This window comes from Schistosoma haematobium, chromosome 3 (genome assembly GCF_000699445.3).
Source record: "Schistosoma haematobium chromosome 3, whole genome shotgun sequence".
Taxonomy (NCBI): domain Eukaryota; kingdom Metazoa; phylum Platyhelminthes; class Trematoda; order Strigeidida; family Schistosomatidae; genus Schistosoma; species Schistosoma haematobium.
The window spans coordinates 30,429,548-30,700,705 of record NC_067198.1 but is presented as its reverse complement, the minus strand read 5'-3'; the positions used below and the strand labels follow the sequence as shown (position 1 = coordinate 30,700,705).

The following is a 271,158-nucleotide window of genomic DNA, read 5'->3' as shown; positions in this document are numbered from 1 at the left end:
AGAAGCCGTAGATAGGCAGGCAATGAAAGTGTCCTATAGAAAAAGAAAACAAACTTTGATAAACTGCCTACAAAGACTACGAAAAACTAATGAACTTGACTGGATTTAAGTGTTCTCATCAGTAGTCAGGGATTGTGTACATAATGAATAACATTTACCATATGAAAGCCAAGAATAATGCTTGACCGTATAGACTTCGGTATGTGGAGAGAAGGGTTTAAACATTATTACAAGCGCCTGAAGCTAATCTAAACAACTTTCCTGAAAAATTGATAATGCTTTTCATTTAAGTAGAGAGAGTCAGTTGGTTGGTATTACGTTTACCTTGGGGTGTTCCGAATAACGTAGACGTCAAGAACTTACAAATTTATGAAGTGCATGCCACCCGACAAAATAAAAGAGAGCTGTAGCTCATAAAGGCGACAATGGTTGTATTTCTTGTATCATTCTATTTAGATAAACTGTTCAGCTCTAGGCTTGAAGAATTGATTGGCTGACGAGACGTTTGCGATCTAAGAAAACAGTAAATTCTTCATCTGCTATATGTATATATATATATATATATATATATATATATATATATATATATATATATAGTGGACGACCACTAAATTAAGATACTAACTTATCACCCACATACATATGAGGACTAGGACCGGAGTTTAGGGAACTATAGAAACTCAAAACCATACTTAACTGAGATATGGAATAAACATTCAATTCCGCTAGCCAAGTGATGTTTCAGTTCGTCCAGATACATTTAATGGACCAAAATGACACTATGGGTCCAATGTCTTGTAGAACTGGTTCTTGTAGACCCGTACATGAAAAGAGTACTATATCCAAAAACATAACCACCAAAATCAAAACACTACCAAGAAATGCAACATGAATACAGTTTTGAAAAGAAGCATACACCGGTTATTGCTGGTGAACACAACAATCATTGCTGATCACGAGCAGGTCCAGAAAGCTAATTTAAACTTAAGCTCGATATCTAGTAAGTGTCAAGAAACTAATTTTTCAACATTAAATATTACCATCGAAATCAACGACACTGACCGTTGATTAATGGAAGGATACATGAAAAGTAATAGAACTTAGTTATATGTATTATACAGTCTTTGATGACAACGCAAAATTGTAGTGAGAGCTATTTTAAGCATGAAACTAACAAGTCACCGAAAAATGCCGCAACTCACCAAACCAAGAATCACCAAGAAACAAGCAATTAAAGCGCTTGCAAATAATGGTCCAATAGTGGAGGTCTGAAAACGGTATATAAATTCAGTAATCATATCATCAGAAATCAATACGACGAAATCTTTTATAAATTAACAATAATGACGAATAATCTGTTTTTAAAACCCCCCAAATGCCCTGGTATGGCCGAGAGCGGGGTGGATTCGCCCTCCCTCTGGAAATACTCTCACACGGCCACGCGTATACAGCCTCTGCCCGGCGCTTCAACCGGATTCCAAGTCAATGGTGCACATGGACTCCAGTATCCTGCGGGAACAAATGGTGTATGAACCAATCGTTGGTCACCGGCTACCATGGGACTGCATCTCCTCACGATGCTCCACTGCCTTGTGGGTTAGACCATTAGGTCAAAGGCTCGGGGTGTGGCCCCTAAGAAAACCACCTGCTTCGGTTTGGGCACCCGGGCAGTATCACAGCCCACACACAATTAATGAACTGAACTGTCTATGATCATGGAAACTAATTCTCTTGCTTCGACGAACAATCAAATGATTCAAATATTATTATTGCTATTATTATTATTATTATTATTATTATTATTATTATTATTTACTACATCATTATTCACCCTCTTTTATTCCTACTCTATCTATACTTATTTTTTCGACTTATACAGCAGCTTGTCTATGGTGGAAATTTGACTCTATCTAAACGTTCTCGAGTCACTGTCCGGTTGAAAATTGTATGTCACCACCGAATACGAGGACTGAAGCAGTTTTTCTGAAACCACGTGCACCATTCAAACTGGCTGCCTTCAACGTTCGCACATTTATGCAGGTCGGACAACAGATAGAGCTGGCTATGTCTTTGGAAAGTCTTACTATCGACGTCTGTTGTCTATCCGAGACCCGTATTCATGACTCTGGCGAAGTACTACAAATTCGATCTCCATCTGTCGCTTCAAAAGCTTGTTTTACGTGCGCTTAATCGGGGACCCTGTGGTATCTTCGTCTGGTCTTGCTGGCGTTGGTGTCGCACTAAGCGCTAGAGCTGAGGCAGCACTAATCGATTGGATCCCCATTAATAGTCGGTTATGTGCTGTTAGATTAAAGAGTTCCATCAAAGTGAGGAGAAATCGGCGTGAGAAACGATGTATTTTCGTCATCTCCGCCTATGCTCCGACAGATTGCAGCCCGGATGCAATCAAGGATGAGTTTTACCACCAATTATCTGTTCTTCTCCAGAAAGTGCGTTCGATAGATATTGTAGTACTAGCCGGAGACTTGAATGCTCAGGTCGGGCGTCTAGGCACAGAAGAGAGTCGTTTACGTGGCCCATGGGGACTTGTTGGTCTCAGGACAGATAACGGGGACGGGGACCGTCTACTGCAACTGCACAGACCACAACCTGTTTCTGGCTAGCACTAACTTTCGGCACAGTCATCGCCGATGTGCCACCTGGCGTCCTCCCTCTGCATTTCAAGCCTGGACTCAGATTGATCACATCGCAATCAGCTACCGCTGGCGTGGTTGTGTACGAGACTGCCGCTCCTTTTGGAGTACCTATCTGGACTGTGACCACGCCTTGGTCTGCGTAAATCTGACCTTACTTTTCAGTGGCCAACGAAGTGACCGCCACCAACGAATTGATGTTAGCAAGTTGGTAGCAACTTCTGTTGCAAGTAAGTATCCAACCGAGCTAGCTTCTAGGCTAGCTACCATTCCACCGAAAAGTATAGATGAGCATTGGTTTCAATTGCATGACGCCATGAAAATGGCGGGTACAGTCAATTGTGGGTTTGCGAAACGTCCCGCTTATAAGCACTGGGTTTCTTCAGGCTCCTTACAACTCATTGAAGCCCGTCGGTCTACTCCGAGTAACCGTGAGTTTGACCACAAACGAAGGTTGTTACGTAGCGAAATTGGGCAAAGCTTGCGTACGGACCGAGAAGCCTGGTGGTCGGAGCGTGCTAATAAGCTGGAAGCAGCAGCTGCATCTGGTAATTACCGGAAGCTCTTCCAACTAATCCGAACCACTGGCAGCAAGAAGTCTGGTGTGAGCGAAACAATCTGTGAGGATGACGGGATGCCAATCACTAACATCCATCGACGTCTTGGACGATGGGCAGAATTTTTTGAAGGACAGTTCAACTGGCCTGCTGCTCCGGGAGCATCGATCAGATTGTACTGCCCCCATGGCAGGTGACGACTTATCCACCAAATGAAGCGGAAGTCCGCAAGGAACTCCAACTCTTGAAGCGCTACAAATCACCTGGCCCAGATGACTTACCTCCGGCTCTTTTTAAAGATGGTGGTGACATTCTGACTAAGGAACTGACGACGTTGTTTACAAAGGTGTGGGAGCTAGAGAGTGTATCAACGTCATGGAATGAGTCGATAGTTGTCCCTATCTTTAAAAAGGGTTCACGTCGTTCCTGTAACAACTATCGGGGGATAAGTCTACTTCCGATTGCGTCCAAGCTATTGGCTTCCGTCATACTTCGTAGGTTGTTCAAAACCCGAGAAAGATTGACTCTCGAGGAGCAGGCTGGGTTTCGTTCTGGTCGAGGATGTATTGATCATATCCTCACCCTCCGCCAAATGTTAGAACACCGCCATACTTATCAAAGGCCAACAATCGTAGTGTTTCTTGACATCAGGGCTGCCTTCGATTCGTTGGATAGGACTGTTCTCTGGGATTGTCTATTGAAGAAGGGTGTGCCTGAGAAGTTTATTAACATCCTAAAAGCCCTATATACAAACACCTCAGGCAGAGTGAGGGGATACAACCACCTTTCTCCATTGTTCCATTCGAACAGTGGGGTTAGGCGGGGTTGCCCAATCTCACCATTCCCCTTCAACTTTGCCATCGACGACATCCTAGAAACAGCTCTGATGGATGTAAGTAATGGTGGTGTGGATCTGTTGCCTGGAGAAAGACTTCTCGACCTTGAGTATGCGGATGATATTGTCTTACTGTGCGATAATGCCCAAGACATGCAATTCGCGCTTAATCAGTTGGCAATCAGTGTCCGTAGGTACGGTATTTGCTTTGCACCTTCAAAGTGCAAAGTATTTCTACAAGACTGGTAGGATTCTAACCCTGTACTCACCCTGGATGGTGAGCAGATAGAAGTAGTCGAGAAGTTCGTGTATCTGGGTAGCTGCATAAGTGCTGGTGGTGGCGTGAGTGGTGCATCTATATTTGGTGCCCTCTTGTACCAATATTTATGTGTTCAAATAAATAAATAAATATGTTGTTGGGGACATCATCATCATATGGAGGATTTACATACATTCCCTGTCCACAACAAAAACACATCATATTCGTCTTCTCTTATATATTTATGTAATACCTAAAATGTCTGATTTACAATTGGTTGATCAATGAATGTCATGTATGTCTAGTCCTTTTTAGTGCTGATTGAATCATACAGTGTGGTCACTAGTCTAAGTGGCTCGACATTGCGCGCAGCATATTGGGAAGTAAGGTGGTGATTGGGAGTAGTCGACAGGAAACCATATATCTAGGTTTCATACCATTTGGCACCTCAGCATAATGTAAACAATATCAAGTCACTTCGACAAGTGATCACACTGCAACTGGATCGACAGAGTTCAGTTAATACTAAGGACTTTGCGATTGGTTACTACTCAGTGATCAATCAGTTGTAAATACATCTGAGTCCTACAGATCAGTTGCGCCCCGGATAGCTTAGTGATAACACCAACTGTAAAGCTGGGTGACACGGAATCAAGTCTGCCAGGGAGCATCTGTTCCAAAAAGATTACACCTTGTTGGTAAGTGTCAAATAGCACGAAACAGGTTTTGGGTTTCCTGTCGACTACCTCCAGTCACCCCTTACAGTTCAAATTATATACGTCAGTGGTAAGGTTATTCACCGTAGTTTCTTCTGGATTATTATGCACCTACTCGTTACATGGGCTCTTATTCACCTTCATGTGAATTGACATTGGAGTTAATAGGTATTTGTAAATTTGTCACAATCCCGTCAATCAATTGTTTTTGGTTACCACATCCATTCTTGTTGTTTCTGAGTTCAAAAATATTAGATATACAATTTAGATTTTAATAACGGTAACCTCCCTTTTTCGAATTTACCTGTACATAATTTTTTTCTATATTTTGTCATACATAAAATGATGTACAACTCTCATTTAACTTTTATCCCAGAAGTGTACTAGGTGTCGTGTTGACAGCGACTGTCGTTTCGTGGTGCACAATTGCTTCCAGTAAATTGTTTGTTCGTAGTTTGGATATGCAACACCAACGCATTCTTGTGGCGTATCCATGCGCCTTAGTGTATTGTGTATTTGCACTCCTAGTTGTGTTTTGATTCGCTTTCTGTTATTTAAATTATTGGATACATAGCTGTCAGATTTACTGATGGATAAACTTATGATGACCTGTAATATTTATCATGCGAAAAAGATACATTTTTTTCTATTAAAACATTCATTAAAAATGGAATTATGTTTGTTTATGAAACACTGTTAGAAATATACTGGGTTTCACTTGGAATTATGTGCCAGTATTAATAAACTGATATTGTTTTTATTTCAGGTTGGAGAAATTTAGAATGATATGCTCTTTACCGCAGTCACCAGAAAAAGTAATCGCTCTTAATCGACTTGAAATGACAGAGAGTGGGAGAGCTTATTTTCTTTCCCGAAATATTCGCACACGACTGTGAATTTATAGCTTCTCTTTAGGATGCCCTACTCCCCATGCTAACGTAGCAGGTGCATTTTCGCAATAGTCTTATATTATGCGGATTATTGTAACTATTCTCGATGTACAGTCAAGTGTTATCATTACTGTCTATCGATTTGATATAATCTTTTACTCAATAAATATAAGCTCCACATGGATGACAGTTCAGCTTACATTTCTAAAAGCCTGCTTGAATAGCAACTTTTGATTTCGATCATAAGGTTTTATACTTGGCGCAACTATCCTATGCCAAATAATTAGTTGGTATTTTTAAAAACTTTATCTAACACCGGGACTTGTTGGAGACTGAAAACCACCTGACAGTTGATTTCTAAACCCTGAGCTGCCCACCAATGCACACCCTTAAGCCTATTCATGATAGAGCGCAGAATCTTGGTGACCACGAAATACCACGCCACCTTCAATTTGGTGTTATAGTATGAATTACATGAAGGTTAATACTCATCCATGCACAGCATTTCCCAAAACAATGCACGTGTACAACTGGGAATTCAACTTCCTGCGCTGAACTTGATGATAACGATTATAAAGCAGAGCATCGCGGATAACCTAGTGTGTGGCGTAAATAACAAGAGGTACTGAAGAAACGAGGGTGACTGGTGATAGGCGAGAGGGAGACCGTATGGTCGAAATTATTTTGAAAAGTGACCCATTCTGTGTAAATCACGGAAACACCTGAAATAAAACAAAGCAGTGATGAGTGACTACAATGTCCAAGGAAAATTAGCGATCGTTTCGTTGTAGAGCTATAGTACGATGCACAGAAGATAAAATAAAATGTATTCATGGAAGAAAATATCCACTTATTTCTCCCACATAGAAGACGTGGGAATACTGTTTGCCCAGAGAAAATACATCACTACATGCTAGTTCGGTTTATGTAAAGCTTTGCTCTTGCACCTTACCAAAAGCACATTATTTACCTTACAACGGCATTTGCTCCTGGTCGTTACACTACCCAACTAATCTTAATACTTAGTTTGACAGCGTCATTCGTAGCTGTAGTTCAAGTGCGCGACAAAACTAAGCCGTTCTCACGATAAGTCTTTATTGTATTTAATATCCCAAAAACCAATACGGTGTTAAATTACTCTTTTAATAGGTATACGTAATTTTAGTTGTGTAGTGGATGCTACTCTCAAGGATGTTTGCGAATAAGGTGTATCGGAACGTAGCGTCGAATTCACAACCGTCAGGCAGTGAAGAGTTTCGGTGCATCGAAAGTATGACGTTTTGAAGGTTAGTCGAGAGGACAGTTCAGATTGCAGAACACACTGGAAGGTGCAAATGGACGATTGAATGCTATCTATACACACCATGTAATTGCTTCGTAACTTTCGCAATAAATATACATTTCTCCTGTTTATTGTCCTGTTCTATAGTTGATCCATAAGATGGTACTAACTCTATTAGGTTAAGCTATTGATTAATAACATTGAAGTAACCACTTTAGGTAACAAAATTTCAACAATTGACGATAAATGAATGTTTATTGTAAATCAACATATTTGGTATTGATGAAATAACAGTTCATGGTGGTGGTTTTGTAGGTGACTAATAAAAAAGGTGCACGGGAGAAAAGATGTACCTCAAGATGAGAATATATTGCTGGTTGTTTTAATGAGATTAGAAATGTTACATAGGTTTCATGATTCGTCCCAAAGGGAAATGAGTTTTTAAAAAAGTGTTTTTCAAGCAAAAATAACAAAAGAACATTGAGCTATCTAATATAAATAAGTATATACAAAGCTTATAAAACAAATAAGATAAAACGGACAAATATATATGGAATGCAACTCAAACCTGAGGATTATAAAAGTGGAATTCTGAGAATATATTATATGAATAAACAAAGCATTAAATAGACCGGATAGTTGTGAATACTTGACAAGTTGGCATTAAACGAAAAGCTTTTGATTATATTAATGCTTCGAAATAAAAGCGTGAAACGAGGTGGTTTACAAATGCAATTTCTCAATTAATAATTGTTACTCAGAATAGTTGGTTGATGTGAGTAAGTAGAGTGTCTTATGGGTCTATGAGAGTAAAATTGCTGAGACATCTGTGTCTCATTGAAGATGTTAGGACTAGAAATGAGACCTATGCCTGTTGGTGTGGAATTCATGAAAGGCGATATAGTATTCAAATTATCGTGAGGGAAGTGTAAAGTATTTGCTTTGATACACGAACCAGCAGACTGCACAGACAGAGGTTGTTGTAGCAAAGGTTGGAGAGAATATTCTTCTAAGCAAGTGGGATCTGTTTGAGGTGACGAGTTGACTAATTTTCGATAACGATCAATTTCATAGAAATACTGCAGTCTCACAGAAGCCGTAGATAGGCAGGCAATGAAAGTGTCCTATAGAAAAAGAAAACAAACTTTGATAAACTGCCTACAAAGACTACGAAAAACTAATGAACTTGACTGGATTTAAGTGTTCTCATCAGTAGTCAGGGATTGTGTACATAATGAATAACATTTACCATATGAAAGCCAAGAATAATGCTTGACCGTATAGACTTCGGTATGTGGAGAGAAGGGTTTAAACATTATTACAAGCGCCTGAAGCTAATCTAAACAACTTTCCTGAAAAATTGATAATGCTTTTCATTTAAGTAGAGAGAGTCAGTTGGTTGGTATTACGTTTACCTTGGGGTGTTCCGAATAACGTAGACGTCAAGAACTTACAAATTTATGAAGTGCATGCCACCCGACAAAATAAAAGAGGGCTGTAGCTCATAAAGGCGACAATGGTTGTATTTCTTGTATCATTCTATTTAGATAAACTGTTCAGCTCTAGGCTTGAAGAATTGATTGGCTGACGAGACGTTTGCGATCTAAGAAAACAGTAAATTCTTCATCTGCTATATATATATATATATATATATATATAGTGGACGACCACTAAATTAAGATACTAACTTATCACCCACATACATATGAGGACTAGGACCGGAGTTTAGGGAACTATAGAAACTCAAAACCATACTTAACTGAGATATGGAATAAACATTCAATTCCGCTAGCCAAGTGATGTTTCAGTTCGTCCAGATACATTTAATGGACCAAAATGACACTATGGGTCCAATGTCTTGTAGAACTGGTTCTTGTAGACCCGTACATGAAAAGAGTACTATATCCAAAAACATAACCACCAAAATCAAAACACTACCAAGAAATGCAACATGAATACAGTTTTGAAAAGAAGCATATACCGGTTATTGCTGGTGAACACAACAATCATTGCTGATCACGAGCAGGTCCAGAAAGCTAATTTAAACTTAAGCTCGATATCTAGTAAGTGTCAAGAAACTAATTTTTCAACATTAAATATTACCATCGAAATCAACGACACTGACCGTTGATTAATGGAAGGATACATGAAAAGTAATAGAACTTAGTTATATGTATTATACAGTCTTTGATGACAACGCAAAATTGTAGTGAGAGCTATTTTAAGCATGAAACTAACAAGTCACCGAAAAATGCCGCAACTCACCAAACCAAGAATCACCAAGAAACAAGCAATTAAAGCGCTTGCAAATAATGGTCCAATAGTGGAGGTCTGAAAACGGTATATAAATTCAGTAATCATATCATCAGAAATCAATACGACGAAATCTTTTATAAATTAACAATAATGACGAATAATCTGTTTTTAAAACCCCCCAAATGCCCTGGTATGGCCGAGAGCGGGGTGGATTCGCCCTCCCTCTGGAAATACTCTCACACGGCCACGCGTATACAGCCTCTGCCCGGCGCTTCAACCGGATTCCAAGTCAATGGTGCACATGGACTCCAGTATCCTGCGGGAACAAATGGTGTATGAACCAATCGTTGGTCACCGGCTACCATGGGACTGCATCTCCTCACGATGCTCCACTGCCTTGTGGGTTAGACCATTAGGTCAAAGGCTCGGGGTGTGGCCCCTAAGAAAACCACCTGCTTCGGTTTGGGCACCCGGGCAGTATCACAGCCCACACACAATTAATGAACTGAACTGTCTATGATCATGGAAACTAATTCTCTTGCTTCGACGAACAATCAAATGATTCAAATATTATTATTGCTATTGCTATTATTATTATTATTATTATTATTATTATTATTATTATTATTATTATTATTATTATTATTAGTATTATTTACTACATCATTATTCACCCTCTTTTATTCCTACTCTATCTATACTTATTTTTTTCGACTTATACAGCAGCTTGTCTATGGTGGAAATTTGACTCTATCTAAACGTTCTCGAGTCACTGTCCGGTTGAAAATTGTATGTCACCACCGAATACGAGGACTGAAGCAGTTTTTCTGAAACCACGTGCACCATTCAAACTGGCTGCCTTCAACGTTCGCACATTTATGCAGGTCGGACAACAGATAGAGCTGGCTATGTCTTTGGAAAGTCTTACTATCGACGTTTGTTGTCTATCCGAGACCCGTATTCATGACTCTGGCGAAGTACTACAAATTCGATCTCCATCTGTCGCTTCAAAAGCTTGTTTTACGTGCGCTTAATCGGGGACCCTGTGGTATCTTCGTCTGGTCTTGCTGGCGTTGGTGTCGCACTAAGCGCTAGAGCTGAGGCAGCACTAATCGATTGGATCCCCATTAATAGTCGGTTATGTGCTGTTAGATTAAAGAGTTCCATCAAAGTGAGGAGAAATCGGCGTGAGAAACGATGTATTTTCGTCATCTCCGCCTATGCTCCGACAGATTGCAGCCCGGATGCAATCAAGGATGAGTTTTACCACCAATTATCTGTTCTTCTCCAGAAAGTGCGTTCGATAGATATTGTAGTACTAGCCGGAGACTTGAATGCTCAGGTCGGGCGTCTAGGCACAGAAGAGAGTCGTTTACGTGGCCCATGGGGACTTGTTGGTCTCAGGACAGATAACGGGGACGGGGACCGTCTACTGCAACTGCACAGACCACAACCTGTTTCTGGCTAGCACTAACTTTCGGCACAGTCATCGCCGATGTGCCACCTGGCGTCCTCCCTCTGCATTTCAAGCCTGGACTCAGATTGATCACATCGCAATCAGCTACCGCTGGCGTGGTTGTGTACGAGACTGCCGCTCCTTTTGGAGTACCTATCTGGACTGTGACCACGCCTTGGTCTGCGTAAATCTGACCTTACTTTTCAGTGGCCAACGAAGTGACCGCCACCAACGAATTGATGTTAGCAAGTTGGTAGCAACTTCTGTTGCAAGTAAGTATCCAACCGAGCTAGCTTCTAGGCTAGCTACCATTCCACCGAAAAGTATAGATGAGCATTGGTTTCAATTGCATGACGCCATGAAAATGGCGGGTACAGTCAATTGTGGGTTTGCGAAACGTCCCGCTTATAAGCACTGGGTTTCTTCAGGCTCCTTACAACTCATTGAAGCCCGTCGGTCTACTCCGAGTAACCGTGAGTTTGACCACAAACGAAGGTTGTTACGTAGCGAAATTGGGCAAAGCTTGCGTACGGACCGAGAAGCCTGGTGGTCGGAGCGTGCTAATAAGCTGGAAGCAGCAGCTGCATCTGGTAATTACCGGAAGCTCTTCCAACTAATCCGAACCACTGGCAGCAAGAAGTCTGGTGTGAGCGAAACAATCTGTGAGGATGACGGGATGCCAATCACTAACATCCATCGACGTCTTGGACGATGGGCAGAATTTTTTTGAAGGACAGTTCAACTGGCCTGCTGCTCCGGGAGCATCGGTCAGATTGTACTGCCCCCCATGGCAGGTGACGACTTATCCACCAAATGAAGCGGAAGTCCGCAAGGAACTCCAACTCTTGAAGCGCTACAAATCACCTGGCCCAGATGACTTACCTCCGGCTCTTTTTAAAGATGGTGGTGACATTCTGACTAAGGAACTGACGACGTTGTTTACAAAGGTGTGGGAGCTAGAGAGTGTATCAACGTCATGGAATGAGTCGATAATTGTCCCTATCTTTAAAAAGGGTTCACGTCGTTCCTGTAACAACTATCGGGGGATAAGTCTACTTCCGATTGCGTCCAAGCTATTGGCTTCCGTCATACTTCGTAGGTTGTTCAAAACCCGAGAAAGATTGACTCTCGAGGAGCAGGCTGGGTTTCGTTCTGGTCGAGGATGTATTGATCATATCCTCACCCTCCGCCAAATGTTAGAACACCGCCATACTTATCAAAGGCCAACAATCGTAGTGTTTCTTGACATCAGGGCTGCCTTCGATTCGTTGGATAGGACTGTTCTCTGGGATTGTCTATTGAAGAAGGGTGTGCCTGAGAAGTTTATTAACATCCTAAAAGCCCTATATACAAACACCTCAGGCAGAGTGAGGGGATACAACCACCTTTCTCCATTGTTCCATTCGAACAGTGGGGTTAGGCGGGGTTGCCCAATCTCACCATTCCCCTTCAACTTTGCCATCGACGACATCCTAGAAACAGCTCTGATGGATGTAAGTAATGGTGGTGTGGATCTGTTGCCTGGAGAAAGACTTCTCGACCTTGAGTATGCGGATGATATTGTCTTACTGTGCGATAATGCCCAAGACATGCAATTCGCGCTTAATCAGTTGGCAATCAGTGTCCGTAGGTACGGTATTTGCTTTGCACCTTCAAAGTGCAAAGTATTTCTACAAGACTGGTAGGATTCTAACCCTGTACTCACCCTGGATGGTGAGCAGATAGAAGTAGTCGAGAAGTTCGTGTATCTGGGTAGCTGCATAAGTGCTGGTGGTGGCGTGAGTGATGAGATCAATGCACGTATAGTGAAAGCCAGAGCGGCTTATACCAATCTGGGCCATCTTTGGCGCCTTCGTGATGTTAGTCTGGCTGTAAAAGGTCGGATCTACAACGCGTCAGTGAGAGCAGTTTTGCTCTATGCTTGTGAAACCTGGCCTCTCCGAGTTGAGGATGTTAGATGACTCTCTGTGTTTGATCATCATTGTCTCCGAAAAATTGCTGACATCCAGTGGCAACACCATGTCAGTAATGCAGAGGTTCGGCATCGTGTATTCGGGCGCAGAGACGATAATCCAATCGGTGTCACCATCTTGAAACACCGACTTCGGTGGCTTGGACATGTTCTACGAATGTCGTCCCAGAGAATTCCACGTCGTGCATTATTTGCCGACTCTGGGACTGGTTGGAAAAAGCGGAGAGGTGATCAGTGTATGACATGGTGTCGTGGTATGAAAGAAAGCTGCAAAAGACTGGCTTGTGTTGGTCCTTCACGACTCCCTGGCTGGGGTCCGACAGATGGTGCGACACAGTGGCTAGAGACGTTATCAGATATGGCTCAGAATAGAAGCCAGTGGCGATCCTGCAGTAACCTTCTTTTACTTTCTTCATAAAAAGTGGTTGTTTCTTCCTTAACTGAAAGATTTCTTCTGATTGTACCTTTCCGTTCCCCCATTATGACTATGATTATTACTACACTCCCTTACACCAATCTCTTCATTATTGTTTATTATTAGTATTATCATTTTTTTATGTTCCTCACTTTTTTTTCTTCTTAAATTCTCATTTTTTTGTGTGGCGCATCTATATTTGGTGCCCTCTTGTACCAATATATATGTGTTCAAATAAATAAATAAATAAATAAAATACTTATCAAAATAAGCAAACTTTATGTCAGATTTAGACACTGCCATAAATATTTGATTGTCTCACAAAGGCAGTTCAGCAGACGATAGTAATTTACCCAGATTTACAGAATATAAGTGACATCTCCATGATCCAACGATGTAACAGTTACAGAACTCGACTGCTAATTTGCTAACCAAAGATTATTACTAGGTCTTGCATGAAATATGCTGAAAATATGCCCTTATACCTGTCTAATAAGTTACTTTATTACAACTTAAAAGATTTCATGAAATTTCTGCAACAGACAAACGATAAAAGTAATATGTGAAGATAATTGTTTACAATTAAAATGATTTACCTGTTGACATAAATGTGTAAATGCGCTGGGCGAATTTACGTATTCACTCCATAGACTAGTATCTAGTGGTCTACGATAAAGGCCTAAAACAAATTAATATCATTTGAAAGATTTCATTAGATTTTTTAAAAATGACATTCAGTCCAAGTATATTTAGAACTGAGAAATCGTAAAACTGACCACAGCTTAGTTGCACAAAAAACATTATGAAATGGAGCCGATGGCCACGTGAGACATTTATGGTTGAATGCTAATGAAGCACTCGATAAAAAGCGAAAAAATTAGTCGTAAACAGATCAAGATACAATGTCGGTTCATAAGGTCACAAATTGTCAGTCATGTAGAGAGAGGTAGGCTTAGTGAGATACTGGAATATTTTATGATATTTAAATCCAGTCACTACTGTACATCTATTCACTATTTATTTTTAGAACCTTATTACTTCACGTCTACTTTTTCTGTGAGCGCGTATTTCTTTACCATTTCACTGAATCTACTTTCTCTTTTTCGAAGTAATTCAGTAAACCTTGTTGTAAAATATCCTTACTGTTTTTTTTCTCAAACGTGTATCTGAAGTTGAATCATAATCTTAAACTCAAAGTTATTTTATAAATTTCATCAGCATTAGCATGGTATTTCTTAGAGTTTTACTAAATTCTACACTAGTTAACATAGGACGCAGAATTAATGATTATAAATATGAGACGTATAAACCAACCACAATAGACTTACACGTTGAAAGAACGACTTTTCTTCTTCTTCTTCTAAAACCCTAGGCTTGACTTTAATATTGTTTAACCATCTATTATACTGCATGCAGTGATTCTAAGAAATTCAACGGTGAATAATTGCAGCTAGCTGCTATCTACCGTTATCAGAGACTCACTTATGTCGTAACATAGACAAATAGTTTCGCTTATAAGTATTTCGAATGACGTGATTTAAAAAAATCTTGAATATACCTTGTGTATTAGTGTAGTGATGCCGTTGGACATTATTCCGTGTAGTTTGCCGTAGTCTATCATAAAAATGAAGAAATCAGTGCACTGAACATATTTCGGGAAATCAATAAGGAATCATCATTTTATATTCACTGAATAGTGCTTTACGTGGGATTTCTAAGTAGAACATTATTACTGATCGAGCTATTACAATTTCGCAAACACGAATCCAGATAATTTGAAATGATGAAAGGAATCTTGATCAATCGAAGATCTAAGATGATATGGAGTCACCGACTGACAATCGCACGCGAAACCAAATGCACTGACTTCTCAAATTAAGACAGTTCTCGAATAAGTGGTAATCGAGAACACGGAATGACTGGCTACACAATTCTACTGAATGTTTTGATGAAATAAAATACTCTTCTATATAAAAGGGTGAGCAACAAAATGAATATGATTAAGAATCAAATATACCTTGATCTGTTTGCATCCGATCAATATCTAATAAATTCAAGACTAGAAAAATGTGTTCCTCCTGTTTCTCTTAATCATAAATATCCAAAGTTTGGAACCTTTAATAAGTTGCATGAAGTTCTCTCTTTTGTGGTTTACATATGAGCATAAACTTAACTTTATTAGGCATTGTATTACATATAAAACTCGTTATCGTGCTAAATTAACGCAACAAATAGAAACGTACCATAATGTGTGAGATTAAATGTATACGTGAAATCTCTTTCATCTTTATTCGTACTAATACTACGCCAATAATCTGTTTCTTCTCTACATACAATATGTACCATTACCCAAAGAAAGACCGGTATAGACAAAGTGACAAAAATAAGAAGCCAAATGAATGTAACCAAGTAGGCCAACCCCAACAACTGTAAATATACGTTATATCGAAAAGAAAGCATTGTATTAGACATAAATGATATTATTAGAATAGTACTTATGATATTACAAAAATTTAAAACTTAGGTTGTTATTTATATTACATAATCGGCCTTCTTTACACGGAATGAGTCTCGGAAGCGTAGTCTTCGATTCCAATACATATGATTGAAAAGAATTCAAAACAGTGGTAGAATCTTACCTACTCATACTTGACACTAGTTATGACTGGAGTTTTAAGATTATTATTTGGTGAATAATTTGTAAACATAGCAGAAACTTAAAGGAGTCAATTGCATCGAAACGCACTAATAACAACATCACGAAATACGATGCTGAATAACACCAACTTAGTACGGTTTTCGAGATTCCAGTTGATTACTGGTGTGTCTATAAATACTAAATCGACGTTTACAACCATAAAATGGGAAGCTACGGGCGTTAGAAAGTTTCCAATATACATAGACAGAGGGTTTTACTCGATTAGGATTTCATCTAGTTTCTTCCAAAAACTTTGCCGAATGTCAAAAGATAAGTATGTGAAAATAGGATATAGCTGCGTTTTTTCAAAAAAGCTTGCCAAGCCCAAATAAAAAGTCCTGAAATGAAAATAACGAAGGCCGGATTACTCAGAAATAGAAAAATATTACGAAAGGACAGAAAATTATAACAGTCTAGGCATTAGTAAAGTTGCTTGTTGACCAAGGTTTAAATAAATAGACACTTGCGAAATTGATCAAAACCATTGAACATGCGAAAAACACGGGAAAGAAACATACAATAAAAGTGAAGTAAACGGAGCACACAAACATTATAACTTACAAATCGTGAAGAACGACGACCGCATAAAATGCCATGTTTGTTGGGATAGAATTTTGAGCGTGTGTCACCCGTTGTGACTGCTCCTACGATAACATTTATGATGCCAAAGATCATGGTTAAAACACACACAATTATTCCCAATGTTTGAAACATTTTCGGTCTGATTAGAAAATATGATAAACTTCTATAAACCAAATGACTCGGAATTTTAGGAAAACATTGTTAAATGAATAAGTTTTGTTAGTTTATATATATATATATATATATATATATATATATATATATATATATATATATATATAAATTCCCACCCAAATATCCAAACAGTCAGTCAGTCAGCTACAACATAGGACCAGGCACATATATGCATCGGTCCAAGTTGCCATACCGCATTAACACCGGATTCATAGAAGTAGTAACTCAATGGTCGTAATATACAAAAGAAAGATTGCATATTAGGACATAGTACAGGAAGAAAGATATGAAGCGAATTTAAGAGAAGACAAAGAGTGTATACACCTACGCTATTGTGGTCGATTCTGAGTCATGTCACCAAAAGTCTCCAACCATTGGTTACGATAGTCACGCGGACCCCAACTAAGTAATCTGCATCTACCAACATGGCTCAGATCAGAAGTTAGTGACTTCAAGAACTGATGCCATGTTTTGGTTTGGTCGCCCCCAACTTTCCGCTAACCATCCCCAACACCGGTTAGCATTGCGTGTCGTGGTCATAGGTGTCCAGGCATACGCAACACGTGGCCCAACCATCTCAGTCGATGAAGATTCACAACCTCATCAACTGATTTACCATCATTCCCTAATACACTGCGTTTAACCTCACTATTACTTACCCTTCCACGACACTACTGAGTGGGTTGTGTTTACACTAGGGTGTACATATACGTATTGCTTTGAAGTCATCAAACTTTATAAAATTTTACTTCCAATAAAATAGTTACCAAACATTGCTAATGAAATATTATACATTTGATAAAGTATATTAAATGAACCCCGAGTTGTCAGTTTAAACACTTCCGATTCCCGTAATGTAAAAGTTATGCTATGAACTGAAGATTTGAGCTTTAGAACGATTTTACACACAGGTGTTTGAATGGTGGCAAAGCTACATCAGTATATGTATGACGATCCAAAAACATAAAAGCATGTTGTTTGTAATGAGACTAATAAATATAAGTGGTCACTCATTTCAACGCAACGCAGAACTTGGCACATCTATCTCGGTCTCAGTTATCATAACCTATTAGGATAGGGAAACTGTCTGGGCAAATTTCAGAGTAGCAAAAATAGTAACAGTATTAGCGAAAGTAGAAAACACTAAACATTGAAGATACGGTTCGAGGAATATAATTTAATGAGATGAAAATATATTCAAAGCTGGAATCTAGGGGGAAATGGGTTTATTCTGTAGGAAACTAACAAAATCATCGTGATATATGGATTTTATCGGATGATTACCAATAGGGCTAAGCTAGGTGTTTATCTTGAACATTTACAGGTAGAAAACCGGTAACATCGACGGAAATGAACACACCCTATCACATAAATCATTTTCCACGGTTTACGGGACTTCATCAGGAAACAAGACTTTGGAACGGGAGACAATACACATACGAAGAATTTGTGAATTAAGACAAGGGAATAATCAGAGTTTCATTTGTTTGGGATTTATCAACAAATAGTTATTAGCAACGAAACAGATTTTGCAACTCGTATGATACAACAGCCATTGTATAGCCAGAAAATATCACACATACTATGCAACAGTAATGATAATAGTCTAATTTGCCAAAGGAATTTTGACAAAAATCTCGTTAAGGCTAATAAGAACCTAAATAACGACTGTTACTATTTTAATAACAAATGAGACTAGGACCTGTTCAGTTTAAATATCTTACTCGTCGACTGGGTAAAACCTGTTTTCGAAAAAGTCGTCTATACGTTTCAGAGCTTCGAAGTTCGTCCCACACATGATCCCCGAACCACACACGACCAAAATGAATCCAATTAGAGAAACAAACGGTACACGTTCTAGACAACCATCTGAAATGAAATCCGAAAATTGTGAGGAATTTCTTACCCATTGTCTGACAACATACACAAGACTGGAATCTCCTACTTCTCGTCCCAACAACAAACGTCCTTGATCGGAACACACCGCCAGCACTTAATATTCCAACGAAGAACTAGCTATCACTAAATTAAATCTGTGAACTAACATCTCGATGTAAAAAAGCGATCTTTTTTAAATTAAATAAAACCTTGAAAAGTTAGACTTTCCTTGCTCATGGTTTATTTGTCACTTACTCAAAAGTGAGTTGTTGAGAATGGAATATCAAATGGTTCAAATGGTTGTGGACGGAATAGAAGAAGCTTTCGCTTAACAGGCTACCGTGTCTAGTAGCAGGGGATCACCAAATCCTCCAGACAGGGACCTAGGTATGTTAACAATAAAAGACGAAAAGAAATTGGTAAATCATAGTGTGTATGTACTCTAATGGGTAAAGGTTAAGTGAATGGGGGCGCTCTTCGTAAGGTTTAAATTTGAGTCCTCGAACAAATTTCGTGGCTCGCCGTTGGATGCGCTCCAAAGTGTCCTTATCCTTTTGGAGTGAGGAGGGAAATACTATGTTTCCGTACTCTAAATGGGGACGGATAAAACTATTGAAGACTATATGGAAAGTTCTTCCGTCAAACTGGCCAAAAATGCACTTCGATGTTGCCACTGCAAGGTTTGCTCGAAAGGCATTTTTGTCAGAGTTAGCATAAGACTTTAAATCGTAGGGCACCAGGATTCCTAAATCTTTTTCGACTTGGGATACTATTAGAGAGGAGTTTCCTAAGTTATAACTGTAGTCTGCGACATGACGCAGATGGAAGATAATTTCGTTTACTGGGCTTTTTTGCTGAGCAGAGATGGATGGTTTTGTGTCCTTATAGATATATTGATGAACATATTAATTAGAGATGAGCAACCTTAAGGCCTCAGCTCCTATTTTAGCCCGTCAGCTTATCAGTTGGCAAATATAAATATTTGACTTCTGTTCTATGAATTAGGCCATGAATTTCAGAGTTCTGGCACTCTATTTGATGTCAGTTGGAAATAAAAACTCTGATTTTGGCTACAGGCGGTTATTATGAATTTGATCTAGGAACAGCTTCTGTTGTAGGGCCAGTGAAATGTCACTGAGCCCTAGCAAATCATCCGGCGGTTGAGTCACGAAATGTCCAACAGATCATCGATCCCTGCCAAGGTCAAGGACAACCAACGCGCATTACTTAATCGTACGCCATGGGACAGTGGTCTTACTTTCGCTTGTATCTACTTTAACTAATATATTTCTGTAATAACGTCCTCTGTGTTGTACAGTCTTCGAAGCATTTATGGTACCTTGATACGTCAATGGGGTAGTCCACGTAAAGTGCTGACCACGAGGTTTGACTTCAATGTTAGCTGGTTCGTCACACCATCCCCGTCTATCTCGAGTAGGCCTCCGGTCAATTGACATGGATCATCAACGTTGGTGATCTACAATGTCATTATTTACATTTTCAGAATTTTCTTTATTTTTTACAGTCACTGCTACTGAGAATAAACTGTTGTCTAAGTTTGATATCTGGTATTTTGGCACACGCCGCATGATACACTGATCAATGTTCTAAAATTGGACAAATGCCTATACTGCGAATTGATACCATTCATGTACCTACCACGTTAACAGACTGCTAGCACCACTATGACATAGGGCCCTTTGAAATGTCACTGATTGTTAATGATTTGCAGCACACAAGGTCTGGCTGGCTGTAAAGCAAATCAGAAACTTTGAGACTTGGCTCGCTAGCTCATTTTGTTTCCCTTATTTTCACCTAAATAACCGAAGCATTCCATATTTATAGTTATTATTATAATTGTTATCATGATTGGTCTGCTGACGCATGGGATGCTCTTTTCTGCATTTCTTCTTCCAACTCTCTTTTTTCCTTCTCGTCAGATTTTATTCTAAGGCATAGTGTCCCGTATTGCACTTAGATGAACCAAATTTTCAGGTGAATTTTATCTTCACCATGTACATATGAACCGTACAAATTGATACTTTGCAATTCGAAGGTGCGAAGCAAATACCGTACCTACGGACACTGATTGCCAACTGATTAAGCGCGAATTGCATGTCTTGGGCATTATCGCACAGTAAGACAATATCATCCGCATACTCAAGGTCGAGAAGTCTTTCTCCAGGCAACAGATCCACACCACCATTACTTACATCCATCAGAGCTGTTTCTAGGATGTCGTCGATGGCAAAGTTGAAGGGGAATGGTGAGATTGGGCAACCCCGCCTAACCCCACTGTTCGAATGGAACAATGGAGAAAGGTGGTTGTTTGCCCTCACTCTACCCAATTACCATGATACGGCCGAGAGTGGGGTGAACCCGCCGTCCCTCTCGAAATGCTCTCACACGGTCGTGCGTATACAGCCTCTGCCAAGGAAGTCCTACTCACTGCCTTCTCGTGGCATTACTGTTGTTTGCGAAAACGAGAGGATGAAAAGCGAATGTCCGGCGCTTCAACCGGATCCCGAACCAATGGTGCGCATGGGCTCCAATATCTTGCGGGAACAAATGGTGTATGAACCAATCGTCTGTCACCGGCTACCATGAGACTGCATCTCCTCATGATGTTCCACTGCCTTGTGGGTCAGACTTTCAGGTCGAAGGCTTGGGGTTGGGCCCCCTAAGAAAACCACCTGCTTCGGTTCGGGAACCCGGGCAGTATCACGGCCCTCACACAAATAAAATGAAAACGACGATATTTACTGAAAATTCTATTCACGCTTCGATTAACAGTCAAACAATTCACATTATTATTATTATTTACTACATCATTATTCACCCTCTTTTATTCCCACTCTATCTATACTTATTTTTTTCGACTTATACAGCAGCTTGTCTATGGTGGAAATTTGACTCTATCTAAACGTTCTCGAGTCACTGTCCGGTTGAAAATTGTATGTCACCACCGAATACGAGGACTGAAGCAGTTTTTCTGAAACCACGTGCACCATTCAAACTGGCTGCCTTCAACGTTCGCACATTTATGCAGGTCGGACAACAGATAGAGCTGGCTATGTCTTTGGAAAGTCTTACTATCGACGTTTGTTGTCTATCCGAGACCCGTATTCATGACTCTGGCGAAGTACTACAAATTCGATCTCCATCTGTCGCTTCAAAAAGCTTGTTTTACGTGCGCTTATCCGGGGACCCTGTGGCATCTTCGTCTGGTCTTGCTGGCGTTGGTGTCGCACTAAGCGCTAGAGCTGAGGCAGCACTAATCGATTGGATCCCCATTAATAGTCGGTTATGTGCTGTTAGATTAAAGAGTTCCATCAAAGTGAGGAGAAATCGGCGTGAGAAACGATGTATTTTCGTCATCTCCGCCTATGCTCCGACAGATTGCAGCCCGGATGCAATCAAGGATGAGTTTTACCACCAATTATCTGTTCTTCTCCAGAAAGTGCGTTCGATAGATATTGTAGTACTAGCCGGAGACTTGAATGCTCAGGTCGGGCGTCTAGGCACAGAAGAGAGTCGTTTACGTGGCCCATGGGGACTTGTTAGTCTCAGGACAGATAACGGGGACGGGGACCGTCTACTGCAACTGCACAGACCACAACCTGTTTCTGGCTAGCACTAACTTTCGGCACAGTCATCGCCGATGTGCCACCTGGCGTCCTCCCTCTGCATTTCAAGCCTGGACTCAGATTGATCACATCGCAATCAGCTACCGCTGGCGTGGTTGTGTACGAGACTGCCGCTCCTTTTGGAGTACCTATCTGGACTGTGACCACGCCTTGGTCTGCGTAAATCTGACCTTACTTTTCAGTGGCCAACGAAGTGACCGCCACCAACGAATTGATGTTAGCAAGTTGGTAGCAACTTCTGTTGCAAGTAAGTATCCAACCGAGCTAGCTTCTAGGCTAGCTACCATTCCACCGAAAAGTATAGATGAGCATTGGTTTCAATTGCATGACGCCATGAAAATGGTGACTTTGTGACTAATGAACTGAAGGCGTTGTTTACAACGGTCTGAGAGCAAGAGAGTGTTTGATCATCGATCTCTCCGAAGGATTGCTGACATCCAGTGGCAACACCATGTCAGTAATGCAGAGGTTCGGCATCGTGTATTCGGGCGCAGAGACGATAATCCAATCGGTGTCACCATCTTGAAACACCGACTTCGGTGGCTTGGACATGTTCTACGAATGTCGTCCCAGAGAATTCCACGTCGTGCATTATTTGCCGACTCTGGGACTGGTTGGAAAAAGCGGAGAGGTGATCAGTGTATGACATGGTGTCGTGGTATGAAAGAAAGCTGCAAAAGACTGGCTTGTGTTGGTCCTTCACGACTCCCTGGCTGGGGTCCGACAGATGGTGCGACACAGTGGCTAGAGACGTTATCAGATATGGCTCAGAATAGAAGCCAGTGGCGATCCTGCAGTAACCTTCTTTTACTTTCTTCATAAAAAGTGGTTGTTTCTTCCTTAACTGAAAGATTTCTTCTGATTGTACCTTTCCGTTCCCCCATTATGACTATGATTATTACTACACTCCCTTACACCAATCTCTTCATTATTGTTTATTATTAGTATTATCATTTTTTTATGTTCCTCACTTTTTTTTCTTCTTAAATTCTCATTTTTTTGTGTGGCGCATCTATATTTGGTGCCCTCTTGTACCAATATATATGTGTTCAAATAAATAAATAAATAAATAAAATACTTATCAAAATAAGCAAACTTTATGTCAGATTTAGACACTGCCATAAATATTTGATTGTCTCACAAAGGCAGTTCAGCAGACGATAGTAATTTACCCAGATTTACAGAATATAAGTGACATCTCCATGATCCAACGATGTAACAGTTACAGAACTCGACTGCTAATTTGCTAACCAAAGATTATTACTAGATCTTGCATGAAATATGCTGAAAATTGTGGAAAACCTTTCATCATTTGAACGCATTCCACGAAGTTTCATGTCACAACTCATTGATTCCTATTACTGTATTCTCTAATCTGAGGGATCTAACCATATTTCACTCTAGCAACATCAGCTAGTATGGGTTTTATTTATTAATATTTCATACCTATGTCTGCTCCACTACAAAATGTTAAGCATTGTCTAGGTTATATGTACAAGTGCCTTGTTGCTCCTTTGTTTATCTTTTGTTCAACATCACGACCTCAGTGCACAGCTATGGAGCTTACAAAACCTGGAACAAATTTAACACACACGCTTTCCAAGATCACAGCTCATGCCGAGTGCCCATTGAAGGCACATTGTAACAACCACAAACTTTTTCAACAGTTGCATTGCATAAATACTCAGCACAACCAGAATTCTAACACTATCATGCCGAGTTTGAATTTGGTGTTCAACGTGGACGTGATGTCATTTTGGGAAATATTTTTGAAAGGCTGTACTCAGTGTAATACTAAAACACAAAACTAGTAATTAACGCTCTAAGACATCTACATCAATGTACTGTCTTTTATTTCTGTTTATTTCAATTATTTGACATTCCTGATTGGTAAGCATTTCATATGCAAACCAATGTTGTAAATTATAGATAATGTCTGTAGGAATGACGTGTATCTGGCCTGGCAGAAATATGCTTTGATATTATTATATTACATTATGTGTCACATAGTAAAGTTTCTTACCTGTTACCATCTGTTTAACACGTAATTTCAGGGTTGTCCAAGATAACTCATGTTGATGGTCAATGACTTCTTTTCGAAGTTGGGTCAGTTTAGAAAAGTCGATTGCGTGGAAATTATTTAAGAATGGCATACGAGACGAGGCGTCTTCAACTACATTATTTGCCCCAGATATGTGTTGCACATCTGAATTAAACAGGGAAATGTCATCCAGCTGTTGTGACTAATGAGGGAAGCACTTGCCTTGAGACCAGATTAAAGAAAGGATGAGAGGTTTGTGGTCGGCAGTGTGAATGCTCTGCCTTCCACAGAGTGTTGGAATCGCCGCAGAACATAACACAAAGCTATGTGTTTCCTGCCGAAGTTGCCACACCTCAATTCAGTATCTTCCAGCTGTCTCGGGAAGAATATCAAAGGTTGTCATGTGTTGTTAACCGATTGTTGTGAGACTCCTCCGATCACCAAGCCAGATGCATCTGCTGCGATACCAGTAAGTGCTTTGGCATCCTGATGTGTGAGCATTGTTGCTTTTGTGATAAGTTCCATAATTGTGGAGAATGGCTTTTTTGCGATGTACAAATTGATAGGTTTCGCGTTCCCACGAATTTAGTCTTTTAACGGTCTCATGAGATAAGCGTAATTAGTGTGAACCATCTATCATCAGGTCGTCAAAATTATGTACTATGTTCGCAATTAAATTCACTCATGGAACCATATATCCAAGTTCTATCAGTCAGCAGAAACTTTAGGGACTTCTTACTGAATTTTGTGTACAAGGTACTGTTTTAACTGGGTCGTTTTGAAATATATATAATGTTTTGAATTATTTGAATTATAGCACGAACAAAGTCCCAGAAATAACGCAATTGAATTAAGAAGTGAGACACAAGCACAAACGAATGTGTTGTATTTGGAATTCGAAATCAAGCATTCAACAAGTACAAAGGTATCATTAGTCCATTCAAACACCACATCCGCCACAGCTTAAATGGGAGTAAAAGTGTTTGTAATCGGTTTTACGTCTTCTTCTCAAATTCATCCTGAGTCTGTCCGACATTGTATTGGATAGAAACTTTGTAGTATCTAGAATGTGCTCATTAGTATTGGAATTAACAAGCGAAATCGGAACAGACTCACCTGGAATTGTATACAATCAGCATGTCGGTTTTGTACTGAAATCATTAATATCTAGAATTTGGACACTATCCTCCCCCACGAAATAACGTTGAATCTTTATATCCCCAAATTATGAATAATGTGGCTTCGTTTAAAACATATTTCTCACATTGATTGGAGTATACATTGGAAGTGAATTTGTGATAAGGATTATCAGCAATTGGTGTGAAATAATCTGAACTGTAATCAGAATGGAGCTCATTTAATACTCGTGCTTCGCATTGAACAAGCTTCCCACAAAAAACAAATGAATTATGGGGACAAAAAATATTTGGTATGACATCAAGACTTGCCTCTTTGTGGTGTTTGAATGAACTAATGATACCTTGGTACTTGTTGAATGTTTGATTTCGAATTCTAAATACAGTACATTCGTTGTGCCTGTGTCTTCTTAATTCAATTGCGTTAATCCTGGAATTCCTAGTTCATACGATAATTCGAATATTATATTGGCGTCGCGATGGAGCCTGCAATGGAAAAGTTAGATATTCATTCAACTCCTGAAGCTTTTGAGGATTACTTGCAAAGCTTAAGCCGCATTTTCGCCTAAATATCCGCTGAATTGCCGCATTTTCGCCTAAATATTCGCCGAATTGCCGCATTTTCGCCTAAATATTCGCCGAATTGTCGCATTTTCGCCTAAATATCCCCCAAATCGTCGCATTTTCGCCTAAATATCCGCCGAATTGCCTACTTATGCGCTTAATTGTCTACTTTTCGCCTAAATACACACATTACCTCCTATTGTCTATCCATCGACAGAACCTTAAAGGTCTCCTATGTCCGCCTTTATTTGCAACAACATACCGAAGTATATCTGCAATGCAGTGGAAAAGCAGTAAATATTTTAAAAAATTTATTTAAAAAGAAAAGCGTATTATTGTACAACAGTAAAGCACAAGCTTAAGCATCGATTGTTATGCATATCCAATGCAATTGCTAATTCATTGTTATTTGTAATTATCTGAAAAACAAGGAACAGGTTATATTTTATTCATAAGGAATGTGCATTTAATCAAAAGTTCACTGAAACTCAGACACACATTCTCAACACTTCAACAGTTTCCCATGTAAGTAAAAGAGTAAGCTGTTTGAAAGAATAATGTTTATTGAAATCGAGGTAGAACAACAAAAAAATTGCACGGACTATTCAGAATTGAGGTAGTCCTCCTGTGAATTCTGAAATAAAAAAACGAACAAAAAAAGTCACAACCATATCTCAATGACATGCTTTTGCACAGCTGAATACTTGAAGCTGAACTTACGGTTATGTTCGTTAGTATTGTTGACTGTAACTATAGAGCCGTAGGGAAGTTATCACTTTAAATTAGTACATACCGGATTTTCTTTTCTTCTAAAGTCAGAAGGAGTACTTGCCACACAACGAGATATTAAATTATTTATGTCCCGAATCGCACATGAGTTAAAGTTCCGCAGTCTTCGGTGTGCTAAATCTATCCATAAATTAGCTAGTTTTTTGGTAACACCAAGGTACACCATGTGCATAGGATCTAGAGGAAAAGTTACAATCATATTAATAGAAAGCGTTTCCATTATAGAATGTCCTTGATGGTGAGTTGGCTGAGTCTGACGACGGAAGGTGTCGTCTGTTCTTACAGTATATACCCCATTTGGAAAAGTCATCTTACCCTCCAGTCGTCTCCCAGGAACAGTACACCTATCGCAACCTGCCTTACCGTTATGATTCACCGTGTACCTAACAGAAGAACGAGCAGGTGCGTCACATATAACAGCCGCCAACCTAATAGCTATACATTTATTAAACTTCACACTAAAAAGACCCACGTCAGTCATTTCTTTTATTTCAGAAATTGTGTCCGCAGAAAATTCGTTGAATTCTGCCGGCTTACTATTCCCTCCGTAGATCCCTATCATGAACACGTCACTAAGCCGAGGGGCAATGATCCGTCCAAGTATAGGCCATAACTGTTGATTGGAGCTTCTAGACATAGAAAGTCCATCTATATTGACATATAAGTTTAAAGAGTCAAAATCAATAGTACACAACCAAAGCTCAACGTATCTTAGCAGATTGGTTTTCAATCCTAGATGGTAGTAAACCCCACTGCCGATGAACTTGGGTTGAACACTTGGACATGTCTTCAAAACGCCTCTGATGCTTTTCGGTATGTCCGGGATAAGAAATCTTAGACCATACAGAACCCGATCAGCATCTTTTATGCTCAGAGATGTATTTGACATTAGATACATCATAAAGTCGTTCATCTGTTCTTTGCGATTCACGAACTTTGTAGAGCACAAGTTCACTTCACTACATCCTATAAGATATATATTCACGTACGAATTTAATGTTCATACCACTATTAACTGAAAGCCTTTGATTGATGTTGCTAGTGGACGGTGTACTAATCGAAGTACTTTCATTACAACTGACTTCTCTCTTTACTTCTATCAATTAAGTAAACAACATTGTTAAACTCAGTTACCTTTTACGGTGCTTTCATTAGCAAACTCACTGACCGAAGGAAAGTGATATTTTTTCATTGAAGCAGCTCTCATTTTATTCCACCTCCGATTATAAGTGGTTCTGTGACAACCAAGGGAACGTGACAAGTTCACAGTTGCCCTACGTCTACGAACATTCTCACTGATATCAGAAAAAGTCATATTATTGGCCTAAGAAGGTAATCAGTCACAATGAACCTAAAGTCCTGAGAGCACGTCACTCACCTGCATCACGTAAGTTTTTTGTGATGGCTCCAAAGCATGTCGGAACACTTTAACTAAACAACAAACGAAGTCACTCTATATGCGTATCAACCGAAAGCCTGGTTCCGTATTTTGTACATTGTTTTTATGAAAATACTTTTGTTTTTTTAATTTGCGGTGAATAAATTTGTCGAAGTTTATGAAAACTTCAGTTCCAGATGCGGTTCATTTAAACACTGTACGTTACGTAGAACTGTCGACAAATTTTCCCCAAATACACGACGTAAGGGGGAAAAAGCGACATTTCCCCTAAATAACCGACGTAAAGGCGAAAAAGCGACATTTCCCCTTTATTTCCCCTTTCGTCCGCTTTATTTCCCCTTTTTTCCCCTTTATTTCCCCTTTTTGTGTTGCTTGGGTTTGCAAGTAATCCTAGGTTTGAAATCTGGAGCATGACCAAGAAAGATGTTAAAGGTGATAAAATTGTGGCACATTTTCTGACATTCATTGGGAGAGAAGCGTACAGCTTATTAAAAACTTTGGCATATCCAGAAAAACCTATCTCACTCCCTTATGCAACTCTTAAAGAGCTATTATTAAGTCATGTCAAATGCACCAGTTTTGAATGCCGTGAAAGGGCGAAGTTTCATAAGATAGTTCGTCAAAATGACCAAAAGGCTCGGGAATTCATCCTTGAATTACAGAAACAAGCTGCCAAGTGTAATTTCGGTGATCAACTTCATGTGCAACTGAGAGATCGATTAATTGCAGGAATTAACATACCGAGTTTGGAAAGAGAGCTGTTAAGAATGCCAAACTTTTCCTTTCAAGATGCTAGAACTGCATGTATTAACTACGAAGCAGTGAATGAACTTGATATCCAGTCGATGAAGATTTCTAATACTTTAAAGTATTCGGCGGATATTTAGGCGAAAATGCGACAATTCGGCGGATATTTAGGCGATAAGTCAGTAATTTGTCGACAAAAAGGCGAAAAAGGGGAAAATCCGCATTATTTCCCCCGGACAGGCGAAAAAGGCGACATTCTGATGCGTTTTCCCCTTTATTTCCCCTTTCGCTACGAAGCAGTGAATGAACTTGATATCCAGTCGATGAAGATTTCTGTTACTTTGCTTAGTCGTCGTGATGAACTACAATCTCAGGGTCAATCAAACTTGCGTTCATTTAACAGTGATTCCTATTCTCGTGTAAATATGAAAGGTGTTCCAACGAGGAATTACAAAGCAAATCACAAAGGTGAGATGAAGTTTGGTAAATGTTTATCATGTGGAAAGTTTCATGCTCGCAATTCATGTGTATTTCGTAATGCTAAATGTTTTAAATGTGGTAAGGTAGGACACATTCAGTCAGTATGCAAAGCTACTGTCCATTTTGCTTCGAGCTGTACTAAATCTTGTAATTTAAATTTTAATAATTCGGATGTTTCTAGTGATCATTTGTCTTTGTCCATTATTTCGAAAGGTAATGCTCATATTCAGAAGCGACTATATACATCGCTTGGTTCATTTCATGACTTTATTCTGGACACAAGCAGTATAGAGTCCATTATTTCATTCAAGAACTTGAAATTTTTAGATCCTAACGTTGTTGTACGACCCACTGAAGTATCAATACTGGGGATTACTGGACACAGACTGCCCATACGAGAATGTTGTGAATTGCTAATCAGAGATGATAATTCTTCATACATATCTTGTGAATTTTTAGTTAGCGAAACAGGACTGTCAATATTGGGTTTAAAGAATTTGAAAAGGCTTAAGGTGAAGTTGTCCTTCTTAGTTTCTAAAGAAAATTCTGATACTTTACTTAAAGATTTGATAGCTATGTGTGCTAAGTGCAGTGGAGGTATGAAAATTAAGCCTATAAAACTTCAAGTACAGGGTGATCCCGTCTTTTATAAAAGACGAATAATTCCTTATGGTCTTCGAGAAGCAGTACATAAGACATTAAACGATTTGTGTGTGAAGGGCATAATTGAACCAATTCAGTCTTCAGCATGGGGTACTCCTATCGTTACGCCACTGAAGTCGGACGGCAAGACCCCTAGAATTTGTGACTATAGATTAACTCTGAACTCCCGTTTATTGAAGCAAACGTGCACGACGGTAGAAGCTGAAGATATTCTAAATCGACTTCATGGTTCTAAAGTGTTCTCGAAAGTTGACCTAAAAGATGCTTATTTTCAAATTCCTTTAGATGAATCTTCATCTATTTTGACGACAATTAACGCTACTTTTGGTCTGTTCAAATACAATTTCCTTCCATTCGGTCTAAGTTGTTCTCCATATTTCAGGAAGTTATGAATAAAGTAGTTAGTGATCTTCAAGGTGTTGAAATTTATCAAGATGATCTCATTGTTCATGGTTCTGATAAGGTAGTTCATGACCAGAGACTTATTGCTTTGTTGCGTCGTTTAATTGAGAAGAATATTACAGTGAATCCAAATAAGTGTTCATTTTGTGTATCTAGTTTTGAATGCCTTGGATACCTAGTTGATGGTAATGGTTTTAGACCAGATATGAAACGACTAGCTCCACTGACTAATGCACCGTCTCCGAAAAATCTTACAGAATTACGTTCACTAGTGGGTGCTCTTCAATACTATTCCCGTTTTATTCCTAATTTTTCTTGTCGTGCGAATTGTTTATTTAATATTTTAACATCCAATTCATTCAAATGGAGTGAGGAACAAGAGTCATGCTTACGAAGTTTACTAAAGTTTCTTCAAAGAGATGCTGTTCTTAGAACGTACTCCCCTAATGCATATTCTGTGCTTATCACTGATGCATCACCTGTGGGAATTGGTGCAGTTTTGGAACAGGAAGGTAGACCAGTTATTTGTGTTTCACGCAGACTTACTGTTACTGAACAAGGATATTCAGAGACTCAGCGGGAAGCATTAGCTGTGTTTTGGGCTGTTAAAAGACTTCACAAATATTTATTCGGAAAGAAATTCACTATTGTTACTGATCATGAAGCTTTAAAGTTTATTTATCATCCCGAAAAATCCTTAGCACGTTCCTCAGCAGCTATGGTTCAGCGATGGAGTATTGCTTTGAGTGCATATGACTATACGGTTCAGCACAGAAGTGCCAAGCAGATTCAACATGTTGATTACATTTCTCGACAGTCATTACAAGATAAACCTAATAATACTTCGGATTGTTTGTTAGTGCAACCTTTACCAGTGAGACGTTCAGATCTCATTAGAGAAACGCGTAGATATTTTGGATGTATACTCAGTGCTATAAGGAAAGGTTGGAATGCTAATTTGAAACGTAGATTTCCTATCTATTTTTCAAAGCGGGTTGAGCTATCTACTACTCCTGACGGTATTCTGTGTTTAAATGATCGTGTTGTCATTCCTCCTTCATTGCGTAAATCTGTTCTTGAAGATCTTCATAGTGGTCATTTAGGTGTTGAGAAAATGAAGTCCTTGGCAAGACTCACATGCTGGTGGCCAGAGATAAATGCAGATATATGTCGTACGGCAAACAATTGTGAGAAATGTCATCAGTTGAAAAATCATCCTTCGAAGTGGGTGCCATGGCCAGTATCGTCTGAGACCTGGCAGAGGATTCATGCTGACTATTGTGGACCGTTTCTTGGTAAATACTACGCACTAGTAGTCATTGATTCTTTTTCAAAGTGGCCTGAAGTTTTTTTTACAACTTCAAATTCTGATTTCACAATACAAGCATTAAGAAAGGTGTTTAGTCGAGAAGGGGTTCCCATGGTGTTGGTGACTGATAATGGCTCAGATGCTGCAGATGCAGTCACTACCTGGTTGAACGGTATAGGGTGCAAACATCTATTTACTGCTCCCAGACATCCGTGTTCTAATGGTCAGGCAGAGAATTTTGTTAGGACATTAAAGACTGCTATTGATTCTATAGCCCCCTCAACATTTAATGAGCTGGAGAGGGGAGTAGATACCTTTCTATTGCAATATAGAAATGCCAGACATTCGGTGACGAAGGAGACTCCAACGAAGCTACTGAAAAGAAGAATTCTTCGGTCAAGTATGAGATATTTGGAGTCTGCAGAAGTTACATACTGTCGAGGAAATGATCTTCGACCATCAACGGGTATTGTTCTGAAGAATGTCGGAAAATCGATGGTGCGAATTCTAGACATCGATGACTTAGGTACACACAGTCGACATGTAGATCAAATACAATTTCAGGAACCAGGTGAGTCAGTTCCAATTTCGATTGTTAATTCTAATGCTAATGAGCATATTCTAGATAATATAGAATCCTTATCCAATACAATGTCAGACAGACTCAGGATGAATTTGAGAAGAAGACGAACGATTGATTACAAACACCTAGACTCCAATTTAAGCTGTGGCGGATGTGGTGTTTGAATGAACTAATGATACCTTGGTACTTGTTGAATGTTTGATTTCGAATTCTAAATACAGTAAATTCGTTGTGCCTGTGTCTTCTTAATTCAATTGCGTTAATCCTGGAATTCCTAGTTCATACGATAATTCGAATATTATACTCTTCTGGAATAGTTTCCTCGAATTCATTAAGAATGTCATTGCTGATTAAAGGATCATTAGAAAAATCAGCATCTATCAAAAATACATCAGGTTTTCGATCATAATTATGTCCACTCAACATATTTTTTCTTCAGATTTGTAAGAAATTTCACCAGAAATATATGAATCATTAGGAAAAGCCATATTTGGTACAATAACTAGAAATCTGATAGATCGATTAGTTAGAAACTGTTGTTTCGCAAGAATTCTGAATTTCATTTAACTCTGAACTACTTTGTGACTCTACATTGTCTATTGCAATCGTTGATAAAGATAAATCATCATTATAAATACTCGACTCAGTAGAATCAGAATTACAAGTCTTAATATTAGTTGCAATAAGATGAACATTAGCATTACAGACTGACTGAATATGCCCAATATCACCACATTTAAAGCACTTAGAATTACGAAATTTACAAGAATTAAAAGAGTGGAACTTGCCATAGGACAAACACTGACCAAACTTGTGCCCATCTACGTGAAATGCATTGCAACTCCTCAATGAATTGTCTGCATAATCTTGAGTATGAACTGGGTTGGAATGACGTAATGTAGTAGAATTCTTTATATCCTCATGAATCATTTTACGAAATCTTCCTCCTTTACGACATTCGAGATTTGTATACTGAACATAGTCTAGCAGCAGTTCCTTGAGAGCTGTATAAGGAAGCGTAATGGGCTTTTCCGGCATAGCCAGAGTTCTTAATAAGCTGTATGCTTCTTTTCCAATGAATGTGAGGAAGTGCGCCACAATATTACCATCCTCATCATCTTCCTTGGTCATAGCCCAGATTTCGAACCTTTCAAAGTAATCTTCAAAAGCTTCTGAAGTTGAATGAATATCTAACTTCTCCATTACAGGCTCCATCGCGACGCCAGTATAGTGTTTTGAGTTATTTGAATTATAGCACGAACTAAGAGTCCCAGAAATAACGCAATTGAATTAAGAAGTGAGACACAAGCACAAACGAATGTATTGTATTTGGAATTCGAAATCAAGCATTCAACAAGTACAAAGGTATCATTAGTCCATTCAAACACCACAATATACCATTAATGTTTGGCGATCATCCATTTCGGTATGTCATAAGATCGTAATATATGTCTTGATTCTCCAACTATATGTGATGCATAAAAGATCTTACTGATGTTGATCAGTACACACACTTAAGAAACTATCCTGCTTCACTCAAAGATAATATCTAATTTTGTGTCACGTTCGTTACCTATAAACTCGGTGGCCGAGGACAAATGAGTCGAGTAAGAATGGAATTCAGGTGTTCCTGAATACAAATTTAGTTTATTGACTTCATGTGATAGTTAAAAGATTTAAATTATTGTACGTACTAGGAATCATTAAAGCAACGCTATTTAGTCAGAAATTTCTATATGAGCACAAACGAACGTATTGTATTTAGAATTCTAACCACGCAGTACTCAAGTACAAAGAAATCATTAGTTCATACAATCACTACAGTTCACTAGGGTATACAGTAATAATAAACGAACAAAGTATAATACGATTGAGTGAACACAACTAGACTGGAATAATGGCGATATTGTAATAATACAACAGTAAGACCTTGTGATTGGATTGAATTTATATTGTAACTGTTAGATTTAATCACTTATCTTTGTGTTGTATTGAAACATACTCAGTAAAGTGTTAGACTGGTCTAATCCGCAATGTTATGAGAGCAATTCGAACTGTTCAGTGTCGCTTAGCCAGCATGTCTCAAGATTTATCTATTAATATAATGGTGGAATGTAACTAACGGATGAATGGATGGATAGACAGGCGACTAAGTAAAAATGTACTGAGAGGGTTTACGTATAAGTCATTGGAATTCACCAGGCAACTCAGCAAAGTTTGAACCAAACCATATATATTCTCATAAGCCTTCCTCTTAATCTTTTCAAATTTCCCATAATACTTCTGAATCGAATGCCTCTGAAGTGACATCTCATAATGATTTCAAGTCAAATACTTTCAAGAAAAAATACTCTCATAAGATTTGAAAGTCTCATGCATTTTGTCCTAATGTTATTTCGATACCGAAGTTCACTGTTTCCTCTAAAATACCAACCGTAACTCACGTAAATTGTCTTCGACAAATGCATCCAGCTGTATTCCAGAACAAAGTGGGTTGCCGTAAGTTCACTAAAGTATTTTTGCCATTAAAACAAAACTCAAAGCCCGTCTTCAGATAAAAACGACCAGTTTCTTATGGTGCTCTCTCGTTTGTCCGTCAAGAACTTGACAGACTGGAAACACTAAGTGTCAATCAGTCAGCAAATTATTCACCGTGAGCTACCGTCGTAGCAGTTGTACGGTATGCAAAAGGGTCTGTTGCGGGGCGTCGAGTCGCGGTTGACTATGATCACCACTACAAGAAGACTACGTGCCAGTTAACCGATAAGATCCATCGTAAGCCAAATATCAGAAGGCAGTTGATGGCTGTAGTCGAGATGTATTTGTTGGTGATCTCGTGGTATCGAAAGGATATCGAGATCGTGCTGGGTTACATGTGTGGTTACTGAGTGTAACCGAATTTGCGCAAGGTTACAATCAATGGAAGAATGTATGTTCTTAGTACAGTTAAACAAACATGTACAGTAAAATAATCACTGGTACGATTGGTTATAATAATAATTGTTTCCACTAAACCAATAGCGTTCTCTTGATAAAAGTAGGTCACTACAGGTCTGTCGATACATCTGGTTTAGGTGCAAAAATTCTTTTAGTTCATGTTCAGTGCTATAGTGAGATATCATTGGGAGCTTCATTTCAAAAGCTTTGGAAAAAGAATTTAGAATTGGCTACTACATAAGGGAGGATCAGACAAAACTGATTGCCATCAAAAAGAAAAAGTCTATTATTACACATAGGCTTTAAGACTGGATGAATTGTCTCATTATATCGTGATTGATTCATCATTTCGCAAGTGTAGAAATATCCATTTGAAAGAATAGTTAAAGCGACCAATTGTGTGCTTGAATCACCTTAGCATCAATTAGCAACAAATGCTCTGAATATTTTTTCTGATTTTATTACCCTGTAACCTGAATCTTGACACTAGAATTGTTTATCATTCTTCTAATTGGTTAATAAATGACTTTGTATTTTGCTTACATTATATAATCGCTCTCATATTTTTAATCATTCCTTCGTAACCATATGACACTTTGTTTAACCAAACTATAAACTTCATATGGACATCACTTGACGGACGTATGTGTTATCAGATTGTTCTACGTTATAGATCCTATACACCTTTAACAACACTTGGTGTATCTATAAAAATAATTTTCCAAATTCATAAACACAACTTGATGTGGCTTAATGTTGGTACTGATCTACTTAGTCAAGTTACGTATCATGATCAGTTTGTTTCCAAGACAACTCCGATCTCATCACCGTACTTATTCTTTTATCAGTCATTCATGAAATGTCATCACGTTAGACTGGGGGACTTGTGAAAACAGGTTTTGTGTTGACTGTAAACTATTGATGACTTTTGGAATAACGCTTTCCTGAATACAACAAATTTCTTCAGGGATCTGAGTTCTAGTAAAGCAATTCATCGTTAGCATCTTTTCAATTATGCGGTCGTTTGACTCCAATATCCCATACTTAAATCGTTTGAATGAACGTATGATTGAATTATTCTGTCGATATGTTTGTAAATAATGAAGATATGGAGAATGCCTGAATATATTTGAAAATATTTGAAGAAAACAAAATTAATATTTGAAGTTGTTATTTGTTTTATCTGTTGCCAAAGTCGTTGGAAAGTGTGCATAACTATCTACTCAACCTAGACTATTATATCCATATCGTAGGATATATGAATCTCAATGGATGACTGAGTGTACGGATATAGGAAGGATGAGAGATAAGAGATGAGTGTGGACATACGCTTACCGGGTCGTAGCAACTCGGCTAAGTGACAAATTTTCCCAATTTACTCAGTCTATAAACAAACGAAACTACGTAAACACTAGATCCATATTCGGGAAATTCTGAAGTATATTTGGGAATACTGGGATATTCCCATATTTCGACATCCGTCTAGTCGACATGCCAATTATTCCATCATATTTATCAGATAAGTAATCGAGATTAAATATACTCCTCACTTCAACAAACGCTTGATTCTGAATCTCCAACGAGTTTATCTATAACGGTATTTTATTTCGAAACATTCGCAATTCTTACTCGTATAGTGTCCATACTCCAAAATCCAGAGTACACACTGTCTAAATAATGGACATTATAAATGGAACCGTTTGGTCTGTAAGTGGATGATTTTGAGCTGTCGTAAAATGAAAACATCCAACAAAATATATCAAGAAACCAACACTTCCTTGAAGCTAACCATGTGTCAGTGGATCCTGTATCAAACAATACTCGTAGCTTTTAAGGTGGAGATCACACTGATACATTATCTTAATTTTGATACACATTAGAAGCTGTTCCCATCATACAATGATTCACAGAATTGAAATGTGTTTCCATAGTAATTCGAACCATTTTCTTGGTGATAGTGATGCACATTAAACAAGTATTGAATTACCACTATTAATCAGGTTTGTTTATAGTCAATCTTCTAGTTAATTTGATACATCTTTGTCAATAAAACATGATGAAAACTAAATAAAAATGACATAAACATCACTACGTTTCAGCATACTCAAACCGATTTCAATGATTCTATTCATAATTATCGGTTTCCTACCATATTTATATGGTGAGATTGTGAGAATTCCTCTCCACCCTTTGAAAAGATCTGATTCATTGGTGGGACTTGGTGCGACTTACTTTAAGCCTTCGACGAGAAAATGGAAGTATGAATGGAATAAGCAGAATACATCTACACCGGAACAATTGATTAATTATGAAAACGTAAGTGTATCAATCATGTTCATAGTATGAAATCCAACTTAATGTATATCTAATAAGCAACACGAAATATGAAGACTTTCATTCTTGTGTTTGAAATAAACTAAGTGGACTATTTTCCAAAAGTAACCACGATGACACAGCGACGTAGAAGTTGAAGTTATGGTGTTTAACTGTTGAAGTATGCCTGTGAAAATCGATACAACGGAATATTGCTCATTGATATAATTCTCAACAGGCAAAGTATCATAGATTCATTGAAAAATCCGGCAATTTAATCACCGATACAAATAACAAAATATCATGACCAGAAGTGCATATTATCTGAAAGTTATTTCAAATTAAAAGAATTTTTAAGGTATAGAAGAATAATTATTATTTGCATATCACACTGTCTAAATGTTGAATGCGAAATAATCTTTTAATTTAGCTTCAGTATTATGGTGAGATATCAGTTGGAACTCCACCTCAAAAGCTACGAGTATTGTTTGATACAGGATCCACTGACACATGGTTAGCTTCAAGGAAGTGTTGGTTTCTTGATATATTTTGTTGGATGTTTTCATTTTACGACAGCTCAAAATCATCCACTTACAGACCAAACGGTTCCATTTATAATGTCCATTATTTAGACAGTGTGTACTCTGGATTTTGGAGTATGGACACTATACGAGTAAGAATTGCGAATGTTTCGAAATAAAATACCGTTATAGATAAACTCGTTGGAGATTCAGAATCAAGCGTTTGTTGAAGTGAGGAGTATATTTAATCTCGATTACTTATCTGATAAATATGATGGAATAATTGGCATGTCGACTAGACGGATGTCGAAATATGGGAATATCCCAGTATTCCCAAATATACTTCAGAATTTTCCAAATATGGACCCAATATTTTCATTTTATTTAAGTCAGTGAGTTGTGCAATAAGTCGAGTTAGATTCGTATATATGAAATTCAGATTTTGTATAATTTAATCATTTGGTTTTGAATATCACTCAACTGAGAAAAGCTTAATTATAATCTTTTTCATTTGATATTTGGTTGACAACGGTTGATCTCAGTAACTGTATTTGCAACCAGTCAATATGTTTGAAATACAAGTAGTTCAAGGTTTTTAGGTAACCAAGTTGTTCTGAAGATATATTTCGTGAAAGTTATCTGAGATGATGGATGTTGTTTAGAAGCAATCAAATGAAAACATTGAGACATCACAGCCTTACTCTGTTCGAATTTTAATTACATCAGTTTTAATTGTTGTCATGAAAAAATACAAATTCGTCTTGTGTGTACTGCTAGTTATTTGATGGTGAAGTTTCAATTAATGTGCTTAACATGTTGACTGTAGGTTTATATTTCCACATTAGGTTACGATTTACCAAAAGAAGTGTGACTAATGTCAGTGATAACATCAAATTATAATGTCTCGGCTCACTTAACAATGATTGTAATGCAAAAGTGGATTGGTGTATTTAGATGAGCGATTGGTAAAATATACCTTCCCATGGACGATAAAAGTATTGTATTTGTCGACTGTACATTTAATTGTGACTAGAATTCTTTCATTTGATTTTTATCTCGTCAATATCTTTTCACATCATCATATTTTATGCATCCGTATGAGTACATTTTATGTTGTTAATCGTTTTGTTCCAGTTTTATTTGAAATTTATCTTTGAAAAAAATTATTCAGTCTTCATTGATCTTCTCATAAATAATGCACGAGTGCATCCGAAGTTTACAACACTAATTTCTTAGTTTTTATGAAAATGTACATTCTGTGAATTTTTTTTAAAGAAGCTATGTTGATCGAATCTGTGAATGTTAAACAAGGACATTTCATAAATACTATTCAATATTTTATGGATATTTTATGGTTTAATGAACTACTATTTTAGACATTCATTGTTTTAATTCAAAATGATCGGTAATAATGCTTGTCAGGTATCATGTTTGTGTATTCATCAACAAGTACTCCTATTTCTTTCTGTGTTTGTGTTTTACTTAGTGAATTTTGTTACCCTTTACATGGATAGTGTAAATCAACACAATAAAATGAGTATAATTTAAATGCCGAACAGTCATGAAACAGGGTGATTATACACTTTGACTTATTCACGTATCAGGTGATACCGTGACAACATTGTTGATTTCAGTTGGTGTGACGTTTTATAGTAATATATTTTTACAGTGGAAATAATATGAATGATAATAAAATGGATTTATTACTTCGTTGTAGGGAAAATGGGACTTCGTTCGGTGGTGAAATGGTACTTGGTGGTGTTAATCCTGAATATTTTGAGGGAGATTTGGAATATATGCCGACCGTAAACAACAATATATGGGCAGTTAGAATGTCAAGGTAGTGTTTGATCAAGTTCAATAAGATATGTACATCTCAATCGCTTTCGGAAAGTGCAAATTAACTTGTTGGAAAGTTTGTTTGGTGGAGTGAAGTTATATATTGTTTTATTTGTCTAAATGAGGTGAAGCCGGAAAATTGATATTATTTGAACTGTTTTACGTATTTGCATAACTGAAGAACATTCGATTTCGAAACCCTTGAGAGATTTTTTCTCGATGGACAATGTATATATGTATATTTGAATATTGATTTACGAGAAGTGTTTAAAGCAGAGCTAACCTCGTGACTAGGTCTCCATGGTCTAGTACTGTAAGATAAAATTCATGTTTCTTATTGACTACTCTCATGATGAACGTAGTGCGTGGTCTGAGTATTTGGGAGTTAATGTAAATCAACGGGCTTGTTCATCAACCTACTACAATAAATCAACATAATTTTTCTTGGTAATGTATGAAAGGAGAATAGATCACGTTCATCAAGCTTTATAAAACGAATGCCGCAAGATGTGACTTGACATCGAATTGACTAATTTTTCTGAAGTTACTATAGAGGATTTCTGTGGTGATCCATGTAGGAAGGTGAACTTCTGAAATCTAGAGAGACTTCCCTTCCTCACCAACTCGAACACACATCAGTCAAATACACTGAGCCAATCAAGTGATCACTTTCTATTCACCCATCATATATCCAACTGAGTTATTAGTCTGAACAGTGCTTCATATTACGGTTACCATTATACTTGTTGACAAGTTGCAATACCTATTTGCGACACAACTTCAGTTATTTGGCAAGCTCACAGGTAAACCTGTTTCAAACGATACTGTGTGAAGTGTTGTCAACTTCTTACTTGAAATGAAAGAACACGGTCACCTTAAAAGTGAAATGAATGTGCTCAATCTGTCAGTGAGTTCAAACTAGGACGATAATATTGCAGTTCATTACGCTAGCTACATGAAAGTATTATAATTGGAGATATAATTATTAAGTGAAGATGACTGTTGGATGAATGATACACTGAATGGTTTATAAATAAGTCTGTTCATGATCTAGTCTGGTGTTTCACAAGAGAATTTACAAAGCGGTTACATTTATTCAACTTTTCTACTATTTGTATTTTGCCCCTTTCATATTTCTTCTTATTTACAACTGTTATTTTGCAACTACATTAGGTAACGTTATTTGCTTCTGGAATGATTTGTGCTTGTTTGTCAACTCACCCTCGATGTAGTTCATGTATATCGCTAGAATATCACATTTGAAGTGTGATTTTGCTCAGAATTTCTAACAAGTTAACAAGTATTTATGATTTTTATGCAAAAAATTGCTAGGGTTGATTACGTTTTTAAACTGTCAATTCAGTTCTTCCTATATCCATTATTGTTCCTTAGTTATGTTATTGTGTAGTAGTAAGTAGTTCATGTTATCAACGGACATTTTTGAACGTGTTTTTCATAGAGTCGGTTTATTGGTTCGTGAGATATACCTAAATATTTACAGGTGCGCTAGGCATTTCATCCATTTTATTGCTGTAATTGTATTTCTCCACAATTCTCAAGTAATTTTATTTATTTCACGTGTAGCTCGATGTAATTTAATTTATTTGCAACAACTTCCAAATTTAGCGTTGACTAGCTCTCAGTTTATTTTTCGGTGAATGACGTTATTTGGGTTTGTCAAAGGTCATTGATTCTACCTAGTTGATCATTTATTATGCATATTGTTTCTTGTTTGGGCGTTCAGAGGACTCAACGTTGATTGTGGTATGAGCGGCTACTCATACCTTGAAGTCCTCACGATTTGACGTTTATAGTTACTACTGTTCATGTCGTCTTGCCATTATTAGTAACGTATTTAACAGATAAATGTCTTGTTTTTATTTTGGCATTTCACACGTGACTCACTTGTTTGGTGAGAAATCAACAGTTACACTGCCTTGAATGCGGATGTCATTAGGAATATCAACACCAACAAATAGACGCATTCGTTCAACGAACTGTATCAAGAATGAAATGTATGATCATTATAAGTCGCTAAACAAAGTTGATTTAAAAAGTGTTTCAATAACCTGACTCAGTGTTCGTTTTTCAAAATAAACTGCTTTTGTTTGTTTTTTTGGCTAGCTCTACATCTTGCTTTTTTAAAAATGTTTTGATGTACATTCAGCTTGATGATAAATGATATTGAGTTTTGTAATGGATGTACTGCTTCTATTGATACTGGGACATCAACGATTATTGGTGGAAGAGAGCAAGTGACAAGAATCAACACAATGCTTGGTATTTCCTATCAATTTGGTAGAAGAAATTTCCTTGACTGTAAACGAATCGACATGCTGCCTCCTGTCGAGTTTATCTTTCGTAAAAAGAAGTACATATTGGAACCACAAGATTATGTTATTAAGGTGAATGACTTCTTTAGATCAGTTTAGTTATATATTGTGTATTCAGTGTGTTCACTTTCGCAATTTTAAGTCAGTTCAACGGAAATAAAACTTGCAAAATACAGAGTAATATAATGACTTTAGTTAATCTTATTGTGTAATTCCAGTTATTTAGACGGTTCAACAGATGAATCAGAACTACAAAAATTCCCTTTAGAATGCACACATGTTGGAGGTTTCAACAATAATATCATTGTTAACAACGTGTATAATATCTTCTGTACTAACAAACAATTCTTGTACAATGTAAAATTTACTAGTCGAACCGCTTCTCCTAAATTCAAGCTGAATCCATCTGTATAGATTCAATTTTTCTGATAGCGAACGATCACCAGATATTTGAAATTTATTAACTGTTAAAGACAGTTAATTATCTGATTAAAATGAAGCTGGTAAAGTTAATTTTCAGTGTATAATGTATTAATAGAAGTTGTAATTGACAAGGCAGTAAGAGAGAGTTTACTACTTAATAACAGTTTCCTTTCTTTGCAATGGGAAATGCAAAACTGTTTACTAATCGAAATACTTTCCTAGGTTTATAATTGATCCTAGAAAATTTCACCAAAAGCGAAGTTTAAATTGATATTTAAATAACTCAATATGAACTATTGTTTTGGTAGAAAATATGAACTACACACTTTCACACTCACAGATAAATTATACCATTCTATAAATGTGAAAGCAAATAACAGAAGAGAATAATAAGCATCTAGTCTTTAATCCTTTTTAAAAATACTATTTTAACTGATAAGAACAAAACAATTTACTTCTGTATTGTTGTCTTCCTCATTTGATTACAGGAGGACTTTTGGTTTAAAACAGTGTGTTCGTCACCTTTTGACATTGATGATTCTTTACCACCGAATTTTTGGGTTCTCGGTGACGTTTTTATGAGAAGATTCTATACCGTATTTGATTTCGGTCAGAAACGTATTGGATTAACTTATGTTTTAAATAAGAAGAATGAAACAAGAATTTAATTAAACAGTAATATGTTGCTAAAATATAGAAATTACAATTGTGTGTACAACAGTGAATGAAATATAAATACAAAATTTATAGCAAATTTGAATCCGATAGATTATTAAGAGATTCCTCATACTGAGATTTTTTCGTAGTATGTCTTTTAATTCTGTTAATTATTTTGCATTTCGAATATGTGTTTTTATTAGTGTACTGTCAATGTGTTTTCTTGTTTATCACTTACGTATTGAACGTCTGCCTGAATTACATACGAGCATAAATAAAGATTTGTGCTCCGATTTGGCTCTTGTGCCAATCCCTGTTTCATTTGTATGTATATCCGCTTGCTCTGTTTACTAGCACCACTGAATTTTGTATTAGAATCCTTACGTAACGTGAATATTGTGTTTAATAAACAAGTGGTTACACTGTACACTGTATACGGACGAATTTCAACAAAGTTATGCCTTTCAAATGCATTATTACGGTGTATGGGAATGTACATATCGACAACGTAAGCGCGAAACCCACATTTGCATCCTACATACAAATAATGGCTGTTTTATTAATTGTAGTGCTTTTGAAAGCTATGGTACAGTGAAAGAGGTAGTTCTTTGAAAAACATCTATAATGCATTTCATTCTTACTTTCTAACAGGTGTGGTCCATTATCGTAATCCTCTTCTTTTCCTTCATACATTGCAGCAGAGGAATATTATACTTACGGGAAAGGAAATTGATAGGTTGGGATGGTATTAAATCTGCATTTTCACGTGAAAACTGACTGAATCGCCCAAATAACCATGAAAAACAAACAGCGTTACTGTACGATTAGACTCTAAAGATACGTTAACGAAGACAAACGAATTCATCTGATCAGTAGACTATGCAGCTTGAAGAAGTGAATCATGCTAAAGAACCCCTGAAGCGAGTTAAGGAAGATGTTTTGCACCTTAAAACTCAACCTACTAGTGTTATTTTCATGATCATTTTCACATTCGACTTCACAATTTTCTGTTTGTTCCCATATATCTAGATATTCTCTAGGATGAGAAGTAGAGCATTCATAAATCACTTGACACGTTTTTGTTTGCCGAGTAATATAGACGGTAACAATGATTCTTATAATACATTAGAAACAAAATGTCATACCTCATTATCTGAAGTGCGAACCTCTATTAATTGTCAAAATACTCAACTAGCATCATTACAAAATCGAAACCAAACTGAGTAAAATCTGTAAGTAATTAGAATTCTCGTTTAGGGTCATGGTATTTTATAGAACATTTGTTTTCACATGGTCATCTACAGTTTACTTCAAGGTTCTTGCTTTCAAATCAAATGACTAAATATTACAAAGGATTAATTAGCACATGCTAACACGCAAAATAAGTCTTTATACTCAACAAAACATCCGGCACCTTGCCCATGTAAGTTTCACTCAATCATGGTTGATATTTATAGTAAAGTGTATATTACCTCAAAGGAAAATTTACCATTATTATATAGTAATGTTAATTTAACATCAATACTTAAATCACCTACTAGTATTGCTGGCCATTCACCTTCAATGATCGGTTTAATTGAAGATGCCGGTGATAGTGGTCAATCTCAAATGGGTGGAATGCAGTTTGACTGATGTATTTTCAAACGATTGAATGCAAGCTAACCGAAAATGTAATGTTAGAGCTAGGAGGCATTTTTCAGCAAACTTATAAGAATTTTCTATTGAACAACTGTTATTTTCATGAAATGATTAGGTGCACAATGGAGATGATTACTCTGAAATTGAAGAAGTAAGTAAAACAAACCATTCACACAAGATAAACAAGAATCAGATTATCACAAATAAACAGCTTGATTTGCAATATAGTGATCAGGTTGCTTGAAGATGTTTATGTCAATAATAGCATGATGAAATAAAACTAGAGAAACACGAACACCATTATCTACCAGACTATAAATGGGAATTCAATGAGTCTACTCATAATTCTCACGTTTCGACCGCATTTACATAGTGAAATTGTGAAAGTCCCTCTCTACTGGATGTAAAGACGCGCTTCGCCATTTGTTGTTCACAAAAGTTATTTTATGTCTTCGACGAGAAATCGAGGGAATGTGTGGAAGCATAAAAAATATTACCATCGAAACAACTCGTTAATTTTAGAAATGTACGTGTTACAGTCAGATTGTTAGTCTCAAACTTTCTTTCCTTCAAGTAATGTGCGTTGATCTCATATTAAGTAGATGTCACTCGTTAATATGTGCATGAAATAGACTAAGTGGATGTTTCCCACAGATGTAACTATGACACAGTGATTGTGTAGTAGAAGGAGTGATGAATGAATTGATAATATCTGTTTAGAGATATGAGTAGGATAGAATATATTGTACTCGATTCCCACCAACTGAAATTCTGTCACATACTGGTGAAGTTTGTAGACATTAAAATCAGTTATGGAAATAAAAACATATTCCGATCAACTGGGATTCGTAAACGGAGAAATAACTTCATATCTAGCGTTAGATAACAAAACAAATCGATTGCTCTGACATTATGTCACACTATCTGATGTTCGTGCTTCAATTATCCTTATGTTAAGATTTAGTATTATGGTGAGATATCAGTGGGAACTCCACCTCAAAAGCTACGAGTATTGTTTGATACAGGATCCACTGACACATGGTTAGCTTCAAGGAAGTGTTGGTTTCTTGATATATTTTGTTGGATGTTTCCATTTTACGATAGCTCGAAATCGTTGACTTATGTAGCAGATGGTTGAAATTTTCATGTCAGTCATCTGGACAGTGATTTCAATGTATTATGCAGTGTAGACACCATAAATTTCTTCAGGGATCTGAGTTCTAGTAAAGCAATTCATCGTTAGCATCTTTTCAATTATGCGGTCGTTTGACTCCAATATCCCATACTTAAATCGTTTGAATGAACGTATGATTGAATTATTCTGTCGATATGTTTGTAAATAATGAAGATATGGAGAATGCCTGAATATATTTGAAAATATTTGAAGAAAACAAAATTAATATTTGAAGTTGTTATTTGTTTTATCTGTTGCCAAAGTCGTTGGAAAGTGTGCATAACTATCTACTCAACCTAGACTATTATATCCATATCGTAGGATATATGAAACTCAATGGATGACTGAGTGTACGGATATAAGGAGTATGAGAGACAAGGGAGGAGTGTGGTTCATGATCTGAATGAAGAACTTAATAATCTGCACAACTCCTATGCTAGTAATCAACATGTGCTGACTAGTGACTGGCTTCGTGAGGGAATTCTCGGAGTTCTAGTGAGAAGCCGTGACCATTGGAGCTAATCCATGTTGGGTAGGGACAGGTATCTACCTCAGTACAACGGGAGTTGGTCGCGCGATTTCGTGGATTGTTTGATGTTAGACACTATCACTATTGGATGCCGGCTCAGTGGTCCAGTTCGTTAAGCGTTCGAATCCCCTGAGAGGGATCGTGGACACGCACTCCTGAGGAGTCCCACAATGGGAGGAAACGGCAGTTCAGTGCTTCCAGGTTTCCAAAGGTGGTGGTCTAACATCAATCGGTGCATGATCTCAATCAGAACTTAATAATCTCCACAAACCCTATACTAATATTCCATCATATTTATCAGATAAGTAATCGAGATTAAATATACTCCTCACTTCAACAAACGCTTGATTCTGAATCTCCAACGAGTTTATCTATAACGGTATTTTATTTCGAAACATTCGCAATTCTTACTCGTATAGTGTCCATACTCCAAAATCCAGAGAACTCACCATCCAGATAACTGACATGAAAACTGGAACCATCTGCTACATAAGTCGACGATTTCGAGCTATCGTAAAATGAAAACATCCAACAAAATATATCAAGAAACCAACACTTCCTTGAAGCTAACCATGTGTCAGTGGATCCTGTATCAAACAATACTCGTAGCTTTTAAGGTGGAGATCACACTGATACATTATCTTAATTTTGATACACATTAGAAGCTGTTCCCATCATACAATGATTCACAGAATTGAAATGTGTTTCCATAGTAATTCGAACCATTTTCTTGGTGATAGTGATGCACATTAAACAAGTATTGAATTACCACTATTAATCAGGTTTGTTTATAGTCAATCTTCTAGTTAATTTGATACATCTTTGTCAATAAAACATGATGAAAACTAAATAAAAATGACATAAACATCACTACGTTTCAGCATACTCAAACCGATTTCAATGATTCTATTCATAATTATCGGTTTCCTACCATATTTATATGGTGAGATTGTGAGAATTCCTCTCCACCCTTTGAAAAGATCTGATTCATTGGTGGGACTTGGTGCGACTTACTTTAAGCCTTCGACGAGAAAATGGAAGTATGAATGGAATAAGCAGAATACATCTACACCGGAACAATTGATTAATTATGAAAACGTAAGTGTATCAATCATGTTCATAGTATGAAATCCAACTTAATGTATATCTAATAAGCAACACGAAATATGAAGACTTTCATTCTTGTGTTTGAAATAAACTAAGTGGACTATTTTCCAAAAGTAACCACGATGACACAGCGACGTAGAAGTTGAAGTTATGGTGTTTAACTGTTGAAGTATGCCTGTGAAAATCGATACAACGGAATATTGCTCATTGATATAATTCTCAACAGGCAAAGTATCATAGATTCATTGAAAAATCCGGCAATTTAATCACCGATACAAATAACAAAATATCATGACCAGAAGTGCATATTATCTGAAAGTTATTTCAAATTAAAAGAATTTTTAAGGTATAGAAGAATAATTATTATTTGCATATCACACTGTCTAAATGTTGAATGCGAAATAATCTTTTAATTTAGCTTCAGTATTATGGTGAGATATCAGTTGGAACTCCACCTCAAAAGCTACGAGTATTGTTTGATACAGGATCCACTGACACATGGTTAGCTTCAAGGAAGTGTTGGTTTCTTGATATATTTTGTTGGATGTTTTCGTTTTACGATAGCTCGAAATCGTCGACTTTTGTAGCAGATGGTTCCAATTTTAATGTCCAATATTTAGACAGTAATTACTCTGGATTTTGGAGTATGGACACTATACGAGTAAGAATTGCGAATGTTTCGAAATAAAATACCGTTATAGATAAACCCGTTGGAGATTCGGAATCAAGCGTTTGCTGAAATGAGGAGTATATTTAATCTCGATTACTTATCTGATAAATATGATGGAATAATTGGCATGTCGAATAGACGGATATCGGAATATGGAAACATTCCAATGTTCCCGAATATACTAGCTAATGGTGTGAATATGAACCCAATATTTTCATTTTATTTAAATCGGTGAGTTTATAATACAAATTGTGTGATATTTTTCTATACGTCTTTGTATGTGATTCATTTTCTTAGTCATTAAATCTGTTGTATACACTAGCCTATTTGATGTATATATGCTGTGAGATTATTATCTAAATCAACATTTAAGTATATATATCAGATTCTGGGATGTACTCGAAGTTAACTCTTGCACAACAGTTATTATTTTTAAGCTTATATATTTGAATTTCATGAGACGTGTATGTATGAATTGATAGCTCGATATTGTTGATCATCTCCATCTTATTTCTACAATTAGTGTACTTTTTAAAACGGATCTTATGAGAATTTTCTCTGGAGAGAGATATAACACCAACAAATTATTCATACATTGATCAGGTCTTAAGTAATTCATGGCAATGGCCGCTAGAATTTGAAATGAAACAAAAGTTTATTGTTTAGTAATTTATCATTATATACCTTAGACCTTAAATACATGTGAAATATTCTTTAAGTATCCGACGATTGTGTTAATGAATAAATGCTTCCTTTCAAAACAGTATTCAGAGAACCTAATATAAATTCACTTTATATGTTTACCTCATACGTATATGTATGTTCATAAACAGAATTAGAGAATTAAGAAAAGTAGTGACGTATTTATCGATCTTATATATCTCAAACGACTCAGATACCAAACAGCTCTTATTTTAGTACTGTTCAATTTTTCTGTTAGTTTTTCATAAATTGTCATTAGCTCAAAATGTAGATGTCCAAAACATAAAAGGCATGGTAAACACAAATAATATGTAACTGTTAAGTGATCCACTGAAATTCAGTTATAAAGAAGATCATCTTCTGAAACAGTAGAAAATTAGTTGAGTAGATAAAGTTAAAACGGTTAAGAATAACACTAGTTCTCGGAAACTTGTGAAATGTAAACCACACGAACATAACAGCTTTTCAGCAAGTTATATAATTGATTCGATTTATGCATAACTAGATTCCCAGTGTTTGATAATGAATCACAGTGAACTGCAGTTTTCAATATTCTATGTATTTCCTTTACTTCTGATTTTTTAATTTCAACCAATTATAGCAGGTTAAGCAATGAAAGTATGTCAAACATTTGTTTTGTAAAGAAACATTGTTTCATAAACCTAGAGATGCTTGTAATTGACCCAATGCACATCATTAATATTTACTTAAATCACTTAATCCGTTTTGATGGTATAACGAAAACACGAAGCTGATCTGAGAAAATGTAATGTATTTCCACAAAATCATTTCAGACTTAACAAGGCATTTTATTTGAAAATTGATAATGGTCAATTAAATGAAAGTTCAAATAAACTAAGTGATAATTGTAAATAAAAGAGAGCGAAAAGTAAGAGGCAACGAATAGGAAATCTAATAGTTGAATTCAAAAGTCGATTAGAGCTAGACAACCATGGAAAACCTGGAAGCACTTGAAATTCGTTTCGTCCTAGTACGACCCCGCTCGCGGGATTAGAAAGCAGGACCTATCGGTCTCACGCGCAAACATTTAACCTCTAGACCACTGAGTCGATTACTCCTGCCTTAGTGTATGTATTCATAAAAACGTGTAAATTGGTAAATCCAATGGGATCCGGCGTAATTTGTCATGCAATGTCTAGATCTATTTCAAATCATTTGCTTAGTCCGTTTAGTCAAAACCAGTTTAGCAGCATAAAATGTATTTTCAATAACTGCATTAAGTCTCTGTCTCCGGATAACACTGTTAGATTCTCCTCTAAAAGGAAAAAAGAGATATAAAAACACTTTCTTCGCAGCAAAATTAAAGGGAAGCTTTGTTGTTGAATGACTTTTGCATTTATTTATAAACTTGAGTGGATAATCGTTTGATATAAGTATATCTGTCTGCAATTTTGCATCTTCTGCAAACAAATCTGTAGTACAGATTCTTGATTTATATTAAGGAGGCACTTACCAAACCCCGCTTGTATTTAGAAGACCAGAAACTGTGGAGATTAAAATTTTGACCCGTTCGCGTTGGCTTTTTATAAAGCTACCGCTTTATGGTTCAATCCTCCCTTCGACTCAAGAGTATATCTAAAAGGAGCAATTAGTTATTACTTTCTTCCTCATAGATCATTACGATATTACTCTGTACGCCATTGAGTTTATCTTCATCACATATGAATAATACATCATTCATGTATCACCTATACGGAGTTATCTCTCTGATGATCTCACTTATGATATTTTCAACATATAACATAAATACATCAGCTAAGAGATGTCGCGACGGGCTACACATAACAACACCATCAACTTGTCGAAAATGTTCACCTTCAAACGTGGATTAAACTTTCGGAACAAATAAATAAACTAGTTGTTTCAATTGTTGATCGAATAGGAAAAAGGGGGAAATTACTCCATACATGGTCACAAAAGAAATAACATTCTTAGTTTGAGGTACATTCGTAAAAAGCGTGTTTATGTCAAAGGAATGCATAGTTTTTCTTTAATATTAATGCCATCGGAAAGATCAGTTAGTTCACGGATCGAGTTTAGCAATTTGATAACCATTTTGCCAGTATATTTGTAAGTGAACAACAAATGGTCAATATCGGTCGTAATGGATTATTAAGTTTATGAATTTTATGTAATCCATATAAATTCGGGAGTACAGAACAGGTAGGCTTCAGTAAACTGAATTCCACTTTGTTTATAACATTCAGTTTAAGAAGCTTCATTAGATTGTAATTTACTCTGGATGTCAATAATCTAACATTAATATTAGATGAAACATCCATCAGGAACTCATCAAGTATAGATAGCATTTTTACCCCACAGTCACATTTATTCCCAACAAACACGCCAAAACATTTGTCAGGTTCAAAGACCACATTATCTGATCTAGCACAAGTCAAAATATACCTTCGTCTGATTTGCGAACCATGGAATTGGTTGGGAACCATAAAGTTCAAAGGAACATAGATTTTCTATTTGAGTATTGATCGTAAAATTAGAAATTTTAACCTGAGCAAATGAGAAGTAAATTCTGGGAGATAGAGCTTTTTTCTCAAATAAAAGTGACATCAATACAGCTTTTAAAACGTTGTTTAGAAAATGTCAAGGACAAATTCTTAAGTTTATAGAAGCCATGACGATTCGTAAATTAAAAACTCCCTTATATGTGCAGAAACAATTTGTAGTAATCTTAAATTTGTCCTAGTAATCCTTAAATCATTTTATGGCCCATGATTATGTGACGATTTCCTATTCGTTCCATACTATGTTAATTTTCTCTCTCTTTTATTTACAATTATCACTTAGTTTATTTGAACTTTCATTTAATTGACCATTATCAATTTTCAAATAAAATGCCTCGACAAGTTTATATTTTTATCAATATTAGGTTGTGTAGATAGTAAAGATTTTGGTTGAGATCATGAATCGACTAATGTTAGACAATCTTTGAAAACCTGGAAGCACTGGACAGTCATTTCGTCCTAGTATGAGACTCCTCAGCAGTGCTCATCTACGACCCTGCTCGCCGGATTCGATCCCAGGGTCTTCTGTCTAGTGTGCGACCGCTTGCAACGATGCTGTTGTCTGACATCCATCATCCCATGAATAGCTGCGCCATCATTCATCCATTGTCTGAAATAGATACCTGTCTCTACCCGACGCGAATTGAAAGAAAGTTAAACATTAACGCCGTCCGATGCCGACTTAGTGGTCTAGAGGTGAGGCGTTCTTAAGCTAGACTGAAGCTATGCGTTCGAATCCCGTGAGTGGGATCGTGGATGCACACTGCTGAGGAGTCCAACAATTATTTATTTATTTGAACACATAAATATTGGTACAAGAGAGCGCCAATATATATGCGCCACACAAAACAATGAGAATTCGAAGAGAAATAGAAAAAAAAGCTGAGGAGCGCAAAAAAAGAGAACAGTAACGATGAGATTAGTGTAAGGTAGTGTGGTAGAAATGAGGGAACGGAAAGGCACAATCGGAAGAAATCTTTCAGGTAAGGGAGACACAACCACTTTTTATGAAGAAAGTAAAGGAAGGTTACAGCAGGATCGCCACTGGCTTCTATTCTGAGCCATATCTGATAACGTCTCTAGCCACTGTGTCGCACCATCTGTCGGACCCCAGCCAGGGAGTCGTGAAGAACCAACACAAGCCAGTCCTTTACAATTTTCTTTCATATCACGACACCATGTCATGCACTGACCACCTCTTCGCTTCTTCCAACCAGTTCCAGAGTCGGCAATTAATGCACGACGTGGAATTCTCTGGGACGACATTCGTAGAACATGTCCAAGCCACCGAAGTTGGTGTTTCAAGATGGTGACACCAATTGAACTATCATCTCTGTGCCCGAACACACGATGCAGTTGGATGATCTAGACTTCGCAGATGATCTGTAGAATGGAATTCAAATGACTTTTGCATTGAATGAGTGTAATGGCTCAACAAGTGTTTCACTATTTCGGGGATGGGAAATAAACAGTGATTGAAATAAATAAGTCACTTGGATTGCATTATATGTTTGAAATGTGAATCTCAGTTAGTGTGTTTGTAGCAACAGTGAGACGCATCTAAATTATAGTTTCCGGTCAGGTTGAAGTGAATGTCCAATGTTAGTTACTGTTCGAATGACGGTTTAAAATGTATTCGAGTAATGTTGAACAATACTTTTGTTATATCTCGACGATAATATTGAGTGGTAACTGTTCGAATCTATTTATGGGCCAATAATATACATATACTTTTATTGTATAATTGTTAAGTAGCTGAACTGTGCACATTCATTAACTTGTTTTATGTTCAGTCTATTAATTACAGTCTTACACATTCACAGCCACATTCGGATAGATCTTGTACAAATGTTATTTTCTGTTTTGTGGTGCGTTTGGTTTGCATATAAACCCAATGTGTTTGAAATACATAATTCATATCGCAGAGGCTGAGATTGGTGTTCTGGACTCAACAGGTAGGGCTAGGTAGGAAGAGGGACAGATAAGGAGTCTAGACTGCTTGTACGGGTTTACGTGTCATTGGTTCGGTTGATAAATCACTGTTCTCTAATTGGTGGTATCATTCCGTCATATGTTAATAGGATACAAGGCAACGAGTTATAACGACTTTCCAAATAAAATCACAATAGTTTATCCCATCCTGTTTATCACTTCTTCACGTTCAATATTTCACATACTTTTCTTCTTACAAATGTCACTGTAATCCGAGATAGGTAATTGTTGAATGAAATATTTCAGGAACAGATATTATGTTACATTCGTATATCTTTATCGGAAAATATTCGTAATGATGGGTAAAACAGTCTTTATAAATATTTGTAATAAAATGTTTTATATATACATTTAGTTTGCAAATAAATGGGATAAACTTTTGCAACATATGTTCTGCTGTTATTGATACTGGAACATCTTTAATTATTGGACCAAATGAACAAGTGGAAAGAATCAATTCTTTACTTCATGCTTTTGATAATTTTGGAAGAAACGTCATTGACTGTGGTCGAATTGATATGCTCCCTTCGATTGAGTTCATATTTCATAGGAAAAAGTACATTCTGAAGCCACAACACTATGTAGTCAAGGTACATACAAGCAATTCATTTTGTCTTAAACAATGCTATTCACTGTACCAGTTATGAGATAGACATGTTTGATACAGAATTGTTTGTTAAAATTATGAAGTTCCAGTCAGTTTGAAGTTGTAATAGGTAAGATTGTTTTCAAAAGGTACATCTCAATGAACAGGTCAGTTTAATTCATATGAAACATTTATATGAAATTACTGGTGTATTTCACAACCGAAATTATGCAATCTACACTAAACTGCAGAGTCAGCGATTGACATATTTATACCACAGTAAATTTCCACGTCCGTTTGTTATCTGGCTAACTTAGATGGACGGATAACACTATCATAATATTTCTTTTTTGGGACACATGTAGAGGTAATTTATTAAAAATACAGCTATATGGAAATTTAAGAAACTGTTAATACAAATTTTATAGTAGTTTAGTCACAAAGAACACAAGTGGGGATAATCGAATGTTTTAGAACATAAAATTACAGAACATGTTATCAAAATCTGAGAGTCATACAGTAAATACTTCATTTGCAAAATATCAGTCAATCGTCTCAGACTTTATTGTTCCTTCGTTTCCACACCGATCATTCTCTGTTCTCATTCTGCTTTCTCCAATCTTCTTAACACTCTGTTGCCAGGTATTTCACTTTTGATTGATGATACATACTACTTATATCTATCTACATCAGTAGCACACACCACAATAGTACTTAAACCATTAGTGGATTAAGCTCATCATCGTTTACTGTGAATAGAAAACTAAAACATAGAATTTTTGTACATTATATAAAATATTCGTATTAAGAAAATTTAGGAGTAAAGAATGAGCTAAATGGACCACATCATTTTTAATTTTTAGTAAGCTGAGAGTGAGGGAGATTTTGTTGCAAATAACTGTTTTAAATAAAGTATATATGATGAAAAACGATCCACTGTGTGCATTACCAACTTAATACAATCATTTGAAACATTAAAGTTTATTGAATACGAAGTTTAAACTGATGTCAACATAATCCATGTGAAGTAATGTGAAGAAAGGCGATCTCAGAGAAAACATGAATCATTAGTTTCTTATTGAGTGATGTATATTACAATTTGTAATGAACAAATAACCAGATAGAGGAAATGATTGCTAATCTTTGAATAATCTTTCAGACGGTCACTATTCAGACCAACAAGATGGAAACAATTTGCTTCCATACTAATGTATTTTTTGTTCAATTACAGGAGACCGATTTCTTTAAAACAATTTGTTTGTCACCTTTTCAATCTCATTTTTCGTTACCTCCTAACTATTGGGATCTTGGTGATGTTTTTATGGGAAAATTCTATACTGTATTCGATTTCGGTCAGAGAAGAATTGGACTGGCTGATGCTGTGGGAGCATAGAGATGAGCTCATTGACGAAAATAAATGGTTGTATGCAATAAAAAAGAAATAAATAAACAAATTGTTTGTGTCAATATACACGCATTGTGAAGTTGGTGTAAGAAGAAAAGGTGTATATCTATATATGTATATATGTTTAGTGTTAAATTTTTTCGTAAGACGCTACTTATGAATTGTCTTGATAGAACATTTTTGTTACAAGGATTATAATAATTTGAGGTAGCAATTGGGAACCATTAATTTTCGATAGGAGGATTGCGATATCCTACTGAAGTATAAATAGTGTATCGTGGGGCGGTATAATATCTGTAGTGTCGGTAATTATGCCAAGCCCATATACCTTATTCGAGCTTCCGGACATCCCATTTTATTCATTCTACTCGAGCCATACTTTGACCTTGTTATTTATTCGCTTATCAATCTAGACTGTTTTTATATGAGCGTATATGTGTGTGCCCTTCTTATTCCATTAATCACATGTCTGTAGCTTTATTTTGTCTGACTATAAATATTGAGTAACGCTTGACAAAGATGGAGTTGGCTTCCCAGCCATCTTCCCTGCGTGTCATTTTGCTCTGTTCTATTACATTCACTTTACATACAAAATATATGTATTCAAAATCCCATTCTCGTTATTTGACTTATCTAAATTCCGTTATTGACTAACGTGATTTAGGTCGACGATGATATACGAGAAAAGGCGATAACAAACATCCATACAATATAAATTGGAGTCAGATCAACGGGCCACTAAATATCTATAAGGAGAGAGGTTTAGTAAACATGTTGAGTAAAAATAATAACTAAGCACTGTATGTTCTTAAAATTTCATCGGTGGAACAAAATGGAGTTATAAGTTTGATTATTTTTAAAGGGAGGATCGAGCTACAGGTAATAATAAATCAGAAAATAGTGGTATCGATTTTACTTCATTCACAGATTAACAAATTATTCAGAAGTTCCGAAAACTTACAAGTAATTCATAAGAAGTAAGAGTAAGGATGAGACGGTTTTATTTTTGGTAAAGTTATGCATGATAAAATTAAGGAGATCTACTTACTTGATAGCACCAATGTATGCAAACGATGGTTTATTTAGTATTGTGAAGACGACAATAAGGTTTAGTTAGACTCTCCACTTTCATAAAGGGTTGGGTTCAAGTATACTGGATGTGAATTCGTAGTTTATGGTAGAACCATCCCTAGGTATGCGTAGTGTTAATCACAGCAGTATTTATTTCGATCTATGTTTATTATTAATGTTGACGCTATTCAGAATGAAAGTGCATCATTCTAGGCGTAGTCGGGTACATAATTCGTGGATTAAAAGGTGAATCATATTTATAGAAGTTACGTTGTATGAAATACAGAATTAATTTACAGTCAGAAGTCGGTGTTCAGACCTTTCCTGAAAAGAACAAACTGTAGAAATACTTGGGTCTTAAATTCACAACTGCATGAAACCTAGATAACGCCTCCCTATTTATTGTAAAGTCAAAATAAAGTGGATGATTAATAAGGCGAATCTATCCACATTTATAAGTGTCAAGATCAAAATCCCATTTTCAGAACTACAAGGGGACTGTTGAGTTCAATACTTATACAGTCTTGTATACGGTTGGACTCACAACAAGAAAATAAATACACTACATCAAGATTGGCCAAAATACAGAGAAGGTGTAAACATACAAGACTAATCACAAATCACACTCGTATGTATATTAGTTAGACATTTCACCTCTAACAGAAATAGGCTCATTAAATCCTGACTCAAATGTCAGTGTTAACTATCGCTTATAGAATCTGTTTGATGAATTCGTACTATTACAAATTCAAGAGTGAAGATAAACATACTTACCTACTTATTCACACCTGTGACCCCTCGTGAATCATAGGCAGCGAATCACAGTTCTTTAACCAACTCTTTATTCGGATCTACTGTTCACTTGTTTCCAAGTGTTAATTATTCTTTTGTTGTCTGCATCCAATTCTTTGTGCAATATGTTGTTTGGTTTGCCTCTTCTCCCTGAATCTTCAGGATTTGCAGTTCAGGTTTGCCTCATGATGTAGTTTTATGATTACTGAAATGTATATACAGTGTTTACACAAAACTATTAGACTTTTGGTTAGATAACGATTCAACGACTAAAGGAGATATGGATGCCAGCAACAATGGGACATATCACACTTAGACGCTCAGAATACAAATTATCAGGGTATATTTATAGGAATATTCGTCAATATTAGAGCGAATACTTTGACAGAAGTTGGGCGCCGGGTATATAGAAGACATCATTTGTATATCTTCTGATAGGACGGGACCTAAATGTATAAAAATCAAAGCACGCAAGCAAAGGTATAAAAATTTCGTAATACCTTACCTAGTAGATATACTGTGTGACAAACAGGCTGTTGGAGATGACCTAGTCGATAACCTGTATTCTTATACATGTCTCTAATTGAAAAGTTGTATAGATTCACGTAATTTTTCACCTTTTCCTTTTTTGTTTTGTAAAAGAAACTTGTGCTGTGAATTCTATATTGTACCGAAATAAAATATTGAATAAAGCCATTAACAATAATAAAATAATCTTAGCGATTGAAACTTAAATAATTCCAACGTTACGTCCAGTAAACTTGTCTGAACCTCTTCTGGGTAATAATCAAAATCAAAATTTTCAAAGAATATATAATGTTTAACAATCAAATCAAAACTTCATTGTGTTTATCCAATCATATTTAGATGTTGGTTTTAGTAAGTAGGATAACATGAGTCAGTTATACGCGGATTATGTGAAAAGTCCACAATCTGAAGATAACTGAATGAATTGTTTGTTTGTGTATGTTTAATTTTCAGGTTTTGGCACATAAAATAAAGATTGATAGCAGAAGCGCCGGGTTAATAAGAGCTAATAAGAGTTCTAGTGAGTAGTCGTGACCAGTAGAGCTAATCCAAGTCAGATTGAAACAGGTATCTACCTCAGTAGAATGGCAAATGTTGGCGCGATTTCGTAGATTGGTTGGAGTTAGACAATAACATCGTTGGATACCGGCTCAGTGGTTTGGAGGTTAAGCGTTCGTGAGCTAGACTGAAGGACCTGCGTTCGAGTCCCGCGGGTGGGATCGGGGATGCGCACTGCTGAGGGTACCCATACTAGGACAAAATGGCCATCCAGTGACTCCAGGTTTTTAATTGTGGTCTGATGTCAATCGATTCATGATCTCAATCAAAAACGAATAAGAACAGCCTGAATGGAAACGGTATTCAACTAGCTACCACATGGCAAATGTTCATTCACAAGTAATCGGACTCTTTCTCTATCCAACCTGTTTATTTCATATGCATCATTATTCTGACAGAAATCAATCTGGGTTATTTTAGCAATACAATTATGTATTTGATGGTTCGCACTTTACATGCACATTGACTACTCACAAAAATTTCAACCTCAACTTGCACTTTTTATAAAACAAATTAACACCGAATATTAACTATTAATAACTCAGTCTTACACATACATACACATATAATTCATTCAGTCATTTATTTTGATATTGTGAACTTTTCACATGATCCTCATATAGCTGACTCATGTTATTGTACTTACTAAAGTCAACATCTGAATACGATTGAATAGCACAGTATAGACTTGATTTGATTGTTAAACACTATACATTTCTTTAATGATTTTCACTTTGGTTATTACCCTGAAGAGGTTCAAACAAGATTGCTGGATGAAACTATGGAATTATTTTAAATTACAATCGCTGAGATTATTTCAAATACAATTTTCACATATAATATCAGTGTGTATGTTTGTGAAAAAGAAATAACGATTATGTTTGCGTTCAGGTTATCAGAAAAGGACAATGTTGGTGTAAATACTTGATGGTGAGTGTCAATGCAGTAATATGGTTTAATGACTAGTTATTCATTAAAACTGAAAAGGACAATCACATATAAATCTGAAGTTTATTCGACATTATGAGACCCAGGTTGATATTTTAGTCACGATTTTAGTTTGAAAGACAGAAGTATTTAAACGGTCTTCGTTCGTGTCTAGTTTAAATGCTGGATATGTTTAGGTGAATTCGTGACTTCCCGACATTTGGCTTAGTGCCTATTCTTTCGGCAAACGATTTCTAAAGTAAAGAAACACGTTTAATTCAACTAATGAAATGAATGTCACTCCACCTCACTACACATAAATTCATGGTTAATTGAAGACTTCATTTTCTAACGAATTTCTCAGTGAGATATTTTAAATCTCTTTTCTCACATGAAGTAAATGTTCATTCATTCACATTAACAAATTCGCAGCAGATTTTTCAATTGAAGGTGGTTATGAATAATAGATATTTTGCACCTGAACATCTTTTGTGTTTTATATATATATGGTTGTGGATGTATATGTCAATCAGCTTTGATTCAGTTGGCAATAACTACAAACATATTTGTAAGCATGTCATAAGTATGTTGTATGTTGTATAGTAAAACGACAAGTGTCGTAAAAGCACAAGTGAATAATAATATCCATATTTTGAGACGGGGATAAAACAACTAGGTGAAAACGAATTTTGTGTCTTAATTGTGACTCCACTTTGAAATAATTTCATCACTTTATGTAAATTGTTGCACTTCCTAATGACACATTAAAACATATGCTTCCATTCTTTTATAGAATGTGGAGTTGTTAGTGGAAGTGTAGAATGATAACTGAACTGCATGGAACACGTTGATTGATGGTTTAGATTACTGATGTAATATGTTTCTTTCGCAAACAAATTTTACAAATGCAAGATCACATACAAATAAAAACTTGTATGAACTACATGGTATTCATACAGAATTCATGCACATCATGCACAGCAACATGATAAAAAAATTAAAATAATAGCAATGGCGTGTATTTAACATTCAAAAGTTTGATTTAAACAAAGCATCTTACTGACTGTTTACAACTTGTAACATTTGGATTATCAGATCTACTGTAACAATGCAATTGGTATGCTGAAGATATAAAAAATCGAACTACAAACAGAATTTTCGCCATCAACTGAACTGATGTCGTTTCACATCTGAATATTAATAAACTTAATAATGCTTTAGGTACACTTTACCTAGTGGAAATGTCAGTCTTAATGATTTGCCTGAAATTCCATTCTTTGGTCAAGTTCATATAAGCATCACCTCAAACATTAGTAATCAAAATATCTTATTTGAATAAAAATCTGGTTATCAGCAAAGCTTTAATCATTTATTGAAAATATTAGAATAGTATAGAATAAAACAAAGTGACGAAGAATAAAAATAATCTTTATGAGTCTGAGTAGATAATGCACGAATATGTTCATGCATCTAGATATATTTTGATCCAACTGTTGTTGGATAGTGTACGTTGATTGTCTGTCATGTCATTATATTATTATTATTATTATTATTATTACTATATAAAACGTGACTTTAATTTTTTGAAAGACAATGTAAACATCAGTCAAAGAGCAACTTCAAATTATTTATCACCATCACGAAATTATACACCGAATTCAAACTAATATTGTAGTGAACAAGTGGGGATAATCGAATGTATTAGAACATAAAATTGCAGAACATGTAAGTAAGATCTGAGAACCATATAGTAAATACTTCATTTGCAAAATATCAGTCAATCGTTTCAGACTTTATTGTCCTTCGTTTCCACACCAATCATTCTCTGTCCTTGTTCCTTGTTAGATGTAACCCGTAAATTATCATGCCTAAGAGTTAATTTGAACTTATCATCATATATTTACTAATTAATTACAATCAACGTATAATAGTTGCCTAAAAAAGTTTTTTATTATTAACACAGACAAACATGTAACTAGAATAGTAAGCGTAGTTAAGTCGGCATTGAAAAATAGAAGTTTCTAATGAAAGTTGAAGAAAGTAATAAATACCGAATCGGTATCGGTATATGAAATACAATGAAAATGAAGTGCTTTTATCAATAAACCAGTGATTATTACTATTCGACAATATAAAAATTACATAAAATAGATATTGAGAGAATTAACTTAAGTGTCATTTATTTCAACGGCATTGAACTAAAAGGTATATTGAAAATTTTGTTAAAAGTAAATTAGAACTAAGTCAAAAATATAATTTTTATACTTAGTTGATAAAAATGTAACTATGTGGGCGGTTTCATAAGATTAGGGGTTAAGGTAATACTTTGTAGTGTATTAAAATTTAAATAACACTGGGATAAACCTGAGGGGGATGGTGGATGCGCACTGCTGAGGAGTCCCATATTAGGATGAAACTGCCGTCCACTGCTTCCAGGTTTTCCATTGTGGTCTAGTTTCAATTGACTCATGAATTCAACTATTAAATTACTATAATATCCACAAAACCCTTCTCTGATCATAAATGATTATTGAAAATATTCATCCAGTTGAAGTCAATGCATGAATAAAAATTAGCTTTATTCATGAGAAAAAGTAAGCAAGATTTTGGTATATCATAAATGTTTACTTCTTTCATATTTAAAGTATATTAGCAACAACTCTCCTTCAATCCATTTCGATTAAGGCTAATTTTGGTTAAGACCTTTTATTAACTTATTTAACAGACAATGTTATTAAAACAGTAACAATTCGCATATTTTTTCGTACTATTTATGATCACATGTGACAGCCTACGCACATATCTCTCAAACTTAAATGTTGATAGCTTAAATATTGCTCGATGATCCATTCTCTTCACCACGTATATATGTACTCGAATCTTATTTATTGCCTTTGCCTTACTGTGCTCTTATGAGATTTGACTACAAATTCGACCCTGTATTCTCTCGCACACACATCATTCTCTTCTCTGCTTCATATCCTCTCAATAGGTTTGTAGCTTTGTCATCCATACTATCCGTTAATAAACTGTAGTCGCCGCTTCATATCGACTTCTGATTTCAAATACCGTTGGGATTTATAATAATAACGGTTATCAAGGTGATCGATAAGCGAGGCTAAGCCATTACAATCTACGCAGGTTTATAATGAAATAGAGTGGATTCCATTAGAAGTGAAGTTTAAATAAATGTCTATAAAATTCATGTGGACTACTGTGTTAATTAACATAAAATGTTAGTAAACATGAAGCATATACTTTCACACCGACGATTAAGTTTCACCATTCAATAAACGTGGAAGCGAAGGAACGATGAATTTACTAACTATTTAATATTTCATTCTTTCAGGAGTTATAATTTCAACCAATGAGAACAAAACAACATAGTTTTTTATTTCTATTTTTCTTGTTCGATTACAGAATGTCAGGTGGTTCGAAACACTATGTACATCACCATTTGAATTCGATGATCATTATATCCTTGGTAATGTTCTTATGGAAAGATTCTATACTGTATTTGATTTCGGTCAGGAACGTATTGGATTGATTTATATTTTAAATCACAAGAATTAACTGGACAAATCTTAATTGCATATGCAATACATCGCGAATTTACGTTTTAGAAATCCTCATGCAATTGCTAACTCTGAACAAATGATATTTTGAAATTTTACATACGATATGTTGTATTAGCTATTTTCATTCAAACTATAAACGTGTTAAAAGCACGAATCAACTTGTTACATACTGCCTTAACTGTGTTTTGGTGTCTTACAAAAAAAAACTTATTATAGATAGAAATTCAAGACAAGAAGTTTCTTGTCTATAAAAATAGTCAACCTTATACTATGTATTTGAGTTTGTTACTAACATTTTCGGTAAAAGATTGGACTTAATAGTAATTATTTTGTTCGTTTGAATGATAAATTACAACTAATAGTTCCAACAACTAATGAACAGCACTTCTTGTCCAGCTAATCATATATAATAGAACATTGACTCTATAATCAGTTACTAACGTTGCTTCGGATTTCATTTGAGAGAAGAATAAGACGTTTGTTCTTATGTCAGAACTAAAAATAATAACAAATGAGTGTTCACAAGTTGTTCACAATCTACATATCCAAGCATTACTGGAGTTTGTTATGCATCGTTTTGTTACTTGTCCATAGCCATACCCAGAATAGAAAACACCTCGAAACTAGATTAACCCCTCCAGTAACGCCTACTTAATTAAATTTTGTTCGTTGAGATACTGTTATTACTCAGTAACCTAGGAAAAATAAGTTGTAGGATTTAATTTGTCCTACAGATATACTACTAGAACCGTAAACGCGATACTAACGAGCACAGAGTCTATGTGAAAGCTATAGTCAGAACAAGGACAACTTGGCTTTAAACTTTATCTGTTCCAACCAATATTACGTGTCTTATCGAAATGAGTAAAATTATGAGTCACATTAATATAATAGGATAATAATGTCTTTCAATTGGAAGGTCACATCAGACCAGATCAACGTGGTGGTCACTTAAAAACGATTTATTGGTTACTTATGGTCATAACTAACAGAAGTATAATAAAGAGCAGTAACCACCGCGTCTGAGGAAGTAGTGGATTCATTTGGTTGCTCTATTCACATCCACGTATGACTCTTGGGTAAGCTTCTGAACATTCATATCAGGAGCAGTGAAATTATTCAGCTACCTAAAGTAAAAGTCCTGTTTACCTCAACTAGATTTAGTAAAGTATACTACATCAATATTCTTCATGAGTAACACATATTTCCGAAACACACAACACTCAAGAAAATATAAAATATTTAGTACAGAAGAATTGAACAGAATTTGTTTGTTTGATGGTAATGCTTAGAATTCCATTTGAATTTCTTTTGACTGAACAGTCTAAAATTGGTATGTCATTGTTTTCATTTTGTATCAGGAATAGAATTTTTAAATGAACTTAGAAAGTATTTATCAGTTTTGAAATGTTTCTTATGAATATTTTTTCAATCATGACAAATTTATCATCTACAGACCTCAGCTAAATGTGTGGTTTAATTTTGCTGACAAAGATAAACACTTAGTATGTGACAAAAATAAGTTAGCGAAAATCCTGGATACAGGGGATCTCATGGTCAGTTCATTAACCAGTTTGTATTAAACCTCTTTGAGGGTAACAGCAAATGAATTTAGATATCGTGTAAAGGATTTCACGATTAAATTAATGTTCATAGGGCATTTTCTAGATTAAGTAATATCATTAATCAACTTATCACTAGTTAATTGTAGAGATTTGTATCAGAATACTAGTGTATAAACGTTTTGATGATTGATTACAAAATTTTTACTTAATATCACATAAATGTTTAGTGGTATCGTGTAAATTATATCGAATTGGCTTCAGTGTACTGCATAAATATTTAGATAAATCATCTACTCAGGTGTTTGTTGAGCTAACCATGGGCCTTAGTGAGAAATGAAATTTCTGAATTTTTAACAAATCATAGTAGCGTAAAGTAAACCATGAAAAGAAGTTAATGAATGTCTTTATCTCTTTTAAAAGTTCTCTTGTCCCTAGATTATCTTTATTCTCATTAATCTTTAGAGTTTTGTACCGATCGTCCCCAGAAATTCAGTGAGCACATACACAAGAGTGTTTTCATCATAATCCTAAATGGAGTGCATGGACTGTGATCTATGAATCTTCATCATTGCATGCATTTTATGCTGCATAGGAACTATTTTTAGAAGTTAAATACAGAAGAAAGTGATGATACTGTAACACAGGAATAAAATATAATTGGAAATGTAAGTAATACTTTTGCACACATTAAATAATGTTTAGGTTAACACAAATAAAGAATGGGAATCAACCTCACAGTTGATTGGATACGTCTTTTTCAACATGGAGTTACGAACAACATACTTAAATGAATCTATTGATTATTCTCTTTTCATTGCTATATTTACTTGGTGAAATTTTTGAAGTGCCTATCTACCCGGTAAAAAGACCTAGTTTATGACTTGGATTTCATACGAATTACTTTGTGACTTCATTGAGAAAATGGATGAATGGAGGTAGTAAGTGGAATGCATCTACATCAGCACAACTCATTAATCATTTATATGTACGTGCAGTAATAGTACTTATATATATATATATATATATATATATATATATATATATATATATATATATATATATATATATATATATATATAAATTGGACGTAGTGGAATGTTTGGTTTGTGTATTTAGGGTCTACCGTAGAATCGAGGAAGTACTGGTCCGTTGGATTTCATTCTCCATTGTTCTTGTTTTGTTATTTCTCCTGCTCTGACTAGCTTGTTTAACGTCTTTGAGATTTGGTTGTCTAATTTTTTGAAAATACAGAAAATTGTACTTAGATCCCAGTCCTGTACGAATAACGAAGAAATATTTTATGTATTAGAAATCAAATGAGTGCACAATCAAGTCATATTGCATTCTGAATTACATCATTAGAATAGTGATGAAAATTGCAATTCGTAAACATGTTCTGCCAATTCACTGACTTTAAACTTAATGATCTCATAAATTAACTTGATTTGAATCAAAATGGTCAGTGCTTCAAACAAATTCATTCATAATCAGTCAACATAAATTTACGCCACAGATTAGCAATGACGCATTTATGAGATATTTATAATATCGTCGTAATAAGATTAAAGCGTTGTTATGATGAATGGAAGAGGATATGTGCACAAAACACTATATAATTTGAATAGTTTTTCAAGAATTCTTATCGAGAAATCAAAACGAAATATTTATGTGACAAATGAAAACATAGTTAAATAACATCTCACGGAACCTCTAGAGTAGAAAATCGTTGATAGTATAACTTATAACGATGTGGAAGCAAAAAGTACTATCTGCCTATCACTTTCGATCTCCTGAATACACATAAACTAATAATTCCTCTATGGTTCATCATGACCACAAAGAATTTATCATACTATAAATTGGCTATATAGTTATCTAAATTATTGAAACCACTACACAAAGAGAAGACATGAATACCATCCTGGAAAATACAATATTTTTCCTTAAGAATAGGATAATTCAGGTATAACAAATGTGTTCATTGTATCATAATTTCATCATTCTTTACAAACATGTCTACAGAAAAAAAAATTAAAAAACAAAATAATACCTTAGGACCATTTTCAACTATAACACCACTCATCCTGAATTGTTTCTTTAATTTTAACACCAATCAACCTCTGACCTGTTCTTGCATATATATATATATATATATATATATATATATAAATATATAAAAGTACTATTACTGCACGTACATATAAATGATTAATGAGTTGTGCTGATGTAGATGCATTCCACTTACTACCTCCATTCATCCATTTTCTCAATGAAGTCACAAAGTAATTCGTATGAAATCCAAGTCATGAACTAGGTCTTTTTACCGGGTAGATAGGCACTTCAAAAATTTCACCAAGTAAATATAGCAATGAAAAGAGAATAATCAATAGATTCATTTAAGTATGTTGTTCGTAACTCCATGTTGAAAAAGACGTATCCAATCAACTGTGAGGTTGATTCCCATTCTTTATTTGTGTTAACCTAAACATTATTTAATGTGTGCAAAAAGTATTACTTACATTTCCAATTATATTTTATTCCTGTGTTACAGTATCATCACTTTCTTCTGTATTTAACTTCTAAAAATAGTTCCTATGCAGCATAAAATGCATGCAATGATGAAGATTCATAGATCACAGTCCATGCACTCCATTTAGGATTATGATGAAAACACTCTTGTGTATGTGCTCACTGAATTTCTGGGGACGATCGGTACAAAACTCTAAAGATTAATGAGAATAAAGATAATCTAGGGACAAGAGAACTTTTAAAAGAGATAAAGACATTCATTAACTTCTTTTCATGGTTTACTTTACGCTACTATGATTTGTTAAAAATTCAGAAATTTCATTTCTCACTAAGGCCCATGGTTAGCTCAACAAACACCTGAGTAGATGATTTATCTAAATATTTATGCAGTACACTGAAGCCAATTCGATATAATTTACACGATACCACTAAACATTTATGTGATATTAAGTAAAAATTTTGTAATCAATCATCAAAACGTTTATACACTAGTATTCTGATACAAATCTCTACAATTAACTAGTGATAAGTTGATTAATGATATTACTTAATCTAGAAAATGCCCTATGAACATTAATTTAATCGTGAAATCCTTTACACGATATCTAAATTCATTTGCTGTTACCCTCAAAGAGGTTTAATACAAACTGGTTAATGAACTGACCATGAGATCCCCTGTATCCAGGATTTTCGCTAACTTATTTTTGTCACATACTAAGTGTTTATCTTTGTCAGCAAAATTAAACCACACATTTAGCTGAGGTCTGTAGATGATAAATTTGTCATGATTGAAAAATATTCATAAGAAACATTTCAAAACTGATAAATACTTTCTAAGTTCATTTAAAAATTCTATTCCTGATACAAAATGAAAACAATGACATACCAATTTTAGACTGTTCAGTCAAAAGAAATTCAAATGGAATTCTAAGCATTACCATCAAACAAACAAATTCTGTTCAATTCTTCTGTACTAAATATTTTATATTTTCTTGAGTGTTGTGTGTTTCGGAAATATGTGTTACTCATGAAGAATATTGATGTAGTATACTTTACTAAATCTAGTTGAGGTAAACAGGACTTTTACTTTAGGTAGCTGAATAATTTCACTGCTCCTGATATGAATGTTCAGAAGCTTACCCAAGAGTCATACGTGGATGTGAATAGAGCAACCAAATGAATCCACTACTTCCTCAGACGCGGTGGTTACTGCTCTTTATTATACTTCTGTTAGTTATGACCATAAGTAACCAATAAATCGTTTTTAAGTGACCACCACGTTGATCTGGTCTGATGTGACCTTCCAATTGAAAGACATTATTATCCTATTATATTAATGTGACTCATAATTTTACTCATTTCGATAAGACACGTAATATTGGTTGGAACAGATAAAGTTTAAAGCCAAGTTGTCCTTGTTCTGACTATAGCTTTCACATAGACTCTGTGCTCGTTAGTATCGCGTTTACGGTTCTAGTAGTATATCTGTAGGACAAATTAAATCCTACAACTTATTTTTCCTAGGTTACTGAGTAATAACAGTATCTCAACGAACAAAATTTAATTAAGTAGGCGTTACTGGAGGGGTTAATCTAGTTTCGAGGTGTTTTCTATTCTGGGTATGGCTATGGACAAGTAACAAAACGATGCATAACAAACTCCAGTAATGCTTGGATATGTAGATTGTGAACAACTTGTGAACACTCATTTGTTATTATTTTTAGTTCTGACATAAGAACAAACGTCTTATTCTTCTCTCAAATGAAATCCGAAGCAACGTTAGTAACTGATTATAGAGTCAATGTTCTATTATATATGATTAGCTGGACAAGAAGTGCTGTTCATTAGTTGTTGGAACTATTAGTTGTAATTTATCATTCAAACGAACAAAATAATTACTATTAAGTCCAATCTTTTACCGAAAATGTTAGTAACAAACTCAAATACATAGTATAAGGTTGACTATTTTTATAGACAAGAAACTTCTTGTCTTGAATTTCTATCTATAATAAGTTTTTTTTTGTAAGACACCAAAACACAGTTAAGGCAGTATGTAACAAGTTGATTCGTGCTTTTAACACGTTTATAGTTTGAATGAAAATAGCTAATACAACATATCGTATGTAAAATTTCAAAATATCATTTGTTCAGAGTTAGCAATTGCATGAGGATTTCTAAAACGTAAATTCGCGATGTATTGCATATGCAATTAAGATTTGTCCAGTTAATTCTTGTGATTTAAAATATAAATCAATCCAATACGTTCCTGACCGAAATCAAATACAGTATAGAATCTTTCCATAAGAACATTACCAAGGATATAATGATCATCGAATTCAAATGGTGATGTACATAGTGTTTCGAACCACCTGACATTCTGTAATCGAACAAGAAAAATAGAAATAAAAAACTATGTTGTTTTGTTCTCATTGGTTGAAATTATAACTCCTGAAAGAATGAAATATTAAATAGTTAGTAAATTCATCGTTCCTTCGCTTCCACGTTTATTGAATGGTGAAACTTAATCGTCGGTGTGAAAGTATATGCTTCATGTTTACTAACATTTTATGTTAATTAACACAGTAGTCCACATGAATTTTATAGACATTTATTTAAACTTCACTTCTAATGGAATCCACTCTATTTCATTATAAACCTGCGTAGATTGTAATGGCTTAGCCTCGCTTATCGATCACCTTGATAACCGTTATTATTATAAATCCCAACGGTATTTGAAATCAGAAGTCGATATGAAGCGGCGACTACAGTTTATTAACGGATAGTATGGATGACAAAGCTACAAACCTATTGAGAGGATATGAAGCAGAGAAGAGAATGATGTGTGTGCGAGAGAATACAGGGTCGAATTTGTAGTCAAATCTCATAAGAGCACAGTAAGGCAAAGGCAATAAATAAGATTCGAGTACATATATACGTGGTGAAGAGAATGGATCATCGAGCAATATTTAAGCTATCAACATTTAAGTTTGAGAGATATGTGCGTAGGCTGTCACATGTGATCATAAATAGTACGAAAAAATATGCGAATTGTTACTGTTTTAATAACATTGTCTGTTAAATAAGTTAATAAAAGGTCTTAACCAAAATTAGCCTTAATCGAAATGGATTGAAGGAGAGTTGTTGCTAATATACTTTAAATATGAAAGAAGTAAACATTTATGATATACCAAAATCTTGCTTACTTTTTCTCATGAATAAAGCTAATTTTTATTCATGCATTGACTTCAACTGGATGAATATTTTCAATAATCATTTATGATCAGAGAAGGGTTTTGTGGATATTATAGTAATTTAATAGTTGAATTCATGAGTCAATTGAAACTAGACCACAATGGAAAACCTGGAAGCAGTGGACGGCAGTTTCATCCTAATATGGGACTCCTCAGCAGTGCGCATCCACCATCCCCCTCAGGTTTATCCCAGTGTTATTTAAATTTTAATACACTACAAAGTATTACCTTAACCCCTAATCTTATGAAACCGCCCACATAGTTACATTTTTATCAACTAAGTATAAAAATTATATTTTTGACTTAGTTCTAATTTACTTTTAACAAAATTTTCAATATACCTTTTAGTTCAATGCCGTTGAAATAAATGACACTTAAGTTAATTCTCTCAATATCTATTTTATGTAATTTTTATATTGTCGAATAGTAATAATCACTGGTTTATTGATAAAAGCACTTCATTTTCATTGTATTTCATATACCGATACCGATTCGGTATTTATTACTTTCTTCAACTTTCATTAGAAACTTCTATTTTTCAATGCCGACTTAACTACGCTTACTATTCTAGTTACATGTTTGTCTGTGTTAATAATAAAAAACTTTTTTAGGCAACTATTATACGTTGATTGTAATTAATTAGTAAATATATGATGATAAGTTCAAATTAACTCTTAGGCATGATAATTTACGGGTTACATCTAACAAGGAACAAGGACAGAGAATGATTGGTGTGGAAACGAAGGACAATAAAGTCTGAAACGATTGACTGATATTTTGCAAATGAAGTATTTACTATATGGTTCTCAGATCTTACTTACATGTTCTGCAATTTTATGTTCTAATACATTCGATTATCCCCACTTGTTCACTACAATATTAGTTTGAATTCGGTGTATAATTTCGTGATGGTGATAAATAATTTGAAGTTGCTCTTTGACTGATGTTTACATTGTCTTTCAAAAAATTAAAGTCACGTTTTATATAGTAATAATAATAATAATAATAATAATATAATGACATGACAGACAATCAACGTACACTATCCAACAACAGTTGGATCAAAATATATCTAGATGCATGAACATATTCGTGCATTATCTACTCAGACTCATAAAGATTATTTTTATTCTTCGTCACTTTGTTTTATTCTATACTATTCTAATATTTTCAATAAATGATTAAAGCTTTGCTGATAACCAGATTTTTATTCAAATAAGATATTTTGATTACTAATGTTTGAGGTGATGCTTATATGAACTTGACCAAAGAATGGAATTTCAGGCAAATCATTAAGACTGACATTTCCACTAGGTAAAGTGTACCTAAAGCATTATTAAGTTTATTAATATTCAGATGTGAAACGACATCAGTTCAGTTGATGGCGAAAATTCTGTTTGTAGTTCGATTTTTTATATCTTCAGCATACCAATTGCATTGTTACAGTAGATCTGATAATCCAAATGTTACAAGTTGTAAACAGTCAGTAAGATGCTTTGTTTAAATCAAACTTTTGAATGTTAAATACACGCCATTGCTATTATTTTAATTTTTTTATCATGTTGCTGTGCATGATGTGCATGAATTCTGTATGAATACCATGTAGTTCATACAAGTTTTTATTTGTATGTGATCTTGCATTTGTAAAATTTGTTTGCGAAAGAAACATATTACATCAGTAATCTAAACCATCAATCAACGTGTTCCATGCAGTTCAGTTATCATTCTACACTTCCACTAACAACTCCACATTCTATAAAAGAATGGAAGCATATGTTTTAATGTGTCATTAGGAAGTGCAACAATTTACATAAAGTGATGAAATTATTTCAAAGTGGAGTCACAATTAAGACACAAAATTCGTTTTCACCTAGTTGTTTTATCCCCGTCTCAAAATATGGATATTATTATTCACTTGTGCTTTTACGACACTTGTCGTTTTACTATACAACATACAACATACTTATGACATGCTTACAAATATGTTTGTAGTTATTGCCAACTGAATCAAAGCTGATTGACATATACATCCACAACCATATATATATAAAACACAAAAGATGTTCAGGTGCAAAATATCTATTATTCATAACCACCTTCAATTGAAAAATCTGCTGCGAATTTGTTAATGTGAATGAATGAACATTTACTTCATGTGAGAAAAGAGATTTAAAATATCTCACTGAGAAATTCGTTAGAAAATGAAGTCTTCAATTAACCATGAATTTATGTGTAGTGAGGTGGAGTGACATTCATTTCATTAGTTGAATTAAACGTGTTTCTTTACTTTAGAAATCGTTTGCCGAAAGAATAGGCACTAAGCCAAATGTCGGGAAGTCACGAATTCACCTAAACATATCCAGCATTTAAACTAGACACGAACGAAGACCGTTTAAATACTTCTGTCTTTCAAACTAAAATCGTGACTAAAATATCAACCTGGGTCTCATAATGTCGAATAAACTTCAGATTTATATGTGATTGTCCTTTTCAGTTTTAATGAATAACTAGTCATTAAACCATATTACTGCATTGACACTCACCATCAAGTATTTACACCAACATTGTCCTTTTCTGATAACCTGAACGCAAACATAATCGTTATTTCTTTTTCACAAACATACACACTGATATTATATGTGAAAATTGTATTTGAAATAATCTCAGCGATTGTAATTTAAAATAATTCCATAGTTTCATCCAGCAATCTTGTTTGAACCTCTTCAGGGTAATAACCAAAGTGAAAATCATTAAAGAAATGTATAGTGTTTAACAATCAAATCAAGTCTATACTGTGCTATTCAATCGTATTCAGATGTTGACTTTAGTAAGTACAATAACATGAGTCAGCTATATGAGGATCATGTGAAAAGTTCACAATATCAAAATAAATGACTGAATGAATTATATGTGTATGTATGTGTAAGACTGAGTTATTAATAGTTAATATTCGGTGTTAATTTGTTTTATAAAAAGTGCAAGTTGAGGTTGAAATTTTTGTGAGTAGTCAATGTGCATGTAAAGTGCGAACCATCAAATACATAATTGTATTGCTAAAATAACCCAGATTGATTTCTGTCAGAATAATGATGCATATGAAATAAACAGGTTGGATAGAGAAAGAGTCCGATTACTTGTGAATGAACATTTGCCATGTGGTAGCTAGTTGAATACCGTTTCCATTCAGGCTGTTCTTATTCGTTTTTGATTGAGATCATGAATCGATTGACATCAGACCACAATTAAAAACCTGGAGTCACTGGATGGCCATTTTGTCCTAGTATGGGTACCCTCAGCAGTGCGCATCCCCGATCCCACCCGCGGGACTCGAACGCAGGTCCTTCAGTCTAGCTCACGAACGCTTAACCTCCAAACCACTGAGCCGGTATCCAACGATGTTATTGTCTAACTCCAACCAATCTACGAAATCGCGCCAACATTTGCCATTCTACTGAGGTAGATACCTGTTTCAATCTGACTTGGATTAGCTCTACTGGTCACGACTACTCACTAGAACTCTTATTAGCTCTTATTAACCCGGCGCTTCCGCTATCAATCTTTATTTTATGTGCCAAAACCTGAAAATTAAACATACACAAACAAACAATTCATTCAGTTATCTTCAGATTGTGGACTTTTCACATAATCCGCGTATAACTGACTCATGTTATCCTACTTACTAAAACCAACATCTAAATATGATTGGATAAACACAATGAAGTTTTGATTTGATTGTTAAACATTATATATTCTTTGAAAATTTTGATTTTGATTATTACCCAGAAGAGGTTCAGACAAGTTTACTGGACGTAACGTTGGAATTATTTAAGTTTCAATCGCTAAGATTATTTTATTATTGTTAATGGCTTTATTCAATATTTTATTTCGGTACAATATAGAATTCACAGCACAAGTTTCTTTTACAAAACAAAAAAGGAAAAGGTGAAAAATTACGTGAATCTATACAACTTTTCAATTAGAGACATGTATAAGAATACAGGTTATCGACTAGGTCATCTCCAACAGCCTGTTTGTCACACAGTATATCTACTAGGTAAGGTATTACGAAATTTTTATACCTTTGCTTGCGTGCTTTGATTTTTATACATTTAGGTCCCGTCCTATCAGAAGATATACAAATGATGTCTTCTATATACCCGGCGCCCAACTTCTGTCAAAGTATTCGCTCTAATATTGACGAATATTCCTATAAATATACCCTGATAATTTGTATTCTGAGCGTCTAAGTGTGATATGTCCCATTGTTGCTGGCATCCATATCTCCTTTAGTCGTTGAATCGTTATCTAACCAAAAGTCTAATAGTTTTGTGTAAACACTGTATATACATTTCAGTAATCATAAAACTACATCATGAGGCAAACCTGAACTGCAAATCCTGAAGATTCAGGGAGAAGAGGCAAACCAAACAACATATTGCACAAAGAATTGGATGCAGACAACAAAAGAATAATTAACACTTGGAAACAAGTGAACAGTAGATCCGAATAAAGAGTTGGTTAAAGAACTGTGATTCGCTGCCTATGATTCACGAGGGGTCACAGGTGTGAATAAGTAGGTAAGTATGTTTATCTTCACTCTTGAATTTGTAATAGTACGAATTCATCAAACAGATTCTATAAGCGATAGTTAACACTGACATTTGAGTCAGGATTTAATGAGCCTATTTCTGTTAGAGGTGAAATGTCTAACTAATATACATACGAGTGTGATTTGTGATTAGTCTTGTATGTTTACACCTTCTCTGTATTTTGGCCAATCTTGATGTAGTGTATTTATTTTCTTGTTGTGAGTCCAACCGTATACAAGACTGTATAAGTATTGAACTCAACAGTCCCCTTGTAGTTCTGAAAATGGGATTTTGATCTTGACACTTATAAATGTGGATAGATTCGCCTTATTAATCATCCACTTTATTTTGACTTTACAATAAATAGGGAGGCGTTATCTAGGTTTCATGCAGTTGTGAATTTAAGACCCAAGTATTTCTACAGTTTGTTCTTTTCAGGAAAGGTCTGAACACCGACTTCTGACTGTAAATTAATTCTGTATTTCATACAACGTAACTTCTATAAATATGATTCACCTTTTAATCCACGAATTATGTACCCGACTACGCCTAGAATGATGCACTTTCATTCTGAATAGCGTCAACATTAATAATAAACATAGATCGAAATAAATACTGCTGTGATTAACACTACGCATACCTAGGGATGGTTCTACCATAAACTACGAATTCACATCCAGTATACTTGAACCCAACCCTTTATGAAAGTGGAGAGTCTAACTAAACCTTATTGTCGTCTTCACAATACTAAATAAACCATCGTTTGCATACATTGGTGCTATCAAGTAAGTAGATCTCCTTAATTTTATCATGCATAACTTTACCAAAAATAAAACCGTCTCATCCTTACTCTTACTTCTTATGAATTACTTGTAAGTTTTCGGAACTTCTGAATAATTTGTTAATCTGTGAATGAAGTAAAATCGATACCACTATTTTCTGATTTATTATTACCTGTAGCTCGATCCTCCCTTTAAAAATAATCAAACTTATAACTCCATTTTGTTCCACCGATGAAATTTTAAGAACATACAGTGCTTAGTTATTATTTTTACTCAACATGTTTACTAAACCTCTCTCCTTATAGATATTTAGTGGCCCGTTGATCTGACTCCAATTTATATTGTATGGATGTTTGTTATCGCCTTTTCTCGTATATCATCGTCGACCTAAATCACGTTAGTCAATAACGGAATTTAGATAAGTCAAATAACGAGAATGGGATTTTGAATACATATATTTTGTATGTAAAGTGAATGTAATAGAACAGAGCAAAATGACACGCAGGGAAGATGGCTGGGAAGCCAACTCCATCTTTGTCAAGCGTTACTCAATATTTATAGTCAGACAAAATAAAGCTACAGACATGTGATTAATGGAATAAGAAGGGCACACACATATACGCTCATATAAAAACAGTCTAGATTGATAAGCGAATAAATAACAAGGTCAAAGTATGGCTCGAGTAGAATGAATAAAATGGGATGTCCGGAAGCTCGAATAAGGTATATGGGCTTGGCATAATTACCGACACTACAGATATTATACCGCCCCACGATACACTATTTATACTTCAGTAGGATATCGCAATCCTCCTATCGAAAATTAATGGTTCCCAATTGCTACCTCAAATTATTATAATCCTTGTAACAAAAATGTTCTATCAAGACAATTCATAAGTAGCGTCTTACGAAAAATTTAACACTAAACATATATACATATATAGATATACACCTTTTCTTCTTACACCAACTTCACAATGCGTGTATATTGACACAAACAATTTGTTTATTTATTTCTTTTTTATTGCATACAACCATTTATTTTCGTCAATGAGCTCATCTCTATGCTCCCACAGCATCAGCCAGTCCAATTCTTCTCTGACCGAAATCGAATACAGTATAGAATTTTCCCATAAAAACATCACCAAGAACCCAATAGTTAGGAGGTAACGAAAAATGAGATTGAAAAGGTGACAAACAAATTGTTTTAAAGAAATCGGTCTCCTGTAATTGAACAAAAAATACATTAGTATGGAAGCAAATTGTTTCCATCTTGTTGGTCTGAATAGTGACCGTCTGAAAGATTATTCAAAGATTAGCAATCATTTCCTCTATCTGGTTATTTGTTCATTACAAATTGTAATATACATCACTCAATAAGAAACTAATGATTCATGTTTTCTCTGAGATCGCCTTTCTTCACATTACTTCACATGGATTATGTTGACATCAGTTTAAACTTCGTATTCAATAAACTTTAATGTTTCAAATGATTGTATTAAGTTGGTAATGCACACAGTGGATCGTTTTTCATCATATATACTTTATTTAAAACAGTTATTTGCAACAAAATCTCCCTCACTCTCAGCTTACTAAAAATTAAAAATGATGTGGTCCATTTAGCTCATTCTTTACTCCTAAATTTTCTTAATACGAATATTTTATATAATGTACAAAAATTCTATGTTTTAGTTTTCTATTCACAGTAAACGATGATGAGCTTAATCCACTAATGGTTTAAGTACTATTGTGGTGTGTGCTACTGATGTAGATAGATATAAGTAGTATGTATCATCAATCAAAAGTGAAATACCTGGCAACAGAGTGTTAAGAAGATTGGAGAAAGCAGAATGAGAACAGAGAATGATCGGTGTGGAAACGAAGGAACAATAAAGTCTGAGACGATTGACTGATATTTTGCAAATGAAGTATTTACTGTATGACTCTCAGATTTTGATAACATGTTCTGTAATTTTATGTTCTAAAACATTCGATTATCCCCACTTGTGTTCTTTGTGACTAAACTACTATAAAATTTGTATTAACAGTTTCTTAAATTTCCATATAGCTGTATTTTTAATAAATTACCTCTACATGTGTCCCAAAAAAGAAATATTATGATAGTGTTATCCGTCCATCTAAGTTAGCCAGATAACAAACGGACGTGGAAATTTACTGTGGTATAAATATGTCAATCGCTGACTCTGCAGTTTAGTGTAGATTGCATAATTTCGGTTGTGAAATACACCAGTAATTTCATATAAATGTTTCATATGAATTAAACTGACCTGTTCATTGAGATGTACCTTTTGAAAACAATCTTACCTATTACAACTTCAAACTGACTGGAACTTCATAATTTTAACAAACAATTCTGTATCAAACATGTCTATCTCATAACTGGTACAGTGAATAGCATTGTTTAAGACAAAATGAATTGCTTGTATGTACCTTGACTACATAGTGTTGTGGCTTCAGAATGTACTTTTTCCTATGAAATATGAACTCAATCGAAGGGAGCATATCAATTCGACCACAGTCAATGACGTTTCTTCCAAAATTATCAAAAGCATGAAGTAAAGAATTGATTCTTTCCACTTGTTCATTTGGTCCAATAATTAAAGATGTTCCAGTATCAATAACAGCAGAACATATGTTGCAAAAGTTTATCCCATTTATTTGCAAACTAAATGTATATATAAAACATTTTATTACAAATATTTATAAAGACTGTTTTACCCATCATTACGAATATTTTCCGATAAAGATATACGAATGTAACATAATATCTGTTCCTGAAATATTTCATTCAACAATTACCTATCTCGGATTACAGTGACATTTGTAAGAAGAAAAGTATGTGAAATATTGAACGTGAAGAAGTGATAAACAGGATGGGATAAACTATTGTGATTTTATTTGGAAAGTCGTTATAACTCGTTGCCTTGTATCCTATTAACATATGACGGAATGATACCACCAATTAGAGAACAGTGATTTATCAACCGAACCAATGACACGTAAACCCGTACAAGCAGTCTAGACTCCTTATCTGTCCCTCTTCCTACCTAGCCCTACCTGTTGAGTCCAGAACACCAATCTCAGCCTCTGCGATATGAATTATGTATTTCAAACACATTGGGTTTATATGCAAACCAAACGCACCACAAAACAGAAAATAACATTTGTACAAGATCTATCCGAATGTGGCTGTGAATGTGTAAGACTGTAATTAATAGACTGAACATAAAACAAGTTAATGAATGTGCACAGTTCAGCTACTTAACAATTATACAATAAAAGTATATGTATATTATTGGCCCATAAATAGATTCGAACAGTTACCACTCAATATTATCGTCGAGATATAACAAAAGTATTGTTCAACATTACTCGAATACATTTTAAACCGTCATTCGAACAGTAACTAACATTGGACATTCACTTCAACCTGACCGGAAACTATAATTTAGATGCGTCTCACTGTTGCTACAAACACACTAACTGAGATTCACATTTCAAACATATAATGCAATCCAAGTGACTTATTTATTTCAATCACTGTTTATTTCCCATCCCCGAAATAGTGAAACACTTGTTGAGCCATTACACTCATTCAATGCAAAAGTCATTTGAATTCCATTCTACATTCATCTATCTGTAACCGATACTTAATAATCATATTCAAATTACAGTACCTTCAGGATGATAGTGTTGTGAACAAGAATATTATGGTTACAGTTTGAACTTAATGGCAGTTTGAGCAAAACTGAATATTTTCACACATTACATTATTTGTTAATGTTATGAAAAGAGATTTTCTTCGTATGAATTCTAGTGAAATTAGTAACTGATCAACATTCTTAAGTATTTCAAAGTAGGAATGAGTGCTTCCGATAAACACTTAATTGGTATGATTGAAAAGACGTACGTTGATAAAAAGTAGTCCTCTTGAAAGTACTACCCCTTATGTCTGATGCACTTATTGGATACTTTTATAATCCCAATCTGACAAATTGGTTAGTGATAATCAAACTGGGATCAACTTAAACACTTCTGCTTGAGGTAGACCAAACAACACATTGCATACGAAATTGGATGCAGACATCTGAAGAACGAATGGCAAGTGGAAATAACTAAAAAGGACAGCTAAATAAAGAGTTGCTTGGAGAATTCTGATCGGCAGTCTATGACCCACGAAGGGTAACAGATGTAAGTAACTGAGTAAAGTGCCAATCTGTGTTCTCTCAATTCCCATTGATGTTAAAAAAATATCATGATCATCAAATTAAAATTACGTGAAAATCGACTACCTTAACATTTGAATCGTCCACATATAATTTTGAATAGTAGGTACATATTCAAAATCACCCTTGAAATATTTAGGATTTACACCACCAAGTACCATTTCACCACCGATTCCTTCACCGTTTTCCCTATCAACAAATAAGGAATCTGTGTCTAATTATTGATAGTTTTTCTAATGTAATACACTGAAAGACAAGGTTAATATAATAAACTCTAGTTAGTCGTTTGGACGCTATCTTACCTGATGTAAGAACCAATCACAGTATATGATCATGTCGTTGTGTAAATGTCTATGTGACAAATGATTTAGTAGTTCACCGTCTTTAATGCATATGCTTTATATAAAACAAAATCTACATCATTTGCGATATAAAATACATTTACACGATGACAAAATTGAGTTGACCTGAAAAAATGTGATGTATTTCCGCCAGTCTTCAAACAATCTGGTGAAATATAAACTTGTTTTTTTGATTGAGATCATAAATCAAATAATGTTAGACCATTATTGAAATCCTGGAAGCACTGGACAGTCATTTCGTTTTAGTGTTGGACTCCTCAGCAGTGTGCATCCATGATCCCACTCACGGGTTTCAAACGCATAGCTTCAGTTTAGCTTGCGAACGCCTTACCTCCAGTGCTTCCATGTTTTCAAAGGTTGTCTAACATTAGTCGATTCATGATCTCAACCAAAATCTTTACTATCTACACAACCTAATATTGATAAAAATATAAACTTGTCGAGGCATTTTATTTGAAAATTGATAATGGTCAATTAAATGAAAGTTCAAATAAACTAAGTGATAATTGTAAATAAAAGAGAGAGAAAATTAACATAGTATGGAACGAATAGGAAATCGTCACATAATCATGGGCCATAAAATGATTTAAGGATTACTAGGACAAATTTAAGATTACTACAAATTGTTTCTGCACATATAAGGGAGTTTTTAATTTACGAATCGTCATGGCTTCTATAAACTTAAGAATTTGTCCTTGACATTTTCTAAACAACGTTTTAAAAGCTGTATTGATGTCACTTTTATTTGAGAAAAAAGCTCTATCTCCCAGAATTTACTTCTCATTTGCTCAGGTTAAAATTTCTAATTTTACGATCAATACTCAAATAGAAAATCTATGTTCCTTTGAACTTTATGGTTCCCAACCAATTCCATGGTTCGCAAATCAGACGAAGGTATATTTTGACTTGTGCTAGATCAGATAATGTGGTCTTTGAACCTGACAAATGTTTTGGCGTGTTTGTTGGGAATAAATGTGACTGTGGGGTAAAAATGCTATCTATACTTGATGAGTTCCTGATGGATGTTTCATCTAATATTAATGTTAGATTATTGACATCCAGAGTAAATTACAATCTAATGAAGCTTCTTAAACTGAATGTTATAAACAAAGTGGAATTCAGTTTACTGAAGCCTACCTGTTCTGTACTCCCGAATTTATATGGATTACATAAAATTCATAAACTTAATAATCCATTACGACCGATATTGACCATTTGTTGTTCACTTACAAATATACTGGCAAAATGGTTATCAAATTGCTAAACTCGATCCGTGAACTAACTGATCTTTCCGATGGCATTAATATTAAAGAAAAACTATGCATTCCTTTGACATAAACACGCTTTTTACGAATGTACCTCAAACTAAGAATGTTATTTCTTTTGTGACCATGTATGGAGTAATTTCCCCCTTTTTCCTATTCGATCAACAATTGAAACAACTAGTTTATTTATTTGTTCCGAAAGTTTAATCCACGTTTGAAGGTGAACATTTTCGACAAGTTGATGGTGTTGTTATGTGTAGCCCGTCGCGACATCTCTTAGCTGATGTATTTATGTTATATGTTGAAAATATCATAAGTGAGATCATCAGAGAGATAACTCCGTATAGGTGATACATGAATGATGTATTATTCATATGTGATGAAGATAAACTCAATGGCGTACAGAGTAATATCGTAATGATCTATGAGGAAGAAAGTAATAACTAATTGCTCCTTTTAGATATACTCTTGAGTCGAAGGGAGGATTGAACCATAAAGCGGTAGCTTTATAAAAGCCAACGCGAACGGGTCAAAATTTTAATCTCCACAGTTTCTGGTCTTCTAAATACAAGCGGGGTTTGGTAAGTGCCTCCTTAATATAAATCAAGAATCTGTACTACAGATTTGTTTGCAGAAGATGCAAAATTGCAGACAGATATACTTATATCAAACGATTATCCACTCAAGTTTATAAATAAATGCAAAAGTCATTCAACAACAAAGCTTCCCTTTAATTTTGCTGCGAAGAAAGTGTTTTTATATCTCTTTTTTCCTTTTAGAGGAGAATCTAACAGTGTTATCCGGAGACAGAGACTTAATGCAGTTATTGAAAATACATTTTATGCTGCTAAACTGGTTTTGACTAAACGGACTAAGCAAATGATTTGAAATAGATCTAGACATTGCATGACAAATTACGCCGGATCCCATTGGATTTACCAATTTACACGTTTTTATGAATACATACACTAAGGCAGGAGTAATCGACTCAGTGGTCTAGAGGTTAAATGTTTGCGCGTGAGACCGATAGGTCCTGCTTTCTAATCCCGCGAGCGGGGTCGTACTAGGACGAAACGAATTTCAAGTGCTTCCAGGTTTTCCATGGTTGTCTAGCTCTAATCGACTTTTGAATTCAACTATTAGATTTCCTATTCGTTGCCTCTTACTTTTCGCTCTCTTTTATTTACAATTATCACTTAGTTTATTTGAACTTTCATTTAATTGACCATTATCAATTTTCAAATAAAATGCCTTGTTAAGTCTGAAATGATTTTGTGGAAATACATTACATTTTCTCAGATCAGCTTCGTGTTTTCGTTATACCATCAAAACGGATTAAGTGATTTAAGTAAATATTAATGATGTGCATTGGGTCAATTACAAGCATCTCTAGGTTTATGAAACAATGTTTCTTTACAAAACAAATGTTTGACATACTTTCATTGCTTAACCTGCTATAATTGGTTGAAATTAAAAAATCAGAAGTAAAGGAAATACATAGAATATTGAAAACTGCAGTTCACTGTGATTCATTATCAAACACTGGGAATCTAGTTATGCATAAATCGAATCAATTATATAACTTGCTGAAAAGCTGTTATGTTCGTGTGGTTTACATTTCACAAGTTTCCGAGAACTAGTGTTATTCTTAACCGTTTTAACTTTATCTACTCAACTAATTTTCTACTGTTTCAGAAGATGATCTTCTTTATAACTGAATTTCAGTGGATCACTTAACAGTTACATATTATTTGTGTTTACCATGCCTTTTATGTTTTGGACATCTACATTTTGAGCTAATGACAATTTATGAAAAACTAACAGAAAAATTGAACAGTACTAAAATAAGAGCTGTTTGGTATCTGAGTCGTTTGAGATATATAAGATCGATAAATACGTCACTACTTTTCTTAATTCTCTAATTCTGTTTATGAACATACATATACGTATGAGGTAAACATATAAAGTGAATTTATATTAGGTTCTCTGAATACTGTTTTGAAAGGAAGCATTTATTCATTAACACAATCGTCGGATACTTAAAGAATATTTCACATGTATTTAAGGTCTAAGGTATATAATGATAAATTACTAAACAATAAACTTTTGTTTCATTTCAAATTCTAGCGGCCATTGCCATGAATTACTTAAGACCTGATCAATGTATGAATAATTTGTTGGTGTTATATCTCTCTCCAGAGAAAATTCTCATAAGATCCGTTTTAAAAAGTACACTAATTGTAGAAATAAGATGGAGATGATCAACAATATCGAGCTATCAATTCATACATACACGTCTCATGAAATTCAAATATATAAGCTTAAAAATAATAACTGTTGTGCAAGAGTTAACTTCAGTACATCCCAGAATCTGATATATATACTTAAATGTTGATTTAGATAATAATCTCACAGCATATATACATCAAATAGGCTAGTGTATACAACAGATTTAATGACTAAGAAAATGAATCACATACAAAGACGTATAGAAAAATATCACACAATTTGTATTATAAACTCACCGATTTAAATAAAATGAAAATATTGGGTTCATATTCACACCATTAGCTAGTATATTCGGGAACATTGGAATGTTTCCATATTCCGATATCCGTCTATTCGACATGCCAATTATTCCATCATATTTATCAGATAAGTAATCGAGATTAAATATACTCCTCATTTCAGCAAACGCTTGATTCCGAATCTCCAACGGGTTTATCTATAACGGTATTTTATTTCGAAACATTCGCAATTCTTACTCGTATAGTGTCCAAACTCCAAAATCCAGAGTAATTACTGTCTAAATATTGGACATTAAAATTGGAACCATCTGCTACATAAGTCGACGATTTCGAGCTATCGTAAAACGAAAACATCCAACAAAATATATCAAGAAACCAACACTTCCTTGAAGCTAACCATGTGTCAGTGGATCCTGTATCAAACAATACTCGTAGCTTTTGAGGTGGAGTTCCAACTGATATCTCACCATAATACTGAAGCTAAATTAAAAGATTATTTCGCATTCAACATTTAGACAGTGTGATATGCAAATAATAATTATTCTTCTATACCTTAAAAATTCTTTTAATTTGAAATAACTTTCAGATAATATGCACTTCTGGTCATGATATTTTGTTATTTGTATCGGTGATTAAATTGCCGGATTTTTCAATGAATCTATGATACTTTGCCTGTTGAGAATTATATCAATGAGCAATATTCCGTTGTATCGATTTTCACAGGCATACTTCAACAGTTAAACACCATAACTTCAACTTCTACGTCGCTGTGTCATCGTGGTTACTTTTGGAAAATAGTCCACTTAGTTTATTTCAAACACAAGAATGAAAGTCTTCATATTTCGTGTTGCTTATTAGATATACATTAAGTTGGATTTCATACTATGAACATGATTGATACACTTACGTTTTCATAATTAATCAATTGTTCCGGTGTAGATGTATTCTGCTTATTCCATTCATACTTCCATTTTCTCGTCGAAGGCTTAAAGTAAGTCGCACCAAGTCCCACCAATGAATCAGATCTTTTCAAAGGGTGGAGAGGAATTCTCACAATCTCACCATATAAATATGGTAGGAAACCGATAATTATGAATAGAATCATTGAAATCGGTTTGAGTATGCTGAAACGTAGTGATGTTTATGTCATTTTTATTTAGTTTTCATCATGTTTTATTGACAAAGATGTATCAAATTAACTAGAAGATTGACTATAAACAAACCTGATTAATAGTGGTAATTCAATACTTGTTTAATGTGCATCACTATCACCAAGAAAGTGGTTCGAATTACTAAGGAAACACATTTCAATTCTGTGAATCATTGTATGATGGGAACAGCTTCTAATGTGTATCAAAATTAAGATAATGTATCAGTGTGATCTCCACCTTAAAAGCTACGAGTATTGTTTGATACAGGATCCACTGACACATGGTTAGCTTCAAGGAAGTGTTGGTTTCTTGATATATTTTGTTGGATGTTTTCGTTTTACGATAGCTCGAAATCGTCGACTTATGTAGCAGGTGGTTCCAATTTTAATGTCCAATATTTAGACAGTAATTACTCTGGATTTTGGAGTTTGGACACTATACGAGTAAGAATTGCGAATGTTTCGAAATAAAATACCGTTATAGATAAACTCGTTGGAGATTCAGAATCAAGCGTTTGTTGAAGTGAGGAGTATATTTAATCTCGATTACTTATCTGATAAATATGATGGAATAATTGGCATGTCGACTAGACGGATGTCGAAATATGGGAATATCCCAGTATTCCCAAATATACTTCAGAATTTCCCGAATATGGATCTAGTGTTTACGTAGTTTCGTTTGTTTATAGACTGAGTAAATTGGGAAAATTTGTCACTTAGCCGAGTTGCTACGACCCGGTAAGCGTATGTCCACACTCATCTCTTATCTCTCATCCTTCCTATATCCGTACACTCAGTCATCCATTGAGATTCATATATCCTACGATATGGATATAATAGTCTAGGTTGAGTAGATAGTTATGCACACTTTCCAACGACTTTGGCAACAGATAAAACAAATAACAACTTCAAATATTAATTTTGTTTTCTTCAAATATTTTCAAATATATTCAGGCATTCTCCATATCTTCATTATTTACAAACATATCGACAGAATAATTCAATCATACGTTCATCCAAACGATTTAAGTATGGCATATTGGAGTCAAACGACCGTGTAATAGAAAAGATGCTATCGATGAATTGCTTTACTAGAACTCAGATCCCTGAAGAAATTTATGGTGTCTACACTGCATAATACATTGAAATCACTGTCCAGATGACTGACATGAAAATTTCAACCATCTGCTACATAAGTCAACGATTTCGAGCTATCGTAAAATGGAAACATCCAACAAAATATATCAAGAAACCAACACTTCCTTGAAGCTAACCATGTGTCAGTGGATCCTGTATCAAACAATACTCGTAGCTTTTGAGGTGGAGTTCCCACTGATATCTCACCATAATACTAAATCTTAACATAAGGATAATTGAAGCACGAACATCAGATAGTGTGACATAATGTCAGAGCAATCGATTTGTTTTGTTATCTAACGCTAGATATGAAGTTATTTCTCCGTTTACGAATCCCAGTTGATCGGAATATGTTTTTATTTCCATAACTGATTTTAATGTCTACAAACTTCACCAGTATGTGACAGAATTTCAGTTGGTGGGAATCGAGTACAATATATTCTATCCTACTCATATCTCTAAACAGATATTATCAATTCATTCATCACTCCTTCTACTACACAATCACTGTGTCATAGTTACATCTGTGGGAAACATCCACTTAGTCTATTTCATGCACATATTAACGAGTGACATCTACTTAATATGAGATCAACGCACATTACTTGAAGGAAAGAAAGTTTGAGACTAACAATCTGACTGTAACACGTACATTTCTAAAATTAACGAGTTGTTTCGATGGTAATATTTTTATGCTTCCACACATTCCCTCGATTTCTCGTCGAAGACATAAAATAACTTTTGTGAACAACAAATGGCGAAGCGCGTCTTTACATCCAGTAGAGAGGGACTTTCACAATTTCACTATGTAAATGCGGTCGAAACGTGAGAATTATGAGTAGACTCATTGAATTCCCATTTATAGTCTGGTAGATAATGGTGTTCGTGTTTCTCTAGTTTTATTTCATCATGCTATTATTGACATAAACATCTTCAAGCAACCTGATCACTATATTGCAAATCAAGCTGTTTATTTGTGATAATCTGATTCTTGTTTATCTTGTGTGAATGGTTTGTTTTACTTACTTCTTCAATTTCAGAGTAATCATCTCCATTGTGCACCTAATCATTTCATGAAAATAACAGTTGTTCAATAGAAAATTCTTATAAGTTTGCTGAAAAATGCCTCCTAGCTCTAACATTACATTTTCGGTTAGCTTGCATTCAATCGTTTGAAAATACATCAGTCAAACTGCATTCCACCCATTTGAGATTGACCACTATCACCGGCATCTTCAATTAAACCGATCATTGAAGGTGAATGGCCAGCAATACTAGTAGGTGATTTAAGTATTGATGTTAAATTAACATTACTATATAATAATGGTAAATTTTCCTTTGAGGTAATATACACTTTACTATAAATATCAACCATGATTGAGTGAAACTTACATGGGCAAGGTGCCGGATGTTTTGTTGAGTATAAAGACTTATTTTGCGTGTTAGCATGTGCTAATTAATCCTTTGTAATATTTAGTCATTTGATTTGAAAGCAAGAACCTTGAAGTAAACTGTAGATGACCATGTGAAAACAAATGTTCTATAAAATACCATGACCCTAAACGAGAATTCTAATTACTTACAGATTTTACTCAGTTTGGTTTCGATTTTGTAATGATGCTAGTTGAGTATTTTGACAATTAATAGAGGTTCGCACTTCAGATAATGAGGTATGACATTTTGTTTCTAATGTATTATAAGAATCATTGTTACCGTCTATATTACTCGGCAAACAAAAACGTGTCAAGTGATTTATGAATGCTCTACTTCTCATCCTAGAGAATATCTAGATATATGGGAACAAACAGAAAATTGTGAAGTCGAATGTGAAAATGATCATGAAAATAACACTAGTAGGTTGAGTTTTAAGGTGCAAAACATCTTCCTTAACTCGCTTCAGGGGTTCTTTAGCATGATTCACTTCTTCAAGCTGCATAGTCTACTGATCAGATGAATTCGTTTGTCTTCGTTAACGTATCTTTAGAGTCTAATCGTACAGTAACGCTGTTTGTTTTTCATGGTTATTTGGGCGATTCAGTCAGTTTTCACGTGAAAATGCAGATTTAATACCATCCCAACCTATCAATTTCCTTTCCCGTAAGTATAATATTCCTCTGCTGCAATGTATGAAGGAAAAGAAGAGGATTACGATAATGGACCACACCTGTTAGAAAGTAAGAATGAAATGCATTATAGATGTTTTTCAAAGAACTACCTCTTTCACTGTACCATAGCTTTCAAAAGCACTACAATTAATAAAACAGCCATTATTTGTATGTAGGATGCAAATGTGGGTTTCGCGCTTACGTTGTCGATATGTACATTCCCATACACCGTAATAATGCATTTGAAAGGCATAACTTTGTTGAAATTCGTCCGTATACAGTGTACAGTGTAACCACTTGTTTATTAAACACAATATTCACGTTACGTAAGGATTCTAATACAAAATTCAGTGGTGCTAGTAAACAGAGCAAGCGGATATACATACAAATGAAACAGGGATTGGCACAAGAGCCAAATCGGAGCACAAATCTTTATTTATGCTCGTATGTAATTCAGGCAGACGTTCAATACGTAAGTGATAAACAAGAAAACACATTGACAGTACACTAATAAAAACACATATTCGAAATGCAAAATAATTAACAGAATTAAAAGACATACTACGAAAAATCTCAGTATGAGGAATCTCTTAATAATCTATCGGATTCAAATTTGCTATAAATTTTGTATTTATATTTCATTCACTGTTGTACACACAATTGTAATTTCTATATTTTAGCAACATATTACTGTTTAATTAAATTCTTGTTTCATTCTTCTTATTTAAAACATAAGTTAATCCAATACGTTTCTGACCGAAATCAAATACGGTATAGAATCTTCTCATAAAAACGTCACCGAGAACCCAAAAATTCGGTGGTAAAGAATCATCAATGTCAAAAGGTGACGAACACACTGTTTTAAACCAAAAGTCCTCCTGTAATCAAATGAGGAAGACAACAATACAGAAGTAAATTGTTTTGTTCTTATCAGTTAAAATAGTATTTTTAAAAAGGATTAAAGACTAGATGCTTATTATTCTCTTCTGTTATTTGCTTTCACATTTATAGAATGGTATAATTTATCTGTGAGTGTGAAAGTGTGTAGTTCATATTTTCTACCAAAACAATAGTTCATATTGAGTTATTTAAATATCAATTTAAACTTCGCTTTTGGTGAAATTTTCTAGGATCAATTATAAACCTAGGAAAGTATTTCGATTAGTAAACAGTTTTGCATTTCCCATTGCAAAGAAAGGAAACTGTTATTAAGTAGTAAACTCTCTCTTACTGCCTTGTCAATTACAACTTCTATTAATACATTATACACTGAAAATTAACTTTACCAGCTTCATTTTAATCAGATAATTAACTGTCTTTAACAGTTAATAAATTTCAAATATCTGGTGATCGTTCGCTATCAGAAAAATTGAATCTATACAGATGGATTCAGCTTGAATTTAGGAGAAGCGGTTCGACTAGTAAATTTTACATTGTACAAGAATTGTTTGTTAGTACAGAAAATATTATACACGTTGTTAACAATAAAAAGGCAGTAAACAAGATCTTATTAGGTGTTAGCACATTTAATATAAACCCCTATTTGCCAAGTAAATTATTAACTCCAGATAATAATTAGATATATTTTAGTTCTGTAGAACTCAACTCTAAAATTCCATTTGAACTGTTATCGTGATAAAAGGGAGAACACATGAAACGTGAAAATCGATTTTCATGTTTACTGGTTTATAAGACACCAGTAAATAAACAAATACCAGAATAAACTCGATGATTACTTAAACTAATCGTTTAAAGAACTATTAACCTAACTAACAAGATAGAAACAATTTACGTTCATATTATTTTGTTTCTTGTTCTATCTGTCTTCGATTTTGGTCAGCGACAAATTGGACTAGCTGATGCTGCTGGGGCATAATAACGGTTTCGTTGATGCAAACAAACAATTGTATATAACGAAATGTAGAAATCAAACATCTATATTAAGTAAATATAAAACACTAGAAATTTATAGTTCTCTGGACAATGTACAGTTTCTCACATATTCACATATGATATGTATCTGTTTAGTCAGATCCGTAATGTCTAATAACTTTTCACAAATCTATTATGAATATGAGGACTCTCTTAATAGAAATAAAAATGTAAGCTATTATACCCCTTTGAATTTCATGGTCTTCAGTTGTACTAATTAAAGTTTAGTACAACTATCATATGGAAACAAACAAACCACTCTGAACCACTGAGCCAGTTATTTGAGCTGATTTTAAGATCAATCTGCTAAACTGATTTCAGCCTTGTTAAAAACCAATAGGAATGTGCTCTTCTGTCTGTTAAGATTGTTTGTTTCGCTACACACCTATAAGTCAGTATGGTCATTTTATAAAATTATTAATATGAAGAAAGATAATTAGTAAACTAGCTTACGGTCAATTTAATCATTGAATCTAAACTTCCGGTATCAATTTCAGAAGTCATGTATCGATATTTTCAGTAAAATTGTTTTGAAAAGAAGTGACCAGCTCTTATTTTTGTGAGTTTATTTTGTAAGACATAGTTGACATGACATTTATGACTTCATGGAGGTTAACAAATATGGAAAATAACCATCTATGTTACTGCTCATCATTGAAGATTCATGAATACGTCACTCAAGAATTTGATACAACTTTCTGTGGCTTATGGTTACAGATATTTCATTACAAATAAGATAAAAATTCTTCCTTGCTTTCTTGTAAGAGTTCTAAAATATAGAATAATGATAAAATTACGGATAATCGGTTTTTACATCATTAACGAACTTCTGAGTGCTAAATATCACTAATTAAGCTAAATTCTAATTCCTAACCCTAATACTATTAAACGCTTGCTCATAACTATGATACTCGTAAACGTAATACTCCTTAACCCCGGTTTCTGACCCTAATAATACTAGCCATAAACACCCAATTGTAACGTATTGATCTCAACAGTTCATTTACCAAGAAAACCATCAACTTATCCTTTCGAAAGACGAAATATAAAAAAAAAATCATAAGTTTCAGATACAAGATATCCTCAACAGCATTTTAACATTGCATAATGGTTGGCTTGATTTTTATTGGTCGCCAAAGCCGACAGTATACTATAGTTTCACTGAATGAATTTTCAATTCCTGAATAATTTAACGAGCAACCTTTAAGTGAATATAGTTCATGAAATAGTGATATTTTAAGAAATTTGTTTTCAGTTAATTGATCCTAGAAGTTGTACGGTAGTAGACATTTACATTTTCTACTATAACAGTCAAATATATACTTCATATCAATAACAATAAAAACAATATATAATGTAGCAAATCTCTGTTATCACACAGCTACGCTATTTATTTCAACCTTTAAATAAATAACTATTCTAACCTCTCTATTTGTTCTATCACCTGTATGTTTGACTTTCCCAGTTGTATGTGTATATTCTAGTGTGTGAGTTTGTATACTTTCTTTATCTGTTTCATTCCTATAAAGACAGAGTCACGTATTATTCACTGAGTTGGCTATTTCTACCACTCCAGTTTGCTTGGATTTTTTCATGTTTTTTGATCTTTCGACCATATTATCCAATGTCTGGAATATATATTCCTCAAATACTTTTGTACTCAACTTCTCACATCTATATTGTTACTAACACAAGGCGTTGACAGAATATATACGAAGTAATTAAGGTATTTATTTTATCAATATCAATATCATTTGACCATATGGAGTCAAGCCGAGTGCCACCATAACAGTTTGGATTATTAAAGACTCTTTTCTCAATGGAAATTTTAAATATCTGTTCTCAGTCTAGGTAAATATGTCTATATATTTTTGATCGACTACGAGTATTGTCTTTATCTGTGTTTGTAGTAAGTCAGTCAGCATGCAGCGTAGAATCTGATACATATGTACATAGGTTCAAGTTACCTCATACCACATTAATAAAACAAGATAAAATCAATCGGGTAAGACCAAGATTAGTAGAAGTGTGGTGTATGCTACTTATGTCGTATGTAAGATCAATCAGAAGTTGGATGACTGGTAGTAGAAGGTTGAGAAGATCTAAATGATGAGAACAGAAGTGTAAACAGAGAGGAATTTTCATAACAACAGGGATGAAGGAACAATGAATTGTGTAAAAAAGATTTGACGGATGATGTGCAACTGAAGTATTTAATGTATGGTTTTCATTTTCTATGAAGGCGTTCTGTAATTGTTTATCAAAATAATAAATTGATCCTCCCCGAATGAGTGTTAGTTCACTACCGTATTATTTTTAAAGAAAAATATTAAGCATGAAAGGTATATTTCCAGAAAATATGGATTAGTCGTGTATAAAAACATTTATAAAGTAGTTTACATTAATATTCATCGAGATTAGAAAGAATAGTTTGACAGAAATTGGGCGCCGAGTGAAGAGAAGTCATAATATGTGGAAATTATATTTGAAATAATCTCAGCAATTGAAATTTAAATAATTCAAACGTCTCGTCTAGCTAACTTATCTGGACTTCTTCAGGGTAATAATCAAAATCAAAATCATTTGATGATTTTCACATATAATGATTTATAAAGTAGTTTAGAAACTTGAGATCTAAGTGAAGATTATAAATCAATAAACGTACAAACGATTTTAAAACAGATAACGAGTATAACCATTAGTTACTTTCATCATGGGGATCATCCACAACATCAATAAAATAACAACTAAATTTATATTACATTTTCCATTATTTTTTTAATATAAGTCTGATTTAAGTTTAAATGAAAAAGTAACGTATCCTAGTGAATGAATTATTTTGATGTTAAACAATGAGAAGTTATAACCATGAATGACCTTGATTTGTAGTATAATGTTTTATACATGAAAATCAAAACATTGACTGTCATTTTGAATGACCTAAGAAAGAACATATTTCCTGAACAGAATCTAGGTATCTTTGAAATTATATTTATTTACTTTTCTGTGAAATTATAGAGAAAACTTTTGCTTCCGTTTTGTCTATAGATTATATACAATTGACATGAATATTTTATTTTTTATCTTTCAAAATCTTCCTTCATTTAAGAATTATTATAATATTAATAATATATAATTTATTTATAAGAAGCTAAACACATAATAGAAACAGCAGGATATTTTGAGATAAAAAAAACTACTGATAAGATTCTGTTTGTTCTGCTCCCTCAGTGACTGAGATCTGTCACGAAACAAGATCGAACATTACAAGAAGTCATTATTAGTTCCTTGTTAGTAGATGAGACACAATCAACATGAAATATAGGAGCATGAAATTTTGACGACATTTAAGAATCGATCAATATTAAAGTAAATTACAATGTGAAATCGAGTTATTCCTCCGAATGTTCACCTAATTGCTAGAATGTGATGAAAACTAAAGATTGGAAAAAGAGAGACCGATAATAATTTAGTGATAACTTCACATAAAATCAGCAAGAGGAATATACTTTTATTTAATTTATTAACTGACACCAAAATATCAGGAGACAACTGAGTTTCACATTCAGCTAATATAGCTTAATAAATAAACTCCTAGACATCTTTAGTTGCAACCTATCTTATTTGAATCACAGGTAATGACTTTATAAAATAAGTTATATTTTCGAAAGCCTATAAATTCAAACAAACAGTAGATTAGGTTTTTCAATTCTAGTACTGTTGACTGTGACGTTTTTCGATAATCATACCAATGTTATGCTAAGTTTATTTTTTAATCAAGTTTCTTGGGTAGTAAAACTGAAACTTAATCAATTAGTTTAGAAATCAATCTAAATATATTTCTGAAAAACGAACCAAAATCTCAGAAGATTGAATTTGTCTCTTTTCTTACTGAATACCGACCATAAAAGAATTCGCTGAACTCCTTTACATTGGGGTATTATAAACGTTTAAATAAGTATGTTATCAACAAGGTTATATTCCAGCAGAATCGAACATAATTTGTTTCTCTATGCAATGCATATTTTGGGTGGTCTAAATAAAATATTGTACAGTGATTGGACATTTACATAATTCCCATTTTAGTAAGACCGTATACATACAACAAATTGGACCTTGAACAATTCACAGTATATAATGACACGGGTTTGATTAATTTTTACAGAATAATGGTTGTTTTCGCTTAAAAAATGTCTAAAATCTCTACTGAAAGAGTAATTAAGTTAAAATATAGCACAGAAGTGTATGGTATATCATTGGTCGATTATACTATATCCAAGCGATTCATTTACCTTAAAAAGTAGATTTTCTCTATAGATATTTTCACTGATAAAATTTATTGACTTTTACAAATGATTGATCACTTGGTGGTGAACAATGTCTGTATGTCAGGTCCTTCTTACTGCATATCGAATCCTACCGACTTATCTCTACATAGTGCACGCAGTGTCGAGTCACCTAGACTGATGTTCACATTGCAACTTGGTCGATGTGCACTAAGAATGAACAGACATACATGACATTGATCACCACCAAGTGTTAGCTCAGTGGTAAAGTCTCTGGGTGATAAGGGATCGAATCTGTCGGAGAGCATCAGTTCCTTCAAGACTACAGGTTCACCTTACTGACGAGATCCAAGTAGTAGCACAAAACCTAGGTCCAGGATTTCCTATTGACTACCTCTAGCCATCATTTTATCTCAATTTATTAACTGTTTTTATTAAATTATAATAGCATTTTGAGTTTTGCAATTATATAAGTCAATTGAAAACACTATGTTCTATTTAACTTTCGATGCAATAATATTATTAGAAAACATCACAATAAACTGAGAATAAAGAAAATAATCGAGGTTATTAAAAAAAAGAAAGGCGAGAATAGTCTGATTAGAACAATAGAACAATATGTTTGTCAATGTATAGCCGAAATAACAATTAATTTGTACAATATTGTGTTTTAAGAATAAGCTTAAATCAAAATGTATGAATAGAATGATAAATCTTAAGCAAACTAATCGTAAATAGTTTAATCTAATGCTTAAATATTCTCTCAAGTTTTATTACTAAAGATCAAATGTAAAACAGTGAAACAAAGCAAAACACTTTTATTTAGAAGAAACCAACATAGAATAATTTTACAAACAAATACACAATGTCGAACATCACTAACGTAATGCTACTCTCAATTTAATTGTTTTACAGCAAACAATAGCATATGTACTTTTAAATCTAAGGAAATAGAACTGTTTTTTTTTTCGATTGCCTTTTGAGTAAAACGTAACACATTCACCATTTAAAGCAATTAGGCCCCTTTGATAAATTTCGATAATGTAATACGAATACGAAGATTGATCTTAACTCGGCTTTTGTGGTGTTGTATAAAAGTGTAAAAGGGCGTATAATAAAGTTTATTGAAGCCTTAGCCATACAAAAATTCAAACCCTCTTTGTGTATTCAAAAACAGATTGTTCTCACCTTAAACCTACCCTGGTAATATTGGCTCATTATGCAGAGTGATTAGGTTTCAAATTGTGTTCACATTATTATTATTACTCTCACTAGTATCCTTGTCTCCTCTCACGCCATTTCCAGTATAGTTGACCTTTTATTTTTAGATCAGATTGTTCGAAATGTATAGCGCCAAAATATCACATAGTACTGATAATCTTCCTCATCTTACTACATCCACCATTATTTTGTTTGATAGTTTTTTGTGCAATGATTATTATGTTTTGTAAGCATATCCGATACTAGAAAAAAAAGATTGATTGTCACAATCGGAAATTCTCCACTACGTAATTTGTAGGAGTAAATAAATAAAAATATTCTGTTTTCATATATTTCACAGTCCTACTAAGGAAGATATATATGTAACTGAAAGCTGCAATCAGTTTTATTCCAGCTATGCCCATATTTAAACATAAAGATTTGAGTAAAGATAAAATAGAATATATCTTGTTCGCGGCTAGGAATCAAAAGAATGATAAGTTTTCACTGTATTGTAATATATATATTAGACTGATATTATCTTTGTAAAATTATATATTTTCTAGCATAAATCCAAAACTCACTTGGTGTTGTATGCATGGATCTTCCGATTTTTGTTTAAGATTGCAATTGATCAGTCTCTTATTGGCATATGTGCATCCTGTGAGGATTACCTCGATTTTGCCTAAAGTCACAAGCTTGATAAATGCAAAATATCTATAATTTCACTTATATGTTATAGCAAAGTATTTTAAATTATGTACGGATTTTCAAGAAAAAATGTGGTACAATTCACCGTAACGATTTTTCTAGTATTCTTTGAATTAATTTGATACTATCATTCTAATTCTATATGTTCTGGAGTAATAACTACATTATCATCCAATATTTCTGTTTTGTTCAGTAATATCTTAGTTGATGAAGATTTGTTCAATCTATTCCGCTTTATGTATGTACCTACATACATGTATATATATATATATATATATATATATATATATATATATATATATATATATGCATCATCATATATGTATATCTATGTAAATATGATCAAATGTTTTGTCTATAAATACCTCAAGTTTTTTTCATAGAGTTAATCGATTTTAATCAAGGGAATAGGGAAAATTAAAAAAAGAGCCCACACAAGTAAAAAAGTTTATTATTATTATTATATATTTATCAATTTAGGTGTTGTGGAGATTGTTAAGTTTTTGATTGAAATCATGAGTCAATTGAATCTAGACCACCATGGAAAACCTGGAAGCACTGGACGGCCGTTTCACCCTAGTATGGGACCCCTCAGTAGTGCGCACCCACGATCCCGCACCCCACGAGATTCGAACCCAGGACCTATCGGTCTAATATATTTCATTTTATATTTATTTGCAATGATTAATTGATCACATATAAGTAAATATAGAAAATATAATCCACATATATACATTGAAAATTACTTTATTTTTTCAATAATAAATTAACATTAATAGTCAGTCATGAATTCTCTGTATCCATTACTTTGGATGAAGTTTAAAAAATCTTTAAAAGTATGAAAGATCAACTATAACCATAATACTTAACATAACATTTAAGACTGAAATCCATCTTACAATTTATATGTATTTAAATTGTAGAGGAATAAATTATCATTTTCTATTAAATGGTTGACTAAAACAGTGATTTTTTACCAATGAGAAGTATAAATATTTTAAGTTAAGTATTATTTTTAAAAATTCACGATTGGAAGCGGTTATAAAGAAGTTAAGTTTACCATGGAAATTGTGTTCAAGGTAGGAATGCATCTGTCAATATCAATTCCAATTCTAAAATATTACTCTCTTCTTTTTCTTTACTCTCTTTTATCCAATAATTTACAATCTGAAATTTCTAAATAAATAAATATCTTATTATGTTTGTCAATAGTTGGTTATTGTAGAGTAGCGCCGTAATTTCAATGTAAGTATTTAGTCTCTTATGTCTCTAAAGTGATTTCTAATGATGATTAACAAACTCAAAGTTAGATATGCACCAGTCAATTTGTTGTCGAGTCTATCCAATTCTATTGGTTAAGGTGATTACATACAAAACACTCATATAATGTACTAACTTGCATCAATAGTAAGAATACTTCTAAAATCAGGTAATAACTTTAAAATTGAGAAGTAACATAATCCTATTGACCCATAAATTAACTGATTATATGTTTAACCTATGGTAGACAATTAGGATCTGTTAGTTGAGGCACTCCAAGCTGACATCTTAAGTAATATGGATCGTACTAAAGCATGTAGACAATCTCCTTATCAGTCACTGAAATCTAAACTTGAATAATGAAAAATTTGATTCCATAACTTCATTTCTTTCTACTGACGTTCAGGTTTTGAGTTTCCATCACCTCTGATATTAAGTCAAAGTGTATGATTTTCTACATAAAAATCGTCTTTCGCTTTTGTGATTTGAAACGTCACACCTCGACCAGATATATAATTGTACTGAGGCTTATTGTAATTGTGAATCACTTGAAGTTCATGGTAGAATCGTGTGTATTACTGATATTTATTTGTAATTAAAACTGACGATTTCTGATGAAATAATCAAATAACTGATTGTGTTGCAGTGTATGCTACTTAAATCTGTCACGTAAGTAGTATGTAACACTAATCAGAAGTGGGATGACTGGTAGTAGAAGGTTGAGAAAATCGAAATGATGAGTAAAGGAATTTAATAACAACAGGAATGAAGGAACGATGAAATTTGTGAGGGAAAAATGATGTGTGATGTGCAAATGAAGTATTTAATGTATAGTTTTTATATTCTATAAAAAATTATGTAATTTTGTACCTAACAATAAATTGTTTGTTCCATCTGAATTCTCATTCAATGCTGTACAACTCCATAAAATCACAATGAATAAAACTCTAATATGATGGAGAATTGTGTATTCGGAAAAATCAGACGTATGTGATATATCTCACCCATAATTTCGTTACATTGTTTCAAAATAATCCAAATTAGCTTCTACTTCGGGCAAAAAAACCAAAATCAGTCCTTTAAGTCATTTATTATATTTAAATAAGTGATGAAAAATAAACAGTTAAAACAACGGGAATTTACGAAATCTGAATTATCTAATAAACTGAATGATAGTTTGTAAAAGTTTTATTGTTTACTCCTCAACCACAAACATTTGGATGCTAAATACTCAAAAAAGCTCCCAACCTTATAGCATAAAACAACAAAGGATAACTGCAATTGGTTGTATTTATGACAGACAGGGAATTCCTTTTCACAAAGTTCGAATAATAATGGAGTACTTGAACATGAACATAATCATTGGTAGATTTCATAAGATTCTAATTTCTTGTGATCAAGAAGTACAATATATCAAGATAACTTACCTAATTCACTTTGGTTTTCACAATGAAGTGATTATTATTGTGATTAAATCATTAAGTTCTATTTCAAGATATCCATAGAAGTATTTGCTACGACAGAGCAAAGAATACTTTTTCTTCATCATTCTAAACTAATGTAGAAGAATAGTGATTGCAAATTACGTTACATATTGTCCTACCTATTTATATTTCATAATTATTTTTCTAAGGAAAATTTTTATATTTCTCGATTCTCGTAAATATGGCTATGAAATGAATATTATTCTCAGTAGCATAAATCAAATCAGATGACTTATTTTCTGATCATTTAATGTTAAACATCATAAAGCACAAGTGGTACTTAAGATGACTAAAAGCGATAAAATGCAAGTATTTAATAAACCTGAATCAGATAAATTAATTTCTTGGCATATAATTCATCACTTACAACTTTTCTACATTAATTAAAATCATCTTAAATAAATAATTAGACCTATTCATTAGAGAATAGAAAACTAAAATTAGAAAATAATTGTATAGTGTATTTATAAATAATCAAGATGGTTTGTGTTTGTTTGTTGCTTATATTCAAGACTATAATTAAGCTGTTTAATTAATGACTTGATGCTGGCTCTAGCTATAGGTTTATTAGATTTTAGAGTAGGGGGCAGTATTAGGTTTAGGAAGTGTGCTTATAAATTGTTGACTGGGTGAATATAGTTCTCAACGTTGGTGTGCACATTAGACTAGAATCCAGTATGTGTTGACACACATATGCCTTCTGAACATTATTGCTAGGCATTAATAAAAAATAATCATATCTTTATGATGTAAGTTTAAATCATCATTGGTTTTGGTGCATGCACAAAGAAAAATTATTATTGAATAAATTTATTATCGTATGCTGCACAAAATGCAAGTTAATGGTTTCTTAATATATATGTGCAAAGCATTTTGTTATACTCTACACACATGCTATGTGGACACGTTTATTTGATTACAAACACGGTAGTAAAGGAGATATCTTTTTAAATATTGGAGTAGTATACTGAAACGAAGATTTAAGAAATGGCATCAGTTAGAACTAGTTTGTAGATCAGTATTATATATATTCTTATTATATAGTTGATAGGTACCCATGTTTAAAAATGTCGTCTGTCATAAGATTCCGTTTAACCTATTAATTATCATTATACTACTGAATAGTTCATTTTTTATTGATAATCGACTTTTACAGCTCATCCTATTCAGACATTTTTGGCTCGACTCTGTATGATTGTCATTTTTAACTTTATGATGCCACACAGTTCATTGAGCTTGTATATAAAACAACCTATGTCACAACTTTAATAATAATAGAGTTGGCCACTGACATTGTAGACTCAAGACAGGGTTTAAAAAAGAGCTTGCGAAAAGTAGGTTAAGATAAGCTTGGATTGATTGGCTCAATGTCAGCGGTTCTGGTCAAGTGTATAATTGTTTAAGTTTCGGACACTAGACTATAAGAGAAATGGTAGACGTGGAACAGACAAATTAGAATTGGCATTCTGATTGGTGACTTTAGCGCATCAAGAAATAACACACTGATTGTAAATTAATGTATTATGATTATGAATCAGGTAAAAGTCATTTTTTGCCTAGGATCGTAATACCATATTTTTTAAAAACGATACGCTTAAAATAAAACCCAAAAACGTTTATAAACTTGTTGGTACATAGTACAAACTGTATACAAATTATTATTAATGAAAAACTATACATACATGGAAACATTGAAAAGCTTTACACTTGAACAATTTCTAAATGTTTATACATTTATTGTTTATTCTGAACTATATATATATATATATATATATATATATATATATATGCTATTTCCATTCAGTGTATGTAAACATCCTTATAAAAAATCACTATGTATAACATAGTTGTTATGAGGTAAGAAAAACATTAAGCTTAAAAACTAAATATTAATTTCATTGGCTGATAAATGGTAGATGGAATTTATTGTCGATTATGTTTTAAAAAACGTTTAATTATGTTTACTTTTGTGCTAAAAATATTTTTTAAATCAGTATGTGATTTTTGTTGGAAATAACAGTTTCTTCACAAATCAATTATCGATTTCATTGAGTACGTTTGAGTAACAACCAGCTTCCAGCTGAAGAGGAAATTAGGAAAAGATGATGAAAATGGATAGGACATACATTACGCAAATCATCAAACTGCATCACTCGTCAAGCCCTAACTTGGAATCCTGAAGGGAAGCGGAAAAGAGGAAGGCCAAAGAACACATTACGTCGAGAAATAGAAGCAGATATGAAAAAGATGAATAACAACTGGAAGGAACTGGAAAGGATTGCCCAGGACAGGGTTGGATGGAGAATGCTGGTGGTTGGCCTATGCTCCTTCACGAGGAGTAACAGGCGTAAGTAAGTAAATAAGTACGTTTGAGTAGTAAACCAACAGTCAGTCAAATCATCATAAATCAAGTGATCATTCGCACGTTCATATACAGTTACATTAAGGTAGAATATATATATTTGGAATGTTTAAAAAATAGATCCTTCCAGATTTATGTTAATTGCTAAATAAGTAAATAATCAAAAATAATTGATGATAATATGCAATTTTATGGAAATACAAATGTTCGACTGCTTTCAATTAGACCTAAATAACATTGATTTATTCACGTAATAATATCAAATAGAGATGCGAAATTCAACATTTGCGTAAATAAGAGAATAACATCATTTTACTCAAGAAAATACTTTGTGATGGTAACCAGTAACAAACAACAAGACAAAACTCTTCTTCAAATTGAAACCTCGTGAAACAAATAGTCAGATATTCGAAATGATGGAGAAGATTTGTATGTCAGGTGGATGATTTATATGGAGTTTTGTTCTCTGAGCTGGATGGCTTGGTCATGGAGCTTTCATTGTTCTTCTGAACAATATCATCAGTGCAAACCTCATGTAGGAGTGAAGTATCTCTGCATATGAATCATAGCTTGTTCTGCTGACCTCGATCTTGATTGGTAAGTGTTGACATTTAACCTGTCGTCACCTACCTCTTTATTTTGATAAAACGTATCATGACAATGAAGAACAATGAAAGCACCACAATCAAACTATCCAACTTAGAGTACAAAAACCCTTAAATAACTATGGGAAGATTCAAGTAAACAATAACAAGCGAACGTAGTTTTAATACTAAAAATTATTAAATGAATACTACGAAACATTTTAAGATAATAAAAAATGAGTATATTTCCAACTCTGCTTAATTAAACAGATGAAACAATCCAAATGAATGTAACATATGAAAATTGAATTTTGTCTGAAAATTTATTATTACTATTTATATTGGTAACGTGAACAGTACTACCAGACAATTCTAGATGATATTTGATTTTAAACATGAATGATAGAGGCGTAAGATAATTAACTGTGATCTCTTTTTTATTTATCCGCGAAAAGCTTTAATGAAATATAATTGCTAATATCTTTAGATTATTGTCCTGATTGAATATTAAAGAGTGAAACGATGGGCTTATGTTTTGCTGTACGATAAGACATTATAGTCCACAATGTTACAACTCTAAATGTCAGTCTACAAGTTATGATTTGATGCTATCAGCTAGAAGATAAACGGGTTAGAACACATCAGCTCAAAACACCCTAAACATTTTATGTTCTCGTTTATTTTTTATATCCTTATATAAATGGTCAATTAGAAGGCATTTATATAAAAATACAATCCTAGAGCACACTTTTATCTATCAAATCCTTGCCATTTTTATAACCCTCAAATCTTATATTCAAAATACCAGAATAGTACCAGTTTACAAGAGATGTCATGTAATATTTGAACTTCTGAACTTATTTCGGGGCTTCTAAAAACAAATTCGAATAAAAATTAATCTTGGCCCTCCGTCAAGTTCAAGGACAACCAACGCGCATCAGTTAATCGTATTCCATGGATTGGCCCATGCGCTGGTGGTCTCACTATCATCTCTGTACTCCTTCTTACTAATATATTTCCGTAATAACGTCGTTTGTATTATACGGTCTTTAAAGCAGCCACTGTATCTGAATACGTCGAAGGAGAAATCCACGTTAGGTGCTGACCACGAGATATGACTTCGAAGTTAGCTGACGGTCACAGCATTCCCATATAACTCACATAAACCCCCAATCATTCGACATAAATCACCTACGTTAGTGATCTACCTATCCGTAGGTAATCTCTATATATTTATATTGATAATGATGACTATAAACAAGATTTCCAGAATAATCGCATTACATGACTTATTCAGTAATAGTTTCGATAATTCACACCCATACAAATACTGCTTTTCAAATAGTATTAAACATAGCAATCTGACAATATGCTGATTGAAACAGGGCTGAAAATAATAACATATGTTCGTTCAGAACACTACTTCCGAGATGTTTTTAAACTGATGTGTTGGTAGTAATCAGGGTAAAACATGGCTTCTAAAGTTTTTACTGAATAACGGTATAGATATCCTAAATACATTATAATCTATATTTATGAAATTATACAACTCAACACATTTGTAATCAGCGTTAAAACAGAGGATTGATATCCTAAGCATTCCGCTATGTTTCGTTAATTTCTTCAGTAGAAAACGGAACAGTCAAAAGTTAAAAATGAAGTTTGCAGGTTACAGGTTATTTCAGACAGAAAACAAACTACTGTGTACTAATTTATTTAACTATGCGATTGTAATTAAATACCTTAGAAAGGATAACACATAAGACTCCTTTTGTCATAACTTGTCGTTTGAATGCTTGTTATCTTGGCTGTTTTAATGTTACTTTTCAAATCTGGTCGTCGCTGATTGTTATGTCGAAAACGCTTATCACTTATACTTGGAACGAGGGACCTCTGCAATTCTCACGACGCGAAAGTTAGAACACAAAGACTGGTATAAGTGATGATTTATTAAACCCAAAACACGACGACGACGTTGACAACTCTAGTAGAAAATACACTCATTTATATATTGATTGTACACCTATTTTGATTAATAATTAGGTTGGAATCATATATATGAAAAGTACTTAGAGTTATAACAAATCACATACTGAGCATAGTTCATGTCAATGGAATACAAGAATGTCGTATATCATAAAATAAAACAAATACTACATTGAGTAATCATTACATTGAGTCGAAACGGAAGTAATCTTGAACGAAGCTTATAATGAGTAGATCAATCGAAAATTGACTTTTCTTTCCATCATATCACCTTTCTTGAAAAAAGTCATTTGTAGTTTATGTAACCTACATTATATTCTAGAAATAAATAGATTTACTCTGGAAGTGATGTGACGTAAGTTTCAAAAAATCATTTTATCAATCTGACTTTTATTAAATTAAATCTATAATCGACTATACGTCAACTTTATAAATATTTGAGTAGAATAATAATTTGTTACTAATCCTATTTCTTCTCTCTGAATAATACGAAGAGAAAACTGTCTAATTGATAAAGTAGGGACTTATCGTTCCCTTAAAGTTGAATATTTTATTCATTATCTTCAACCTTTCAGTAAATGTTAACTAACTTTTCATAATTAACGAAAAGAATCAAGGGATATTGTCCTAGAGAAGTAGTCAACTTTGCAGTTAGAAAGTGTGGTAGACCGAATTCTAAAATTTGGTTTAATAAATTTTATTATAACAAATGTAATACAGTCTTTTTTTCTTGTTTTGTCCAACCAATTAATTCCCCGTTAATTTTGTCGGAGATATCCAAACTACTCTAGATTATATATTTATTCTCATATTCATACAGAAAAGTAAATATGAAAATACAATTCACCATTCTCCTGAATCTATGGTATTATTATTCGTTTATTCTTCTTTTAATCTTATTTTTGATATAAGAAACTGACGTTTAACAGAACTTCCAATTCAGTCATCCATTCATAATGTTGACACTTCTACCATAAATTGTTAACCTTAAATAAAACGTAATTTCTTCAAAATAAACTGTATTTTACCTGGATTATAGTTTTACTGTTTGAACTAGTGACTTGTAATATCAAATTCGTTTATTATCAATTTTGTCTACCGATAACTTGGTTATTAAATTGTTGAATAATGTAAAAATATCGATGACATCATGAGCCAATCTAATTTAAACAATTATTTAAAATCTAAAAGCAGTGAGTAGCTGTTTTTGTTTTAGCATGGAGTTCCTTATCGGTGTGCACAGACAAACCTATATGCAGGAGTCAAATCCAGGACAATTGATCTAGCGTGCGAACACCTAACTTCTGCACCATTGAGTCACTATCCAACGGTGTTAATGATTAACTTTAATCGACCTACGATACTATGCGACGTTTGTCATTACAGATTTGTAATGTAGCTATTTTGATTTGTAGTCTGTATTATCAGTTCATGAAATATTTGTTCAAGTATGTAGGTTCTTTGCAATTCGTTTTTGGTGAGAGTTGAATAATTATTAGTTAACAATTAAAGGACGTTTAATCAAACAATGGCAGTTCACTCAATAAATAGTTTTATCCATAGTATTTAAAGAGATTTATGCTTCTTTAAGGTGTTAAATTCAGTGTGGTCAACTTGGAAAACTTCTGAACAGATTCAGTAAGTTAACAAAGTTTTCATAGCTTAAACATCAAACATTTTAAATAACCTGAGTTAAAAATAATAATCTATTTGAAGTCAGTTAAAGTAGTATAAAGTGGTATAAACCACTTTATAATAAACAAAAGAATAAAATATGGTCTAATTGACGAATATTCTATCCTGCGAATGGTTGTGAGTATCGATGAAAATTCCAAAACTATGTCAAAACTAACATTTAGTAGATCGTGATGTTCTGTGATTTTCAATGTGATAACTGGCTGTATGTTAACAACTAATGGGAACCAAAAAGCACTAAATAGGTGTAACATTGTAGCATGAGACCTCTCAGCAACAGAAATATCGTGGATACATAATCCCAAAGAGTCCCAAGATGAGACCAAACAGCTATTCAGTACTTCCCGGTTCTTAATGGTTGTCTAGATGTTATAAGTACGTAGTGTAAAACGTGAAATACTTTTTTACAGCTTCGTAGGAAGTTTCAGTTGTTCTGACTGGAAACTCATTTTTTTCCGTGAAAGACTGAAAATGGAAAGTTGAAGATATATTTTGAATGAAATATCAAATGTTCACATAATAACAAACTACAAATTTTTCCAATGGAAAACATAATGAACATAGACTTATTTAAAAGTTTAGGCGTTCGTGAGCTAGACCGAAGGCTCTGGGTTCGAATCCCGCGGGCGGGATGGTGGATAAGCAATTCTGAAGAGTCCTAGAACAGAACGAAATGGCCATCCAGTGCTTCCAGGTTTTCAATGTTGGTCTAACATCAATCAGTTCATGATCTCAATCAAAATCTTAAACTGTTTGAAAGTTAAGCATTTGTCTTGTTTTTTTTAATAATTTTATAATAATATTTTCCTTATTTTTAAAATGTTTGTATACAAGTAACATTTTTAAACGTTTCCATTTAACAGTAATAGTTTTATCGTTTGTTAGTAATATTTTTCACATTTAAAATGTTTATCCCATTCATTTGATAAATACTATGCTGAAGAGATGTACATTTTAAAAGAATTAAAATGTAGAATTAATGGAACTGAATGGGTTGTTAATCAAAATTTTAATAAATATGGATTTCAGTACTATAAAATCCATAAAACGTTTACATTAACTCTAGGGAAAATTTCTATTCCTATTTACATAATATGTAAACTAATCAACTAATCATTACAGTATTTATGGAGTTATGTTAAATTTTCATAAAAAACAATTTCCTATGAGGTAAAATGGATACAAAGTTATACATCATGACTAGGATAATTTTCGACTTGTAAGAACACATAATGTAATATTGTGGAGTGTGCTACAGATGTTGACAGATCATAATCTCGTTGAAAATTCAAAATGGAAGTGGGATCTTACTGGACTGAAATATGCGATACATGTATACATGTACAGAGTAGAACGATACTACAACTTAACATATTGAGTAACAATAATCTCATACATTTATACATATGTAAAATTCAGTCAGTAAATCGTTTACTGTCTAGACTAGGGGAACGCATTTAGATAGTAGAGGGAGACTGTTTGGATTGTTATACATTAACACTGACTGAAATGAGTTTGGTGAATTAGATGTGATTCCTTCACCGTCACTGGTCTCGACTTCAAATTATGCATAAAACCAATTTAAAAGATCATAGCATCTAAGTCATCACCGCGTAATAACTGCGAATTAACTGAAGTTGAGAATGTGGTGGACCTGTGTTGTGTGCTACTGATGTCGACAGATATAAGTAGTATTCACCATCGATCGAGAGTGAAATACGTGGCAGCAGAAGGTTAAGAAGATCGAAGAAAATAAAACGAGAACACAGAATGATTGCTGTGGAAATGAAGGAATAGTGAAGTTTGAGACAATTGAGTGACATTTGTAATAGGGAAAGCCAAGTTTGAGACAACTGATTGACATTTTGCAAATTAAACATTTACTGTATGGTTTTCAGATATTACTAAGATGTTTTGTAATTTTGTGTTCTAATGCATTCACTTATGCCTATTTGTGTTCTCGTTCACCACGACATATGCTTACTCATGAAGCAAACACGACACATACTTGAGGGAAACTAAACCAATTTTAGTGTCTGAAAATAACTAGTGATTAAGTTCAGAAATGATTTGAAAATGTCGTAACGGTAATTCAAAGCATATAGGTTTAGTCAAATCAGTCATGAAACATTAACTCACCAGACGTGTTAGCCGACAACCACAATTTATTAATATTAGAATGAATTTATTCACAAAGCTTACCAGATTCCAATAAGTATTTCGAGCTCAATAAGAGAATCGTTTAACTGATGTCAGTTTGTGATTCAAGTTATCATTAAACGCTGTCGAATTCGTGATATTTCACAAACGAATTTTCAATAGACAACAAATCATTAGCATAACTGAAACTATAGTGAACGAGGACAGATACGGGGACAACCAAATGTATTTTAACATAACATTATAGAATAACTTGATAAAATCTGAGAACCATACAATAAATACTTTATTTTCAAATTATCCATCAATTGTTCCAGACTTTGCTGTTCTTTCGTTTCTATGCTAATCACTCTCTGTACTCGTTCTTTTCTATTTTCTCAACCTTCTGTCGCCATACATTCAACTCGCGATTAATCATACATACTACTTATATTTATCAGTAGCACACCACCAAACCATTGACAGAAACACTAGTGACTTTTCATTGAAATTAATTTATGTATATAAATGTACTTATGGTAGGAAAGGAAATATGCTAGCAAAATAACGGTCATCGAATCCATAATAGTTAGTTCCAACATAATGAATTATCAGATGCTATACATATAATATGAAATCACTTTGACTCCTTTTGTATCTACGTAGTCAAAGTTTATTTACAATGGAGTTTTTTGACAGATTCAAGGCCTAAATCTTTCAGTTTATTGAGTAGGTATTCTATTAGTATATTTCTATGCATTTATAATAATAAATTATTATTCATTCAGTTAGTAAATGAATAATCAAGAAGTTACTCGTTCATGATTAGGAAAACAAGGTGCAAATACATAAATCATTTTAATATCACTTAAACTGATGGAAACAAACCTGATATTGAATATCATTATGAAGAATTTATAGGTATAATTACGAAGATTTGACTTGATAATTTCGAATAAATTGAGCATTGGGTAGATTGTTATAAATAAATGACATATTTGTAATATCCCAATCTGTAAAAAATTAGCTTTTCTTACGTTTCGTACCTTGATGAAAGCTACTTCGTCAGAGAATAAATAATGAAGAAATGGCTTACACTAAGTCACGAAACTTCAGAAAATCTAATTTTTCTACTCATTGACATATTACAAATATTTTTATTTATTTATTATGAAGAATCAAAACAAAAAAAGGAAAAGCAAGATTATCCGATAACACACAGCATGCACCAATCCAATCAAAATTGACGGAGAACATTTGAAAGATGTAAAATCCTTTACATATTTGGGCAGTATCATTGATGAACGCGGTCGATCCGATGCAGACGTGAAGGCACGAATCGACAAAGTAAGAGCAGCATATTTACAACTGAAGAACATCTGGAACTCAAAACAACTGTCAACCAACACCAAGGTCAGGATTTTCAATACAAATGTCAAGACAGTTCTACTGTATGGGGCAGAAACCTGGAGAACTACGAAAGTCACCATCCAGAAGATACTTACTTACTTACTTACGCCTGTTACTCCTCATGGAGCATAGGCCGCAGACCAGCATTCTCCAACCCACTCTGTCCTGACCCTTCTTTTCTAGTTCCATCCAATTCTTGTTCGTTCTTCTCATATCTGTCTCCATTTCTCGACGTAATGTGTTCTTTGGTCTTCCTCTCCTTCTTTGGCCTTGAGGATTCCATGTGAGAGCTTGTCTTGTGACGCAGTTGAGTGCTTTCCTCAATGTGTGTCCCATTCACTTCCAGCGCTTCTTTCCAATTTCTTCCTCCGCTGAGATCTGGTTTGTTTTCTCCTACAGTAGGTTGCTGATGATAGTGTCTGTCCAATGGATCTGCGTAGACAACTGTTAACAAACACTTGTATTTTCTGGATAAAGAAATCAGCATGGCCATCAGACAGATCAAGAGTGGCAAAGTAGCAGGGCCAGACAACATTCCAGCAGAGACACTAAAAGCAGACGTAGCGGTAACTGCAAGGATACTCCACATTCTCTTCAATAAGATTTGGGATGAGGAACAAGTACCAACAGACTGTAAAGAAGGACTTCTGATCAAAATACCGAAGAAAGGCGATCTCAGCAACTGTGATTACTACAGGGGCATCACTCTTCTCTCAATACCCGGAGAAGTCTTCTACAGGGTATTGTTAAACAGGATGTATATATTGAGACCTACTGCTGCTGAGGCTGCTGCTACACTGGTCGTATTCTCCTGCATTTGTTGTTGGGTTTGGGATAGAAGGGCCAGATCATCTGCGAAGTCTAGATCGTCCAACTGCATCCTAGATGTCCACTGTATCCCATATTTCCCTTCAGATTTTGACGTCTTCATGATCCAGTCGATCACCAGGAGAAAGAGAAAGGGTGAGAGTAAGCAACCTTGCCTGACACCGATCTTTATTTCGAAAGACTTTGTCAACTGTCCTCCATGCACAATTTTGCAGTGTAATCCATCATATGAATTCTGTATGATAGTGACTATCTCCTGAGGCACGCCGTAGTGTCAAAGAAATTTCCATGGTGTTGTTCTGTACACGCTATCAAATGCTTCTTCGTTGTCAATGAAGTTGATGTAGAGTGATGAATTCCATTCAATTGATTGTTCCACAGTCATCCGTAGAGTTGCGATTTGGTCTGTACACGATCTATCCTTACGGAATCCTGCCTGTTGGCCACGAAGTTACGTCGAGAAATGGAGACAGATATGAGAAGAACGAACAAGAATTGGATGGAACTAGAAAAAAAGGGACAGGACAGAGTGGGTTGGAGAATGCTGGTCTGCGGCCTATGCTCCATGAGGAGTAACAGGCGTAAGTAAGTAAGTAAGTAATTATGAAGATTGTTTCTAGTTCGTTATTTAGATTTGGAATATTAATTACTATTCTGATAAATTTGATCTTGATAATATACATATTTACAATTTTATAAATTTCAAAAATTTTAGATCTGTATGATTGTTTATTAAATAAGTGAAAATTCATTATTCAAATATACATCAAGATTTTTATGTTTGTACATAATAAAAACTAAACTATACAATGAAAGAAAAACTTGCTTCTATTTCATCATCCATTCATATCCATATATATCCATATATACATAGAATGATACTACATTGGTTGTGTTAAAGTATATAATTCATTTTTTAAATGTATCCCTTCCATATAACCAATAGCATGTTTTAATGGATCAGGTAATTGAATTAATTTTTTATAAAATTCATTATTTATCATAAAATGATTATTATTATCATTATTAAATATATTTGAATTCATAATTAATTTATTAAAATATTTTATATCTATTTGATTTCTTATTTTATATCTACATTGTACAAATAAACTAAATGGTTGTTTATTAATAAGTTGTAAAAATTTATTATGATAATAATTAAAATATGATAAATAATATTGATTATTAATAATGTAATCTTTATCATTATATTGATTATTATGTTTATTATTAGTATGATAATCATTATATTGATTTATTAAATTATTATCGATTATATCATATAGATTTTCAGGTAATTTACATAATCCAGAATATATAAAATTAAAAAATAATACAATAAATGATTGTAATATAATTGGAAGATATTGTGTTGTATTTTGATTAGAAATATTCCATTTTACTAATTCATATATAAGTAGTGGATAAAGCTGATTTTTATATATTTGATTTGTATTATTATTATTATTATTAAGAATGATTGATTCTTTTATATTAAATATGAATAATTTGTTAGTATAAATAAGAAAAAATAATTTGGTAGGAATCATACCAGAATTTAATAATTGTCTTAATAGACCAGCATTATCAATAAATTGAGAATTATTTATAATATTTATTATTTGTAAACTATGATTTAATTGTATTGCAATTTGTTCAAATATATAAGATAAAGTATTTAATTGAATACCACCATTATAGGTATATTGATAAAAATGATTTATATTATGAATATTAGCTCCATGATCAAGAAGACATGAAAGTATTATGGAATAGATTCCATTTGTAGAAGAAGAAGAAGAAGATAGATGCGATGGAATATTTCTTAGAAAAAGATCAATAACTGATGGATATATTTCAATCATTATTGTTTCATGTTTATTCAACTCATAATTATTATTTGATAATTTAATCTTTTTTTGTATTGAATTAATATTTATATCAGTATTTAATAAACATAAAAATAAATCCCATTGATTATCATTCATTAATTGACCAAATAAATATTGTTTATGTATATTTGATATTTTATTATAATTTACTACATTTTTTAATGAATATTTAGAATCAATTGATTGTGAATCATTATTAAAAATCAGTATATTATTATTATTATTGACATTTATTGATTTTTCATTGATTTTTATATTTATACATGATTTTTTATGTTTGATATTGATTTTATTTTTCCATTGACGATATTTTATATGTTTTCGATGAATAATACGTCCTGATTTATATAATGAATCGATTGATTTTAAACTATTATCGTTAGATATATAATAAGAATTTGATTCAATTATATTCTCTTTTGAGTAAGTATTACATTGTTTATTATTATTATTATCGATTTTATTCAATTGAATAAGTATTGATTTATTGTTTATTTCTTTATCCAATGAATAATTGGATTTTTGTATTATTAATTTATGATAACATTGTAATGTATTAAATGTTTTTTCAATTTTATATTTTGTTGTATTATATAAAAATAATAGAAATGATTTATATTTATTATCATTATTAGATTTTATATTGATAGTATGAAATGAATTAGTTTCCCATTGAAATGAATAACTATTAGATAATAAACCAAGTTTATCATATCGTTCCGTGAATGATGTTTTATTCATATTGGATAATCCAGTTAATAAAAACATTTTAATTACATGTATGTATATATGTATATATTCAATCAATAATTATTGATAATAAAGTCGTAATATAAGTAGTAGTAACAACAATAACAACAACAGGATTAGTAGTATATTATACTTGATTAAATATAATCAAAATATGAAAGATAATTGAAATTATTTATATTTTAAAGTTTGTATTATGAAAATTATTAACTAATTTTATTATTTATAAATTAGAATGAATTTTTCAATGTGTTTGTTTATCTAATTTAACATAATATAAAGAAATATTTGTAAAGAATAAACAATTTTAAATAATTTAAATAGTATGAATTTGATTGGTTTAGAATATATTAACCAATTGGCATTAAGAGAATTAATTTGTTAAAATTGAATTATGGATGCTCACTATTGAGGAGTCCAACAGTAAGATGAACTGGTCTTACAGTGCTTACAGGTTTTACATGGAGGTCTAGCTTAAATGGACTAATGAACTCAACCATTAAATTACTATAATATCCACAATACCCCTCTCCGATGCCAATCAGTATATGCTTACTAGTGATTGACTTTAAAAAAATATTTCCTGGAGTTCTAGTGAGAAGCCGTGACCAGTGGAGTGCAACCGGGTAATTAGCGAGATAGTAATTCATTGAAGACAATGGTGAGTGGTGGCGCAATTCTGTGGATTGAATGAAGTTATCCATTAACACAGTTCGATTCCGGCCGGCTCAGTGATCTATGGGTTAGGTGCCCTTGCGCGAGACTGATAGGTCCTGGGTTCCAATCTTGAGAGACGGGATCGTAAATGCACACAGCTGAGGAGTCCCATAATGGGACGAAACGGCCGTCCAATGCTTCCTGGTTTTCCGCGGTGGTCTAGCTTCAATGGACTGATTAGCTCAATAAGTAAATTACTATAATATCCACAAACAACTGCTGATAAAATCGGATTCTAAATTATTCTTCATAACCATTTTACGATTTATTTCAACGATGAATTAGGACTATGATACGCCACCACACTAATTATAAATTATTATTCTGAGTTTATCAGATATTCTATTTTGTAGATTTCATCAATAATACAAGGTTAATAGTTCAAAGAAAATTACAATTATAGGAACATTCAAACCATCAATAATTTCACTGAATTTGAATATAAGTCTACTCATTTATCATAATTTCCTATTGTTTTCTTCTTCACCATTGATATGTGGCTTTGAAATCCTCATTACATGTGTAGTTTTTAATTGTTTACTCAAATAAAATTTGCAACAATTTCCTGGTCAGATACAATGAATGTTGTGAAAGGAAGTAGCGAATATATATGTATATATATATATCATCAGATTGATGATAACATCTTAAATGTTACGCGTTAGAAATTAAGAATCAATGGTAAAAGATGTATTGTTGCACCAGAATAATTAGATGCTATTTTGCATAAACTTAACATTTATCATACTAATTTTGTTCAAACAGGAGCGGATAATTTATCAAAAAAATCGGGAAATACAATTGAAGCCAATAATACAAAACAGCATTTTTTGCATATTAAGTATTAGTAGGACGAGAATACGTTAGCTATAGTGTGAGTTTAAATTTGAACGTATACGCAGAGAAACTTGTAAAAGGGATATTTAAATGAAGGGTGAAAATGTAAATTTTTAAACAAGAAACTACATATTCAACACATAAGACTGCTTACTCAAGAAAATCCATTCATGTACGTAGATAAACGAATTGTCCGTTACAACGTTTTATATGTAACTGATAGTTTTAATCTTTCCAGAAAATTTGTATGTACTAATAAAATTTAAACAGTAACGTGCCTCAAAAAAAATTATGAGATTTGCTAGTTAAAAAAAGCATCTAGGGATAAAATTTAGAATATAAGTCTCTCAAAGGGTTTCTACTACTACTACTACTACTACTACTACTACTACTACTACTACTACTACTACACCCTTCTATATCATTTGAATCATTACTTAGCTCTGCTTGTTAGTTTTTCGGGTTTAAGATTATAAAATCTTCATTAAAGCGGATTGTATGACGTCACGTCAATCTTTGATTCACATTCATTCAATAATAATTTCTTTTACGAAAAGATTCATTGCAGAACAATCATATATTGTGTGGTAACCATAGTAAATTGATATGAAAGCTATTTACTGGTAGCAACACTACAATGTATCACAGTCGCTAAACTTCAAATCCACATATTAGTAGATATTTATATATAGAGAAAACGTTTCGTTATTCGTTTACCGTATACTTACTGTGATAAAAACTACTTAACGTTTAATCTGTATGTCGTGTATTAAGACGCGAAGTATATATAAAGAAATTATTAGTAAATTTGACCTATCTGAATGAAAACATGATAGGAGGTGGCATCTACCTATGATGAATGTATTGTGAAGTTTTAGATGGCATTATATTCTATATTGTTGAGAAAATATATGGTAGGTATTATATGTGGAAAAATATATCTGAAATGATCTCAGTGAGTAAAATTAAAATGGTTCTAACGTTTCGTTTACATAAACTTATCTCCCATACACTTGAAGCTCAATTTCAGTCAAAATATTCATTCAAATGTTAATGAATATTCATAAAACAATTTTAATTTTTCCAAGCGCGTATTTCAATTTTGACAGAAACATACTAGTTAATAGTGTGAATTTAAACTTAACAGTTCATACTTTATAATCAGTGTTGATCTAATAAAATTATGAAGTTTCCAGAAACTTGATTGTTATGACAATCTAATCTTTTAGGAAATTATAATTCTAGGTGGTTTTTTATTAGAAAAACCAGACAACATGATTGAAGAACACTAGATGGTACAGTAAAAAAATTTGAACAAACTGTAGCGGAGTACAGATAAATGAACCGAATGGCGATAAGTAATTCTCACTGACATTTCGTTTCCCAAAATGGTCAATATTTTTATAACTTTAGTGTATACATAATATGTTAATACAATTTACATCGATTTAAACATTTCATTTATTGTCAAAACATAAAGACTCATTAGTTTATTGCGACAAGCTGAAGAGTCTTAGATGATTCGGGTTTTTTAAGATGTACACATCGACATACATCGCTATATGAATTTTAATTAACATTAGCGTTAGTTCCTACAATCTACAATGGTGTTTTCATGACCTTGAGTTTTATACCTGTTACAACTGAAAAGTATTATTAGCTAAATTTGCTTTAAAAGTGATAAAATAATCATGTATGTATACCAACTAATTATATAAGGTTTGAATAGCCTAAAATGTTCACTCGAAATAATTTCGAGTCACCAGCTTATTCACTAATGTCTATTAGTACTAAAGCAAATAACTCAAAAGGATAGATCATATAGTTTCGACATAATAAAAGCGAAATCCTTGACATTGAGATCTCTCCTGTCTAAAAGTCTTTACTAATTTAAATCGATTATAAAAGTGTATAAAAAATTACGGTTTTATCTTTTAATTACTGTATGATTCCTTGCATTATCTAATGGATAAGTTGAATGTAATGTGAAAATATGTATCAATAACTGTAGGATAAATTTTGCATTCTCAGACCTTCCTCAGTTGTTTTTTAGACTATATATTTTGATTTCATCAACATCTCTTAAAATTAAAGCTAAGGTTTTGATTTTATTCATTTCTGTGTATAACATATAAACAAATCTTCACTGCTTTTATGAGCAATTCCCTAAGTAGTTTCATTTGTTTTAAAATCCCGAATTTGATGACACATAATGAGAAAGTTTTCTTTGACTCCAGAAACAAATCATAATGATAGATATGCAGATTTTACTCATACTTAATGATTAATTGACAATTATTCCAAATAAAAATAAAGGGCATCACAGAAAAATCTAAGCTACAAATTTTACAGTGAATTAATGCAAGGAATATTATCTTAAACCAACGCTGTGCTGAACATAATGCCATACAGAAAATAAAACAAATATTACTTCGAGTAATCACCCTACTGAATTAGGAGCGGAGGTACTGTTGAAGAAAAATCACAATGAGTTAAAAATGAAGACTCACCAATCTATCCTTTCATATCAGGATAAGCTATTAGTCATGCACTGTTGACAAAATTTCTTTAATTTACTGTAAACAAATTTTATGATTACATTTATTTTACTGTACTAGTCATTCAGATAGAAAAATAGCTAAGATCTAACATTTCTAACTATGCTATTTGAGATCATGAACTGATTGATGTTAGACCACCATTTCACACCTGGAAGCATTGGTCGGCCATTTCGTCCTATTGTATGACTCCTCATCAGTGCGCATCCACGAACTCTTTCGCGGGATTCGGATCCAGGGCCTTTCAGTCTCGCGCGCGAACGCTTAACCTCTAGACCACTGAGTTGGCCGGCATCCAATTTTGGTAATGCCTAACCTCGACCAATCCACAAAATTGCGTGAGCATCTTCGATTGTACTGGGGTAGATACCTGTCTCTACCCAACACGGATTAGCTACACTGGTCACTGCTTCTCGTTAGAACTCCAAGAATCCTCTCAAGAAGCTAGTGAGCACACGGTAATTACCAGTATAGGGTTGTGGAAATTATTAAGTATTTAACTGAGATCATGAGCCGATTGATGTTAGACCGCCATTGAAAACCTGAAATCACTGAATTAACTATGATACATGATCTAGTTATCTTGAACTCTTCAAGAAAAAGTATTCCTTTTATTAAAGTGATCCGTAGTAGAATAATTTGTGTTGATTTAGAGATTCTTAATAATAAACCCTGCAATTCAAAGTTATGTCGTTACCATGCTCATTTATTTAATTTTTAACTAATAAATCTCAAGTTATTAATTAAGTCCGAGACAAGTTGAAAATGCATCAGTTTTCATTTCTTCAAAGGATTTTATTTGTCTAATAAATAGCTTAGTTACCAGTTTCAAGTTAATTATCTTTACATTGTCGAACGTTACGTCTATTTCCATTGTAACGAACACTAAAGTGCATCAGGTAACACAATATTTATTTTGTTGTAATCGATCCCTCATTATAAACGTCCATGGAAATAAACAAATGTTTGTTCGGAAGAAAGCTTTCATTATTCACGAAAGAGTGAAATTAGTATCGTGAAGCAGGTAAAAAGTAACTGTAATCCTGATTTGTCTTAAACACTACTCATGAATATTTTCCAGACTAATTCTTTATGAATATTTATCTATGACAAAGTCTATTTACAAACTATTTGATAGGAATAAATTGCATAAGCTTAGATGGACTCATGAGTTCAATTAACAAAATTAATACAATCACCAGAAATCCTCATTTTGAGAATAATCATCATGTGCTCACTAGTGACTAGCTTCAATATAGAGCTCTAGTGAGAAGCTCTGACCGATGGAGTGCAATCCGTGTCGAATATGAGACAGTTATTCACTTCAGACTAAGCATGTAAGGTTGAGCATGATCATGAATCAAAGTCGGCTCAGTAATCTAAAGGTTAAGCATTTTTGCAAAAGACCAAGTAACCTGGGTTCGAGTCCTGTATGCGGGATCATGAATGCGCATTACTGAAAAGTGTCATGCCAGAACAAAACAGCCGACCAGTATTCTCAAGTTTTCCATGGTGGTCTAATATAGATTGACTCATAAATTAAACTATTAAAATTACTTCAATCTCCATAAACACTCATTCCAATAGAAATTATCTAAATTCATCATTGAAACAAAATCATTCTTCTGTAATATTTTGTTTTCATTTTCCAACGTCATTTTTATTAAATTTTAATATTCTCATTGCATTTTCTTGTTTTGTCGCCTGTACAAGAGAAATGACTTTATGTGACACTATTTGAATCGTTTTTTCTTTGTTTTTTTTCTTTTTGCAGTGTGTTCATTTAATCTCTATGCATAGATTTAATATTCGATACAAAATTACATAACAATGAATACAGATTATTAGATATTACATTGTCCTAATTACATTAGAAGAAAAAATAATAATAATTTCTTGTCATATTCATTCATGTATTTTTTTTCTTTATCATCGGTAGATTTTGTATGGATGATTATTGTTTTTTCTTTCTTTTTATGGAACGTTAGTTTTCTTTCTTTTTGTTTTTCTTCTACAGTTTATATTACAAACTATGTAACATTAATGTGTTACATTTGAAAATCCGGAAATAAATGTCAAACATCTACCTTAAGGTATGTATATTAGAATATAAATAGTTTTGTAAATATGATAGTGAATATTCTTTTTTCAAATAATTTTCATTCGAAATATTTACAGTAATCTAGTCAATATGTCAAATGGCTTTTTGTTTTCGATGTTACCATGGAACTATAAGTACGTGTGAGGTGTACTAATTTATAAGACGTTTATATATTATTACTAATAAACGGGTAAGAATCTGGTAATCACTATATGCCAACTTAAGAAAAATGTAAAGGTATTATAGTAGTTAGTATCAGAATAGATAAAGAAAATAATTGAAAAATTATGTTAAAGACAATCCTTAGCCTATTCACAATCACATAAATACTATGAAATGTACCAGTAAGATTAAAGAATTCGGCTTCAAAACGTTTTACTAAATAATCAGTGATTATAAACGGTAAATGTATGACGTAAGTAAGTACACGTCGATATAATACTTACGGTAAAAAATGCAATGGATTTCATTAGCGCTATGACACACTAATTATATATACATTATCTGATGAAACTTTATCTCATTTGATTAAGTGATAATACATTATTTATTAAGACATTAGATTACGTGTTCTCATAAGGTGAATTTTAACATGAAGAAACATGCTTGCAACACAGATTCCTGTTGAAATAAAGATTGGATTCCTGTCAAATATTACCGCTGGTATAGATGTACCATGGTATCTTTTTATAGTACAATATGTGAGAGTATACAGATTATTCTAAATCAACTGTACTAATAATATATGCTCAATTTAGATTTTATTGAGTACTCAATTACTGATTAACGACAGGTACACGTTTTCTAAAATTCAGCTTAAGCAATATTGATAAAAAAAACCCAGATTTTAACCTACCTCAAGTGACCAGTGATGTAGGTATCACGTAAAACGAATGGTCCATTATAAGTTTTGAAGTAATATTCACTACTATTTGGAGACTTGAGCAGTACAGATTGATTCCCTTTCCACCCTTGTTAACTTTCAATATTTCCTTTCTTGGTTGATATACATTTCATTTTTTCAGAAAGTATATTAATTATTCATTAAGGAGAAATTTTTTATTAATCTAATATTAGAGACGTTAGCATTTGTGACATGTTTATATATACATATGTCATTGATTGAGGTGACCACAATGTAAGTTCATGCGTTCCTTAAACTTGCTATAAGAACAAGAGATAGAGCGTTTTCATATAACACGAAACAGCATGTATTTTATAATTCTATATATTGTTCGTATTACCTGGTGAAGAAATGATTACAGAAAACCAGACATCTTTCGAAACATTTACCGACGGATCGTATAAGCTGACTATCCACCTAGATCGCAACAGTTGTTTAAAAAGTGCGATCAACAAATATCAAGTAAATAAATACTTTGTAGCCACTCACACATAAAACAGATATTTGTATATCAATCTGTATTTATTCGAATTCACTAAAGTGAGTGAAGGATTTTACAAACTTTTTCTTTGTTTTTAATATAAATTTTAGATAAATGGCTTTGATTAGAAACTGTTTAAAAATTAAGATTTATAGACTGTACATTGTTCAAATGTATTTTAATTCTTTAGACTAACAAATGTAAAGTGTCTTAAAGTAAGAAACTAAGACAAATTTAGACATCCATGTTCTAAACTTTGATCACGAGTTGAATAACATAACCATAATAGATGGTGGTTAGAGATAGTCGACAGAAAACTCTGAACCCGGGTTCCGTGCTACTTGGCACTCGTCAGCAAGGTGCACCAGTTCCCTCAAGATTACAGGCACACCTTGCTGACGAGTGCCAAGTAGCACGAAACCCAAGTCTCGGGTTTCCTGTCGACTACCTCCAACCACCATCTAATCTCAATATATAGTGCCCGCAGTGTCGAGTCACGTAGAATGGTGGCCACATTGCAACATGATCGATAACATTCGATCTGCACTAAATAAGGACTTGTCATACATAACATTGATCACCACTCAGTGATCAATCAATTGTGACAACATAACCATATTGATCGATCAATATAAATTTTAAAGGGTTGATTAAAGCTATAATGATCATTAGTTCAAAATGTTAATAAATTAAGTGGATTTCAAAGTATGGTTATCAGTAACAATGTATAATGAGATAAAAATTATCACATTCATTAATATAATTATGTATAGAAGAGACTGTATACTAAAATAATGATAAAACATAAATCACTTTAGAAATATTAGTTTACGAATACAGAAATATATCTCATTTGTACTCATTAATTGACCATGTATTGTTACTCAATAATAAATTCACTCATTAATGAAAAATATTTTACCGGAAGTAATACTGTGTAAATCCTATGGATTGTGAATGTTTCCTTACATTGTTTAAGTTATTATAATGGAGAAATGAATGAAATTGATCAAGAATAGATGTTCTGCTTGGTAATGTTATAATACTGTCAATTATTAAACGATTCGTTGTTAATAAAGTTTATTGTAAACATTATTAAAAAAATATCAAATTTGTCTTCTGCTTAGTATTACCATAAGATTTTCGAATTATAATCCTTTTCTGAATGTAACACATATCATTAGATACTATAAATGAAAAAAAAAATTCTTTTTTCTATCTTTCATCAGAATCATTTGTAAAACTTCTTATTCATACTGAATATGTTACTACATTGAACTATTCAATTAACATAAACAAACAAAAGATTATGAATGACAGCTCCTATTGTTAATTAATAGTTAGGGTATGTATATTTTATGTTAAAATTATTTATTAAAGTGATTGAAAATAATAATAATAATGATAATAACAACGAAAAAGACATTTTAAAAAGCGTTATGGAGAATAAAAATAATATGAACTGATCACTAATTATTCATAACAAACACGTCAATATGTAAGATATAGTTTGTAACCCTTGTTTGAATAATTTTCTGGTTAGTGTTTTTTTAGCGAGTTAGTGTTCTACGGGATGGGGTCGCTAACTCCATCCCCCGAACGGCAGTAGCCCCCGGAGAGGACTCCAGGCGGAGTTTTTTAACCCTTAATAACTCCATTTATATAACAGGCTTATGTATAGACATAATAATGAACATGTCAATTTTAAAGTGAAACGTTCATGAAAGATGTGATAGGTTTTTGTAACTCACCAAAATATTATCAAACTGATTGTGCAAATGAAACTGAGAATAAATCAGATAGCAGATGATCAAAGGTTGATAAACAAATATGAAGCAAAGGTAAATTTCATAATGTTTTGTTTGTAAAATACATATGTGAATACAAATTCTTATTTACTACAAACTCTCATCGGGTTCCACAGTAATTTATTCGAATGAATGATTAAAAGGAATAGGCATGGATAATTAACGTTTATAATTTATAATTACGATAAAGAAATTTAAAATTTCCAATAAAAATAACAGCCGTCCAGTACTTCCAGGTTTTCCATGGTGGCCTAGCTACAATTGACTCATGAATTCAACCATTAGATTACTACAGTATTCACAAAAAATACCCTCTCTGATTACAATCATCATATGCTCACTAGTGACGGTCTCCAAGAGATAGTTCCTGGAGTTCTAGTGAGAAGCCGTAACCAATGGAATTCAACCGGGTGAGTTGTGAGATAGTAACTCATTGAAGACAATGGCGAATGGTAGCGCAATTTCGTAGATTGGTTGAACTTAAACATTAACACTGTTTGATACCAGACGGCTCAGTGGTTTAGAGTTTAAGCTCTCGCACTCGAGACTGATCAGTCCTGGGTTCTGGTCTCGCGAGGCAGGATCGTAAATGCGCACTGCTGGAGAGTCTCATATCGAGACGAAAAGGCCATCCAATGAGTCAAAATATTCTATTGTGGCCTAGCTTCAATTGACTTATGATTTTAACAATTAAAAATAATAGCCGTTCAAATTAAACGGACAAGTGTGTAATATTCATTAAAATAATACGATTACCATTCAAAATTATTGTAAAATTTTATGTAGTTGCAAACTCGAATAAATGCTTTCCCACAACACTACAACAATTAGGACATTTAACAACAAATCGGAATTTATCCCATAATGCCGAAATAATTGATCTTATTGATATAGTGAAGCATATCATGGGACCATCGCGTAAGTAACACAGTTGTTAGGAAACGGGTACTAGGTAAGGATGGCAAATCAATTGATGAAGTAGTGAAACTTCATCAGTTGAGATGGCTGGGACACGTGTTACGTATGCCCAACGACCGACTGCCTCGACGCTCTATGTTCAGTGGTATAGGAGTAGGTTAGAAGAAAGCTGGGGGCGGCCAAACCAAAACATGGCACAAGTCCATGAAGTCACTCACAAGTGAACTGAGTCATGTTGGTAGGTGTAGACTACCTGGTTGGGGACCGCGAGATGATAGCAACCGATGGTTAGAGACCCTGAATGACATGGCTCAAAATCGTTTGCAATGGCGCAGGTGCATCCACTCTCTGTGTTCTCCCAAATTCTAATCTTCTGAATTCTTCATGTCCCTTTTTTCCTCTTTCCAAATTTATTTCACTGGATTATACTCTTTAAATAACATCTCCAAACCCTAATCTTCCCGATTACTGCTTATACTCTTGCTACCTCTACCACTACGGGATTTGAATCGACAACTGTATCTCTGTGTTAATGTGGTGTGGCAACTCGAACTGATGTACGTACGTACGAAGTTCTACGTTGTTACTGACTGACTGACTGAACATTAACATTGTCTCTAATAATCGTCATATGAAAGAATTTAAAAATATCTAACAAACTTCGTAATGTGTTAAGAAAACATTTCCATATCTGAAAATTATTTTAATGAAGTTTCTAGTTTCGACAAGCAATCTATCCTTAAATAATATATCCGGGTCAGCTAAATTGTATTAAATCAATCCGACTAAAGGCGAGGGTCGAATTTATGGATGAGCCAATAATGGGCGTTCGAAAGCTTTCAAGGTCACGGCGCCAAATTCAGTGCTTAGTGCTAAAGTACAAAACGTGATAATTGATCGGCCATAACAAATAAAACGGCGAGACTATAATTTGTGGACGAACCAGCCAGGTATAAGATAACAGATCTCGGATTTCGGCGCGAAAGCCTTTTATCCATTTGGCTAAGTAGATTTCTGGCATTATAGCTGATGTCAGTTCGTGATGAAAACTCTATTTATAATTCCTAACTCAGGCAAATTTTGAAAATTATTGCGAACTGGATAATAAAAGTACCAGTAACACTGGCTGCAGCCAGGCACTGCAATATATACGGATGATTGGAGAGCATACAGACTCCTACATAATAATAATCCGTTAAATACAACAAAAACTGTTGACATCTATTTTATGTGATTCATCAACTTGCTCAAAATATGAATGTAACCACAAATTTAGTTCTCAGCCAGTCAGCTACAACGTAATACCAGGCACATGTTGCCATGTTGCCATACCGCATTAGCACAGCAAGATGAACACCAAATCCATAGAAGTACTTGATTCAGTGGTAGTAATATATAAAAGAAGGATTGAATATAAAGATATAGTACAGGAAGAAAGAAAGATATGAAGCGATTTTAATCTCATAGTTTAAGGGAAGACAAAGAGTGTATACACCGACGCCATTGTGATCGATTCAGAGCCATGTCACTAAGAGTTTCCAACCAATGGTTACAATAGTCGTACGGAACCCAACCAAGTAGTCTGCATCTATCAACATGGTTCAGACCAGAAGTTGGTGACTTCAAGTTCTGTAGATATACAAAACCAATATTCTCCAAATATTATGTCACTCATTCTGTAAATCATGGTTTAAAGAAAATTCACATGTTCTTTTTTTTCATAATACGCTTTTATTGACTGATCATAAAACAACCAATAGTACATTAAATGTCCTAATAAAAAAACAACAAAGAAAACACCCAGATCAATTAATCATTATCTGGTGATATGAATTTTCACCGTAATTTTGTGCTTTAATGTAGTTTGTAGGAATTTTAATCTAAGTTATTCTTGTTCATTGACCATAGATTAAATCGTGGAATTCATATAAATGTGTTTGATAAAGGAGCATTGGTATTCATTTACGTTTCAATATAACAAATGTTCAACTCATCCTTGAAACCATACACTAGTATTTCTCATTAATATTTGGTTAATGAGAAGTTTCAAATCAAAAGTTAAACCGCACATTTCATCTAGTGATACATCATATACAATATCAAATTCACCATTAGAAAAAGGATTTTCACGAGCTGCATCAGTTGACTCAGTTTTCGATGATATTTCATCGAAAGCACATGCTTTATTTTCGATTCTTGATGAAGATCAAAAGGGATATTTGGATAATCAAATGTTATTAAAGGTTTGTGATTCTGGTTTGACAGAATCGCAAATAAATGATCTAATTCAACATCTTGATCATGATGGAGATGGAAAAGTTAGTCCAGATGATTTTATGCTTGGTTTACGTACTCTGGCCAAACGTAATAGTTTGATTCGTGCTTCCCTTAGAGCCACTACAGTAACAAATTCAACACATTATCTAATTAAAAGATGCTCAGAGTCATCAAATTCATCTAGAAATCGTTTAGTATCAGATGAAACGAATTCAGATATTGATGAAAAATTATGTAGCAATTATCAAATAAAATCAGATGCTACAACTATTCAGTCAATGAGAATCAGAACAAAAACTAGACAGAGACTTCATCGGCGACTACTTACTTCTCTATTCTCCCAACAAACTAGTTCTTTGTTAATAAGCCCTCTATCACCTCAGCTGTTTGATATTGGTTCTGTCGACGAATGTTTGAAATGTTTAAGCAAGTGAGTACACTTTTATTCATGTTAACATTTATTAATTTCAAAAGTATATCAGTAATAGCCTCATAAACTACCATTAAAAATCGATCCAGCTAATGTGGTGAGCTACTTTATAGGACATTTTCGAAATTGTTCGTACCACGATTTAAAATCAACATTTATTTTGGTAGATAGTTCAGAAATAATGTCACATTGTAAAATGTACAAGCGAATGTTTATCTAAATAAAAAGAGCATAATGTACATCGTTTATATTTGATCTGAAGACCTTGATATAATTTGTAAATAATCCATTAAATGACAATACCGACACAAGTTTTTGATATCAGTAAAACCTCCACAATAGAAAGAACATTCTATGTACACTAACCTTATACTGCATAAATGACTAAGGATTCACTCTAAGTTCTTCTTTAGTTGCTTTAACGATTATTCGGTGTATTAGTCCAAATTTAACAATAATCTTTCAGTCTTTATTATATTTTACTGATTATCTTTGGTCATTTTTGTTTCAATCAGATCGTGTATTGTTAATATTCAAGAATGATTGTAATTTCATTTATTCAATATTAAAAGTGTAGATATTCACATTTATTCAAGCTGTTATAGAAAAGTATAAATGAATATTATTTATTATAAACAAGAATTTTCTTTGAAGTTGTACAAGAATACGAAATGTTTCATTTTATGAATTCTAGATGATATTAATTACACTTTTATAGAACATTACTTTGAAAATGCTAATCTGTTTTTTATCAGTATGGTAATTTTTAGAGATTGCAGTATTTTCACTGTTGAATGTACGAGTCAACCTAAGCTAGACATCCGTTGAAAACCTGGAAGTTAAACATTAACATCGTTGGATTAGGACTTAATGGTATGGAGCTCAAATATTTGTGCACGAGATCAAAGGTCCTGGGTTCGCAAACGCGCACTGCTGAGGAGTGTCATGCTGGGAAGAAAAGGCTGTTCAGTGCATCCAGGTTTTCTATGGTGGTCTAGCTTACATCGACTCATGAATTCAATTACTAAAATTACTACAATCTCAATGAATCTTCATTCAGATAATAATTATCATGTGCTCACTGGTAACTAGCTTCAACATAGATTTCTTGGAGTTCTAGTAAGAAGCCGTGATCGATGGAGTCCAATCCATGTGAGAAACTTATCCACTTCAGACGATGGTTGATGGTTTGCTCAAAATCATGAATCGATTGAAGTTCGACATTAATACTTTCAGATACCGGTTCAGTAATCAGCTTTTTTTTAAATTTCACAGAGAATTAGCATATTTATTAAAAAACAAAATAATCTATTCATATTTCGTAAATAGAATATGACACTTTGTTATAGTGTACCGGTTACCCTTTCAAAATAATCTCAGCAAAATATCATCAAACGATGTTTAAACTATTTTTTAAAAAAATATCCTGCTAATCACTTTCTACTTTAAAAAACTTAAAAACTTTCGTTATCAAATGGTTTTATGCATTTGTAATTTCATTTAGTTACTAATAATAAAATTTATAGTAGTGAAAACATAAAAAGACAATAGTGATGATCACAAACAAATATTTTTTAGGAAAAACGCCTTAAAATAAACATAAATCATATATCAGAAGGGGGTTTGTGGAGATTTTAGTAACTTCAATAGTTGAATTCAGTGGAGTTCAACCAGTTCTATTGTGAGATATCAGCTCAATGAAGACAGTGGTGGACGGTGACGCAATTTCCTGGATTATTTGAAGTTGGACATTAACCTCATTGGGTGCCAGCTTAGTGGTCTAATGATTAAGCGCTCGTTCGTGAGACTGATAGACCCTGGGTCGGAATCTCGCCGGGGGCGAGATCGTGGATGCACACTGCTAAAGAGTTCCATACTAGGACAAAACGGCCGTACAATGCTTCCAGATTTTCTATGGTGGTCTAGCTTCAAATGACTCATGATTTGAAATATTGAAATATGCCATTTAACAAATAAATAAACGTTATGAAGAATACATATTATTTTGTTTATTGCTCTTAATGTAATAAAATTAGGTCAATAATTAGTTTATTTATTACTTAAATTTACTTAATAACAGTTACCTGGTACAGAATAATAAAATTATAAACAAGAAACCAACGTTTAGTTACTAATTCACTATATAGTTAATTATAACAATTATTGGACATACTAGTCAATTTCTTATCTAAAGGTGAAACTAATTTTTTACCAACAAACTGAACAATATTCACTTGTAGTGTGAAAGTAAAAAAGTTAAATAAAGCTTCAAGTTGTAATATGAAGAGGAGTTTTTATGTTCATTGAGATTCTGTTATAATAATTTCTCATAGTTATTAGAAATTCTAAGTAAGATAATCAATGGAGAGCAGCATTTACTAGTAACTCAAAAATGTATGTGATAAACTGTTAGCATAGAGAAGAAACTAATAACTGTGAATTCAGTGAATCATAAACAGTTGTTTTTAAGATAAATGAAAACTACATTATTCAGCTAATACCGTGCTTTTACAACACAAAATTGACATTAATACAGTTTTTAGAACCTTCTATAGAAATTGTCAAGAACGAATTCTCAAGTTTATTGAAGCCTTGGCTATTCGTTAATTTAAACCCCTCTTATGTGTACAAAGACAATGTGTCGTAAGCTTAAATTTACCTTGGTAATCCTTAAGTTCTTCTATGGCCTAGGATAACACGACAATTTCTTATTCTTTCTATACGATGTAAAATTGTTTCTCTCCCCTTTGTTACTTTCTTACTTGAACTCTCATTTAATTGACTTTTATTAATTTTCATATAAAATGCCCTGACAATTATATATGTCAGAATGGGTTTTGTGAAGATTTTTAGAAATTTCACAGGTTGAAATCATGAATCAATTGAAGCTAGACCACCATGAAAAACCTGGAAGCACTGGGCGGCCGTTTCGTCCTAGTATGGGACTCCTTAGCAGTGCGCATCCACGACCAGAATGTTCGAAATGTATAGCGCAAATACATCACATTTTTCAGATCAACTCCGTCTTCTTATTGTTCTATTAAAATTCTACAGTTCTGACAAACAGTTTTGTTTCATTTATATTTTCTACTAACTTGAAGTTATTGATTTTTAAATGACGGATAATAATGTTAACTTTTGAGAAACTGATCTGTTTAATTTTCTTAATTGAATTCATGAGTTGATCTAAGCTAGACCATCATTAGTAACTTGGAAGTAAGAGACAACCATTTAGTTCTAGGATCTGTTTGAACTGAAATCTGGAAATTACATTATAAAGCAAAACCTTATATAGTTTAGTTTTAATAATTAATAGAATAATGATCTTTCAAAAAGTCCATTATTATATAAAACGGATAATTGAAAACATCACTGTGAGCTATGAGATAGTTATTAAGCTATCCTGATATATTAATCAGATCTCAGAGCTGCAAATTCAAAGAATTCAACATAATAAATTCGCTATATGAATGGTTCTAAATTGTGCAATGACTTATGACATTTCAACTTAGAAATGCAAACTAACAGTGCACTAAACGTTAATTTTTCTCAATGTATAACTTAATTGATAAGCCTTTACACTATTCTATGTATCATCAAAGATACATCTTAAAAACAAATGATGGGCTTCAATTTTTCTAGCTGGCTAGAAGATCGTGTAACACATATAGGTTGTGACCTCTTGTTTTCAATAAGTACGTTGTTACTGCTGCCACGAACTTTCTGAATTTCTACTTTTTGAATTCATCTCTATATTATTGTGGTTATTTTCATTGGTTAGTAGACTAAGTGTATATCAGTAAGGCTATTTATTACGGAATAACTTGACTACAAAGCTTCTAGAAATAATTTGGTCTAATTTTTGTCTGCTAGTATTCAAGAACTTAACGTTTTCCCACTTACATATGTATCATTGTTACTGTACATAGTTATTAGTTTTGAAATTTTGTGATATTTAAAACAGACAATTAATATTCGTGAATGTGGCGAGAGGAATCGCATTAGTTACCATATTGTTTATATAGATTCTATTAACATATTTTAAAAATAATAGTCGCCCATTGTCGTTGAGCCATTTGGTGAGGTACATATTATATATATATATATATATATATATATATATATATATATATATATATATGCCATATGTATTGACTAGTGTCACAGGGTCTGAGACACAACTAAAACGATATATAGCTAAGAGTAAAATACGACAATCATTGTTTTTATACGTTTCAATTCACATTTGTTACCGTGTTGATTAAATGCAAATGAATAATTAAGACATTTAATGAATTTTTGATTGACATCATGAACCGATTGATGTTAGACCATCACAATTGAAAACCTGGAAGCACTGGACGGCCGTTTCGTCCTATTGTGGGACTCCTCAGCAGTGCGCATCCACGATCCCGCGAGCGGGATTCGAATCCAGGGCCTTCGGTCTCGCGCGTGGTTCAGTTGGTTAAACGTTCGCGCGCTTAACCAACTGAACCACGCGCGAGACCGAAGGCCCTGGATTCGAATCCCGCTCGCGGGATCGTGGATGCGCACTGCTGAGGAGTCCCACAATAGGACGAAACGGCCGTCCAGTGCTTCCAGGTTTTCAATTGTGATGGTCTAACATCAATCGGTTCACGATCTCAATCAAAAACTTAATAATCTCCACAACCCCTATACTAGTAATCATTTAATGAATTGTCTAAATATCATTTAAGCATAAAATAATGTATTTTTTTAAACATAAAATTTCGTTAATTTTGACATTTTTAATACTTTTTACGAAGTTAACCATAGTATAGGCAATACGACAGTCTGGTAAAAGTAAGTTATAGAATAAAACAATTCGGTGACACAATCCACAAAATTTAATCAGCACTAAAAGGATCAGACAAATGTGAGTTTAGTCACTATTTAATGATCAATCAAATATAAATATCTAAGTTCATCAAGAGTTTAATTGCCATTCAAACAGCTCAGTGGTGGCATCTCAGACTGTGAAGCTGGATAACATGAGAATGAGTCCATACGGGAAAACCATTTTCAACAACAAGGACAAATATAATGAAACCGAAGTCCAGAATCTCTGTCGACTTCCTCTAACTACCTAAATTCGTTAAAAAAAACACCATTAGAACTAAACGCGATACAGATTTCTTTACGTTTCTTAAACATTATATGCGAATCATGCATTAAATAACAGCCATAGGTACGATATATCAATTTTCCTCATAAATGACAAACAGAGTGGTTACCATTCATTTTCGTTGTTATATTTTTCTGTGCTATAAGTGTTAATTTTTCATACCTGATGTTCGTGTTCATCATTTGTTCACAACGTATAAATATTCCTATTAAATTTTGACTCATTAAGTCTTCTCCATTATCATCAGTGAGTTGTTTCATGAACCAATACTGATACAATTGACGATGAATAATAAGAATACACTTCATGTTTAAATACAAATAATATGCCCAAAAGGTTAATATGAAATATTTATTAGAAAACCAACTGTCACCAAACACTTCAGTTGAAAAATTAACAAAATTAAATCAATATTTTGTGTCAGCGGATACTACTTGACTTTATCAGGAATCAAAATGGTTATACTGGAGTAAATCTCGCATACTTTAAGGTGAAAAACACAATCCATTTCTTATGAGTTTGGAGTTTTTCCCAAGCGATAAAACAAATATTTTTGTAAGACTAAACTTTCATCAAATTATAATGTCTATCATATATATATAATAGTTAAATTCATGTGTCAATTGAAGCTAAACAACAATGGTAAGATACAAGCAAACAATACTAAGTGAATTCAGGTTTGTTTGAAGGTTTGCCTGTAGCTCTTCTAGAGTTACTGCCGGTCCCAAGCCCGGGTAAAGGAGGAGGGTTGGGCATGGGGTTAGCGTCCCCATCCCGTAGAAAACTAACTCGCTAAAAAAACGCTTACCAGAAAAAATAATTCAAACCATTTTAACTCTGCCCTGAGAGTTAGAAGGTCTTCATTTAGAAGAATTATGACGCTTCATGGTGAAAGCCGAATTCCTTCGGAAGCCACGAGGCCGATGCCCCTTCTAACAACCAGAGCAAAAATTTTTATAGGTACATGGAACGTTAGAACAATGTGGGAAACCGGGAAGACCAGCCAAATAGCAACGGAAATGAGGAGATACAACTTGGCAGTACTGGGAATCAGCGAAACCCACTGGACCCAAGCTGGACAGAAAAGGCTAGCTACGGGAGAGATGCTGCTATACTCCGGTCACGAAGAGGAAAATGCTCCACACACACAGGGAGTCGCTCTTATGCTGTCCAAAGTAGCACGAAATGCACTTGTAGGATGGGAATTCCACGGATCCAGAATCATCAAAGCATCATTCAAAACAAAGAAGGAGGGGATCTTAATGAATATTATCCAATGTTATGCACCCACCAATGATAGCAACGACGAAATTAAAGATCAATTCTACGAGCGGCTGCAGTCAATCATAGAGAAATGCTCAAGAAAGGACCTCACCATTCTGATGGGAGATCTAAATGCCAAGGTCGGAATAGACAACACTGGATATGAAGATATTATGGGACGACATGGACTGGGAGAGAGGAACGAAAATGGAGAAAGATCTGCAAGTTTGTGTGCATTCAACAAATTAGTCATAGGAGGCACAATATTTCCACACAAACGTATACACAAGGCTACATGGATCTCACCGGACCACACTACAGAGAACCAAATAGATCATATTTGCATCAACAAAAATTCCGAAGGACAATGGAAGATGTGAGAACCAGGAGAGGAGCTGACGTAGCTTCAGATCACCACCTAGTTGTAGCCAATTTAAAACTGAAGCTAAAAAGAACTGGACAAGTGGACAAACAGCAATACAAAGGTTCAATACAGCCTTCCTTCGAGATACTGACAAACTCAATGAATTCAAGATAGCTCTCAACAACAGATTCCAAGCCTTTCAAGATCTACTGAAGGAAGAAGAAACTACCATGGAGGACAACTGGAAAGGCATCAAAGAAACATTGACTTCAACGTGTCAAGAGGTTCTGGGCCTAAAGAAACACCATCATAAGGAATGGATCTCTATAGAAACACTGGACAAGATCAAAGAAAGGAAGAACAAGAAGACAGCAATTAACAACAGCCGAACACGAGCAGAGAAAGTCCAAGCACAAGCTGAATACATAGAAGCAAACAAGCAAGTGAAGAGGAGCATTAGAGCCGACAGGAAGAAATACGTGGAAGAATTAGCAACGACGGCAGAAAAAGCTGCTAGAGAAGGAAATATGAAACAGCTCTACGATACAACGAAGAAACTATCAGGGAAATACAGTAAACCAGAGAGGCCGGTCAAAGACAAAGAAGGCAAGCCAATCACTGAAATTCAACAACAGCGAAACAGATGGGTAGAATACTTCGAGGAACTCCTGAATAGGCCGGCTCCAATGAATCCACCGAACATCGAAGCAGCACACACAGATCTTCCTATAGATGTCAACCCACCAACGACGGAAGAAATTAGAATGGCCGTCAGTCAAATCAAGAACGGGAAAGCAGCAGGACCCGACAACATACCAGCTGAAGCACTGAAATCAGACGTCGAAGTAACCACAAGCATGCTTTACCCTCTATTCAAAAAGATTTGGGAGGAGGAACAAGTGCCAATGGACTGGAAAGAAGGACACCTCATCAAGATTCCAAAGAAAGGAGATCTGGGCAAATGTGAAAACTACAGAGGCATTACACTACTGTCAATACCAGGGAAAGTCTTCAACAGGGTGTTGCTGAACCGGATGAAGGATGCAGTAGATGCCCAACTTCGAGATCAACAAGCTGGATTCCGAAAGGATCGGTCGTGCACAGACCAAATTGCAACACTACGGATCATCGTCGAACAATCAGTTGAGTGGAACTCGTCACTATACATCAACTTCATTGATTATGAAAAGGCATTCGACAGTGTAGATAGGAGAACGTTATGGAAACTTCTTCGACACTACGGAGTTCCTGAGAAGGTTGTCAATATTATCCGGAACTCATACGACGGACTACAGTGCAACGTCGTGCATGGCGGACATCTGACAGATGCATTCCAAGTAAAGACTGGATTCAGACAAGGCTGTTTACTCTCTCCATTCCTCTTTCTTCTGGTGGTCGACTGGATTATGAAGACCTCGACATCTAAAGGAAAACACGGAATACAATGGACAGCTCAGAACCAATTAGACGATCTGGACTTCGCAGATGACCTAGCTCTCCTATCACGTACACGTGAACAGATTCAGATAAAGACAGCCAGTGTAGCAGCAGTCTCTGCATCAGTAGGCCTCAGCATACACAAAGGGAAAACCAAGGTCCTCAAATTCAAAGCGGAGAACAGCAATCCAATCACCCTTGATGGCGAAACTCTGGAAGATGTAGAATCCTTCACATATCTGGGAAGCATCGTCGATAGACATGGAGGTTCAGATGCAGACGTAAAGGCGAGGATTGAAAAAGCAAGGGTCGCATTCCTACAATTGAAGAACATATGGAACTCAAAACAACTTTCAACCAATATCAAAGTGAGAATCTTCAATACGAACGTCAAGGCAATTCTACTGTATGGAGCTGAAACTTGGAGAACTACAACAACCACAATCAAGAATGTACAAGTATTTATAAATGGTTGTCTACGGAAGATACTCAACATCCATTAGCCGGACACCATCAGCAATAGCCTTCTGTGGGAGAGAACAAACCAGCTTCCAGCTGAAGAAGAAATTCGGAACAGATGATGAAAATGGATAGGACATACATTACGCAAATCGTCAAACTGCATCACGAGGCAAGCTCTAACTTGGAATCCTGAAGGGAAGCGGAAAAGAGGAAGGCCAAAGAACACATTACGTCGAGAAATAGAATCAGATATGAAAAGAATGAATAGGAACTGGAAGGAGCTGGAAAGGATTGCCCAGGACAGGGTTGGATGGAGAATGCTGGTGAGCGACCTATGCTCCTTCACGAGGAGTAACAGGTGTAAGTAAGTAAGTAAGTAAGTTTGCAAAAAATAATATTTTTGTGTAACATGTTTTAACTACTACCTGATATAAGTTAAAAATGGCTATTAAAAGCCAGAGTGCACTCAACAATTGTTTCATCTTAACATAGAGCTTCTCAGCAGTTTGTATTCACAATCTTTTAAGAATTAAGCAAGAATATACGCCAAATGAACTCATTTATATTGAGCTGGAATACAGTAGTTCAAAGTTTTGACTTTACTCAAGTCATTTGACAACGTAACAGTCATGTATTTCAATTATTTCACTCACCTTATGTATTGTGAAAGCTCCGAAATGTATGACCAAAAGTCTAAGAAGCTGAAGAGAGCCCGTCCAATCATTACCCGATAGGACGTTCTGGAATATCAACGTGGCATGCAATTATTAAACAATTGCATAAGTCGTTTTCTTGCGGATTTGCAGGATTATAATGATGCTATATCCAATACTAATAATTATAAACACCCTTATTTTTTGAACATTTCTGATCTTTACTCAAAATCACTTTCCCTGATTTTTCCATTTATTGATTTATGATTGCGGGGTTTTACACGTTCGGGTGTCAATAGTTGTACACTGTATTTTGGCGTATTTAAGTAGAGAACGTAACAGTATGTTTGAGTCCCACTGGTAAAAATTACTGACAAGGTCGTCAGCCATCTTCTTCACCGCAAACCACTGATATAAAAATCTACAGTTTGAAGAAGAAACTAGTATAGTTTAGTTTTGGTCATTAATAAATTTCGTACTTTCACGTTTCTAATTTTCCATCAACCGATGTCGCTTACTTACTTACTTACGCCTGTTACTCCTTGTGAAGGAGCTTAGACCACTCACTAGCATTCTCCATCCAAACCTATCCTGGACAAACCTTTCCAGCTGCTTCCAGTTCCTATTCATTCTTTTCATATCTGATTCTATTTCTCGACGTAATGTGTTCTTTGGCCTTCCTCTTTTCCGCTTCCCTTCAGGATTCCAAGTTAGAGCTTGCCTCGTGATGCAGTTTGACGATTTGCGTAATGTATGTCCTATCCATTTTCATCATCTGTTCCGAATTTCTTCTTCAGCTGGAAGCTGGTTTGTTCTCTCCCACAGAAGGCTATTGCTGATGGTGTCCGGCTAATGGATGTTGAGTATCTTCCGTAGACAACCATTTATAAATACTTGTACATTCTTGATTGTGGTTGTTGTAGTTCTCCAAGTTTCAGCTCCATACAGTAGAATTGCCTTGACGTTCGTATTGAAGATTCTCACTTTGATATTGGTTAAAAGTTGTTTTGAGTTCCATATGTTCTTCAATTGTAGGAATGCGACCCTTGCTTTTCAATCCTCGCCTTTACGTCTGCATCTGAACCTCCATGTCTATCGACGATGCTTCCCAGATATGTGAAGGATTCTACATCTTCCAGAGTTTCGCCATCAAGGGTGATTGGATTGCTGTTCTCCGCTTTGAATTTGAGGACCTTGGTTTTCCCTTTGTGTATATTGAGGCCTACTGATGCAGAGACTGCTGTTACACTGGCTGTCTTTATCTGGATTGGTTTGTGTGTATGCGATAGGAGAGCTAGGTCATCTGCGAAGTCTAAATCATCTAATTGGTTCTGAGCTGTCCATTGTATTCCGTGTTTTCCTTTAGATGTCGAGGTCTTCATAATCCAGTCGACCACCAGAAGAAAGAGGAATGGAGAGAGTAAACAGCCTTGTCTGAATCCAGTCTTTACTTGGAATGCATCTGTCAGATGTCCGCCATGCACGACGTTGCACTGTAGTCCGTCGTATGAGTTCCGGATAATATTGACAACCTTCTCAGGAACTCCGTAGTGTCGAAGAAGTTTCCATAACGTTCTCCTATCTACACTGTCAAAAGCCATTGACAAATACCATCAACACATCTGATTAAATTTGTTTTTGAAGTATTAGCTCAATACATATTGTAGAATAATTTAAAAAAAGCTTACCAAGAGCACTGATAACGTTTTCTACAAGAGTACATTGTTGTGGATAAATGCCTCAAAGAACTTTATAAAATGTTTCAACAAATATTAAGAATGATAGAATACATTTCAGACTCTAAGTTAGATTAAAAAAGATATGAACTAAAATTCAGCAACAATTCTAATTCTAATCACTATTTATTATTACAATGTAAATTACGATTATTGCTTATAACACGAAAGTACTTATATTTTAGTGCAGAAATTTCCAATTTAGATACAAAAACAAAGTTATTTATTAGATTCATGAGTTACAATACCTACCAATTATTCGAAATCTGCTATCTTAAACTCGAATAGTAAAAAGAGAAATCAATCAGTTACCACCATTCGTTAAAATGTTTAATATATTTTGTAGAATTTGGAAAACTACGGTTAGACCCCTAGTTGTCTCTTTGTCAATTATATATATATCATGGAAACCATTTTAATGACCAGTTAATAAATAAATATACATATACAATTCTATGTATCAACAATCCTTCATTTATTTCATTTCAGCCAAGAACATCTTTACGAACTATACCATATACTATTATCAGAAAATCCAAGTTTGTCTAGAATGTATGAAACTATCTTGGTGGACGTAGTTAGATACATACAAAAATCCCGTGAAACTCAATCACGATTAGAGAAACAAATTGAAAGGTAGGATTCATTGTATTGTCAAAGACATCCGATAAAGCATTCATATATATATATATATATATATATATATATATATATATATATATATATATTATATATATATATATATATATATATATAATTGTTTTCAAGTGACTTATTGTTTTTCTTTTGATGGAATTCGATTATTCACCAAGACTAGACATGTATTAAATCTGACCAGTAAGATCATATAAACATACTGTCCAAAACAACTGGTTTTAAATGTTTTGACTAAAAATAGACGTTTTAATGAAGAAAATCAAGAAAACATTCTTTAAGGATACTTAATTTTCTTAAAATGAATATAGTATACTCATTATTTAACTACATTCTAGTTAGACAATATGTATATTCCATGTTTTGTCAAATGTTTTTGGTACTTTATGAACGTAAACTGTAGGGAACATTAACAAGGCTTTGAGTAGAATAAAATGAGTTCATTTTATTCTGTTAGATTTACAGGTACTTACATTATTTAATATTTAAAAATCAATATAGCCAATTGATTTATAAATGCTTGTATACTATGCTAACGGATGATCCCAAACAAGTCCATTTTTGTAGGTACTTTCCAAACACTTGATAATCTGGATTATTTTTAGATATAACAGATTGTAAGGAGCTATAATTTAAGAAACGTAACAGAATAAGATGAATTCATGTTATTCATATTTTTGCCTATTGAGAACATCAACGTGATTCAAGACAAAATGGTTAGTAATTTTAGAATTATTATGTAACTTTGTTGATGATGGTCATTGTAATTGAGGATATTATTTACTCAGAGAAAATAAACGCTCATGAAACCATAATGAAGTAAATCAAAAACGACCAAGAATTTGCACATGAAGAAAACTAAAAAGTCAGATAAACCGTCAAGTTATAAAAGTCGATTACAATTGATTGATCACTGGGTGGTGATCAATGTCATGTGTGACAATTCCTTATTAGTGCAGATCGAATGCTATCGACCAAGTTGCAATGTGGCCACTAGTCTAAGTGACTCGACACTGAGTGTACTATGTTAATATTAGGTGGTGGTTGGAGGTAGTCGACAAGAAACCTTGAACCCGGGTTTCGTGCTACTTGGCACTCGTCAGCAAGGTGTACCTGTAATCTTGAGGGAACTAGTGCTCCCTGACGGATTCGATCCCATGTCACTCAGCTTCATAGTCAGAGACGTTACCACTGAGCTATCCGGGCCGCGACCGACAGATGAGTGCCAAATAACACGAAACTTGGGTTTAAGATTTCCTGTCGACTTCCTCCAACCAACATTTAAACGTCGATTACACTTTCGATTATGAAATAGATCTAACAATCTACTTTTGTATACACATATAATATTATTTGTAGAACATATTATATGTTTTGGTATAATGTTGTAATGTATACTGTTGTGTATCCGGAAGATGCTACTTATATGCATTAATTGTAAAACAAATCAATAATTCAACAGGATTTAAATATCTTTTAACTGATTCCATCTTTTTTAAATTTAACGTTTACTCAAATTCTTTAGTAGAGAGGTTCTGTAACATATAAACTATTTCAATTAGTTGTAATGTTTAAGACATGATAAAGTGCTTAGAATCTTTTTTTTTCAAATGCCAATAAATTGTATACCACTCTAAGTAATATTTTGGAAAGTTATTTGAAGATCATTTCAATTACATTTACATCTTCTAAAAGAAAGGAAATATTTATAGAATTCAGAGTAGTATAGAGATGGAAATTTGCTTAAGTGTAAATGTTAGATACGTAATGTAGAACTTATTATCATTCCATTTTATAGTATTATCATCGATCAGAAGATAAATGCTGAATATAATACATGTACCATCATAAATTACAAAAGATATGAACTACTTAATTGAAAATCAAATATAGTTTAAGTTTTCCAAACAATATAGAGTAATGATAGTTTATTTTGATTACAAAATGTGTAAGGATTTGTTATCTTCGAAGATATATTTCATTACGAACAGACAATAGCTAAAGCATTACTTATAATCGGGAGACAGCAGACAGACTTTTGATGGTTATGACTACTCTTTATGTCATATTAATCCTATCATCTGTGAGCTCGTAGGTACTCGTATTTAAGAAATTTTAAATTATAAAAAAAGGGAACAATCAAGTTCTTTGTCTTTTATAAACATTTGAGTCACAATTTTTAAAACAGGAAACATCTTCATGGTAATCAGAATGAATCCTGATTTAGGCTTAATTAAGGTTAAAATACCTGCTATCTAATAAACAAGGTGACCTGATAGCTTGTGTACGATTAGATTTTCTTCATACGATTATTTGGTAAGAATTATCATCACGAATACCAATATTTTTCAGTTTATCAGGATAATCAGATTGATAAACTTAGTGAAATACATTAATCTCTGTGAATGTATTATACTCTATTCATGATTATGTCCGTAATGTTACATATAAGATTTTCAGGTCAAATTTAAACTATTCTTTTTCAACAAGCATTTACACTGGCTAATGATCTAATGTTACCACTAGTAATCATTTCAAATTGCAACCAACTCACGATAGGCAACTAACGTCATGTAAGGAATGACATTTAGGGAAAACTCGTTCGTAATACCTGGGTGTCAAACAATAGTGACAGACAATCATGGTTAATAAGTTCTGAAAAAGGTATCTGACTAAGGAGTTAGTTATTTACTTCCCAATCTATTTGATGATTATCTCAGCTGCTTAGTAATTCAAGTTGATCACTGAATAATCTTTCTCTTGATCTTCAATCGAAATCTAATTTCTGTTATAAGGAAGTATAGAGTCTTATTCAAGTAAATCCTACTGCAATGTTTCAAATACATTTCACACTAGCTAAGGAAATCATTTATCTCTGAAAATATAAAACTATCTATGTATTTTAATAAATAATAGGAGCTCAGGAGTTAAAGTGTTTAACCTTTGAGTATTAAGCAGCAGGTTCTAACCCCTATCATCTACTTCGCTTTCAGAAGTCGTTTAGTATCTGTTGTGGATGCGGGGGAATACACCAATAATTATCATGTTAAGTCCAATGGTGTCCGTGGACTTTAAATGGACATTTCCTATTGGTCGATATCTGTTAACTTGTCGAATATTGTACAAAATGTTGTTTTCTATTTTTATGGTACGATGTGGTATGTTTGATTGGTATATAAACAAAGTATGTTTGAAATACAATGATTCATATCTCAGAGGCTGTGATTTGTGTTCTTGACTCAACTGGCTAGGACAGACAGCGAAGCAGAGCCAATCAGGACACTAGGTCGTCCCTACGTGTTTTACGCGTCACTGTCACAGAGCCGATCAATAAAAACGCTGCTCATCATAACCTGCAGTCACCCGTTACAACAGTATCATTGACACATACACATTAAGTGCGGCTCATAATCATGTATGTAGATCCATCCAGTAAATGAGTAAACTCAAATATTAATATATATTCAACAAATTGATCTGCATCAATTATCTATAAAATAATTTGAAACAACTCTTAATTATTTGTAGAGCACTTCTAATCTACTTTCATAATAACTTATCAATGTAAAAAAACATTCTCATTTAGTCAAGTTTATTTGGTCAAGGACAGTCAATACAAAATCAGTTAATTGTATTACCTTTTTATAGTATAATTTCCTGTTTATTTTCAGAAATTCACATTCATTAACTTTATTAATAATACTCATCTTTATAAATTATATAATTATCAATCATTTACTATCATTGTGTATTTATAGTCAATAAAGAGTAAATGACCTAATTATCCTATTATTACTCTACATATTACTATACTTTCTACAACATTATATTCTTTGCATTAATAATAACGCTCACTTAATAAACTAATGAAATTGTTAGATTTGTAAAGGTGATATTACTTTTAGGTTAATGACTTTTTTTTTGAAGATTGAACCATAAACTGATTTTTTTTTGGATAAATGATCATAGACAAATTAAATTTGAAGAAATTAAAACTTTCTTTTCATCAATTTTGTTTCTATTCATTACTTATAACAAAATCGTTTGAAGTATATACGTTGTATAATAGAAAACTTTCGAAGCTTCTGCAATAATTTCTGTTTCATATCAGTAATAAATCGCATAACCAAATAGATAACGTTTAAAACAACGCGTAACACTGGTTATGTCATCAATCAGTTCATGTACTTACTTGTAATTATGTCGTTTAGTGTACCTTTATCAAAGTGTATGCTACCTATGTCGATAGATATATGTAGCATATAACACCAATTTGAAGTAGAAAACCTGGCAGCAGAATGTTCAGAAGATCGAGTTACTGAGAATAGAAGGAAAAAGTGGAAAGGAATAGTGGATTGGAAGAACCATTCAGAATGTGAAGGACAAGTGTTTGGAATTCGAAAATGAAGTATTCAGTGTATAGTTCTTGTATTTTATCAAGAGGTTCTGTAATTTTGTATTAAAATACAGTTGATTGTCCCTCAACCGAGTTCTTGATCATAACGTTACTACGATCATCAACACTACGGAATAAGTTGATACTGGTATAGTTTTAGAGATAATGATACTTTAACAATTTACATATTGTCTGCATAGAATTAGCGTCATTTTGTTAAATATTACTGCTATTGAGAGCTGCTAGTAAAAATATCTTTATCTATTTACAAGTTGTTTACATATATTTCGTGAGTGATCTCGATTCTCATTTCAATAGATTAATACTACATCATTTCCAATGAAAACTTTTGAATTGTATTTGACTAGATTTTTACCGATTCTTTTCGACTATTACAATTAATAAACCACAAATGAAAGTTGGTGAAGATTACACGATGGTAGGTGGAATCCGAAGGTAAAGTTATTTGATAAAATCAAAATTAACTCGAAACTTTCATTGATTACTTGATTTGACTCCTGCAAAGAATCATGATTTTCACAATGAATCATTACCTAATATTAGGCAAAGTAAAATTTCAAAATCTAGGCATATATATCTCCAAAACAATTGAACATTATTTTGATAATAATTTTAACTACTGTAAATGAACGTTGAATGTTACGAGATTTTAATGCTTTACTTCATTCTTATATAGTGAACGCTTAAAACATAGTGAATCAATATTCCGTCTATCCGAAGAAGTGGATAATCAAGTTAAACTTTCAGAGGAGGCAGCACGAATTAAAGAAAGAGAGATAGCAATGAAAAAATTTTCTGCCGAAATTGAAGCAAAATCTATGCAAATCAAACAATTGAAATCAATGATAAAAAATCTTGAAGAGGTTGGGATAAGGTTTCATTTCTTTCCATTGAATTATAATCCATATTTTGCTTTTTCATTTCATAAAGTTTATTCGACATGTTTCAAACAAATCTAGAATGGAATGTCATAGGATATGTTACATTGGATATCTTCAATTATATATTTATATATTACATTTAGAAATCCTGATTTTTCCTAGATTTTATTTTATAGCATAAATTGTTTAATGACGTTATTCAATCATATACTTAAACTAAAATGAATTTGTGTTAGTTACTAAACTTTATTCATCCTACGGTGGCGCAACTTCGTGGATTGGTTGAAGTTAGACAATAACATCGGTGGATGCCAGCTCAGTGGTCTAGTTGGTTAAGCGCCTGGCGCGAGACTGAAGGCCCTGGGTTCAAATCCTGTGAGCAGGACCGTGGATGCGCACTGCTGAGGAGTCCCATACTAGGACGAAACGTTCGTCCAGTGCTTCCAGGTTTTTCATGGTAGTCTAGCTTCAATTGACTCATGATTTCAACCAGTGAAAAATTACTCCTAAAATGTTAGTTAGTAACGTAAACTTGAGAAACATTGAATAAGCATATGTTTTATCCTTCCTCTTTAAGACTAATTTATGAGCTTATATTATTACTTAAAACGAGATTTTTAAAGAGCTCTTAAACAATTTAGTTGTTTTACTGATAAATCTTTTTTCTACATTAGTCAATATAATTACCTTAAAAGCTTCTGCATAATAATAATTCATTAATAGAAATAGTTTTTATGTAGAATCGTTCTAAACACCATTTCTTTTCATTTTCTCTATTTTGATTAAACACAATGGTCGATAAATGGTAATGAAGATAATTTTATCTTGGATGTGTATTATATCTATTTAATTCATTATCAGGATAGTTTTGTGGCCCTATATCTGACTCTAGTAATATCCTATGATTGATTGTTATTGAAATATACATGTCTCCAATTCTCGTATGTAATCATTGACTTAAATTACTCTAGTGAATAACGGAATTAAATAAGTCCAATACGAGAATGGATTTTGAATACCTATATTTTGTACAGTTTTTGAACAGAACAGACAATCAGAAAGACGGAGTCAAGGAAGCGAAGAAAAGAGAGCGAGTGGAAATGACACGCAATGGAGAAGTCATGTGAGCCAACTTGATTTAACTAAGCATGAATCGACATTTATTGCCGAACAAAAATAAATTACAGACGTGTGATGAATAGGATAATAAGTGCACACACATACGCTTACATAAAATCAGTCAAAATTAATAAGCGAATAATTAGCAAGGTCGAAATGTAAAAAGAAATGAATAATCCATAAATTCGGTTTTTATATTTGTGAGTAAATTTTATTTTAGGTCTTGATGGAAGTAACATCATATAGAATTATGATTTAGGACCACAATGTACATTTTTATTTAAACTACCAAAACTCTTGATTCATTCTTTTTTTTTCTTTCCAAGCCCACCATCAGCTTCTTATCCTATTTCCATGCTCGTTTTGAATAAATGATGTAATGCCCTCACCACAAGAACAGAAGTCCTTAGGTTCAAACACTGGAACATTCATGCATTCTAGAAATGTACATCTAAAGGGGTTATTAAATTAAGCAAACTGGTTTTTATATGTTACTTACAATAACAGGTTCAATTCATGTTAAGTTAAACTATTATTGACTAACTTTAACCTTATAACCATGACACTATATCTAACATAAAACCTGATCATGTATAGTAATTTCATCATAGGTTGGGTTTTGGGATGAGATTCTGTAATGCACCACATATTTTTTTATCTTTAAAAGCTTATTCACGTAACCACAGAAATGCAAGTGACAACAGCCCAATCATTTATAAAATATCGATAGTTATTACCAGTATTATAAGCTTCCTATTAAATTATCATTCTCTTTTATGCACAGCTTATCCGTTTAATTAATATGATTGTAGTAAAGTGTATATAATTTACAGTATATAGATAATGCTTCTCATTAGTTATTTACATTTTATTAGCAAGATATTTATCAAAACGAATTAAATAGTCAAAATACAACTCTTAAAACAAATGAACAAGATGATGCACGTGTAGTTAAATTACAAATGAAAGTTCTACAAATTAATCAAGAGAATTATAATTTAGAAGAAGAATTAAACAATACAAGACTACAATTGGCACAGTCACGTTCAGAATTTAACGCGGTACGACAAAGTTTAAGTAATAAAAATCATGAATTGGAAGAGTAAGTTACCAGAATTATATTAATTTTAATAGTTGAGATCACGAGTCGACTGAAGTCAGACCACCATGGAAAACCTGGGAACACTGAACGGCCGTTCCGTCCTATTATGGGACTCCTCAGCAGTGCGCATCCACGGTCCCGTCTCGCAAGATTCCAAACCAAGACCTATCGGTCTCTCGCGCGAAAGCTAAACCTAATCATCAGTGAATTGCTACCTCACAAAAGGCCCGGTTGAACTTCACTGGTCACTGGTTCTCACTAGAACTCCAGGAAATACCTCTGGAAGCCAGTCACTAATGAGCATATATTGATTAGTATTAGAATGGTGGATGTGTCGCTCAATTTCGTTGATTAGTTGATGTTAGACATTAACACCGTTGGGTGCCGGCTCAGTGGTCTAGAGGTTAAGAAATCGCGCGCGAGACTGATGAGTCCTGGGTTTGAATTGTGAGAGGCCGGATCGTGGATGTGCATTGCTGAGGAGTCCAATAATAGATCCAGACGACCATCCAATGCTTCCAGGTTTTCCATGGTAGTCTAGCTTCAATTGACTTATGATCTCCACTATTAAAATTGCATTAATTTATTCTTAATTCATTCAAAAGAAAAAAATAGTATATGAGATGGTTTATATCTAGGCCTTAAGATTATAGCTCTATGATATTCAAATATCAGCATATAATCAGTTGTTAATTATCTAACAATCCAAAAATATCAACATACTTTTGCTGTTTTCGTTATTCTATACTCTTACTGACTAAACTAATTAGATTTTTTTGGAAGAGAAAATGTTTTAATCAGTGATCTATGTAGTGTCAGTTATAATTAGTGGTTTATTTCATGCAAAATAAACATGACAGATCAGACAAACAAATGGAGACTTATAGCAATATTAATACATTAGATTCCAAACTATTGATTACTTTAAATCCATTGTAATAAATACAAATTAGTTCGAAATTTGTGTTTTTACGTTCAGCGAATATACAAATCTTAATAACCCTACTTAATTAAAAGTTCTCTTGTTCAAGAAGTAATTGATGACAAGGGTTCACATTATGATTATGTTTATATAACATATACTAGAACACTAACATTTCTTAACAGGATAAGGACACCTGAAATACACATACCACACATACATAGTAAGATAAAATCTAGTCACATAAAAACATGCCCTTTGTCAAGTCCAAAAAAGGCCATCATACTGGCCTAATAGTAATGAGATACGATAACGCATCGAATGGTCAGTGAGAGAAGAGTAAAGGTTGCTACCAGCAGTATGGATTTTTTGGCTCAGGTGGTATTTAATTATATAATAATACGAATGGAAATCATAGAAGTAATAACAGACATTTCACAAGAATTGTAATGAAGAAGCTTTGTATTCATTGAGTTTTAAATGACGGCAACGTTTCAATTTAAACGACTTTTCAATAATCTGGCTTCTTGAATGCAGTATGGCTTGAGCCTTCATTATTTTTTATTTGAACACATAAACATTGGTACAAAGGGGCACCGAATATATATACGCAACACAACTCACTTGATTTGTGTGTGCGCTATGATACTACCATTATGCCCAAACCGAAGTAGATGGTTTTCTTGAAGGGACCACACCCGAAACCTTCAACCTTAAGGTTTAATTCACAAGGCAATGGAGCAACGTAAAGAGATGCAGTTCCATTGTAACCGGTTCATACGCCAATGGTTCACTCAGGATCGTAAGATGCTCTTTCTCTAAAATATACAAATTGTTTAATAACTCTGAGTGGTAATTTTTATTTTGGTACTATTCACTTTACTCAATAAAGTAAACTCTGAACACGATTATTGATATGCATTATAAACGATAATAATGACGAATTGACAGTAATAATATTCTCATGAAAATGTTTTATATTTATAATTAGTACAAACTTATGTGTTTATATTTCAAATATTATTTTATAATTTATATTTTTTTACAGACGTATGACTGCTTTGATTGAAACTGTCAAAGAGAATTCTACATTAAAACGTCAAGTTGGAATACTGAAGTAGGTTTGATTTGCTTTTTTTTCTGAAAAGAAAAGTAATTAATGAATAGAATGAATTATGATTATTATTATTACTATAAGTGAATTTGGCCATCAACTGAAGTATGATTTCTCAAAATATCACATTTTGTTTTAAGAAAAAAACCCAATTCATTTACGTTTTTCTCATAAGATATTTTGATTTTATTCAGAGAGGGGTTTATAGAGATCGTAGTAATTTAATTGAATTCATGAGTCAGTTGGAGCTAGATCACTATGAAAGACCTGGAAACATTGGGTAGTGGTCTTATATATATATATATATTCCATTTTACGGAGATAGAAATGATAATGTAAAATTAAAAGGCTCACTTTTGTAACGGAATTTTTGACACCGTCATCAACTTACTGCATAATAAGATTACATTATCAATTTAGATACTTGATAGAGATCGAGAAAAACCTTGGATACATTAAAAGTGCTAGACGACAATTGTAACTAAGTTTTACCTGAAATCTTCAGAGAACAGATACTTCCAGTAAAATTATTAGTCTTATTAGCAAACAACAAAGCTTGAGATGTTTAAGTCATTACTAACTTGTTATTGAAATAGAATATCTCTATTGTTTCATCATCAGGGTGTAACGAATGTATGATACGATTATATTTTAAACAAAATAAATGCTTTCCTTTATAAGCAGAGATGGATAATGGCTAGCAATAGAATCCAGGGAACGCATTTGGTCTTTTACAATTTAGAAGTAATATCTTAAGAGTGACAAATTCACGGTGAAATGATTCGTTAGAAATTGTATCTCAGTTTCATATACTAGGTTAATAATAAATACTAATCAAGTGACACAATACCTCATTTAGCTTTTTTGAGCATGATCCGAGTTACGGATATAAAATATTAAAATTCAGCATCTCTAATAGAATTCATATTATGAACCTATTCCTTATTCAAAATGCTACAGCTTTTATTGAATACTTTTTTATTCTTATATAATATTTTTTTGGTTTTTTATCAAATGATTTCGATAAACTGCTGAAGGATCCACATTTCAACAAAGCAAATACTGCAGTATATATTCTTTTTTTGGGGTTGCTTTAGTTAATTATTCACTTATGTTTATTGTTCATTGTAATGAAGCATGGTATGTAGCGACGATGAATTTTATAAACTTTAAGCTGAATTATTAGTGTGGTTAATGCATATTCCTCCTTGTCTGTCCTTTGAATGAAAAAGCTCGAGGCTATTACAAGTTAAATTAATCAGAAACATGTGCAAGTGAAGATAAGCACTTTGAAAAAAATTTTGTCTCGACAATTCACAAATTAAATAGATAACAATGAAGGAACTCATTTCGCTTTGTTTTATACCAAGGTTTTTGCAGCGTAATCAAATATCTTTATATAAAATATAAAGATGATTATTGTCGTTTAAGTCTTACTTTTACAGTATACATCAAGGACTGATCTTAGAGAACCATTGAGAACGTTTCCTTAACCTCTGGATATCTGAACTGGCAACCAACGATGTATACGTCCAACCAATCAAATCGCGATACTGTAAGACCATCATTTATTAAATGTGATGGATAACTGTCACATATCCGGTATGGAAAAATACCATTTCTCATGGCCTACTACTAGATCTCATGAAATTACATATCAAAACTAGGCAGCACAAAATTATTGTTAGTTTGGTAGACTTGAATTTTCATAGTTTACTTCTCTGACTGGTCTTAGTTAAACAATCATCGTATTCATTCAACTTAGTGTAAGTCATTATATTTTTCAATCCGTATTTCAAATAAACTATGTAGTCAATTTGTCAATAAATAGACTAGCTGCTTGTCTATACCATTTAAAGTTCTTTACATCCTAGCTTTTAATTTTTGGGCTAATGACAAAAACGTATTATTTTCCCAAAGTAGTTTCCCTTAAAAAAATTGTACAAAAATAATTATCTTTAAGATGGTTTTATCAATACTGATTTGGTTAGATTTAGTTCATGACTTTAATGAACTTCTCCAGTTTATATTGCAAACAACTGAAACACTAAACCAATTTATTTTCAATAATTTACCTATTGATTTATTTTCTTTTGGCTAAAGCGGTAACATTTTGGCTTGTTCTATCGTTTTTTACTTTTAAAGAGATATCAACAGGAAGTTATATGATGCTAACGATGACTTTTACAATATGTTTGAAAGTTACCCAGAATGGTTACGTAAAGAATGGAAAGTTGAAGATATAAAACCAGCTTCTACAATGATGGATTCCAGGTTCCAACGAACTTCGACAGAATTTAAGCCAATCAAGTCAGTTGTAAAGAAATTCAGTGAGCATTATTGTGAGGCAAACAGTTCAACTTGCATATCCTGTAAAAATGATCAGACGGAAGAGCTAAGACCTTCATCATATGGAAAATGCTACTGCGTTATGTCTAGATGCGAACAATCTGATTGTTGTTGTTCAAAAGTCCATAGAAATGGAGGTAACTACTCAATTCTCACGAATCAAAGTTGAATAAAACTAATTACAGAAAAAAACTTACATTTACTTAGCATCAGGAGGGGATTAGGTGATCTGATCAGGAATACACAAACCAAACAATTGATATCCATAAAAACATAACTATGCTTTATTATTCACCAAATGTTTAAGTGAATAGAGATGATTCTGAAACCATGAAAAACTAACTATTTTACTATTTTTTTCATCGGTAAATAATTGAATTTCCTGATGAGGAAAAGTAAATAAAATACTGCATGTGGTATTTGCCAAGAACATAGTGATATTGCGGTTATCATTGACCAAGCTATCACTAACTCTTGAATAGCTTTAACCTAATGAAGTTTAGTGGATCGATATCACCGATACTAAATCAATCAATCACCTGGTCAGAGGTCATCTAAAGGACATTCATCATATATGCAAGGATGAACTATGAAAACCCATACTATCAAAACAATTAAAAGAATAGTTACAATAGTTCAATGGATAACTTCCAAACAAATTGGGTAGTATTTTTTTCACATAATGGTTATGGAAGATTTGTAACTAAACCAGCTAACTCAGAAAATGAGAAAACGATCAATAGTGTTCAAGTATTTATGTATGTATTATACAGGAAATCTAGACATATCGATAGTAGCAGTTATTGTTTTATGAATTTAGAGCATATTTCTAATGAAATGTGAAGAATTCTGTACACTTTGTAAGACAATTCTAAATTGTTAAGGATGTGTATCATTGAAATGAAAAGAAAAATTCAATCCTAGCATAAGTTTATGACTGAATATTTTGATAAAATTTAACATTCCATTCCATCATCACTGAAAACTTCTCTATAATTTAAAGAAAGATTATTAATGTTTTTCATTCTTAATATATAAAGGAAAAGTTATTATTTATATCAAAAACATATTCTATAGATAGTGGATTATCAAGTTGTATGAATACAAATGAAACAGAATCTGACAAAGAATCAAAGTATCATAATGTGAAACAACAAACTTTATGGGTAAGTCGTTTCAACTATAAGTATTCATAAATAAAAACAGAATGCCGTTGAATAAATTAACGACAAGCAATAATAGAAAAAACTGTTGTAATGCTCGAATAGTTTAAAATTACCAATATCCAAATACCAAATTTAGATTTAACTATGTAGATCAGATCAGATTGTTAAACAGAGGTTAGTGTTGCTTTGATGAATGCTATCATGTTTGGCGAATTAGGAGAACCGTTTCTCATAAACCAAACTGACGTCGAATATATCTTTCTTGAATCGATTTCACTAGTTTAATTTAGGGACATTTATTTGGGTAGGCTCATGTTTGCTACATGAAGATTACATTTTTAATCCTTCTTCAGTTAGTGATCTCAGAATAAACAATAATAACCACACAAAAAGTTTTTTTGTCTAATCTGAATATCTATGTAAATATCACAAATTAATAGTATACATTGGACACATTCAACAAAATATATTCGTTTTAAGTATCTATCCATTGGTAACATGAGATAACTTGAATATAATAGAAGTTATGAACTGTTTACAAGTCTAAAGCAAAAATAAAATAAAAGTTCATCCCCCTCAACATTTAATTGATTTTCTTTTAAATACTATTTAGTAATGTAAACTTTTTTTTTCAACGAAAACTAAATTTTCTGTTGTTGGGTGAACGAAAAAAACAAAAAACAAACAAACAAAAATGGTTACTTTTATTACCTACTCATAATAAATTGAAACATTGAAAGTAATTACTATTAAACATCAAATATGTATGCTAATTTTAACAAGAATTCCACTGTTCATTATAGATGACTTGTTGAAACAACTATTGTTTAAATATTTAACTAAGTTACTGACATGATTTCTAAAAAAAATTTTTTACCAACTTTTTTTTATTTTTTTTTCGTTTGAGTTATTTATTAGATTTATAAAATTTTGTAGTCATATAAACATTTATGCATCGATAATTTTGTATAACAACTATTTAAACAATCAGTAGTAACAATGGTATTATGGTATAATAGTGTATGGTAATAGTATTATAGTTTAATATTACTATCATAGTTTCGTTCTAAATCATTGAAGCCACTGGTTATTTTATATCATTTTAAAACTATAGTCGGGCAATTCAAACGATATTTAACTAATTATTTAGTATTTATTTAGTTTGTAAAATGCTCCATTATAGTTATATACTTTTTTGTATGATGTAAGAAATTATCCTTAACAAATATATTATGACTTCCCCTACAACGTTTTTTAGAAAATTGTTATAGTATGTTTGTTACGAAAGTATAAAGAATAAATATCGGCGAAACTATAATTTATGAATGAATCAATTAGGTATAAGAGAACAGGTCTCTGATTATAGCGCGAAATCCATCCAACCATTTGATTAAATAGAGTTATGATATTGTAGCTGATATTAGTTCGTGATGAAAACTTTAAATCTAATTCTTAATCCTAACTATCAACTGTAAATCATAATTCTAATTCCTCATACTAGTTTATAGCCCTCGAATGCCTTGGTACGGCCGAGAATGAGGATAGTCCACTCTCCCTCTCTAAATGCTCTCACATGGCCACTTGTATATAGCCTCTGCCGAGGAGGTCCTACTCATTGCCTTCTCGTGGTGGCAGTGTTGTTTACGAAATTGAGAGGACAAAAAGCGAATGTCCGGCGCTTTAACCGGGTTGGTGGACATGGAGAGTCCACCTAGGGGAGTTGGAAAACCCTGATTCCAAACCAATGGTTCACATGAGCTCCAGTATTCTAAAGGAACAAATGGTGTATGAACCAATCGTTGGTCACCGGCTACCATTAGACTGCATCTCCTCATGATGTTCCACTGCCTTGTGGGTCAGACCTTCAGGTCGAAGGCTCCGGGTGTGGTTTCCTAAGGAAACCACCTGCTACGGTTTGGACACCCGGGCAGTATTACAGCCCTCACACATATCAAGTGAAATTTGTGTGGTGCATATGTATTTGGTGCCTCCTTGTACCAATATCTATCTGTTAAAATAAATAAATAAACACTAGTTTATAGACCTCATTTAATCCAAGTTATTAGGTGAATAGTCTCATGGTCGCTCAAAGGTCGCCCATAAATTATATTCTGACCTAAATATCAATTTTTTAGTTAACATTCATTCAGCTTTCATAATTTATAACAGGGAACTAATCTTTTCAAAATATCTGCTTATAAAAGATTTTAGAATGATTTTCATTAATTGTTTTTCCTCTATGCATGTACTTGTAATTTGTCTTAGCAACTAAGAGAATATTTCTTCGATCTATTTGCTTTTTATTTAAATTAATCATTTTAATTACAGTAAAGGTGTAAATATAGGAAATATTATTGATGATACTAATTTCTTTAAATAAGGTAAAATGATCAAAACATTACTTTGACATTTTGTTCATGGATATATTTAAAAAATAACTAGTTCATATTAGGGAATTCCTTTGATGAATGTCATTTATTTGTTTATTGAATGTTTCAATATTAATATACCATTTAATAATCATTAGTAAACAATAGTCTCTTATTCACATTAATACGCCATACATTTTATCATTTTATACTGTATAGTATAATAATCCTATCACTCCTTTTTAATGGATATTGTCATTGTACACCCTTGTCACTAGTAAGGTTTCGGAAACAGGAGCGTGTTATGATAGAGCTACAGAATCTTGAGTGATACAATCATAGATCCAATCATGATTTTAAAATTTGTCTCATAAGAATCAATTCTATGGATTAATGAAGAATTTGAGGCATTCACAACTATTAACTAAATGCTCCATAACAACAATCTTTGTTAGTGTTTATTTCAATTTAACTCGTTGATTAGAAATAATTAAGTTTACCTAACGTGAAATAATTAAACAACTAGGTTATCCTCAACTTGAGTCGAATGTTTTTATTCTCGTTACGTAAACATTGTTATGGATAGAAAACAATATCAATAGTGACATTTTTATTGAACAAACACTCCTGAAGTGACAAATAACAGCGTCTAAGTACAAAGAAGAAACATATAACATAAGGAATAACCAAAATTTTGCGAACCAGTCACAACAAACTGTATTATACTGAAATTCCTGGTAAAAAGGTGAGTTACTTCAGTTCAAAATATAACTTGTACAAGAACCTTCGTGCATGCGCACGTTGAAGATATTTACAAAGGTGATAAGATTGTCCACTACTGCTTATGAGTCATATTTATATATCATGTGAAACATCAAATACTTTTTCAGAAATCTGTCACTCTGTGACGCTCAAACTGTCAACATATAGTTTTACCCTATGAGTTTTTTAACAGAATCAAGACAGGTAACTCCGTCATTCATTTGTCCAGGATGTATTTCAATATTTTGATAATTTTGTTTATTTTTTTAATATTTTTTATTAATATAACAATATTCTTTGTTGTTTAACTCTAAAAGACACAAATTTAATGATGATTCTGTTAACCATAAAGAAAACGTTTACTTTAAATTTATATAATGGTTCAACTTAAACGAATTGAACAATGAATGTACTTACGAATGAGTATATCCAAACACAAAAATGAACTATCTTCAAAATGAAATTGTTATTCAGAAATAAAATTATTAATAGGTAACTTCATGTCTGAAATATATTAAACTCTAGATGGAAATATTTCCAAAGTACAAGGGATAATACAATGGTTAAGTTTAGAAAACAGGGTGGAATACGAAAAACCTTTAAATCCCTCTCTCTCTCCCTCAATACATTAGGCTTTTTGATAAATGTAACAAAGCTGTAATCATGTGTATGTTTTGCGACTAATTCTGTAAAATTAGTTGAATAAAAGAATGTGAATTATGTATGGGGAAAATATAAACAATTCTCCAATTGATAAACTCAATAATACAAGAAAAGCGAATGTAGTAGAATAAAGTAAATTCGTTTATTCTGTGGATTCTAGTCAGCTGTCTACAACCTGAAAACAATAGTAATAATTATCTATTATAACCCATGTACATACTTGGTATCACATTAATGAGAATTATTAAGTTGACGACAATAAGTATGGAAGAATTATGGAGTAGTGAAGTGAACGAATATTTATGTTACTAACTATAGAAATCCTTAAGGAGAAATTTTATCACTACATGGTGACACGTTTCTAAAGAAAAAATATTGATGTCAAAGTTACATAATAATCATAAAATTTGACAGAACATTAGGGTAGAACAAGTATAGCTGTTGTTGGTGTTCTACTGATCCCCAATAATATGATATTATGTATATCAGTTATAAACAATTATTACTGTTGTTTCTAGGTCATAAGCAGCTGACGAGAAACCACGAAATATATGAACTCACTTTATTCTGTCATGCTTTTTGTTCTTCCTTTACATAATAACATTTTAATTGAATTTTATCTTACTTAAATATTGATCAGTAGTTTAGAGCATTGTATGAAAACGTTTCAGCAGATCAAATAGCATCGTGATATTAGTTAAGGCTAAGAGCCAGAATACTACTGAATTATGTTGTTTAGAAAATAGAGTATGTTAGGCAAAAACTATTATTTTCGATCTGGTTTTAATCCTTAATTTCACACATTAGATTTGATTATTTTTATCTTACTCTGCTAAAGTATTAGTAATTATGTACATTTCACTGATTATTTTACTTATTTCTGTTGACAAACCGGTGTTGGATTAAAACAAACAAGTCTTTATCGTTATTTATTGACATTTGCATTTACTCCTTGTCTCGTTCATATGCATAGTCTACTTAAATCCTCATAGTAACAGAAAACTCATTATCTATTCAAATGACAGATAATTCCCATTTAAACATTAAAATCATGAAGTTTAGCGAAGGGATCTCTTTTCAACGAATTTATTACCAAACTGTACAATCGTATATATATATATTTTAAAGTAGTAGTTCCGTGAGGAAATGTAGATATGAATAATCAAGATGACATAATATAAAGACTATAATACTATATTTTCTATAAGCATGACTTAAAACATACGTGTTACGTTTTCTCGTTGATTAGATCTGAGTCCATATGTAATTATTTTAAACTATTAAGGTTAGGTTAATTCGTACACTTAAAGAACATTAGTGACTACCATCTGATGAATAATTTTGTATACTATTAAGATAGTTCATAAATAAAGAGAATCTGTCATGTTATGTTTGACTAGTCGTTGTCTGATAAAGGAAATCTGGTGAGCCTGATGTTCCTTATTCCATGAACTTCATCCTGTGCAAATAGCTTTAGCATTATGATGGACTATTTGATTCTCCTATTTATTTGGAACTGAGAAGTATACAGTCAAAATACTTGTTAACTATTATATTCTGTAATAATCAATTCAATTTTTTATGTATAAAGTATTTTATGTGACCCAACTTCCTGAATTAGTAACCTGTTAATCTGCTGTTATTTTATATAACTGGAAAATTTCCAAAAATCATTAAATAATCAATCGATTCTTGATTAGTATTGATTTTATCGTTAATTGGAATTCTTATATATTCATGTAGGAGCATGATAAGAAACCCAGTATATATAGATATTTGTATCATTAAAACGATGTTGAGAATATTCAGTTTATTGAGTATTTTTCGTTGAAAACATAATAGCACTTAAATATCTGAATAATTTACAAACTACTCTTTTAACAAACTTCAATGTCATTTGGTTTACGATATCGTCAGTTGGATTAAATACGATAAAAAGATATTGATGAAATAAACACATGCTTAGAATAATTTAATTCCATACTACCCATCACTTCGCCATAGCTAATGTTGAGCTACGTTAGTCAGATAGGTTTAAATTACATTTTCGGTCCGAAGATATATATCACAGAATTGGAAACAAGATATGAGATGAACATTCTTTTGAGCTCATGAAATGCATTTCGTTCAACAAGTTTAAACAAACCACCAAAAAAGATAAAACTATGAACATTTTACAATTCGTCATTATGTCTCAAATGTTTATTTCACAGATTTAAACTCATTGTGTTGCACACAAGTTGATTTTATGAAAAAAGTTATCATTGAGCTTCTAAAATTTTGAAAGAAATGATTTCATTACGAAAGCTCATTTGAGTCAGTCAGTAAGCTAAAACGTGGAACCAGGCATCAGTTCAAGCTGCCACATCTCATTAGCACAACAAGATGAACACTAAATTCATAGAAGTAGTTACTTCAATGGTAGTAATTTATAAAAGAAAGATTCCATATAAAGATATAATACAGGAAGAAATAATTAGTTTGTGGAAAGGAAGGTATAAAGCAATGTTAATCTCACGATTTAAGGGAAAATAAAGACTGTATACACCTACTCCATTGTGATCAGTTCTGAACAATGTTCCCTATAGTCTCCAACCATTGGTTACGATTATCACGCGGATCTTAACCAAGCAGTTTGCATCTACTTGTATGTGACATGATGGAAGGAAAAGTCAATTTTCGATTGATTTACTCATTATGAGTTTTGTTCAAGATTACTTCCGTTTCGACTCAATGTAGTATTTGTTTTCTTTACTCGTATGATATTTTATTCTGTATAATATGCGATATTCTTGTATCCCATTGACATGAACTATGCTCAGTCTGTGATTTCATATAACTCTAAGTATTTTTCATATATATGATTCCAACCTAATTATTAATCAAAATGGGTGTACAATCAATATATAAATGAGTGTATTTTCTACTAGAGTTGTCATCGTCATTGTCGTGTTTTGGGTTCAATAAATCATCACTTATACCAGTCTTTGTGTTCTTACTTTCGCGTCGTGGGAATAGCAGAGGTCCCTCGTTCCAAGTATAAGTGACAAGAGTTTCCGACTTAACAATCAGCGACGACTAGATACGAAAAGTAGCATTAAAAGAACCAAGACAATAAGCATTCAAACGACAAGTTATAACAGTATGTATATATTTAAAGATGATTTGCATTTATAATTGACTTTAATTAAACAACTCTTGATGAGGCTTATCAGTAGTGTGCACGTATGACCCCTAGAAGCTACACTAAGAACTTTAAAAATTTGAATAAACTCTATAAACCGCCTATGTTATTATATATATATATATATATAATTCTTTTGGTTTACTTATATAAAAGGAGAATTCCGGAAATCATATGAAATATGATGAAAAATTTGAATCCCAAAATCAATTCTATTCAACTGGTTCAATGAATTCAATTAATGAATCTAATTATCAATCATCCATTTATCATTTACCACAATATAATGATCAAAAAAATTCTTATAATAAAATAAAAAAATTCAATAAAAATATTTCAATTATTAAAAATATTCATTTTAATAAAACTGTATATGATGAAAAATTAAGAATATTTCGTATTATGTTAGCTGGTGATTCAGAAGTTGGTAAAACAAGTTTATTATTACGTATGTGTGATGATATATTTAAAAATTATTCAGTTACTACTATTGGTAAGTAAATTATATATTATGACAATTTATTCATTATATAAATGATTCTATTCAATTGTATGTATTATCTCAACTATTGAGATTATTATGATATTCATAAAAACCCTCCTGATATGAATCAATCATATGCTCACTAATGACTGGTTTCAAGAGGTATTTCATAGAGTTTTAGTGAGAAGTAATGACCAGTGGAGTACAATTGGGTCTGCTGTGAGATAGTAAATCATTGAAGATAATTGTGGATGTGTCGGTCAATTTTGTGGATTGGTTGATTTTAGACATTAACACCATTAGATGTCGGCTCAGTGGTCTAGTGGTTAAGAGTTTGCGCGCGAGACTGATAGATCCTGTGTTCAAATCGTGCAAGGCGAGATCGTGGATGCGGACTGATGAGAAATCTCACAATAGAACGAGACGGCCGTATAGTGCTTCCAGGTTTTCCATGGTAGTCTAGATTCAATTAACTGATGATCTGAACAATGATGTCCACAAAAACCTTTCTGAAATAAATAAACGTTTATCTTAATTATCAGTCAAATATGTATATGCAATAGATGAGTGACTGTCTGGGAATAGTACCATGATAATCAAACATTTTAATGTTAACCGACAATATCTTGCTATAAATTCATTTATTATATCAAAAACAATTGATTTTTAGTGGAGCCTTTTATTTTGTAGTCATTTAGATCGGACAGTGTTGTCGACGGGTTCTCCACTTTAATTACCAAAGATCTGACTCCAATTTGATCGTATGAATGATTGTTGTCGAAATGTATATGTCGCCTATCCTCGTATATAATCATCGACTTAAATCGCGTTAGTCAATAACGGAATTAAATAAGTCAAATAACGAGTATGGACTTTTGAATACATATATTTTGTAAATGAAGCGAATGGAATAGAGGGAAGCGAAACGACATGCAGTGGAGATGGCGGGTAAGCCAACTCCCTTTAACCAAGCATTAATCAATATTTATAGTCACAAAAATAGGCTACAGACATGTGATGAATAGGACAAGAAGAGCAAACATATAATGCGCTCATATAAAAACAGTTAAGGTTGATAAGCAAATAATTAATAAGGTCAAAATGTGACTCAATTAGAATGGATAGACTGGTTTGTCTGAAAGCTAGAGCAAGGTATATAGGCTTGACATAATGAGCGACACTACAGATTTGATCTGTAAGGTCAACTAGAGGTTTTATTGGGAAAAAATATGTAGTATTGCAATGGACTCCTATGTTATATCTCGTTAACTTGTGAATACTCAAAAAATATGTTTTAAGCGCAATTAGCTGATATTCATTTTTATTTACAAATCATTTAGACAACTTTAACTTCTATGAAATGATTCTTTATATTATACCATAATGACATAAGAATTATATTTTTAATCACCTATTCTCTTATTCAATGACATTTAATAACGGAAATGTATCAATCACAATAGTGATTTAGTTCAAATTATACAGTTATTAGCTTTAAGGATAAGTTTTATATTCTTGTGAAATCCCATGAGTACATTAGATTGCCATAAATAATTCTTCAGTTAAACAAAAAAAATCTAAACAGGAACAATTATATTGTATTACTCGTATGATTGAAAAATATTCATCTCAGAAGTTTGAATAGTGTGCAATTTGAACTTTATTATAGTGAAAATTCCCATTTTAACATTTGGTAAATAAAGAAGGAACGAATTGAACGAAGAAAACTAATTGAACTTTATTACTTAAAAATAACATTCATTAATTATTTAATTGGTGCAGTGATCCAATCAAAGATCAGGAAACACTAAAAAGAGTTTCATCCACTCAGCGTTCACTTGAAGTTTTAGCCAAAAATATCAAGGAAGTGAAACTTCACTTGTAGAGGTTCTGATTGGCTAGTTGCTATACTGCTACTACGTTTAGTGCCATTCCGATATCTTCGAGCAACCCAAGGACACTTAAAAATATTATAAAAACCCTACATGTTCTGTGTTAAAATGAACCTTGGAGTGGAGTACTTCTCGCGTACTTTGCGTCTTCTCTCTCGTTGTTTAGGTCGCTGTATAGTTCTAGCTTGGTGATTACAGAATAGCTTAGGAAACAAATATAGCGTTCAATTTGTAAGACTTATCATTAACCACTATTGTACATTATTCAATTGAATTATTTCAAGTATTTAAACTAACTACAGTAAATAATCATTTGAATCTTATTACTGACTTATAATGTTTTGAATTAAACATCCAAAACATTAAATACTACAGACAATGTGAATATGTTTGACTAAAAGATGTGCATATTTATTTTATTTGATATCCAAATCCTTTAAAAATACAAAATCAAATTGTTTAACTTATTTAAGCAAAATGTATTTGCAGAAAAAATTAAACATCAAGTTTGGAAAAAAACTCATGGTTAGATATCTTAAGGATTCTCATATATTTTGTAATTGGATAGAAACAATGAAGCAATTTATATTGTATTATATTCATTACAACAAGTACCTTAGTCATATATTATAAAATAATTCATTAAATATTTCATACAATCAATCAACGCCCCCCTGACCATCTTCTTCTCAATAAGATTCTTATTTCTAACAAGGACTAGTATACAGACCTTAGTATCCATATTATGTATTTGAATGATGAGTTTTTACTTCAGAAATTATGTAAAGCCAAATAGTTTCCTTCATTTGTAGAATCGATGCCATGAGGTTTCTGTAAAACATAATTCTTGAAAGAAAAAATTTAAAATGAAGTGACTTTATAACACAGCAAAATAGCTATCAAGATTGGATTGCTTTTCAGTTTCTATTCAATAAATATTTTTTCTTTAATAGCTGAATTCATGAGTCAAATGCCGTGCACGGGATCATAGTCACGCGCTGCTGAAGAGTCTCATTATAGAACAAAATGACCGTCCAGTGCTTCCAGGATTTCAAGGGTGATCCAGCTTACATTGGCTCATTAATTCAACTATTAAAATTACTGCAATCTTCACGAACCCCATTTTGATAAAAATATTTTTCTGCCATAAAAATAAGTTTTTTGTTTGCTAGAATCTTCGGAACTGTCAATTTCAAGCTCATTATTTATAGGAACATAAAACCAGTCATGAAAGTGGAGCGATTATAATGCCGTATAAAAAATGAGTTCGATAATCAACATTTCATTTAAATCAATGTATTGATCCAAAACTTGACCAGTTCGTATTTATTTCTTATAAAATTCCACGATGAAGATCAGTATCATGAAATACGAAGATTGTTCAGTGTTTCCTAGTGGAAAATAAGGAATAAAAATAAGTGAATTAGAGTTAATAGAATATTTTATTTACTTCATGTTGAAGCATCACTATTGGTTTTCATTACTACTAACCAAAGTAATAATTGTTTTCCTGACTTGCATATTTGACATTTTTTTAAATGCATCTAGGTGTTGATATGAAAATGAAGTCAGTAGAAGTGGATGGTAAGAAAGCAATGATGCAAATATGGGATACTGCTGGACAGGAAAGGTGGGTTTCAAAAGAAATCTAAAGAGGGTTAAATATTTGTCATTGTGTTAAATTAAAATGATAAATTCCAACCATTCAAAGTGATTCATATTTTTTATTGTTTGACAAGTCCGAACAAAAGATGATTATTGTTTATTGAATCTTACTACGTGTTAGACAAAGTATGTACGAACTTTTAAGCACAAATAACATCAAGAGTCCCACTCAAACTATACAACTATGCCATATGTGATTTAACAGCCCGCTGGATTATACTTCAGTGTTTGGAGAAATTACTACTGTGTTTGAGTGTCAATGTCAAAAATAATACCATGATGCGTTTAGTTTCGTCTGCGGAAGTAAAAAGTGAACAAAATTCAAAGACTGGATAGCATTGTTAATCATATTCTTGAACATAAATTACAGTGAAAAACCTGCAACAAGAATCGATACCAAATTAAAATATCATGTATCAACTATTTTATACTCATGATCATCAATAAATAAAAAGGAATGTATTGAATTATAATTTACTCATTCAACAAATAAAATGTAATATTGAAGATAATTAAACTGATTATATTTGGTGTCATCTGTTTAGTAATAACTCATGCATTAAATTTTGATAACAACATAAACAATAAACTAATGTTAGAACTATTTTACAGATCATGTATTTAATCTTTACATTAGTTTCCACTTAATTACTTACACCTGTTACTCGTCGTGAAGGAGTATAGATCACTCAATAGCATTCTCTACCCAAACCAATCCTGGACAATCCTTTCCAGCTGCTTCCAGTTCCTATTCATTCTTTTCATATCTGATTCTATTTCTCGACGTAATGTGTTCTTTGGCCTTCCTCTTTTCCGCTTCCCTTCAGGATTCCAAGTTAGAGCTTGCCTCGTGATGCAGTTTGACGATTTGCGTAATGTATGTCCTATCCATTTTCATCATCTGTTCCGAATTTCTTCTTCAGCTGGAAGCTGGTTTGTTCTCTCCCACAGAAGGCTATTGCTGATGGTGTCCGGCTAATGGATGTTGAGTATCTTCCGTAGACAGCTATTTATAAATACTTGTACATTCTTGATTGTGGTTGTTGTAGTTCTCCAAGTTTCAGCTCCGTACAGTAGAACTGACTGCCTTGACGTTCATATTGAAGATTCTCACTTTGATATTGGTTAAAAGTTGTTTTGAGTTCCATATGTTCTTCAATTGTAGGAATGCGACCCTTGCTTTTTCAATCCTCGCCTTTAAGTATGCATCTGAGCCTCCTTGTTCGTCGATGATGCTTCCCAGATATGTGAAGGATTCTACATCTTCCAGAGTTTCGCCATCAAGAGTGATTGGATTGGTGTTCTCCGTGTTGTAGTTGAGAACCTTGGTTTTCCCTTTGTGTATATTGAGGCCTACTGATGCAGAGACTGCTGTTACACTGGCTGTCTTTATCTGGATTGGTTTGTGTGTATGCGATAGGAGAGCTAGGTCATCTGCGAAGTACGGATCGTCTAGTTGGTTCTGAGCTGTACATTGTATGTCGTGTTTTCCTTTAGATGTCGAGGTCTTCATAATCCATTCGACCACTAGAAGAAAGAGGAAGGGAAAGAGTAAACAGCTTTGTCTGAATCCAGTCTTTACTTGGAATGCATCTGTCAGCTGTCCTCCATATACAAACCTTCCACTGACTACTTATTTATCATATGATTAAGTAGTTTGTAATAACATTTTCATATCGTTGTTTACTTGGTCAAATATTTAGTTATTTTAAAAAATGAACACAAGTAAATTACACCACTTTAAATGAATTTACAATATTACTGATGTATGTAGAGAGGTTGGATATTCTTTACAAAACAGTAATTATTATTTGTAAAAACTAGATTTTCAAAATGTAAGAAAACAGAATATTTCTTAGTTTATGTACCTAAATTTTATGTTTAATTGCATATTGTAGATTTCGCAGTGTATCAACTAGTTTCTATAGAAAAGCTGATGGTATTCTACTAGTATATGATTGTACATCGGAATTTACATTTATTAGTACAAGAGATTGGATAACAATTATAGAAGTAAATAATATATATATTTTTTAAATGTAACTAATAGAGTATTATTTCAATGATTAGTAATATCTGATTTCATTACTAGAGGAAAATGGTATTTTAACTCTGATAGTTTACTATTAGCTTGTTAACTTGTTATAAGGCGGGTTTTATTAAAGTTTTAATCATAAGAGAATTGAACATTTATTCTTATCAAGTAATTCTTTCAAAAATATACAACCATTAAGGTAAAATCATTTTGTTTATAGATTTAAACTACATTTGTAAAAATAATTTCGCATAAATTTCATATAGGAAGTTGATTTCGTCAATAAAGTGAGTAAATTTAGATGTTGGAATCCAAGACCAGCACTTTATCCTATTCAGGATCTTCATTCCAGTGATGATGTTGATACTGAAATTTCACTCTAATAATTTTCCTTCAGACGACCATCACGTTAAATACTAAGTCGCTGATTTCAGGTACACATTATTTTGTGTAACAGGAATGAATTTAATTTTGTGATGCGTTGAATCTTCCTCTTATTACCATAGTTAAAGAACAAACTAATGAAGAAATTATTGACTGAATTAGATTTATCAACGTTTATATTATACATTCTAACAACAATTGCTAACGACATTAAGAAAACAGTTGGATACTAAGACCAGCTTTCGCTGATATTAACAACTATGCAAAAAGGTAAAAAAAAAACATTTACATAATAATGTTGATTTTATTAACACACAATTGTTTATCAACTTCTCATGAAAGATGAAGTTAGAGAACAGTGTATCTTTCAAAACAAGAGCAAAGAATTAAGTGAAAAAGATTTATTTTGCATGATTTCATCCTAAAGTTTGTACAAAAATAATTTTTTACACTAAAAACAAAGTTGATGCAAAACTTGAATGGTTATTAAACAATGATAGTAGAAACCAAATAGTCTATATATTTGTGAAAATCAAAAAAATAATAATATTAAAATAAATTCGAAAGCAAAATGAGTGGTAAGAACACGAAAATAGGAAAATGTTTGTGAGAGAAAGAAAGTCAACTATGAGGTCACTGATTACTACAAAAGAAAGGTAACTGTAGTTGGATAACATGAAGAATTGACCATAAACGTATGAGCTATACTTACTCACTTACTATTCACATTGGTCATTCATGGTCAAAGTATAACCTGAGACAAGTGCGAAGCGGTTCAATTGGTCATATCTTAGATCAGAATAACAAGAAGAGAGATCAACAGGATGCTGTGCAAAGAAGAGGTATTAACATCAAATACAAACGAAAGCTAATCATGAAAAGTAGGATTTAAAATATTAAAAAGGTATAGAATAATACTAGAATTCTATTCAGGGAGAAAACAGTGAATAAATCCAACAGCTAAGTTGACTAAGATACTAACCAGAGTTTGGGAACTGTTTGTAAGTCCGTTAGTTTGGTCATGATCCCTCATCATTCCATTTCACAAAGAATAATAGGTTGATTTATGCAACACGTGAAGTACTAAAATTGTCTAATAATTTAGATATTTCAATCCTAACTATTGCAAAACGCAACTATGAAATTTCCCTTATGGTCACAATAAATACTTTGACTCATTTGGTATTTATTTTATTAATTTTCTTTCATTTTAATAACGTTAGGTAAGGTGGCTTGAGTCAGTGGACATTTGTGCAGCATTATACTATTTTTATGACTACCATCTTATTAAAATCCTGAACGATGCAATCATAAAATGTGCATAACTTTAAAACATTCCCCACTCATAAACGATAATCAAAATGCAATTTTTTAGTTCCTTAAATATAAAAATACAATCGAATGCCAAACACATAAAAACTAGTTAACCATTAGAATCATACAACGTTCTGTTTGACCTGACAAGATGAAAGTTTGCTTACTTTTGGTTTACAATCGACAATTATTATTTTTGCCTTGTCAGGTCTTAGAACATAGACACACATTCAGACGCCCCACAATAGTAGTATTTCTCGATCTTAAGGCTGCATTTGACTCGGTTGATTGTGAGGTTCCATGGCAGTGTTTGTCACTGAAAGGAGATTGTTAAAATGTATTTGGATAAACATTTTACACGAAGTCATAATTTATTGTTTTAAAGTCATACATATTTATTTTTAATTCAATTTTAGGAGAATGCTGGCAAACAAATACCCATCGCTATTATTGGAAATAAAAAGGATTTAAAAGAGCAGAAAGAGTGGCAAGGAAATAAATGTGTTAGTTACGCAATAGGCAGTAAACTGGCTCAGGTGAGCTTTAAACTAATCAATAATCACGAACTGAGTACAGTTAAACCTTTTAATCACAAGATTATGACTCGATAGTTAAATGATAATTTCCTCACCACAATACTTGGAAGATCTAAATATGATTCCTTGTAAATTTAGGAGTGTTGAAGGATCCCAAACTAGCTCTCACATGCTATATATATATATATTGGATCTATAACTTTTAAGTGAACTTATCCGTAGCCTTTTCATGATAAAATATATGAAATACCATGAAGTAAGGCAAGTCTCTTATTCTCAAAATAACACTAGAAACTTATTTTCTTGAGATCACGTTCAATATTAATAGTATTACGAATAATTCATAAAAAATGATGAAATAATTATTCATAAGGTCACAAATATGTCATGTTAAGTACCGTTTGATAAGAAGTGGAACACTATCATCTATTTTAAGTCACGAAATATAATATATAAAGTTATTAAAGTTTTTCGATGATGAACAACATCGAAATCCTATCTGAAACTCAGATAAATATTTAAAGTGTCGCTTTGTTAATTTACATTTTGCACATATTAATATTGAAACTCGAAGTAGTTCAGATGATTAAATCAACCACTAAATGTATGAGAATTAATTACCCCTTGATTAAAATTCTAAACATTATATAACAAAAACATTCTTTGAGAGCCATTTATATCACGTTGATTCATTCTATCAACCAAATATCGGTAAAGTTGGATAGAGGTTAGAAGTGAAATTCATGATGCGCGTTTCGTCTTATTTTGAACTCGTCGACTCGATGTACTTGCATCCCAGGGTTAATATTCACTCCAAGATCCTCAGCATAAAGTATTGGTTTCGATTCCCGGAATGGACATTAATTCTGGCACGCCAAAAGAAACTTATCGAACTCAGTCCTAAACATTAAGGGGAAGATTAAAACAGCCCATACGAATGAATTAAAATCCATTTTCAATCTATAAAACCAGGTAAATATTGTAAAAAATTTCATTCATAGAAGAAAATTAAGATTATCAACTGTAAGTAGTTGCTGACTAGAATGTAACAATATGAAATAAGTGTACTCAATTTTTTATTTCAACTGTTTTCATTTATAATCTTTCATAATATTAGTTGATTGTGAAAGTCACTGATGGGCTCTTTAACATACCTTTGCACTTTACAAATGTCCTAATTTTAAATTATCATTATCCAAGTATTTTGATGTTTCTGCTTTCAACAAAACTAATAAATTTTACCTAATGAGCTACATATATACAGCTTACAAGTATTAAACAAGTCAAAAGTTACTTCTAAATTTTTCAATTATCCCCCATCAATATAAATGACTTAACAGGGGTATACGAAAATTCAAAAAGCGTGTTAGTTTAGACCAATCAATAGATTTCAACGTATCGAAAAGGAGGTCATAATGAAGTATCTGGATAATCTAGAATCTAGCATCTAGTAGTATAGTTTTCATCAAACTGTTTTAACTAGGATAAATATTTTCATTCAATCAACGTTAAAATGACTGTCCTGATGGTGGTATAAAAGTTATGATTTGAAAAGTATAAAAAATATCAACACAGTGATAAATTACTGTGGAACTTTGGAAAAAAATTGGATCAGACCAAACCCCCATTACTTAAGAGTTGAAAGCTGTATGAGTTTCTACTAAGTGCTTTCATGTAGCTAAGGTCATTGATTGTGAATCATAGATGAATTAGTCTCAAAAATAAGCTTGACGGATGATTTAGCTACAAAGCTTATCAACATCACGTTCAAAATAGAGATTTCGAAGACAAATTTTATCACCAGCCCTGACAAATGGATCATTGATTGATGAAAATGAGCAAGTACACGCCAAGTGACCAGATTAATATCAAGATTTATATATTCCTAGTTGGTTGATTTTTTTTCGGTTAACTAAATCCACTTTTCGTGCAAACTGATAGGTGCTGGGAAGTCTTCGGACAACTAGGCTTAATTTCAATGATTATTTTGACATTAACTACTTTTATCAGAAGGGGTTTGTGGAGATTTTTAGAAATTTTCACGGATTGAAATCATGAGTCAGTTGAAGCTAGACCACCATTGAAAACCTGGAAGCACTGGACGGCCGTTTCGTCCTAGTATGGGACTCCTCAGCAGCGCGCATCCACGATCCCGCACCACGCGGGGCTCGAACCCAGGACCTACTGGCTTCGCGCGCGAGCACTTAACCATTAGACCACTGAGCCGGTATCCAACGTTGTTAATGTCTAACTTCAACCAATCCACGAAGTTGCGCCACCATATACCATTGTCTTCAGTGAGCTGATATCTCACAACAGACCTGGTTGTACTCCACTGGTAACGGCTTCCCACTAGAACTCCAGGAGTATCTCTTGAAGTCAGTCACTAGTGAGCAGATGATTACAATCTGTGAAAATTTCTAAAATCTCCACAAACCCCTTCTGATAATAATCATCTGCTCACTAGTGACTGACTTCAAGAGATACTCCTGGAGTTCTAATGGGAAGCCGTTACCAGTGGAGTACAACCAGGTCTGTTGTGAGATATCAGCTCACTGAAGACAATGGTATATGGTGGCGCAACTTCGTGGATTGGTTGAAGTTAGACATTAACAACGTTGGATACCGGCTCAGTGGTCTAATGGTTAAGTGCTCGCGCGCGAAGCCAGTAGGTCCTGGGTTCGAGCCCCGCGTGGTGCGGGATCGTGGATGCGCGCTGCTGAGGAGTCCCATACTAGGACGAAACGGCCGTCCAGTGCTTCCAGGTTTTCAATGGTGGTCTAGCTTCAACTGACTCATGATTTCGATCTGTGAAAATTAACTACTTTTGTTTCTTGAATTATAGTTTACTATTAAGTTACATAGATTTATTGTAGTATTCTTGACAATTTAATAGCGATAATGTATCATCTATACATTTTTGACAATAATTTCAGGAGATTGGAGCACTTTTCTTCGAAACAAGTGCACTGACTGGTGAAAATGTAAATGAATGCGTAGAAGCACTAGCAAGGTAAGGAAATATATTTTAGAAATGTTGAAAATTTGACTAAAATAGGAACAAAGAATGTAGCAGAATAAGGTAAATTCATTTATTTCGTGGATTCTTGTCAACTGTTTACAACCTAAAAATAACAATAATTATTATCTATAAACAATATATTTACTTTGTATCATATTATTGAACATTAGTAAAATAACGACAATAAGTATGGAAGAATCATAAAACGGTAAAGCAGACGAATATCTAATTGTGAAAATTCTATAAGAAAAATTTTAAGAATTTATGTATTCAAAAAGAAGCAGTTGTAAATCTCTCGTTTCCTTGGCTACTTTTATTTTTTCACTATTCAATTACTCAGTACCTGAAATCATAGTCACAACAACAAATTTCATTTCCAATCTTGAATTTTCCTGAGCTTTACTCACCTTACTGTTATCCTGTCAAATTCTATGATTATTATGTAACTTTGACATTATTATTTATTCTCTAGAAAAGTGTCACCATATAGTAATAAAATTTCTCCTTAAGGATTTCTACAGTTAGTAACATAAATATTCGTTCACTTCACTACTCCATAATTCTTCCATACTTATTGTCGTCAACTTATGAATTCTCATTAATGTGATACCAAGTATGTACATGGGTTATAATAGATAATTATTACTATTGTTTTCAGGTTGTAGACAGCTGACTAGAATCCACAGAATAAACGAATTTACTTTATTCTGCTACATTCGTTGTTATTGTCTTAGTCAAGTTTATTAATCAGAAATATTATGTGAATTAGAAATTATGAATATTCTGTACTTTAATCAATGAAATGTTTAGTTTTAGTTGTTATTTCTCGTTGACAAGCAGTTTCCAGCTGTTGTTACCGTTATTTCAATTAATGGTATACCGTTCTTTTCAAATCACTCGGTTAAAGTGAGAGTTTCAACTATTAGACTTATTGAGTGACATTTCCTGGGATACATCTTTGACGCATATGAGGGCAACTAATTAACAGCTACCTAAGTGAATGCACATTCCTGAATCACGTCTTATTTAATCCAAGGTATTTCGCTGGGTGAAATTCACTAAAATAAACAGTTGATACCTTAATGAACATAGTTCACTTATGCATTTTGGCAATTTATATGATCAGGTCCACAAGAGGCGATCAAAATGACTACAGACGAAGACGATTCCTCATTCGAAGACTGTTTTCGAATCCCTCCAACTGTAGCGTTTTTATGATTATATCTGTCGATTTTATTCGTTAGTATAGTAGATGAAACTAACTATTTAAAAGCACACTGACGATAAGACTAACAAACATTGTGATCGAACTCAGTTTTGAATGGTAAAGTGAAACCCTCTACAGAATCCTTTTTAAAAGTGTAATTTACTTGTCCAGGGTATTCAAGATATCTCTCACTTGATATTACATATTCCGAACACACTATTGATGCATATATTTTATCTAGAAATTCACCTTAAATAGGCATCTTTAAGTTTCTGACAATAGCTGAAGGGGTATTGCAGAGACAGATTCAACCCGTATGTTTATTCGCCACAAATTAGTTAGGCTTTCGCTGATACGTAGAGATCCTGGTGGAGTTTTGAGTGCGCAATGCTATGGAGTTCTATACTAGGACGAAATATCTGTCCGGTATTCTCCAGTCTTCAGTGACTAAATGAATTCACCGTTTGACATTATGTAGCTCAAAGTGGAAGAATGAATCGTCATTTAGGATTACTGTGTTAAGTGTAGAAACCAGCTGAAAAGATTTACTTCCAAACAGAAAATACAATCAAGCATAATGTTATACGTTATGAATGGACTAATTCCACAATAACTTGATAATTTGCCTCAGAATAACTAAAACTATGAAACTTTTTTTGTGTTAAATGTTTAGCTGAGCAGTTTTTAGAAAATACTTTAACATTGATGTATACATCCTTACAGATTACTATGCGCTCAAGAAGATTATAATTTGCGATGTCCACAACTGAAATTATCAAGTGATACTCCAAGACAAACTAATCCAAAATGTTGTGTACGATGAGAAGTATAGATGGAACCAACCATTCCAAAAATAGTTTAGATGGAAATCACTTACTTAAAAGCCAATCAACATTTTTTATACTTTAAAAAATTTCAAAAAAAAAACATCAACTTATACTGAAATGTCACGATAGATAATTTCCCGTTAAATTTCTAATAAAATATTGGGAAGTAAGTCGTGTGTTTTAGATAACAGTGAAAGACCAGGTGGAGTGTTGATCTACAATTTTGATTAATAAACCAATCTTTGAACCTGTGTATTAACGACAAATAAAATCTTACACCATCCAAACAAATGAAGACAGAATTCGAGGACAGTATGATACTAATATATATTTATTCTTTGTAGATATTAGTGATTTACTGACCAATTGTGAACATTAACCTCTGGGGGAACAGCAAAATAAAATTGAAAACGGGTAAAAATATTCGATGATCGATAATGAATAGAATATCATATAAACGAGTGAATACATATGACAAGTATGTTCGGTTTACTGACTTGGTTCTTTAAGTGTATTACATCACTTTGAAACTTACCAATGTCAACTATATTCACGGTACCACACAAAAGATCCATATATCACCAAATGAAAACTCGTGGCATGTCACTATCACCAGGATGGAGAGTGCTTACATCCGTTTCCTAATTACAAATAACCAATTATTGAACGGTACGTAGAATTAAAGGACGTATGACAAACACCTTAGATAAATCAGCTGGTACGGATTTACTACTACTGTACAAACTACTTTGCTCTTTGAAACTACCATTGTATCTGACCCTAGATATATAAATAAGCATTACACGCACATCCTGTTTACTTAAGATAATGTACATCTTAAGTCACACACCCCGTGAATATTGAATAAGTAGCAACTTACAGAACCCCGAAATAGGTAGACACTAAAAATAACTGATTAACAAAAGGCATATATATATATATATATATATATATATATATATATATATATATATATATATATATATATATATATATAATCAACAAATTTACAAATATATCTTCTTCCCGATAAATATAAATAACATTTTCAACAAGAGCTTTTTCAAAGTGTCCAACATTGAAAACTAATAGTTGTAAAATCAAATATAAGCAAGAGATGAAGAAAATTTTCATTAATATTTTTGCGGATAATCCAAAAGTTATGAATTGACAGAGCTCATTAAATAATGTATTGGTTTTAATCATTTCAAATACTTAGAGTGAGTAAAACAATTGGAAAAACAGGGAACAGATTAAATATTACACAAAAGATGACTGACTATGTTAAATATATTGGAAGGTAGAAACAAAATTAGAAGAAAATGATAATAATATAAAGATGGTAAATTATTTTATGTGTACACACATACACACACACAGTAATTAAGATTTGGAAATAGATACAGAAACAGGTTGAGGAGTTGGACATATACGATAAGCTTGATTAATTGGTAAACGACGATATAATGAAATACAGTTCAGCATCCATTCAATACTTATAACAGGCACACCGTATACTCGATAGAGCTCTGAAATGTTAACAAGGACAAACGTATTGGTCAGTAAAATGTGACTTACAAAAGTGACAAAAAACATCGTAATTAAATATTTAAAAGTAATTGATGAAACTATTTTACACTATTCGTATAGGATTGTGGAAATTGTCTCGTTTTATTTATATCACAGACCAATATCTAAGTTAAACAACCGCTAAAAAATTCGAAGTACTGGATAACCATTTCGTCGGATAACAATTAGATATATTGACCTCGTGTCATTAGAAATGGAAAGTGAATGGGCTCTTAACGCTTATGTTATTCAATATGTTCAATAATCAATTTCTATAAGTCCCTTGGTATTAATGTTAATAGTCAATTACTTTTGATGGGAACAGTAGGATTATATTCATCTGTTCTATTAGAAAACAATAGCCAAAGCTTTTCCTCCATGGATTTCTTGAACAAAATGTACATTAACAGCCTTAAATTAATCTGATGAAAACAGGTAGCTTCAATCAAAAGTACCTTTTCAAGAATCGAATACATAAATTTTCCCAATTAAGCACCAGTATCGGATTTTAACAGATCCAGACTTATTTTTATTAGATACTATACCTCATCCACAGTACAAGGATATGGAAAATAAAGTTTTTCAAAGATCACGAGTAAAGCATGCAATGTTCAACATATGCTCACCGATTCAATCTTTAAGAACTAACTCGTCAAGAAAGTACCCATTACGGTAATAAAGTATTTGATGTGATGACTCTAGTTAGATAATGCAGTAAATTGACTATAATTCTTTTGTAAAAAAGAGATACTACTAAGTCTCTACAGCTAATTATTGATATATGAAAGATTCATAGGTACACAGTTATTACAACAGTCGTGGCAAAATATATGCTATAGTTTCCCAATGTACAAAACTCCTCTCCAAACATTCGCTAATAGTCAGATTAGTACTCTTAAAAACGTACCCTGACACTCTTGAAGATTGAATTCAGAAGAATCTTTGTCTGTAAGAATTACAGCACGCGGTTTCCGAACATCTGTCCCTGTAATTTCCAGCGATTCAGTCAATTTATTGGTTGCATCCATTAATTCCGAAGGTTTTTCGAAAACTCGTGTAGCACCTCCATCTAATGCCAACTGACAAAAATCAGCCACTTGTAGAGCTCCCAAATTACGATATGCACAGAGCCACAGTTCAGAAAATGGACGGCGATCACTGGATTCAGCTTCATTCAATCGGCTAGAGGGATTTCCGAAAGGTAACCTGTCAAGAGATTGAGGAATGGCTGGTACACCAAGTCTACCACGTCTAGGACCCTCATGACAATCGCCACAAACTGTATCTCCTTCAATCTCATATGGCGACTATTATTAATAAAACAGAAAATATGGACATTAATAATAAGCTGTTTAAATAATAAAAGTAGTTAGAAAATCTAGAATTGCACTCGAAACCACCGTATTCATAATCGAACTCCCTTTTCAATTCCTATTATTCCTCCTGCATCAACTACCAACTCTAAACTTACTCCTAGAGTGCTACCATTGCCAACGATTCTAGTGCGCGAAACACTGTCCCAGGTCAACTGAAAACTCGCTTAAAACTACACATTGGAGCGTTCAACGTATGTGCCCTACGTCAAATGGGCCAGCAGGACTCCTTGGCTAAGACTCTAGAATCTTGTACCATTGATGTATGCTGTGTCTCCGAAACACGTATACAGGATCCTAGTGTGCTCATTCACCTGACTTCACCTCGCAAAAAGAGAGAGCCGACAAGATACACCCTCCGTGTATCTGGAGACCAGGTTACTAGTTCTCGTGGACTGGCAGGTGTAGGCATAGCACTAAATAAGAGGGCAGAACAAGCACTATTGGGACGGATCCCTGTTAACAGTCGTCTATGGGATGTTCGGCTAAACGGCTCCGTAAGAACTCGGAAGTATAGGGACACACATCGTTGCCTTTTCGTTATTTCTACTTACGCTACTACTGACTGCAGCCCGGATGAAGTGAAAGATGACTTTTACAGAAACCTCTCTGAACATCTTCATAAAGCTAAACGCTCAGACAGTACTCGTAGCAGATGACTTTAATGCCCAAGTGGATAGCTTAAATCAAACAGAAAGACATTTAGGTGGGCCTTTTAGTATTCCGGTTCAGCGAACAGATAATGGTGATCTGCTGCAACTGTGCTCAGACAATCGATTATTTTCAATAAGCACTGATTTTAAGCATAATGAGAGACATCGCCTAACATGGCGAACAGCCGTATCAAACCATCGATGGACTCAAATAAACCATATTGCCATAAGTCATCGTTGGAGAGGTTTGATAGAAGATTGTCGCTCGTTCTGAAATACATGTTTAGAATCTGATCGTGTTCTAATACGAGCACACATTTGCTTACGCCCCACTGGACCTAGAAAAGTCACATTAAGAAGAGAAGGCCAAAGGTAAATTCCAAATCATTTCTGAAAACGAGGCCACCCAGATGTTGCTTGGAAAGATATACCAACAGCTGTGTAAACAGCAGCTACATCTATTGATGATTTAAACCAAAGGGTTACAAAAAACCAATCGATTTCTTCTAAGTTTATTGCACTGATGGATTCTTGTAAACTCATCGCATCAAGCTCTGAACACGATGAAGAGCGTAAACAAATTAGATCTGGGTTAACCAAAAGTCTAAGGAACGACCGTGAGCAGTGGTGGGCATCGAAAGCAAAAGAGATGGAAAAGGCGGAGGCTGTAGGTAACACAAGACAGCTCTTCAGACTAATAAAAGGAATTGGAACTAAAAAGTCAAGTGTAAGTGAGACGATATCGGAAAAAGACGACACTCTTATCTACTCAAAGTCTAAATTATTAGAACGATGGATGGAACACTTTAGAGAACAGTTTAGCTGATCTTCAGCTGCTAAGAAGGGGTCGAAATCATCCCATGATAACCATAGAGGGATTAGTTTGACTAATATAGCATCTAAAATACTGACCTCAATAATTATCGAGGAGGCCTAAGACTCGTGAACTGCAAACACGAGAAAATCACGCTGGCTTTAGACCTGGTCGTGGCTGCGTCGACCACATATTCACTATTCTTCAGGTCCTAGAACACAGGCATGCTTATCGGCGTTCGACAAAGGTGGTCTTTCTTGACTTAAAAGCTGTATTTGACTACATAGATCGCGAGATTCTGTGGCAGTGTCTGTCATTGAAAGGAGTACCTCAGAAGTACATAAACCTTGTAAAGGCTCTTTACTCGAACACTACTAGTCGAGTCAGAGCTTATGGCGAACTGTCATCTGCTTTCGCAACCTCAAGTGGTGTCCGTCAGGGCTGTCCACTTTCTCCATTTTTGTTCAACTTCATCATAGATCTATTGATGGTAATAAGATTCTCGTCGGTTTAATTCTCGGGTATTGATCTCATACCAGGAGGTCCGCTTATCGACTTAGAATACGCAGATGACATAGTCCTGTTTGGTGAAAATGCTGATAAAATACGGAGTCTTTTGGTAGCACTGAGCAACAATGCCAGCATGTTTGGGATGCGCTACTCTCCCTCTAAATGCGAATTGCTGCTCCATGACTGGCCTGCGTCAACACCTGAACTAAGGATAGGGAGTGAGATAGTCGAGCGCGTCGACAACTTCACTTATCTTGGAAGTCTGATCAGACCAAATGGGTTGGTGTCTGGTGAAATCTCTGCACGGATTCAAAAAACTCGTTTGACTTTTACCAACTTACGTCACCTATGGCGAAGGCGAGATATCCATCTATTAATTAAGGGACGAGTATACTGAGCAGCAGTTCACACTTAAATCTAAATATGGTTGAAGATTGGTAAAAGTAAATGATTGTGGTAAAAAAGAAAACGTAAATATATTATCTTAGTCACTTATAATTTGTATTTTGACATAAAAAAAACATGAAATTTAACGAGAGGATCTGTTTTTAATGAATTTGTTGTCGATCCATGTATATATGCATACCGAATGATAGTAATTTCATTGAGAACAAATCTCTTCCCTGAATTCCGTGTTTTTGATTATTTCAATTATCACAGAATGGTTCACATTCATCAAGCAGTGTCAGTAGGCAAACTTAATTTAAAATTTTATGAATCGAATCAAGAACATCTGATCATCAGTACCTAAGAGTACTTAAAAGTGGATCCTGGTTTTTTCAGTTAACTCTGAAGTATACCATATTTAAGAGACAGTTATATACGACTACTGCTTTACGAAAAATTCACTCATAGATTCAATTTATCATAGAGATACGTTAAGCTACGCGTAAGTTTTCAAAAATATCGAATTTAACAACACATGGTCCATCAGTATTATCTGTCTACAGAACTTACAAAACAGAGAAGCAGACCATCTACTCTAACACTAAGCGACTTTTACCTGATTTATTCAATAAACTAATGAGGTGGCATTCCTTACAAACTGACCAACTAGAAATTAAATCAATCGCCACAAAACCTCTACATCAATACATTATTAAGTGTTCTATGAAACTGTGTAGAAATGATTGAGTGAGGCGAAGAACTAATAGGGACTTTCAAAAACCATAAGAGTACAACCAAAATTACCTCATCCAGAAGTCTTTTGGATGTCACGCATTCACGAACCCAGTCAGTATTTACAATCCATGCTCGATTAAGAATACCCATAAAGTATTTTAAGGTTCGTTTAACTACACGAGGACGACCTAGATCGCAAATTTCATATTACAGAAAAAGAAAATCATTTGGTAGTATAACAATTAATTCAATCAATTCATTTTCAAACTATTACTTATGCTTGTTACTCCCAATGGAGCATAGGCCGCCGACCAGCATTCTCTATCCCACTCTGTCATTGGCCTTCCTTTCTAGTTTGATCCAACTGTTGTTCGTTCTTCTCATGTCTGTCTCCATTTCTCGACGTAATATGTTCTTTGGTCTTACTCTTTTCCTTTAGCCTTCAGGATTCCACGTGGGGGCTTGCCTTGTGACGCAGTTCGGCGCTTTCCTCAATGTGTGTCCTATCCACTTCCAGCGCTTCTTCCTGATTGTGTCCTCCGCTGAGATCTGGTTTGTTCTCTCCCACAGTAGGTTGTTGCTAATAGTGTCCGGCCAACGGATCCGAAGTATTTTGCGTAGACAACTGTTAATAAACACATGTACCTTATGGATGATGGCTTTCGTAGTTCTCCAGGTTTCCGCCCCATACGGTAGAACTGTCTTGACATTTGTATTGAAAATCCTGACCTTCGTGTTGGTTGACAGTTGCTTTGAGTTCCAGATGTTCTTCAGCTGTAAATATGCTGCTCTTGCTTTACCGATCCGCGCCTTCACCCCTGCATCGGATCCACCCTGTACATCAATGATGCTGCCCAGATATGTAAAGGTTTTTACATTGTCCAAATCTTCTCTGTCAAATGTGATTGGATTGGTGCATGCTGTGTTGTATCGGAAAATCCTGCTTTTCCCTTTGTGTATATTGAGACCTATTGCAGCTGAGGCTGCTGCCACACTGTTCGTCTTCTCCTGCATCTGTTGTTGCGTTTGGGATAGAAGGGCCAGATCGTCTGCGAAGTCTAGATCATTCAACTGCATCTTAGATGTCTATTGTATCCCGCGCTTCCCTTCAGACGTTGACGTCTTCATGATCCAGTCGATCACCAGGAGAAAGTGAAAGGGTGAGAGTAAGCAACCTTGCCTAACACCGGTCTTCACTTCGAACGACTTTGTCAACTGTCCTCCATGCACAATTTTGCAGTGTAATCCATCATATGAGTTCTGTATGATATTGGCTATCTTCTGAGGCACGCCGTAGTTTCGAAGAAGCTTACATAGTGTTGTTTTGTCCACACTATCAAATGCTTTCTTGTAGTCAATGAAGTTGATGTAGAGTGATGAATTCCATTCAACTGATTGCTCTACAATGATCCGTAGAGTTGCGATTTGGTCTGTACACGACCGATCCTTACAGAATCCAGCCTGTTGGTTTCGAAGTTCGGCGTATACGGAGTCCTTCATTCTGTCTAACAATACCCTGTTGAAAACTTTTCCCGGTATTGAGAGAAGAGTGATGCCCCTGTAGTTATCACACTTGCTGAGATCGCCTTTCTTTGGTACTGTGATCAGAAGTCTTTCTTTTCAGTCTGTATTCTCAAACTATACAATAGTATATATATATATATATATATATATATATATATATATATATATATATATGCGTTTTACAGCTTTGAAAATGAAACCATTTAAAAAGAATCCTTCGCTAAATTGTTTTGTTATTCAATTTCTAAATTAGTAAACCTGACAAAAATAGTACAAACAATATTTGTGTACACAATGGGTGTCATAAGGATATAATAGAAATGGTACTGAAAAGTGGAAATAAATAAGGTCAAGAGTTAAGCAATTTTAAGACGTATGTAAGCGGATTGTCAATCAGGCGGTACTAACGCGAAATGCTGGAATTTGTAGAACTGTTTTTCTTAACACTGTAAGCAAAAACAACTAAAAATAATTCGTTTGCTTTCTTTAACACAACAACAAAATTCATCACTGAGGTGAGTGCAATATCATGGTTTGTTATGAGGCTGTCACACAAAAATAATATTTGTTTAGTAACATTACAGGCGGTATTTATTCGATATGCATAAAACATGATGACCAAGCTTGAATTAGTCCAATCCTTTCTGTTCCGTTTGCTTTAATATTGGGTCATTCTACGTATCAAGGAAAGTTGTCAAATTTTCTCGAATCCAATTATTTGGTCATGATTCAATAGGGACATATTTGGTTATCAATTTGGCTAGCTAAATAAGTTTTAAGAATGCTATTAAATTCTATGGTAATACAATTGTATACTACTGAAAGCAAGGAAGAGGTTTTCTACTTTTATCTCATCAGAGTTAACCAACCATTTCTTTATTTGATAAAACCAATATTAAAAAAATTCTTTGAAAAAAATTAAACATATTGCATTAGAATAGCAATGGAAGTATCTTGTCAAGTAATATTACTTACCTGCTTCTTCTTTAATTACTACATGAGTTGTCTTTTGAGGAATGAAACGACTGTGTTCCGAAACACTGAATTGTAAACAAAATTTACGCAGTAAAGCCTAAATATAAAAATAGTTCAGAAATGTAAAACACAATGTAATTGGAATAACTGTACTTAATGATAAAGAAATAATCATATTTATACACTCCTATCAGTTTTATAATCTCGGTATTTTTATTAATGAAACCTTTTAGTACTTATTCCAATCCAGTATCTTTTTATTTTGACGAAATGTTTAATAAAACACTAAAATAATTAAGGTAGTCAAACAAAAGATTTATTCATGTAACAAGTCCAAAAATGTCAACCGAGTCTAGTTCAAAAGACAACCATTAGCTAACTAACTGCATACATATAAATACAAATCAGGAAAGAATGAGTATGAGATGTATTTCAATGTGAATAAAGAAGAAAAAGTCACCTGACAGTATGATCATAACAAATGGGAAATAAATTTATAAACACAGTAGTGATACGATTTAAATGGTCTGAAAAGTAAGACGATATACACTAGTTTATCAATCTGAAGATTAAATCAAGAATCATGAAACTGAGTTACTTTCTATATCAAAAATTCGAAAAATTATTTCACTTTAATTAGACGTATAAATTAGATATTACTAAATTGAATTAGACAAAATAAATTTACGAAACTTAGCAATGATGTCGTTGCTTCCAGCAGCATTTATAAGTATGAGGATTGAAGATACTAGTTCATCCCGAAATAATAATCAAGCTACAACTTAATTGGAATAAACATATATACTACAAATCTTCATCGAACCTAATTAAGAACTATACAGTCAAGCACTATTCCATCGCTAATGGAAGAACTGCCACTTAGAAGTTTACGAGACTATCCAAGTATGCGACGAGTCAGGTGCTATGTATGTTAACAAGCTGTTAATTATATAAGTAATACCAAGATTCTTTTGTATTAAAAAGGTTGATTAAATCACATGCTATGGTGTAATCTAAAACGATAAGATTAGGAATGTTGAAATAGGTTAACAAAGACTAGTCAAATAAAATATGAGCGGATGGTATGCTGAAATTCTACAAGTAATGAACTTTGGTGGTGAGTTTCGTATAGACTGTTAGAAACTAGCATTTTTGACAAATGATTGTGTCCACGTCGAGCATTTATATGAATAACACACAAAGCTTATACACATTGAAAAAGACAATATTAGTTATCCCTTCAAAGTTACATACACAGTTCTTCAGAAAAAAATAAGGAAAATAAGAGACTTATTAAAAACGTACAGTATCAGAAGGCGATAAATTGGAACCCGTAACAGCAATATTTCGCTGACATTTATCAGAAAACTTTGGGGGCCAGTTTTCATCTACGAGTGTGTTACATGAACTCCAGTTTGTTTCTGGACACTGGGTAATATTACTCATTGGATTTTGAGTTGACGAAATGGGATCACGAATATTCTGTGTAGATGCGGATAATGAACCAGGAATGAAGTCACAAATAGAATTATTCAGAGGACTGGTTACATTTCTCCATTCATTTTGGTTTGACTGCCCAGGCTTAGAACTTGCTACCGTAGGCTGAGAAATAATAGGTGGATCCATTACATCGATATGATAATTTTCTGGTTCCTCTTCTGTTTGAGAGGATGGAATAATATCAACCGTTTCGGAAGCACAAGTTTCTAAAACCTAAATTATGAACATAAAAATATCAAAAGACTTCTGACCAGCATCATGTACATTTAGATATTAAAAAATTATGAAAAATTCATATTGAACTAAAATAACAAAAACGAATTTCCTGATCCAAATATAGAATCTTCCCAAGGAATGGGACTTCTGAACAATTCAAAAACGATGTTTATACAACCAAGTTGAGCTAGAGGGGTTAGTGAAAATTCAAACTAGACTACTGTTACTTGACAACAGATCATAGTCAGAAAACCGAAACATAAAAAAGAAACAATAGAATAGCACACGAAACGCGTAAATTATTATTGGTCTTTTGTTAACAATTAGCGTCAGAACTATATGAGGTGCAAGCATTTAAACAATATTTCTACGTTTACTCAAACCCATTAACCAAGTTACATGGGTATGAACCACACTGTGGTCTGATGATACTGTATGGCTTGCCGAAGTAGAGGTGTAGTAGCTTGGCTTCGAGATAATTCCTTAAGCTTCGTTTACCAATCACCCTGATGTCCGTTATCAAATAAATCTCAACGGTGTATAAATTCACAAGCAAACACAAAGCACCAACTACAGTTTATTATTGGATAGCGCAAATAACAAAGTTACAAACACATAAAGCGAATTTGAGCAGAAAGGCTAGTGTGAGCGAGCAAGCGAATGCAGAGGCGGATTCAGAGTCAAATCGAATCGAATCAACTGATAAAGTTCAAGCTCATATATATGGGAAAGTGAATGATTCACCAAGCAATATTTAAGCGGCGAACATTTGAGGTAGAGTGAAGAATAAATGCGTAGGCCGTCACACGTGACCAAGCATACATGACACATTGACATGATGGTAACAATAATAATCATACGAAGAAATAAACAGATTGTTACTGTTCGAATAACAGTGCCTGTTGAATAAGTTAGTTGGAGGACTTGACAGAATTAACCGTAGACAAACTTAATTGTAGAAAAGCTATAGCGGGGACAGGATTTGAACGTGGGACTTGAGGGCTGAAAGTCGGACATCGTAATCACTAAGCCACCATTTCGTTCACTAGTTATAACAATTGTTTTTTCTCTAAATTATCCATGTTCCAAAAAGTTAGAATACGTGGGAAGCGGTAAAATCGTTTAGGATTTTGTACTACACCTGCTGTATCACCCAACTACGATACGATCTGATTGTATGTATTTCACAAGTCAAACAGAACACAATAGACTTGGTGAAAACACTATGGTTAAAAGGAACTAGCAAAGTAAATAAAGTTCTTAACCTGAGACAATCTTGGGGACGACTGAATGGCCATTGGTTCATGAGTTTGAAGCTTTTCGACGCTTACTATGGCATGCTTTACATCACTACCAGGAAACATTCGTATTTCATTGTGAGTCTGCTGTGGAACACATTCTGTAAATGATGTTACACCAACAGGAGCATCATCTAAAGGTTCTGTACAGGCTGATTTAAGGATCTCAGCAGTTGATTCAGGACTGAGTTCATCAGCTTGAGCCTCCAACTGCTTCTGTAAAGCTGCGACTACGGCTTCCAACTCTTCACATTCGTGACGCAAACGCTCACGATCCTAAAATAATCAAACATACCACGATCAAGTTAAATAGGATTACTAGCAATTTTTCTGGGATATCGATTAGAATAGTTTATGTCAAAAGTTCACTAAAATTGCCAAAAATATGTATCGTGAGTTTCTAGACAATCGGAATGAATAGCAACAAAATCACATATAATTAAATAATTTTGCCAAAATACATCTGTGAAGTATCGCTGAAATAGAATTATATGGGGTTTTTAAATTTTTTTTCAGTATTTCCTGCCTTATGCGTAGTGTTGCGACTCGATGACTCAATCACTTGTCTTTCAACTGATAGCCATAGGGTTCAAAAATCACTTAATATCACTACTTTACAAGGCTAGTAGAATACACAGTACTCGTACAAAAGTTCACTCGTTCTCTGAAAGTTAGATCTAAAACAAAAACGTAAACGCAACTTGTTGGTGAGAACGGTAATATAGCAACAAATGTCAAACATTCCCAAATCAGTTACGAACCTGGATAAAACTGGAAGTGATAAGGGAGTGCTTTGTCAATCTATAATTAAGCCCGTGTTTCTTCTATTGCCTTCTCTACCAAACATCAACAAAATTACCAAACAATTTGAACAAATATTTCCAGGAGCGAAACGAAAAATGACTCGAAATATACTGAGCATATTGTAAAACAAAATGGCTTAGTACTTCGAAATAATTATTGGACCAACTATATCAATAGTAATAGATATTGTCAACGTGTATAACGGTAGATAATCTTGAGATGAAAGCTTCCAGTACCTGATTTTATAACGTGTTTCAAAACTATTCATTAGTAAGTTTACAACTAAGATCATTATTATCACATTACACCGTGAAAAGGTTTAGATATTCTTTGGTTTAGGTAATTCAGATAAATACAAGTTCACTAGTTTAGCATAAACTAGATTAAATTTACATAGTAAAATAAAATACTAGGTAGTAAACAAAACGGAATTAAAAATAATAACTTCGAAATACTAAATAAACTCACCACGGTTGGCATAATCTCACTACTGCTACCTTGAAAAGTGGAAAAGGTAGAATGATCAGGAAACCTAGAGAAATCATTGTGCTGCTCGGTTGGAGATTCACTGTTCGCTATGTTTTCACCATGTATTGCTTCCGACTCATCAGTTCTGTTTGGTTGAGCATTACTGTAAGAACTATTTGACGGTAGTGTAGGTGAGTTGTAAGGTTTTAGTGATGGTTCAACTAAATTTGGAACCTTGATACCAGATTGGATTTCACAGTGACTAAGTGCATTGTCTCTCTACAAAAATTACAAGTAAATTTTAAATGGTTTAGTTTTGGAAAATATTGACGGCACTTAAGTATTTAAAAATACAAGAAATATTTAGAGATAAGAATTACAGATAAAGTTGGACAAAAAGTAGCTTTTAAGGATTTATGTACTACTAACAAATTAGGCGGTTATCATGTAGAGCTCATACAGTAACAAAGGAAACAGATCGGTCACTCAAATGTATGCGAGTTCACAACCAAATCAGTCTACACTAATAGCAATGCTGACTATTGTATGGCTTTGTTTGAAGGTATTTACTAGATATTTGTAACTCGTACGTTCGCCCTAACTTTACAAGCTATATTTCACAGTCTTAAAGTAATTTGGAGCGAACTGCTCCGCAGTACATTAGTTCTTTGATAAGTAATTGTAGTTTGTATATGTTACGGGAAGCGGGTTAATTGAGCTTTATCTCTAAAAAGATGTCATCAGTCGATTAAGCTCAGAGGAAGGTAGGATTGAGATCACAAGTTAAATACTCAACGCGTTCAATTTAATGGTGACCAGACTAGAAACTGGTGTGAATAGGCACTGAAGCAACATTTTACACTTAGAGAATGACAAACACATCCTAAGCACTCTAGTACTATTATCCTAAGCATTCAAGAGATGGTATTTTGTTAACCCCTTTATCTCCGCACCCGAAGTCCATGAGATGCTTCATCTGAGAGACTAAACACTAATAAGGATCACAATGTGCAAAGTCCTTAGTGCAGAAACACTCTGGTAGAAACTGTCTTGAAGATGAATGCTGAAAATAGCCAGACATACTCTATTCTCAGAAGAGTAAGAATTAAGTCCTTCATGGTCTATTTATATTTTAAACCCAAATTCATTCAGAATATATGCTTAAAGGTTTATAGGATGTTTTTTATAAACAAAATGCCTGTTCAACTGTTTAAAAGTAAACTAACCGAATCCGTTTGGAGATACGATCTATAGGAATTTCTGGGAAGAGATACACTAGAATGCTTTAGATTACAATCTCCATCAGATTCTGATATGTAACGGCGATTCACCTCAACCAGAGCATCTAGATGAGCATCCGTAAAGATTGTATCTCCTGGATCTTCAGCCTGCCAATATGAGGAAGACATGGAGCTCGAGAGAATGGAAACAGGTGGACGGAGCAGCAATTCCGGAAACTGTGGTCCTGGCGATATCATATTTGCACTATTGATATCTGTATGTAATACTAGCGTCTCCCCACAAGCACTACAATGTAAAGGCTGACAATAAATTTCACAGGAATCCACTGCTGAATATGATGTGTTAGAGATGTTAGACCCGTTAAGCTGTCCACGAGGTTCAGGAGAGTCCAAATCACATTTATAAGCAGAGTAACCATGTGGTGACTTGACCTGAATGATAGGAGAAGCAGCAGCTTCATTTTGACGCAGAGAAGAACGAAGACGAGAGCGTAGTGACTTCGAATGAAAGTAGTCACGAGAAATCAGACGTCGCAATGGCATAATAAAATGACACGTTTCTTTAGGACAATCCGTTTTTGTTAAACGCGATACTGGACTGAAACCATTTTGAGATTTGTTTGATGTTGTATTGTGTTCTTGGACGATATTAAGTGAAATATCGGATATATCTTCTTGCTTACCATGAGGTAAAGGAGTTTCAACTGTTTTCTCACTGGTCCTACGTCTGCTCCGATTAACACTACGTCCCCATTTAGGCAAAGAAATGCCGGGACTGGAAAGGGAGGAACGTCTAGAAAAATCTCTAATAGTACGTATTTTGCGACTTTCGTGTGGTTCAGAAGCTTTTGATCCAACTTTACCAACCAAACTAGATGACCTATGAAATGTTATTCGCAATGATGAACTTCGACGTCTCAGTTCGCGACACATTTGACGCCAACGAGACCAACCCGGGCTTTTGGTAGAAACACTATGCTGAGTCGTTGACAGACGGTGAGGTCTACTACGATACTTTTGAAGCAAGCGTTTGCCAACTAGTACTGACGAAGTATGAGACAAAGACCCACTGAACGAGTGAGAACGTTTCTTTGGGTTGCAAGCTGACGATGGTTTATGGGGAACGATTGGTTCTATATCCAACTTACTTTTGGTTTCCTCATGGTTGAAGAGACTGTTGAAGCCCTTAGTGTTGATACATACATTTTCTGACGGTTGTACATGACACAAAACCTCGTGCGTTTTCGTAACCAACCCCTGACCAGACAAAACAGAACAATTCGATTCTCTCCGACATTGTTTACTGTTTTTCCCATTCGCGAACGGTGATTCAGATGACCTTTTCAGTGACACAGAGTTATGCGAAGGAACAGAACTGTGAGAAGCAGCTTCTGGACTGTTACGCGTCAAAACGGTAGTTCGCGTGACTGGTGGGAGAGGCGGCAAACATGCAGAACGCTTAATCCTTTTCGAAGCTTTCCGAAGTAATTTTGATATAGGTTTTGATTCATTTTTTTGAGTAGTGTGACCTACAAGAGTATTGTCTGAAAAGTCTGTATGACCCATACCTTCAACTGGTGCAAACAATGAACCACTATCGAATGAATCTATCATCGGTTGAGTTTGTTGTGTAAGACTAAATATATCGAGGAACGCATCATGGTTCTCTACATCTTGTTTCGGCAAACTAAGCTCTTTTACTTCGGTAGAGGCACACAAACTGTGCATTGGCTGTGTAAGAACCTCTTCAAAGGGTAAAGCACTGCGCTGCTTGTTCATTTGCTTTGTCCGTTGTGTGCGTGCGGTGGTGCCCAAAAGAATGCGATTGCGAGGTCGAGGGCGCGACTCCTCACCGCTGACTTGAAAATCTTCAGAGTTTCTACTACTTGGTAAGACACATGAAGCAGTTACATCCACCTAGTGGTCAAAGTATTACCTAATACAAATATAGTGCTACCTGTGTCAGCTCCTGACTGAGATGCAAGCTACCTACAAGGTCCCGTGAGACAACTAAAAAAGATAAACAGCAAAATCACATAACCAACGTTTAGTTTTTGCTTCAGATTCATAAGTCGATATAACTTTCTTGCATAAGTCGATTACAGTTACAACTTTGCTCGAACTCTTTAAAGACCTGGAAAGTAAAGTAAGAGACAAAATATCACCTGGAAGAAAGATTCTTGTTACAAAGCGGGCAGCTGGCACTTCTTTTCTTCTCAAAATGCTTATCCATACAAAACTTGCAGTAAATATGAGAGCATGGTGTTACAACAGGAGTCTGAACATCATCCAAACTATCTCAATATAACTTATTTCGTTGAGTAACTCACCATATGGGGCACCTCAAGAACTGTTTTATTCCTCCTAAACAATGTTCTATCTCAGAAACACACGAAAACTCCATCTGACCTTGATCTACCCATAAGCCTTCACAAATTCAAATTTCGTACAGATGTACTGAGAGCCATAACGTCGAGCTATATCAACAATATAAGTCATCTGAATATATAAGCTAGAATTAAAACCCAGTCGGAAGCCACAAGTTGTTTAAAGAACATTTTCCTAAATACATTGCATTCATTTTTGAACCTAACAACTTCGTCTTCGAGATTATGAAGAAAAGATACAAAAAAGGGAGTGTAGCTATCAACTATACAATTTGGACATAAAAATGTATTTCCACTTACAATAGTATTATAGAGAGATATGACGGCCTAAGGGACTCAGTCGTGTAGAGCTAAATAAAGTGGAGAACATTAACTTCATCATACCAATCATATTTATGAATCAACGTACGTCCTAGATAGTTAAAACTACGTGCACTCAGGCTATGAGATTGCTTACCATATACTTCTTCTGAGAATAAATATTGTCCTCGTTCATATTTTCCATAGTTCTACTTAATCCTTAGAATAACTAAATAACACATGGAACGATTTCAAAAAATCTAACATAGTAAAAGTCGGTTCCGCTAAGAGTTCTTTTTTCGCCAATTTTATTTTCGAAGCTATGCAATTGCAAGTACAGGATTATTCTTCAAGATGATAATGTTAGCAATAATCATGTTCAAAAAATTCTGTTAAATAACGAAATTAACTAAGCAAAAGTATAAACTATTTTTTATCAGAGAAACTAATAATAGTTTTGTTGTCAAGAGCTCGACTATTCATCATGCTGATAAATAGTGAAAGTGTCATCGACTCAGCCTGATTAGACAAGATTTTGGAGTTGAGATTAACTATAACCATTCGGATCATCGTAACAGAAAAACGAAAAATACTTGGGAGTAAATGGTCAGTGAAGATGGGAGGAAAACAGATATCTTTGAAGAAAGAAAAGTGAGAGGAAAAAGAAGGATAACGAGGCTTCTTACTGAGACGTTTTCGTCCTCTCTAAGCCAAACAGGATGATGTTCTCTGATCCTTTTGGACTAAGTACGTGTCAATCCACCGATATTCCTGACTCCATATGAAAGGATAAATTGACAAACGCATACGGAGTTGTTCAAATGAGACAGTTTATCCTTAAGGTTATTGGTTAGCGCTGACCAGCTGGAGAACACATCACAAAGATGTTATGGAGGACATTCTTTTAAAGGAATCTTAAATTCTACTCTTTAGTACATCTGTACCAAATCACCTTTGAAATCGATGTCCATATAAGGTGATGTCACTGCTTCCGAGGTTATTTGCTTTAACTGTGGTTTCAGTTGTCAGTAAATGTCGGAGGATGCTCTTTTTCGATAAGTATTTTCTTATGGATTCCTAGTTCGTTATCTACGACCTCGTGACTACAGAATCTTCCTATTCGCTTAGCAAGGGATATTATTCAGTTTCACTTTCGGCTAATTGAGCCCCAGCTGTGAAAACGTGATATCCGGTCATTCCGAAATGATTTATTGTATGGTTCTATCGTGTTTACTTGTCAATTCAACGTCATGGACGCTTTGGGACGAATCAGTCGTTTAAGTGCTTTCAGGCCATCATTATTTGCATCAAAAAACCATCATTATGATTTGATTTTCATCACCAGTTAGGTGAAAATCTAAGCGACAATATGGTGACCCCATTTGGTTAATAAAAGTTCGGTAAACTCTAGCCAAATCGGTTATCAAGCACAGCTACCTCTACCTTAGAAGTCTGATTGTTAGAAGTCGGATAGATGGAGCAACTCCATCAAGTACGACTAAAAGTAGCTTGTAAGTTTTATCTACTAATTTACCATAGCTTTGTCTTTTCAACTACAAACCGTTAAACATTGTTTAGGGCTTGTGTGAAAATACCTTACAGCTCCTATTTTCTTTCTTCAGCATCACGCTCTCAGTGAACGGCTATGGAACTTCTTATATCTGAAACAAACTTCAAGAACACCTTTTTCGGAACTACATCCTATGCCAGGCGCTCCACATATTTACTTTATAACAACTGTAAATTTCTTAAATAGTTGTACCGCAAAAAATACTTGATAGAATTAGAATTGTAAAACAAAACTTCGGAATCTGGACCCGCTGAGCATTTTCGGTGATCACAACGTAGACATGATGCTTATCTCGTAGTACAGTACCATGAAACAAACCTGATTATTAACTTCCTGGAACATCTGCACGAATGTGCTACCCTTTAATTGATTTTTTCTGTTTATCAACCCTACATGGCGAGCATCAAATTTACAATCCAATACTGTAAAACATTAGGCTCGAAAAGTGGCATGTACTCGCTTTGTCAGCAATATATATATATATATATATATATATATATATATATATATATATATTAGCGCGTCATTTGATCGCAGTCATAAATCAGAAAGTGCTCAAATGAAGTCAAGACCCATGCACGTTGACACTCGTTTATCTAATGGTACGGCGATCGATTTAAGACACCAGTATGCGCTGTAACCAGGAAAACTGAGCAGCCACACCATCAAAGTTTGAAACAACAAAAACAACACTTAAAACCTATTTGGCCATAAAGTTGTGAGCATAAGGAATTTACAACCATATTGGCATGCAGTAAAACAGTTTTCATCGACTAGTAGTCTTATTCTGCCCCAAAATCCAAGAAAAACGTCGCATTTATTGCAGCTTTATCTGTAATTACCGCATGATTTGTTGTTTAAATTATATAACGGAACAGAACTGATCCCAATAGTTCCAGAGACACAATCACGAACTCAGATTTCAGGCATGCAATATGGAGTCGTATTGTGTTATTATGATAGATTTGGGCACAACATCAAATAGTTAACTATGCAGCTAGTCCAATTCTCATTCGCCATATTTTTCTACCCTCGACCTTTTCACTAGTAATGAGCAGATAATTTCCTAGTTACGAAATAATATATGTGATGAAAAGATGAAAAAGTGCTTTGTGAGACTATGGTTATAGTTCGACCACTATGTTTCTCTACATGTGCCCAATGCACAATTTTATGTCCTGCTGGTTCCTTGTTGAACTTTGTCTTATTATCGACATGGATAAAATGTTCGTAGTTTTCGTGTAGGTGTTTAGTATTGTCACAATATCTTCGAGATCGTTATTTCGCCATTGTCGATTAAATTGTCTGTTGAATGTGATTGCTAGTGACATATATACTTATTTGTTCATTCCTTACCACGACTGAGTTGCTAGTTTTAGTTTCATTTTACTCGGACTCCGAGTTTTTCAGACCTACTTAAACTGCGTTTATCTAGTTAATCGGATATCAAAAGGATGAAACGACAGCTAATTAGGCTTAGTTAATAGTGCTTTGTCCAATGATTGCTGTTGGTCTGAGCACTATGAGATTGAAGCCTTTCAGAATCGAAGAGGTATTGAGGGGCAAAGACACGTATGAACATGCTTGCTTGGATGTAGTCGAACCCCAACTTCAATAAAAATAACCAGATCAATTTTTATTTCACTTTGTCACTCTTTTTAGGTGTTTTAAGATGTAGTTGGACTGTCGTTTGATTGGAAACAAGTAGCGTTATCTAAGTTGGAGTTTTTAATTCTTAACCGATTTTTCCGCAGTACGCACCACTGAGAGTTGTAGAAAGAGTTTGCAATAAATCTTTTTGTGATAATTCGCTTAGCAAATTTACGGGGTTCAGTTAATACAAACCGCTGACTCTTTGGAATGTCTAGTAGAATCAAATCATCCTTTAAAAAAGAAAATAATCCTGTGAAAGCCAACCGATGCAAGTTCGTATACTTATATCACCAGCCGAATCTTTCTTCAAACCAGACGTAAAGGGATCACTGTATGGCAGTTACAACTCATATCTATTTAACCGAATGGACACAGCATAGCAGAAAAACTGTTTTGGTGATAACCTTGTTTTAACCTTGTTGTAATTAATTTGTGTGTGACTTCGTACTTGTTAGAATACTCTAAGACTGTTGACCTTTACAAGTTGGTAAGTACTACTAGTTCAAATACTAGAATATTTTATCGCTAGATACTCATCACTTGAAAGAATCAACATTCTTATCAAGTAAAGCAAACTAAATGATATCATTTTCAAGTCAAAAGCGTTCTGGATGCTTCATGAGTACTATATTATAGGCCTTATTATAAGCTTTTTCCACATTTTTATCACCAATCAATCTCCAAATCGTAAAGAAAATATTTTACATGGGAGTAAAATGTTCGTTGGAAAGTTTTGTTTTGTTTCAAACGAAAAGACGCTTATATTTCTTGGGACAAAGTATGTTCGGATTTTAATGATCACCATTTATTGTTTTCAGTTCCAGCATAATCATCATTTCTATATCCGATGAGTTTTTCATTTATGATAAAATCACATGGCCGGAGGTTCAATATCATTCAAATGTGGATTTTAAAAACGGCTATTGCGACTCTGTCATTTACTCAGTTGTTCAATTAGGACCAGATTTATATGAAATATGTGGAAAATTTGATATAAACGTACGCTGTAGTATTATAATGAAGAAAGGTCTAGTATGGTTGTCTTTGTTTGAAGAGCATGTGTCTCTTGGATATATGAATAGCGGTATAACTTATGAGTATTCGGGTGAGTTAGCATCTAATTTGATTCGCAGTCCATCACAAATCCCACTGAATTTTATAGCTTATCAAATCCCACCTGTTCAGCTACATTCTAATTTCGTGAGTTTAAAACATCATCACAGTTTGTGAGAATACTCTTAACGTGTAAAAATATACTATCAAAAGGAACCTTAAGATTGTAGTTGTTCATCAAATAACTACATTCTGGTCATTAAATTTGATTATCAACATGGTTTAGACGAAATATCCATCTGTTTTTAATTCTTCTAAAGACAGGTTAAATAAGGGGTATTTTTATCAAGCCCATCAGGTGTACCATTTGGCTAGCACACGCAAGTAAGCATGAAACAAAAATCAACTAACTACGTGGATATGATCTTTAGAACTCAAAAAGTATACTTGGGTAAGGATACTGATTTTTACTTTCGACTGCCAGCAAGTACTGATTTAACTAACGAACTACCAATTGCACATAGTCCTTCGAAACGTAAAAGTTTATCAAAGCTCAGTAGTTAGAGGTTATCCATCAAACATATTTACTTTGGGTAGTTATTTTAAAGCAGTTTTATCAGTTTTTATCCCATTAAGACTCTTATCTCTTTTGATTTATACATATCAAAGCACCATCACGTTTTAGAGAAGTAAATTCTTCACAAATCATCACTTGTTGTGTTTGATAATTCTGTTCCAAAGAGCATGGTAGTTTAATGTACCGTTTACCAGATGTATAACTTTGAACTTTATGCACTGCTTTTAGTTTAATAAGGCAATGTTAATAAGGTCAGCCGATGAATAACTTGTTCACCATTCACTCAAATATTTTATCATTGCAAAGTTGGCCTAAAAGGTAAGGTATCAGAAAAGCTTATAAATTTCTAAGTGACCAAAGAGAACAATAATATGAAGGTACTGATTTGTTAATCAAACTAAAGAGTAAAAGTTTTAAGTCCCAAGGCACAAAGTACTGCATAGTGGATGCTGAAAATCCTAGTTTATATGGTCGTTAACTGATTAAAGTGGTACAACGGTACATGTCCCCCTCTGTTTTGAGTAATTATCTAATTGTTCATTTCTCCAACGCCAAAGTATCCTTTTGAGCTTATTCTGAAAAGCTGCTTTTAATTGTTGTAATATTCCCAGAATGCACTTTTGAGGACTCTTGATTGTTTTAATAAAAGTTTTACGAAAGTTTTAATTAGTATGTTGCAGTGGTCTGTGCATTTTTCAAGATATGAGAGACATTGTTGTCTTCAAGTTCATCGAAGTAATTTGTTTTATTGATCCCAAGATATTCGAAGTCTCTGTGCTGGTTTTATAACGTCAAACAAATATGGGTCTGGGCACACTTAAAGTTTAGGCAAAGTGCTCAGAGTATAACTAGCAAACTGGGGCTACAACACGTGCATTTAAATCAATGAGGGAAATCTGTTGAGTATGTTGCAAATGCATAAAGACGTAAAGGGTTATAAAACGTAAACCAAAAGCTTAACCATCAGCTTAGTCACGAACCAGTAGCACTTAAACATAAGAGGAAGGAGGTAAGCCAAATCTGTTCTCTACATCATGATATATCTGTCGATAAAGTTGTTGGACATTTGTTCAAACATTGTATTTCTTTGGTATTTATTTGTTTAGTCATGTAAATGCAAGGTTGGCGGTCAACGCTGGAAATCAACCAAAAAGGCATAACAGCAGTTAACAGTTTTGTTGCTGAGTTCTTTTAACATCAGTAATATATTTGTATATTATATCTGTAACAAAAAATCTCATGTCGCATCCAGTTAAGTAGATACCCCTAAAAAACGTCATTCGTCGGGTAGTGTGAAGCCTGCCTACCAAGCGTTTTATAACATTGGGAAACACTTATACAATTCATATCCTGGTCACATCACGTTAGTATTTGACGTGTTGATTAGATATCCTCTCACATTAATACCTAGTTATTTTAATCCTATTCATTTATTCATTCTTTCTAAAATTATTAAATTTAAAATAAATAACAATTTTCTTTGTTTGATTTAACACGTAACAGAAACTTTATTTTTCTAAAACAAAATGATTGAGATAATGAACATAAATGTGTAAAATATTAAACATGGTGATACTCATATACACACTCTATTGTTTCATTTCTTTTTATGTTATCATGTTTTGTTTTGAAACGTAAATAAATAAAACAGTAAATAGTCATAAAATTCTTGTAGATAAATCTATAAACACAAATTTAAAGAAACATGACACACATTACGGATGTGTATTATTCTACTGATTAACTTCCGAGATATTCTACTGAAGTTCATTAATTATTACATTAATAATAGTGATGGCAATAACAATAATAACAGTAATGATAATTTCATATACGAATGATAACAATAACCCGTATTTTGTTTTATAATAATAAAAGATATAATTTTATGAGTAAGTAATGGCAACGAAGACTAAATAACGGACATGAATAAGGTGAATTAACAATTTAGCACATCCTCTCTCTCTCTCTCTCTATATATATATATATATATATATATAATATACTGGCAAATGATGTTTTGAAATAATATTCAACAGTTCCGTAGTAGATGTGTTTATTCCGGTTAATTATTTGCATGTATTATTGAATTATATTACATTTATTAACTATTGAAGACAAGAAATAAATTATGTTGGTTAGTTTCTTTGAATTTTTTAGATTATTTGATCTGATTTTGGTTCATCTGACATACATTTTGAGAATGATAATTAAAAATAAAATACACATAAAAAGTTTTATTGTTATTCAGTTACCTTTGTTTGTGTGTTTGTTTATTATATGACCGCGCAAATTACCGTTCACTTACATGTTTAGAATTATTTTTCAAATAATTTTAATTGTTTTTTTCATTGTACTATATTTCAATCTCCCTTTTTTTGTTTGTTTGTTTGTTTTAGATGGTTATTTAACATTAGCCTACTTGTCTAATAGATATTTTCCTAGGTTAGAATTAAAAAAACTTAATTTACTATCGAATAGATTTATGAATATTAATGAAACTGCACATCATGCTTCAAATCATTTAAATGATAATTCTAATATATATGACAAAAATTATTGGTCTTTAAATGTAAATTCTATACGTTGGAATAAATTATTACAAACGAGTAAATTGAAAAATTCTCATTTTACTGAAGGTTATGAATTTATGTTTTATAAAATTTTATCATTACCTGGTAAAAGATATATTATTTTTCAAGAACCAGCAGTAGAAACTCAACTTAAGGAGAACCCATGGACATCTGAATATAAGGTAAGCTATTATTTATTATTATTATATTCCCTAAATCTATTGTTGCCATTCGTATTACGTAATCTGGCATTATAATCTTTCTTTTACGGCATCTTGGTTAACTGAATTCACATCTCACGGAACTAGTACTTTTTTTCATATATATACGATTGTACAGCTTGATAATAAATTCATTGAGAAGAGATCCCTTTGCTGAACTCCGTGTTTTAATTTTATTATTTATTATTTTAATAAAACTACTAAATTTTGCTATGTATTTAATGTATTTTGAAAAATACGTGTTTTACAATGGATAATGAATGTTTACGTTGTTATACTGTTCAAAAACGTAATATTAATTTGACTGTAGAATAAGCTCTTATTTATATGCAATTAGTTCCCTTTATGAATTTAAATAAAGGAAGAATAAATATTGATGCAGAATAGTATGAATTCATAATATTTCGAGGTTTATCGTCAGCTGCTTACAACCAAATATGTAATACAATTTTACATTGAGATAAGAAATTGTGTGAAACAATTGACATAAATGAATGTAAATGATTGGAATAACAAAGGTTTACAATAATAACTATATATATATATATATATATATATATATATATATATATATATATATATATATATATATATATATATATATGCAAGAACAGGTCAGAGGTTAATTGGTGTTAGAATCAAGGAAACAATTCAGGATGGGTGGTGTAATAGTTGACTGGAGTTCATAAATTATGTGATAATTTTAGAGGTAGTGAAGGATTCATGGAATTAGACAGTGATAAGACAGGTTACGTAATAATTGAATAGAATTTGAAAAGTTAACATAATTTAAGAGGATCAGTGGGTAGAAATGTGTGAATGAAAAGTTGGTTTAAGAATTCAGTAATGAGGTGAGGAATATAACACAAGATAAATATTTTAAAAATAAATAAATGAATAGAACAACACAAATAACCACAAAACAAAAAAACAAAAAAGTGGATTACCAGGGTAGTAATAAGTTTATTACTGTCTCTTTTTGAATACATAAATCCGGTTAAAGTTTTTTTATCAAGATCGCTTCAGCAAGATGGAGAGCAGTCCTACTTCTTTGTCTGCTGATAATTTTAAAAGTGTGTGGAATGTTGATGGTATGCCTAGTGTCAAGTAAATGCTGAGCTATTGCACTGTTGAGAGTCCTAGTCCCTCGCAGCCTCAAGTTCTTTGGAACATGCTGAGAAATGCGAAATGTACTTTTTCTCAGTTCTCCCAATGTATGTGCTATGGCACGTACATGTGAATTGATTTAGAATGGAGATTTACAGATTATATTTCAAAATTCTGAAGTCATGTTGTTCAGAGCTATAATATATCATAAGTCCTGATAAAATTTAATAAACCAAATATAATAGAACCAACAATAAACGCTGTTTTATATAATATAAACGGGAAGCAAACGTAAAAGAATTAAGTATTTAAAAAGTCAGTTAAATAGTTAACAGTATCAGATTGTCGAGATTATTAACTTCTTGATTGAGATCATGAACCGATTGATGTTAGACCACCACTGAAAACCTGGAAGCATTGGACAGCCGTTTCGTCCTATCGTGGGACTACTCAGTAGGGCACACCCACGATCCCAAAAACGGGATTCGAACCCAGGGCCTCCAGTCTCACGCGCGAACACTTAACCTCTAGACCACTGAGTTGGCCGGCATCCAATGGTGTTAATGTCTGACCTCATTCAATCTGCGAGGATGATGGGATGCCAATCACTAACATCCATCGACGTCTTGGACGATGGGCAGAATTTTTCGAAGGGCAGTTCAACTGGCCTGCTGCTCCGGGAGCATCGGTCAGACTGTCCTGCCCCCCATGGCAGGTGACGACTTATCCACCAAATGAGACGGAAGTCCGCAAGGAACTCCAACTCTTGAAGCGTTACAAACCACCTGGCCCAGATGACTTACCTCCGTCTCTTTTTAAAGATGGTGGCGACTTTTTGACTAAGGAATTGACGACGTTGTTTACAAAGGTTTGGGAACTAGAAAGTGTACCAACGTCATGGAATGAGTCGATAGTTGTCCCTATCTTTAAAAAGGGTTCACGTCGTTCCTGTAAAAACTATCGGGGGATAAGTCTACTTCCGATTGCGTCCAAGCTATTGGCTTCCGTCATACTTCGTAGGTTGTTCAAAACCCGAGAAAGATTGACTCGCGAAGAGCAGGCTGGGTTTCGTTCTGGTCGAGGATGTATTGATCATATCTTCACCCAACGCCAAATGTTAGAACACCGCCATACTTATCAAAGGCCAACAATCGTAGTGTTTCTTGACATCAGGGCTGCCTTCGATTCGTTGGACAGAACTGTTCTCTGGGATTGTCTATTGAAGAAGGGTGTGCCTGAGAAGTTTATTAACATCCTAAAAGCCCTATATACCAACACCTCAGGCAGAGTGAGGGCATACAACCACCTTTCTCCATTGTCCCATTCGAGCAGTGGGGTTAGGCAGGGTTGCCCAATCTCACCATTCCTCTTCAACTTTGCCATCGACGACATCCTAGAAACAGCTCTGATAGATGTAAGTAATGGTGGTGTGGATCTGTTGCCTGGAGAAAGACTTCTCGACCTTGAGTATGCGGACGATATTGTCTTACTGTGCGATAATGCCCAAGACATGCAATCCGCACTTAATCAGTTGGCAATCAGTGTCCGTAGGTATGGTATGTGCTTTGCACCTTCGAAGTGCAAAGTACTTCTACAAGACTGGCAGGATTCTAATCCTGTACTCACCCTGGATGATGAGCAGATAGACGTAGTTGAGAAGTTCGTGTATCTGGGTAGCTGCATAAGTGCTGGTGGTGGCGTGAGTGATGAGATCAATGCACGTATAGTGAAAGCCAGAGCGGCTTATGCCAATCTGGGCCACCTTTGGCGCCTTCGCGATGTTAGTCTGGCTGTAAAAGGTCGGATCTACAACGCGTCGGTGAGAGCAGTTTTGCTCTATGCTTGTGAAACCTGGCCTCTCCGAGTTGAGGACGTTAGACGACTCTCTGTGTTCGATCATCGTTGTCTCCGAAGGATTGCTGACATCCAGTGGCAACACCATGTCAGTAATGCAGAGGTTCGGCATCGTGTGTTTGGGCACAGAGACGATAAATCTATTGCTGTCATTATCTTAAAAAATTGACTTCGGTGGCTTGGACATGTTCTACGAATGTCGTCCCAGAGAATTCCACGTCGTGCATTATTTGCCGACTCTGGGACTGGTTGGAAAAAGCGGAGAGGTGATCAGTGTATGACATGGTGTCGTGGTATGAAAGAAAGCTGCAAAGGACTGGCTTCTGTCGGTCCTTCACGATTCCTTGGTTGGGGTCTGAGAGATGGTGCTACACAATGACTAGAGACGTTATCAGATATGGCTCAGAATAGAAGCCAGTGGCGATCCTGCAGTAACCTTCTTTTACTTTCTTCATAAAAAGTGGTTGTATCTTGCTTAAATGAAAGGTTTCTTCTGATTGTACCTTTCCGTTCCCTCATTACTACCACACTACCTTACACCAATCTCTTCGTTATTGTTCTCTTTTTCTTTTGCGCTCCTTAGTTTTTTTTCTATTTCTCTTCGAATTCTCATTGTTTTGTGTGGCGCATATATATTGGCGCTCTCTTGTACCAATATTCATGTGTGTTATAGATTATAGATAGATAGATCATTCAATCCACAGAATTACGTGACCATCTTCCATTGTACTGAGGTAGATACCTGTCCTAACCCGACACGGATTAGCTCTACTGATCACGGTGAAATGGACGAAGCGGCCATCCAGCTATTCCAGGTTTTCAATGGTGCTCTAGGATCAATCACTTCATGATCTTAATCAAAAACGTAAATGGTTAAATTAAAATGACTGTATTGTTATTAGTGAATTTATTGTCTAAATATATTTCGTCCGAAAAGCATATATAATGTAAATTAGGAATATGGATATATAATCTCAATGTAAAGCATAGAAGATCCCTCAATTAAAAATTGATTATAAATAATAACAAAATATATTATAATATAAAAGTATTAATCTATCGGTTGACCGATTGCATGTTTTGTCAAGGGAACCAGAAAATACATTAAGAACGCTATTCGATTATTAACTAGTATATATTATAATATTAAAAATGGATGTGAAAACATGCAATGTGGGTTAAAATCTGACATAGATTATAAAATTTTACTGGATTACAATTGGTTTGGATTTTCTTCAGATTCCCCTCAATCAAATCGGATCAAGTAAAGTTCAATATAACATCAAATCATCTTGTTTAGTGATCACATAAAATATATTTAACTTATCTATGGTTAAGTATAGATAAAGTAAAACTAGTTTACATTCGAAATGAAAAAATAAATATTTACTTACAAACTTTTTGTTTTTTCGTTAGTTTTTCGGGTATAAGGAATAAGGGAGGATGATAAAAAATAAACTAATCAATACTGAATAAACTTTTAGGAAATTTAAAATTTATTTTTATTTTCAAAAGAAAGTTACATATTAATTATTTTGTTTAAAGTTGTATATATTACTATTTTTAGTAACTTCAATTTGAAATAGGAAAATATTGTGTGGCAAATGATTGGTTAAACCAAACAATTTCTACTTATTTTATCAATTTATATGCCATAAACGACAGTAGTCATGAGGTTTTAGGGTTTTAAAATTCACGTGGTAACTGCTTAGTCTTGTGGAAACAAGCAATACAGTTGATTTGGACTGATCTAAATTGAGTTACCTACAACCATCCTCTTCATGATGGTACTGACTATAGATGTATATTTAAGAGTATCTGTATAAGCAGTCATATTGTCAGAACAGAAAAGAGGTCCTACTTTAGAGTTTTGTTCATAAAAGCTATCAGTCAAGGAAATATATTTGTAATATTTTTATTTAGTCTTCTATATTCATTCCTGCTTCAGCATGATAATGTGAGTTGTAACCAACTTCCAACTAAACTCATTCATCCAATGACTTTAATCTCATTTCGTAATAATAATTGTTTCTGAATGTTACAAGTTGTATGTAGTTGATGACAAGCTCATGAATGAAAATGTATTCATATTATTCTGTTTGAATTTTCGTTTTTTCCTCTTCATTTTGTACATATAATTTTGGAAAGTTATTAGAACTAAACGAAGTACTTAGCAACTTGAGTACTTTGGTTAAAATATGTACATAGCTATACAAACAGTGGTTGTTAAGAAACGGCTTAGCAAGGCGATAAGTACGGTTGTGAAGCAATAGGAATGAGTGAACTTTTTAGCTTCGTTAAGAAATATTGACGTTTAATTCAATTGGTAGTTGTGTTCTTACATTGCTACAGCAGTGTAGAGGTTTTGATTACTAATTTTATTGGTCTACTTATTTTTCTGTCGGTATACTTAACGTTATAATTAGTTATTATTACACTACTCTATAGGTTTTGAAAACTTTTTAGTACAAAACTGATTTCTGCTAACACTGCGTTCTTTGGAATAGAGGTTATTTCAGGCGATACACTGGTAATATTGTCTGAAAAAGCAACGAATGAGTTCAACATTAGACTGAAGTATTAACAGGGTATAATATCACCGCTAACATCCACTGGGTTTACAAATCTTCCCATACATTTCACAACTCTTTGTTTTAAAGTGCGTTATATTTTTATCACTGTTACAACAGTATAGTTTGATGTTTTATTGATATCATGAACCTATCAATGTTGGACTACCGTCGAAAACCTGAAAGCATTGGATGGTCGTTTCGTCCCTGTATGGAACTTCATCAGTGCCCATTCACGATCTCAAGCCCGAAGCTCGAACACACCTTTAAGGAGTTCCATAGAAGGAAGAAACGGCCGCCCAGTGCTTCAAGGTTCTCTGTGATGGTATGATATTGATCGGTTCATTATCTCAATACAGATTCAACAGTCTTCAAAACCCTAAACTGACAGTTTGGTTTAACAGAACATGATTTAAATTTACTTGTTTATACATTTTATTCTTCATACCAAGGGAATATAGTGCGAGTTATCGTAATTCTAAGAAAAAAACAATACATTTAACATCTATAGTTATGTTTCGCTTCCTCTTATTGCTTGTACTGATGGATTACATTTTGCGTTACATTCTTGTAATGATATGAAAATAGCTTTTTAGTTAAGTCTGTTTTAAATTTTTCACAATGAATCCAAGTCATATTTAAGTTTATTTAACCTTTAGTTAGTAGGATTTCACTTGTATAATAGAATCTTATGAGAGTAAACTATTTATTACTTACAAATACGTTACTCAATAAAATAATTACTTATCTAGTCACTCAAAGGAAATCTTGAGTTGCGAAATTGAAAGTTCTGTAAATTAGGAAAGATAATATTCTGATGTTAACAGTTTCTTCTACTCGGTAATAGACTGTACGAATCATATTGATGTGTTTTTTGTTTCCTCTTTCATTAAAATAGATTGTATATACACGTATAGCTCGCATTTGTACAGAAGATAAAGGGTTTCTTATGCCAAATGATGGAAGTAAACTGTTCACATCATTTTTTAAGACAAGGCTTGTATGTCAAGTTCGTACAAAAACAAAAAACTTAGATGGATCACCTAGGTAAGTCGACTATTGTTTTCAACATGCTTCTACCTTTAAAATAGGATGATAAATACTGCTTTGTAAACTGTTCTCTCACTTTCTGTTTGCTAATTTAAATTTAAATTAACGTGAGTAATTTCATGTGGTTTAGAGGATAAGTGATACGGTTCTCTAAGTGAAGCGTATTATACAAGTGAATACTTTAGAACTGTTTCACCAAGGAGCTTCTAAAATGAAGTACAGGTAGACTATGTGTTGTTAAAAAACACATGTAATCTAGCTTCATAAGTTATCAGGAAATAAGTACTCTATAAATATTTGACCTCTCTTGTGGTTGGTGAGTTTTAAATATATTCCTAGCTATATTGATAAAGTCATGCTTCCATCATTTTAAAAACAGGGGTTATTTACTAACGGTTTAAGTTAAACAGAAATTTAAAGGTAGCTTTGAAGTACATAATGTTATACTGAGTCATATAATTGGCTAATAATCAACAAACAACTAGTGTACAAATGAAGAGAAAAAGGCAGTTTAAGTATGATGAAATCGACAATAGTTATCAGGATAATATCAGGTTTAACGACATTTTTCCAAAGGTTTGAAAGTAAGTCAAATGCAGACTTAGGTAAGCTCTAATGAATAACGTGATTATCAAGCTCTTCAAGGTCATTATTCACTTGTTACTCTATTTGTGAGTTTGTTTGAGCTGTAAGCAAACATAATTTTTTAATATACCTTTCTACTCACTACTCATTTTCATCCTAAATTAGTTTAGTGAGTTAAGCGTTAGAATTATGTATTTCCAGATAGAGAATATGTCAGACCGGCTTTCTTTTCACTAGCATTCATCAGCAATGAATATCTGTAAAGTTGATTAGCATGGAGTTTGTGTAAATACTTTGCTCTGTAATGTGCATAAAAAGTTTTACTAGTCAGTTAAGTACGAGGTAGATTTTATCTGAAAGTATTATACGTTTACCAGAACTTTAAAACTATATTCACGTATCCATTCGCTTCATAAGCCAAGATTGTTAAACCAGTCTTAACATGATGATATATAATTTTACGTTCTAGTGGTAGATCTATTTTTAACCAGTCATACGCAACAACTGAATTTGTTTCTTGCATTATACCAGTTAAAAATATGGAAAATGCCGAAAATTTGATAATCATGAATGAACAGAACGGAGCATTGGTGAAATGGTGCCTATAATTAGTTCCTTTCTGATATAAACATTAGAAAAGCAGTATATAAAATGTATTCATATCCTTTGAGTTTAAAACTTTTATTGTCTCGTTATTCAATTAAACCACATTTTAAAGTAACTTGATCTGATGATGCATTTATTACATTTCTCATTATGATAATTAAATTCCTTTAAAAAAACTTGACTATGGGAACCTCAGCTTGGAAAAGTTTGATATAAATCATTGTTAATAATTACGAAAAAAATACTTTTTTAGCCAGAATAATTTCATTTATTGCTGATAAACTATAGAAAAATTATCAAGTACATAAAAGTTTCTAATAAATTTCGTTTTTTTTATTACACAGAAGCGGTCACATCGTAGACAGAAAGAATACTTGAATTCATGAGTCAAATAAAGCTAGACCACTAGGGTAAACCTGAAAGCACTAGATGGCCATTTCATCCTAGTATGGGACACCTCAGAAGTGCACATCCACGACCTCACCTCGCGAGATTCGAACCCATGACCTATCAGTCTTCCAGGTTTTCCATGGTGATCTAACTTCACTTATTAAATTATTATCATCTCTACAAAACCCCCTATCTGAAAAAATAAGACATTGGATTAATTTTAATATGAAATCAATTGAATATGGTACATTATAAAATGAAATTTTATTTTAGGAGAAATAAATGTACATGAGAATATTAGGCGAGACTTTAATATATGGACGACCTTTGAACGAATCTTCAGTGAACTTGAGAAATATTAGCCGATCAGCAAGCAGTCAGTATAAAGCAAAAATATGTTATACAAAACCAAAGAAATAAAGTGGATAAATTACTTATGCGTGGTTCAAAAACTTGTCAAGATTAGAAAGAGGTTCAGAAGTTCTAAAATCGTAATGGATACAGTAAAGGAAATAGTCGGCCTCTGGAGCCATGATAAAGTCTCAAAAACTCTTTCAGACTCAACCACATAGCTTCAATATTGTTTATGTACACTCCGATTGTTAAGAACACAAAATTCCACTTGTGGATAACTACACGATGCACATGATCAAGCCTATGTAGGAGTCTGTACGCTCTCCAATCATCCGTATATATTGTAGCATCTGGCTGCAGTCAGTGTTACTGGTGCTTTTATTATCCAGTTCGCAATAATTTTCAAAATTTGCCTTAGTTAGGAATTGTATATAGAGTTTTCATCACGAACTGACATCAGCTATAATGCCAGAATGGATGAAAGACTTTCGCGCCAAAATCAGAGATCTGTTATCTTATACCTGATTGATTCGTCCACAAATTATAGTCTCGCCGTTCTATTTGTTATAACCGCTCGATTATCACGTTTTGTACAAAATTCCCTGTGAACCGATCGTGCGTTAGCATTAAACACTGAAGTTGGCGCCGTAACCTTGAAATCTGTAAAACGCCTTTGAATGGCTCGTCCATAAATCAGAGTCTCGCCGAATATTATTACTAAAACATTTACCGATAAATTCAATAAAACTGTAAGAAGTCGACATTTTTCTATATTATTATTATTATTATTATTATTATTATTATTATCATTATTAATATGCATTTATATATGGAAACTAATGAAAAGGTAACAATAAACCTAATCTACTGACTTTTTTTTTCTTTTTGTAAACTGATTTATTAAAAAAGCATAATTTATTACAAATTGACTTCATTATTATTCATTTATTATTATTATTTGTTAATTAACTTTAATCTCCCTTAAGACTATTGATTTATTTATTCATTTAAGTAATATTATGGTAATAAATAATAATTATGGAAATAAATGAATTTTCTACTATCAAGTGAAATTATTTTAAACTTATATGACATAACTGTTTAGTATTATCAAAATGGGTTTTGTGGAGATTTTTAGAAATTTCACTGGTTGAATTCATGAGTCTAAAAATCTTCACAAAACCACTTTTGATAATAATCAACTGCTCACTAGTGACTGACTTCAGGAGATACTCCTGGAGTTCTAGTGAGAAGTCGTTACCAGTGGAGTTCAACCAGGTCTGCTGTGAGATAGAAACTCACTGTGGTGCAACTTCGTGGATAACTGTTCAGATCTTGAATTGAAAATTATAATTTTATTTATTAATTTCTGTAAGTTGATAGTGTTAGGATATCCGGAAAAATATACCAATAATTATCATGTTAAGTCTTGGACTTTAAATGGACATTCCCTATTGGTCAATATTTGTTTCACTTGTTAAATATTGTACAAATGTTGTTTTCTGTTTTATGGTACAATGTGGTTTGTTTGGTTGGTATATAAACAGAGTGTGTTTGAAATATAATGATTCATATCTCAGAGGCTGAGACTTGCGTTCTGGACTCAACTGGCTGAACTAGACAGGGAAGCGGGATCAATCAGAGCCCTAGGCCGTTCTTACGTGTTTGCGCGTCTTTGGTCCGATCGATAATTCGCTACCCTCTAATCTGCAGCATCACAGCCATAACAGATAGTAATTTTAATGTTAAGTTCTTATAAATGATTTGATTTTTGTTAGCACAAGAGATTTTTAAGATAATTAGCATTACTAACTGGTTTTGGCCAAATGTACACTAAGACTTTGCAATAAATTGAAACATATAGCCTATGGAACCCATAGAGAACGTATTACTTTGTATCCTTCTTATAACGTTTACCCTAACTATGAAGTAAGTGAACGATAACTGATAATCCAGATAGAATGGATGGGGTGAGGCTAGAAATGGGATCCAGAAAGTTCAGCTCATTCTATTCAGGACTCATCGACTGTGTGTACGGTGTTCTGGTACCAATGGGAGGATAAATACTGCAATGTAGGTCCACTCATCTGAATAGTCAGAAAAAAGAAAAATCAGAGTTCTTGATCTTATTATTATTACACAAAATTTACGTCAAAATGTTTGTGTGGAAACAATTCTTACAGGATAACAAAAAACTGATCATAATTCAATAAGCATCTAAATAACGGGGTAATTCATATTATTTGCAATAATTATGGGAAAATTATTGTTTGTTTAAAAAAGAACAATATGCTCCCACAAAATAAATTCAGTTTAATAAGTAAATACTTAGATGGTTTCAGTTAACATAGCAACATATTTATGATATTAGTTGTAGCAATATATTTCTCTTCAGCTCTTAGGATCAAAGAAATCTACTGGATAACATTTCGTATCACCGTGACGTGGCTCTAGGGAAAATTGACAGAATGTGTAGTGTCCGTTATAAAACATATATTCTTTAGTTTTACTATTTAGATGAGTCTGCTTCATGTTTGAAACATTTCTACTAGAGGTACAAATTCCTTGTTATTTTCACTTATGTTCTTTCTTTTCTTTTTTGTCTTTGATTTTGGTAATGTACGATTCGTCAAGACGATTCCAAGAATTTGTTTGACTGTTAACTAGTAATGTTGTTAATATTTTCATTTGCTTGTTCTCAATCTTATTTATTATTATCTCACTGCAGTGAATGATAATTTGGCTAATCAGATTATGAAATTTCGTTTTCAATGGCGGTCTAACATCAATTGGTTCATGATCTCACTCAGAAACTTAATAATCTCCACAACCCCATACCGATAATTACCATGTGCTCACTAGTGACCAGCTTCGCCAGGAAATTCTTGGAGTTCTAGTGAGAAGCCATGACTAGTGGAACCAAACTGTGTCGGGTAGAGACAGGTATCTACCTCAGTACAATGGAAGATTGGTTGAGGTTAGACATTAACACCATTGGATGCCGGCCAACTCAGCGGTCTAGAGGTTAAGCGTTCGCGCGTGAGTCTGAAGGCCCTTGGCTCAAATCTCGTAAGTGGGATCGTGGATGTGCACTACTGAGTAGTCCCACGATAGGACGAAACGGCTGTCCAATGCTTCCAGGTTTTCAGTGGTGGTCTAACATCAATCGGTTCATGATCTCAATCAAGAACTTAATAATCTCTACAACCCTACACTGATATATAGTTTGTGATGGTTTGTATTTATATTTACTATTGTTTATTTATTATAAAGTACTCGACCTATCAATCCTTAATACATGAATATATCAGCTATATTAATCGGTAATATTAAAAATAATAACCACATTTGATTTGATCAAATAATTCAAAGGATATTATTAAGTAGGCTAAACTTACATTTACATTAGTTAATCTATATGCTCACAGTTTAAATTTTTAAGTGTCTTGTGTTTTTTTATAGAAAAAAATTACCGGCTATTTAAATCTCTTTTAACTCGAGTTTAAGAATAATAGTTTTAGCGGTGAGACTATAATTTTTGGACGATCTTCGAACAACGCTGTACTGACCTTGAGAGTGCATATCTATTTATTAGTGCTAAATGAGGGTTATAAAGCGGTTTGAAGAATAAGGAGTATTATTCGCAGTTGATAGTTGGGGTTAGGAGTTAGATTTACAGTTTTTCATCACGAACTAAAATCAGCTAAATTTCCAAGACTTTATTTGGTCAAATGGGTAAGTGAATTTCGTGCCAAAATCCAAGACCTGATTAGTTCATCCATAAATTATAGTATCGCCGTGATTTTGACCATTTTTCAATATACCCAATTTATAAATGATAAACATTTTAATAGATACATAAGTTCAATAGTTGAAATCATGAGTCGATTAAAGCTAGACCACCATGGAAAACCTGATTCAGTGGTCTAATGGTTAAGCGCTCACGCGCGAGACTGATAGGTCCTGGGTTTGAATCTCACAGGGGGGCATGGTCGTAGATGTGCTATACTAAGGAATCCCATAATAGTACGAAATGGCCGTCTAGTGCTTCCAGGTTTTCCATGGTGGTCTAGCTTCAATTAACTCATGATTTCAACTATTGAAATTTCTAAAAATCTCCACAAAATCCCTTCAGATAAGTCATTAACATACTAATTGATTTATAAAAAAAGTTTTACTTTTTTGTATTTATTTGTGCTTAACCTGCTTTTGTTTTTATTTTTTTTTAAATAGTATCTCATCTACAAATCGTGATTTCAATTATCTTGTTGCATTATCAACAAGTTATATACCAGAAATTAAAAATGATTTACTTATTTATGGTTTATTCTCAGCTCGTGATCCTCAATTAAATAATGAATTACCATTAAAATTAACAAATAATCTAGTAACATCTGGACCATTGGCATTATGTATTTATAAACTTTCTAATGTGGATAAAATCATTGAATCTAGTGATTTAATGTTACGTTTACCAACATTTTCACCATCATATCATAAAGAACAAATAAATATAATTTATGAAAATTATTCAAAATTCAATGATGAACGTGATTTGTTTACATATGGTAGGCATAGATTTTCAAATGGTTTCAAACGAATAAATCGTGATAAATATTCATATTTAACAAATTTTACAAAGGTATTTGAAAATTTCATAATAACAAATATATAGTTTGAATGTAATGATATTATTCCTTATAATCATTCATGGTTTAGCTTTCGTAACCTTCTATGACATGAAAATATAAATATATAAAAGGGTTTATTAAATAAAGATCACAAATGAATTAAAGTACTAGACATAAATAATTTTTATTTTTCTGTAAAGTAACACACTAAGTTGTGTGAGATTTCAGTTTGATATTATTGTCTGCAGTATCGTATTGAATGTCATTTCAATGTTATTCGTGATCCTAATGTTGTAATTCGTCCAAATATTTGGTAAAATGAATATATTTCAATAGGTTTACTAATGATTGACTGACTTTAGTGCTAGTTTTTGGGATAATCTATCATTTTTGTGGTGGCTGTGTTTATTTCCCTACAAAAAACCCTGTCTTATATTGTCAACACACCTTGATAGAAGCGACGATATGTGATGTTTAGTTAGGTTAGTGATATTAAAGAAATTACAAGAAACTGTTGCACGAACGAGTTACTCAACCAGGGGAATTCTACAATTTTAATGTAATACTGAATGACTAGTTTGCATTATCTTAAAGTAGCACCTTTACTTATAAACAATGAGAGCATCATTTTAATATAAATGGAAACTGTCGAAAATGGTAACATGTTGAGCTAAACATACCTCTATTAATGTCTATGTGAATACATGAAATTTGTGCGTTTCTGTGCACAGACTGGTGTACTATTGTACTTCGTTTAGTATTTGCATAGAAAGTTATTAGATAGATTATTTTCATAGATAAACACCATTTAAAACAACTTTTAGTAGATAAATAAAACGTTATATTTTTATTATCACATTGAGTAGAAAAATCAGATTTTCTGACGTTTCGTGTTTCAGTGTAAGCGACTTCTTCAGAGAATAAATAACCAAATCAAATTTAATCCAAGTTTAAATAGTAAAAATGAACAACGCAAGAATATTATGTGCGATCAATGAAAAATCAGGTCTGAACAAGTCAATGTCATGTCACTTCGGTCAGGGTGATTTATAAGCGACATGTATGTAACTTTGTGTGTGTGTGTGTGTGCAAGGTCAGAGACAAAAAATGTGACCTTTGTGGTGCGAAAAGAAAAAGTTTGATTCGCATGTAAGATAATAATATAGAATGTGAATAATATCAGACATGGTAGGTTGGATGGATAGTCCAAGTCGGCTGTATAATGAGGCCTTCTTTTCTATTGAGAGTAGTATTATTAAGCATTATATGGAACGCTTCAGGTACTATTCTTTCTTTGTAGTTGGAAAAACCTTTTAGTAATATTTTGATGTTTTTAAAATCGATTTTGTGGTTTTTAAAAATGGCGTGAACTGCTATTACTTTGTTCCTTTTAAACTTGGATTAATTTTAATTTGGTTATTTATTCTCTGAAGATGTGACTCACATTAAGTCACGAAACGTTAGAAAATCTAATTTTTCTATTCATTGAGATATCATAAATAGATCATTTTTATTCATAACAACCTACCCAATTCTCAATTTATTCGAAATTATCAAGTCAAACCTTAGTAATGATACCTACAACTTTTAGTAGAGTTTAACTCTCAAGCTATTGGTAATGTGAATATAATTGTGAAAATACAGGTGTATTCATCACCGGCAATCCATGCTTAGAATTTAATAACAATGTATTATTAATTAATTTTTAGTATCTAAGACATTAAATTATTTATATGATTTTAAACACTAAAAGCATCAAAATAATAATGACAGTTTTGAAAATAGACAGTAAGTGATATAGGTAGGGTACTTTTAGTTTAGTTGATCAATATTAATTTTGATTTATTTTAATAAAAGTACATCATGTAATATATATATATTTATTATAGTAAATAATATATGCTAAATATTGATTTAGAACAGCACATATAAGCGAACAATTGTTTTCAATTAGATGGTCATCAGGCTTGACTCCAATATACATGAATATTTATACGAAAATGTTAAACGAATGAAGGTAATTTAAGTCAATAATCATGATGAACTAGAATAAGTCACCATATATAATAAGTAAAAATACAAGTTGGTAGTAGGAAGAAAGGTTTACTATGATCAGTACACCTTTCTTCCTACTATCAACATGTATTTTTACTTATTATGTATGGTGACTTATTCTAGTTCACTGTGATTATTGACTTAAATTACCTTCATTGGTTTAACATTTTCGTATAAATATTCATGTATATTGGAGTCAAGCCTGATGACCATCTAATTGAAAATAATTGTTCGCTTATATGTGTTGTTCTTTTTTTCACAATGAGAATGTTTAATACTGATTTATCCGAATTGATTTATCCGAAGATTACTCATTTATTGAATAGTAAGTTACTTTGTTATTCCATAAGGAGAAGAGATAAAAATACATAAAATATTTTTTTAAAATTATACAATCGATTTTTCTTTCTTTAATTTTATATACTTAATTTTAGTGTCCAGGTTCAACTACATCAAATAAACGTTTAGCATTAGAAGCATCATTATTAATTGATTCAGTTTATCCAGAAAAATTAGATATTTTTGGTATGATTGAAGCACATTCACAAATTACTGGATTTATTATTGATCCACGTCATGTTTCTAAAATTTATCAAGATAAAACACAACCTGGACAAATAAAACATATACGTTATACAATTTTTTATGTTGGAACAAGTAAGTTATTGTTTTTTGTAAATTTATTTATATTCTGAAAATAATAATTACAGAATTCCCACCAGTTTACAGGCATGATCAGTTTGATATAAAGAGGAACATTAGATGTACAGAACAGACATGTGATAGAAGAAAGTTTTAAGTATACTAGTTCAGTAATTGTTTAGGTAGTACATGTATTACAGTGATCCAATGCATCAGCCGGGAACTTTTAATTTTTCTTAAATGGACAGCCTGTTGATTTATGAACGGTGTAATTAGCTTACTCCCACCCTTTCTCTTTCTCCTGGTGATCGACTGGATCATGAACACGTCAACATCTGAAGGGGAACGCGGTATACAGTGGACATCTAGGATGAAGCTGGTCGATCTAGACTTCGCAGACGATCTGATCCTCCTATCACAAACGCAACAACAAATGCAGGAGAAAACAATCAATGTAGCAGCAGCCTCAGCAGCAGTAGGTCTCAATATACACAAAGGGAAAAGCAAGATTCTCCGATACAACACAGCATGCACCAATCCAATCACAATTGACGGAGACGATTTAGAAGAAGTAAAAACCTTTACATATTTGGGTAGCATCATTGATGAACAGGGTGGATCTGATGCAGATGTGAAAGCGCGGATCGGCAAAGCAAGGGCAGCATATTTACAATTGAAGAACATCTGGAAATCAAAACAGCTGTCAACCAACACGAAGGTCAGGATTTTCAATACAAATATCAAGACAGTTCTACTGTATGGGGCGGAAACCTGGAGAACTACGAAAGCCATCATCCAGAAGATACAGGTGTTTATTAACAGTTGTCTACGCAAAATACTTCGGATCCGTTGGCCGGACACTATTAGCAACAGCCTACTGTGGGAGAGAACAAACCAGATCCCAGCGGAGGAAGAAATCAGGAAGAAGCGCTGGAAGTGGATAGGACACACATTGAGGAAAGCACTCAACTGCGTCACGAGACAAGCCCTCACATAGAATCCTGAAGGTCAAAGGAAAAGAGGAAGACCAAAGAACACATTACGCCGAGAAATGGAGACAGACATGAGAAGAACGAACAACAATTGGATCAAACTAGAAAGGAAGGCCAATGACAGAGTGGGATAGAGAATGCTGGTTGGCGGCCTATGCTCCATTGAGAGTAACAAGTGTAAGTAAATAAGTAATAATTAGGGTTATTTCGTGTGCCAGATCGAATTAATGATAATTATCTACAACTAGAGAAATTAAAAGGAAAACAGAGAGCACGGAACAACAAAGCAGTAATTACCAAAATATGTCAATCAGGTCTACCGAAATGCGTGTGTCATGTGACACAGTGATATACTGTTGGTGTTATTCAAATTAGTTAAACTTTCTGGGGACGGTGTTAACATAAAGTGACAGCAAGTAGTAAATGATCTCAACAAATAATATTAAACTAACAGTTAAATTAATGTGCTGTTTTGTATGTTATTTTAAGAATGTTTTTTTGGAGTGAGTTATCGGTTTGTAATATTATGTAATGAGGTTAAATCTTATACAAATTCTGTTGTTAAAACAATGAATGGGAAGATTATCATTTGATAAGGACAACATATAACTTTGTTTAATTGATAAACGTTTGCAAGTTTAAATTATTTTTATAAGCATTCGAATGAACTGATATTCAAGGAAATACAAGAGTCCAAGAAACGTGTCATTAACATAAGATACCTCTTTAAAAACTAATATCGAACAAAAAATTGTAGTCCGAAATACTAACCAATATAGAATGATAGATTTTGTTAGCTAGTCATTCACTTATACAGTCGTGACCTGATTGTATGGTCTACTTATTGACTAACATGCTTTATCCGATTGATTCTGATTTCAAAAGACTTGTATCTCACTTTTATATGGTAGAGAGCAGTCAGTCAGTCAGCTACAACGTAGGACCAGGCATATATATGCATCGGTCCAAGTTGCCATACCTCATTAACACAACAAGATGAACACCGGATTCATAAAAGTAGTTAATTCAAAGGTGGTAATATATAAAAGCAAGATTGCATATGAGGATATAGTACAGGAAGAAAGAATTAATTCGTAGAAAAAAAGATATGAAGCGATTTTAATCTCTTAGTTTAAGGGAAGATAGAGAGTGTATACACCGACGCTATTATGATCGATTCTGAGCCATGTCACCAAGAGTCTCCAACCATTGGTTACGATAGTCACGCGGACCCGAACCCAGTAATCGGCATCTACCAACATGACTCAGACAAGAAGGTAGTGACTTTAAGCACTGATGCCACGTTTTGGTTTGGCCGCCACTAGAGAGAGAGAGAGAACAAAATCCGTTTGAATAAAATTAAGTTATATTTCGTCTATAATATGATAACAGTTTGCCACAATCAAACGATGCAGTGTATCAAATTTGGTTTGACAGACTGAAAAATAATTAATAAAAGAATTTAGCAAAGTTTATCATATAAGCTCTACATTAAAGCATACTGTCCCAATGGAGATTTATTGACTAATAATAAAGCTTGTAAGAAATTTTTATTGAATCTGAGTTTATTATGCTTTAATTTGTTTTTAAAAAGTCTATGTTTATCATTCTAAATGATCCACATCATTGTGTCTAGTTACATCGAGATATATTTGTAGTAGAATATCTGAACAGCATTCTTCGTAGTCAGGTAAATGTTAGTCTATTATATAAGGCGGATGTTTGTTTACTCGCAAGACATAAATTTAATTGCATTCTGGCGAGGTAGTCGGAACCCACATTACCAAAAAGAATTTCTGCGTATAAAAAGTGTAATTTATTTACTCTCATTAATTTGGAAATCAATTCAACATATACGTTTCTTTAATATTTACAATTTCCAAACGATCAGCAATCTGTTGCTTGTTTCTCTACTATTATTAGCCTTCTTATTTCTATTCTCTAGCAACTGTTAAGGTTATACAGTTTTGTATAAACAGCTCTCGTTAATGATTATATATTAAAGATTCCCATTGTGAAAATTAGAATAACACATATAAGCGAACAATTATTTTCAATTAGATCGTCATCAAGCTTTACTCTAATATACATGAATATTGATACGAAAATTTTAAACCAATGAAGGTAATTTAAGTCAATAATCACAGTGAAATAGAATAAGTCACCACATATAATAAGTAAAAGTACAAGTTGATAGTAGGAAGAAAGGTGTACTGATCATAGTAAGAATAATAAAATACGATAACAAAAGTATATCAATAGCTTCAGCTATATGTACGAGACGGGAACGAACTCCATTGGGATATGATGGAGTTATATGATAGATCACTCGAAATGCTTCTGATTTATCTACAGTATGACCGCTATCCATAAGATGTGCCAAGACAGAAGTGTGTATTGTTTTTATCTAGCCCTTTATGAACCAAGCTAGTAGATGTTCACTCATTCGTTGGTTAAGTTGCCTGGTAGTACACCCGATATGGCTACCTCCACAGGAGCAGCTGAATTTGTAAATGCACATTGAGGAGGCTAACTTGGCCGTAGGAATTTGTACATATAACCCCAATTCATGTGTAGAGAAGAAATTTCTAACCCTCCTATCTCTTCCGTGGCCAGTTATAACTTAACAAGCGGTAAATTTATTTTTGTTATCATTAATCTTATTTTCCCATCCGGTATTTGTTTGTAATTTTTCGCCTCATTCCGTTTGTATTCCTCACTATCTAATTATTTACTCACTTCTTATTACGTAGTGGTTTTAGTGTTTCGTGATGACTATTCTAAGTCTATCTACCAACATTTAACCTTCTATTTCCAATATTTAACTACTGACATGACTTTTTATTATTCTTACTATGATCAGTACACCTGTCTTCCTACTATCAACATGTATTTTTACGTCGAGACTCTAATTTATGGATGACCTTTGGACGAATCTTCAGTGAACTTGAGAAATATTAGCCAATCAGCAAACAATCAGTATAGAGTAAAAATATGTTATACAAAACCATGGAAATAAAGTGGATACACTCCCTATGCGTGGTTCAAAAACTTGTCAAGGTTAGAAAGAGGTTCAGAGGTTCTAAAATCGTAATGTATGCAGTAGAGGAAATCATCCATATGTCCACAGAATAGTCGGCCTCTCGAGTCATGATATAGTCTCAAAAACTACTTCAGCCTCAAACACATAGCTTCAATATTGTTTATGTACACTCCGGTTGTTGAGTGCACAAAATGCTACTTGTAGATAACGACACGATGCACATAATCAAGCCTATGTAGGAATCTGTACGCTCTCCAATCATCCTTATATATTGCAGTACCTGGTTGCAGTCAGTGTTACTGGTGCTTTTATTATCCAGTTCACAATGATTGTCGTAATTTACCCCAGTTGGGAATTGTATATGGGGTTCTCATCACGAACCGACATCAGCTATAATGCCAGAAATTTATTTAGCCAAATGGATGAAAGACTTTCACGCCAAAATCAGAGATCTGTTATCTTATACCTGATTGATTCGTCCACAAATTATAGTCTCACCGTTTTATTTGTTATGGCCACTCAATTATCACGTTTTGTACAAAATTTCCTGTGAACCGATCGTACGTTAGCATTAGGCACTGAAGTTGGCGCCGTAACCTTAAAATCTCTAAAACGCCTCTGATTGGCTCGTCCATAAATTAGAGTCTCGCCACATTTTCACATAAATATTCATGTATATTAGAGTCAAGCCTGATGATGATCTAATTGAAAACGATTGTTCACTTACATGTATTATTCTAATGATTATATAACCTTTCAATTCTATAACAATTTGTTTCAACTTATTAAATAAAATCTTTAATCTCCAGCATTGTTTGATTTGTTCTCATCATTAAATTAATCCTTTGAAGATTTAGTATTAGTTTCCTAGATAACTATATCAGTTTCAATCTCTTTACTTAACTCAATATCAGTTTTATATATATATATATATAGTTTTGATGAACTAATTAAAAAAAGATTTTTTTCTGAAAAAAAACAAAAAAAATACTTTATTTAGATAATGGTGATGTTTACAAAATGTTATTATTCAATGAAATAGAAGATCATTTCTCTGAATTATTTCCATTTCAATTAAATCCATATAAAAACAATATTAATTTAACTAAACCAATTTCAATTGATGATTATAATAGATCCGAATCAATGATCTCAATGATAACTTCTGGTCATATTTATATTATAAAACAATTATTTCTATCAAAAAACCATCATAAAATAACAAATTTATTATTACTTCATAAATCTTATTTCAATAAAACTATACAAATAAGATCAAGTAATGAGGCATTTAATTATTCTACAATGGATATATTTTCTTTATTAATATTTACACATGATACAATAATACAAATTGAATTAACGCAATGTGATAAAGTTCAAACGTGTAGGTAAGTGTTTTAATTGAACAAATTGTATATAAATTTGCTTTCTGTTTTGTTCGTTTAAAGATTCTCATCAATATTAAATGACTAATATTTGAACGAAGTATATTCTTTTCGATAAATTCTCTTCAAGTTCTACAGTTCATATATATCCAAATTAATAATTCGAAAAATGGTCAGGTTAAGGGCAAAGTATATGGTCAGTAATTTTTTTTGCCAAAGCTTATCAGACTTAAAGTCCTTCAAATGAATGAAGCAGTAGCCATCCGGACAAAGAAACCGGAACTATGCCTACAAAAGTAATATCTTCAACTACTCATCCTCCCCTGGCCAACATCAAGGACAATTAATCAATAGTAATCTTAGTGTTAGGTCCCGATAAACATAATGAATGGTAACTTTAGGATCCTTTTATGGATCAATACTAAACGTATATTTTTATCGTATAATTGTTAAATAACTAAACTATTCATATGCATATTCCTCTTATTATAAACTTTATTTTGACCTATGAACCATTATTATACGTTTCACTATTCTTGAATTATACCCTGCCTCCCACATTCACAGCCACATTTGACCGGATTTTATACAAACGTTATTTTCTATTTTATGCTACGTTGTGGTCTGTTTGATTGATATATAAACTCAGTATGTTTGAAATATAAGAATTCATATTGCAGAGACTGAGATTGGTGTTCTGGACTTAACTGGCTGGGCTAGGCGGAAAGCAGGACCAATCAGGACTCTAGGTTGCTCGCACGTGTTTCACGCGTCCTTGGTCCGATAGATAATTCGCTGCTTCTGATTTGCGGCTTTGGGCCATAGCACTTAGTTATTGAGTGACCCAATTTGACTTCGACCTTTCGTAGTCAATTGCAATTGTCAGAAGGGGTTTTGTGCAGATTTTCAGAAATTTCAACAGTTGGAAAAAAATGAGTCAACTGAAGCTAGATCACCAAGGAGAACCTGGAAGCACTGGACGGCCATTTCGCCCTATTATGAGACCCCTCAGCATCGCGCATCCACGGCCATGCCTCTCATGAGATTCGAACCCAGGACCTATGGGTCGCGCGCGCGAACGCTTAACCATTAGACCACTGAGCCGACATCCAACGGTGTTAATGTTTAGCTTCAACCAATCCACGAAGTTGCGCCACCGTATACCATAGTCTTCAGTGAGTTGATATCTCACAACAGACCTGGTTGAACTTCATTGGTAACGGCTTCTCACTAGAACTCCAGGAAATGCCTCTTGAAGTCAGTCACCACTTAGCAGTTGATTACTATCAGAATGGGTTTTGTGGAGATTTTTGCAAAGTTCAATAGTTGAAATCATGATTCAATTGAAGCTAGACAATCATGGAAAACCTGGAAACACGAGACTGATAGGTACTGGGTTCGAATCTCACGAGGCAGAGATTGTGGGTGCGCACTGTTGAAGAGTCCCATAATAGGACGAAACGGCCGTCCAGTGCTTCCAGGTTTTCCATGGTTGTCTAGCTTCAATTGACTCATGATTTCAACTATTGAAATTGTAATTGTCTCTTTTATCTTTATACACAAATCTTTGTATTATTATTATTACTATTATTATTATTATTATTATTATTATTATTATTATTATTATTGGTTAAACATCATTATTAATCTCCCCAATACATGATTCGTTCACTTCGCATTTATCCCTCCTTATTACGTCTTACTAATTTTTCACACAATATAGCCTTCCAGTAAACATTTGACCGAATTGTAATTGCACTATTATTTCTCTCTCACCCTATTTGACTCATATTTATTCTGATCGTGGATCTTAAATTTCACTTAACATATACGCCGATTCAAGTTAACATTCTATGTGAATCATATCAACGTCAACAATTTTATTGTATTTTGTTTAACAATCCTAAATTCACATACTTTAAACCATGTGCTTTACCCTTAACCTGGCCATTTCTCGGATTATTAATTTGGATATATAATCGTAGAACCTGAAGAGAATTTATCGAAAAGAATATTCGTCGTTCAAATATTAGTCTTTTTTGTTGTTGTAAATTTAACAGGGAGACGATAATTTAAAGATGAACTAATCAAGTATAAGATAATAGGTTTTGGATTTTGGCACATTTTAGCTAATATCGATTTCTAATCTTAACCGTCAACTGTAAATCATAATTTTAATTCTTTACATTGGTTTAGAACCCTCATTTAGTTCTAGTGATTAGGTGGATGGTCTCAAGGTCACTTTAGTGTCGCTTAAAGGTTGTCCATAAATTATAGTCCCACTAATTTGGCTGTTAAAAAGAACTATGTAGATGATAGTGGAGACAGATTTTTGTTTTTATTTTGATATGATTGACTTATATTGAGAATTTAAATGATATGACTTTTATTCGAGATTTCGAATGGTGTCATTAATAACTTTTCATCGATCGGTGCCAATTATTCCTTTTGTATTAGAGATTCTCGCTATAGTTGATAGTATCTACATTTGTTTGTTTGCTATATTGTCAACTTCATCTGTCTCTGTCTAGGGTGTTAGAATTTAGACAGATAGAAATCCGTTTTACTTTCCAAGCTAATTAAAACTGAATGCTCAAACTATAAATGATGAAAAAAAATCCTCACTGTTTCAAGAATGATATTTGTAAAAAATATGAGTGAAAACATATACGTAGACTTGGTGGAATCAGGTAATAATTTCTCTGTAGGTCTTCAATCTCTTAAGTAAGACATACAAAATTCAACTTTTTCCATATAACTATTAAACAGTGACCATGAAACTTAACAGATCAGTGAAATAAAGCTCTTATCTTGAACAGTAATATTTCAATTTCATAAAGCCAATTTTATAAATAAGTTTATTCATTTATTGTAGTAGTTGTATCAAACTACCTTAATATTAATCTCTTTCATATATCATTATTATGAGAATTTAGTTTACATAATAAATCTCAACGGTTTGCACGCGTAAGTGAACATAAAATTATTGATTCTTTGCGAAAATTCATAGAATTTCTGGGATGTATATAAACCTTGTTTCAACGAAATATGTAAATCTGATAGAGTTACGAAATGATTAAACGATTTACAGTAAGTAGAAAAATGCGATTTCAGTGAGCAATAGTGAAAAAGTTTATCCTCAAATTTGACTACAATCTAGAGTATTTATATCTTTCCTTGATCGTATAGAGTTGATGCTTCCTAGAAAAAAAGCAAGAAAAAATGTAAAAAACATCATTCATTTAGGATAAAATACTAAACAAATGAATATGCAAGTTAAAAGTATGAAAGAAACATTAATCAAATAGGCTCTATAGTTGGAATTATGACTATAGAAAGCATATATGATTGATATATGATGGTGGTTGGAGGTAGTCAACAGGAAACCCTGGACCTAAGTTTCGTGCTACTTGACACTTGTTAACAAGGTGTATCTGTATGATGATTTACCTTATATAGTCATGAGATAGCCAAATGTGACAGATTGAAATAAAAACGTATATAATTTTCGCAACTTATGGAATTCGTTCGGTTATAATGTGCTTTCTATAACTGCTGCCCGTAGCTGATGAACTCATAAAACTATAGAGCTCTAAATCATTAATTAATCACTGCTTGGATGCCTTGTTCGCCTACACCATCTATTCCAAATGTAAAAATGACCTGAGATTTCGGGGTTTTATATTAGAAATGAAATTGATTCACTGAATGAATGATTTTAATATTATTTGCATATAAGCTGAATAGTCAATCTTTGATAATTACAGATAAATACATAAAAATATAATGAGAGACATTCGGAATTTTAGGGCTATTCTATTTTTCAGTATACTTAAAATACAAATTTAGAGCTATCATCATGAACTTGTCTCATTGTTTCTATAAACTATTATGTTCGTTTGTGGTGTACGCGATTTATCTATTTTGTTATCAGCTTATCTGTGATACTATGTTTGGATATTTGGGTAAAACATGTAAATAATAATTAAAAGAGTACTTAAGTTTCAGTAACCATTTATTGCTAATGTGATATGGGTTACTTATATCCACACAAGTAGTATATAACGATGGTCAGGCATAGAATGTATTTCAGTAGAAGATCGAAAAGGAAAGAAGGGGAACGAAACACAATTGGTATGAAAATGCATGAACAATGAAATCTAAGACAATGGACCGTTATTTGCAAAAGGAACAGTGAAATTTAAGACGATGGATTGCTATTTTGCAAATTAACTATTTACTATATGATTCTCAGATTTTATTGAGATACTCTGTAATTTTGTGTCAAATATATTCGATTGTCCTTACTTGTGTTCCTGTTCATTACACTAATGCACCACAGTATAGAAATACTCAAATCGTGTTTGATTAAATTACTTTAATCCAAAGAGAGACTAAGATGTAAACTATAGTTATTCTGTTAACCAGCTTTTACTCCTAAGATGGTGAAGATTTGTAGCTCAGGTGGATGATTTTGATGGAATTTTGTTCTCTGAGCTAGATGTTTTGATCGTGGAGCTTTCATCGTTCTTCTGAACGACATCACCAGCATAAACTTCATATAGACGTTTGTGATGAAGTTTGCGCTGATGATGTCGTTCAGAAGAACGATGAAAGCTCCACGACCAAGCCATGTAGCTCAGAGAACAAAACTCCATCAAAAAATATGCTTTTACTCCTCTTTATGTTGCAATATATATATATAACTCAGTTTTACTGGGTATCTGAATCATGATGAACTTAATTTCATTATCTATTTCAGAAAAACATCAACATAAAATAATAAGATATTTTCTAAATTATTTAAACTTTGAATTCACTGTATGAAACAAACATAATTACTGATACTTTATTGTTTAATTTGGGAACAATATCCTTGAATATTAAAAGAAACCATCTGTTTTATTTTTTATTTTTTCTATATTTTCAAGGCTATTTACTGGATGATAATGTTGTCATAGCACGTATTCTTATTCAATGACTGTTTATTTAAAGGAATTTAAAGATGAAAATACTTTTCATCATTCGAATTTCCCTAAAGAGTGTTTTTTTTTCTCTTTTGTGTCATATGTATATGAGAAATCAGACAATTTTTAATGTATAATAAATATGTTGAACATTGTAATTAGGACATACGTTTCTATGTATCATTATTACAAATGAACTTGATAATTTGATATATTCAAATAACGAACGATTATTATCATTATTATCAGAAAGGAGAGTATAAGAAAGTTTTTCCATTCTTTAAAGTTAATGTCTTAAATAAAGATGAATATAATTTGTAAATTTTATATTAGTTAATTAGATAGATAGTTAAGTGAAACTATAATAAGTTAATCTATTTAAATCGGTACATTTATAGTAAATTAATACAATGTTAAACTATCTTATGATAGAAATGTATTCAGAAGGGTAATTAAAGTAGTAACAATAGAAGAATATAAATGTAAATAAACAACTAAACAAACAAACAAACAAACGAAAAAAATGTGAAGAAAAGATAAACAACATAGAAATTAATATTTTTCTACGATTATTATTGAAAAAAATTTTGAAAGTAAAGAAATAGTTCTGAATGAAAAACGGAGAAGAATATTTATAGATTGGTACTTTAGGTTTAACATATCACCAAAATAAAATAAAAGGACTAGAATAAATTTTGAAATGATGCGAAGTTCTGTTATATTCCGACGAGTACTATGAGTGGTGACTCTTAATAACTTGTAGTGTCGGTTATTATATTAAGCCCATGTATCTTATTCTAGCTTCCGGACAGCTCAATCTATTCATTCTACTCGAGTCACATTCCGACCTTGTTAATTATTCGCTTATCAATCTTGACTGTTTTTATATGAGCGCGTAGGTGTGTGTACACTTCTCATCCCATGTCTTTAACTTACTTTTGTGTAACTTAGACATAAGCGAACAATATTGTTTTCGATTAGATCCTCATCAGGCTTTACTCTAATATACAGTAATATTTATATGCATATACGAAATTATTAAACCAATCAAGGTAGTTTATAAGTCAGTGATAACAATGGAAAAGATTACATAATAAGTAAAATGTGAAAAGTACAAATTGATGGTGTGACAACAGGTGCATTAGTTTTGATAAGCAATAATAATAAAGGTTCAAATCAATATGGGAATATTTCAAATTTTTGTGTAACTATAAATATTCATTAACGCTCGGTTAAATGGGAGTTGGCTTACCCGCCATCTCCACCGCTCGCCGTTTCTCATCTCTTTATTCGATTCGCTTCATATACAAAATATATGTATTCAAAAGTCCATTCTCGTTATTTGACTTATCTAAATCCGTTACTGACTAACGCGATTAAAGTCGATGATTATTTACGAGGGTAGGCGACATATATATTTCAACAATAATCATCATTACGACCTGCTTGGAGTCAGATCTCGGGCCACTAAAGCGGAGAGCCCTTTCGACAACATCGTTCGGTCTACATGACGACAAAATTAAGGGCCCCACAAAAAAAACTTTATGAATCAATATAATATTTGAGAACTGTTAAGTTAACATAAAAATATCAGAATAATGCATTTCCAACAATAAAGAATGGTAAGTAGCTGAAACTAATCAAATTTTGTTACATCCTATTGTCCAAAATAGAAAAGAAGACTTGATTTTTCATCAAAAGTAAAATATCTTTGTCAACGGTTGCAACTAACTTGCTCAAAATCATTTCTTAAATATGCAGATTAAATTACCTGACTATACTTACAATGTAGGATTTATTTATACCTAACAACTGAAATAAGGAAACAAAAATATATTTCATACAGAATAAGACGTGTCTGCTCTAGGGGTTTCTAATTACATTTGATTTTAATCATCAATAAATATATATTTGGTTTAAGATACATTAAAATTTATCAAATTAATATTCTTATTGTAGAGAATGTTTAGCGCTCAAAGATCCAGACTGCTATTGGAATAAAATGTTGAAAAAATGTGACACTAATTCAGAAGGGTAAGTTAAATTAATAAAGTTTACATCTCATATAATACATTAATTAGACTTGATTTAACCTTTTTAATAAAAAAATATACAAGTGAATAAAACTATCCAAGAAGTGTATGAATAAATTCATTCTTAATTCTCTTAAAATCCGAATGAAATAACCGATATTTGGCAACAACAAGTATGCAGTGTGACCATGACTATCTGTTCTATCTAAAGCTTAGTTCCTTATATACCGCGTATAACTTGAGCACTCCAACGCTAGAACTCTCTAAGTCGCAAATGAGAAGATAGAAGACAAGTGAAAATAATGCTATTCCAAATAGTGTCAATTATGGTGCATAGTCATCATTATGCTTCTCAAATCCACATACAGAGGGTTTTAAGCATCTGTTCAATAGGGAAGCTCTATGTAGGGATTCTGGAAATGATTGAATGGCATATCTTTGGCTCTTTCTGACTTACTTAAAGTTTCCGCGAGTTCACCCGTGAACTGTCCTTACACTATCACTTTTACAGACAAACCGTGATGGTATTATATTTTTTACATGGGTAGTAAAGTGGACACTTAATCATTTAAGTGGCAAGATTTTGATAATTAGGTTGAATCTTTAGAGATCGCTTCACGCAACTCAAAATTTCCATCTGTTTAGTATTACTTGATTATATATAATATTTTTGACATTAAGCAGTGTAAATAATTTCAATGTAACTGAATGCACTAATTAATCATTTAGTTAAAGATGATAATGATAGTATTCAAATACTATATTTTATTACATAATTCTTACTCTAAGGGTGTATGACCAGTCGTCGTCAATATTCAACGAATAGCACAGATTTAATAGTTGGGTTTATGAGCCAGTTAAGGTTAGACTACCATGGAACACCCGAAAGCACTGGACGTCTGCTTCGTCTTAGTGTGGAACTCCTCAGAAGTGTGCATCCATGGTCCCGCTCGCGAGATTCGAACTCAGGTCCTTCGGTCTCGCACGCGACTGCAGATGTTAAATAAATACACCCATGTATCTCATTTTGTATGTAACTCAGAATGAATTATTTTTAGACGTAAAATTTGACTGCATATTTATTTATATATTATCTGTTTTTCTTCCAAGGTTAAGTAATATTCTGACTGGTTTTCACAAGGACTGTGGGGAATCAAATGACGCCGAATTGAAAAATCCTGAAAATTCCAAAAGTGAGTCAAATCAAATACAGATTTGTTGTCTAACAAGTTATTAAGAACAGTCGCTTACACTAACTACACCAATATACTAACCTGTTAATTTGAACAAGGTTAGTGTAGAGAATCTTATGTAGATTTAAAGCATATGATGTTTCTTTGTAAGAATTGAGATTTGTCGGTTACAGTTTAAAATTTTAACGCAATTTAACAAATCTCATTCAACGTATTCTTCTGGGAAAAATGAAAACATAAACTATAGTATTCAAAAAGTGTTGGGGTGATCCAGAAAATTTCTTCCAAAAGACAAGCAAGCATCAGAAAACACTAAGAAGCGTTTCATCCAATCAGCGTTCACTTGAAGTCTTAGCCAAAAATATCAAGGTAGCGAAACGTCACATGCAGAGACTCTGATTGGCTGGCCGCTAAACTGCTACTATGTTTAGTAGCATTCCGGAATCTTCTAGCAACACAAGGACATTTAAAATATTATAAAAACCCTGTATTTTCTGCATTAAAATGAACCTTGGAGTAAACTGCTTCTCGCGTACTTAGCGTCTTCTCTCTCGTGTTCAGGTCGCTGTATAGTTCTAGTTTGGGGATTACAGAACAGCTTAGAAGACGAATATAGCGTTCAATCCGTAAGACTCATCAAAAAATTTGAAAAACCAGATTTTAAAAACTTCACTAAGTACTATTTTATTTAATGACAAGATTGCCATCTCCATCCAATTTGAAATACCTTCTAAGTTTTTGCCTTAAGTAACTACATTTTTAAAGAAATAAATTCACATACGGTTTATGTAACATGATCAATAATCTTCCCTACTTACGAAAACTTTCCTATTGAAATATAACCAATTTATAAGGTTGAAACAATCGTGTTTCTACAGACTTTGAGGTGAAGTTAAGATGTTTAGTATCCTCTGGAATGTTACAGTAGTTTTGGTCTTCTACAGTATTTATTCAACCACAAAAATAACCAGAGCAAAGGCAATTTAGCGATAATCTAATGCACCATACGCTAAACAGAACTTTTAACGTTATTATATTCTTTATTATGGAGTTCAGGTACACAGTCAGATTTATTTAAAACTAATTTCAAAAATATTTTTAAAGGTTTTATTTATTACCAATTAGTCAGTATACACTTTGATCAAATACAGTGTAAATGTCGAGATGTTAATAATTGAATTTATAAGTCAAATAAGGCTAGAATACCATGGAAAATTTGGAAGCAATGGACGGCCCCTTTTGTCCTAGTATGGGTCGGTTGAAGTTATGCATTAACACCGTTGAATGCTGGCTCAGTAGTCTAGCGGTTAAGCATTCGCGCACGAGACTGACAGGTCCTGGGTTCGAATCCTGCGATTGGGATAGTGGGTGAGCATTTCTGAGGAGTCCCATACTAGGACGAGATAACCTTCCAGTGCTTTCAGGTTTTACATAGTGAGATAGCTTTAATTAAGTTATGAATTTAGCTATTTAATTACTATAATATCCACAAAACCCCTATCAGTTAAAATATTTTAACTCAATAGAAAGTATTTTAACTTAAATGTCAAGAGGAAGCATTTTACATTTAACAGGAGTATAGTGAAATGAATATTTTTAAAGTTTTATCTGTGTGACTCTATTGATAAGTGTTCTCTAGAATAGGTTTGCAATTAAATTGAGATTGTACAATGATTATAAGTCTCTACATTCAAAACATGTTCACATGTTTTAAATAAAAAATATAGGTAAATAACTACTGACATAGAAAACAATCATCCCATTACATTTAACGAACGACTTATTCAAAGCCGAATACCTTTATTACTGTGCAGAAGTTTTCATCAAATTATATTTTACCATCGATTGACATTTAGTATCTAGTATCACATTAAATAGAAGATTAAAAATTCATTACTCCTTGTAATTTCAATTACACAAGGTGATTTATACAAGTAGAATTGTTCTATGATTACTTGCATGTCAACAGTAAACGATCAGGTCGGAATAATTAGTACTGTGTTATCTAATGTTAATGATAACACAATACTATCTATCAAGTACCAATCTGGTCACTTGTCTATTGTTTTAAAATTAAGTGATCGGATTTAATTAATCGTAGAAATATAACCTTTTATACAAGGTCTTTAAGTACATACATTTATTTTTATAGCTTGATACTATGAAATGACTTTACATACACAACTACCGAAGATAAAAGAACACTGGATAGCTGTTTCTTCTTAACATTAGACTTTTCAGAAGTGGGCATCGAAGACCCAAATGGGGGTCAAACTCAGAATCATCAGGCCTCTAAGCTGGAATTCACTGTCTTTTAATTCGTAATTCAATCAATTTAGATTACCATACGTGTTGCAAAAGATTTTATTATATATCCGTTGGCCTACATTTAGTTGAAACGATAAAGTTAATATTATCTAATTGCTTTAGCATGATTCTGCAAATATTATTCGATTCTCTTGAAAGGAGTATAAAATGAATGATACATTAATTTAAACATATTTGCATAACCGTCCAATGACGGCTAAAATATAACAAATTGAAAAGAGTTTCGAAATTTCTCTAATTTATTACTGTTTTGATTATTTCCCTTTTTATTTTAAATTAAGATTCAGATCGCCTGAGAAAATTAGATCTACTTAAAGTTCCGATTGATCTAGTAGCCAGAGGAAAATTTTCTACTGGATTATTATATCCAATTCAAAATATCTGGAAATTGTTGTTTTCTGGATTTGTCGGTATAATCATTGGTTTAATCATAGGTGTAGCACTTCTTATTATCAGAAAAAAGTGTTTGAAATTGTCACATTCTCGTATCAACAAACTATCAATTACAAATAACGAAACTACTACAGATGAATCATTTAAACAAATACATAATTTTACTAATAATCAAAATAACTTTCCAATTAATCAATCTAAACAACTACATGACATTTCAACTTCTCATCTTAAATTTGTAACCAATTCAAGTATACCTATTATAGATAATCATGAAATGATTTTATCTCAATTCAGTAACACAATAGATCCTTGTGATCATCAAATAATCATAGAATCAATTCATAAAAATAATGATATAGAATTATTGACTTCACCTAAACAAACGATCACTACTAATTTATCATTTGAAGAAGATCAAATCAATAGATTACATCTAAATTCGAATAAAATAAAAAATTCTTTTACAAATTATTCATCATCTAACATGAATAATGATAGAAAAACCATAGAGATTACTGATAATCTTATTAGTTCTAATAATACTATTGGTTATAATTACAATGTTGATTTGAGAAAATGCAAAAAATCAGAACTATCCACATTTTTAACATCATAAACATTAAACTACAATTCAATGTTCATATTTGCATTTCCTTTATTTCTTTTTCTCTTATTTGAATTTAAATCTTTCTTGTACATAATTGATGAATGTCCATACTGGATTAAAACATGATATAAAAGCATTTGCATTTTGTATTCTATGATACCCGTATATTTTATGTGTATCCGCTTAATAATTTTATTTTAAAAATAAAAGAGAAAATAATAATGAGTAATTATTTAATTTCAATGTTTATTCTTCCCCCATCAATGAGAATTGTACCATAGATACATGTAATAACTTTGTAATGAACAAGAACATAAGTGGGGGACAATCGAATGTATTTGACAGAAAATTATAAAACTTGTTAATAAAATCTAACAATCATATGGTAAATGCTTAATTTGCAAAATGTTATTTATTCTCGAATCCATTTTTTTGTGATACAGTCCTTCGTATCTTTCTAAAGACATACATTTTCCATATAACTATATATACGAATGTACAGCTTAAGTAAATGATTTAATCGAAAAGGAAATATTCTTCGCTGATTTCTCTTTTTCTTATTCAATGACACTATGGGTTATTTTAATTATCTGTATCAACTGTCTTAAAATGACTTAGACTTCATTGTTATTGCATTTTTATACAAATTGAGTTCTGTTTCCATTCTTTACTGTTTGATCCTTTTGTCGCTTTGCTGCCGGACATTCCATTCCTGACTAAAGTCATATACTACTTATATCAATATAAGTAACACACACCATAACTTTATTGAATATTTATTCATCTAGTATATATATATATAATGTTTTGTCTCAGGGTACTATGCCGAATCAATTGTTTATAGCTTATTTGTTTATTAATAAAAATGACAAATGTAACGCAATCATTTATTTTTTCATTCTAAAATGTGTTCGTTTATTCTTAGAAACTCAATTTTCCTCATCTATTTTTCTTCAAAAACAAACAAACAATAAAGAACAAGCTTGAACTAAACTAAATGTAAGCTTCAGTAAATTTGGTTTTCTTATTAATGTATGTCATTATTGTTCATGCTATGAATGTAATGCTTACAGTTTTATTTAATGATATGATTATCATTTCGAATGGTAATAATAATAATTATTATTATCACTATGTATTATTAAGACATCAGGTGTTATTTCACGTTTTATTATGCTAAATGTCTTTATGTAAGGCAAAAAAAGACGTTCGCATTTGTCAGTTATCTACTTTTTAGAAAAAATTTTACTTTTACATATTATGTAACTGTAATATTATATTTTTTTCCTCATTGTATTATATTGATACATGTATTTAACTGTTATGGTTTGATTTCCTACGGTCATAGTTATATAACTGAAAGATTTATTTGGATCCATTTAGTTTACCTCGATTAAATTACTTCGAAATGTGATAAATAAATGTATAAGGAATTATCAGAAGAAGTTTTGTGGAGATTTTAGAAATGTCACTGATTGAAATCATGAGTTAATTAAAGCTAGGCCACCATGGAAAACTTGTAAGCACTGGAAGGCCGTTTCGTCCTAGTATGGGACTCCTCAGCAGTGTGTATCCACGAATTATTTAACCAAAAATGGTGAAATTTATTATGTGTATCATTAAAAAAACATTTGAAATTCTAATTAATTAGGGAAATATCATCGTGGATTACGATTTAATGATGTAGTTTATAGGTTGTTTTATCACATTATATCATAATGATTAAGACGTTTTAGAGTATCTTATGTAATGAAGTAAATTAAAATTTTGTTATGAAACTAACAATTTTATAATTTAAGTATATACGAGCATATTGAAAATTAACCTCGTTGATTCACTGTTAAAATTTATTTCATGGTAATCATGTGGTGTACGCCACTTATAAGTAGTATGTAACATCAGTCAGAAGTAGGATGTCTAGCAGCAGAAGGAATAAAAGGTCTAATCGAAGAAAACAGAAAGGAATTGTGATGTATAAGAATTATAGATAATGTGATGGACAATTAATAAAAGATTTGTAAATGAAGAATTCAATATATGGTCCTCATATTTTACCACGACATTCTGCAATTTTGTATTAAATAGAAAACTGGTTATTCTACACCTGAGTTCTCGTTCACTGCGATCGTACAAAGTATGTGTTAGCAAACATTGTACTGATCAAACAAATAAAATAATTCAAATATTCATTAATCCAACTGATTATAAATAATTTTTAAACAATAGTAGCAAAATATTGGAAGTGTTCATGGACTATATGAACTAACATATACTCTTAGGTTTCTCTGCTACTTCAACAGAAAACAGTATGATTAACATTAATACATATATATAAAAACAAATTATGTTGGAAAATAGAACTCTTTGGTTTGTAGTGTTTTTATCTCAAAACAATAAACAAATTATGTAACTTAGGTATATCAGAGAAGAGCCTAATTTAGCTTAGGTCATGAGTTTAAATTAGTGATCAAAAGTAGTGAAAGATTCCTCAGTTATGATAGGGGGTATTAATTGAAAACCATTCGTCGTGGATGCGCACTGCTGAGGAGTCTCATAATAGGACAAAACGGCCGTCCAGTACTTTCAGGTTTTCCATGGTGGTCTAGCTTCAATTGACTCATGATCTCAACTGTTGAAGTTTGTAAGTATTGAAATAAAAATTACATTGTGCACACATGAAGTAACTACTCAATCATCCGATAGTAAATTATTTCAACAACGTGATTTAAATGTAAAAAGTTAATGTTATACCTAATATTACGTTATGTATAAGTTTATATGAAATAGTTAAGAAACAGTGAAATAACATGAATGCTAAATACTTCGCTCACAATTTGACTTAGTAGGTAATTATAAAAATAGTTGAATGAGATAATTTTGAATGATTAAAGTACAGAAATGAGGAAAATATGTAAGTCATTTATATTTGTACACTCTAAAACTGTGATACATATAGAGTTAGTAAATTTGAGGTTATTCAAAGTAAAAGAAACTGCTACATGTGGTCTTTAAACTCAAAGTTTCAGTTGTTTGGTCTAGATAATTATTCCTTACATCAATTCAAGGACTGTGAATTTAATCACATTTATCATACTGTATTCCAAAACTAGAACTAATACGCTCGTGATAGGCTGATATCGGGTTGTTTCTTATTACTAACATCAATAGATGCGCTCAAATTGAATAAAAATTATAATTGTAGAACATGTTGAGAATCTATTGAAAAGAATATATTTTATTTGCTTTGTTGTAAATAGGCTTTTGTAAATTAATTAATTTATGTAATCTGGTTAATTCTAAGTTTTACTGCCAATTAACATACCTCTATTTATGTTTTTAACTTCTAACTTATGATTAATTAGGTCAGTAAATCTGAAAAAGTTAGTTTTATACTTTTATTTCTGAGTACCGTTGGTTTTATGAAGAAAAGATTTAATTCCCTGTTTACGGATGCTAAATACTTATTTTCTGAAGGTAAATAGATAATTGTAATTCCAAATGTTAAGGATAGCCATCAGCTTACTAATAAAAAGAATACAAAACAATAAGGCAATTTTAAACGTTTGTATTTGACTCATTAACTCGTACACATTGAATATACTTTATAGTTATTTCTATCATCTACTTATGATTGAACGCTTGTATTGGAAAGATATAAGCACTATATGCTCGATATTTCCTAAATAACTTATTTATTTTCCAGTATAATATATTTATGGACGCAATGTATTCATAGTTAGAAACCACAATGTTAAGAACAGTGAAAAGTGTCTAGTTTATTTCAAGCTTTTGATTGAGATCTTGAACCGATTGATGTTAGACCATCTTTGGAAACCTGGAAGCACTGGACGGCAGTTTTGTCCCATCGTGGGACTACTCAGTAGTGCGCATCCACGATCCCGCTCAAGGGATTCGAACCCAAAGCCTTCAGTCTCGCGCGCGAACGCTTATTTCAAGCTATTATAAAACACATCCTACAAATGTATGTTTGAAAACAAATTAGTTCTCATCCTTATATAGTCCATAGATAAGCTATTCAACTTTCATTTCTGAATTTTATTTGCCAGAGTTCTCTTATGTAAGAACAATAAAAGTACTATATATATTTGATGAAAGGAAATAAAGATTCAAATTATTCAGCTTATGCGATCCAAATACTTGATAATTGTAGGATGAACTTTCATCGGTTGTTCCTTGAGATTTATCACAGACTCCTGAATTGAATATGAGACTTTAAAATAGAATTGTAAAATTTGAGAATGAAATCTTGTTCAATTCAGGACTACATTGATCAGTCTCATGTTAACATATGTGAATCCTGTGCGTATTGCCTCGATATAGCCTTAAGTCACAAGCTTTTTAAACAAAGATAGATAGTGGCTAGCAGTGGAATCCAGGACGCCCGTTTCGTCCTATGTGGGACTGGTCAGCTGGATGTACTTGCATCCCAGGGTTGATCTTCACTCCGGGACCCAAATAGAACGAAACGCGCGTCCTGGATTCCACTGCTAGTCACTATCCATCTTTGCTCAAATCACACAACACTGAAGAAAGGAGGTCTGGTTTCAAAATTTCAAAAATGTTTGAATTGTTTTTATTGTTTGTAGTTTTAATAAACCTTTGAAAACTAGTAAAATGTAAGAGATGAATAAAAGTTATGATCAGGATGAGGGTTTAGGAAAATCGTAGTGATTTAATGGTTGAATCCATGAGTCGATTTAAGCTAGACCACCATGAAAAACCTGAAAACACTGAACGGCCGTTTTGTTCTTGTATGGGACTCCCAAGCAGTGCGCACTCACGATCCTGCATGGGGAATTCGAACCCTGGACCTTAGATCTCGTGCGTGAACGCTTAATCTCTAGACCACTGAACCGTCTGTCATTCAACGATGTTAATGTTTAACTTCAACCAATCCACGATATTGCGCGACCATCCACCATTGTCTTCAATATGTAACTGTCTCATAATAGACACACTTTGAATCCACTAGTCACGTCTACTTACTAGAACTCAAAGAAAAACATCTTTATAACATAGTATTTTAGTTTCATTACAGTTTATGTTCACTTGTCTTATGAACTAAGCTACAAATCGTAGATGATAATACTTACTGACAAAAATCTTATTTAGTCGTAAATTATTTGAAATGAGTAGGTACATTTAAAAGTCAAAGAAAATAATTGAGTGGTATACTTAGAAACACTTTTACATATATACGCATATTTCTAGTAAAGTGTTGTTAGCCAGAAAGTACACCGCTTTGTTATTATTAATAAATATCATTGAAAGTACAATGTCTAGATTATTTATTCATATACTTGAAATGACATTTGTATTTAATTGTTTGGTTTTCTTACATGTTGATTCAATATAACAACCGTAGTTAAGTGAAATTTTAAAAAAACACAACAAAGACTCTTAGACCAAATTATGTTGAATAGTTACTACACTTACTTTTTTTCTGGTTAATGTTTTTTTAGCGAGTTAATTTCCTACGGGATGGGTTCGCTATCCCCATGCCCAACCCTCCTCCTTTATCCGGGCTTGGGACCGGCAGTAGCCTCCGGAGGGACTTCAGGCGGAGTCAGAAATGTTAAATTATGTCAAATTATTTTTAGCTTTATCGGAAAAAAATCTAAGAAATAAATCTTGATCTCAATATATTAAGTAGGATATTTGTCATGAATATTTGGAAATTTAACAAAATACTGATTTTATACAAATTGTACGCTTTATCATTTTAAAAAGAGCAAGAACAAAGATTTTAACACAATGGCATGAATTTATTATATTTCGTTGGTTCGCCCTAGTTGTTTACAATCTGTGATGTTTGAATTCATAATTACACAATGGGTTTAAATTATTTACACGAAAGGCTTTGGTTGGAAGTTGTATTGAAGACACATAATTTACACCTTTATTATACTATACTGATTTATCTTCAGTATAACTTCCAACCAAACCCATTATGTAATTAAGATTTTAAATATCACAGGCTGTAAGTAGATAACAAGAACTAGCGAACTAGAATGAATTCATGTTATTTTGCTAAAATCTTTGTACTTGCTCTTTAAAAAGAACGACTGATTACTATCTAAGAATCTCCTTTCATCGCGGATTCTTCAAATACTTTGGTTTATCAATTAAATATCTATAGCCTAATCGCTAGGAACAAATTTCTGTTGGTAACATCAAATAATTTGATTACCGTTTATTTTCTTTACTCATTACCTAATTGAATTGAAAATACAACTACCATATGATTAATTAATGAGTAAGCTTGTTGCTTCAAGTTATTTTGTCATTGGATTAACAGAATGAATAATAATGTTAAAGTATTTATGTGAATACCAAAACGGGAACTATTAAATAGATAATATTCAGACAATGGTAAAAATAACTGTGTTCTTATTCATCATAAAAAGCGATTCGAATTGCAATTGTATTAGAAGTTTTAGTGGATTTACTTCTATATTCGTCAACGAATACGTTTAGTTACGTATTTATGGAAGATTAAGTGTTAACGATTCTAAGTATATTAATTAAAAAACTTATGAAACGGTTCTAAATCAAAATGCAAATAGGTTGATTTTAGATCATTTTCTGTTTAGAATATTATAGTAATCATGTAAAGTTATCAAGAAAATATTGTTTTTTTCACAAGTACATGATTATTATGACTGGAATAATGAACGTCATATATAGTTTACAGTCAAAACAGATGAAACTAAAAAAATGACGAAACGTCACCCATTCTTGTTCAAAAATGATTCTTCATCTATAATCAAGATAACTAACTTACTTACTGAGGTCTGTTTCTCCTCATAGAGCAGCATACACCACCCAACAGCATTCTCCATCCAACTCTATATCGGACAACACTTCACAGTTCAATCCACATGCTATTCATCTCTTTCATGTCTGCTAACAATTCCGATACAGTGTATAATTTTGCCTTACACATTCCCGTTTACCTTCAGCATTCCAGATTAACACATGCCTCATCATGCAGTTTAGTGAGTTCCGTAATGCACGTCCTATCCACTTCCATCCTCTTCTCCTAATTCATTCTTCAGATGGAAGCTGGTTCATTGTCTCCCACAGTACGTTGTTGTTGATAGTATCCGGTCAACGGATATTGAATATCTTGTAGAGACAAATGTTTATAAATACTTGTTCCATTTTGAAGATGACTGTAATAGTTCTCCAAGCTTCAGCTCCATACAGTAGAACTGACTTGATGTTCGTATTAAAGATTGTGACTCCGATGTCGGTTGGTAGTTGTGATTGAGTTCCATATGCTCCTCAAATGTATGAATGATTTCCTCACTTTGCCAATCTTCGCCTTTACGCTTGCATCGGATCCTCCGTGTTCATCGACGATGCTGACCATGTCACTTATATGTAAGTGCCCATCTCTTCCAGGGTTTGTTCTTCAAGTGTGATTGAATTGGTGTTCTTCGTGTTGTATTTGAGGATCTTGTTTTACCCATGTGTATGATGTGCCCTAATGATATGGAGGTTTTTGACACACTGTTTGTCTTCACCTGCATTTAATCATGTGTATGGGATAGAAGGACTAGGTCATCTGTGAAGTCAAAATCAACTAGTTGCAAGCAAGCTGTTCATTGTATTCCGTGCATTCTTTCAGATGTGGTGGTATTCATAATCCAATAGACCACCAGAAGAAAGAGGAAGGAGGATTAATGAGCCTTCACTATCACACCGGTCCTCACTTGAAATGTGTCCGTCAGCTGTCGTTCATGCACCACATTGTATTGTACTCCATCGTATAAATTCCTTATGATATTGACGATCTTCTCAGGCACACCGTAGGGTTAAAGAATGTTTCCTAATATTCTCCTATCCACACTGTCAGTTGCTTTATCCCATTCAAGAAAATTGATGTATAGTGACGAGTCCCATTTGATTGATTGTTCAACGACGATCCGAAGCGTCGCGTGTTGGTCTGTGAACGACCGATCCTTATGGAATCCAGCCCGTTGATCTCGAAGCTGTGCGCCTGCCGAATCTTTCATTCGGTTCAGCAATACTTTTGGAAATCTCTCCTGGCACCGATAGTAGTGTGTTGTCTTTGTAGTTCTCACTTTTGCTCAGATATCCTTTGTTTGGTAGCTTAATGAGATGTCTTTCATTCTAGTCTGTCAGTGGCACATGTTTTTCCTCCCATATCTTGCCGAATAGAGCGTGGAGAATGTTTGCATTTACTTCTATTTCTAACTTCAGTGCTTGATTTGGTATATTGTCAGGTCGTGTTGCTTTCCTTCTGTTGATTTCTCTGGTGGCCATCTTGATTTCTCCGAACTCTGGTGGAGTGACATCTATAGGAAGGTCTATGCGTGCTGCTTGGATATATTTTGGGTTCAGTAAAGCTGGTTCATTCATGAATATTTAGAAGGAAGTCTGTAATGAAATTTTGTAATGCCGTTTCCTCAGTTGTCCAGTGTTTATTAGCTTTATTTACATATTGTCTACCACCAGGTGGTGACCTGAAGCTCCTCTCCTGGTACTCACATTTTAAGCTGATATTTTGCTTTTTTTTCTTCATGAAAATATGAACTATCTGGTTCCCCATCGTATGATCCGGTTAGACTAACTTGGCTTTGTGTATGGGTTTGTGGGGGAATATTGTGCCGCCTAAAACCAATTTGTTGAATAGACATAGGTTCTCAGATCTGTCACCAATCTCGTTATTTTCTCCATGTCCATGTCATCACATGATATCATCAGGTGTTGTGCATTCTGACATTGGCGTTTAGGTCTCCCATTATGATGGTCATGTCGTTTCCTGAGCACTTCACTATGATCGATTGCAGCCTCTCACAAAACTTATCTTTATCGTCGTCGTCGTTATCATTGGTTAGTGCATAACATCCGACAACATTCATTATGATTCACTCTTTGTTTGCTTTAAAGGATGATTTTTGATCCATGAAATTCCCATTCTATATGTGCTTTACGTGCTTCTTTGGACAGTTTAGTCGCCCGATATCTGACTCCAGGTAGATCGTTTGCTCAACTGTTATTTTAATGTAGATGTAGTCAATAATCATCAACTTAAATCACGTAGGTGAATTACAGATTTAAACATGTCAAATATGAGAATGGATTTTGAATACGTATATTTTGTATTCATTGGTCTCAATAAACAATCGGGGAGACGGAGCGAAAGAAGCTTATAGGAAAGAGAGGAACGAAATGGAATGACACGCAGTGGAGAAGTCATGTGAGCCTACTTGAATTAAACAAGTCTTAATCGATATTTATAGTCAGACAAAAATGAGTTACAGACATGTGATGAATAAGATAGGAAATGCACACGTATTCGCTTACATAAAAACAGTCAAGGTTGATAAGCGGATAATTAACATCAAAATGTGACTTAAGAAGAATGAATAGATTGACCTGTCCGGAAGCTAGAATAAGCTATATGGGCTTAACATAGCAATCAACACTAAAAGAGCATCAAAGCAACTCGCAGAGTGTGTGGAGCATTTTCATCTTCGTGACCAGCAGCATCTCTCCCGCATCTAACACTTTGTGTTCAGCTTGAGTCCAACAGGTTTCACTGATTCTGCAAATCGTTGCTATTTGACTGATAATTTTAGTTTCCTATATTTTCCGGAAATATCATGTACTTATTTTAATTGTTGCTCTGGTTGTTAGAAGGGGCATCGATCTCATAACTTCTGAAGAATCTCGGCTTTTACCTTGAGTCGTCATAGTCCTTATGATTGATGATCGTTCAACTCTCAGTTCAGAGTCTAAATTATTCCAGTTAACGCTTTTAAGCATTGTTGTTTTCCATGGGATGGGGTTGCCGACCTGGTACCCAACCCTCCTTCTTAACCCAGTCTTAGGACCGTCAGTAACCCTAGAAGAGCTATGAGCGGAGTTTTTCACAACTAGCTACAGTTAAAAATATTTTAAAAGTTTAAAAAAGTAATTATGAAAAGGTAGCCCTATCAGGGTGTGGATATGTCACTCATGATAGATCACATTTTGGCTGTGAATATCAAGAGCAGGATTATGGTTGTTACTTCGTTCTATATCGTTAAATAAGCTTTTATACACTAAATCAATACTAATACACTCTAAATATCACTAATTAAGTAGATATTCAATGTGAAGCGTAAACCATAATTATCAAAAAGCTTTGAAGTACGACAGTAATGATCATTTGCATATTTATATTAAATATGTCTTTTTCTAAAAACTGGGACCTCATATAGATTCATTAATAGGAGGAAAAGTTTAACTGCTATTTAATTCTAATACACTATTCTGAAGATGGTTATTCAGTGATTCTTTAGTAGATGTTACTATTATTTTCATTTTTCATTCTTACCATAAAAAGTATGATAGAACGATGTCTTTAGTACAGATTCAAGTAGAAATTATGCTACCTCTGCAGGTATGATCAATAAAGCGAGCTAAATAATAAATCACTCACAATATTAAATTTTATTTGTTACATCACGAAAACCAATATAAAGTGAGAATATAATAAGAAGCGCGTTCAACTTTAAAGAAAAAAACTTATAAAATCTCCTACATTAATCATTCAATAGAATATAATTTTAGTATTAAGGGCAGAGAAATACTTCTTGTTATTATTACCAGAGGTTTTTACTTTTACTTGTCATTCGGCTTCTTCAAATGTTTTGGAATGTCGATTTCGTGTTAAAATCTAATTGAGTTTACTTAGATATCGATACATTTATACTTCACTATGGTTGAGCTACTTTTGAAATGAAGAAACAAGCTACACTTACATTTATTAAAACCACTTTTTTTCAGTTGAATCACATAGTTTTTATTATTTTATATAGCCTAATGAAATTGTAAGTTTTATTTTAGATTATACCGAAAGTAATAATATGTATAGAGAGCCCTGTATGCTCATTCATAATTTAATAAGTCATACTGTTTTGATAGCACATTATCTACTTCATTTTGATGGAGTTTTGTTTTCTGAGCTAGATGGTTTAATCGTGGAGCTATCATCGATCTTCTGGACGATATCGTCAGCACACACTTCAGGTAGGAGTGAAGTGTTTACAGCTTGTCTTATAGACCTCGAAGTTGATTGGATCTCGAGGTCAACAAGAACCAACTGAAATTCATCAAAATCATCCACCTGAGCTACAAATCTTCTCCACCATCTACTTCATTGGACACTACCTCCGTTTTCTGATTACGTATATCATTGAATGATTCCTGCGTCGATAGGTGAGCAAGAAGTAAAAAAAGGGATCACAATTTATTAAAAGAAATATGACATGGTTTAAACTAATCCACTTGATTTAAAGACTTCAATCAATTGAGGTGAACTGTTGATGAATCAGGTGCATTAAAAATAATATTACATAGTCTTTGACTAATAACTAAGATTCTACATCTTATGGGTAATTGTGTAGTGGACGCTATTCATAAGAGTACTTGTAAGTAGTGTGTAGCGGACCGTGACATCCGAATTGCAACAATTATTAGACAGATTGAAGTTTTCCAGTGCATCGAAAGCACGGCGTTGACAGAACATTTAGAGAGCAAACGATGAAACATTTCAGATAGCAGAACACACTATAAGATGAAAACGAATAATTGAAGACCATGTATGTATTATGTAAATGCTTTTTAACTTCTCCTAAACAAAACAAGGATGGCGGAATTTATAGAATGGTATGTATTCGTTGTTTTTTGTTACTTCCCTCCCAGATATATAAAAAGCACCAAACTTAGTTCTTTCAAAATATTGGGAATATTCGGAGTATTAAAAGAAAATAATTTGTCCAACACTAAATAGTACGCTATTCGGAACACATACATAAAACATTGATTCCCAACATCCCAAAAAACTTACTGTTCAGTGATAAATACTTCATTTCCTCTCACATTATTTGAATCAGAAAGTTTACATTCAATACTGTTGAAATTTTCCAAGTGGATGAAATAGCTCAGTGATCCTTCTGATTGATTTCAATAGGCAAATATAAACTTAGATATCATCTCATCAAGGAAACTTGTTGAGACAACAAATAATTTCAATTTCTACCTCATTTAGTGATACTGCATTGATATCATGATGGGGTTTTATGGATATTATAGTAATTTTAATAGTTGAGATCATGAGTCAATGAAAATTAGACCACCATGGAAAACCTGGAAGCATTGGACGGCCATTTAGTCTTATTGTGAGACTCCCGAGCAGTGCGCATCCACCAACCCGCTACTCTAGATTTGAACCAGGACCTATTGTGGGATAGTAACTCTCTGAAGACAATGGTGGATGCGTCGCTCAATTTCGTGGATTGGTTGAAGTTAGACACCAATACAGTTGGATGCCGGCCGGCTCAGTGGTCTAAACGTTAAGCGCTCGCGCGCGACCTCTTGGGTTCGAATCTCTCGAGTCGGGATCGTGGATGCGCACTGCTGAGGAGTCCCGCAGTAGGACGAGACGGCCGTTCAGTGCTTCCATGTTTTCCATGGTGGTCTAGGTTCAATTGACTAATGATCTCAACTATTAAAAATAAAAAAGATACTGCATCAATTATTTGTTCATTCAATGTAACCATCAAGCATTAGGACAAAATAATCGTGCACCGTTCATAATTTTTATAATTGAAAGTAATATTTTAGTTTCGTGATGGAAAATATTATTAAAGGTATCAGTGAAAAGCATCTCAGAAACAAATTTTACTTAATAAACATTATTAGATTACTTAAACTAAGATATTTAAATCACTATTATCAGTGATTTGAACATAACAGTTACATATCTGTTTCTATTAAATTGGTTCGTCTAGATGGTTTGCTGTTTGGTTAATGTAAATATGTAACTCCTATTATCATTGGTACATTTATATTAATCTTTATCTTCTACAATTTATTCTTTAACATAAATAATTACAATACCATAATCTCAAAACATAATGTTTGCATTTCTGATTTTCTGATTTTTTTTTCACCTATTCTCACTGGTTTTTTATCATTAATGATAATAATACCATCTTACAATGTCATCACATAAATACTGATACACCAAGTAATCAATCTTTAAGGAAAAAAAGAAAATGTATGTGAATAATAACAATTTTGTAGTTTTGCAAACACATAGACTTCTTTTTTCTTTCTTGATAAACAACAAAAAACAAAATGTTTCTAATTCAAATCATGAACCGATTAACATTAGACCATCGTTAGAAACCTGGAAACACTGGACAGCCGTTTTGTCCTATTGTGTGACTCCTCAGCAGTGAGCATTTACGATCCCGTTCTGGGGATTCAAACCCAAGGTCTTCAGTCTCGCACACGAACACTTAATCTAATGAACCACTGAACCACCAGTATCCAATGGTATTAGTGTGTCACATCAACTAATGCACGAGAATCCACGAGAAAAAAAGAAAAACAAAATGATTTACAAAAATGAATTTTAAATTTTTCTGTAAAATTTGCTCCATAAATATTGTTGAACACATTTTCTTATAATCCAGATTATTGTTTTCTTTCTCTTATTTTATTCTGTTTTTTTTTGTTGTTTTTGTTTATTTTTTTTATTAAAATTTTATTTTCAAAATTATTTTCGTGATCTACTGAATTTTCATGTTCATCATTTTCATTTAAGTGTATGAATAAAACTAATTCTGAAAATTAATTGGATAAACTAAGATAAATAAATTAATATGCGTATTGTTTAGGTCTCAGAAGGTATATATATATGTATATCATGTGACAATAAAAAAGTAACATGTTGATATCATCTACATAACTACTAAATGTTGTCCAAATATTAGATCAATCCATTTTTATTTTTAAATCTATCCAATTCGTCAAGATTAGAACGAATAGTTTCATAAAACATGGTGATATTTTTGAGCTTTGAATATAACTGAGGTGAAAAGTGAAAAAAAAAACAACAACTCGTTATGATATTAAAAATGAAATGGAAACTGAAATTCAATTTTTTTGAATGAAATAAAATTCAACAGTAGTTATGTTGTTATTTTGTTTTTCTTACATTAATTACTTGCTTACTTACATACGCCTGTTACTCCTAATGGAGTATAGATCGCTGACCAGCATTCTCCAATCCACTCTGTCCTGGGCCTTCTTTTCTAGTTCCATCCAATTCTTGTTCATTTTTCTCATGTCCATCTCCATTTCCCGGAGTAATGTGTTCTTCGGTTTTCCTCTTTTCTTTTTGCTTTGTGGACTCCAGGTGAGAGCTTGTCTTGTGATGCAGTTGGGTGCTTTCCTCAATGTGTATTTTATCCACTTCTAGCGCTTCTTCCTAATTTCTTCCTCCGCTGGAATCTAGTTTGTTCTTTCCCACAGTAGGTTGTTGCTAACCTTTTCTTACATTACCTTGATATAAAATGATGAAATTTCATTGAGCTAAGCTTTACCCTTTATGTTATCATTTTTCTTAGGATAAAGCATGTAACTCCTGTCAAATAATGATGGTTCGATGTTTCAAAAGAAGTTAAACTTCTATCCGACTTAGCTTGCCACATATTATTCCAAAATTAAAAAGTAAACGCGTATATTTTCAGAAAACCTGTTTTATTTTAATACTGAAATTATGTGACGGATTTTAGACATACATATATGACACTTAAATACATTTAATTCTGTTCAATATTCAATGAAACTGGACAATTTAGTATGATTTTTAAGCAACATTTCAATTTTGTAGAAGTCTAATTATTAGATATTTAATCATCAAATGTTTAGCTGCTATAATTAAAACTATGACAGTTATTCACTTGATTTTGTTTTACCTGAATCTTCCCATTGATGTTTTAGGACTGAAATTGATCAGTCTCTTATTGGCATATGTGCATACTGTGCGTATGCCTCGATATTGCCCCAATTTACAAGCATTATAAGCAAAGATAGATAGTGGCTAGCAGTGGAATCCAGGACGCACGTTTCGTCCTATTTGATGCTCGTCAGCTGGATGTACCTGCATCTCAGAGTTGATGTTCACTCTGGGACTCGAACTCAGTACCGTTCGCTTCAAACACCATCGCGTTATCCACTTAGCTACTGAGTCCTGATAGCCACTTGATTGTGCAATGGGGTTATTAGCTAATATATGATAAGTGTCTACACTTCACTTTTTTTAGTTTACTATATTTAAGCAACATTATTTTCAGAAACACATTGGCTAGATAAACATCATATAATTTAAAGTGATTGTATACTTCCTTGAATATGTATAAATTATAACATTATCTCATAAGTTTACCTCAACAATAAACATATAGCAACATTGAAATGATTTTATTCACCTTGAATTCCCAAAAGTTTAGATGATTATAACTTTTAGTATTTTCAATGTTCTATTTGAACTGTTATTTGTCATCTACAAGATATTTCTAATCAATAGGTGTTAACATAGAATAAACACTTTAAGGAACCTTCTTTCATTACATTATTTCTTTTTAAGAATTGATTTTCAGCAGCTTTTTGAAATTAAAATCTAAAATGTCAATACAAAAAAATACACATGCAATTGGAAACTTTCCAGCAATAAATAGAGATCAGATATCAATCCAGTTTACTATGGTAATATGTTTATATAAAATTGTAAACCACAATGTTAGTGTTATTTATATAAACGATATCAGCTCATTTCTTCTGATTAAATTGTATTGTTGATAATCTAACAGACTATTCTGTAAGCTGATATTGTTACATATTAATAATAAACATAATCAAATATTTTAAACTGAAATGTAACATGAATCTATTATCTACAACCAGATTAGATTAAGTAGGTCTTAGTTCTTATACGTCCAAAATAATATTTTACATGGTACCCACTGTTATTCAATGATCTAATCTTGTAAGCTAAAGATATATATGTAACCGAGTCACTAAATGAAAAGGATGCAACCGAATAAGAATTAAAATTGATCATTTTATAAAATTTTGGATAGATTTTGGATAAGGATAACTTCAAAAACACCAGAGAATTTTTAGAAGCTTAGCACTCAGGTCAATCAGCAATAAACAAGCGCATTGACGTCGATCTAATTTACCAATTAATCAGGAAAATTATGCACAAATATAGGAATAAAAATCAAACCAATGGGAGATACAACCAAAACAAAGAAGTAAACAATGACAAGTTTAAGGTCGACAAGAACTAATCAACATCAAAGTGTACAGAACAAGCTGTAAATCACATGTGGGGAAATTTGAACACTTCATTTCTACCTGACGTTTGTGCTGATGATGTCGTTCAGACGAACGATGATACCTCCATGACCAAATCATCCAGCTCGAACAACAAAACTCCATCAAAATATAAAATAATAAAGACCATTACAGAAATAGCAGAAAGGTTTTGTGGATATTGTAGTAATTTCAATGGTAGAGATCATGAGTCAGTTGAAGCTAGACCACCATGGAAAACCCGGAAGCACTAGACGGCCGTTTTGTCCTATTATGGGACCCCTCAGCAGTGCGCACCTCGGGAGATTCGAACCCTTAATTTAGTGTACCACAAACATTGATAAATAAAGCAAGTGCGCGAAACAGAAAGGTTCAGGATTCATATCCCGCGAGGCGAGGTCGTGGATGCGCACTGCCGAGGAGTCACGCAGTAGAACAAAACGCCGTTCAGTTCTTTCAGGTTTTCTATGGTGGTTTAGCTTCACTTGACCCATGATCTTAACCACTTACATTACAGAAATGTCGAATTATTTCCCTCTTCATATCATTTCACGATTTCACTAAAATAATCTGTCTATTTTTTTCTATAAAAAAAGATTAAACTCATTCAAATCATATCTGAGTACCATTTTAAACATATTCTTTAAGCATTTTCTTTCCCCTTCAATATACGTTAACGTAGGTTTCAAGTGAGAAAAAAATGTTTTTTGTGTTTTATTTTGTTCTATGATAGATTTATTATTGGATAGAAATATTGAAGTGTTAAAAAAAATGATAGAACGTTCATTTCCTGCAATGAACATGATTTCATAGATCATAAACGTAAGGAAAAAAATATTAGGTTAAGTACTTTTCGATTTCACTGATTATAATGTGATAGTAATAATAAGGAAATACTAGTTTTGTTTGTTTTTATTATTAATTTGATACTTGAAAAACTGAGTAAAACAGCACATTTTTTTAAAGTTTTCTTTTTAAAGATGTTTCACTGAATTATTCTGAAGCAGCACTTAAAACTCTAATGAAACAAAAGACAAGTTTTATGTCTTTGGTTAAAATAAAAATGACGGCATTATTACCATTATTATTATGATGATCAAAATGCATCTTTGTCTGTAATTCAAGTAACATTGATGGTAAATTTCGTTTCATGTATTAAACGATTATAATAATAGAATTTCTTCATTTAGTTATAACAATAATCGTAATAATAATGTTTTCTAAGTTAAATTTCTTAATACAGAATTATTTTAAAGGTATAATCAGGTTGAATATTAAAAAAAAACGGTAGATAACAATGAAAGAAACAGAAGTATATTGACTGGAAGGATTTGATCTATATTACTTTGTTGAATATTTGTTTTGAAAATGTTAACAAGGTGATACCATTGATGAAGATGAAATCTATAATCCATATTTTGAAGTATTACATTGTTATCAAAGTGTACACCTTAACAATCATCAGTTTTGTCTACAAAGAGTTTCTTTTAATAACCAGGTTAAGAAAGGAAGAAAGAAAATACGCTAACTGAGGGTAATCAGTGTTTGTTTTTGGAATAATGAATATCATATAGGATTCATTAGTTTGCAGTCATTATTCTTTTTATTAATAGAACAATTATATCATGTTCGTTAATTAATAGTGTAGTAAAGAGCTATTTTGGTACAATTATATGTCACTTATAATTACCTTTATTTAGACAAGAGATAAAACAAAAGCAAGAAGCATAAAACAATGATGAAAATGTGGTCCATCGCTTTGTAATATACTGATTTAGATAGTAATGCATTAGAGAAAGAGGAGTATTAATTCATTAATCCAAACTTTCAACTACACAAAGGAATCAAGAATATCTTCTAGATAATTTATTCACATGCTATGTATCATTGAGAAACTGAAAAACAACTTTTACGAATAAATATTACTACATAAAATAATAACTAGATGAAATAAGTCTTGACAGTGATCAATGAACCCTTTCTCGTAATTAGCACTGTGTTCCCATAATCTCATAAAGAATTGATTTCTTTGTCTTTAATTTAGCTCATAACCTTTTCAGTGTAGCACAATAATATAGTTTTATTAGGTCTGGGGCATCTTACTTCAAAAATCAAACAAATTTCTCTCGTTTTTAAGTTCTAATCGCTTGCCATTTATAAAAGTTTAAAAATGATTGACTAATATGGAGTTGTTTCTCTGAGCTAGATGACTATATTACAAAGCGTTTGTTGACCCTCAGAAGAGGGTCATCAACAACCACTTACAGGTAGATTGACGGTTATACACAGAGTCTATTATTTGCTAACTATTTTTAAGTTATTGTTTTTCACTGTCAGTATAAACCGTTGTGATCGGTTTGAAAAAGTGACAACAAACACATAAAACTTTGAAAGACATTAGAATTAAATCCAGTTAATTTAAACGAATGATAATGTAAAACAAAAACTCATTCGATTTCGAATCCCATATATCAATTTCCAGAAAACACTTGAGCAAAGGCAAACAAATAAAAGTACAATGCTTCTTTTTGTAGACTAAATCGATATTAAAATTGCATTGCAAATGACTGACATTATTATTGAACTCGTATCTAGCGTCCTAAAATAAATTAATTCATTACTCAATTCTAGTTTGATCAAACCGTCAATGGATATTTAACTTTATTTCTTATTAGTAATTAACTGACATAACCATTACACAAAATATATAACTTAAAAATTAAATGTGTTTAATTATATACGAATATGATTGTATCCAACTAAGTTCAAGTAGTGTTCAACGATACCTTATTGCAATATGCCTACACAAGATACTTAATATCCGTTAATCGGATACCATCAGTAACAACCTACTGTAAGACAGAACAAACCACCTTTCATCTAAAGAGAAAATTAGGAAAAGATGTTGATAGTGGATAAAACATACATTACTCAAATCACTGAACTGAATGACAAGGAATGAGTTGACTTGTAATCCTGAAGGAAAACAGAAAATGAGTAAAGGTCAAAGAACATACAATCACAAGAATCGGAAGTAGACATCTAAACACTTCATAATAAGTTTCTACTCACTTATTCTAACATGTTGAATTATAAAGTTTTATATAACAAATATTGAATAGAATACATGATTATAATAAGACGTTATTTAATCTTAAGTATAATTTAATTACTGAAAATGATTGTTGTTACATTCTAAATGTTTATAAGATTTAATTAAAACTATCGTTTTATTGTTTGCTGGTTTGTTTATTGTTGATTTATTTTTAACAACCTAAAACATTGTTTCTATGACTCAATTTCTATATTCTTAAATTAAAATTAAATTAAGTAATAACTTCTTTTTTTCTAAGACTAGATTTTCTATAAACACAATGATTGATAATGAAGCCATTAATTTTAGTTTTAATGGTCATTTACAGGGTATAATGGATCAAACATCATCTATATATTGATAGATTTTGAAATAAAATTTGTTTCTATCTATTGACAGTTATTCATAGTGAGAAGAACACTTTAATTGTCTTGTTCAAAACTTGTTCAAATTAATATTAACAAACTATAGTGTATGTTAGTGTTATGGAAATTTAAATCATATAGCAACTAGAATGTACCTATTATAGCATCATAACTAATCAAAGAAATAATAGAGTGCATTCAGCTTAATGACTTCAAACAATGTGATTCAACAATAAATGTTTTTTTGTATTCTAGATAGTGAACAATTATATTATTCATATCAGAATGGTTTTGTGAATATTATAGTAAGTTCAATGGTTGAGATCATGAGTCAAATAAATCTAAACTACCATGGAAAACCTGGAAGCACTGGATGGCCGTTTCATCCTATTGTGGGACTCACGCGCGATACTGATAGGTCCTGGGTTCCAATCTCGTGAGGCGAGGTCGTGGATGCGTACTGCTGAGGAGTCCCACAATAGGACGAAACGACCTTCTAGTGCTACCAGGTTTTCGATGCTGTTCAAGCTTCGAAGGACTCATGATCTCAACCATTGGAATCATATTATTGTTATTTCAAGAATAGTCGCAACATTAGGAAAAGCTTACAAACTTAGACGTTTAAAGTGGTAATATGTCATACTTTTTTTTTCAAGATGACAAAAACAATATATCAAGTTATAACACTAAATACATATTGAAAATCAAAACCCAGTTAAAGTATATAGATCATCACAGTTAAATGAGAAATTCTATATAGATGTCATTATCAAGGTTTGGCTTGATAATCTCAAATAAGTTGGGTATTTTTTAGATTGTTGTGAATAAAAGTAGTATATTTGTAATATCGCAATCAGAGAACTCCCTGAAGAAGTAGCCTACATTAAGTCACAGAACATCATTGGAATATTACAGTTATATTATTTCTATTCATAGAGAAATTCTACGTCAAAAATGAGTGTACATACATGATATGGGTCAACAAAAATACATTGACAACTTAAGATAATGTTAAATCCTCAGCAAAGTCCAAGACAAACTATGAATTCGTATAAGATAACGAGTTTGCGATCATTCCAACTTCTACCTGACGTGACGATTAGTTCTTGTTCAATTTGTAAATTACTTTAAACAGTACCTGTTTTTCTGTTAAATTCTATAATATATAAATATATGATTGTTTAAAGTATATCCTCATTATAAATGGTCCAATATCCACTACTTTTGACAATAATAGTCATAACTGATATTCTCCTATAAGTATATGTATTTTCAAACGAATTATCCTGAAATATACACCTTACTAGTGTACAACAAAAGATAAGTGTTAGTGAAAGTTAAACAGTCTTTAACTGTTTCGGAAATAATCATTGTTTTCTAATATGCCAGACTTTTCGAATAGTGAATAATCTCTTGTTGTCCATTAACTCTTGTATAGCATACTACTTTTAGACCAAATGGACTTCAGGTAACTAATCAAGACGTATTACATACACATGTTATTCTTCATCAACAGTCTGTTAATGAAATTGTCGAGAGTGCACAATCCTTATAAATCATGTACTTAGACGAAACACTTAAGTGTTTCCTTTGTACAATGATTGTCTAGTCAGTCAGTCCATGACGTAAAACTGCATAAAACGTTGTATCTCATATGAAAATGTTTAATAAGACAAATTAAATTACCTCTATAAATTGTTATTTAAACCACGAATAATAAGGAAATAAAGTCTTATCATCTGTCAAGGAGTACTGGGAATAATTTTTTTATGCGTTTCTCATATAATCCACAACTAATCTATTCTACAAAAGTTAGTTGCCAATAAAAGCTGCTCACAATATAAAAATGCTCTAAAATATAAGATATTTAATTAACACATCACATGTTTTATCTTTTATCTTTCTTTCAAGTAATAAACTTTTGTTTTCTCCTTTACTGTGACAGTAGGTCTACTCTGTTACACGTTAATTGGAAGCAATACCGAATAATAATTTATTGACATGCATTACTTATAAAGATACTAATAGTTATGCGAAGTAGGAAGTCGTTTTTGCATTGAGATACTTTTGCCAGAACAAAGTATATCTACCTTTATATCTATAATGTAATAACATATAACCTCATACTACTTTTTTAATCTGTATCTTATGAATAATACTTGAGATATACAAGACAGATATGTGTTTACTTATGTTTCGCTTATAAATATTCAACATTGAGAAATTACTGAAATGATGTTGCCTTATTGTATTTCTAAATTTTGATTCTCTAATGAGCAAAAAATACAAAACAAAGTTTTACATACTAACGTTTGGTTATTTAATGCTTATACATTTACCAAAGTCATAATGACCTTATGTTTATTAAAATGACGTCTGACTAGTACATGAAAAGGACTAGTAGCTAAGAGGTTATTCATGTCAAAAAAAAAGAATGGAGCTTTTGCAGACTGTTTTTGGAAATACTTTAATTAGTAGTTGCTTTCCAAGGCTTGAAAGATAATTACTTCAACATTTAAATTGATTTACAAGAAAATGAGAGCTGAATGGTGACAGATAACATTTAGTAACTTTAACCTTATTATTTCCATTTATTAATTGAAAATATGATGTATCATTAGCCAATGTGCCTGGATAATAACATTTCTACATAATTGTAAAGTGATTATATGAATAAGAAACTTTCAACCACTTGGTTGAAACTTGAAAAGTACTATCTGATAAACGAATCTGGCAATTTGCTCTCTAAATTAACGTTTACAGATTACGAATAAGAATAGGTTGAAATATTAAACGTCAGGATCTATTCTTAGACATAGTACTCTAATAATGACAATCGTTTATTGATAGTCAAACATTAAGCTACTGAATTGATTTGCATGTGTGGCATTAGAAATAACATCAAAGTTAGTATATTATGTGTCAGTTACGCTTTTCTTGTATATTAGATCATTTTTAGCAAAATCTGGCTTGAATAAGACAAATTCAGTTTATTTTTATTCATTATCGTTGAGTATTTGTTCAGATTGCGTAGTTTAGATTGCGGACTGATCTTAATAATCGTTGGAAACTAGGAAACAGCACAGAATCATTTTGTCTTAGATTAAAGTTCCTTGACAATGCTCATCTACAGCGTGACCAGAAATGAAGTCCGAAGCAGTGAAGTCTTATAGTGACCTCTTAACTACTAAACCACTGTATTGAGATTCATTGATTAAAATGTTTAACAGAAATTAAGTGTATTTCACTAGAAACAATAAATATATGATTGATTAGGTTCAAAAGTTTCGCAATCTTTTACACATCAATTCTTATGATGTCATTTAATATTTTCAAAGGAAAATTATTATCTATAATTATTGCAGTCGGTTCATAAGCATCATTCGACTTTAAGTAGACATGCTTACTAATGTAAAACCATACATTTGATAAATTATTATAGAAACTAATTCAATAGATCATAATTAAATAGACCATAAATCAGAAAAATAAAATAAAACCTAATGAATATTTTAGTACACTCGAATTTTAGCTAAACCATCTTAATTATATAGCTGACCGAAGCATTCCAAATGAGGACTGGTGTGAGAGAGAAGGCTCATTAATCCTCCTTCCTCTTTCTTCTGGTGGTCTATTGGATTATGAATACCACCACATCTGAAAGAATGCACGGAATACAATGAACAGCTTGCTTGCAACTAGTTGATTTTGACTTCACAGATGACCTAGTCCTTCTATCCCATACACATGATTAAATGCAGGTGAAGACAAACAGTGTGTCAAAAACCTCCATATCATTAGGGCACATCATACACATGGGTAAAACAAGATCCTCAAATACAACACGAAGAACACCAATTCAATCACACTTGAAGAACAAACCCTGGAAGAGATGGGCACTTACATATAAGTGACATGGTCAGCATCGTCGATGAACACGGAGGATCCGATGCAAGCGTAAAGGCGAAGATTGGCAAAGTGAGGAAATCATTCATACATTTGAGGAGCATATGGAACTCAATCACAACTACCAACCGACATCGGAGTCACAATCTTTAATACGAACATCAAGTCAGTTCTACTGTATGGAGCTGAAGCTTGGAGAACTATTACAGTCATCTTCAAAATGGAACAAGTATTTATAAACATTTGTCTCTACAAGATATTCAATATCCGTTGACCGGATACTATCAACAACAACGTACTGTGGGAGACAATGAACCAGCTTCCATCTGAAGAATGAATTAGGAGAAGAGGATGGAAGTGGATAGGACGTGCATTACGGAACTCACTAAACTGCATGATGAGGCATGTGTTAATCTGGAATGCTGAAGGTAAACGGGAATGTGTAAGGCAAAATTATACACTGTATCGGAATTGTTAGCAGACATGAAAGAGATGAATAGCATGTGGATTGAACTGTGAAGTGTTGTCCGATATAGAGTTGGATGGAGAATGCTGTTGGGTGGTGTATGCTGCTTCAAAAGGTGAAACAGGCAAAAAATAATATATCGTGAAATTTAAGACTCTAATTTTGTCCTGTTCGGAATGTATCTGCATACGAGAATTGATCGAAATTTGTTTCAGCTTATCAGATAAAGAGAAAACAGAAACCATTTCTAAAGATACATAAACATCATAACCATTGATCAAGGTATCGGGTATCCTAACTCAGCAGCGCAGTGAATAATACGTCGAAAATTCTAAAAAGTAATATTGTGTAATATTTAGGTACAGATACGTTCGGATAATAAGCTCTAAACGAGTCGAAATCTGTTTCGTACATTCTGATCATCGATACGATCACTATTTTCGATTAACTTCATTTCATTTTGGTAAGAAAGTAACCGTTAGAATTACAAATTATATTTAATATGAACTAAGAATTTACTTTATTCATTTCAAAATAATCATTTCATTGTTTATAAGTCGCTTCTTTTATCTTCATTCGACTGCTTTGAATTTATATACTAGTTCTAAGATTTACAAATCTGAATAAAATCAAATACACTGACAATTTATTTTTAATTAACATATAAATATTTAATTATTATTTATTATTCACAAGTGTACAATTAACATAAATTATTCACTTTAAAATCTAATTAAAATTTTGCCATTTTGTTCATTCGTTCTTTTATTCCTGTGTCTTTTACTGATTCTATTTCCTTAATTAATAATAGAATTGGTTAAAGTTGGACATTAACACCTTTGGATGACGGCTAGCACAGTAGTCTGGAGGTTAAATATTCGTGTGCGTGACTGGAAGGTTCTGAGTTCGAATCTTGCTGGTCGGGATTGTGGATGCACACTGCTGAGGAGCTCCGTACTAGGACGAAACAGCTGTCCAGTTCTTCCAGGATTTCCATGGTGGTCTAGCTTCAAAAGACTCATGAATTCAACTATAAGATAGGAAATGTGTTTATGGAAGTTAAGAAATGATATCAGAATACTGATTTGATTTACTATACTTGTGCGAGCACTATTCACGTGCTTTATTCCCCTTTGAAACGTTTTACTTCCATGATTAGTAAGTTCATCTTTTGTTCACACTGCAAAAATATGGACTATCCATTACTTTTTACTAGTTTTCTAGTTCAATCCATTGACGTACAATAGGTTATAACAGTTTCAAAAATAGTTATGAAAGATATAAGAATGTTTATAATTTATTTTGATTAAGAACATGAACCGATTGATGTCAGACCACTATTGAAAGCCTGGAAGCACTGGATAGACGTTTCGTCCCATTGTGGGACTCTTCAGAAGTAAGCATCCACGATCCCACTCGCGGGATCCGAACACAGGGCCTTTGGCTTCGCGCGCAAACGTGAGAGCACTTCGTACTACGTAACACGAGGGGAAATGATATTTAGTCTGTGTCTAGAACCAATTGTTGAAAAAAAGAAAAACATAAATGTTGTTGTTATATAAATTGTCTACAAACAATAGAATTATAGTTTATTATTTATATACTATCGTTTATGAGATTCTGAATATTTTATAAACCACTCAGTTATTTTAGAATATCATAATAAAAGATAATCTATAAATTTGGTCATTAATCATATGGTTTATATATTAAATAATATCTGAGTCTTATTTCTGTTCTCTAAGTTTTTGTTCCTTAACATGGTGTTCTACAATAACGTCGGTTGTTTATATATAGAAATCTTGTTCTCTCAATTAAACGTTAACAACCATGTTAAACATCGTCTTGATGACTATACAGAAACTGTGATAAAAAGTGATTTTTTTCACTTCTTCTTCAACTGTGACAAATGCACCATATTATCAAATTTTGTAATCATAGTATGGAGGAAATAGATAACAATTTTTAACTCTCATCGAAAGTGAATGACATTCATTGAGAAATTTAAAAAAAATGTAATATTCTCGGAGTTTTTATGAAACATCATGATTCGGTCTTGTTGTTGACTAGTGTTAAACTTTATCAGTATCAAATAATAAAGTCTATACAGTTCTCTTTCAAAGGAAATAACCTAAAGTAAAATAACAGAACCATATCGAAATGATGACACATTTATGTTTCCTGGAATATGAAAGAAACCAATATTCTAAATTATTTCTTTAAAAATCCTTTATTTAAAACTCTTATACCGGAATTCAATATTACTTTCAACGAGATTTAACATTAATACCACTCGAGGCTGATGTGATTTTGTGGCCGACTAGTTATCACGTGATTTATTTGCCAATCGAAATACGATTTATTCAATCTTTACACTGTGACAAACCAATGACGTTCGACCTGTATGGGCAGTCTAGCTTTTTCATTGGTCCTTTTCTCCTCCTAGCCCGTCCAGTTCAGTCCAGAACACAGATACCAGCTTCCACTATGCGAATCATTTATTTCAAACATACTTGGTTTATATACCAGTCAAACAGACCACATCACACCATAAAATAGGAAATAACATTTATACAAGCTCAAACCAAGGAGTGGCTGTGAACATGGGAGACTGTAATCAATAAACTAAGTATAATTCAAGAATAGTAAACCATATAATAATGATCTGTCGGTCAAAATGAAATTTATAATAAGAGGAATATAGATATGCATAATCTAGTTATTGAACTGTTATAAAGTAGGAATATATATAATAGTCCATTAATAGATTTCAGAAGTTACCTATAATTTATTCTTCACTAGGATATAACAGAGACAACCTATCCGATCATTGTATTTAGATAGCTAAAATACGTAGACTATCATTTTTCGATGAACATATTTAAAAATATAGAAAATCTGAGTGCATTTTTGTACGCTTTTTAGGAAAAGTTTAAAATATGTAAAACATGACGGAGATTATCCAAATATAATCATTATATTCCAACTTTATTACAAGGTGTTCGATGGTAATCGAAATATGTTGTATCATATACTTCAGATATTCCTTTACAGTTGATTGAAAATTCTTGTGTTTGTTTATATCCTTAAGTATATAATTAGTCCATAGTTACATTCCAAACTGATCACTGATTCAGATGGAATGTCTGTGTTTGCTTGTTTAAAATCTGGCATAGAGTAGTTGCATAATGTAATGTCTGCTTACTCAATAAAAATGAGCGTGAAACGTTTTTTCAATACTTGATGCTTTCAGATAGAATCAATAACTCCTTTGAGGACCTTACGTATGGTTGCTGATAGCATAAAGTACTACACTAATTTATATATTTACTGTCGTAGAAGACGTACGTTTTTGTATATTAGATGTGCTTCTTCATCACTAACATCTCGCCAATCAAATTATCTTCTTATAGTAAAACAAACTAAGATTAGTGACAGACAAACAGAGAATAGAAATCTTTGTTCGCGATAAACATCATGAAATTTCAACTTCCTTCAATATTCCGGGTTTGTTTTCATCTAAACATGAACAACAAAATTCAAAATCTCATTATTAATTATTAAACGAGATCATTTAACAATATGTCAGTAACTTTTAAGCGTTTGGATCATTAATGGTATCATAAACAGTATGATTTCTCATGTATTACTTTTTGAAATGTTTCAATATGTATGTAACATAAGCTTTTCTTGAGTTTTCATGAAATCATTACAGACAATTTTCTTCTTTATCTAACATTAACTAGAGTATAAATATTTGTTAATCAATTATATAGATCATGGTCAACACTGATAAATTTATTATCAGTAGACAGTAATTTTTTTTTAAAAAATTAATGCTTACGCATTTTGTATTTTATGGTAAGTTGTATCAATGTCTATATTTTTATGCCTGCTTTTTTATATTGAGTTCAATAGATCCCTAATCTTTACTGATCAGTGATTTAGGGATGCAACATGAAATCGCATGCATAAAAACAATTTATAAGTTCAAAATGAACATTTATTTGCATTCTTGTTTTGAAATTGAATCATTATATATACAGCTTGCTAGTCATTCGAATATAAGAATATAAAATATGATAATTATTAGATTGAATAGTAAAGTTAACAATAAATCAGCTATTTCAAAAATTAAAAGTATCTACAATTAATTGATCATTGAATAGAGACCAATGTCTCTCTTAATACCGATCAAACTCAATCGATTAAATTGCTTTGTGGCCACCAGTTCGACGTTTTTAATATCATATACATTATGTTGAGATGTAAGGTGTTTGTAAGGTTTCCGAATGTAAAACTGTAAGATATAGAATACGATGCATCAGAGAGTATCGATTACTCCAAGAAAATAGATATACATTACTGACAACTATTAAATACTATAAAATCTAGGTTTGACGTTTCCTGTCGCCTCCTTCTAACTATCATCTTACATATTCAAAAAAAGACAGTTTTCTATTCATAGTTAAGAAATAAATTTAGCTATCTATTTATGTATATATCATATGTATTGTCAAATCATTATCATAAACATTTAAGAACATAAATCTGATTATACAGTTGTTTTTTTGTTGTTTCAACCAACAACAATCAAACAAACAAACACATTTGGTAATTTTTCGACTCAATATAACCCATTGAAAATTTTTATGAAAAGTAGATTGTGTCAATTTTAATTAATAATTAAGTGAATCATTTTGCATAGTTTTAAACGTTGTATTATAACAAGTTAATTTTGTTTTTCTGAACATTTCAATGTTTAACTCTATAGTGTAAATAAATGTTGAGTTTATTTTGTTTTTTCATTGTTAAATAAAAAGCTCAATTTGAACGACTGTATAACAAATTCGTATATAAATTTCAAATTATACAGATAAATGTACTTGATTTCAATAAAAGAAATCTCTCTCATTAATCAGTTAAACAAAACACAAATAAAATACAAGAATCTACTAAGTTGATAAATATAAGATTTATGTATTATGAATGTGTTAACATTATAAACAAGTATAATTTAACACTTTACTTGAATGATATTATACTAGAATTGATCTTTTGATAGATGACACAATTACATACCTACATATATTTTCCAAAACTTAAATTTCTGAACGATAATTAATCATGGTTATCTTTATAATAAATTTATCATTATGTTAGAAACAGAACATTTACTTCTCCATGTTTGCTGTTTCCTATGGCATACACATGAACAAATGCAGACAAAGACAGCCAGTGTAACAGCAGTCTCTGCATCAGTAGGCCACAATATACACAAGGTGAAAAACAAGGTCCTCAAATACAACATGGAGAACAGCAACCCAATCACTCTTGATGGCGAAACTCTGGAAGATGTAGAATCATTCACATACCTGGGAAGCATCATCGATGAACAAGGAGGCTCAGATGCATACTTAAAGGCGAGGATTGAAAAAGCAAGGGTCGCATTCCTACAATTGAAGAACATATGGAACTCAAAACAACTTTCAACCAATATCAAAGTGAGAATCTTCAATATGAACGTCAAGGCAGTCAGTTCTACTGTACGGAGCTGAAACTTGCAGAACTACTGTCACCACCATCAAGAATGTACAAGTATTTATAAATGGTTGTCTACGGAAGATACTCAACATCCATTAGCCGGACACCATCAGCAACAGCCTTTTGTGGGAGAGAACAAATCAGCTTCCAGCTGAAGAAGAAATTAGGAAGAGACGATGGAAACGGGTAGGAAATACATTACGCAAATTATCAAACTACATCACGAGACAAGCCCTAACTTGGAATCCTGAAGGGAAGCGGAAAAGAGGAAGGCCAAAGAACACATTACGTCGGGAAATAGAAGCAGATATGAAAAGGATGAATAACAACTGGGAAGAGCTGGAAAGGATTGCCCAGGACAGGGTTGGATGGAGAATACTGGTGAGCGGTCTTTGCTCCCTCATGAGGAGTAACAGGCGTAAGTAAGTAAGTAAGGTTTGTTGTTATATTTATTAGTATTTACTCATTTTGGATAGTTAAGACAGTTACTTTGTTCTTTTAAGTAACTTTTACTTCAACATACTGATCAAAGCATTCCAAGTGGTTGATTCATTTTCATAATGGCTGTTTAAATCTTCATATTGATGTTTAGAACTGCAATAGATCAGTCTCTTATTAGCATATGTGCATCCTGTGCGGATTACCTCAAGCATTATAAGCAAATATGAATGATGGTTAGCAGTGTAATCCAGGACTCGCGTTTTGTTTCATTTGTAACTCATCGGTTGAGAATACAAGCAAACCTGAGTTGATGTTCCAGACTATTGATAACGATCTACATAATCATATACGTTTTATTTGCTCCAAAACGTTTGTATGTTAAATCATATATTTTATATATTCATATATTTCAAATACTGTATAAACAATGATGGAAATAAAAAATACTAGTATTGTTAAAAGTGTAAAAGGTGAATTTCTTAACGAAACTACATATTTCATTTAGTCAAAAATAATATATAGGCGAATTTATTTATACCATTATATCTTTCTTATCACTATTTAATATGTACACTTCGATTGTATTAAAGAAAATAAATCCTAATTCTCAGTTCAGTTCAGCTCAGCTACAATAACTCATATGGATTCCAGCCAAAACATTTCCACTGAAACAATGTAAAATCAAAGATGGATAGTGTCTAGCAGTAGAATCCAGGACGCACATTTCGTCCTCAGTAGTTAAATGAATAACGCGATGTCGTTTGAAGAGAACGGTACTGAGTTCGAATCCTGGAGTGAAAATCAAACCTGAGATGCAGGTACATCCAGCTGACAAGTCCCAAATAGGACAAAACGCGCGTTCTAAATTCTACTGCCAGCTACCATTCATCTTTGCATATAATACTTATAAATTAAGGCAATATCAAGGCATTACACACAAAATGCAAACATTCCAATAAGAGACTGATCAATTGCAGTCCTAAACATTAATGTGAATGTTCAAGCAAATAATACTAATTGCATATAAAGTCAACTTTAAATCATCCCTTAAACATTATAAACAATGAGAGTACACTTTTACACAGTATTGAATATCAATTGTGATAAGTTCACAATAATTCATTCTAATTAAAATCTCAACATTATTCAATCCAATAAACTAATGTACAATATTATTGTTCTTCTTTTAAATGAATATGCATAAATGATAAATAAAAATTTTTTTCTTAGAATGTTTATTTATTTTTATTGCTTCCAAATTAGTTAGTAAATAGATTGGTCATATAATTATAATTTCCTCATTTTATTAATAAATCTTTCTTTTTTCCTATATTCATTTATGATAAGTTAGTTATATTCAACAACAACAACAACAAAATAGAAGTAGTGTGATGTGTGCTACTTATATTGACATGAGTAGTATATAACGATAATGAGGATTAGAATATCTGTAGGCAGAAGGTTATATTCAAATACATTCGATTATCCTCCACTTGTGTTCTCATTCAATATAGTATTCATCTATATATTAGATAAAAATGAATTCATTTAATCTAATTACTAATATGAATGAATATAAATATAACACCAACAATAAGAAGTTGTAGTTGTTATTTAGTAATTTGATAAATAAATAAATAACAATATGTCAGTTGTAATATATGTCATAGAACTATCAGGTTTTTAATGTCCATATAATGACTTTTATTGAAATTAAATAAAAATTTCACTAGGGTCATTACATTTGGGAATTGAAGTAGTTTTTTAGACAATTGGTTTGTTTGTCTGTTTGTTTGTTTGTCTTTGTGTGCAAATAATGAGTCGATTAATATTCCAGGTTAATGGTTTTCTGTTTTTATATCTCGATTTTTTTTTGTTTCTTCTTTTTTTTACCAAGTTAACAACAGTTTTGACCTGCAAATATTAATTCGATACCCACTATTCATATTTAAAATTGGATGTAATTATTTTAGAATTCAGCATGGAAGCATTAAAATTCCCATTGACAATATCAGTATTCATGAAATGCGACTTACGATCAATCTTTGTAATACACTAAATTGTGAATTTCAATCTTGTGAGGCAAAATCTTGGTTGTACACTGCTGAGGAGTCACAATAGAATGAAACGGCCGTCCAATGCTTTCAGGTTTTCCATGGTAGTCAAGCTTCAACTGACTCATGATCTCAACTATTAAAATGACTATAATATCCACAAAACCTCTTCTGATATGAATAAAGTATTGAAGAAAACATATATGATTTTAAAACTGTTTAATAAGATACTTCTAATGCGTAATTTAAAATACTTAATTAACATCTTTTTAGTTTTTTAAAGATCCCCATCATATTAAAAGACTAATGTTTGAACGAAGAATATTCTTTTCGATTAATTCTCTTCAGGTTTTACAATTATACATCCAAATTTGCAATACCCTTTGTTCAAATATTATTCTTTTAACTTCTTTCTCATAAAAAAAGAATAATGACAGATTTTTTTGAAAGCCTCCTAGGATCTCATGACCAGGCTTTTATTTGACCCTACTTCATTTAAATACATCTCAAAATAGTGAATAGAAACTATTATAGAAATCAATCAACAAGGCTGTAATCTTTTGTTTTTGATGATTATACGGTGAAAGTGTATCTAATTCACATATTATGCTGTTAATAAGATATTTTTTATTTATAATGATTTGGATATGAACGGATATCTCATCAATACACAATACACTTCATATTTTAGTCGGAACAATACACTGTTAGTAAATTATAAGTTATTGGAACTTGTAGAATGTTTAATACTTAGACGTAAGAGATATTACTCTTGATCTCAAGGAAAGAAAAGATATTATTCAAGAAATGAAGTTGTGACTTTGAATGCCTAGTTATCTGTTAATTAAACATTTTATTAATTGAATTAATTAGTCGATCTAAGCTAGACCACCATTGAAAACATGGAAAGGTGGTCTAGGTTAGATAGACCCATGAATTCAACTATTAAAATTACTACAATCTCCAAAAATCCCCATCCTATGTTAAACATTTCTCTCATCTTGTGTTATTTATTATCATCGTATTTTCAATCTCATATCACTGAAGTCAATATTGTGCTATATTATCCAACAAATCTACTTCATTTACCTGTTTGATTTGCATATCTAATAATAAGGCTAAATAAAATTGTTATCTGTCTGTCGATTTTCTAGAAACTTAATTTTGTTTATCATACTGTACCCTAGTCAATATATATATATATATATATATATATATATATATCGATATCATAATGAAAGTGACATTTATTTGTGTATTCATGACAGACAGCGAAATATCACAGACTAACACTACATTAATAAACCGTGGTTATTGCTGGTGTCAACAAAATCTAGTGTATCACAAAGATTAACAAAAAGTTGTATACTATGAATGCTTATGTTATCAGTGAGAATTTTAATGCTTCACTTTTGAATTCTAAAACGCTTCATAATTCAGAAATATACTTCATTTAACTAAATTTGTATATAATTATACCTAGTGTAGCCAAAATTACATTTTGGTGTATTAAAGTGATTATTTCACTTTTTTTCATAATGAACATTAGCACATTTATATGTTGCTATCTACTCTTGTAAACAGCTTTTCTTGTGTATATATATATTTCACTTTGCATAATAATAATAATAATAATAAATATTTTGAAAATAATAATTACAGAATTCACGCCAGTTTACAGGCATGGTCATTTTGATATAAAGAGGTACATTAGATGTACAGCACAAACATGTGATAGAAGAAAGTTTTAAGTATACTAGTTCAGTAATTGGTTAGGTAGTACATGTATTACAGTGATCCAATGCATCAGCCAGGAATTTTTTAATATTTCTTAAATGGACAGCCTGTTGATTTATGAACGGAGTAATTAAGGTCATTTCGTGTGCTAGATCGAATTAATGATAATAATTTACAGCTAGAGAAATTAAAACGAAAATAGAGAGCACGGAATAACTAATCAGTAATTACCAAAATATGTCAATCAGGTCTACCAAAATGCGTGTGCCATGTGACACAGTGATATACTGTTGGTGTTATTCAAATTAGTTAAACTTTCTGGGAACGGTGTTAACATAAAGTGACAGCAAGTAAGTGGTTTTACTTAGGGAATGAACTAATAAAAATGGCTAAACATTTAAAGTTACTATAATATCACTTGTGGATTGAGATACACTTACAGGTGCTAAAACATTCAATGCATTCCATATATCTACTGAAAGCAGCATTGTAAAATGAAGTTCTTTGACGTGTTTAAATAAACTTATGTTGAAATGATTTGAGAATAATGATTCAAAACTTTTCAGGTTCAAATCAAACTATGATGTAAACCTCAGATAGTGTTCAGAAATAGAGTATGTTCTTTTCTCCATTAAATATTAATTATAAAACGATTCATTCATAAATAAAATAATAATCTGATAAACATAACAAAAGAAGATAAGATTAAAATAAGTGAAAATTCTAATCACGGATTAACCTATTTTGCGGTAAGTTCACAACTTATAACTATAAATCCAGTAGTTATTGTAGATTATTTTCTAATCCTTATTCTTTTGTTAGGAAAAACCATTTTAATACTACTAACTTGCAGTTCAGCATGATGTTGATTGCAGTGACCGTGTGCATTTGGAACAGTGAGTCGACTTCACTTAGAGTTGCCAATAAATGTTACCCTGCCTCTTAGGTTATCACAGATAAGTGGGCGAGACGGCTGCCTTAAGTGGTGGACAGCAATCTAATAACAAGTTGTCAAAATCTTTCAATAAATGGTTGATGCAAGATCGTAGATACCACGACTACTCAGCAGGTAAATAGCAGATGCACAGCTTTGTGGCAATTACTTACTCCGGGCAGCTCACAATTCGTTGATTTACAAATAGTCTATAATATACGTCTACCTGATATTGAAGTAATAGAGGCCCGGACTGCAAATTACATGTTCTTCAGTTATGACTTATTGTTTAATAATCTGTTTATGAACTCGCTAAACAAAAGCTATGAAAAGTGATTGATTCGTATTGTTGGGAGATCCTTTAATCAAAGAGTTGAGAATCCCATCATGTATTGACGAATTTTTAGCCTTCAGACAGTTTTCTCTGTTTTTGTGCAGTTGTGTAACCAGCATAGTTAATCGTGATGAGAGTATGGTAGTCGCTTAAAACAAGTAAGGATCAATCTATATCACATCAACAACGGGAATCCCATCTATACTGTTGGGTATACTTATCTGAAGAGTAAAACAAACTTAGTGGATGTAGAAACATCAATGGTTATCAAACGTTTTGCGAACAATGTCACTTTATAAATTAATTAAGATGTAGATAAATGAAAACCATCGAATTCGTTTGAGTTAGAAATAGTTATTTACGGATACTGAAACGCAGGTGACAAAAACAATTGATTGTTCATGTAACAAACTAAGCAATGAATCATTCAAATATAAATGTATGCCCTATCCACTTTCAATGTCTTTTTAATTCCCTCTTCATGCTGGTTTGTTTTCCCCCACAGCAGACTATTTCTGATGGTATCCGGTCAACGGACATTAAGTATCATGTGTAAACAATTGTTGATAAATCTTTCTTGTTTTTGTGTGATATTCCTTAGGTATATTTATACTGCATACAGTCAAAGATTAAAAGTCGAATTTGCTTAATTCACTTCAATGTGTCTTACTTTTAATTTATCAAAATGATATTTGATGGCCTACATTCTTAGACTTCAATTACCGTAACTTGTTTCATTTAAAACTTAAATCTCTATTCATAATTAAAGCAGTATCATAAAATACTTGTTATGTATATGAAACAGGTATTTAATTGAATGTATACATCATTCAAATAATAACCATTAGTAAAGATAGGTTTTAATAAAGAAAAAAAACGGTGGTTTCTGAAAACAAAAAGTATGAATCCCATTTTGTCCTTTAAATTATTGCTTAATAGCCTAGCATTTTAACGAAGTCTTCACACAATACTGTGGCTTAATAATAGTATATTCTTAATTAAGATTAAAGGAATAACAGAATGAAAAAAATAATTATGACTTTTATAAGGTCAATACACAGTAGGTTGTTTTTTAAATATACCTTTAATTTTATAAGTGTATAGTGATCATAATCAAATAAATGGAGTAATAATTATGTAAATTAAACATGATTAAGATAAATAGATGAAACAGATTCATGATGATCTTGAAAGAAAGAAAGAAAGAATATAAATGTTACAGAAGCACCATACAACACAACGTTCTATTGACTCTCGATTTTTATACTTATCCATTCCTTCAAAACAACAAGAAGATATAATGAAGTAGTGAATTGAATGTTATTTGATTAGATTAGACAGAAATCTAGTTGTTTTAATTTCTTTTAGAAGAATTCTCGTTAAACTGCCGTAACTGTCTACTTCATTTTATTTTAGCACATTGATAGTGTAACCATTTTATAGTTACTACCTTCTAAGTTTCTTTTATTTTTGTGTTCTTTCATAATTTTAATATACGTCTCTTTATTTATGCATAACTGTTATGAAATTGACTTTCTATGGAAAAGTCTTTAGTTGATTGTTTCAGCATTATGTAATTGTGTTATGTAACTGTTAAATTACATATTTCAATTTTTTTTGCAAATAATTACTTTGATTTTTAGAATTACATCATCATCCTTCTTTCAATTACTTGGTTAATCATACGATATTATTTTCATAATCAATTGTAAACGTTTAATGCTTTTGTGCATCAATACTACTTTATTATTGTTGTGAATCAAGTATACATGTTTACGTACGTTTGAAATATGGTTCAAAATAACTAAAAAAAAACATTTCTTCACTTCGTTTGTTCTTTTCCGATTGTTTGAATAGAAAGTTTACTTTATCAACAACTTATTTTTGTGTTTTTCTCTTCGGATTAAAATCTAATGATCATATCGATGAGTGAAATTGAAGCGTTTAAATATTAAATAACGAATAAGTCTTTCATTTATTCAGGTGAGAGAATTCTCGGAGTTCTAGTGAGAAGCCGTGACCAGTGGAGCTAATCCGTGTCGGAGAGAGAAAGGTATCTCCCTCGTTATAATTTCGTGGATTGGTTGACGTTAGACATCAACACCATTGAATGCCGGCTCAGCAGTCCAGTAGGTTAAGCGATCGCGCGCTAGTGTGAAGGCCCTGAGCTCGAATCCCGCGAATGGGATCTCGGATGCGCACTGCTGAGGAGTCCCACGATAGGACGAAAGACCCGCCCAATGCTTCCAGGTTTTAAATAATGATCTAATAACGATCGGTTCTTCATCTCAATCTGAAATCTTGAAAGTTGAAGTTTATTATTTCTGAAAGTAAATGTCAGATTCATCCATTGAAATCGTTTAAAAAAAACAAATATGGTAAATCATGAAAAACGGTAAAGGAAAGGAAGTTAGTCGGACAATTGATCAAATACAAATAGCTAAATAAAACAATCAACAAAATTGCATGGATATCACTAATCTATAAAATATTGAAAAGGTCCTACATCAAAATTGATTGTCGGTTTCCCTCATATCTTGTAAGCATAATTTTGCTTAGTTGAATCCAAGCAGTATTATGGGTATGTCTGATCAATACGAATTTAAAATTTAGACAGTTATTAAAAATTTCATTTATTTATTTTATGCTTAAAATAACTTGGATGGAAGTAAAGAACAATTGATTGTTATGCAACCTTCAGTTTGACTTCCTAATTGTTTAATTCTTATTATAAGTTTTTCAGCAGTTTTAGGTTCAGTTATTTGAAACGATTATTGATTTTAATAGTTGAATTCATGAGTCGATGTGAGCTAGACCTCCTTAAACCACATCCTGATCATAATGATCATGTGCTCAATAGTGACTGACTTTAAAAGGATTTCCTTTAGTTCTAGTGAGAAGCCGTGTCTGGTGGAGTGCAACCCGTGTCGGGTAGAGGCAGGTATCGTCCTCTGACAGTGGATGAATGGTTGAGCAGTCATTCATGGATCAATGCAACTTAGACAATAACACCGCTGGATGCCGGCCAGTTTAGTGTTCTAGAGGTTCAGCGTTCGCGCGCAAAACCGAGTAACCTGGGTTCGAATTCCTCATGTGGGATCGTTGACGCGCACTGCTGAGGAGTCCCACACCGGGACGAAACGCCCGTCCAGTGCTTTCGGGTTTGCTATTGTGGTCTAGCTTTCATCAACTCATCAATTCAACTGTTAAAATTACTACAATCTCCACAAACCACATTCTAATTTTTGATTTATCAATGAGGACTTAGATACGAATTTCAACAGTCAATGTTTTAATAAAAATAACTTCGTAGTTCATCTGACAATAATGATACATGATACTGGTTATCGACCCTATCTCCAAATTTAGATTTTAGCAATATAGTTATTTATGACAATTAGGAAAGGAAGAATAATACCTGTGTAATTGATTCAGTGATCTACTGAAATTTCAACACAAAAGACAACACTTGACAATGCGCACATAAGTATGGATATTTAGGGGTAATGTAAAATGTACTTATGAATTTTACTCAACGTAACCACTTTTTATAGAATTGGACTTGAACTCTACAATATCTATAATATGTATTTTCTTTATGCATTTGGTTATTAATTGTCTTCAATGTGTAAATGATATATCGATAAACTCATTACTTTGAATAGAATTTTGTAGATTTGAAGTTACTACTTATAGAAATCACAAAAAATATTGCAATTAAACAAGCAAACTAAAATAGAATAATGCTGAAAATCAGGTGATATCATGTCAGAAATTGTTTAGGAAAATCAAATATTGAAATGAAATTAGGTAATAGCTAATGATGAATTTTAGAATGAAGATAATTATCCATTTGATAAATATAAAGATCAACAGAATTGATTATTATACGATTATGTGACCTCCCTAAAGTACATCAAAATGTATTTACTTAGAGCCTATATTAAATATAAATAACATGTTATTGTTGAAATGCTAGCCAAACTTCTATGACCGATCAGAAGTTATTTCAACAGAAATAATTTTCTGTGATGGAGTTTTGTTTTCTGAGCTGGATTGTTTGGTCGTAGAGCTTTGATAGTTCTTCTGAATGACATCATCAGCACAAACTTTAGATAGAAATGAAGCGTTCGAATTTCACCATATGTGTTTCACAGCTTGTCCTGTACACCTCGACAGAAATAAATCCAGATGAATTTACCATGTAATCACATTTGTACGACATTAAATTCTACTTTAATAACTAAATGTATATCAAAAAGAGCATAGATATCCATTTTTCAATCTGATACATAATAGTTAGATAAACACTTCATTAAATATTCTCATGAGGCTATACTAGAACCTTTCATCTTTTCCTTTTAATGTTTCAATCAAGTTATAGGGTGAAATTTTAATTAAATTTTAAATAAATAAAGAAAGTAATTTCATTGTTCTATGTCACCTTTTTAACTTGTTGAATAGAGGGTTAATGAAAAATACTGTTTATTATTTGCTATTACTGTTTCCTTTGTTTATAACGAATTTTACTTGAATTTACCTGGATTATCTCAGGTTCAATTCAATAATATACTGCTCAGTAGTATACTATTAATATAAGTAATTTATATGAAATACTTTATGTTAAATATTATTTAGGTGAAGGTTAACTTAGTTTTATACTAAAGAAAAGGTGTTTTTTTAATTCTACTATCGAAACATTCAATGAAAAGTCAATTCATTATTAGTATCAGAAGGGGTTTTGTGAATATTATAGTAATTTTAATAGTTGAGATCATGAGTCAATTGAAGCTAGACCAATATAAGAAACCTGGAAGCACTGGACAGTTGATTCGTTCTTTTTTGGGACTCCTCAGCAGTGCGCATCCACGATTTCGCCTTGCAAGATTCGAGACCGATAGGTCCGCGGTCCGTCTAGTGCTTTCAGGTTTTACATGGTGGTCTGGCTTCAAATGACTCATGACTTCAACCAATTATTATTAGATAACTATAAACTGAACGACTGTTATTATTCGTAATGTTGAATAATTTGGCAGTGATAACTTACAGAAAGTTAATTCAAATTTGATTTGTAAGAGTTATGTAGTTTGTAACTGAATTCCAATGCTAGCCACATTTCATCTCTAGAAAAAATCGCAACACTATATGTATCTCGAGGCAATCCGTTCAGGTTCCACAAATGTCATCTAAGACTGAACGGAATTCAGTCTAGAATATCCTCAAAAGCCCTTATAAATTAAATTAAACTGATATCTATTACACCAGTATGTAGCTACATGTACGCAGTTGCTAAATGGATAACCCATTGATATTCGATATTACTGTCATTATTATCATTGTTATTATTATTTTTTGTCAGAAAATATATGGTAACAAATAAAACTGACACTTTTGTTCATTTTTATATTGGTTGTTTGAATCTTCGTATTTATGTTTAGGACTGTAATTGGTCAAGTAAACCTAGCTGAAGAGTCCCGAAATAAGACGAAACACACATTCTGGATTCCATTACTAGCCACCATCCATCTCCGTTTACAATATTTTTGTTGTTATTGCTACTATTATTATTAAAATTAGCTTTAGACAATGTAGATTTTAAAAAAGAATAGTATTAAAATCAAAATGTATCTATACCATATGTTAGTAAAGTCACATAGATTATTGTTAAATGAACAGAATTTTCCTTATAAATATTTTAAATTCTAAACTCAATTATAAAAAAACACAAAAAAACGAAACATCATAAGATTTGAGTTTGTAACGGTGTTTGATTATTTACATTTACTATAATACACATACAAATCAACATACAACAGTTTACAATGTTTGGTTTAAATACAAATAAAAGTAGATATTCTTAATCTTATTCAAATGTAAAATGAAATTAGAATGTAGTTTATCTAATTTGATTTATATTTTTATATTTTACATTCTCTATTAAATACATAAATAGACAGGATTGTTTAGAGAGACAATATTATGTACATTTCAACGTTTTCATGATGAGTTTTTTTTCTTTTTTCCTTTTTTTAAAAAGAGCATCCTTCACTTCGATGTAGTGAATCGACTGGTTGCAAATTTGGCTGGAAAGAAAGGAAATTCAAAAATCACAAAGGCTAAACTAAATATAGAATCCTTAAAGCGAATATGTTAATCTTTTTTTAAAACAACAAAATAACACCTCATCATAAAACTTTTACAATGTAAAGTTATCCTTGTATTACTTTCTTTTTATAGTTTAAATGGTTTTGGTAAAACTTTTGTGTCATTTAATGTAAACCTATATATAGTGACCATCATATTAAAATAAAGGAAGCTTTCTCTGTTTTACATCAAGTTCCATAGAATCTATCGCAAGGAGCTAGACTACAGATACTCTATGTAGCTGAAGCTCTCTGGATCAACTCTAGAAAATTGAACTTACGTATCCAGAAAAGGGATATCCGGCCCCTATGTTTACCTTGACCTACGATTGGATCACTGGATACCTAAACTGAATATTATAAACCATTTGCCCCCCCATTTCCCCTCTTTTTATCACATTCATCTTTGTCAATTCACATGAATTCTTTTTTATCGTAATTACCATAACAATACCTCTCATTACCTATTGTATTCATAAATCGATATTATTTTTACGATTGCTATTGTCATTATTATCCGGAGAAACAAGATGGAATTCTCCTACTATGCATTTTATTCATACGACCTTTTTATTCATTTTCTTATATTACTATTATACTGATTATGTCTTGACATTACAACAAATCATTTTGACCTTTATTAAATGACCTTTCTAATTTGCAAATAACACAATTTTGCGGTATTTATGTTGTAACAGATGCCAAACGTTTGCCATGTTTAATGTATAACATTGTAAACTCCATAAATGCATGGCTTATTTTAGCCTTTGTTAAATATCACAATAATTATGGACTTGATGAATGTAATATACAAGTCAAACGAACTTTATTTGAGTGTAATGTTACATGATATGAATTTTGACTAATATCGTTTTTTTTCACCGTCATGTCACAGAACAAGTAGAATAGATATTCGATTGACCAACCTTATTTCTAAATTCCGTCTTTAGAAATGAAGAGCTATGACACATTTCAGGGCAAAAATGGTCATTCTTATATGAAATTAATTATTAACGTACCAAAATAAGTAATGGAAGTGCTAATGCTTCTATAGAAAATTACAAATTAGACAAATACCATGGTTTTGTCAAGAAAAGATAATTTCTAATACTGAAGTTAAAATATGGTAAATCTGCTCCTCAAAAGCCTAACACTGACGTCCTAGTAGCTTCCTAGATTCCTCAATACATCATGCAATCAAGTAGTGAATAGTGGTGAGAAAGCATCAATTAAGAACAGAAGCTTTCCTTTAAGGTTATTTTATATATAGAAAACGCATTTATTAGGTTTACACATAACCACGTACTCTCAGAGGCTTCTAGAAACGCATTAAACTGTTG

The 271,158-nt window shown here is 33.0% G+C and overlaps 9 protein-coding genes across 13 annotated transcripts; 5 read left to right on the top strand and 4 right to left on the bottom strand.

The window, feature by feature from the left end:
• Window positions 1–3,399: 3,399 nt before the first annotated feature.
• On the bottom strand, window positions 3,400–18,797 carry MS3_00005504 (uncharacterized protein). 2 transcript variants are annotated; one of them, XM_051213579.1, is made up of 7 exons: window positions 18,653–18,797; window positions 18,471–18,615; window positions 16,552–16,711; window positions 15,536–15,719; window positions 13,889–13,971; window positions 9,459–9,524; window positions 3,400–8,317 (listed from the first exon to the last, which is right to left on the bottom strand). In XM_051213579.1, exons 1-7 carry the CDS (start codon window positions 18,654–18,656, stop codon window positions 7,937–7,939), a joined length of 1,023 nt encoding a protein of 340 aa, XP_051069568.1. In that variant the 5' UTR covers window positions 18,657–18,797; the 3' UTR covers window positions 3,400–7,936. The 2 variants fall into 2 exon arrangements, with proteins under 2 accessions (XP_051069568.1, XP_051069569.1); XM_051213580.1 differs by having other exon boundaries at window positions 18,471–18,603; window positions 18,653–18,733.
• Window positions 18,798–28,001: 9,204 nt separating this feature from the next.
• On the top strand, window positions 28,002–32,616 carry MS3_00005503 (uncharacterized protein). The gene has a single exon (XM_051213578.1). It carries the CDS (start codon window positions 30,479–30,481, stop codon window positions 32,546–32,548), a length of 2,070 nt encoding a protein of 689 aa, XP_051069567.1. The 5' UTR covers window positions 28,002–30,478; the 3' UTR covers window positions 32,549–32,616.
• Window positions 32,617–37,363: 4,747 nt separating this feature from the next.
• Window positions 37,364–44,581, top strand: MS3_00005502 (uncharacterized protein). 2 transcript variants are annotated; one of them, XM_051213577.1, is made up of 6 exons: window positions 37,364–37,637; window positions 38,065–38,307; window positions 38,348–38,547; window positions 39,873–39,995; window positions 42,162–42,399; window positions 43,239–44,581. In XM_051213577.1, the coding sequence occupies exons 1-6, from the start codon at window positions 37,440–37,442 to the stop codon at window positions 43,416–43,418; spliced, it is 1,182 nt and encodes a 393-aa protein (XP_051069566.1). In that variant the 5' UTR covers window positions 37,364–37,439; the 3' UTR covers window positions 43,419–44,581. The 2 variants fall into 2 exon arrangements, with proteins under 2 accessions (XP_051069566.1, XP_051069565.1); XM_051213576.1 differs by having other exon boundaries at window positions 37,364–38,307; window positions 39,873–42,399.
• A 2,991-nt stretch (window positions 44,582–47,572) lies between these two features.
• MS3_00005501 (uncharacterized protein) lies at window positions 47,573–63,507 on the top strand. 2 transcript variants are annotated; one of them, XM_051213574.1, is made up of 5 exons: window positions 47,573–48,516; window positions 48,557–48,756; window positions 54,118–54,352; window positions 55,580–59,632; window positions 63,050–63,507. In XM_051213574.1, exons 1-4 carry the CDS (start codon window positions 48,400–48,402, stop codon window positions 55,739–55,741), a joined length of 714 nt encoding a protein of 237 aa, XP_051069563.1. In that variant the 5' UTR covers window positions 47,573–48,399; the 3' UTR covers window positions 55,742–59,632; window positions 63,050–63,507. The 2 variants fall into 2 exon arrangements, with proteins under 2 accessions (XP_051069563.1, XP_051069564.1); XM_051213575.1 differs by lacking the exon at window positions 63,050–63,507 and having other exon boundaries at window positions 47,573–47,846; window positions 48,280–48,516; window positions 55,580–56,367.
• Window positions 63,508–69,173: 5,666 nt separating this feature from the next.
• MS3_00005500 (uncharacterized protein) lies at window positions 69,174–85,506 on the bottom strand. 2 transcript variants are annotated; one of them, XM_051213572.1, is made up of 6 exons: window positions 85,233–85,506; window positions 84,563–84,805; window positions 84,323–84,522; window positions 78,249–78,609; window positions 73,096–78,211; window positions 69,174–69,678 (listed from the first exon to the last, which is right to left on the bottom strand). In XM_051213572.1, exons 1-4 carry the CDS (start codon window positions 85,428–85,430, stop codon window positions 78,318–78,320), a joined length of 933 nt encoding a protein of 310 aa, XP_051069562.1. In that variant the 5' UTR covers window positions 85,431–85,506; the 3' UTR covers window positions 69,174–69,678; window positions 73,096–78,211; window positions 78,249–78,317. The 2 variants fall into 2 exon arrangements, with proteins under 2 accessions (XP_051069562.1, XP_051069561.1); XM_051213573.1 differs by lacking the exon at window positions 69,174–69,678 and adding an exon at window positions 80,237–80,359 and having other exon boundaries at window positions 73,096–77,147; window positions 78,375–78,609.
• A 25,797-nt stretch (window positions 85,507–111,303) lies between these two features.
• MS3_00010636 (uncharacterized protein) lies at window positions 111,304–113,437 on the bottom strand. Its single transcript, XM_012941958.2, has one exon. The coding sequence runs from the start codon at window positions 113,255–113,257 to the stop codon at window positions 111,476–111,478; it is 1,782 nt and encodes a 593-aa protein (XP_012797412.2). The 5' UTR covers window positions 113,258–113,437; the 3' UTR covers window positions 111,304–111,475.
• Window positions 113,438–125,599: 12,162 nt separating this feature from the next.
• Window positions 125,600–171,569, top strand: MS3_00010635 (uncharacterized protein; the record flags this gene model as incomplete). Its single annotated transcript, XM_051219024.1, has 13 exons — window positions 125,600–126,270; window positions 137,821–137,967; window positions 143,079–143,265; window positions 145,278–145,504; window positions 147,475–147,543; window positions 149,686–150,026; window positions 150,967–151,055; window positions 158,190–158,526; window positions 161,958–162,039; window positions 163,973–164,087; window positions 166,224–166,343; window positions 169,280–169,356; window positions 171,296–171,569. 13 exons carry the CDS (start codon window positions 125,600–125,602, stop codon window positions 171,393–171,395), a joined length of 2,562 nt encoding a protein of 853 aa, XP_051069560.1. The 3' UTR covers window positions 171,396–171,569.
• An 831-nt stretch (window positions 171,570–172,400) lies between these two features.
• Window positions 172,401–188,244, bottom strand: BRCA1 (Breast cancer 1, early onset; the record flags this gene model as incomplete). Its single annotated transcript, XM_035730340.2, has 12 exons — window positions 172,401–172,928; window positions 173,876–174,275; window positions 177,510–177,628; window positions 179,940–180,036; window positions 181,245–181,652; window positions 182,921–183,229; window positions 184,226–184,504; window positions 185,452–187,383; window positions 187,424–187,476; window positions 187,512–187,600; window positions 187,632–187,764; window positions 188,238–188,244. The coding sequence occupies 12 exons, from the start codon at window positions 188,242–188,244 to the stop codon at window positions 172,783–172,785; spliced, it is 3,972 nt and encodes a 1,323-aa protein (XP_035585635.1). The 3' UTR covers window positions 172,401–172,782.
• Window positions 188,245–191,699: 3,455 nt separating this feature from the next.
• On the top strand, window positions 191,700–250,466 carry MS3_00005493 (uncharacterized protein). The gene is made up of 12 exons (XM_051213568.1): window positions 191,700–191,863; window positions 191,906–192,154; window positions 192,195–192,481; window positions 195,406–195,761; window positions 202,230–202,378; window positions 208,550–208,958; window positions 211,437–211,659; window positions 216,680–217,070; window positions 223,994–224,068; window positions 225,178–225,260; window positions 227,870–229,590; window positions 250,205–250,466. The coding sequence occupies exons 2-11, from the start codon at window positions 191,988–191,990 to the stop codon at window positions 228,598–228,600; spliced, it is 2,871 nt and encodes a 956-aa protein (XP_051069559.1). The 5' UTR covers window positions 191,700–191,863; window positions 191,906–191,987; the 3' UTR covers window positions 228,601–229,590; window positions 250,205–250,466.
• The last annotated feature ends 20,692 nt before the right edge of the window (window positions 250,467–271,158 follow it).

Bases quoted from the DNA above. Each gene is read 5' to 3' on its own strand.
- MS3_00005504 (XM_051213579.1), bottom strand. The intron at 16,712-18,470 runs GTAAGATATTTA...TTTTCTAATCAG, and splicing joins AGGTTTTACCCAGTCGACGA to ACCGAAAATGTTTCAAACAT. The intron at 8,318-9,458 runs GTGAGTTGCGGC...CTTTTTCTATAG, and splicing joins TCTTGGTGATTCTTGGTTTG to GACACTTTCATTGCCTGCCT.
- MS3_00005503 (XM_051213578.1), top strand. From the start codon at position 30,479: ATGAATAAAGTAGTTAGTGATCTTCAAGGTGTTGAAATTTATCAAGAT.
- MS3_00005502 (XM_051213577.1), top strand. From the start codon at position 37,440: ATGATTCTATTCATAATTATCGGTTTCCTACCATATTTATATGGTGAG. The intron at 39,996-42,161 runs GTAGTGTTTGAT...ATGTACATTCAG, and splicing joins TGGGCAGTTAGAATGTCAAG to CTTGATGATAAATGATATTG. The intron at 42,400-43,238 runs GTGAATGACTTC...ATTTGATTACAG, and splicing joins CACAAGATTATGTTATTAAG to GAGGACTTTTGGTTTAAAAC.
- MS3_00005501 (XM_051213575.1), top strand. From the start codon at position 47,649: ATGATTCTATTCATAATTATCGGTTTCCTACCATATTTATATGGTGAG. The intron at 47,847-48,279 runs GTAAGTGTATCA...ATTTAGCTTCAG, and splicing joins AATTGATTAATTATGAAAAC to TATTATGGTGAGATATCAGT. The intron at 48,757-54,117 runs GTGAGTTTATAA...ATATACATTTAG, and splicing joins TTTTCATTTTATTTAAATCG to TTTGCAAATAAATGGGATAA.
- MS3_00005500 (XM_051213573.1), bottom strand. From the start codon at position 85,430: ATGATTCTATTCATAATTATCGGTTTCCTACCATATTTATATGGTGAG. The intron at 78,610-80,236 runs GTAGTCGATTTT...ATATACATTTAG, and splicing joins TGGACGATTCAAATGTTAAG to TTTGCAAATAAATGGGATAA. The intron at 77,148-78,374 runs GTACATACAAGC...GTTCAATTACAG, and splicing joins CACAACACTATGTAGTCAAG to GAGACCGATTTCTTTAAAAC.
- MS3_00010636 (XM_012941958.2), bottom strand. From the start codon at position 113,257: ATGTTTTTATTAACTGGATTATCCAATATGAATAAAACATCATTCACG.
- MS3_00005493 (XM_051213568.1), top strand. From the start codon at position 191,988: ATGCTTCATGAGTACTATATTATAGGCCTTATTATAAGCTTTTTCCAC. The intron at 202,379-208,549 runs GTAAGTCGACTA...TTTTTTAAATAG, and splicing joins AACTTAGATGGATCACCTAG to TATCTCATCTACAAATCGTG. The intron at 208,959-211,436 runs GTATTTGAAAAT...ACTTAATTTTAG, and splicing joins ATTTAACAAATTTTACAAAG to TGTCCAGGTTCAACTACATC.